Below are 279,700 nucleotides of genomic sequence, written 5' to 3' on the forward strand. Positions count from 1 at the left end.
AGTCTGTCTCACAGTGAGATAAAGACATGAACACATTCTTCTGATGTCTTAGATTAAACTGATAATAAAATCTAGTGTGTGTTCTAGACACAGGGGGCGCTCACAGCACAGTCAGTGTTTGTGGGTTTGTGTTCAAATCTTTTACAACCATGCGTCAACAAAAACTTAAAAAGTCGGAGCTAGCCTTTTCCAGGATAGCTCAGTTGTCCCATATTCTTGTCGTTGCAGGTGTTGATGATGAAGTTGAAATCCTCGTTGAAATGAAATGAAATGACGCAAACGCAACGCAACACAAGTGACCGACGGACGAGAGTTTTAGTTTGGTTTGAAATTGGTTTTTGAGAGGTTTTAGTTTTGTATACCCAGACAAACACACACACATTATGGAAGATCCTTACCTTGAGCTGGACTTGAACCCACGACCTGCTGTGTAGTGAAGCCACGTCCTTGTCCACTGGACCACTTTCAGCGCCGGCAATGAAGCCGACAGAGACAGAGGATCAGAGTGAAGGAGGAGTTTGTCATGGATGAAAAATGAATCCCTGAATTCACCAAAACATCTGGTCCAACATGGACTCTCCTGAAGTGTTTGTGTCTGAATGTGATCACATTTTCTTTGTTACACGATGATTATACAACATTTTGAACATTTGTATGGATATTAAATTGAATTTCTGCAAATATATCCCCAGAAATGCCTTGAACTTGATCTACGTGTCTTGGGTACTCTCTCATCTTAACCCCACTAGAATAGTTTTGACTACAACACCGGCATCATGGTGTCACCCACCACAATAGCAGCGGTATAAATACAGAATGTATTAATAATGATAATGATATTATGGAGGTTCGAGAGGTATTTTCCAGAGTGGGACGACCACAGTCCCAACGTTTTCACGTCAACCTGGACGTTCCTGGTCTTGGGTACACTTCACAAGAGTGGGTTGGACCACCAGCACCACCGTGTCCACCACAACAAAGCAGCTATGTAAATGCCGTGATCCATGAGCGTGAGTTAAGGTTTTTTACAAGGTTTTTTAATCACCTTGACATGAGGAAGACCACAGGAAGTGGTCAAAACACGTCAAGGTAATCAAAAAACAAATGTTTTTCTTTATGACTGAGTGAAACTCAATCTCATGGATATTACCAAGAAGACAGTATGAACCTTTTTGAACTAAATATCATGATGTTAGACTTTAATAGAGATATACATGTATATATATATAGATATATATATATATCTATATATATATCTATATTTATATAGATATAGATATATAGCTATATATCTATATCTATATATACATATATGGATATATATGTATATATATGTACATTATGGAAGTTGGAGAGACATTTTAGAGTAGAGTAGAACGACAGAAAACTTGACCACAACCAAGTCCCAACACCTTCATGTCAATCGTACCATCTTGTCCAACATTGTCCTGGATGTTCCTGAAGCATTTGTGTCTGAATGTGATCACATTGTCTTGATTAGAAGATGATTAAATAACATTTGTATGGATATTAAATTCCATTTCTGCCAATATATCCTCACAAAAGCCACACACGGCCTTATAACTCAAGAGTCCTGGTCTCGGGTACACTCTCAACTGAACCCACTGTGGAGTGGTGGAGTCCTCCACCATAAAATGCAGCTATGTCCAGGAAATATCGTGGTTTGCGTGATATTATGGAGCTGCCTCGGTCTCCAAAGCTCTCTCCTGAAACCAGAAGGCTGTTTGTTACTCAGCTGAGCATGGCAGCCGCCTTATGATGCTGTTACAGTTAATGTGTGAAAACGCAGCCCAGTCAGTGGAATCCAGAGAGAGTGTGTGTGTGTGTGTGTGTGTGTGGGGCACTTTAAAAAGCGGCCCACTTAAGTGTGAGGCCATTTGTATTGTGTGCTTTAACTAATGACACTCTTTGTTTGTTTGTCATTTGTAGAATGTGATATTTGCGCTCATGAGCAAACACACTAATCGCCGAGGGAACAGTCGGGAGGGAATTAAGGATACAGAGAGAGAGAGAGAGAGAGAGAGAGAAAGAGAGAGAGAGAGCATCATAAAAAAAGAGAAAATGTTAAGAGGAGTGAGGACAATTGATTACCTTTTTGTTGGTAATGGTTCACGGCTCAGTAAAGACTTTGTAATGGACATCTTTGACAGGACAGTGTGTGGAGGTAATAGCCTGGCGTCTCGCTCCACCCATGTGGGGCCCATGGGGGCGATGCCGATTGTGTGCTGACTGATTGACTCTAAAAGTGACAGATGATGGAGCGCGAGACATTAGCGGGTTTTTGCAATTTAGGAGGTATGTCATTTGTGGGAGGGGATGTCTAAGAAGCAATAACATGTAAAGTGGTCTCTCAATGTATTCAAACTGGTCTCAGCGTCTCTACCTCCACCGCTCTCTCTGTGACAAGTGGAGCGTTACGACGTCCCTGTGAGACTCGGAGGAAATGGCCCACACGGAGGAGCCGTGTTACAGCGGAGACGAATGAATTACTGCCAATCCCGGCTCAGTGTTGTGAGATGAAAGGATCATGAGGTGACGTTTGAGCGCCATCACCTGTAGAAAATATTAAAGTCATAAAAAAGGGAAAGAAACATATGAAATAACCAGAGGTGGGAATAATACTGAAGTATTGTAATCGTAAAGCAAAAATACTGCTCTGAAAATCTACTCAAGTTAAATTAAAAAAGTTACTTGTTTCCTGTTCCTGTCCTCATCATTCACCTGTCCTCATCACTCACCTGTCCTCATCATTCACCTGTCCTCGTCACTCACCTGTCCTCATCATTCACCTGTCCTCCACTCACCTGTCCGTCCCCGCCACCCCGTCACCACTCACCTCACCTGTCCTCATCATTCACCTGTCCTTGTCATTCACCTGTCCTCATCATTCACCTGTCCTTGTCCCTCACCTGTACTCATCCTTCACCTGTCCTTGTCACTCACCTATCCTCATCAATCACCTGTCCTTGTCACTCTCCTGTCCTCATCTTTCACTTGTCCTCACCACTCACCTGTCCTCATTGTTCACCTGTTCTCATCATTCATCTCCTGTCCACCCGTCCCTCACCTGTCCTCATCATTCACCTGTCCTTGTCACTCACCTGTCCTCATCATTCACCTGTCCTTGTCCCTCACCTGTACTCATCCTTCACCTGTCCTTGTCACTCACCTATCCTCATCAATCACCTGTCCTCATCACTCACCTGTTCTCATCTTTCACCTGTCCTCGTCACTCTGTCCTCATTGTTCACCTGTCCTCATCATTCATCTCTACTTGTCGCTCACCTGTCCCTCACCACTACCTGTCCTCACCACCACCTGTCCTTGTCACCTCCTGTCCTCACCACTCACCTGTCCTCATTGTTCACCTGTCCTCATCATTCATCTCTCCTTGTCGTTCACCTGTCCTCACCACTCACCTGTCCTCATCACTCACCTCTCCTCATCACTCACCTGTCCTCACCACTCACCTTGTGACAAACATCATTATTGTTTTTTCCAACTCACTGACCCCTCCTGACAAGATTAGACACTAAGTGGCCCCCCAGGTCATTTTAGTTTTTAGACCCCTGGTTTACCTGGGGCCCCCCAGAGTCTAGCATCGCCTCTAACAACAGGATCTGTTTTTTTAATCACATTCACTGAGTCACTGGGAAAAGCCCAACCTGATATTTATCTGTGACCTTTGTAGCGAATAAATGAAAGCCGCTTTTCATCTTGTGACAAATCACCGCTGTACGTGTGTGTGTGTGTGCGTCAAAGTCTGTAAATGTGTTTCATTGTGCGAACAGTGAAAGGTTAAGTGTGTTTTTCCAAACCTTATCATTTACAGTGAAATGTCTCTTTTTTTATTCTTTGGTCGACACTCGAGCTACGTGACGATCGCTAATTTTGTGACTAAAAAGAGTTGACAAAGAAAATGAAAAAAAACAATCGCACACACAGCGATGGCGATAAGTGTATGTGTGTGTGTGTGTGTGCTCTCCTCAGCAGACGTGACACAGCACTTTATGAAACCAGCAGCTTCTTCTCTACCGCGCACAGAGATTGTGACTGAAAGCCAATTATCCTGCCTGTCACAGGGAGGAACGGAGGATTTCCAACACTGTCTCGTTTACTGACACTCTGAGGGAACGTGGAAGGACAAACAGGCTCGTTCTCTGTGTGCGTGTGTGTGTGGAGATCCTTTTCTGGCTGGAATCTGATAAAAGCGTCTCAACAATATCAAGAACAGGATTTTATAGAAACGGACGGAAATGAGAGCAGCCACAGTTTTTTTTTTTACATTTTCGTCCGGTGTTGAACTTTACCTGCTTGGACAGAAACATGTTACATTTAAATTGCCACCAAATCTGTAATCTGGATCAGATCTCGATGACACTTAGAATAATGGTAGAGGCTCTGATTCTGCACACTGCAGAGATAGGAGATATCGTTTTGTAGTTTTACCCATTGTAAGAAATGGGGATTTATTGCAAAATTTGATCGGTTTCTGTGACGTCATCCTTGGGTAGATTCTTACCACAATTTAATGGAAACATACTTGTGTTGTCACCTGCCCTGTCACAAAATCAAAATCGTCCTGATCTGTGAAAACGTCGCTGAGATATACACATCTAAAGTTACTCAATGGGAGTAAATGAAGGTAAAATTGCCACAAAAATCTGTAATCTGGATCAGATCTAGACAAAACTTTGTCAAACACACTGACCAAATTCCATTCAAATCCGATGATTTTTGACAATGATAATGAGATTTAGTTTTACAGTTTTATCCATTGTAAGAAATGGGATTTCTTGCTAAATTTGATCCGTTTTGTCGGGTCATCAATGGTTAGTTTCTTACCAAAATCTGTTAAGGTGTCGCTGAGATATACACATTGCAAACACCAACAGATGTCATGAAACGTTCTTTTCCTCCAAATGTCAGAGCCGTAAACGGAGAACTGAGATTAAAAAGCTAAAAAAAATCACCTGCTCATTGTCACTGTCAGATAATAAAACAGTAATAATAATAATAACTAACTACTGTAAATATGTTTCACTGACTCTTTCTCTCTGCTCGTGTTTCAGGGAGAAAAAACACAAATCCATAATATTTATCTAAAAAAAAAAATGGCGTTAATACAAAAATTAAACTGTGGATTATTGTGTTTATGTGTTCATGCATGTGATCGTGTTTTAAACCACAGCGGTGATTTTGTCATGAATGAGTAAAAATAAGGTGACGCTGAGAAGAAGATTGAGGTTTTTTCTGTCAAGCGTCACATCGTCTGCATATCAAGAGACTTTCTCCTCGAAAACATGTGGAAACCATCACTGAGTCAGAAACCTAATTATCTTATTATATACTTTATATGTTATTCTTACCTCGTACTTTTGATATTTTGATGATGTTTACTGAATAATAATAATAACATTGTGATTGTGCATTTTACAAATTTGACTTTTCAAGCCCTAATAATATGACGTTTTTGATGCTATTTTGATGAAAGCAATAAAAATTTAAAAATGTATTTATTTAATTTAATTCACAAATAAACAACAAACAATGTAATATAAACACAACATTCTCCATGCTCTTATGTTCTCTCCCCCTTTATCCCAACTAATCAATTTACATACATATATAAAACAAAATTAGTAAATAGAAAAGTCAAACACTCCTGACAAACAAGCAAATGACAAAACTTCAAAGGGGAAAAATACCCCCAAAAACAAAGAAACATCCATTTGTTAATAAGCACATATTTCTTTGAATTTCCTTAATGTGTATTTAAACGATGCATTTGATTCCAAACTACACAATGACATTTCTGTCTGTGTTTGTTTGAGTGGGCGTGGCTTCCTGGGCTCCTCCTCACTCCTCCTCCACCTGCACACCTGCCGTCAATCACCTCATCAACACTCAGCACTTTATAAAAAAACTTTATAAAAATCTCCAGCAGAATGTTCAGTGTGGCTTTTAAAGCATCAGCAACGTCTGAGTCTCTGTAAAGCAAGTGTTTATGTTCTATATGTTTAAAAAGACAGATTTCTCCAGGGTTTAGTTCAGGATTTTTTGGGAAAACGAACAGTTTTCAAAGATGAGGAAAAGCTTCATTTTTTTATTTACTTGTCTTTAACATCGTTTGCTAAGGAAGAAAAAAATAAGTTCTCTCAGAATTTTTATGAAGTGTCTGTTTTTGACGTATCTGAATAAAAACATTATTTTGAAAAGATTTTTGACCATTAGTAATTTTTGACATCTATTCTATTATTATAGTTATTTTTGAAGTTTTTAAAAAAATGCCTTTTTTTGAAAATAGGATTGAAATATGTTTAAGAATTACACTGTTAATAACTCTTTTGTGTCATGCCTATTCTCCTATTTTACACACATATGTATGTATAGATACACATACATCACTTTCTTGTCAAACACTCCTGCTAATCATAAAATCTTTGTTTCTTTGTTTAAAAACTGAAAAAAAATCCTTCCATATTAATGACGTTTATTCCAATAAAGTTTCAGGCTATGTTTTTTGGTGTCTGCAATGTTTTCCTGACCATGAATAAAAAATAAAGAATCATTTTGAATTTGTGTTGTTTGTGTTATTATTAGAGAATGTGAGCCGTGCTCCCTCGTCACAATTTACTGTTTGTTTGTGTCCTTTTTTTTTGGCCGTTTCATTTACACATGAGTGTGTTTTTATCTTTATTAGTTTAATTTTCTCTGTGTGTGTGTGTGTGCTGGCCAGTTTCCTGTGCTGTGATAAATTTCCAGCCCCCGCAGTCGCAGCCATCATCATCATCATCATCATCACTCTGCCACATGGACTCAGAGCAAAGCTGCTCCTGGACACAGAGATTAGAGTCGAGAGCGAGCGAGTGACAAGTGGGAGCCCGAGGGGAGAGAGAGAGAGAAGGTGAAGGAGGAGAAAACATGGCAAACACAAGGATCTGGATTAAAGTAGTGAATAGTTGGTGCAAACATACCTGTATTTCCCTCAGAATCAATCATTTAATCAGTGTTTATTTATACATCACTGTACAACATCTGCAAAGTCAGTAAATCAGGCGTTAACCTGTTCCACAGGTTTAGTGTTTATTTCACCTTTATTTAACTGATTTTGTTCCCCTGAGCCCTTGTAATGTCTGTGCACAGCACTGTCCCTGCAACAACGGTTCTTATTTTACAATTTTCCATCGTGTATTAAAAGTTATTTGTTTTTTGTTGATAAACAAAACCCCTGAGCATCTAATGCAGGGGGAAAATGTCACAGGAAGCAGGTGAGATGAAATCCAGACAATCTGCAGGTCCGTGAACACACAGCTTTTATTTGTGCAACTCTTTTTAATCCTCGTCCACAGGAGAGTGAAGGTGTTTTCACACCTGCTGGGTTTGAAGCAGCTGAACGGGAAAAAATATCCAGCCATCTGGACCAAAATCAGGGATTTGTGGTTTAACTGTGCCAGAAAAAAAAGAGAAAAAAGAACAATCAACAGGAATAATTTAACTCTCTCTCTCTCTCTCTCTCTCTCTCTCCATCTATCTATCTATCTCCCTCTCTCTCAGAACAAAAACTAATATAAATGTGTTCAGGTGTTTGGTGCAGAACGACGAGAAGTCTGACTAAGTGTACACATGCAGGAGTAATCAGACTATGAATCATATTATCCAGGTGTGTTAGTTCGACTAAGACCAGCTTGAGTTTAGTCGGACTAACCATTAACCTTTAATCTTTGCAGAATAAAGTCATAATTCATATTCAAGCAAAATCTCAGATGATCAGGTGCAACCTGCGTCAAGATTTAATTCTTGTAATAATCTTAATATGAGTTTTTCTTCTTAATATTCTGACTTTTTTTTCTCTGTGATTCTTGTGTTGAAAGGTGCGCTCATGACTCGTCCAGTGACGACTTCTGATTTAAAATCTCCTAATTCTGATTTAAACTCAGAATTCTGACTTGAATTTCAAAATTCCAACTCTGAATCTGCAAGTTTCACCCATTTGTCCGTTGAAAAAGCTGAACGTGTCGACACGCCCGAAACAAAAAAGAGCGAACGATTGAGTGGAGGAATATTTCATTTAAAGACGCTTCATCAAGGGATCAAGGATGATTTCTGATGTGCGTGGAAATGATGTGAATCGCGGCGCTACGGCCTTCATCTCGCCACACAAACACACAAGTCATTCATTTCTAATTATTTTCACAGTCAGAAAAGCTCATCGTTCATTCATCGTCCTGAAAAGTCTCCGCAAAACAATAAAGTGTGACGTGACGCTCGTACAGAAGGGGGATGGATTTCCGTTTTCCAGTTCTGGCCAATCGATTGCCGGGTTTTCTTCTTCCTCATGCGTTTCTTTCTTCATGGCCAGTGCTCGTTTTAGGCAAAACCATCCGCTGACAACAGTACAGTGTGAAAAAGTCTGCTTGCTCAGTTTGCTCAGAAAGTCCGGTTGGAACGCATAACAGAACTAAAACAAGCACATTTATCTTCCTCTCACTGGCTGCAAATTGATTTTAGAATTCATTTTAAGTTTATAGTATTGACTTTTAGAGCTCAAGCGCCGTCTTAGATCTCTGAACTCTGGAGGCCGTTATTCACCAACACTTCGATCCTCAGATCTTCAGAGTCTTGGTGACGCGGAGGTGATTGTTCCGTGCAGGCCTGCAGAACCACGGGTTTGTAATGCACTTCCTTTGCCTTTTAAAAACACATCACATGACCTCGGTCAGGCTTTCAGCTCTCGCTGAGCGCCTCTCACTCTCTCGCTGATTGCTCTCATTCACCTGCTCCTGAAGACCTTGTTTTATCGAGTGCACTTTGTTCTCATCATCTTGAAAACTGCTCTGGAAATCGACGTTTTTTTGCTTGCTTTAACATCAGAAAACCAAAAAATCACTCTGTACCCGTTGTTTTCGGCTTGTTTCACAGAGCAGTGATTCATCACACATACACAAAACTGTATTTCACCAATAAGTGGGAGATTGTTTTTGCTGTGTTGAGTTTTGAAAATGCTGATCAAAGCAGGCAGACTTTTCACGAGATGAAACAGATAGAGAGCGAGAGAGACGTTATCAGCAGCAGCGGCAGCAGCAGCGGCAGCTCTTTATTGATTTTCATAGCTCGTGTTTCAGCCTTGCGGAGCTACAGTGACTTCAGACGAGATGCGTCTGCCCACGTGAACCCGCCAAAAAAACACAAACACAGTGAAGCCTCTAATCTCAAACCTAATTGAGATCCAATCAGTTTCAATTACGGCAGGTGTTTCCTTTCAGCGCGATGGAGCCGCAGCGAACGCCACCGGCGGCAGGAACGATGCCCACTCACGCCCACTCACAATATGTTACTGTGCCATTTCTGCACTGAGCGAACAAGACGGGGAGGGTTAGAAGCCGGCGGGGAAGTTAAACTGCTCGTCACAGCGGAGGAGCCGCTTCGTGCCTCCGCTGATTCACAGCCTCTCAGTTTGAACTCAAAGTACAAGAGTTTGTGGAAAAGTAGTGTTTTTTTTTAAAGATTGTAGGAGGGAAATAAAAGTAATTTTTTTTTTTCAGCAAAAGTTAAAAAGTTCATGAGGTGGTGTGAGGAGGTGGGACGCGAACGTTAGCTGAACAAACAGGAAGTAAAAACAAAACCACAAGGTGGTTTAATGTGCAAAGATCGTTTCTATGCGTCTATGGTTTTGTCTCAGAAAACTAGATTGTATGGTTGAATTGTGTCAATAAAGTTGTTTTGTTGTTGAAAAACTCCAGCTTCTGCGTTCAAATTTTTACCATTGGCTTTGCCGTTTTTTCCGCTTTTGCTACCTGACCCCCCCACCTGCTCTCAGCCCACGTCTTGGTATGTTTCTAAATCAGGAGTTGGTCTCAGAAGAGCGTCTTGTGTATTTTTTTGTCAAATAAAGTTTGGTTTGAGTCAAAGGACAGAATGTTGTCGGCCTCACATTTCAGTTTCAAGTGGATTTGCCCTCGTCTGAAAACAGGCGCTGGTCTCACTGCGGAGCTTTGATGTGTCAGTTCAACAACTCGCGTCTCACTTCAGATCAAAGCGTGAGGTCGCGCTGCGACCTTTTCACGTCCTGCCGCGACCTTCCTTCTTCCTCCTCCTCCTCCTCATGGATCTTATTATTCTGCGGATGTGTTCTACATGGCAACGGCCCCCATCATAGTCCGACATCAAGGCATCTGACGTTCACTTTTTAATTTCTTTCTGTCTTTTTTCCCCTGAGAAGTGGAAATTACTCACTTCTCTTGAAGTCCTAACGCTCGTCTCACCTTGAACTAAAAGCTCATTTTTGTTTTTTTTCCCATTCATAATGTGATGAGTCAGAAGTTCACAACTTTGACTCAACAACACAAAAGAAGACTGAAGATGTGACCCATAAACACACCCCTCAGGACGTCCATATAGAGAGTTGTGTATTATTCCGACCCGTGTCACGTGAGCATAACTAGCATGCACAAGATAAGTCGTAACAGGTTTTTTTTTAAAGCATGCACGCACTTTATTAAGTCGCATGCGGCCCTATAGTGGAAATAACCGTCATTTAAGCTAGCATAACTCCTAGATCATAAGATTTTCTTCTTTAATATCTTTTACTCAGTCGCACGCAAGCTTTACTGAGTATGTCCGTACATTTCCTCGAAGCAAATGACCGCATTAGTAATGTAAAAAAAAGAGAGAGACAGGAAATGGAGCAAAATCAATGATTCCTGCTCTGAGTAGCGTCTGCACCTGCATTGTAATATCCACAATGATTGGCAGGTGCAGTAATAACATGTGGAAACTCGTCTTCTGCCAGGTCGGTGTTCTGGAATAATCCGACAGCGGTAACTTTTGAGTTCCTCCTCAAATTAGATCCCCGCGCGGGATCACCTGGGACTCCCGGGAGTGGCGGCTGCTGCTGAGATGCTAATTGGACTTTGTCTCACTCACGCTCTTCTCCCGTCTTTTCATCAAGGCTCCATTCTTGTGTGGGATGATCAAGGTCTCAATTACAGCCGATTCGCGGCGTGTGGGAGCAGGAGGGCTAATAACGGCGCACACAGAGTTCAAACAGAGAGAGAGGATCAGACGCTGAAAGTGCAGAAGACAACAGTGGAGAATTTGATTCTCTGCGATTCATTTGTTTGAAATGAGCGAAGCTTGTTATAACTGTACCATAAAAAATGTTTGTAAACCGCTCACTCTCCCACATCAAAGTGGGGACACACAAGCTGGTGGTCGACTGCTGCCTTATTTTGGTGAGTTTCTATCACTTAGACATGTCAGAACAAAGGATTTGACCCTCCCTCTTTCCTTTTCTCCGCCTCTTTCATTCGTCCTTTCACCCCAGCCAGCCTAGGCAGATCCTGCACATGTTAGCGTTTGATCAAAAGTTTTTCTTTTTTCCTCTGCCGACCCCTCGTGTCCCCACAAGTGATCAGACTGTGAGCAAAACAGTTTTTAAAGGCATGTTTGTGTCCATTAAAGCTCCTTGTTTGTGTCCATTAAAGCGTCCTGCAGTGTCTCCTTCCTTCGAGGCAGAATCCGACAGAGGACAAACGCAGGATAACAACATAACAACAAGAAGAAAATGGGAACAAAATAAAATAAAAAACCTCCAGAAAGTTTGAGAAAATAAAGGTCAGACGTGGAAACGCGAGCAGAGCCGCAGCTCCGGGCGATGCGCGGGCTGAACGCTGAAGAACTACAAGTAGTCGTTTGAACCTGTGACCCAGAACTATGCCTTTAACTGCGTGACTGACATTCGCCAATTTCTCCAGGAATTCTCTCTTCCTTCTCACCTTCTCTTCCTTCTCCCTCTTCCCTCGGTCGGCGCCTGCGAGGAATCCAACATTTCACCGATTTACCGGAGACAGTTCACAAGGTTAATGGGCGCCGCGCGAGTGAGGGCGAATCGATAACTCGACAGAAGGCGGTCGAGACAAAACAAGGCGTCCAGCTGTGGGCGCGGCTGAGGTGATTGAATCTGACGTGCTTGATTACGAGTCGCGGCGGGCTGTTGTGTCGGGCCCCGGGGCCTCTCACCCTTTTCACCCTGAACCTGGCAAGACAAATACTATCTGTCCGAGGGCACTGATGACCCGACCTGTGCCTTAAATCTGTCTCCCCAGCTCACTTGTTAGAGTTAAATCAAATTTAGACTTGCACCGTTCACCCCCGCGAGGAGACGAAGACGTCAGAAAGTAGAACTGTGAGGAGGAAAGAAAAGTAGAGAGTTTTTTTAGTTCTTCACTAAGACAATAACTTGAAAGGAGCAGAGAGCAAGAGTTCCCCAGTCCTTCATTTGACTTTGACGAGTTTATCAAACGAGATCCGCGTTGTTGAAGATGAACAGACAGGAAGTAACAGGATTATAAAAGCAAAGACGGACAAAGATGAGGAAAAGGGCAAGACACGAGGAGACAGAATACAACAGAGTGGGCAGTGTAGGAGACTCCATATAAAAGGTTGGTCAAATCAGACCAAAAAATTTGGTCAATTAAAGTTTAAATGTGCTGATTTATCTGGCCATGAGGCTGTCCTCTTTAACTGGAGATACATTTTGTGTTTTGTAAACCCACTCACTCTCCCACACCAAAGTCCAGAGGAAAAACGTGTTTTTAGTTCATGGAGACATCACAGAAATCCAACATTTGAACAGCAATGAAGCAACAGAGTTTATGGACTCTGGTGTGGGAGAGTGAGTGGGTTTACAAATGTCAGTTTCCTGTCTAACAGTGAAATAAAGACGTGAACATATTCTTAATCTATCGTGGACTTAAACTGTTTTTGCTTGAAATCGCTTTTTCAAAACACCACGCAAATTCCCATTGAGAAAATGTGCGTTTTAAGCTCATGGAGATGTGGGAGCTGCTGGTCTACTGCTGCCTCGTGTGGTCAGTTTGTGTCACTGAGGTGAATCTGAATAGGGATTTCAGACACCGACGTCACAAAAACAACACATTTGAGCTGAGTAATGGAGGCAGCAGTGGATCAACGACTCCTGTGTGTGGTGACAGAAAATCGCCCATTTTCTCTATGGGCTTTGGTTCAGGTGCAAACTTTAAGTTTCCAGCCAGGAAAAGGTTGTCTTACAGCGAGATAACGTGTCAGACTGCTCCACTTCTACTGCCCGTGTGTGTGTGAGACACGGTGAAGGTCTGCTTTTGTGAAACTTGGCAGACTGTGGAGATAAATCCGTCCGTGCGGGCGTTGCTGTTTTTTAATAAGCTTGGATTTATTATGAATCGCTCCGTCTCCGTTATTTATGAAACGCCAGTTGTGTTCACACAGACAGATGGACAGCTTTAATTTTTAGGACTGGGCAGTCGTGGGTCATATTTCAGTCTGACAGCCGGAGACACCCCTTCATTTTTCCAATTAGCCAATCTGAGGTCCACCTGCACGGCGTAAACAATCTCCACCATCCGTCCGATACATCACAGAGAATCAGCACTCACGGCTGAGATGGATAATAATTCACCAAAAAAAGAAAAAGAAAGAACTAATAACAAAATATGACCTTCCCTTCATTTCTGATCTCAAACATAAACACAGCAGTCAATACAATAATAACAAGCGGCGAGCATGAAACAGGCGTGGGTGACAGGGGCTCAGCGGTGATGAATTACAGCTCAGCGATTGTGTGCGAGGCTTTGACGCCGCAGAAGAGAAGCTGCAAATGAAAAGCAGATAAAGGAAATTTGATCACACACAAAAAAACACAGGAACCAGCACAGTTAGGGTTTGGCATTCATTAATGAAAGTGATGAATATGTGTGTTTTCTCGAGGGCTGGAAATGTTCTTAAAATAGATAAAGGTGAGGGAATGACATAGAAGAGAAGAAGAACTCAGAAACATATTTGAGACTTTTCCTGTTTCTGATGACCCCTGATGACCTCACTCACGGTTTCCAGACTTTTTCAAAACTTTCAAACATGATTCCCGAATTTTCAGCATTTTTTGAAATCCCAGACTTGTTAAATACTTTCCAGACCTGCACACACGTATATAATGCACTTCACAGGTTCAGTTCTAACATCATGTAACGGTGTAAACGCTCCACTGTTGACGTCGCTGCATCACACAGCTGCACTGCGATGTGACACGGATCCAATTATCCAGAGAATGAAGATGAATCCACGAGTCTGTGTTTGTGTTTGTGTGCGGAGGCAGAAAATCAGTGATGGAGCTCAGGTCGTGTGGAACCATCCTCACCAAGGACGGATTCCTCCAGTCCATCACTCTGTTACTGCTGCTGCTGCTGCTGCTGTTTCTGCTGCTGCTCACCTGGAAAACTCCATCTGCTGGCAGAGATTCATGGTCAGAGCTGTGACTAACGATGTGGCAGCGTGAGGTTTTATACTCTTTTATTTCCTACATAACATACAAATTGTAGCTTGGTTCATGTCCAAGTATTTTTATATGAAATGAAATCAAATAATAAGAGACTGTGAGTTTCCTGACCCAGAAACTGCTGATACTGTTGCACTTGGGCTGAAATATCACAGACTGCTCCTGCCTGCTGTTGACCTGCCCCACCTGATGTACCATTGGCGATTCCCTGTGTCTTCTGAACTGTCTTTATCCTACAGAACAAGTGGCCCAGCATTCAGGGAGAGCGAGTCAGAGGGAAGACACGGATAAGTGTGAGATCATTAGAAAAAGCAAAGCAACTGTTAGATCGTATTGTTTGGATTGAGATTTTACCACACACACATACTGAGTGAACCGTCACACACTGCATCTTGTGGTGAACGCGCATTAATATTTTATTTTTTATATCTCAAAGGTAACGCTTAAACTACACAGTCCATGTGTGGATACCTGTTTTTCTGTGAGAAAGGCTGCTGCCTCATCGCCATGTGCTGTTGCTCATCCATGAGTCTGAGCAGCGGTGAACCAGATTTAATCCTCAAACCATAGTAGTGGTACTTGGAGTTCCCTCTGAAATACACACAGGTTAAGACCGTTAGGGTTAGACGTTGAGTTGTGATGGTGGATGGGCGTGTGCGAGCAGGTCTACCTGGTCCCGAGTCTTCGTGTGCGCAGCCCCATGAAGACAGACCTGATGAGTTTGCCAAACGACGCAGCATTAACGGGTTCTAGTTTCTGCTCCTGGCAGTGGAGCAGGTAGTGGTAGTAGAGGGTGCAGCGAGGTAAACTCACCCCCTCCGCCCCCTCATAGTTATCACACAGCCACTGCACCTAGAAGAGATGGTGGGTCACACAATTTTAATTTCCTTATCCTTCGTTGTTATTGATTATAACCAAGTATGTTTTTGAGTACTCACAGTAGCAGGAGGGGCTCGAGAGTTAGGGCTAGTGTAACTATGTCCTCCTCCTCCTCCTAACATATAACCCCCCTGAATGATGTAGCCTGCTCCACCGGCACCAGCTGCCCCGCTATTGGCTCCTCCTGTTGCCACAGACACTGGCTGCGAGGTCACAGCTCCGGTGATGTCTGACTCAGTGCTGGGCGTAGCCTCGTAGTAGGTGGAGGAGGTGGTGGGAGGGGTCTGGGAGAAGAGGGGCGACTCGGCGAAAGGGTAGTTGCTCGATCGACTGTACGTACACGCAGACAGAAACTTATAAGTACACAGTGGGTACAACAGTGCGTCCAGGAAACGTACTTAACATGTGTGTGTGTAAGCGGCTCGCTCTCTACTCACACAGTGGATGTGTTGAAGGTTGCATCTCCTGCTCCGTCCACATACTGCACCTGTCCAGAGAACACATGATCCACCTGGACAGCGACGACAGACGAGACTTAAATCACCCGTGAAAAATGCATGCTGTGCTCTAACAACAGGGAAGTCAAGAACAGAGCAGACACCCGTTTGACAGCTGACTAACATCATTGTTATACATCAGTGGAAGCCAAAGAATGACCACTAAACATCTGGTAGATGGTATGAAGGAATAAACAACCAGGAAAAAAGAGAGCTAACTGGTGTCTGCCATTGAAGAAAACTCAAGCGAGAGAAGAAGAGTATGAGAGAGAGTTCTAAAAGTGGGACACAGATGCGCCCTAAGCTTGAATGTGATGCATTTACTGTTTGTTCTTGAACGTGATGAAATGTTTTGTGCCTTTCTCTTTACCTCCTGGTTAATGTGCACAGACTGAAGATTGTTGCCGTGGCCTGACTGAATTCTCTTGGCTGCCTGAGTGACCGCCTGCAACACTGACCTCTGCTGGTGAGTAAAGTCACAGCGTCAGACCAAACTTAAATCGGTTTAATCTTAACTCTCTGCTTACAACCAAAAATAACAAATGAATTGGATTTGTGAAAATGTGTGCATCTCACCTGTGTTGTGGTCTGCACAGGTTGGCAAACCTGAGTAGGAACGCCGGGGCCCGGTGGACTGGAGTCCGACAGACTGTCATTGGAGTGAACAGAACCCTCTAGGGACGGGGTGACACAAGCGTGCGGGAGAGAAGTTTCAACAGACGAACAAAAAAAAAACGCTTTTTTAATCCAGCCACCATCACCACAAGGTTCAGTACTCACGACACATTGCTTCCAAATCGTAATAACAGCCGCCACAGAACATCCCGCGACTGTTTTTGTTTTAACTAATGGGAGCAGAGACTGATACTGAGGAGGGGAGAAAGTGTGTCTGACCATCTCTCCTCTCATCCTTATATGTTGCATGCAGAAGGACGGCCTTGGACAGCTAATCTCCCCAGATGGAGGGAGAAATCCCTCCATCTTGTAAACATGCAGATCAGATGAAAAGGAAATGGGAGATACATTAGAGATGGAGGATGGGGGGAGAAAACAGTGGAGGGAAGGAAGGTGGGTGGGTGGGTGGGTGAAGGAGAGGGTAATATTTACTTCTTTTTTTTCTCATTTTCTTCAGATGAGAAACATTTAACACTGTCCTGCTTCTGCCACGCCACCCTAAGCTCGACGCCTATGTATTGTGATAACGGTAAATGAGATTCAGTCTCTCCTCTGGCAGTTCTGGTTCTTACTGCTGTTTACTCACTTCATGTTTGACAACATAGTAACCTTTAAATCCCGACGACGGGACCCAGAGCGAGGACAATTATCTGAACTCAATAGAGACAAAGTCTCTGTGTTTCTCACATCTGGCAGCAAGTTAAATATCCATCTACTTGCGTCTGTTATACTTCAATGCCGATAACTTACAGGATTGAAAGGGAAAAAGCTATTGGCTGAAAGAATAAAAACAGGCAGATCAGACAATCACATTTGTGGCTAGAATCATGATTGCGATAAGAAATAAGTCCATGTTTACATTACATTATATTACATGTCATTTGGCAGACGCTTTTATCCAAAGCGACTTACAGTAAGTGCATTTCTAGTGCTAGTGATAAGTGCGATCTACAAGTAAGTGATTGCTTTTTTTTTTAACTACTACTACTGTCCGGATGTCGATGGGGAATCAAATGTTTACTGCCATAGTGCTGCTGTATGAAGCTTTACTTGAGTGGTGTGCTTCATCCGCCTCACCTACTCAGTCGTGACTTAAAATGCGTCACAAACACAACACAACACAACTGCTACACTGAGAGGAAAAAAAAAGAGAGTCATGTGGTGCTGATAGGCTTAATCAGCATCGTGTGAACTCATTTGGCAATGAACGTTTGAATGTAACAGACATTCATTTATATTTGAATGTTACAAACTACTGCTTTAATTCACTCAAAGTGGCCTGGGACACAAAGGGGTGGTTACATTATGTGCATAACCTAAACCTTTACTTGCCATTTATATTTCCAATATGCCGTCAGTAAGATAATCACTATTGCATTTTCAGACATGATGTGGGGAACTGTCACTATACAATGTGGTGAATTGTGATGAACAAATCTTTTCCTTTTTTTTTTTTAATCTTGAAGGCATACATAAAACTGATTTGACTCATAATAAAATAATCCCTGTTCCAGCACCAACTTGTATTCAGAACACTACTAATATATGATCTGCTAGCTTAAGAGTTCAAGTAAAACTTAGTTTATTTGTTACGACCACTGTTAAATCCCAGATGAACAGAAACACCATTGTGTCCTTAATACTTTCGCTCCCACTCTGTGTTTCTTTGTGTTACAGTATCTCAGCCTCAGGTAAAGTACAACACAATATGCTGTGTGACTGGTTTGACTACAGCAGCAGTCTGTGTCTCAGATAACGGAAAAAATAATTGAACTAACACAGTAGGTTACTTTAATGATCCACCTCTATGAGAAGGACACAAGCTTTGAGCTCTGAGTGAGGGTGCATAGTGTTACTCGATACGAGCAGGCAAAAAGATCTACGAATAGACAGCCCTAAAATAAACTTAAAGATAGACTTCAGTGGCAGGGTCCATCTCTCATTTTCACTATATTTTAAAATATCTGGTGAAACCGTTTCCTAATGACAAAACCTTTTTAACATCAGGACACATGTAATGAGATAGAATAATAAATAATAATTTAAAAAGGATTAGGATTATGCCATCACCTCTCTATAACAGCAAAAGCACCAATATAAAAGAAAAGTGAGGTCATCCATCCACACTCCCACATTCGGGACTATGCAGCCTAGCAACCAAGTCCATCAGCTTATTTTTTCTCATAATGTATGCACCATCAAACCAGACGAGCAAACTACATCAGTGGATCTTGGGTCCTGGTGCAATTCAGACCTACTGGTCTTTATTTTAACCATCCAAGCAATTACTAGTTTAAAGATGGCACACAATTCAGTGGGGTGCAAAACTGAAGCACAGGCTCATGACCCACCAGCGATGAACTAATTAAACATCATTGTCACAGATCATAACAATTAGTATTACTACAATGGCAAAAAGTGGGCCCTTGAAAATAATTTGAATTAATACTGTGGATTTATGGACAAGTACACACAACTCTCCTCTGCACTGAGAATCCAACGCTCTGTGCACACCAAACTGCCAACTAGCAACTATCAGAACTTGCTCATGCTGCTGTTTACATGAGCTATAATTCAAAGATCGTATTATGTGGGCTTGTGTGTGGCACTTATTCAGAAGACCCTCACCTGCAACAGTAACTATGATGTACTGAGGCGAGCCGCTCTGACCATTATTCTTCTGGACTGCAGAGTGCTGGATGTCAGAGGTTACATAGTGCTGCGTGGGAGTGGTCAGAACCACTGCCTTCAGGCTCTGGGCCTGGGTGGGCGGCGCTTGAGAACAAAGTGCGTCCTGTCCTGTTTTTGAGGCAGTGGCGGATTGGTTGGCTGTTGCAGCGGTTCCAGAGGTTGGGGGGATCTCAGACAGGAAGTGTGCCGTCTTTGCGGTTGAGGGTGTGGCGGCAGCAGGTGTTGCTATGGCTACCGAGTTGGCCTGCTGAGGCTGAAGGTCTTCCGAGTACCCAGAAGTTGCCATGGCAACCGATCCTTTGAGGCAACTGGTTCTATGGCTAGAAAAAAACAGAACAGGTCAATTGAAGTACTAAAACACGCCATTTTGGCAAATAAATCAGTACCGCATCTACGTTTTCACAAGGAAATGTAAGTGTGCTATGTGAGCACACTGCCCTTGTCAGGACTAGTAGTAGATTTGTGGCTTGTTTAAGGTTATGTTTTCACATTAACTGTGGTTCAGGTTAGGGATAAGGCTTAAAACCATAGCGGTGTGTGTGTGTGTGCGCGCACGCTAGTGTGCGTAGGAACATAAATCAGAGGAGGAAGTAGGGCTTTTGTCTGATTTAGCAGTAGTCTCTGGCACTTCCTGTTTGATCCAGTGTGAAACATAGCTCACATTTAAGAATAAACAGTGTGTGTTTTTGAGATGTACTAGTAAAATATTGCTTGAAAATTTGAATTAATTGAGACATTTCAGGTTAAATAATAACTCATCAAAAATATATGTAAAATATGCAACCAACGTGAATAATATCAGACAATAACATGTGGAAATAAAGTTAACAATTAAGTGAATTTAAGGCCATCCCACTGGCAGACAAGCCACTCCTGCCTGAACCAGGACGACACGCATATGATCATTCTGTGCACACAGTGTTCACGGGAGTGACTTCCTGAACTCAATGACAGACCAAAAAGTTTTTCAAAGTCGTAATACTATTACGAAACAATATGCACCTATGTACCTATATTTACAACTAGAATGTGTTTCTTGGGTGAGCTGTTCTTTTTCTGCCCAACAGTTACGGGGTTTGCTGACTTGAAAAGTGAGTTGCGAAAACGAGAGTGATAGCTTCGCCCTGCTAGCAGCTCATGCTTCATGACATTTGGCGTTAAAGCGAGCTAGCTGTGGTCGTTAGCCACTCAATAAATCTGCGACCACGCCACCACTCAAGTGTCACTCTCGCTTCGCGTGGACTCTAAAACTGTGGGAAACAGTTATAACTGCCTCACGGGTGTGCTTTAAAAAAACAAAAAAAGTACGACTGGCACTACAACCATAACACACCCGCCATCTTGTGCTCTTATCAAAATATCTGACATCGCCATAACAACGGTCTGTCTGAGAAAGAAGCTAGCAACCACTTTTCATCATGCCACACACACACACAGTCTGGCCATTTCACACAAACGCTGACGATGTTACAAACAAGCACGCGGACAAAAATGACAGAAAATATTCAATCGTAACTGTGAGATATTTTACTTTTCACCTCTAGTTTATCCCAGTATTGTCCTTTTTGTCGTTAAAGTTTTTTTTCCTTTAGATTTAGGTTGTTGTTGTTGACTCCCGTTGCTTGGCTCTTGTCGCCAGGACTACCGTGACTATGGCGCCTTTGCCTTCACCGGGGCAACTGTTGCTACCCTCTCGTAATCGGCCCGCCCTACGCTGAATGACGATTGGCTGACTTAGATTGTGGTCGCTACGTCATTAAAAACGTCCTTATTTGATACGTCGACAGTTGCTGTCCGTCACTGCTGACCCGAGCACAACGTGCACCTCTAATGTGACTTTTATGGCTGTGCAAGACTGTCACGTTATGTGGAAATTTAGAGCAATTCAACAAATATAGTGTTGATACTTGACTATATATATGTACACTTAAGTACGAATATTTATATATATGCATAATACAAACTGCAATTCAGCCACTTCCTGTACATACTGTATTATGTCCACAGCTTTTGAGATACATAATTTTTACAAATTGAATTGTTTACATTTTCTATTTATATTTTCCTTTATGATTATTATTATTCAGATTTTATATTTTAAATGTATTCTTATACCTTATGTTCATTCTAGTTCGTAATAAGTGTCAAGGCACCCACTGCATACAGGTGTGTGTAAGGTAAAGGTTAGGGTTAGGCACTTAGTTGTGATGGTTAAGGTTTGCTATGCTATGCATATGTGTGTGGGTGTGTGTGTTTCTGTTTCTTCTGAATGCACAAACTTTGTCAGGACCAGCAGTCCTCATGGGAACCAAAATCTTGTCCTAAAGAGGAGACGCATATTCTCTGAGGCTCTGGTTAAAGTTAGGATTACTGTAAAATGTGAATTAGGTGATGGTGAAGATTTGGCATTAACTGGTTAGGCTTAAGGTGTGTTTTGTAATGAGGTTCAGGCTCAGGTTGGGCATGAATTGATTGAATTGATGGTTGTGATTTGGCTGTCCCGAGTCAAAGCCAATATAGTGTCCTCCTATAAATAGCAGAACAAACTTAAATAGATTATTTATGTCTTTTTGTTAAAAGATATGCGATTAGGGCAATAAAGGCCATTTTTTTGGTTATACTTGAAAACCCCGCACACACACATTTAAAAGAGGCATCAAAGCACACTAAGAGTCGATCCTGTAAATTGAGGCATCGACTGGTCTATCACCTCCTTTCACACTTTCAAATATAACCTTCTAAAACTGAGCTGTCATTTCCAGCTGTGTCTCTTCTTTCCAGCTTGTAGAAATCACCGGTGATGTGATGTGGATCCAAAATGTGTCCAAGTTCACCATCACAGCAACTCTGTAATCACAAAGTAGCTGTGTGTGTGTGTGTGTGTTCCAAGGTTATTATAGTTAACGAGAACTAGCGAAATAACCAAAACTGAAATTGAAAAAAACTGAAATAAATGTCATCTTTGAAAATTAATTTCATACATAATCCTTTGGGGTTCATATGAAGTGTATTTATTTTTGTACAATTTTTTTTTAATTTTCATTTGTAATAATAAAAAAATCAACTTGTTTTGGTTTCCAATGTGGGACATAAGGCTATGCAGGTTAAACATAATGTTCATTGTGTGGTCAGTTGGTTTGAGTTGGTTCATCGAAGTAAATCAAATCTCTGTTAGTCTTTTAAAATGTTGCTCATGCTTTTCCTCAGATTGAGCTCCTGAGACTCCTGGTTCACAAAGAATGTGATGTGTCTTATGAGAGTTATTTATTGTAATTTATGTTATGTTCATGTCTGTCTTTAGTCTGTTGGCTATTTGCCTGACACACTAACTGCATCCAACCTCAGCAGTATGATGCACATCATTTCTTATATTTGATTCAGAGATGGGATGTTCATCTGTCCTAATACATTTTTAAAATGGCATATTTTGTTGGTTTATACTTATGTTATGACCTTATTGCATCTTGCACCTGACATATATTCATTTTTACAAAAATGAACTAACTAACAATAAAACTAAGCATATACAAAACAAATAAAAGTAAGCAAACCCGCTCTTAAAACTAATTAAAACTAACTCATTTTAAAACTAATGAAAAATCTAACCTTGGTGTGTGTGTAAGTGAATGTATACAACGTTGCTATTCTTGGGGGGTGAATGGATTATAATCTCCATCCAGTGCGGAGCAGATAGCAAGACAGAGATTATGCTGGTGACATACAGAACAACACAACTGATGTAGCACGGACAGAAAGGCCATCAAAAGGCCACATGTGATTAGATAGCCAAGTCACCCCTGGCATCATTCACTTCTTAATCAAAACCTGTTCCCTCCATGTTCATTGTTTCTCCTAAAGGTCTCCATCTTATCTGTGGTCGTGGCAAAGAGTAGAGGTGAGTTGAGGTCCTTCTCTGAGGCCTATATAAGCAGTTTCAAAATGAAACACAAATCACAGAGACAGCAATTTCCAGGCTTTGAGGAGGTCTTCAGCATATTTTAACTCTCGCCATGTGGAAGACAGCCCTCTTGACCGTAGGCTTATTGGTCGCTCTTGTCACCAGGGTGCACTCCAATGACGGCCATCCTGCTTTCTATGGAGTGAAGCTGTGTGGCAGAGAGTTCATACGAGCCGTTATCTTTACCTGCGGTGGTTCTCGCTGGAGGAGAAGCTTAGGCGACCCAGGTAAGACTGTGTCCATGAGAGATCTGCCATGTTTTCTTTGAGACAAAACACAATATTATGAGGTTCTCTCTTGCTTTTTTTTAATCAGCTCTCATTGAAGAAGAAGCCTTTGACCCATGGAACACAAATCCCATGTCTCAACAATCCAGTGACCAGGATCCCGCAGGGTCCAAATCATGGAAAGATCCAACATTGGACGTGGTACCTTTGGCTCCAGGATATGGCCACTCAGTTCACCTGCCTGTCTCAGAGGGAGTGCTGGAGGTGCTACGGAGTGCAGATCGAAAAGGACGGGATGCGGTGGTCGGACTGTCCAACGCCTGCTGCAAGTGGGGCTGTAGCAAGAGTGAAATCAGCTCTCTGTGTTGAAGCTTGCTTCTTGTGATTGTGTCTTGTCCTGTCGCTAATGTAGAGCTCTTCTCTTTTGTGTTTGCTCCAGTTCTTCATGCTTAGAATCCTTATGATTACAATTCTGATCCAACTAACTGTAGATGTGTTATGTATGGATGTAAGACTGTAAATGTAATGTGTACACAGTTTTGTATGGTGATTATCACAGATTAATAGGCATATTTAATAAAGCTTTGTGTTGGTGTTATTACAAATGCCTTTGTTCATGTTTCAAAAACATATGCTGAGATGGCAGTTCCAGTTCACACTTCCACTTTTCCACAAAGTGTAGAAACAAAGCTTTGGGGTAACATGTTTTTTGAAATGAAGGAAGTAGTGATCTAATATACTCTGGTTTTCATCTGTTTTTGTTGGTCTACACTACAGGGAGCACACCATGAGAAAAATTGTATTAATTGTATTTTTATTTAACCTTTTTTGGGAAGTTACACTGACATTAAAAATAGATGTTACAAGTGAGACATACAGGATCTGTGGTAGCATCATACATTTGGACAACAACATTAACAGCAAATGACAACAGGAAGAAAAACAGGTACAAATAGAAAAGATGAACAAGGCAGCAGATTTACAAAGTACTGATATCTAGTGTTGTGAGCATTGTGTTGCATTATCTTTCGGGGCATTTTGCTGCTTCAAGGTTTGATGTGTTGTGCGTTCAGAAATGGTCCTCTGTATACCTTATTTCACAACAAGAAGTTAATAGAGCTACTGTTGCCTCAGTAACAGTCTGGCCATAAGTCATTTCTGCCAGAGAAATGACTTATTGATGGAAATGTTCTCTTTTTCAGAGCTGAGGGGGAGGCATGTACGCATTCCCGTGCAAATTCAATCACGTGTTCTTTCATGACCTCTGCCAACTAATTATATTTTTAGTTATATCTGCTTGTTTTCCATTCAACTTGGTGGAAGGAGGGACCCTGGGCCAGGAATGAAGCCACTGCGCCAGCCTGTCTGCCACTAACAATCACGCGACATTCAAAGTTACCTAAATCTTTCATCCTCATTGTGTTGCTCGGTATGAACTTCAGCAGGTCGTATTGACCAGGCCTACATGTTTAATACATTAAGTGACTGCGTTAATATAGCAGGTGAACGGGTGTACCTAATAAAATGGCCAGTGAGTGTGCGCCAGTCTGGCCCCCTGGTAGAAAAATTGTTGCGCACCCTCCAGTTAGACGCTGCAGGAATGTGAAGCTAGCACCACCTAGAGGCCAGAAATAAAAAGCAATGCAAAAATAATCCATGCAGCATTTAACAATAAATGTGAATCGTCGATAGAAATTATTACAGTTTATAAAAAAATGTCACGTAAATTATGTCTGTAGAATGTATAAATGTCACTGTCCACATTTAATATTATTCCCGTCTCTACAGTTACCAAGCGCGACAGTCTGCCCACTACGGAAGCCGAACATGATCAACCTGATCACCCGGCTTGATCGCAAGGCATGCGATCTGTGTCACATACCACTAGCAATTACACAGACCTACTGTGATTGAAAGTTTGTGTTTGGAAACACGGGCCGAAGTCATATTTTTACTTAATGTTCAGTTGTTACAGCGTAACTGCGCGACTGTCTGTAGAAACATAGATCTGCGACATCGGACTGACCAGGTAAAACCTTTCGCGGTACTTTCAAGATGTTGCTAACTAGCCCTGCTACTGATAGCGACTGCTGTTATGAATATTAATGTGACCAATTTGCGTCGTATTTGTTTCTTAAAATACAAACTTGGCTTTGACGACGCTCTGCGTTGTCCCGTTTGTTAACGAACGATACTGTTCTGTGGCTGTTTTCTGTGCGACTCTGATGTGGGTTAAGCATCGTATTAGCTGCGTTAAGCTAGCTGGCTAGCCAACTGAGACATTAGCGCCTGTGCTGCCTGGGCCTTGTGTGGAAAAGCCTGATTAGATGTCGGTAGACGGCTAACTTTGGCTACTTAATTAATGTAGCTATAACGTAACAGATGACGACTGTGTAGTGGTACCTTTAAGTTTAATGTAATAAGAAACGGAAAATGTCAAACGCCTGTGCTTGCAGTCATGTACAAACAAAGTAAATACAGATTCAATCACTGAATGTGTTTTGCCTACAGTAAGGTTTGTTCTTAGGTTAACAAGCTAGCGAGTATTGTTATTGTCTGCGTTAAATGAGGCACGCAGATTGTTAGTCCTACCTGTAATCATTACTGCGTATCATGCATTCTTACGTGACATGAATTTAAAAAAGCCGAGGTAGCCAGCTACCAGCATGCGACGTACGTTCGTCATAAACGGGTAATGTGTATGTGTGTTTCTCTTTTGCAGGATGGAGTGGCAGCCAGATGAGCAGGGTCTGCAGCAAGTGCTGCAGCTGCTGAAGGACTCCCAGTCCCCAGACACAGCAACACAGAGAGCAGTGCAAGAAGTATCCTTTAGTGTGTGTGTTTGCAATAGATCCCATTCAGATCATGAGTGATTTGATAACAACTAGAGAAATACGGATGTGAATGTGTTCAGTGCATCCTTGGATCCAATCACCAAACCTTATTTGACTGTATTTTCAGGATGTATTTGGTCACATTCCTGAACATACATGCATGCAATCTGTCCTGTCCCACTGTCTCAGCTGTTGTGCTCTGACTCGCTGCATTATCACAGTGTTTTTACACATCTTGGGCCTCATTATTGATACTGATCAATTTTTTGGTTCATGTTGCAGTAGTGTGAGTGGTGCTTCAATTCTCTCAGTTTCTCTGACTCTTCAATCCAACACCTGCACATATACACACACACTCTAACATCTAGCATCAGAAAGACATCATTTTTGTTCAAGTGAGAGAGAGAAATTATGGGCATGTAATTTCTATATGTGATTGTTTGTGTGGCTTAGGGCTTGTTTGGTCTGCAAGAAAAACACTTCTTATGTGACACACTATGACAACTGTAAAACTGATGCAGAAAGGGCTGGAAGTATTCATTCTTGAGTAATATTTTTTCTACTTACTGTTCCTGGTACAGTGACCTTGCGTGTCGCGAAAGACCCTTTAGAAATTAAAGTTATTATAATTATTATAATTGTGTGGATGGTTGAACTCCTTAACAGATTCCCCAGAAACTTGAGCAGCTCAACCAGTTTCCGGATTTCAACAATTATCTAATTTTTGTTCTCACAAGCCTCAAATCTGAGGGTATGTATCGTATGTGCATGTCAAAACGTTTCCTAAGAACACTACATCATTTTAATGTCCTCTGCAAATGTTGTTTATCTAGCCACCTCCCCATTTAAAGAAAAAGCATTTGACACTGTCTCCAACTCTCTGCTGTGTCTTTTTTCTCAAGATGAACCCACTCGCTCTTTGAGTGGTCTCATCCTGAAGAACAATGTAAAGGCTCACTACCAGAACTTTCCTCCTACTGTGGCTGACTTCATCAAACGAGAATGTCTCAACAACATCGGAGACCCCTCACCGCTCATCAGAGCTACAATCGGTGGGTGTTTTCACAAAAAAGGGAAAAAAGTTTGTGTTTTGTAAGCTGCACTTTCTAGCCCGTGTGAGACAGACTACTATGTAGGTGGATGGCTTTTTGCAGGTAATGTCTGTGTGGGATTAAGTGCCATTATATTTTAAATTAATTAATGTGATGTTGAGAGTAGTTTTTAAATACTGATTTACTTGTGAATAACTTGTTTGTTTTTTATCATAAAGGTATCCTGATCACGACCATTGCTTCTAAAGGAGAGCTGCAGACCTGGCCAGAACTGTTACCCCAGCTCTGTAATCTGCTCAACTCGGAGGACTATAACACCTGTGAGGTCAGGCTCACATACATACACACATACTCATACATCTTTTAAATTTCTATTGTCATGACACTTCTATTTTCTTTTGCTCTTTTAACATTTCTCTGTGATATTCTGTGTGGTTCAAGGGTTCTTTTGGAGCACTGCAGAAAATCTGCGAGGATTCATCTGAGTTGTTAGACAGTGACGCTCTGAACAGACCTCTCAACATTATGATTCCCAAGTTCCTTCAGTTTTTCAAACACTGCAGCCCCAAAATCAGGTCAGCAACACATTTGCCTTTTGCCTGCCGAGTCTATGAGTTTCTCTCTTTTTTCAGTCTTTTTTTGCCCATGACATAACAATCTTCCTGTTCTTTTTCATTCTTAAGGTCACATGCTATAGCCTGTGTGAACCAGTTCATCATTGGTCGAGCTCAGGCTCTGATGGATAACATAGACACCTTCATTGAGGTGAGTGCTTGAATTCTGTCTTGGTAGAGCCTCTGTTGTTTCGAATGAAAAAATACATGGTTTTCCTCTTGTCATCATGAGTGAATAAATTCTACTGTCAGTTTTTTTCACTGCTGATCCCATGAGTCACCCCATCTCCTTTCACACAGATTATGTGATAAAAAGGCACTGCAGGAATTTATGTTGAGAGCTACAGGAGAGAGAGGCTGTTCACACAAAATGCAGTACATCTAATTCAGTTACACTGACTCCAACATACTGGTTAAGGGTTTTACAAGAGCCTATAACTTGTAGCATAGAAGTAAGCTAACCTGCTAACCTCAACTTTATTTACTTAAGTAATAGAATTCTATTAAATTGACAGGTTTTGCTTTTTGATTTGATTGTTCTCCTGTCTGGCACCCAGAATTTGGTTTGTGAGAGGCTTCTGTTCTACAAACTGCATCTTGCAGTCTTTTGTAAAGTGGTTAGGATGAAATGTTTCATGTTAGTTTTGTAGCTGATGTTGTGTCCAGAATCAATTACACTGCTTAATGGGAGTCTGTTTTTCATCAAATTTAAAGCAGCATTCTGAAGATTTTTTCTATTTGTGAACCACATATGAAATAATGTGGCATAAGGTCATTGGCGTGGTTATACGGAGTGTGTCTTAACTTGCAGATTAAGTGCTTTGATGAGAAGAGCTTTCTATGTAGTGGTGGGGGAGGGACTTAGCTGGAGCCAGACCAAAGTTTTATCATAGTGGCACGCTGCCTTGCCGAAAATAACAAACATTAAAATTAAAATGGTTTTATTAAATTCCATTTATTAATGTTTACTAAACATAAACAACAGCAACTTATGGTGCTATATCATGTGTCTGTCTGTATTTTTTTGGGCATGTATTGATTCTAAGCATTGTACCAAAAAGTCTATGTGATAGTGGTCAAGACATACAGTCTTAACCAGTCACAGACCACCACTGTGCTGCTGGTCGGACAATAAGCTAAAATAAGATTGATAATCGGTAATCTTTAACAGGGTCTGCAATAATTTGAACATAGTTTTAGAATTGAAGTTGATTTTGTTGACTAGTGGGATGGACTTGTACCATCATTGGATGTGATATGGTGTAGAGTAGATGGTGGAGTAACATGATGTAAAGGTGCATTGTAAATATTACAGTGCATAACAAAATAATATTAGATTAGATAAAATAAGATTGGAGACAGATGGAGACCCCACATAGTGGTGTGCTTCTACTGTCACCAATGAACAATGTCATCATTCATCTGCGCAATCCTGGAAGTCGAAAGCCTTTGCTTCCTCCTGGAATGTGTGTTAATCCCGTCTGTCTTTCCCCACCATTGCTTTTAACACACTCATTCTTTCCTCGTCTTTATTCCGTCCAGAGTCTGTTTGCACTGGCCGGAGACGAGGACAGCGAAGTGCGGAAGAACGTGTGCAGGGCTCTTGTTATGCTGCTGGAAGTCCGCATTGACCGCCTCATTCCACACATGCACAGCATCATTCAGGTGAGGGTGTGACTTGAGCTAGTACACTGCTTCAAAAAGACATCCTCCTTTTGTGAATTGTGGACAGTGCCAATTCAAGGATGACCAGGCAGACCCTAACCCTCCATCGCTGCCTGAACATGGGGATTATTGAATTGAATTGAATGGGAATGCAGTCAAAAGACCAATGGTGTATTCACTGCAACTGCCTGGAAGGAACGCATTCGCTTAAACAAGTGTCAGACAGTGAAGTGTGTATTTGATATCGTCTCCAGCATGCTGCTTGATCTTAGAAGGACTGCTTTAGTTGTAGTGTTCCAAAGACGACCCAGTGTTGGTATTTTTGCTGTCAAGTGACATCTTGATAAATATTTTTATTTTATTTTATATATGACATTTAATATTATGTTTTTTTTTTTGTGGTTTTAAATGCACCTGCTCCTTTTCTGGTATTTTGTACGAAACGTACGCCACAAATGTTTTTGTACATTAAAAAAGGGCAGCAAACTGGCGACAACTTAACTATCCACGCGTTCATGTGGCAACGTATTGGTCCGTATTGGTCTCCATACCTCCTTCCCTTACTCCACCAAACTCTCCACAACATCTTATGTCTCTCATTGTTTTTCACCAGTACATGCTGCAGCGCACCCAGGACCCAGATGAGAACGTGGCTCTGGAGGCCTGTGAGTTCTGGCTGACTCTGGCTGAACAACCCATCTGCAAAGAGGCCCTCTCTGGCCACTTGGTCCAGTAAGTGCCCGTAGGCCAACAGTGTGTTGCACTGGGTTAAGAAAAATTACAAAGTGATTTTATTTGTAATAACGTGGCTGTCTCGCTTCTCTTACAGACTGATTCCTATCTTGGTGAATGGGATGAAATACTCTGAAATTGACATTATTCTTCTAAAGGTGAGCCACCCCTGGACAAGTCAAACATTTTTCAAACACCTCTCTTCTCTATGACTCAATAAATTCACCGTTCTCTCCATTGTCCTGCAGGGCGACGTTGAAGAGGATGAGACCGTTCCGGATAGTGAGCAAGATATCAAACCACGTTTCCATAAATCCAGAACTGTCACTCTGCAGCACGAAGGAGGAGAGGATGAGGAGGGAGAGGACATTGATGAAGACGAGGACGATGATGATGACACACTGTCTGACTGGAACCTTCGTAAGTCACAGACAGTTTTACTAGTCCTCAGTAATCATTGGTAACAGTTATTACCATTTTAACTTTTTTCAGTTTCTACAAACAAAAAATAAGGTAATAGATACAGTTGCATATTGTTTTGGTCCATTCAAGAATTTTTATTTGGTCTTTGGTACTGGCCATTTGTCTCATTGTGTCTTTGTGTTCCTTTCTCTTGTGCTGTTTCTGTTTTTCCACGCAGCATAAACACATTTCCAACATTTTCTAATGTTAACAATACCTTCCTGTTTCTAGGGAAGTGTTCGGCCGCAGCGCTTGATGTTCTTGCCAATGTGTTCCGTGAGGAATTGCTTCCCCACCTCTTACCCCTGCTCAAAGGCCTGCTTTTCCACCCTGACTGGGTCATCAAGGAGTCTGGCATCCTTGTGCTGGGAGCTATCGCTGAGGGTAAGACACGGCATACACTTGCTATTGGAATACAATATACCGAAACAAAACATTTCTTTCCATGTCATTTGGGGTTAGGTATTGTGGATTTCCTAAGATATTGGTGCTTTGTAGATTATTTCAAAATGGTGTCTGAATCACCATCCGTGAGTTCAGTGAATCATTAACATTACGTTAAATTTACAGTAAATAACAGATTTGTGATTTTTATTAAAACAAATGTAAAAGGAAACATCCATTGTACACTTGAAGTGATCCACCCTGATATTTCTACTGCTAGAAATCTTGACTTGATGTATGACCTTTTTTTATATATATATTCCCCCAGGCTGTATGCAAGGCATGGTTCCTTACTTGCCCGAGCTCATCCCCCACCTTATTCAGTGTTTGTGTGACAAGAAGGCCCTGGTTCGCTCCATCGCTTGCTGGACCCTGAGCCGCTACGCCCACTGGGTGGTGAGCCAGCCCCCTGACGCCCATCTCAAACCTCTCATGACTGAGCTGCTCAAACGCATCCTGGATGGCAATAAGAGGGTGCAGGAGGCGGCATGCAGGTACAGCGCTTTCTTATCCCATGCGTTTAATCTTTCCCACGTTTCCACTCCTAAAACTCATTTATTTCACTTGCTCATGTGACTCTTTTTCTTAAGTGCGTTCGCCACACTTGAGGAGGAGGCTTGCACAGAGCTGGTGCCTTATCTGAGCTTCATTCTTGACACGCTGGTTTTCGCTTTTGGGAAGTATCAGCACAAGAACCTGCTCATTCTTTATGATGCTATAGGCACACTGGCAGACTCTGTGGGACACCATCTCAACCAGCCTGTGCAACCCCAAAAAAAAACCCCACACATCTTACACAGCCACATTTTTATCTTCAGTTAATCAACAGGCCAAACTCACACACATGTGTTTACAGGAGTACATTCAGAAGCTTATGCCTCCGCTGATTGCCAAGTGGAATGAGCTGAAGGATGAAGACAAAGATCTCTTCCCTCTGCTGGAGTGTCTGTCGTCTGTTGCCACAGCATTACAGAGTGGCTTCCTCCCCTACTGCGAGCCTGTTTATCAGCGCTGCGTCACCCTGGTCCAGAAGACACTGGCTCAGGCCATGGTAAGGGAAGCACACTCACTTACACATGACTTTGCCCCAGTAAGTGTCTTTGTTAATTGTTTTTGCTGCTCAATGCTAACACATTATCCCACTGCTGGTATATTTACCTGTGTGTGTGTGTGTGTGTGTGTTTCTAAGATGTACAGTCAGCAGCCAGACCAGTATGAGGCACCTGACAAGGACTTCATGATTGTGGCTCTAGATCTTTTAAGTGGCTTGGCTGAAGGGCTAGGGGGACATGTGGACACACTTGTGGCTCGCAGTAACATCATGACTCTACTTTTCCAGTGCATGCAGGTGAGGAGAGGCTGTGTGTGTCTATGTGTCTGTCTAATGTGTGCTCATTGTGAATCGTAGTTTATTTATTATGCCTCCAGCCTGACTTTTTTTGGGCTGTCTGTCAACAACGTTGCACATTTCATTACATCTAGCACTTATGTCCACTTGGACTTTATACAAAATTGGTCAAAGGACCAAAGTCTTTGTGATTTCAGTTAAGTATGAGTATGCTAGTTATGGTACAAAGGACATACAAAAAGGTCAGCTTGACATAATGTTCTTCCTATAAAACCTATAAAACATTTGCTTAAGTATGTCATAGCCCTCACTACATATCTCATCCGAGTCTGATTTTTCTTCTATAGTCTGATATTTTTCAGTAACGTGTTGTATTTGCATTCTGTGATTTCCTTTCTGAATAAAAGTGTTTTTGTTGGGGGTGTATGCAATACACTAGCATTGTAATGATAGCCCACTGCTCTTTTTGATGATATTTTAGGCTCATCATGATCTTTATTTTTTGCAAGAGTAACAACAACCACACTGACCTGTTAGATTTTTTTCACAGGAGCATTCTCTGGCTCTGTTGACGGTGTATGTTTACATCTGTCCTTGTTTCTCTGTCTCTTTTGTCCCAGGATACGATGCCTGAAGTTAGACAAAGTTCCTTTGCTCTACTGGGTGACTTAACCAAGGCCTGCTTCCCTCATGTCAAACCATGTATTGGTAATTATCACACTGTCTTTCTCACTTTCACATTACGTGTGTATCACCATCCTTGCTTCTGTTCATTGAATGTGATGATAACATTGTTTTTGTACTGCAGCTGAATTCATGCCTATCCTCGGGACAAATCTGAACCCAGAGTTCATCTCTGTGTGCAACAATGCCACCTGGGCCATTGGAGAGATCTGTATGCAGATGGGTGAGTTGTAGTGAATCTATTCCTCTGAGATGTGGTTGGATAATGTGGTATTGCGTGTGTCTCACTTGATTTTTTATTTTTTTTTGTCCTGGTCTGTCAGGAGTGGAGATGCAGCCGTACATTGCTATGGTTCTGAACCAGCTGGTTGAGATTATTAATCGACCCAACACGCCCAAGACACTGCTGGAGAACACTGGTATGTGAATGCACAGATGTGTTTTTAGTCGACAATTGGAGCACAGGAGAGTCGAATGCTGATTTAATGATTCACATGATGAAATGGGGTGCTGTTGACGTGGACTATTTAAATTGCGCTGTCCTGACTAGTCTATGTTCTCTACCAGCTATCACAATCGGCAGACTGGGCTACGTGTGCCCTCAGGAGGTTGCGCCAATGCTTCCGCAGTTTATCCGACCTTGGTAAGTGACTGTTTAATCTCTCATTTGGTGTCTCTTATTCCCCGCTATTAGGCATCTCTGGGATGATATTCAATTTACTACATGTGAACTTGCATAGTCGGCATCAGTGTTGTCCATGTGTCATGTGCTCTATTATGGGCTTACCTCATCACATGGTATCCATTTTCTCTGCCCTCCTTCTCCCTTTCATCTGTTCTGTGTGAACTATGTTAGCTTATCCTTATTTGCATGAAACCTTTGCAACCGCAGTTTAATGGGTTCATTTCTTTAGTGCACAGTGACAGAATGGAAAGGATTGTAGTACTGATATTCTTATGATTGCAGTTTGGCTGTTACAATTCAAGTTTCTCAGTTTTGCTTATTTGTTCAGTTTTTGTTTTGTTACAAATGTTCTCATGTACAGTATTTTAAATATTTTAGTTAAAATGTTGGTTGGCAGTTGATTGGTTGGTTGATCATTGCATGCGACAGGTGCACATCTCTGCGTAACATCCGAGACAACGAGGAGAAAGACTCGGCCTTCCGCGGAATTTGCATGATGATTGGTGTGAACCCAGGAGGTGTGGTGCAGGTGAGCCATTGTACACTGTAATAAATACAATTTTAAAAATAGCTGTATATTTGGTTGCAGAGTAAATTCACAGATGTTTCAGAGACCTTAAATTTCAAACCTCTTTTGTTCGTTTGTTCAGGACTTCATCTTCTTCTGTGACGCAGTGGCCTCTTGGGTGAATCCTAAAGATGATCTAAGAGACATGTTCTATAAGGTGAGTACAAATCATGATTAAAATTGACTTTCTTAACAACAAAATGTCTAAAAATTCTATGAATTCATATCGGGCCAAAATGATCTGGTGATAATATCTGTCCCCAATCATATGTCTGAACTGGCTTGATGTTGCTGTCTTCTTAAAATGACCCTTCACTGTGTAACATGTGGCCCAACTGTGATCCCTCATATTATCTCCACAGATCCTGCATGGTTTTAAGGAGCAGGTTGGGGAGGAGAACTGGCAGCAGTTCTCAGAGCAGTTCCCCCCACTGCTGAAAGAGAGACTGGCAGCCTGCTATGGCGTTTAGATTCTCTACACCCACCTAAGAGGTAACCACACACATGCTATCATTTCATTTCACACCCCTACTGCTCTATTTTTGTTTAAAAACAAAAACACACACAAATTCTCCTCTGGATGCTCCAAATCCTTGCTGGTTGTTTTTCATTGGTAGTGTTTTCTAAAAACTAAGCAAACAACTGCAGAAGAGAGACTCTGTTTCCCGTTTACACTGGCACACATATGCCAGTGTACCTGAATGTCATGTGATGCATGTTTTTAGATGTGTTACTTGGCTGGACAGAAATTAACATCTTCTGCCTCCGCTCTCCCCCTTTTTTTCCCCCATCCTTCCAGGTGAGCCAGCAGGGAGGAGGGTGAATGGGAAACTCATCCATCTGTGTATTGCACTGCCCTGATCTGGGGGGAGGGAGAGGGACGCTATTGGCCGCTCCCCCTGACGGACGGCCCCCACGCCCTATGTGTTTGTCCATAGAGGGAGGGTGGGCGGGTGGGAGGGAGGGACAGGGGGGACACCTCTAGATTAACTAGGCAGGGACCCGACACAGAAAAACTAACTGGTAGGGAGAGATAGAGAGGGACAGAGAGATGAACATGGTGAAAAGATGGAGGGAAAGACAAGTTTGGAAAGAGGGTGGCAGGGAAAGACCAGCACAAGGAAAGTTCAGGGAAAGAGTGGGAGGGAACTCAAAAACAAGGAAGAGATTAAATAAAAGAGCTATAGAATGGTCTGTTAGTTGGCTGAGAAGACGGGGACAGTGGAGATTTTACTGGGATTCTTAAACTTAAGTGTAACCAATAGTTTGACTGACAGGGACAGACCAACAGACTCACACATACAGTACACTTGCACGTGCTGTACATGAAACTGACTGTGGGAGGCACTATTATGTAGACTTTTTGAGACCTATTACGTGTAGTTTAGGGACAGACAGACAGACAGATGTCTAATCTCTCTTCATTTCCTGGGTGATATCTTTCTTCTTTTTTTTCGGGGAATAGGATTCAAAATGAATTACTTTATCTGTAGTCGCTGAATTCTTCTTATCTGTAAGATACTCTCGCTATCTGCATCTGTGTTTCCTACCTTCATTTTTGACCAGAGTGCTGCTTCACAGAGCTATCCACCTGTCAGACATATTCCTGTCACATTTTCTACCTGATCGTAGAAAAGAGAGAGAGAGAGAGGGAGGGAGAGAGAGAGAGAGAGAGAACAATGACAAATGTCTTTCCCTCTTGGCTTCACAGAAACCATTCCTCTCGAAGGGAGGATTAGGGCTAACACATTTGTTTTCTCACCAGAGGGGAAAGGAAAATCACATCGTTGGTTGTCTCTTTTGAGGTTTTGTGTGTGTGTGTGTATGTATGTGTGCATATGTGCATGTGTGTCTGTGTGTGGGTGCATGTGCAGCGTGTAAATCCTTACTCCGGCATTCTCTGTCAACAGTGAAGTTATGTATTGTTTTGATCATGGTACCGAGCTAAAAACTTGACTCCACCACAATGTCCTTGGCACCTGTTAACTGTGACCAAGTGTTCGTTTGTACGTGTGTGTGTGTTGTGAGTGTGTATGTATGTGTCTACATGTGTACTGATATCCATTTGATGCCATAATGATATCTTAAGTAAAAACAGTGATTGGCAATGTCATTGTGATCTTTATAATGTTTTAAAACTGGTCCATATTATGTTGTTTTTTTTAATTTTTTTTATATTTTTTTTGGCTGCTACTGATGACTTTTGTTTCTATAATGGACATAAATTCGCACAATTAACGCAAAAGGTTTTGAATAATAGTATTTTTCCGTGACTGTTTCCGTTGTTTTTTTGCACTTTTAATTTTATTTGACCTTTTTTTTCATTTCTGTTTTGTATGGACATTTTTTTTAACCTCACTCATATGATATGTCTTGACCCTAATATCAGTGTTTGTCATACTGTGTTGCACTGTGAAATTAAGTGTCTTTGACTGGCAAAAATATCCCAATACTAAATGGCAAATAAAAACAACTTTGTGAAACTGCGACTAATCCGCACTTTTACAATGACTAACCTTGCCATATTGCTGAGGCTTGTGTGTGAATGTGAGTGTGTGTGTGATCCTGCATGATTATGTATGCACGAGTACCGTTCTTTTGCCTACGAGCATGTTTTTGATAGCGTTTATGATGTTTGCACAGAAGGGGTGCCGATGAGTTAATTACTTAGAGTGTGTAGCCTGCGCCCAGTCTACGTGTGCATGCTCTGTCTGTTTTCACGCTGTGTAAGTGTGTGTGTGCGTGCGTGCGTGTGTGTGTGTGTCCAAGTATAGTGATCACCCTTTACACACCAACACACCTCAGTTCACAGTGAGAGGAGAGCTTAAAATAAATAAATAAAAAAAGAAGCTAGTACACTGCCAAAGAGCAATAGTTGGTGGAATCTTAACAACAACAGACAACAAGTGGAGAGAAGCTGCTATTTTCAGTTTAAAGTATGTGCATCATGATGATGCGATTAAGTACAGGCACTTAAAGGGTCATGGAAAAACTAAATCACAGAATACAGGTTAGCCAGCCAATTTAACTACAGGGATCGATATGTGTACATTGATAATCTGCCACTGCTTTCCGTCATGTAAACATGTGGAAACAGACTGGTACATGATTTGACCTCGACTGTGACCACTCACTAAGATAATCAAACCAATCATTAACCACTGCAGACACGACGACAATCTGAACCCCGGTCCACCTGTTTCCACGCTCTCTTAGTTCAAAGCTTGTACGTGGAAATGTTTATTTTGGTTGCTTGTTAAATTTTACTGTTTTTTTTTTTTTTTTACCTGATGTTTTTAGTTCATTAATGTTTTTGGGGTTTTTTTATGTGAATGGTCAGTGAACATTTTCTTTGGATGATGCTGTAGTCGTCAACTTTAGTGACTGATGAATGATCACAGTGAGCTTGAAGGCAGGTAGACGTCTTTTTTGAGTAGTTGCAACAACAACAAAAAAAGATGGGAACAAAGGAATGATGATAGGAGAGGACAATTCTTTTTCTAAATTCTGATTCTATAATAAAGATCATGATATTGTTGCATTTGGCAAAAAGACTTTGATAACTATTGTTTTGCTCTGTGGATTACTTTTGCCAGTTGTGATCCCCCTTTTTTCAAGGTGGAAATGGAAATAAAATGTTTTTGAGTCTATAATACAATTTAGATTTGGTTTGTTTCTCAGAAATTCCCTTAACGCGTCACACTCGCTTAAGGCTGGGCATGACCAGTATGAGTTTTGTTAGGAGATGAGAGGAAATGAAGTTGTAATTTACCTTTTCAATAGAATTATCTTCATCATGACTTTTGACCTTAACATGCAACAATATAACTTTCCTCAGCTGTGTCTCTGTTAGTCGCCAGGGAACGTGTGTGTGTGCATGTCTTTCAATGGTTGTGAGGACAAATCTTGGCTCAAAAAGCATCGTTTTTGGTCATATTTTGGCAAAGCCTCGTATGTTTTTTGATGTTTATGGTTAGGTCTGACTCCACAGTGCTACTGTCTTCCTCATGCAGTCTGTGTGAACACGTCGGGGAGAAAAAGGTAATTTGTTCTCTTTTGATTACATTTGAGGATGCTATTAATGGAATAAATACTGTTGTTTTTACATTAAAATTCTGCTCTGAAAACGGAGCCAAAGTAACGACCATGACTTCAAAAATCTGACATGTATAAAATTGTCTGTAAACCATGCAATCCTCAGAAGCGAAGACATTTTGTCTGTAAATAACTTATCAACCCCATATTAAATGGGGAAGAATATGAATCAAACTTCATCATCTCCACCATATTTGATCCCCATTCAATTTAAAACAACCGTACGAAAATAGCTTTCTGCCCATTAAAGTAGCTATAATTAATATGATATAATATGCTTTATTATGCTTACTCATTTTGTCACTGTGACTGTCCATGTGCATACAGACCATCTTTAAATCTCAGCGACTTTTAAGTTGTGTCAGACAGCAGCAGATTGTCCTGATTCTTTTTTATTTTCTTGTTTTTCTGGGAAAGAAATGTCTCTCGACTCATCTGCTTCCGTCTCCACAGATACTCTGAGACCAGGTAAACAACGTTAATAAGCTGCAGGTCAGTCAGAAATCTCATTCATCCCCAGCAACATAATTACAGGCTTAGGATACAGATCATCTTTTCGTCCCTACCTCGCTGTTGTTTACCCTGAAGCTTTGGGTGGAGCTGGGGCAGATTGAGTTCAGAAAAAAATCTTTATTTCTGTGTCACTGTTTCATCCTTACATACCCGATTATCACTTTATCGCCCCAGTTTTTGGAAAGCTAAAACAAACACCCTCACATGTGCACGAGAACAGTTGGGGACAAAAAAATAAAAAAAAGTAAATCTGATAAAAATGTTGCAACAAAGCTGCCATTGTTTCGAGAGAGAAAAACCTATGACACAAGAGACAAGGATAATATCTGATATATGCATTCATGGTGCACATCTCTGATTAATAGTGTCTGTATAAAGTTATATGAACAGGCTTTTCCTGTTCTCACTGTAGGTGTCATTACTTGCTCTTTTGTTCATGGCCGAATAGATGTTAGCGTGTGAGTGAGGCGGACGTTTTCCTCAAGGCAAAGAATTAGCGACGATGCTTGTATACGATGCTGACATTGCAGCTATAACAGCTGCCACACTTTTTGGAGGACTTTCCTCATGGTTTATTTCTATGTGAAATTGTTTCCATTCATTCTGTAGAGCATTTATGAGTTCAAGTGCCGATATTACGAAACCGTTAGCAAAGATGGCGGACACTTTGCTAACGGTTACGCTAACAGGACCAAGTGTCACTGGTGGGCACGTAACAAAAAAAAGAATGAAGATATTTCTCGACTCACAGGAAACTGAGGTTGGGAAGCACAATTTTTCAAAAACAAAACCTATTCTAGTAATACAAAGCTAAATGCAAATCGGTGAAGTATTCCTTTAACACCTGAAATCAATACTTAGCAGGTGTGGCTAAGTTCTTTTGTCCATATAGAGCTTATAGCTTGAGGAAGTGTGCTTGACTGTACTCCTACGCACACAAATGTTTTGAATAATTCATAAAAAGGTAGTCACTCCATGGAGATTGTATAGGGGATGTTTATATATTTGTGTATATATATGTCTATATATATATATATAAATATACATAGACATATATATGTGTATGTATATATGTATGTATATATATATATATGTGTATATGTATACACATATATATATATATATATATATATATATATATATATAAGTGCGACTTGGTCACTACAGTAAAAGCAGATACAGTCACTGGCCACTTTAGATATTCAGATACACTGGTTTAGTGACACGTCGAGCTACACGTCGACACAGATACCCGATCAACCAAACGCGTTACAGACAACCATCTCTAGGGTTCACAGAGACTGGTCAGAAAAAGAGAAAATAATGAGTGGCAGTTCTCTGAGCAAAAACCCCCCATTGTAACTGAAGTATGCAGAAATCCACATTCGTATTCAAGGACTAGTTGTAGGACAGAACATTATTTCAATTCATCCATTAGTAGTAGACCTCTGTAAGAATAATCAGCCTTGACTGACTGGCATCATATACATGTTCTGGAAGTTTATTTCACTCACGGTGATAAGTTTGAATCATCAGGTGCATATGAAACAGATCAAACGTGATCAGCTTTTTTTGTACCTTGTCTTTTAAATATTTTTTCCTTTATAGAGATCACTAAAGTTTAAAGAAGCAGCAAGGTCATCACACCTATATACGCGTGATAACTCGGCCTCGCTAGTTTCCCTTTGTGTTTACATTCAAAGGTTACACTGAGGCTACGATAAACTAGACACTAACATAGAGACGACTACAGCGAGACGAAAAACTCATAGTAAACTGAGAAGAAATGAAACTCTTACTGTAGAGAGAAGAAAAATAAAGTGACATCTACAGAAGTTACAACAGAAAAGCATATCTACAGCAAATGTGGCCCCCGAAAAACACACAGATGCTAAAAATATCACTGATACACAAACACAAGTGCATATAAGCTCTAGATTCATGGTCACTGCTCAGGCCCCAGAAAGAGAGCCGCTGTGTATTCTTCTTCTTCTATGGTGTTTAACAGGAACCTGCATCCATGATTTTGCATTACTACCGTCTTCTGGAGATGGAAAACTCCTTTACTATGCAGTCTGTTATCTGCCATGGTTACGCTTCAGGGCATCGTTTCAGATGACACGAGTCTCAACTGATGGTCTGTCAGTTAGAGATACTGTAATATACAGTTAGTATACCACATGGTATCTTAAAATATTTCATGCCTAACAGAATTTAAGAATAGGGTGTCAATATGATGACCTCACTCAATTCTCTCCATGATGTAATTCTAAAGTCAGGAATCACAGCATTATTCCTTGTTCTACGCCATCCTCCTCCTCCTCCTCCTCCTCCTCCTGCTGTGTTTTTTTCCCTTTTCCCTCAGTGCATCCTTAGGTCAGAAGTTGCTGAAGATCTCCTTTCTCTTGCTCCAGTCCATAAGCGGCGCTCTCTTCTTGGTGCGGCTCGCGCAGGCCTTTTGCTTGGCCTCGGCAGCCGTTGGACTCAGACGTAGGCCACTTTCCATAAAAGGGTCCGAAACGCGCCTGTCATCCTCATCCGGGACCTAAAGGAAACACAGACAGGCGTGTGTTTAGGCACACATTCACCAGCCGCCAGCGTTGGCATCTCTCAATCAGCACACACGCCTCACCTGGAAGCTCATGTCCGAGCTGCTGACCTCTGACTGAGTGGTGGAACTTCTGGAGGACTGGGATGCTGAGCTCCCATTAGCACGGGACTTTGGAGACACCTCTGTGATCGGGGAGTCCGTCAGCGTGACATTGATGAGCGGTGAGTCTGTGGTAGGAGAAGGAGTGGGTGGGACACTGTCGGTGGCTGATTCATCCACGTAGACCTCTGTGTGAAAACAAACAGAAGCCACACTATTAAACTAATTGCACCACTGACTTTGCCAAGTGTGCTACCACTGGTGCGCTGCTGCCCTGCACCAAAAAAAGTCCATAGAGAGAATCAGCAATTTTGCATTACAACATACAAGAGTTGCTGCCTCCATCATTAAGTTTAAATGTTGTGACTTTGGTGTTTGAAATTGTTCCTTTGGATTTACCCAAATGAGGCAGTAGTGGATGCGCAGCTCCCTGTATCTGAGATTTTGTCTATGAGAGTGAGTGGGTTGCAAAGTTCAGTTTGTCTAATAGCAAAATGAAACATCCTGGGATCCTGTTGTTAAGTGGATAAAATCAGCTTTCTTTCTTTTTTTTTTTGCCATGTTTTCAGTCAGAGCATCGGTGTCCTAGGGTCTACCTTGGCGATGGCTGACCATGTGTCAGCACCTCACTGAATGACACTTAACCTAATTATCCCTTTAAGACGATGTTAAGAGTGTGTGTGTGTGTGTGTGTGTATGCACTTGTTGTATTTATATAAAATGCATAAACCACAGGAAGAGAGGACATTTTGCCTGGTCCTCACCAAGGTTATAATAGTTTCGGATTTTTCATTAGGTTTAGTTTTTATTTAGCTTGACTTTTTGTTTTTAAAATGAGTTAGTTTTAATTAGTTTTACGAGTGGATTGGCTAGTTTTTATTATTTTGTAAATCTTTAGTTTTAGTGTTAGTTTGAGGTTTTTTTGTAATATTTATTTGAGTTTTTGCCAGGTGCAATTTGCAAAGAATCTAAGGTAAAACATGAGCAAAATTTAAAAAAACACAATAAAAGACAAGAGGTTTGATTCACTTAGATGAACCAACTCAACCCAATTAACTACATAACAAATGTTAGGTTTAACTTGCATAGCCTTATATCCCACATTGTAAACAAAAACAAATTAACAACATTTCTATTATGAATGAATCTACTGTAAATGCTGTCTCAAATAAAACCTTTAAAAATAAATACACTTCATATGAACCCAAAAGGATTATGTATGAAATGAATATAAAAATATGAAAAATAAACACATTTTCAATACATTTTACTAAAAAACAAAAACAAAACATCTCTAGTTTTTGTTTTTATTTCAGTTAACAGTTAATGCATCATTAAGGCTGTTGTACAAGAAAGTTTGAGTGTGTGCGTGTGTGCGTGCGTGTGCTATGTGACCTTTGACATGGCTGATGGTGGGTGTTATCCCCAGTCTGTGGAAGAGCTTGTCCGTTTCCTGGTCGACCACGAGGAGACGGACTTCATCCCTTCTTTCTTTGATGATTTCCACCACCTCCGAGTGCCTCAGGCCGTCAATGTTTACCCCATTCACCTGAGATGTCAGTGGAAACAGACACAGCGATGGTGACGGAGAGAAATGATACAGGAAGAAAAAAAATAGACGATAGCAGACTAGTGAGATTAGAGAGAGGCTATGACACAAAACAACAGGTAAGACATGGCATTACAATTTGTCTGTATTTACTGTACACTTCGTACAGACAGAAACACACTCCCCTCCTCTACATCTCCATTCAATTCATTATCCCCTGTCTTTTCTTACTTTAGCTCCTTGAACAAAACCTCTCAGTCTCCCACTCACTCTAATCTTGAGTCCAGCTAATCTACGCTAATCCAATTACACCTGAAAGTGCACAAACCAAATGAATATGGGGCATGTGGTGTTGTTTTTTTCCACATTAAAGGTGGGGTAGGAGATTATTTTCTGGAGCATTATTTTTTACACAACATCCAATCATAATGAAAGGTCCGAATTAATTAATTGGATTGTGATACATCAATCAAACTGCCATCTGCCCCCCTTTCCCCCTATGCTCGTACCCGTCTTCGTGCACTAATCGTGTATGCTCAGAAGACACACGCCATAGCTTATGCCAGAAAAAGTGCCAACAACAGGTGTTTGTCGCAAACGAAAGACGTTTTTTGGGGAAAGCTACTGCCAAGAAAAAGGCTGATGCGGAGTGACCATCGGTGCTGCGTTTGAACGGTGGCGACAGCTGAAGGCCCAGAAAGAGCTCCGTTTCTACTGGACAGTTAGGTTCACTTTATGTCTTTGTGAACTTTTGAGACTTCCGTTCCCGGTAATGTCACTGTAGTCCTGTAAACCATTTAACACTCCCACTAAAGCAAGACTGAATCCTGTGTTGAACTACCTCCACCAGTCTGTCTCCGGGCCGGATGTCTGTTCTATCCGCAGCTGAACCAGGGTCCACAGATCGTACAAACTGTCCACGCTTTGTTTTATCGCTGTGCAGGTTGAAGCCATAGCCGTGCGCCCCCTTCACCACGTGACACAGTCGGGGAAGATGCTCAGACGTCAGCTCTGGTGAGGACTCCCGCTGCAGCTATAATAGCAAACGCAAAAAAAGAATTTTAAAGAAATAATATAAAAGTTGAAGGTGCCAAGGCACAAATACAAAACCATTAGTATAAATTCAAACAAGTACTGATTTTAGAGTCCACATTTTATCCAATTTACTCTGCCCCATATTTATTTATTGCCTTGAAGTGCCCCTTTAATGGTTTTATACATCTCATGTGTGTATTTTTAGGTTACAGTTACTTATTTTTCATTGTTATTTACTTATAATGAATTGAGTGCACTTCTTGTAAGGACCTGCATGAGGCATTTTGTTCTTTTCATATTTTTCCAAGGCCAGAATGACAATTAAGTTTCCTCCACCTGCTCTTTTACAGTGTTTTATATAATTTTGAACAAACTATGCTGGGTTTTTTTCCAGTCAGACCTGGCTTCACGACCCGGTGGAGGTGAGGGCCTGTCTGCATGGGGTTTGCATGCATCCTCGTGTGCGCTTGGGCTTTCTCTGGGTTCTCCAGTTTCCTCCCACAGTCCAAAAACATGCAGAGGTTAATTGAACCCTCTAAATTGACTGTAGGTGTGAATGTGAGTGGTTGTTTGTCTTTGTGTGTTGGCCCTGCTGTTTGCACTGTGTCAGTGGGGACTGAAGATAAATTTGCTAGACAATGAATGAATACACTGTCAAATACCCTTCTACGGGTGTTTCTATTATTAAACTATTAAATGACTGCTGTGTACTAGGAGAAAGTGACAGTCAGGATGAGCTAGTGGGTTTGGTGCGGAGTTAAGTGGGCTTAGTGGATCTGTCTGAGAGACATTAGAGTAAAATCGACCTCGAGCACTTATGGCCAATTACAGATTGATTTAGCTGAACCTGATTCAGAACCTGATTGACTCACCTGAACATCTAAGATGACTGCATGCTACATGCTGACTGTGTGTGTGTGTGTGTGTGCGCTTGTGCTTGTATTGATTTTTGCATTTGACCTTGTCAGGACTAGTAGTCCTCACAGAAACCAAAAACTTAGTCCTAGCGAGGCAGGTTAAGTTTCCGGGTAAGATTTGGCATTAACTGGTTATGGTTGAGATTAGCGATAGCGCTTTGTTGAAGCTGTTCAAATGGGTTGTGTGTGAACGTGTGGCGTGCACGTGGTCCAAGGTTTGTGAGGATAATGTGAGACACTTTGGTCTAGTCCTGCCCATGCCCCATGTCCCCGATCGGGGACGGCTCAGGACACTGAGTGACTGCTACTGTGACTGTGCCACGGGTAAACTGACCTAACGACACACTCTGACAGATCTCTTTGTCCTTTCTGCTCCATCAGGAAACATTCAAGTGCACACACAAACACACACACACACACAGCCCAGCCAAATTGTTCTCTACACACACAAACACACACACACACACACACACACACACACACACACACACACACACACACACACACACACACAGCCCAGCCCAGCCAAATTGCTCTCTCTCTCACACACACACACACACACTGGGATGGATAGCCTTCTCCCTGTATTACAGCCAGAGTGCAAGCTGTATTCATGGAACAGAACACCTCTGTGACAAAAATGCCATGGTGCCAGGTCAGGTTGCTGTGGTGATGGGTCGCCATGCCTCCTCCTGCTGGTCAGCAAAATAAAGCTGACCTGTACTATATTCACCACAATGGCCCAAAGTAATTGACCCAAAGGCTGCACACGAGGCACATGAAAATATTTAAGCTGATCTCTGTGATGACCTGTGATGACCTCTGTGTTTTTTAACGGAGGCAGTATCTACATGTTGTGTGATTTAACATTACGGAGAATCAAAAGGTGCAGAAACTATTTGTAGATTGAGAAAAATGTATTGTACCAGCCGTTTGGTGACTATTGGTTATTTATGCATTAACTGTGACATAAATCTCCCTGTTGACTGAAAATGTTAGCGGCACTTGCTTCCAACACTTTTAACTCTCTTTCCTTTTTCTTTCTTCACAAATTCAACCGTGTGAATAAAAACGCACATACACAGGAAAAGGCTCCTGGCAGCGTTTCATTTGTTGCAGCCGACCGCGTGACACCGGTTGCGTGGCCGTGATGACGGTCAACACTGTTGGTGGTTACGTAAGGCTACAGTACATGGGGGTCTGCTGTCACAAAAACAGCATGCAACGCTGAAAGTCTGTATTTACATGTACAGTCGCATGAATGTCAAGCTTGAGGCAAATGATACAGAAGTTAATGGCTTGAACCGAGATTACGTGTGAGGAAGAGTGAGTCATGGGGAGAGAGAGTTTGATAACGATAAGCAAATGAGCATGCACAAAGCTTTTCACATTATTGTGCTACAGTAGTTCCCTAATCGGAGCTGTTGACCAACAGGCCAAAAATAATTACTCACACACCTGGCAACCCTAACCCTAGATTTAGAAAAACACACAAAAAAACAAAAAAGTATTAAAATAAGTATTAAAAAACTGTGAACCGAAGGAAAAGCATGCTATAATGCACAGAATCTGAGAGACCAGTCAGTCTAAAACAGAGGTAACCACAGATGCCTGAGTGGTGTGTCGAAAAACACACATTCCCAGGATATAAAAAAAGTGGATAAAAACATTTTTATGATTAATTTTTAGAAATTGAAACAAATGAAAAGATGCTGGTTAAAGTTGGTATTATTTTTGCCCTCCAGCAAACTCCACAACAGGGGAATTTTCGGTGTATTACAAAGTCTCATGTTACTCGCACTTGATGACGTGAGCGTATGCACTATATTGTACTGGAGCTGCTGTTATTGCACATGCTTCTGTTTTATCTGAACCCCTTTTTGCCCAAAATGAAGGGAAAGAGTCATGACAGCCATCCAAGGGACAGCCAGTATTTACCCTGACTGTGGATAAACAGATGGCAGTTTGACGTGAGCAAGCCGGTCTACAAAGATCCTGGTCTACTTTGTTTGGAGTCCAAACATTAGGCTCAATCTCAATTTCTGCAGCCACATGTCATAGTGATGTCAGAAGCACACCCGTGGAATTTTCAATTTCGCGGCATCATATGTACTGTATACTGCCTCAGCCATATTCAAATCTGATGCTCCCAGCACACATTTGGAGTCTGTTTTAAGAAATAAAGCAGATAAAATAGTTGAGAATGGACAGTCCGACTCAGTCTGCACCGCTTGAGCTGAGCCGCCCGTCAAAATAAAAGCTTCGGACAGACAGAAATCTGAGATTGTAACTTCTCAGACTGCTGTTTAATCTGTCTCCTTTATAACCTTGTATGCAAAACATCGGGGGCTAGGGGACAAACCCTCAGGGGTGTGAGTTTGTGGTTTGCACCTCTGACATGTGCAAACAGTCTCACACTGTCTTTCCAAAGTGATTATTCAGTCTGGGCAAACAATAGTTGAAGTGTTTTTGGCAGGAAACACGGGCAGCTGAGCAGGGTTTTCTTGTCTCAGGTGGCAAAAACACCATACAGCTGAATGCCTGAGGTGTTGAATCTCAACAGCTCAAACAAATGACCTGTAATAAATGGATGAAACTGTGTTGCTGTACTGCTGTAATGGCATTTACTATTCTTCTGTTCTGTTTGAGTGGTCATTAGGACTCAGAAAGCGCTATATAAATATACACAATTTACCACAATGTTTTAGTCCCTCTTTCACTTGTGAGCAAAGCAATAATAAACCTTGTAGCTCCATTTAAACTGGAGGAAAAGAGTGTAGGTATTATATCTGCCCAAGAGGAATCAGGTTACAAAAGTGTGATTAATCCTGTGTATCCGTGTAAGCCTGCCAATTTATACAGTGGCTCAAATTTTCTTTATTGCTTCTCATCCATTTTTTTTTTATCTCCCCTCCTAACATCAGCGTTCATGGTTGGACCACTAGAGGCATGTTTGCTGTATGTTCTGTCTTGGTCTATTTTTCAGTGGAACGAGAAGCCACCACCAGACTCTCTCCGAATGGCCAGCTGTGTGACAGTGAATCCTGCAAAAACAGGCCCTCCCTTGGTGCTTATAGGTTCAGGTTAGTGCTTGACAAACATCAGGTGTGTATGCTCAGTGTCACAAGTCACACACACAATCTTAAAGCAGTAGTGTGTAACTTTTCAACATCTGTCAACTGTCTGTTAACATTTGAACCACTGTCTCTGAACATCTATCGATCTATCGATCTATCGATCTATCGATTTATCGATCTATCGATCTATCACACGCTCACAGCAGCAGCATCACTGTCACTCACTGCAGAAGCTCGGTGTCATGTCTGCTTTTGTTTTGATCTTTATCTCATAACTGCTGCGAAACGATCAGAATGCAATGCTCCGCTCATTCCACATTGGGGTGACTATTTTGACCACAGAGACCACAAAGTAGAGTCTTGTGTGACGATCTCCACTCTTACCTCCGCGTCAGTCGTCGTGCTTGATGTCACTGACACCCTCTTGACCTTGCCTTGTATGATGACATGAATGGGGGAGTCTGCCGCGTGGCGGTGATACAAGTGTGCGTGGTTGGGCTTGAGTGACAGAGGTGAGTTCTCTCTGGGTATCGGAGAAGAGGAAGGCGTGGGCTTGGGTGAAGGCCACGGGGAGAGGGTTCCCATCTCAATGGCCAGGTCCTCGGTGCAGGCCAGGCCACAGCTGTGGAGGTAGTCATCGGTGTCTCTGTCCACCACGAGCAGCCTGGTGCGGTAGTCCACTTCACGGATACGATTCACTACCTGTATGACGGGATTAAATTGTGGTGTTCATGGTCTGCAAAGTAACATACGTTAAAAGAATACTTCTTATTCTACCTATACTAGTATTTTTGAAAAATTGTGCTTCCCAACCTCAGTTTCCCCTGAGTCCAGAAATATCCTCATTCCTTTTTTGCTACGTGTCCACCGGTGACACTTGGTCCGAGGCTTGAAACTGCAACGCTAATTCTGCACTTTTTAGACCCACTCGTAGGGGGGCGAGTATTTTCAAAAAATACTACCCCATTCTAGTAATACAAAGCTAAATGCAAATCAGTGAAGTATTCCTTTAAACCAGAGTAAACAAGTTTGTTCACCCTGGTTTTAGCCTCGTCACACTGGCTTCTGGAACATCAACGTATCATAATTTCTTTAGATTATTCAAAAATATATATTTTATCTCCCAGAATCATGATATTTCATGATAATCATGACTCGCTTGGTGGACAGAAACAGCTAACAGTAGCTTGGGTAGTAGTAGTAGTTTAAGGTCCTTTTAATCCCAGTACATTGGCAATCTTTTATAATCCTATTTGTTACCCTGGGATTTTCTGATAGAGGCCTTTTAACTGTTCCAGATTCTTGGCTGAAAACTAAGAAAAAAAACTTGTAAACTGCTTTTCTTGTTCTGCATTTCTATATTTTACCTAATTCTAGTTTTTATTACTTTTGGTCATGCTGATGTTTTAGTGTTTTTAATATTTTATTATATTGTGTTATTTTTATTTGTGAAGCACGTTGTAACTTTGTTTGACATCATATATATATATACATTTCAGTTATATTATAATAATACAAATAATAATATTAAAAAGAAACCCAGTGATTCCCATTACACAAGTCCTACACTGACCCATTTTACTGGCTCCCTCCTGCTCCTCGGGCATGGGAAAAAGTGGTCCAACAAGTATAGAAGTTATTGTTTGCACCTCAGAGAGTTTGTGCCTGCTCTTGTTCAACACCTACCATCAAAGATTGTTTTATATGTTGATTTCTATATATTGAGTCCCCACTCACTTGATGATGAGTTGCGTTCTCCACATTCTCCCCGTTCACCTCCACCACCCGGTCTCCTGGTCTCAGCCCGCCCATGTCCGCCGAGGAGCCGGGCTCCACGGTGCGGATGAACTGTCCGCCCCTGTTGCGCTCACCGTGCAGGTGAAACCCATACCCGCGCGGTCCTTTGGTCAGGAAACAGAGCCTGGGTCTCAGCTCACTCTCCATCCCAGCGCGTCAATAGGAGGAAAACAGGTCAACGTGTCTCAGGAGAATAAACGGCTGCTTTGTCCAAGAGCTGTGGAAACTCTGCTGCGCGCGTCACTGACCAAAACAACACCACCATTTTACATGATTCCAGTCCATTCAATAATCCACAGTTGTCCAAAGGGAACACACTAGGCTAAAACCACCGACTGTTTAATCCATAACGAAAATGCCAAAGGCGCAAGTTCGAGCGCAGATAATCAGTGCGCATTTAGTGTGCGTAAAAGAGTGGCCAAAAACCCACAGACGGGGATCAAGTCCCCGTCCATTGAAGATAATCCAAGAGATCAGAGATTAGAAAACTGTTCTTCGCACGTAACACGTCTGGGATTGCGTGTCCTCCTGTCCTGTCCGACCCGGTGAGAGTGAAGAGGCGTCAACAACAGATGCCACTGCCCCCACTGCTCTCTGCGCTGCGCACACCTGACGACTCAGGAGTAAACCGGCCCGAGTGGCTGCAATTTCTGCCAAAGCAATCAGGGCTTCTGATGATGAAGTGAGTTCACATGCACTTGAACTGCGCTCAGCCAAGTGAAAAGCCAAGGGGCCATTTGTTCCCACGGCACAGAGAGACATGAACTTCCTGCAGGAGGTGGAGGTGAAAACACACCGACTGTGACCTGGTGAAAGGAAATCTACCTTGTCCGCCCTCGATCCCGCCTGGAGATCAACAAAGGGGCGGTTGCGTAAAAAGGGGATTTGATGTTTAAACGTAATACAAGCTTCTCTCTCGTCTTTGTGGCCCGGTGGCACATGAGTATCTTGGCAAAAGGGCGTGTGTTGTTGAAATTCAGATCAGGAAAGATGAGACACGAGGTAAATATTTGTGAGGACGGCAGTTAGTTGTCCCACAGCTGCTCTGCCATGAGCCTGTGACAGTATAAGGATCAGACACTGCACTGCAGATGTGCCTCTGAGCAATGCACCAGACCCACGTGGGAGCTTAAGCTTTATATACGGCCATTGCCTGTGGGTCACTACTGCTTTTAAAGGTCCAGTGTGTAAGATTTAGGTGACATATTTCTACTTGTCTTTAATGTCCAAACTACATCTTTTGATATTTTATAGGAAAGGTTTTCCTACATGCTCGGAAGGGAAGGGAATAAATCCTTATAAACATACATTACACTAATCAGAATGTTTCATAGCAAGATAAACATACATTACACTAATCAGAATGTTTCATAGCAAGATAAACACAGGTAACATTGACATGGCACTGTTCCATTAAAGTGTCAAGATCAGGAGCTTGAGAGTAGGCACACCTATAACGATATAGTCCTTCTAGTTTTGGTCGTTAAACATGTGCTTTTCCTGCTAACACTTGCGTATTGGTCTCTCTGTGGTGGGAAGTTGTTACACTGTAGATATGCATAAAACCAACAGGCTCCCAAAAATAAGTTCTAACATTCTGTAAGTTTAAAATGTAGTTTCATTCTACTTTAAATGAAGCTAATTGGACTGTGGAGTTTGTCTTCCATGAGCATGTTTTTCAGTTCAACAACTGCCATAATTACAGCAGACCAACCTGTTATTAATACGAGCCCTTGAATTGTCTACAGAACAAATTCAAAAGTGTGACTGTGAATGTATTCTGTGAAGGCAGTCATTCCCAGAGAATGGGTCAGTAAACCAAAGATGGGGTCACCAAAGATACATTATCATGTTACTACTTGTAAATGTATCAGGTATGTTGAGGTTATGAAACGACATGGCTATAATATCATATAATCATGAGTCAAAGGTGTTAAAATCTTTAACTTTGTTTTTTTTTCTCAATATGCAAGAAAAATCACAGCTGCAATCATTGACAAATCTGAAATAAATGAGCTTTACATCCATTTTTTGCACAATTTTTATTTGGTAAAAAAACCCTAAGAGGTATACAAAAATAGTGAATCTAATGTGGACTGTAAATGAATTATACGCACAGTGTTTAGCTTATATGGATATGTTCATTTGTGTCCAACATCTGGTCACAACTCGGACAAAAACTTGAATCAATGTTCACTTGTTTTTACTCCTCCTTCTTTGTGCAGCGGGGGAAACAGGTGTGGGCTCCTTTATTGTCCTCTCACCTTTGACTGCATTTTCCTGCTCAGGTTCAGTTTTTGCTTTAAAGGGAGATATTGTGCGTGGAGAGCGTGGGGTTCTGGCTTTAGGCCTCTTGGTAGGAGAGTTCTTGAATGCAGAAGGACAGCTGTGCTGGTTCAGACACACTGAGCAGAGAGGGTTGACTGGTAGACAAACCTGCTGTCCAAAACCCACCAGCAGCCAGTTAATCTCACTCCACAGCTCCCTAAACAAAACAGAGTGTGTGAGGGTCAGCTCAAGGACACTTTTAATCACTGATTTGTTTTAACCATTCAGTTGAAGGGCAACCAACCCCTGCCAAAGCCACTAATTTGGTGTGTGTTTCTAAGATTTTGATCTTTAAAAATGTGTTGGCCATTAATAACTCGTACAGCTGACACAATTAATCAATTATTAATGGATTACTAAATTAATCAACACCAATTTAATAATCGATTAATTGGTTTGAAGATGTTTTCATGATTAAAACAAGATTTCCGATAGTTTAAGCTTCTTAAATTTGAATATTTTCTTAATTTCTTTGCTCTGGATAACAAAGAAATCATTAAAAGTCAATAATTTTGGTTTGTGGACAAAACAAGACATTTGGGAACATCATCATTTCCAGGTTTGACAAACACCAATCAACATTTTTAAAGGTTTTCTGACATTTTAAGGACCAAATGATTAATCAGGAAAATAATTGTTAGTTGCAGCTCTAGTAACTAGTCATGCTGTTACCGGGGCAACCACTCCTCCAGGGCCTTGCGTGTTTCCTCCGGGTTCTTGGTCGTCTTCCTGAGCCAGCCCAGCCTATTGGAGATTCGGTGCACATGTGTGTCCACACCTATACAAATAGAGCATTTATAAAAATATACGATTAATGAAACACTGCTACATAGACATGAATATAGCACTACTTTAGCACAAAGTGATGATTATTGACTGAAGAAGTTCAGTCATCAGCTACATTATATATGTATTTTATTCTATTTGAATCACAGGTGGCTGTGTTTGTATTGGGAAGTGGTTTCAACAGTGAGTCCTTACCTATTCCAGACACCTGGTCCCAGGCGATGTCCATGGCCAGGTGAGCCATCTTTGGTCCAATTCCCGGCAGACGCACCAGCCCCTCCACGCTGTTTGGGATGTCTCCTCCAAAATCCTTCTGCAGCATTGCTGACGTCAGCTTCATATACTTGACTTTACTCTGAAGAAGATTCGGTTGGGGAAAAAAAGGAATTAACCCTGGTACTCTGCATAACTAAATATAAGTGTGGTAGTGAGATACCAAAACACACGTTTAAAGAGAACTGTTGGAATATGGACCTAGAGTCATCTGCAGGCTCACCTGAGGTAAGTCTTGAGAAACTAACGACAGAAGTTACACACTGGAGTTTTCATGTGAAGTGATACAAGTATGCAGAGTTACAGTATTTTGTGTTACCCTCCAGAAGCCGACGGGGTAGATAAGTTTTCCCAGAGTGTCATCATCGGTGTGGAGTATATTTTCCACAGTGCAGCCGTGTGCTCGCAGCCTCTGCATAGCTGATGCTGTCACCTGGTCCTTGGTCTGACTGGACAGCATGAGAGACACCAACACCTGAAACCGTCTCACCTGTGCAGACAAAACCAATGACAGAGATATCAGTTTGACTTATGTTGATATGTTGATATGTTGAGATCTAAACATCACCTACATGTGCGGGGGCTTCAGCGTCGTAGCATTTCTCTGCTCCCATGTTATCTACGGGTGCATTGCGCCCGCTCCTCATCTCACGGATGAACCCTAATTGTTTTTTCCAGTCGTGAGGTTCCCATTGTTCTGTTTTCACCGGTGTAACGCCATCAGCCTTGTCATATTCCACCTTCAGCTGTCTCCTCCTACGACTGTGTGAAGACAGCGGTAGAGCGTCTGTTTCTGTTTTGGGCTGCACTCTGGCCTGATGGAGGAGTTCTTGGCTCCCGTCTGAATCAGTACAGAGAAGAGACGGTGAGATGTACATGATCTTAAGTGAGTAAACATTATTATCTGGTTTAAAAACTAAGCATAAAGATGACAAAAACAACTTGTGCACACTTCGCCCAACATTTTGTACATTCCTATTCTGCTATAGCAGCCTACAATTGTCTAGAAATGCTCCGTACAACAACGGCTTCAATACCACTGCTGTTGTAACACATGATCTGGATCACAGCTGCAGTTCTTGGTCATTCCAAGGGCGCAGATGGAGCTCAGGTGCAGGATTCAGCACAGGCCAGTCGGCTATCAAAAAACTGGGAAAGTTGTTTTTTCATGTACCTCAGTCACCATGAAAACTCAACCTGAAACCCAGGCTACACTGAGCTTAATATAAGCGAAAAGGTAGAAACTAAATATTGATAAATACATGAGAAAGGTTATTAAAAAATAAACTTTTTAAGGAAAAATAAGTGAAAGTGTGTAAAATTCACCATTTAAGAGCACTTGGGAAATACTTTTAAAACAATGACATTTTCATATGGGGGCTAATAATTTCGTCCTCAGGACATGCAGGAGTAACCAAACTATGAATTGCATTATCCAGGTCTGTTAGCACTTTGTTTCAGCTGTTGTTGTTTTTTATAAAGTGCTTTATAAATAAAGTTGGATTGGATTGGATTTACGTGACATTACAAAACAACAGAATTACTGCCTTAGTCCGACGAAACATACATACACTTTTAACATACATGTAAACACACTCAGTGTCAGATTTCACTAGAGGACCACGCCCCATCACACTGCTCTGCACTCCCCTCCCTCCCTCCCTCCTTCCTCCTCTCTTTTCAAAATAAGGATTTACAATTTAATTTGAAATAATCTATAATCTAAAACCATGAAGCGCAGCCCCAAACTGAGCAGGATATGGACAAGTAAGGGACCGTGTAAGCACAACTCAGCTGGAAATGATTTTGCAACTCCACAGTTTTAATAAATCAAATGACCATTTGTCAGACACACCAAACAGTGTGCACCATGTGCTCAGTGAATGCACCTGTCCAGGGAAAGGTGATGATATTAAGAAAATTGTGGAAGCTGAATTGCCCTAAGGGGATAAACCCTCATATGGAGGATAAAATGTAGAAGATAAATGAATTAATGCTTGCATTCTGTACAAGTCTGTAGCGTCCTGTTATCTAATCCGACATCTGGTGGTAGTGGTGTCCTAGTAATATAGTGGTGTGATAGTAATATGCTTTATGTGTTCAGTGTCTATGTGTGTGTGTGTGTGCTGCTGTACGCAACATTACCCGCTGATAAGGGGGCCGAGGAGGGTCCTTGCTCGGAGATCTTCGCCTCCTCCACCTCCACCTTCACTGCCACGGTGGAGTTTGGGTCCACGGTCCTCAGACTGCTGGCGAGTTTGAAGCCCAGAGAGGCCGCGTCTCTCGCTGTACGGCCGGCGGTTCGATTTCCACTCCGAGTAACAACGGAGCTGCTCCGTGAAAAGTAAGGAGACGTCATTATGAGACGACACACTGCATAACAGACACTCGTGCTGCTGCTGTAGACCTGAGGCATTCACGTGAAACTGAAGTTGGCTTCTCGTTCGTCGTCCCTGGTCAAGAAGGAAGCAGAGGAGTTGAAATAAGTTAATATTAACTAATAATATGTAATTTAATATTTCTGAGTTGCCAAGATTTCTGAGTTGCCAAGAATAAGGTATGTAATAATGGTGTAAGCGAATACTATATTAAGATAAGCAAACAGTAAGTAGCAGGGTGGGAAAAGACAACAAATACTTGCAACTTCTTTTAATATTTAAACAAACATGGACAAACTAGCCAGAGTGTGTTTTGCATTTCAAAACATTTCGCTTGTTACGTAAAAGATTGAACATCATTTAATGAATGGTGTGATTTGTTTTATGAAGTGTGACCCAGTCAGTCACACAGTTGTGGTCCACTAGCCCCACTCACAGGCAGCATGGTCAAGGTGCAGCTTCTCATTAATAAGAAACCAGCTTCACCATCGTTAGCTCGTTTAGTTAGCTGCTGGCTAACTTTACAGTTGAGTAGCGTTTCAGGGAATTTACTAATGCATACGTTTTATTTGACTCTGACATAGTCTAACTGGAATGTGGGAGAAGCCAACAGGATCATGCTATCGTATAGGCATTACGTTTATAAAATTGTTACAGCACATGAAAGCGCGACCAAAGAAGTTTAGCATAGTTCACGAACCAGCTCGCTTACAACTACATTACCCATGAGCGACCGCGACAAACGTGTTTTTGTCGGAAGTGCTCCTGTTACGTCATTTCTGTAACATCCGGTTGAGGAGTGGAGGACTGAGCTTGGACCAGAACGAGCCTCCAGCTGCAGACAGTCATAGATCTGCTCAGTTTGGTGCGAGTGGACGAAGCGCTGACTCAATGAAAGCAAGAGCGGCTCAACTTTAGCGAGGTGAGGTGAGAGGGTATGAGGTGGGAGGGTAGGTTGAGACGGCGGCGGCGGCGTTGTTGATTTATAGACTAACAGATATTGAATATCAAAGAAAGCTAGTCTGTGACAGTCAATGTAAAAAAAAGCGTCGTTAGCGTTTCAGTAACGCCATTGTGTATTTATACTGGTTATAGAATATGTCATTTTGTTGTCGTGGTGCGTTCACGGTTATGATTGGCTGTAGGAGGCTACCTTGAACTGCTGTGGTTGTTGTTGTTGAACTTAAACAGAACAGCCGTTGTCTGCCTGCTCATCTCCCTCCTCTCTGTCTCTGTCAAGTCCACATGACAGCAGATTCTTCAAACCTGCCCCCTCCCTCTTCTACTACCTCATCTTCCTCTTCTTCCTCCTCACCCCACTCCGTGTTTACACAGTCAGACTGAGACTCCAAACTACACTCTTGCATTGTAATTTAGGGAATCCACTACATATGTTGAGGGGAAGTTATAACCTTTTCTACTTTAGAGTCCGCAGTCTTGAAAACTGTCTTTGCCTCCACATAGAACCAAGACTTTAATTTAAAATCTAAACAAAGACAATGTAGAGAGGAAGACCGTATAACAATTGTAGAGATTATTGTGGATTGTGGGAGACCTAAATGCCCTCTTGAGGGGAGCAGTTCAAAATTGCTGCATCTACAGTTTTCTTATGATTTGCATGACCAAGTGATCAAAGCATTTGCTGAGAGCATAGTTTTAGCCATCAAATCCAGCAAGTGCTACAAAGAAGTACATCACCTTTTTTGAGGGCAGGTGAGGAAGCACATCCACAGCCCATAACAAAATTTGGCCCATTGCACACAGCCCCTGACTTGCAGCTGCTGATGGATTTCAGCAAGTAGCCTAAGTTTCTGGCTCTGGCCAGACATGATCATCATATCTTAGTCAAGAAAACAACACTGGTCATTCTATAACTCACTGTGCCCTGGGAAGAGTGTGTTGAGGAAGAGTGAACGTGCAAAGTACCAGGTGCTGGTGCAGATGTGTTAGTGCAGAGGACAGTGGAAGACCCAATGTGAACCAAAATGGTTGGCTGTAGAGGCGTTGTAGAAAGTCATTCTTCGTGGCATTGTGAGGGAGCTGCCAAAAAGGGGGCAATGGGATCCACAAGTGAAGCCACAGAGAAAGCTACCAGATGGCTTTGGACTAGCGCTGATCTGCTGTTGCTGCAGCCTGGGATGCAAGTAGGGGCTTGATCAACCCCGACTGGGTCGCCTGGGTGTTGGTGTGTAATGTTGCGACCATAAACACCCAATAACCTCCATCGCTGATGATGTGTCCCATTCAGCACATTGTCATGAAACTGTAGTTGCATTTTGATGCAGCATTTCTTCATTTTGTAAGCACTGATATGACTCAGAATGCACTCAGCTGTTTTATGCATTTGAGTTCAGTGACATACAACTCGGGCTAGGCAATAATTATATGTATCTTTCAGTATTTTTTCAATTAACAAAGATTCAGTATATACCAATGCAAAGTTTATGCACTGTGCAAACACACTTTAGGACACAACACATAACTGCCATTACGTTTTGCCTCCGATGTGTGAAATGTTTTTTTCTTCTCCATTGAAGTTTTTTCAAGTTTCATTCAGGAGCTAAACTTTAGTAGATACTTATTGGTATTGCCCGATTTGTCACTTTTATTGTGATAACTATTTTGGCCATATTTCATACAACCCAATATGCAGAATACTTTCAAAACTGATTTGTAATGGTGATGCTAAAATTTCTAAATGTAGTACTGTCATGTAAAATGACATGCTTCCCATCCCGTTTCTGGCTGTCAGGCTACTTGAAGATCTGTTTTAGAAAAATGTTGATTTACCACCTTGCCCTGAGGCTTTATTGTGAATTAAATAATACGTTTTTAAACATGTTATTGTTTCCTTTGGCAGCTGTCAGTCCCACACTCATCAGCGATCCAGCCCAGGACATGAATAAGCAGCCGAGTAAGGAGAGCCTTAAGGATAAGGTCAAGGGGATTTTTGGGCTAGGAACAACTCGCCCCCCCAGCAAACAATCAGATGCAAAATCATCAGAATTCATAATCACAATTGAAATCATAAAGGTCTGCTCATTCACACGCACTCTCACTCAACATGGTGTTGAATCTGTCAGGTTTTGCGTGACCTTACTCTGCTCCTCTGTGACTTTCAGGAACTACAGCCAGACTGTGGTCTTAGTAACAGAGTTCGTATGATGAATCATGTCTGCGACCTTGCCAAAACAAAAAAATTTGAGGAGGTGAGTCTGCCCTGGGGCTTCATATTGTGATGCAGGAGAATGTGCAGTCATCTGAGTTTGTTTAACTGTGCAAATATATACACATATAGGTAATATGTGTGTGTGTGTGTGTGTGTGTGTGTGTGTTTTCAGAATGCAGTGGAGGCGGTATGGAAATCTGTGGTGGACATGCTGACTCCAGAGCAGCCACTTGAGGCCAGACATGCTGTCCTGCAGCTACTGAGGGCCATTATACAGGGACAGGTATACTATATTGACATAAACTCAAGTCCAAGATGCAAACAATGGTCTTGTTATTTCTGAACAACATATTAACTGTTTATGTATAGGGTGAGCGCCTCGGCCCACTGAGAGCCTACTTTTTCAAGGTGATCAGAGACTACCAACCCAGCAATGAAGACCTATCTGATAGACTGGAGGTTTTTAAAGCTTTAACAGAAAATGGAAAAGACATCACCTATCTGGAGGAAGACATAGGTAAAACTAAGTGAACCACACACATTTGTCACCTGGTTCACCAACCTTATCGTTTTACAATGTTATAACAGCATATAATCAGCAGTGCAAAGTTATATTTCACTGTCAAATGCAGAACAAGCATGCAAACAGACTTTAATCTGATGTTCAAACTGATGTTTTCATACTGTTGTGATGAATAACTGTTATGTTGTTTATAGATGATCTATAACTTTTTAAGCTTGTTTTCTGAAGATCCAGTGTGTAGGATTTAATTGCATCTTGTTATGAAGTTGCATCAAATTAATGCACCTCACCCTTAACTTCTGTGTGTGTTGGAGAACCTACGGTGGCCTGTAGGTAATAAAAACATGTGTAAAATTGGGCAGCACAACATGGTGGACTAAGAGGATTAAAAATTTAAAAGGCTACCTTTTAATATTTTTTTTGCAATTATAGTTGTAACTTGTGAAGGTGTCAATGGTCTTTTTAAACACCTGATTTACTGGTATGCTGTTGTTCTTTGCATTCCCAGCACGCTTTGTCCTCCTGTGGATGGACATAGGCCTCACGTCTGACTTTCTCCATGTTCTTGTAAATCTGGTGAAGTTCAACAGCTGCTACCTGGACCAAAATGTCTCGATCATGGTCCAGTAAGTATGACTGAGTGATATCCAATTTTGTTTCCTTTTCTTATTGAACTGTTGTAACAGTTTTTTTGTCTTTCCTGTTCTGTTGCCTTTTTAGGAAAATTTGTCTTCTGTGCAATAGAACAACATCTTCAACAGATATTGAGGTAAGTATTTGTTTTTACTTGGCTTTTCGTTTGCCTTTAAGACTACACTCTGCCCTGTTAGAACTCTGCAGATTTAGCCAAGTGTGCTAATCACTGATCCAGAGCCATCATAAATAAAGCAAACCTAAATCATCAGGTAAATGTGAAAAAGGACCTTTTCATACTCAGGATAAATGTCGCCACAGCAGACTGTCCTTTAAGAAACCTGTGTTTTTCTGACTTTCCAGTAGAGTGTTAAACTGTGAGGCTTTATTATCAACATGCTTATATTTCCTGTCGTCTCCAGGTTTTGAAACACCACAAATACCGTTAAACATATCCACTTCTATGCCTTTATATTTAACCAGGTTGCACTACAAGTCCTGGATGCAGTGGTGTGCTACAACTGCCTGCCCTCAGACTCTCTCACCGTCTTCATAATCACACTGTGTCGTACTGTCAATGTCAAGGAGTTTTGTGAATCTTGCTGGAAGGTGAGCGGAGAACACATACTTACACAGGCATGCAAACAATGACAAATGTATAGATAGATAAATAACTAAAACAATTCTTAATAAATACAGAGATAAATGAATAAATAAAACAATGAATGAATAATATCAGTACAATTATTGTATTTATTAATTAATTAATTCATTCATTTCTGTATTTTATTATTTGAGTTATTGAAAATTATTCATTCATCGTTTTTATTTGTATTTGTTCATTTTTATGCACTTTAAATTATTTTTGCAAACACACTATAAGACTCTAGTTTAATGGAACATCATTCACAATCCTGATCTTCCTCCCCTCTGTTCTTTCTGCCTCTCCAGCTGATGAGGAAGGTGTTGGGGACTCACCTTGGCCACAGTGCTATTTACACCATGTGCCGCATTATGGAGGAAAGGTATCGCTTTGGCTCATGTCATGTATCTGTGCACATTAAGCATATATGAACATTTATTACATTGCTGTGGGGAGTGCATGTGGTTCTCCTGGTCCTCATTAACTACCTGCAATTTTCACCAGGGTGTACATGGAGGATGCACCATTGTTAAGAGGAGCAGTATTTTTTGTTGGAATGGCACTGTGGGGCGCACACAGACTTCCAGCCCTCAAAAACACACCCACATTGGTCCTGCCATCTTTCTACAAGGTAGAAACACGCCTTCTACAAACACACATGCACAAAAATGGCAAATTACGTTGCCTAACTACTTAATGCGTAGTTGGTAGGAAGTCACAGAAAACCTTTTTGTTTAGTCCAAATCTAAATATAGTCCGTTTACTGTCATTTGAATAATCATTTTGTCTTGAGAAAACGTAACCATTTTAACTCTCATAATGTCAGTAAAAACATAAGGTAACACTTTATATTGGGAACACATATTCACCATGAACTACGTGCTTACTAACGTATATATGTAGCATACTAGCCCTTTATTAGTTATTATTAACACCTTATTCTACCTCTATTACGACATGAATTAAGATTTTTTCTAAATAAGGTGTTAATACGTGCTTAATATTTACTAATAAAGGGCTAGTATGCTACGCTTGTTAGTAAGAACCTAGTTAATGCTATATATGTGATCCCTGATATAAAGTGTTACCAAACATAAATATGGAAATAGAAAAGTACAAAAATGTAATCTATGTTTTCTGTCAACAGTATTCAGTGGGACAGTGGGAACATTTGTCATCCTAGTTGATGACACTTGACTATATAGAGGACAGTGTGAAATTGTAAATTTTGTGTGATATCATGAAGCTAAAAATCTGTTGTGGTGACTGTTTGTGTCTGACATCTGACACAGGCCATGTCATGTGCCAATGAGGTGGTGTCCTATGAAATCGTCCTCTCCATCACCAGGCTGATCAAGAAGTATGGGAAGGAGCTGCAGGTGGTCACCTGGGACATCCTGCTGGGCATCATAGAGCGACTGCTGCAGCAGATCCAGGTTCACACACAGACAGTCCTGTGCAAAAGTATCAAGGCGCCACCAGCTTTGCTGTTTTTATGTCTGTCAGATTCTGTGATAATTGTTGGCATTTGGAGTAAAGTAATGCTCAAGCTTTCTTGAAAAAACCTGGCACAGTAGACCTCTTTCACAGCAGATAGTTTTCTACATGAAATAGTTGGACAAACACAGGTTTTTCACCAATAACATTTGCACTCCAGTTTTAAGAGTGCTAGGGTTGTGGTGTTGTTTGAATCTAAGGGTAGGTCAAACTAAATACATGCAGATTTAACCTGTAGGAAGCTGTTTTTATTTTCAAATCTAATGGTGGCCTAAGAGTTTTGCACACTACTGGTCACATAAACACACAATCACACGGTACAATTACAGTTCTAACATGCTCAAGTGGCCTTTCTCATCTATTTTGTCAGACAATAGGCAGTGCAGAGTTAAAGGCCATCGTCTACGAGCTGCTGACCACAGTGGAGGAGCTATACGAGCAGAATGGTTACCACGGCTCCACAGAGAAGTTCTTCAGTCTGGTGGAGAAATGTGCTGACAAAAGACCCGTTAGTCTCTCTCTCTGTACCATCCTGTCTTGTCTTGTTTAATCCTCTTACCTACTGTGGCATCCTTTTGTAATCATGGTATTCTTCATTTGATAGGATGCATCAGTGCTGACCCTCATCTCCTACAGGGCCCAGTCCATCCAGCCAGCCAAGGATGGCTGGATTCAGAGCCTTCACCGTCTCATGGAAAAGTTTTTCAGGTCAGACAGACAGAAGGGCTGACTGACTGATGATTTTTTTTATGATCTGATCTGATCACTGTCTTGTCACATCCCTGCTGTCTATTCATCTGTTTCTTTTATCCCGCTGTCTCTCTGAAAGGAACGAGATTCGTAGTGTGATAAGAATCAAGGTGCTTCACATCCTGTCCTTTGTTCTCAGCACCAACCGGCAGCTATACGAGGTCTGTACACCTACACACAGTTGTTCACATACTGTATATTTTTGCCCTGTGTCATATGTATTCATATTGTGGAGATGCAGGTTTATTGTTATTGTATGCCCTGTGTTACTCTTTTGCTGTTGTGTGGTTTATGACTCTTTCCTCAGATGACTGGATCTACGTAAACATCACTTTTGTTGTTGATTTTATTAACGCTTTCCAGGATGAGTTGATTGAAATGGTGGTGATCCCACAGCTAAGTGGGATAGCTGAAGACCGTGACCTGGCTGTTAGAAAACAGGCCACCCAGCTGCTGGTGGACCTCGCTGAGGGCTGCAACACACACCACTTCACCAGTCTACTGGACATTATAGAGCGGGTGCACAGTCTGACTTTTACCTGCCAGTTTTCCACATTTTAGCAGAGACGAGACGCAACATCCCAGTGTTTGTTACTTTCTTTCCAGGTGGCCAGTCGCTCTTTGGTGTGTTCAGGGCCCCTGGAGGTTACCGAAAGAGACCCCACAGCAGAGTCTCCTATGGAGGATGTTAGGACTGCTATACTGGGCTTGCTGGAAATCCTTCAGGTAGACACCACACTTGAAGTACTTAAGGGCTAGCTCTATCAAAGTGACAAGATTTTATTTATAATCCATTACTGGACACTTAGTGACAGAAGTGGAAATAGGAAAATAGGAGTGGGAATCGCTAGTGGCTAAAACGATACTTATGCCATGATATGATATTACTATGATAATAAAAACATGGTCACATGATATAGCTTTGGTCTTCATGGTTGCAGTGCTACAGGCTGCTTTTACACCAAACCTGAACCACTTGTAGGATTCGCATTCAAACACCCCAGGTTGTGCGTGTCCTCTGTAAAAGGAAATTAAAAATGTCTTCCTCTACAATTAAAGCCACACCTTCATAAAAAAGCAGCACAGATATACATTCAAAAAAAAAAAAAAATGGACCGATACTGATCAGAGTGATACAAGAGCTGGCAGGTAGAATTAATAAACGTGTCATATGTCATATGTGTGTGTGTGTATGTGTGTGTATGTGTATATATATATATATATATATATATATATATATATATATATATATATATATATATATATCAGTAAACTTGAAGTTATCTCATGGAGAAACGGCAAATTTGTCGGAAACATGAGTGTGTGGTATGAACCTTCTTTTTCTCTTCTGGCAGAGCAAACTTTACAGCCTACCAGCCAGTCATGCTGGTCGTGTTTATGAGTTGCTTATCAGCCACCTGCAGCTTCACTACAAGAACAAGTATTTATCAGTTATTGCATCCAGTATTAGACTACAGGTAGGAGCAATTTATTCTGTACACGTTTGTTGATCTCTTACTACAAATGGGGATGCATGTACCTTATTTCCCTTTTCACTTGCTCTCCTCCCTCAGGTGTTTGACTTCTTCTTGATGATGCGTGCAGACTCTCTTCACCGTCTCGGAGTCCCCAACAAAGATGGAGTCATAAGGTTCAGCCCTTACTGCCACTGTGACACAGGGTAAGGACGTGCATAAATGTACTGGAACCACAGCTCTTATCTGCAGGTATCTGATATAAAATCCCATTTCTGTGTGTTGTTGTGTTTTAGGGAGCCAGAAAAGCGAGTCAGTGAAAAGAAGCCAACAGGCTCAATATCTCCTCCTGCTGGGAGCCCAGCTCCCCCTGCTGCTCCTCCCCCTTCAACAACCTCTATTCGCTCAGCGTACCTGCCCTACGCACCTGCTTTCAGTGTCCTCCTGCAGTCCCTTAAGATGGTACACACACACACACACACACTCTGATTCCCCTGCTTTCTTAAAGTAATTCAACTTTGATTTTTTTCTTGCAGGAGACAGATTGGAAGGTGTTAAAGCTTGTTCTTGACAAGCTGCCATGGATGCTGCAGTACAAAGTGCTGCTGCTCACATCGCCATGCAACTTGGACCAACTCTGCTCTACACTCTGCTGCATGGTATTTGAAAATCGGAACACATCCATGCACACTTACATTCACAAGTGTGCATGGATGTGACGCACTGTTCTTCCCTTTCTCTGCGCGTGTAGGTGACAGACCGTCTGATCTCGGAGCGCTTGAGGAAAACTCCGGAAGGGTTTTCCCGCACTGACGTTCAGCTGGCGGTGGTTCCTGTCCTCACGGCGATCACCTCTTACCACAACTATCTGGAGCAGTCTCGACAGGTGAATAAAATAAGATGTGGTAAGGTTTGGATCAAGAACACCTTCATGGGTGGTTTCTTTGTGTCACACATAACCTAATTTTTCAGATTAAGTAGCAGTTCTACGCACACGCATGGAGTAGCAGAGAATCAGCTCATACAACTGAATTATGTGAGGTTAATTACCTTTCTCTTTTGAAGAGAGAGCTGGTTCAATGCCTTGAGACTGGCCTCATTTACCGCTGTGCCAAGCAGTGTGTAGTGGCTCTGACAATGTGCACTGTGGAGATGCCTGACATCATGATCAAGCTTCTGCCCGCTCTTATTGTCAAGCTCACCCACATCTCTGCCACTGTTGCCATGGCATCTCCTATGCTTGAGTTCCTCTCCAGTGAGTACTAAAAAGCTTTTCTCAAAACATATTCAGTTGTTGTTCGGTGAATGTTCAATCTCACGTCAGGTTTTCTCTCACAGATAGAAAACAAAATGTCTGGATTAACTTATCGTTCTTCCATTCTGTCTCATAGCGCTGGTGCGTCTGCCCCATCTCTATGCCAACTTTGTAGCTGAGCAGTATGTCAGTGTGTTTGCCATCTCCCTACCCTACACTAATCCCTCCAAGTAAGTTCCCGTACATAATGCACACTAATGCAGTTTTATTTTCACACAGATGTTCTCTGACCATTTTGTTTCTTTCCATCAGGTTCAATCAGTACATCGTGTCTCTGGCCCATCATGTGATCGCCATGTGGTTTATACGCTGCAGACTTCCCTTTCGCAAAGACTTTGTTCAGTACATCACAAAGGTGTGTCCTGTTTTGTACTTTTATGGACCTTTTTTTTCTTCCTGTAACTCGTGAGACAAATCTTTCAGTCTCACAGCTTCCACAATTCCTCATTGTCAACCACTGAAACACAGCATGCAGAAGTGAAAGAGAAGATGACGAATACAACACAACACAACACAATTTGGTTTGAAAGAAAAAGCATAACATGCAACTGCTAATCAATGTCATTAATGTACGTTTCACCTCGTCCAACAGAACATTTCACACTTGTGGAGCTTTTTGGTTTATATAAAGCAACCTTTCATAACTCTTTATTATTCAATCTTGTAAAGAAGGGACTCGGGGCATCATTTGTCTGATACCTTTTAGATCTGTACTACTCGGTTTCTTCTGTGCAGAATCTAAAGGGGCATTAAGCTTAGCATTAAGAAAACTGGAGCCTGATAGTGTTTACACGCTGAGAAGAACAGAAGAGAAACATTAATCAGAAGATCACACTCAAGGAAAAAGCCCCAGTACATTGAAAACTGTTTCATACAAGTTGCCTTTGGGCAGAGCCAGGCTATGCCGATGTCGCCCAGCTTTGTTTCATATTTAAAGGACACGTTAGAGTGGTATATAGAGCTTCTTGTCTGATTTTTTTGCAAGAATCTTATGAAGCCTCCATAACCTAATCTGTGTGATGTAACATTTTAAAAGTGCTGAGCCTCACACTGAAGTCTTTTGACATTCTTTTTAATGCAGCCCCAATCATTTGTGTCTTTCTGCAGGGCTTGCGTTCCAATGCCCTGTTGCCGTTCGATGACGGTCATGAGCAGAGTCCATTTCGCGCTCGAAGCACCAGCCTTAATGAAAGACCCAAGAGGTAAAGCATAAGTGCACACATTCACAAACACGTACGCTGCTGCGGAAGAGCCACGAAATGGACTGTGTGGCCCTTATTGTGTTTGAGGGTTGGGGTTGCCAAGGTAACAAGGGACTCAGCATGACTGGTACTGTGGTGTAATGGTTGCAGTGACTCCACCTTGGTTGCCATGGTGATCATTATTTTATTTATTTATTCATTTATTTATTTATTGTGTATGCTTTCCCATATTTTCAAACGTATTCTCATTCTGCCACGATTTGTCTTTATTTGAATGTTTATTCTCATATTTTTGACCTATGGGGGATGACAAAATAACACAAACACCTGTAAAATACAATTTTAACGAGGTAATAACTCTATTTTTCTGTTAATTCTTAATTATTTATTTATTGTATTATATTTTCCAGGTGTTTGTGTTACTGTGACCACCATTGATAGCCTATTAAAGTACATGTAGATGGTGAGCATGGGTAAAAAAAACTATCAGCTGCTCTTTCTCCCCCTGCCACATCTCGCCATGTATTTATTTTAAGAGCACAGTAAACACACGTTTGTGCACTTACACAATGAGAAACACACTTTTCCTCTTACTCAGATGTGGAAGGAAACTCTTCTCAGCAAAGTGTAAATCTCATCTGTACATGCTGTGAATGTCAGTCGGCTCTTTATCGTCTCTATCGCGTTCATGCGGTTTAGTAAAAGCATCTTTGCAGCAAATTTGATCGGTGCAGGTGATCACAGGGAGATGTCGGGGGGGTGGGCGGTAGCTGTTGTGTGACAGATTGTGTTTTTTAACACATTAATCACAGCCATCACAAGCGATGGCTATGATATGCAGTTATGTTGTTAACTGAAAACATGATGAGCTTTATCAACAATGACCTGGAAACAGTAAGGATGAGGATGGGTCACCACAAAGGGTTCTTAGAAGACTTCTTAGAAGACTGCTAAGCTAAGCTTGTTTGAGACCACAATGCACTGTGTGGTTGGGCTCCTTCCTAAAAACTATATGACACTGCTTTCCCATACGGCCTCTTATTTTCTCTCTCTCATTTTTGAGGTTTTAACAAAGCTTTTTATTAAATCTGCTTCTCCCCCCCCCTTCCATTGTTATGTTTTGGAAATATTAGCACAGCCTTAACATTTTCTTTCTCAAGTCTCATAATTGTTTGGGTCCCAAAAATTCTTGGTTTATTTAAAAAACAAACAAACAAATAAACAACCCAAAACATAAACTTATCCAACCCTTTCTGCTGTTTCAATCGAGCACACTCCCTGTTACAGCAGAATATCTACTAACATCAGTTTCTACTGATCCTCTGCATCAACCCACTTACAGTGTGTCATATTATGTCCAGTCACCCAGTGATCTCGCCATGTGCTACTCATTGGCTACTTTTGGGTTGGAGCTCAGCATGTCAGTCCTCAGCTTCTACATTTCACATTGGTCAAATGTCTTGTAATTGGACTGTAATGACCCGTGTAATAGAACAATCTGGTTATGGTGTTTTCCAAAGTCACTAAAACGATGATCCTGTCTAGCGTAGTGTTTAGTCCACACTTGCTGTGCTCCAACCCACAGGTTTAACCCAGCATTTCATGTTCAGTTGGATTTGTTTATTTTGTGTTTTTTGCTTTCATTATGTCAGGCCTGTGCTGAGTCCATTTTTACTATTTTTCCTGTACAAGTCCTTGGCTTCACTATGTACCAGCTGTGTGAAATAATGTTTATTTTGTTGCTCTCCCAAATTTCCTCTGTGTGTATTTTCATTTCTGAGTAGCAGAAGCCGTTTTTTCCTTCTGCTGTAGCTTGTCTGTTTGCCTTTTGTTTTATGTGTAGTTTTTTTTTTTTTTAAATCTTATTCCGCTCTCCTGTAACCTGATTCATAGTGTTCACTGCTGTTAATTTTCACCTTGTTTTGTTTTTCTTTCTTCATTTGACCCCCTCCTGCGATGGTTTTGGGGTGTGGTCATGTCATCCTGGATCCTTCCTATGTTGCTCCTGCTTCCTCCCCTCTCCTGTGTCCTCTGACCTTTGTGGTCCTGTCACCCACTCCCTCCCCCCTGCGTGGTGTTTTGTGACCTTCTCATGTTGCTCTGGTGCTCGATCGCTGGTGACCATTCCTGCTGTATCCTGGTACATCCTCACACTACACACTCCCCAAACCACTTCCACCCTCACGATGACCCACCCCCTCCCTTTGCCAATGTTTTGCCAACCGGGTCCGTTTCCCCTCACCATTGACCATGGGTGCTCATCACCGCCCAGTCTGCGGGCGGCAAAAATGGCGAAGGCAGCAGCGGCGGTAGCCAATAACAGCAGCTCTCCTGTTAAAGAGCTGAGGGACCTGTCAGCCATGGACGCTTTCCGATCCCGCAGCATCAGTGTCTCCGAACATGCGGTCCGCAGGTTAGAGAAGAGCCTTATGGTTGTTGCTTCCTTCATGGGATGGTTGATGGGGTTCATTGCCATGTGGGTCCGTTGGGGCGAGCATTGGGTGGTTTTCTTTGCCAGGGACACCTGGAGGGGCTGGTGCATGTTGGAGGAAGGTTTGCGTCTTGAACCTTTTTAGGTTTGTTTTGGGCTGCAATCATACACACACACACACACACACACACACACCGTTTTCAGATTTCATTTTATAATTGGCTTTTGCATGCAGTGTTCGCAGAAGACAACAGAAAACATCTCGGTCCATGTTTGCTTAGCTGTTTGATTTTGCTCCAACACAGATTTAACTTTTTCTTTTTAATCAATTAACTTTTTTTTTTTTTTTTTTTTTGGTTTGCCTTTGATTTCCTGTGTTTATTTTGTTTGGTTTGCTGTCTTGATTGGCTTAACAATGACTGAATGGCAGGAAGTTCAGTTGTACAAAGTAATTGACAACAACGGCAACCAACAATTCTCCCTCACTCTCACTTATGGGAGGACACAACAGCTTTGCTTGCTTGACATATTTTTGTCTATGTGTCTGCTCCACTCACAAACTGCTGCTATGACCATGGCAATCTCTCATTGTGGGATTTGAGGGTTAACCGAGTCTGGAATCAATCTGTTTTCACAACTAACATCAGCCCGGTCATTCTCCATAACACACACAAACTTGTCTCACTACCTCTCTGCTCAATTTGCTTGGCTGAGCAGCTTGAGTGACTCAAAGGTGTTTGATATTATCCCTGCAGTTTGTTGTGCCTCTGTTTCCCAGTAGATGGCAGTAAAAGCCCAGCAGTATACTGTTTGAAACCTATGCATGTATTTAACTCCAGAGTGAAACATGAAACCTTAACATCTGCAGTGTGCATCTGTTAAACTTGCTTCAGTCACTACATGGCTATAAATCTGTTTCCCCAAATATCCCTAGTGATAAGTCAGTTGTGGAATTAAGCCACTCTCTTGACAGACGCACTCATGACTGTTTTAAGCCTTTAGACATTGAAGTCCCATCCATTTTTTCATGAACAAAAATTGGTGTGATATTATCCCCTTAATGGATTTTTCCTGTTCAGTTGAGCCTGTGCTGCCAATGCAAACATTTTGACTATGATAACTGCACTAAAATGCAAAGCATTGGATTGCAAAAGTTAAATTATGTAAAAATCTGTCATGAGTGTGTCTTTGTCCTGTTAATTTAAGAAGTAAATATGTCATTATTATCAGTTCAGGAATGGTGAGTATAAAATGTGTGTTTGCTTGTTCACATGCTGGGACTTGGTATGAGTGAGAGATTCCTTCTTGTTCCTCTGAGATGTATTCAAATTTTGTATTGGACTTAATCTTGGGGACATTATTGCAATCGTGTTGATGCATGCAACTTTGACGGGTCATCACGTTGTGATGTACGCCTGTCAAGGTAACCTGCCCTTGAAAATTATAGTGTTTTAGAAGACTGAGATGCATGAAGCCAAAATAATTTCCCTCAGTCGATTCACCAAGGACAAAAGCTCCTCCTCCTCCTCCTCCCATAATGCTTCTCCTTTTGTTTTAGTATTTGCTTATTTTTTGTTCTTCTGTATGATTGTGACAGGAAGAGGCATAAAATCAGTCCCTGTATTCAATACTCCCCACTGTGATGAACAGAGTGGGCTCAGTCATCCTCACATTTGCCAGTTGCTCATGTTGAGTGTTTACTTTTCATGTTTACTTTTCAGCTGGCAGCTAGTGTGGCTTTTAGTTTATTTGTAATTAAACACAATAAAGCATCAGCCTGGTGGTTTTTGTGCAGCTAAGTGAGCAGAAACAGAATACACTAGACAACAAGTGTGGTGTCATAGCTCATGTGGCCACTTGTACCATGTCCCAGTGTATCTGTATTTGTGTGCATGAGGAAATTAGCTTTTAATCACACATCTGGATGCATGTGTGATCATATATGTATTGCATGAGATACAGACAGGGAGGTACTTTTGGTGAGTTAGTGTGATTTATTTATTTTTTTTAAAATGATAATTCTCATGTGTTAATTACTTCTCACTTTTCACCTGTATATCAGAGCTTGCATGTCCGTTAAGTTCTGCCTTAATTACGTGTAAAAAAACAAAACAAAAAACACTACCAGGAGCCTCTGTGCTCTCCCCTTGTGGTTCCTCTCCCCTTTGCTGTTGTCTAACGTTCTCTCTGTTACCTGCTCTAGGATGCACACATCGACCACAACATGCAGCCTGGGCTCTGCTGATGAAAATGCTGTGACTCAGGCGGACGAGGGGTTGAAGACCGTACACCTGGAGCTCACGGAGACCTGTCTGGACATGATGGCACGATATGTGTTTTCCAACTTCTCTGCACTGCCAAAGAGGTTGGCGTGATTTATTGTGTGGTTGGCATAAGACGTTAAAACAATTGAGGCTTTAACTATGATATATTTTGCCTCTGACTTTCCATGTAGATCTCCCATTGCGGAATTCCTATTGGCGGGGGGACGTAGTATGACCTGGCTTGTGGGCAACAAGCTGGTGACCATAACAACCAGTGGAGGCGTCAGAACTCAAGCACTGCTTGGCCTCGACATGGCTGAACGACTGGGAGGAGGAGGGGAAATGACCAGGTGAAGTGTGTTCACCTTGTAGGCTGACAGTGGCTTGTAGTGTCTTTCAACTGGACGGCTGTGGGTTCAATTCCTGGCTTAACCCTACATTGCTCCTGACAGCTGTGCTGGCAGTGACATGTACATGGTTTTATCCACATGTGTATGAATGGGTGGAAATAAAAGCACTATATATATATATATATATATATATATATATATATATATATATATATATATATATATATATATATATACATATATATATATGTATATATATATATATATACATACATATATATATATATATACATATATATGTATATGTGTGTATATATGTATATATATATATATATATATATATATATATATATATACACGCATATACACACATATATACACATGCATATACTGACAATTGACCTTGCTCAGTTTTTTCCTCCTGCTAAATTGTTTTTGATCATTTCCTGGTCCTGCAGGTCAGATCCATCACTCCACACTCGAATAACCAAAGAGGCTCCAGCCAAGCTGGAGTCACAGTCAAGCCAGCAGCACAACAGAGCCTCACGCATACGGGTCCGCTCCATGTCAGGTAATAAATACTCAGGTGCTCATACGTATCTTTAACTAAGAAAACTAGCCCAAATCAAACCCATGCCTTCCCACAGATATCTGTTGATCTACACCAGCCTTTCCTAAGTTTAAGAGTGCCGGTGCCCACTTTGAAATTTGAAAATCTCTGAGGCTTAAACCTTGAATCATGTCTCTGATCAACACAGAAGACTAGGATCAGTAATGTTTTTTTCATGTTAACATGGGGTACAAATATTGGTTGACACAGCAGGGCTCCATGTAATATTTGAAAGGTTTAAGCTTCATTAACAAAGTGGTCACTTTCAAAGTGCATAATTGTCCATCGACATAAATAACAATTAAAAAAATTAAAAGGAACAAACTAACATTGATTGCAAATACTGAAATATTAGGCCTGTATGCTGACCGCCAGACACTAAATAATTACACATAAAATGTCACAATATTGCTATATATATATATGTATATATATATGTGTGTGTGTATGTGTATATATATATGTGTATATATGTATGTATATATATAATTATGTATGTATGTATATATATGTATATATATGTATGTATGTGTATGTATGTATGTATGTATATATACATGTGTTGTTATACTAGGTCAGATAAAAGAAAAATAACACATAATTTAAACTTTGTCTAAAAGTTTTTTTTTTTTTTTTTAAATTGGCCATACATATTTTACAGCAATTTAAAACCTATTTACAGAAAATTAAAAACATTTATTTATTTATATTTAACGACTTCTTCTGGCCTACTAGGGATGGTGCTGCCCACACTTTGGGAATCCATGATCTACACCTTTGTCTTCTTCCTCCTGGATTATAGCAATTCTCTCTTCTCATCTATCAGCTAAGCAGGCCTCTCCCATCCTCAAGCTGTCTTTCATCCCATATCCCTTTAATCCTTGCACCCTATTAAATTCAGAATATACTTCAAAATAGTATACAACATACAAAGCCCTCCATAGTCTTGACCCAAACTACATATCAGAGCTCCCCTAGTCATACTCTCACTCCAGACCACTTGGATCCTCTACATTCCTCCTCCTATCTGCTTTTCTGGTAAAAGCTCCATCACTTTGACCCTGACTGTCTGTTTTTATATTCCAGGTGGCCATGCTTTACGTGCTGGACCTACTCAAAGTCTTAGTCCTCTCGTGTCCCCGTCTGAGGGTGAATTGGCTGCTCCTCTCTCTCCTTCCTCTGGCCCTGCCCTTGAAGCCCTAGGTCCTCCCTCCGCCACCTCTGCCACGCCCTCTGCACCCACTCCCCTCAAAGACAACCCCAGTCTGGCTGACTTTGTCCCCATACTCACACAGGGCTGGGCCGAGATCTTCATCCGGAGACCATCTGGTATGTGAAATGCACCACATCTAGTCTATGAGGCTTGGTATTCACACGCTGTGCGGTCAATGACTGTCGGGAATTTGTCGTCGCAGGTAACACGAGCTGGCTGATGTGTCTGGAAAACCCACCCAGTCCGTTCTCCTCTGAGCTGGGCAACATGCCCCTGCAGGAGCTCTCCAGTGTCCTGATGGCGATGGAGGGAGTGAAGGAGACCCCTACCCAAACAGCCAGTGCTCCTGCCAGCACTGCGGCTCCCACACCGGCACCTATCTCTGAGCCCCTGACACAAACCCAGAGTAGTGTGGTAGGGAAGGCAAACCTGATCCAGCGCTCCAACACGGGTGAGTAACAGCTGAGACAGCTAAGGACAGAGAGACATTGATATCGAGGCCGGAAATATTGTGTTAGTGCTTGTCATGATTTTGTGGCGTTGGGTGAGTTGCACCGTGTGGAAATGTAGGATCATGAAACTGTCACTGTGAAATTCACATAACTAAAACCAGCTTCACACCTGGTATTAAAATCCGTCCTGAGTGATCGGATCACGTGTACACGACTGAAAACTATCCTGAATGTGTCCTCAGATGCATGAATGTACCACAGTCACACCATTACCACTCCACGCCACATGATTTCTTTTTTTTGTTGTTGTTCCCGATGGTTAAAATCTTATTTCCTGTCACAGCAGTGATATTCACACACACACCAACACATCGACAGCGGACACATATGTACAGTTAAACATAATTTTGATCTCAAACAGACATGAGTTCAGTATGTATTTGAATGAATGAATGAATGGCTGTGAAAGCCAAATGAATGAGGTCAGAGGAGCTTCATCATGTACACATTTTAATGCCAGGTGTGAACAGCCGTACATGGTGCTGTCAGCGTTCATACTATGCCAAAGACAAGTAGAGAGTAAAGCGTAGTTATTTACAGAACAGTGTCAGAAATAAATGAATAAATCGTGTGTGAATGGGTCCCATATGTTCACTTGATTGCTGCCCCCTGCTCCCCTGAGTGCCAAATTGTTTTTCATCACTTTGTTTGAACCAGAAGATGATGAATTAGTCGGGTCTGTGATCATAGAAGATTGCTTCTTTTAAGTTAACGTTCTATTATCAGTAAAGTATCTTGTTTTGCAGAAGCCTTTGCAGTCTGGTGCGTTTGCTCTGCGATTTTCGATTCTTTTTTTCTTCCTCATCTTTCTTTCATTTTTCCCCCCTCTTTTCTCATTGCCTTTGACATTTTTTGTTTGTTGTTTTCATGTGTTTTTTTTATTTTTTATTTTTTATTTCCCTCTTCACCAATTTACTGGTTTGTGATTGGCTGCGGCCTGTTATGTGGCAACATGTGCCACCATCTTCTCCACTGGCACACCCCACGCCTGCAGTTTGCGGCTCTCTCTGGTCTCTGGGTCTGGGCTCTGCCCCCTCAGGCCCTCCAGCCCCTGGCAGGTTGCACAGGAGCATTTCCTGGGCAGGTACTGTCCACCACATGCGTGACCCCTGCATCCCTCCCGTTCAGAAAACTCCTGGTGTAGTGTATTTCTTCTCACTTGTACAGGACAATACTGCTGACACAAGTTGTAATGGTAATGTCATTAAATTCGTATTATTTAGACATAAGATTAAAAAAAAAACTAAATATTGATTTCCAAATAAGATGAGTAACTTTATTCTTTCTGGTGAGTGTAAGATTAGAAGACTGATACCACTCACATCAGCCAGGAGACGCATGGCTTAACATAAACACTTAAAACAGTTGGACATTCTGTCTATGAGAACTGTGTTGGACCATAATCTTTTTTTTATCATATCTGTTTCTTGGCTGGCTGGTTTGCTGTGCTAAGCTCTGCAATATAGCGTCTGTGTGTTTATCCATGTCTCCTGGCTCCAGCTTCATATTGACAGGACAGAAATGAGAGTGGTATTGATCTTTGGATCTCATCCTCTGACAGAAAATGAAAAAAAGTTATCCTAGTATGTCGGAATTTCTTTTATAACCTTGTTTATGCTCAAAAACTGTGCAAGTGAAGAAACTCCGCTTTGTTAAATTGCCCATTAGTTCTGTATTAACACAGGAGGGAGCGTCTTCTATGAGTGAGTGATACTCATCAATCAGTCCAATGACGCCTTTTTTTTTTTTTTTTGACTCCCTCCATGATTTATTTTTCCATCCCAATCATTTTCTCTAACTCTTGTGTTTTTGAAATATACTCCCAGGTTGACCATTTAATCTTTGATGTTGTCTACAGAAAAGCTCAGACCTCCTGCAACTTACCACATCTCTTCCTTGCCGTACTGTTAACCCAGTAGGACGATGAAGACTTTTATTTAGAGCTGCACTATTGGCTGCTTTGTTTTTTGTTGTTGAGTGGATTGTTGGGGGATACAGGACCTGATGATTACCTGGTCTGGGCTGCTGTTGCAGTAGCTTCATTTGGTCTGCAATCTCAATGCTGTCCGTCTATAACCAACTCGCCAACCAAACCGATGCATGCTTGTGCCTTGTTGGAAATCAAGTAGAAGAAGCAGTGATGAGAGATGCTGCTTGCTGCATTGCTCTTTTCTCTGTCTCTGATCTAAGTGTTTGTGGTTTGATTAAATTTAGGTTGTGATCTTTATCTGTTTGTGTGTGTTTGACTTTGTTTAATCACGTGGATGCATCAGGCTGTGTTTCATATGGCCGCGATTAATTCGACTGACACTCCTGAGTTTTTGTCTTTAACGTTTGTTGGCGGAGACGCATACCTATGACTGTTTTTATGTCTATGTAACACACAGTGGACCACACTGTGTGTGTGTGTGTGTGTGTGTGTGTGTGTGTGTGTGTGTACTTTCACCTATAACCCACATGGTTGCTGTTGTGTGCCACTGCAGAGTCTGTGGTGGTACTAGAGGAAGGGTCAGGGGTCAGCGCAGCACACACACCATCTGACAGGCTGGAGAGCGAAGAGTTTGAGCCGATGACCTCTGATCCCATCTTCATGTCTGCTGACAAATTCACAAAGACTCCACCTCCTGGGACCCTCAGCAGGGTAGGTTGTTGGCGTGGCCAATTTCTGAGAGCAAATGAACAGAATACCACGCGTAATTGATAGGAGCAAAATGAATAATAAAATACTACTATGTGAATGTTTAAAAGGCTTAAAGGAGGTCTATTGTGTAATAATTAGTGACATAATGCTGAAACTGCAGATTATAACAAACGGAGGGCTCCTGCTTCATCAGCTTGATGGAGCAAATTGGCAGCCTCTGTAATGCAAGGCCCTTGAATTTTTAAGTGGTTATATACTTACATAAACATACTTATTGGTTGTATATATCTTTCAACCCTCCTAAATGCAGAACACCTCTTATTAATGACAGGCTTTGTTGTGTAATAGGCTAATCTGCTAAAAACCTGCTTAAGCCACTTGTATTGTCACTTAAAGAGCTTGAAATCAATTCACCTAACTGTCTCCTCCAGTCCTCTTCCACCTCCAGTCAAGATGATGAGAAGTCGACTCTGGAGGAAGTAAGTGAAGGAGCCATTCCCATCGATCAGCCCACCATGGGACCCTCCACTCCAGGTAGCCAGGGGCCAGAGCTTCCTTTCCAGGCTCAGTCTCAGTCTCAGTCCCAGGGTCATGGACTTAATAAGTCCAGCTCCTCCCCAGAGCTCCAGACGCTACCTGAAGCCTTCGCCAAAGCTGCAAAGGAGTCCGAGACCGCACTGGCTGACCCTATCCAGCCCAGAGTGCCTTCAGATGGCAAACCTCAACCCCAGCAGCCTCAATTTGAGAAGGAGAAGGTGGAGGGAAGCACAGCACCTGACATTAATGGACTCGGAGGTCAGAGCCAAGGTCTTGACAGTCCAGGTGCAGCATCATCTCAAAGTGGAGGTGCGAGGATGAGGTTGGAGTTTCCAGCAGCAGCAGCAGCACAACCTGGAGCCATCTCTCCCGGCGGTGGCCACAGACCACGGGGTCACACCATCTCTGTGTCGGCGCCGTCGTCCAGGAGAGAAAGGAGGACAGAGAGGGACTCGTATCATGGTCGGCCAGGACCTGGCAATGCAGAAAAGATTTCTGGCCTGAGTCCCAGGTACTCCACCATTTATACAACACACTACTGCAGCTGTCTCTGCCAAATTAGTGACACCATGACTAATTTGGCCGCTGTCAAGTGGCAGTGTTCCAGCAAAGAAACCCTTAATTATGTTCTGTGAGCCATGTTTGTGTTGAAGATAGAGACGATGAAAGTTTGAAAGTATAGAACTTCTTAAATTTACAAAGTTGGTAAACCTCTTCCAAGAATAAAGTTTTTAAAAACAGCCGTAGTTTCAGTTTCAGAACAAAATCCTGTTATGAAGCCTGCAATTGGGCAATACCAGCTGTCAATCACACTGGTGTCCACTCATGTGCTGTGCTTTACTCTACCTCCATTCTACTTCATAGGCTTCACTTTAAAAATCATTTTTATATGCAGTCTATGTGGATAGCTGTACGTCGCACAGTGCACTGCCTGAGTTAAGTGTTGTTTTTTTCCCTCTCAGTCTCTGACACAGTGTTTGTCTCCTGCAGCTTCGTCTTCCTGCAGCTGTACCACTCTCCTTTCTTTGGGAACGAGGCCAACAAGCCACTGCTGCTGCCTAAAACTCAGGTCGGTTTACCTCATGTTATATACTGTACATGTATATTAGCGTTGACAGTGTTGTGTCACTGACTTTTCTGTCTCTGGCAGGTGATTGACCGCGCTGTAAAGGTCTTGGACCAGATGCCACCTTACGACACCCACAAGATTGGAGTGGTGTTTGTGGGAGCTGGTCAGGTGAGAAGACGTGCACCTTGATTTGGCGGCTCACAATAATTACTGTCCGCACGCTCTACGACCTCACACCGTCACTGTCGTGACCTTTTGACAGGTGAACAACGAGGTGTCGATCCTCTCCAACGAGTACGGCTCGAACCGCTATGCCGCCTTCCTGACGGGCCTCGGCAAATTGATCCACCTGAAAGACTGTGACCCCGACCAGATCTTCCTCGGAGGGCTCGACCAATACGGAGATGACGGCGAGTTCACCTACTGCTGGCATGACGACATCATGCAGGGTTAGTGCATTTATATATCTTGTGTAACATGGTAAGGATTGTGGTGATAATTCTGCTCCGTCTATGGACGACATTGTGTCTCTGCAGCCATCTTCCACATAGCCACACTGATGCCAAACAGGGAGAGCGACAAGGGCTGCTGCAACAAAAAGCGTCACATTGGTAACGATTTTGTGATGGTGGTGTACAACGACTCTGGAGAGGACTACAAACTGGGCACCATCAAGGTACTCGCCCCCCCGGAAAACGACCACTCAGTGCGTATTCATGAATCAGCTGTAATCCTTTGTCTCGTTTTAGGGTCAGTTCAATTTTGTGGAAGTCATCATAAAACCACTGCATTATGAATGTAACCTGGTGACCCTCCAGTGTCGCAAAGGTGAGCAGATCAAACTGTTTGGGCCTTTGTTTTCTTGTGACTCTGTTGTTGTTTATTCTCACTTCTCTCCTTTGCAGACCTCGAAGGTTTAGTGGATACAACGGTGGCAAAAATTGTTTCCGACCGCAACCTTCCTCTCTTAGTCAGACAGATGGCTTTGCATGCGAATGTAAGTTATTTCCCTTATCTCTGCCCCTCGCGCACACACACACACACACACACACACACTTGTTTCACACGTCTTTGTCTCTGTGCAGATGGCTTCTTTGGTGCATCAGCACCGAGCAAACCCCTCTGATGCTTATGCCTCCAAGTGGTTGGCAAGATTGAGGCACATAAAGCGGATCAGGACCCGGGTGAGAACAACACACACACACGCACACCAACTTGAAATGACTCTTCGTAAATCACTTTCACGGTCAATGATATTTTCTAATTTCCTCCCTTTACATTTCATCCATCTGTTTTGGTCCCTCTGCTCCGACTCCAAGGCTCTTGAAGATATTCAGTCTCGCTCGACTCCGGGGATCTCACTGACCCAGGGACACGCTCAGCCAAATAAAACATTTCAGCAGAGCGCTTCAGCGTCAAACCCCGAGACATCGGGTCAGAGAAAGAGACTTGTTTCCACAGTGGATGATTTCACTGATTTTGTTTAATTCTGTTTATAGTCCCTGGCCGATCCACAAGCACACACATGCACACATGATCATAGGCAGGATGTGTTTATCAGTGGAATAAACCGTGAGCATGAAATGTGGGGGTCGTGCCCTGTCTGAGTTGAATGTGACTGCGGAAGGCATGGAGTGAGTCGGACTCGGAACAGGAGACACTGTTGTTCCGCGACAGCTGGTAAATAAGCGGCTGTTTACTTACGAGGCTGTGAACCCCTGAGCTTCAGGCAGGACATAAATGATGCGTGACGTGATCTCGTCTCGTCGTTGCTGTCAAACTCTTTATTTGACTTTGTCAAGTGCAAAAACATGAGAAGTGCTACAACTGCAAACATTACACGATAAGATGATACAAAAAAAAAAAGAGCAGAGATAAAATATGTTAAGACAAAAATGCATTGTACAACACGAGGCAGCTTGAAGACAAAGAGCTCTGGCACGCTTCTCGCTGCATACTGTGCACATGAAGCAGGTACGTGTGTGGAGGCGTTAACAGCTGGGCTTCCTGTGGTTTCATGTTTGGCTTATTGTGGAGAACGCTTTATATGAAGTACATTGTTAGCTTTGGCTGAAGTGCTTCAGTCACACTGGAGATAAGTAAATCTTTGGAATTCGTAAAAACACCAGTGCTTGACATTATGAAAACGCTGCTGCGACATTTTAAACAATTCTGATCATAAGAAGCAAAAATATATACATCATGAAGCACCAATATATACACAAATGTACACACACAAAGGAATGGAACGTGGGCTTGTTTGTTTTTTGCGAGATCCTGAAACGAAGTCGAGTGAAAATGTGTTTGACACAAAAGGGTTCAGATTGAACGTGCTGTGTGACGGTGGCACCAGCTTTGTAGAGGGAGGGGAAAAGGACCTTGAGCCCTCTGTGGATGTCCCATTAGCACCTTTTGAAAGATCAATTCCCTTTCATATCGTTCAACAACCAACCAAAAAAAAGAGACCGGCATATGACTGACACCAGCTGAAATTCCACACAGCTGGAAATCGAGGTTAATGGCCAAATTCAAAACCATGTTCTGTGATGAGTGAAGAAAGCATATTTGGTTTTTATGGTGGTCTGTCCAGGTGATGGGGTGGGGGGGTTCCCTGAGATCTGAGGCCACTGGACATGTAGTGTCCTCATGCTGATCACAATAAGACAAAAACATTACAAAAACAAATATGAGACGAAAGCAAAAGACCAAATACAAAACCGACTGATTCAATAATAATACAAACACGTCTCTATAATGGAAGGAAAACTTGACGCAGGGAGAGTTAAATATGTTGTATATCAGCTCAACCAGAAAATAAAGTGCTAAATACAAACTGAATGAATGAATGAATAATTACTCTGCACGGTAACAATTCAGGATACATAAATGATACAAAAGCTTTGGCAGCGTTTATAGTGACGATACGAGTGAAGCTTCCTCTATTGGTCTGGATACCAAGCTTATTATTTTTGACTCTGCTCCTTCGCTGACGAGACAATCTACATCTGAACAAAAGTGCTTTTAAATCACAACCATATGGAACAAAATCAATAAAATACTCCTTCATTATAGCTTTAAGATTGTTAATAGTCTTTACCTCATATAAGTGAATGCAAAATCATTTTTCCTCAAACAAACGAAACGTCTCTGAGCGCCGTCTTTACTCCGTAACGACACTCAGTTTTTATTCCTCGTTCGTCTTTAATCTCTCTCAAGTGGACCTGTATGGAGAGATGTTGATATCTGCACCCTGAAAAACAAGCTGCTGGGAATCCCAACAGTCTGTGTGTGTGTGTGTGTGTGTGTGTAGCTGTAGCTGTAGTGTATGACGTGTTACCATTAGCACACCTGTGCCTACAGTGTTCATTTTCTGTGTGCGTGTGTATGTGTGCCTGCATGCAAATTTGGGGTCGAAAATGTGTGACACGTTTTCAGACAGGCCACTTGTACCCATGGTAACCGAAATATTACAATATAAACACACGTAGACAAGACGACACAATTGAGAAACGCACCGGGGGTTTTTCTTCTGATATATACATAGAACAAAAAAAGACTGACTGCCAATTGTCTGCTTTCATTTGGCAAAGTCCTCTGGTGAACACGCTCGTGTGTTCCTGTCAGTGACCACATGTGACCACCAGGGTCGCATGTGTTTTATCGTAAAGGAAAGGTGGGAGAGTGCTGTTTGAGATTAGTGTTGACCTTGACGTGACTGTTTGAAGCAGCTCACTTAAACACAGGTGAACCCGCACCTTGTTTCAGAGTGAACTGAGCTGGGATTTGATCACTGCTCATCTGGTCACATCGCTGTCTCTTCTGCTTTCACCCAAATTGCTTTCCTGGGTTTAGAGAGCGGCACCTTGGGACAAAACCCGCTGTCCCTGTCCTCCTCTCGTCCTTAACCCAACATTTATTCCCTCCTTTCCCCCTCTACCCTTCTTCATCTGTCCATTTGTCCTCATGATTTGGGGTGTCCGGAGCCGTGCCTGTCTAAGTTGGGGTGCACCTTATTTTTCAGGGGTAGGGGCTTGCGTTTTCGCTTGCGTGTGGGGATGGTGGTTGTGTGAGCTGGGTGGTTGAACAGGCTGGAGGCGGGGACTGTCTCTCTCTCTCTGGGAGGATCCCAGTCCTGGGTGATGGGTGCGGGGGCAGGAGTGGAGGGCAAAGAAGGTGCGGGGGTATATGGATGTGCAGTGGGTGTTTTGAGTGGGGCATTGGTAGGGGGGGTGTTTCCCGATATGATGGGGAGAGAGGAGTGGGTGGCAGATTTCTCAGTGACTGGTGTGGGCAAAGGAGCAGGGGTGAGTGTTGAGGCTGGTCTGGGCTTAGAAAAGGGAACGGGTGTAACTACAGGAGTCTTTTTGGGATTAGCAGTGGTGTTTCCACAGTCCTTTACAAGTTCACTTTTATCTGTCCTTTTGCCCTTCCTGCTCCCTTTGTGTTTTTCTTTTCCACTCTTTCGCTCCCTCCAGCCGGCAGAGTCCTTGTCTTCACACTTGCTCCTCTGCCCTGCCTCGCTCCTCCTCTCTTGACCACCTCCTTCTCTCTCTCTCCCTCTGTGTCGCCTTTTCCTCTGGGCGCGCTCCAGTTTACACTCCACGTGGTACAGATCCTCTGTTGCCATGGTGACACGGTCAAGCTGTTGCAGCAGGGCGTCCAGAGTAGGAAGAAGTCTCCTGAGAGAGGCTTCGGTCTCGGCCCTCTCCCTCCAGCTAATACCTCCCACCACTACCCCGGGGCCCAGACCCAAACCCAGACCTAACCCGAGCCCCAGGCCAATGCCCGGGGCTTCGGTCAGACTGCAGGGACTGGAAGAGGCCGGGCGCCACGAGGCCTCCGAACCGGCGTCGACACTGTCTGGTGTGGGTGGAGAGTCTGGATCGTCCAGCGGCGGCAGGCACAGGGACTTACAGTCGCTGGTGGAGGATGAGCGAGATGGTGGCAGCTCCATGCCTTCAAAGCGCACCTTGTGACGAAACTAGGAACAGGAAAAAAAGGGAAATGGAGGCTTAGAGGAAAAGCATGGGTGTCTTCTGACCCTAACACAATCTCTATAGACCTGGCAAACTTTATTTTAAGCGTCCGACCTCTGACATGGCTAAAATATTTAAATTGATCCTGTAATATGTGCCATTTCTTGTATCCTCTGCTCAACTTTGAACTTGAGGTTTTAGAGGTTTCTAAAAGAACTATTTGCAACATTAGTTCTGTGAAAATCTTTCATAACAAAGTTAAATTGGTATAGAATCGATTCAGGAAACCAGTGGCAATACCAAGTGCTAATGAAATAAGCAGTTGTACCTCCTTGGCCCTGCTGAGACCCATCCACATTTTGAGTCGCCTGAGGAACAGCTCGACCATCTCGTAGTCTTGGAGGTCCACGGCCGGTCGGTACAGCTCTGCCCGCGCGCGCCGGTAGTTCCTCAGCAGCAGGGAAGTGATCGTCCAGAGCAGCACCAGCCGAAGCACGGCGAAGCTCGTGTGGAACACCAGCGAGGAGACCGTGCTGGAGGGACCAGAAAATGTCCAGCCGGGACGCCAGGTCAACAAGCCCCGCCCGCCAGCACCCAGCAAGGACAGACAGGTGGCGCTCACACTGCCGTAGCCGTCCAATACGGAGTTGAAGAGCTGCGGTGAAGGAGGGGAAAAACAGAATGTTTTTTTTCTTTATTTATACACTTGTAATGAAGTTGGTCTAATAATAAACAAGGAGCTATATTGTGAACTAAGCCTCCTGTAAGGTATGTGTATGTGTTGAGTGTGAGTGTGTAGGAGAGAAACAAAAGGAACAGTGAAGAGAGAAAACACTGACCAGGTGTCCTGTGTGTGAGTAAGCCAGCATCAACAGCAGTAAAGCCAGGGCGACTCCCAGCAGCTCCCACACCGAACGCCGCAGAGCTCTGCCAAACACGGCCCACTCTCTGAGAAAGCGCAGCTGGTGAGAAGCCTGCGGAAGAGTACAAATGATTTGGTCTTGATATTAAATAACGCTCAACACGTTTACAACTTGCGTTTCATTACGATCACAGACATGGACATCGTGCCGAGCTGTCGCAACAACCATGTGCTCATCGCCGAGGGATTCTGTATGTGTCTCACTCCTGAACATCTATTTAAATCTTATTAAATGGGCTTTATTGACCCCACGGGGAATTTCCTTCAAAGGCAAAAGTGCCACAACAGCCGCAGGACGACAACACAGACGGCAGACATATGGCATCTTAGCGGTTAACCTCTATAAAGTCTGCCACAAGGTAAGAGATCATATTCAGAAAACGGCATGGATGATTCGGATGAGGTCATTTAGAATGCCTCACCTCACAATCACCAAAGTAAAGGAATAGAAGGATTTGTGTTTGTATTCCTGCTGCTGTAACAAGTGAATGTCCACAGTGTGGGATCAATAAAATGTAATTTAATCTGATCCAATCCAAAACAATCTAATTTAATCCAGTCCAATCTAACCAATATCCTGACATACTGAATATACAACATCTGCTGTGTATGACCAGCCTCTGCTCTCTTTCCTTCTCTCTTACCTTGAGCACCAGTACGAACAACAGCATCGCCGACGCGACCGAGTACATTTGAGTCTGTCTGGCCAGCGGGTGGAAGTCCGTGAAGGCGTTCCCCGGGCACTGCGTGTACGACGCCCACTGCTGCTTGGCCATGGCGCAGCAGCTCAGGTGCAGTCCGCACACCGACGCCGCCAGAGCCAGCTTACAGATGCCCAGGAGTCTCCAGGCGGACAGCAGGTACCTGTAGCCTCCCCGGACAAAGCCCAAGACCCCGCGCACCAGGAAGTACAGCACCAGGGCGAACAGGATGATCTGGGGAAACCCAAGGAATCACAAAACACAAGTTTCACAAGAGCAGGTTTGTTTTCCCTTGTTCATGTCACACTGATTATCCTGATTTATGTGCTTGATCTTAGCTGTCACATGGAACAGTAAAACTAACACATCGATGACACATTACAGGTCAGGATGTGTCGTACATCATTGTTTTTGTGTCTTTTTGGTGCATGATTTCAAATATATGATGCATTTTGTTTATGGTTCGTATTACAAGGTTTCAAATGTGCATGTTTTTAAAGGTGGTACCGCACGACTGATTTTGCTGCTCATTATCGGCGTCGACAGAGGGGTCCCTCGGGGGTTACCGTGAGAAGGAGCTGCAGGTCCAGGCCTGTGATTGGCCACAGAGTAATGACGCGCAGGTCGAGACTGGACAGGGCACGCTCCGACACCGGAAACTCAAACAGGAAGGAGAAGACAGCCAGGAGGTTTGTGTTGACGTTGTAGAGCGAGAACTCCACAAACACGGCGCGGGTCCTGAAAACAAACAAGATTAAAAAAAAAAACACACGCTGAAGTGCCTGAGACCAGGAGTACAACAAGTTTCATTTGATTAAAAAAAAGCAGCAACACTGTAGGAGACGTTTGCCATCCTATTCTTATTGACACTGGTGATCTGCATGTGATATCAACATTATAATGAAAACTTATTGACTTTTGTTGTGGTTGTTGACACCATAACCATATTTTTGTTAGAATTATGAATTTGTAAGGTAAGAGGGACAGGTGTATCTGTCAACCTTTCAATCAATCAATCAACCTATCAATCAATCAATCAATCTATCAATCAATCAGTCTGTCTATTTATCTTAACCCTTTAACACCATGTTATAAGAAGTGTTTAAACTGTCGTATAAAATGCCGTAAATTGTAAATAACTGCCAGATATTAAAAGTTCTGGACGTGTTCTGGAAAAATGGCCAAAAAAGTTACATTTACTCACAGGACATTTTCTGGCCCTTTTTATGGGAACAATAAGCAAAAAAAAGGGCCAGACATTTTTAGGCTTTAAGTATTCCAGGGTTAAACTTTACCTTTTAAAACTTACCGTTATTATTATTTTAATTTGAGATATTATGCATCTAATCTGAATGAGCACTCAGAAGTTGTTTTGCTCAGTCTATCCTGCCTATAACTCCAACTCTGTAACGCTACTTTAAGCGTTCCCCTGTTTGCTACCTGTAGTCGAGCCAGTGCAGCTGCTTGAGCTGCTGTAAGGAGGAAAAGGCCTCCTCCAGGCTTCGGTTCAGCTGGTGGACCGCCTCGCCTCTGTTGTACATCCTCACTTGACCCACACGCCACACCCTAGAAAGACGAGTGGGAGGACACGCAGTGGAGAACATGACACATCAAAGAAAGCCAGATGTTTAACGTGCAGCGACGGTGGCCCACAAGTTAACCAAACAGCTGCTGCTCTGTTACAGCCTGCTTTATTCTTACCGGTTTGCGTCAGGAGTGATAAAGCGGCCCCTTGCCCAAACGCCGTCTCCTGCCCCGGCACCATCTGCAACTGAGGGAAATCATACAAAATGAATTCCAACATGAAACAGAGAGATTTCTTTACGCAGAGTAACATCTGCTGCAGAAAACTAAAGCACTGCACTCAATAGAAATGAGAGAAAGTCAAAGAACAGGCACAGGTGTTATCTCTCATGTGCACACAAGTCGATACGTTCGAAAAGTTCCCGGGTCAAATCCATAAAACCACATTTCACTCTCTCACCCCGTGCGTCGTGGATTTGTCGCAGCCTCAGAGTGCCGAGTAACACAGTCCCCGTGTCTCTCAAGAGGGCAGAGTCGTCCAGTAACCGCGGCAACAGGGACTCATTTAGCCATGTCAAGACATTGTCTCGGCTGTGAGAAAGAGAAATCAACAAACCGCCGTCAAACATAACGATACCATTCATAGAGGTCGACCGAGGACATTTGTACTGCTCTGCTCTCCTCCTGTGCATTTATTGGCAGAAATGTATCATATTTTACTGAGATCTGATTACTGATTTACTGATACTTGAGACACTGTCTCAAACCTGAAGTTTATGTGAACTTACACATGTAAATTGAGTCTATAATAACACTATAAAAATGGGGCCTCAGCCATTGAGGCAAAATAACAATAAGAATAATAAAATTATTAGAATGTCTCTAGAGGATGACTGAAAATGTTCTCAATTAATATATTAAAATGTCTTCTATGTGTGGAATCTGTGTGTATACCTGCTGATGTTGTGATACTCGGGTGTGTGTAGGGCCTGTTGCAGTTGTGTGCGCAGTCTCAGGCCGTGTGTGTCTTTGGCTGAGTCGGAGTAGTTCAGGAGTAAAACCACCAACAGGAAAAACATATAAACCAGGAAATTCTGATAAAAGAGAAACAAACACTTTATTAGTTTTACATTTCTTCCAACAAACAAACAAACAAAAAAGCAGCCTCCAGCATCATCTCTGTAACCTAATAAACCGAATGTGCTGACTCACCTTCAGCATGGTGTGCAGCATGTGCACCTTGCGCGCCTGGTCCCTGGCTTGGGACAGAGCAAATCCCTGTGGTGGTCTCACTCTGGGGACGCGCTGAACCACCCTCTCTACACGGGGGAACTCCACCAGCACGTCCTGGTCTTCTGGACGCAGGCGGCGCACGCACACCGCGTAGTACACGGCCTCGCACAAAACCTGCGGGCCAGAGGGTTTTGGAAACTGTGTCAAAGGTCGGGACGTTAATGAATTCACTCGACTCAGCGTGGATCGGTGCGTGGATCGCACAGATCGTGTGAGTCATCTCGATGAGATGAGATGAAATGAAAATAAGGAAAAAACCTCAAGAGTTTTAACATGACCACACCCTGACAGGAATTTAGTCCAAAGCAACATAAATGTGGGCAGTACCAGAGACGTGGATGAAATTCCAGCTTTTCACAAATGAAGAAAAACAGTCCAGTTGTCAGTCTGAGGTCCGCGTATTTTCAAGTGGAAAAAGAGACGTGTTTTTCTTTAAACCCGCCTCACTTTTTGGTGTCACGCAAAACCCAAAACGACAGCACAACAAGCGAATGACGTTGTTATGGAAACCAGCACACTTGGTATTAATTCATGCATTCGCTCTTGTTCCCTTTGACAACGAGGATAACAGAGATTGTACAAAAAAATGCCTGAATCTACAGTATGTCCTTAAGGACCCGTGGAGGAAACCGTTACATTCTGGAGAGGATCAGATAAAGGGAGAAGGATGGAGGAATAATTTTTCCTTTAACATTGGGACATTGGGTGTGTTAAAGTTTTGGTATGTGTGAGGTATGTGCGCTCTCAGATCACTTTCTTGTTTTTGCTCTGTTTTTAGGCCACACCTAATCTTAGGAGAATTATCGGGCTGTTTGGGTGCTCAAAATGTGTTCGCTGAGCCAACTCTGTCTGCTATTTGGCCATGGACAGCCCACGTAACCACAGGGTCGCTGATTCAAATCCCTAAGCAGGTAAAGCGCTGGGGTTCCCCCTCTGAGCAAGGTACCGAATCCTCATTGCTCCCCCAGGTGCAGATAAGTGCTGTCCCACTGCTCTCCCTGGTTTGTGTGTGTTCACTACTGGTGTGTATAAAAAAAAATGGTTAAATGTAATGGTCAAATTCACTATCACTAACTGGTGTGTGTGTGCAAATAAAACTAATTCTAATTCTAGGAGCAGGTCATACACACTCTGGTATTCAAACAACTGATGAGAGTGAAACAAAACATCACATGATACAGGCAGAAAACCAAACAACGACACTTTAACCCTTCGATGCGCCTTCAAAAAAGTTACGTTAAAACACCTAGAGCACCAAAATGTGTTTTCTTTAATGTTTCAAACCAATTTGAATTGATTATGTTGATTATGATTCCCCATGTTAACACACCTACATGTGCCCATCAAAAAAATTCAGCAATACAACTTGTATAAATTATTTCAATTTCAAAACCAACATCAGTCCTCATCATACATATCAAACTTTGTTTTTAGTTTTTAACCCTTAAATTGTTTTTGTCATGATGCATCAAAAACAATGATTCGAATGGGTTTGAATGAGGACATTTTTGGGCATAAGGTGTGTTAGTGTGAGTATTTTAATTCACCCTATTTACAATACACTAAAATGAAAAAAACATGAAAACAAAAACATGAAAGTACATGAAAAAGTAAAACCCAAAAAGGTGTCTAGGTGTGTTCACGGGTTAAAATACAGCCACAGTATTGTAATAGCATGGTAATATTGTGTTAATACAAACAATCAACACAGAGACAAAAGACACTTCTTCTAAATTACACATAGTGATTTGATTCATATATGAAATAAACAACAACAAGAAAAAAACATGCAACATCTTGTAAATACATGTTTGGTTTTAAAGGTCCAGTGTGTAAAAATTTAGCTTTAATCATTTAGATTTGGCAGAAATTTAACAAAAAATAATTATACTCATTTCTATTTAATAAAAAGTTTTTATTTACAATAGCCCAAAGTGGACCTTTAAAAAAGTGTGTGTGGCTGCTTGTGTGTGTTTGTACCTTGATTGGCTCCAACACCAGGCACGAGCACAGTAAACTGGCAAAACACGAGATGAGCCACATTGTGGCGACTCTCTGACTGAACCCCCGACCTGCCCACATCGAAATAGCATTCGCCAGAGCGATCCCTGCCCAGCTGCCCCACAGGGTGGCGCGTCCACACCACGGAGGAAAGCGCCTGGGACGACACACGTCCGTCACAACTACAGAGTAAAGAGGAAAAGATCGGGAGAGAGAGAGAGAATAAAGACGAGGACGTAGACAGATTAGGAGACTTTAAGGGACAAACAAACCATTCACACACACCTGTATTTGAGATGAAAGCAGTTTTTGGTGGATCCCTTCGGACAGATTCTAGAGGAAGAGGCTCGTTCAGCTTCTGGAGGAGAATCACTTCAGTTTTATCCCCGAAAATGCTCGACCTTCACATGGGGGGAAAAAAACAAAAGAACACAACAAACTCACACAATGAACGCTGTAAAATGTCCCATGTGATTGCTGGTAATTATTTGCCCTTCCATCCTTTTTCAGAGACTAAACTTACAGGTCAGCCATCTCGCTCTCATCTGCCGGAGGAAAGAAGTTCTGTCCGTCGGCCAGGATGTGTTTGATCAGATCCTCATCTGTGAGTGAAAACAAGTCACACATAAAGTATCTGTGTACTTAAAATCATAAGAAAACGGAAATCCTTTTGACACAGGACACAGATGGCACCAGCAGGAGGATTTTAGCCACTAAACTAAATGCTCAATTAATAAAATCTAAGCCTATTTCAGTCTATGATATCTATCTTCCCACTTGATCTCACATTTGACAGCCTTCTTCTGGAGTTTGTTGGTGTCACTAATGTAAAGCTAAACAAAGGGTTTAAAACATGTAAGTCAAAAAATTACGTCATCAATGACGACTCCTGTGAGTTGTGATGTAAAAATCTGTGATAGGAGCAAGAGAATGAGCAGGTTATGAACTTGTGTGTCTGATCAAAAAAGGCTTTTTAAGGTTATTCTTAAGATATCTTAAGAAGGTGTAGATTTGATTAGGGGAGCCTTAAAGGAATACCTTATAAATATCTTATTCTCTTAATATTGTTATTTTTGTTACGTTCCCACCAGTGACACTTGGTCCGAGGCTTGAATGTGCAACGCTGATTCTGCACTTTTTAGACCCTTTTTAGGGGGCGGGACCTCATTCCCAGACTCATTCCCCAAACTGAGGTTGGGAAGCACAATATTTTCAAAAATACTACCCTTACTATTCTAGTAATACAAAGTTAAATGCATCAGTGACGTATTCTTTAAGTGGCTTCCTTAAGTCCCTCCTGGCAGCCATGTTATCAGCGAGAGTCAGACAGATTTCCTGGCGTCGACAGTGTTCACTCTGTGACACCTGAGTGTCGAGGCCGCTGTTACCTGAAGAGGTGAAACATTTATTGCGTCGGTCATTTCCGTCGTCGTCGTCGGGGTTAAACGTCATGTCAACACCCAGGTGCCTGCTCCCCTGACCTCTCTTCAGTCTGGGCAGTCCCGCTCCGTGCCCCGCCCCTCCCACCACGGACGCGTCACTCAACAACTCCGGCCAATCTCTGTCTCCCTCCGTCTCCTCCTCTGCCATGGCCCAACTGTCCACACTGAAATACACAGCGAGAGATACGTGTGTTTGTGACAAGAGAGAAATGGGTTTTTATTTTATATACGATACTTAAGAAATGAACATTCTACATTTGTAGTCTCTTTTTCCCCCTCACTTTATCCGAGAGAGGGAAATTAAACTTGACATTTAAGTTGCATTAAGTAAAATCATACATATCTAAAGTAATCGCCATGGCAACTCACCTTTTAGTTGACGGAGTGGGGAGATCGACATTGGTTTCTTCCGAGTTGGTCTGAGTGACAGACAGACAGGCAGACAGACAGAGAGACTAATGACCTCACAGGGGAAAAGCATTACAATTTTTGCCTCGCTTGACAGCAGTTTCCTTTTCCAACAATTTTCAATATAATATATACTATTTATATATTTTTCAATATAAATTCCACGATAAACTAAAAAATACATCGCGATCTGAACCGTTTGATTAAAGACTGTACCTCGCCATTAAAGAAGAGGAAGGAGCTTCCTGCGACCGAATTGTCAAGGAAGTCGTCGATCTCCACAGACTCTTGGTCGACTTGTGGTGGCACCTGCTCCACAGACACACACTGATATTCACATACACACATACACACGCACGCACAAAGGGAAAATATTAAACTCTTTTGGTCTTTGGGAATCACTCGATCCTCGGTCATTTGTCTGTCTTTGGGGGCAGATGTGTGTGTTAACCTTGCTGCGGCTCATTCTGAAGAGCGTGAAGACAAGCAGGTACACAGGGTAGACAATCAGACAGGTCACCACGCCAACCGCCACCGTCTCTCCGTTTAATGAAGACAGCCGAGACACGGCCCGCGGGCTACAGCACAGGATGGCAATCAAATGTTGGCAATGCGTCACGGTGAAGAAAACACACAAAGACAGGAGGCAAGAGGTGACGTGTACCTGTATCTCTTGTCCACCACGACGCTGTACCACAGTGTGTTGGCCAACAGAAAGAGCTGCAGTAGCACAGTGCAACAGGTGGCTCTCTGCAGGCGGGTGAAGGGGCTGCGCAGGGGTCTCTCCCACAGCGACAGCCACAGGTGACTCTCGCACAGCGCTCGCTGCGACTCGCACCACAGGAGGCGGGGCAGCTGCAGGAGCACCGTCTCCTCTGGAAGGAAACATGGAAGGAAGACGAGTGCTTCTCGTATTAAACTGGCATCAAACGCGCAGTGTGTCATTTGTGTCACTCGGGGCCTCTCAATCAAAACAGTAACAAAAGATCTAGTGTGAACACACTGGCTACATAGAAAAACTAGCGTTGGAAACACTAAATACACTACAGTATTTGAATGCAGAAATGTTCCATGAAAGGTCTTTCACCACGGATGATTGGATTGTAGTTTCCTACCTGACGCCTCCACCTCGATCTCGACGCGTCCGTCTGTTTTGTCGTTGTCGACCGACAGCCACTCCTCCACCAGAAAGTAGTAGCTGCTTCCCGTCTGCAGATCTTTCACCAAGACGTATTGCAGCATCCACGCCGGGGACAGACCTGACGAGGAGTCATAAAACAATGGATTTTTTTTTTATTTCAAGATCATCTGGTTTAAGTTGTGGAGATTTCACAGCTGTGTGTGTGTGTTTACCCTTGTTGTCATGCCAAATTCGTATTTTCCAGACACTGCCCAGGCTGCTGTCCGTAGCAACGTGGAAGATATCGAGAGCGTTGCGTGAGAACGCTCCTCTGCTGTCGAGATGGCGGTGGCCACTGCGGCTCTCACGCCCGTACAGACTAATCCCCACGTGGGCTGTGGTGCCTGAAAGGACAGCCAGAGACCAGCTCTGTCAATATTTATGCACATTTAATTCTTTTTTTTTTTCCTATTCGTGAATCACTCTGAAAAAGTGATAACCTTCATTTGCAGATGTTTACAAACGATAGCTAAATATTTGATGATGCAAGCTTCTAATGCATGAGAAATGAATGACCATGGAATGAAATGAATATTTGTACTTAAACTGAAAAACATTGTTTCTCTGAGCTTCAAATGACCTCATACTGCAGCTTTTAGTAGTAAAAGAGATAAAGATAGTAAAAGAGCAATGCTATGATGAGGAACATAAATAACTGAGTGCATACTACTAGAAATCCCGATTAAGCTGCATATGAACAACATCTTTTTTTCACCTCGACAGCTTTTCAACTGTGACCGTCGCTCACCTGCCCCTCGACTCCAGCCAGTCTTGACCTGAACCTCGTATTTGAAGAGGCCGTCGCGGCCGCAGAGTGGAACCACAGCCGCCCGTCGCAGATCGAGCTGGTCCAACTTGTGCAAAATGGCTCCCGCCACGACGTAGCTCAGCAAGCCCAGCACACACACCAACAGCACGACCAGGCTCGGTGGACCGGAGCGCTCCGGCACTTTAAAACTGACAGCGTTGGTCGGTACAAACAGGCCTGCAGCAAAAGCGGTGAGGTGCCTTGTGCGGCAGACCGCCCTGCTGGCGTTGGTCTCTGCCAGGGGCACCATGCCGTCTGTCCGCCACTGTTTCTCACTCTCACTGAAGTACTGACACAGGGAGGCAAAGACCCCCACCTCCAAACACACACCTGCAGGCTGAGCGTCTGGGCTGCACGGCGTACTCACGTTGACGAAGTAGTCCAGAGTGGTGTCGTAGGATCTGTGTGACGCACAAACGAAGTGACACAAACATTTTTTTTTTTTAGATTAAGTAGCTCCACCTTTTTTTGGGACATGAGATTACAACGCTGTAGTAGAAGGAGGTCTCTTACTCTGGTGACAGGAAGAAGGTGTATTTCTTGTGGTCCAGATCTTGCCCTCTAGTCATACTAAGTGTGATGCGCTTTTTGTCCGTGCAGTTAAACTCATTCGGTCTTTCCTGGGAATGAAGGTAAGCTGTGATGTATGGCTCCTCTCCGGCTTCTCCTCTGTTCTCCTTCTCTCTGGCATCTGGAGATTGAAAGGGAAAATGAGGGATCAGATTTAACCACTTCATGCCCTTTCCATTATTGCTAAATACTGATTAGCCAGCTGTCCCTTTCACACGCTGCAATTAAATACTGAAAGGATTCATAATCGTGTATAATTTAGAGCTGCACCTTCAATTGTAAAAACATCGAACAACACAGAACACTCTTTGTTGATCTGCGAGAGAAAATTGCCCAATCACGGCTGCTGTGAAACACGATCGCAGCCCGAACAATGAAAGATACAGTGTCAAAAGGAAGAGGCTGTGAAAATCCATTACAACACTGCTACTAAATTACAGCTTGAAAACACCTTCCTGACTCACAGTAAACCCAAGACAAGCAACTCACCCTCCAGAGAAGTGAAGTTGAGCTGCACAAACAACCCCGCCTGTCTGTTGGTGTTTCCTGTGCTGACCCTGACTATGACGGAGTCACAGTGGGTGATGTTCACGGCTCCGGCTGTGGGTAACCCTCCACTGCTGGCTCCCTCCACACCTGCATCTGCACTAGTGCCATTGTTGATGGCAACGGTAATGGCTAGACTGTCGTCCAGGCCTGAGATTGGGATCTGGGTGCCATTTTCAGTGCGAAACTCCATGGATGTTACCTCGGTAGAGACGGTGTAGTTGGCAACATAATTGAAAGGGAAAGGGTTGGGCTCCACCTGGGCACAAGACGATTAGAGTTTTTCAGTGTTTGCTGGAGACAGACTCGATCACAAGCAGCTTATTCTGCCAAGTGTTGTTTTTTTTTGACAGAGATCTAAAGACAAAGTTCTAAAGGATCTTGTTCTAAATCGAGTGGTTTCCGTCATGTGACATGTTCTCTGATGTTACCTGAAACAGTAGTTGCATGATGCTGTTTCCTGCGGCGGCTTTGCCAAGACTGTTGTTAAAAGCTCGTGGGATGGAGAAACGCTGACAAGCTGCAGATGAAAGGAGGAGGAGGAGGAGGAAGAGAAGAAGAAGATGAAAACACTTGCTTGTTTGGAGTTGTGTTTGTGACGTTCAGACGTTTGTGGATTATGAGGCAGTAGAAATTTCATTGACAGAAAAATGACATTCAAAAATGATTCATGTTTCAATAAGTACACAAGTTCACCTGGACTGTCGTTGCTGTCGTAGCAGAGCAGACTCTGGGGATCTGCCAGTTTTCCTGTGGCAGCGATCTCGGCTCCCTTGAGCACTAGCGGCTCCTCATTGAGCACGCGGGCGTGCATGAGGATCAGCATGAGGACTGAGGACAGGTTGTAAGCCTTCATTGCCACTTGCAGAGGATGTGGCTCTAGTGTGGAGGTTGACTGGTCTAATTGATTGCTTCCTTGGTCTTCGCCAGCGGAGGCGGACAAGGACGTAGATGCAGGGGAGGGGGAATCCACATAGGCGGGCTGGAAGTAGGACTGCGAAGCGGACTGGCTCACCTGGTGGATCAGATCACCTTGTGGAAGATGTGGGAAGAGAGAAGATATGAGATTAATTTAGTCGGAACATAAGACTAAGAGGAGAAGCAGTTCATTTCACTGTGCTTTCTCTTATACTGCTGTGACGTCGAGGCAATGGTGCACTTGCTTCTCGCTCTGTGGCTTTTTGTCAAACACAAAGCAAGAGAAGAGAGCCAGAGAAAGACTGCAAACTGGAAACTGGCACATTCAGACAGTGGAGTTTGTCAATATTTGTTCATCGTTTGCTCCAGATGGCCAAGTTGTGGTTGTATTTGGGACTAAATGTCCAAATTAAATAAGAGAGGAATGGAAGACAGTCGGTGTGGTGTCTTCATTAGTGTGGCAATCACTCATAGTGAATGGCTCTCTAAGTGGATTTTTGAGGCCAGCACTGTCCTGACAGATAGAAACACTCTCTCTCTCTCTCTCTCTCTCTCTCTTACCCATGATGTTGAGGATGTTGTCAGCTATCTCAGTTGGGGTCACAGTGCCTTGCTTGGTGTCAGTCTGCAAAATCTCCAGCATGGACTCCAGTTTGTTGAGCGTGCTGTTCTGACACTCCTCACAGATGAACTCACGGCTTACCGCCTGGAAAACACACAGGAACACACGCTCGAGAGACGGTCCTTTCTTTCTTCTCACCTCCCCCCTCCCCTCCCTCTCATCGTACTCACTGTGCACTGTGCCAGAGCAGCTGAAGTCTGCTGGATGTCATTAACAGTGGTCAGGTCCAGAGATGTCAGAGCTCTAGTGATGTTGCTGCGCACTCTGACGCGGTAGCCGCGCTCATCTCGGGACACTCGCACCGTTTCCCTGGTCTGCTCATACTGAATGAAAGTAAACACAAAGGGTTAAGTGGGGCTCATTTATTAAATGAAACGTATGAATGAGTGAATAGATACTGTGATTGCGTCTGGTGCTGTGACATTTCCTACCTCATTTAGAACTGTGATGAGAGCCAGTGATAACTCTCTGACCCTCTGGGAGTCTCCCTGCTCCAGCAGCTTTTTGAGTTTGCTGTCTGTCAGATGAGACAGCCAGTGTGAGAGGCTGCTGTAACCCGGATGGGGCTCTGGCAGCGCCACTTGAATGGATCTGGACACAAATACAAAACAAAAGAAACAAATATTAAATATCACATTTCTAACTTGGACACATCTGCATTGAATCAGACAAGACCGACTGACAATGCAGGTATGTTGTTTTTCAAACTCGGAAATATTTCTGAATGCTTTTAGCGCAGCTCCAGGGATGCCAACTGTGTGTTGGCTGGACTACACGTTTAGTTCAGAATCACTTATGACCACAACTTGTGAAATGTTGTACTTTGCACTAAATGGATTTGGCACATTTTTATTATTGTTATTACTATTATTATTATTACTATTGGTTCCCAAAAAGGATCATCTACAAATGACCTAATCAACCAATGTTCCTTGTGATGCTACAGTGAGGTTGACATTTGTGGCTGAGTGTCTCTATTGGACGGTCTACCATGATATTTGGGTCAGACATTTAAATTCCAGTCCAAGGTAGATTTATTTATTGAAAAAACAAACCCACAGCGTTGGTGTGGAAGAAGAACGGACGAGCCAAGAGAAGAGACTTGAATTTGAAACTAGAATTGTATAATAATGTGCAACCATAACAATATAGTGCACAGAATCCTAACCAGGATCCAACTTAAGGGACATATATTAATGCTGTACAATACTTTATCACACTCATAAGAGAGGTTATATGCCTCTCTAAAATGAGACGTCCTACTGCAAGGCATTAAACTCTAAGTCAATGTTTAGCACACATGAGAAATTACCCACAGAAACTAAACCTTGCTTGATGAGCGGTTTATTGTTGCACCCAGAGATTACTGCAGTAATGTGCAAATCTAGTAAACTGCAGCAGCTTTGGATGATGAAAAATAAGCGTAATGTCTGAAATCTTAATTGCAGCAATTTGTTCACACGTCCCTGTCGAAACTTAACGAAAGTGAAATGCAATTACTTTTTCAGTGCAATGTCAGCAGCTCCCTGATGGTCCTCCACTGTGATGGACACTTCGACGCGATGCTGGGCTGAGCTGAAGCCTGGGGGCAGGAAGGCTGAGTGCTCTGGACTGCTGCCCCTGTACACGCTGAAGTCCTCGCAGTAAGCTCCTTTGCAACGCGTCACCAGCAGACTGTACAGCAGCGGAGTCTCTGAGTCTCCCGGATCACTGTAACCTGGAGGGAGAAAACAGAAAAAAACTAGAATAACAGAGGCCAAGATGGAGATGGTAGACAGGTGCTGATTGGAAGTAGACAGTATCAACTTTAAATCGAAAGCTGCAGTCCGCAACTATTGGGTGGTTATTATTGAACGGAAATAATGGAACACTTTTGGGGCTCTTTTAAGCAGTATTATCAGACCTGACTGCGGGAGCGTTTATGTTTATACAGCAGTGTGTGGCAGCGGTGGCTGCTGGAGGAGAGGGAGGAGTGGCTCAGCATGTCATCAGACAGCTGGACAGAATCAGTCAGCAATATAAGCACACTTGTAATCTGGTTCTGGTCTCTTGCAGTAGGCTGGGTCCAGAGATAGAGGAGCAGAGCGGAGACGGGCTGCAGGAATGCAGTGGATGCAACCGTCAGAGTGACTTCAGCGCTTTTTGTTCAGACGCTAAGTCATTACATGTTGGATTTGTTTATTAGGTTTTTGAAAATAAACCATCTGTGTTAGAATGAAACAAATCACTTCCTGTGTGCAGAGTGGGAATGTCGCGGCGTGACACAAGATCGCCTTCCCTCACCCTACCTGAGCAGTTGAAGTGCACGCGGTCGATCAACGTGCGCACCCTCCAGCCTTCACCATCGCCGTAATCCACTCCTGCTTCCCCTCCGCCTCTCAGGTGACACTTCCCGCCGGCTGGGGGCAAATTGCGGTGCAAGGTGATGGAGGCGACGCCCTCACCGTCCAGACTGTCGTCGGTCACGTACAGCGTGAAAATGTAGGAGTCTATGTGGCGCAGGACGCCCTGCCTCAGTACCAGCTTCATGTCGTCACTCTCAGTGGTGGTGGAGGAGGAGTCCAGGACGAGAGTCTCGTTCTGCAGTGTCATGGCACTCCAGCGCTGGGAGAGAGGAACAGAGGAGGAGTAAGAATATGTTTGTATTTGTTCTCAGCTCAGAGAGTAAACAGAGAGGAAACGCCATCTGAACGACCATTATTTGTTTGAATAATATAAATAAATATAAATATATAAACAAACCTTTACTTTATTACACAAAGGCTGATGGAAACTGGTATGGGCCAGTAGATTCAGTCATTTATTTAGTTTTTTTAAAGTGATCCTATTTTGGAAACTAATGATAACCTCATGAGTACATTTTTAGCAGCTCATTGTGAGTGAGGACATAACATAACATTCTCTCTACACTTACAGTATGTGATGACCTCATCCACACACCCACACACTGCCAGTGACACAAACCCAGGAAAAGACCGAAAAAAGGAAGGAGGTGGAGGAGGATGATGAGGGGGAGAAAGAAGTCTGGAAACGGTGAGTTCCCTCTCAGTCTTGTGGTACAGTGACCTCATTTTGTGTGTGTGTGTGTTTACCCCACGATGAGAGCCCTGGCAGTTGGTGCAGGTCCCTTTGAGGTAAACATAGGAGTTCTGGCTGACCACGTAGATGGACTGGGCCTTACAGGACACACACTCCAGATACACCATGGGTATGTGACCACTCTGGACAAGCACCTGTCACACACAGAGTGAGACGACGGCGTTAGATACACAGTCTCTGAACACAGCGCTTTATTCACAACGACGTCCTAATAACGAGCAAACCTTTGAGAGTTATTATGAACTGGCCACCAAGACCAACATAGTTTAACTGTGTGCACAACCTCTGTTCCACTGTGAACCTTGTTTTCCACACTGGCAGGATTTTGTTCCTGATTGGTATGAGCCGCAAATCACAGCGCCATAATTTGGACAGCAGAAGTCAACCTTCCAGCTTCTAGAGGGCTATGATGATTCTCTGATGCTCTCTTTTCTAAAAATCTTAAACCCAAAAGTCTCAAAAGTTGAATTAAATCTCTGTAGAGGAAAACAAGACAAGTAGAATAAATTCCTGTGTCTTCTTGTGAGCCGGTGGAGGGTTTACGGTCCCCAGTTTGACATTTTCAGTCATTCATGAAAGGCAGGAGAGACCGTGTCCACTTACAGTCTGCGTGGTGGACTCCGGCACCATGCCGTCTTTGCTGATGGTCAGTTTGAATGTGTATTCGACGCCCGCCTCCAGCTCAGAACCAGAGATTCCTAGCACTGGACCACTGGAACCCAGGCCAAAGTTCAAAGTGGAGCAGTGCTCTGGACCCTGCAGGCACAAACAATCAAAGGGTTATTATTATAATAATAATACTAAGGATAACTTAATGTATTTATAATGATAGTACTTTGACGTCATAGAAAAAGGGAATGCAAAGCCTTTCAAAGCATTTCTCCAGAATGTAATAATGCTAAAAATAGTGCAGTGTAGTGCTTGTTTGTTTCCCTGAAAATGTATTGTTCACTCACTAAATATCTTTTCCTCCAGTGCTTTTGCATTTGCGTGTGTTTTTACAGTCAGTTAAGGACAGTCTGACTAAATGGGAGAAAATAAAATAATAATTAATAAATAACTAACAATAATAATGCAATAAAATTAATAAAATATAAGTAATACAGTGAACAAAGTTAAGCTTATAAGAAGGGTTTACTGATTAGGTAAAATTGGATACTCTGACTGGTCCTCACGGTGTGAGTTGTCCATTCTAACCATCATTTGCAAGATAAGTTCCGTCTCATGAATCCACCATTGAAACAATTCAACCATCTGTTGTTTCATGTCAAACTCGCGGCCAAATATTGGGACGACAGTGAGAGACAGAGGGAGACAATCCTGTCTAACCACAGAGGGACAATCGGAATCTGTTGTTCTTTTTGTAGACTTTTAGAAACTGCACTTGTTTATTCACAGAAGAGAGAATCTTTTGGACAATGTAATGTCATTTCTATAAAGGTAATGCAAGACAATTTGATTGATTGACAGTCAGATGTAAAATTAAAATAAATGTGGAAAAATTGAATTTAGTAAAAAAAAAAAAGAAAAGTAAAGAGACCTTTAAACTAGACCTTTAAACTATGACGTGTGAACATTACCAGCCATTACCTTCGAGGTGCTTTGACACTCCCAGTGGTAGTGGAGTAGTGACTGGCTGTCCCGGTCCATATTGGGGTCGTATGACTGCTCCGCACTTAGCTGCAGGTCCTGCGTTCTTGAACACACCCTGTATGTGCCCCCTTCTATGATGGGCATTAGCCTGACAAAAAAAAAGTGAGTTAAATAAACAAAGATATAAAAGAATACACAACTGAAACCATGTTTACAAAGCATTTACAGAAAGAGTTACACGGTGATCTTAGCCATGTTATCTTTGACCATAATTTGGATAGAAGCATCAGCACCAGATAAGGATTATTAGATAGATATATAAAACTAGGTCACCATTGAACCCATTATAACTGGATTGAATTCAACCAGACTACACCCAAGTTGAATCAAGATAAAGATTTTCATAGAACGACACAGTATGGACAAGGGGCGATGTACGTCATTTACATTTCTACGTTGGTGCCTTTGTTGCTCTACTGACCTGGCAGGCATGACGCTCAGATGCAGACAGGCAGCCTTTCTCAGTGGCACGCCTTCATATGACAGCGAAAACACCAAGCTGTAGTTTCCTGTTGCCAGAGACATCTTAGGCAACGACAGCTCCACGCGACGCACATCTACCTCCGCTGGAAGGTGAATTACTGGGACCGGCAAAGACTGAGAGGGCTGAGTCACCGCTCCAGAGGGATTCTGGTCATCTTTGTCATTATCACAGCAGGGTGCTGAGAGTATCTGCCACAGATATTGAGCTCCGTAGCGTTCGCAGCCTTTCAGATCAACACTGGCCTCCATTATAGCGGGCTGCGAGCGCCAGATGGCCAGGCGGGGGGCTTGAACCACCTGCACTTCTGGTTCCTCACACTCTAATACACTGACGCTTACCTCCACCTGGGCCAAGACCCAGCTCACCATGTTACTGCAGTTCACCTATGAGGAGAACAAAACAAGCTGATTGAAATCACAGAACCTGGAAGCTTCAACGTACAGTATCCGGCAAAATAAAAAAAATAAAATCTCATGTTTCAAAGAATTTGAAACATACTTGGACCAGGTAGTGTCCTGGGTAGTTGTACTCATAACCCACACTTGTGGTGGTGGTGTGAGCTTGAGTAGAACCATCACCAAAGTCCCACAGACACTCCACAGGGTTAGACCTGGGTGTGATGGAGGCCGTCAGGGTTATCGTCTTTTTGATGAAAGTGTCCTGAGGTGCTGCGTACAGGATGGCAGCCGTCAGCAGGTTCTGCACGAGGATGTGCTTGGTGATGTTTTGGGCGACCAGGGCGTTAAAGGCCTTCAGGTAGATGGTCAATAAGCCGGCCTCTTCTGGAGTGTATGACACCTGGCGACATGCAAAAACAGATGGAGATGAGCAATTTGTCGCTTCACAGCGCTTTCCATTTTGCATCATCGTGAGTCATAATTACAAAGCTGTTGTAAAGTGAACCGACCTCTTTGCCAAATTCTGGTTTCTGGTGGAGGTGATACAGATCAAAAGTCCACAGGAAATGGACAGGTTTGCCCGTCAAAATGTTGGCCACAAACAATCTCTTCACACCAACAGGGATCGCTGCACAGCTGCCCAGGATGGAGAGTCCACGAACTGGCTCCATCACCTCAACCTGGAGGTGCCACCTCTTAGAACTCACCTGAGTTTTAATTAAAAAAAAGAGGAGGTGATCTCTGTTAGTTTGACTTCAGTTTCTCTCTTTGTTTGTCAACCTGAGAGTTAAGTACAAGTGATTAGATTAGATAGTCAGCTTTTCACAATTGCTGTCTATTGTGCGTCTTTACAGTATGTTTTCCAATTTCTTCTCCATAAATGCTAATTGTGCTAATAAGTGACAATAAACTGATTCTTAACTCATCGTTAAATGACTGTACTGAAGCCTTAAAGTGCCCAGACGTCTGATCGTGACCAATAACCTTTTGTATGAACATACACTGCTCAAAAAGATTAAGGGAACACTTTGACTCTTTGACTTTACCTGGTTGTGAGCGGTGAGATTCACCATGTATGTAGCCACCCTGCTGAACACATGGACATGGGTTTGGTTGAGATGTGTGATAACAGTGGCATCTCCACTGATGCTGAGAATCAGATTGACGTCTGAGCCCGCTGCCATGGAAATGGTGAACTCCACCTTTTGGCCCACTGCCGCAATATTTGTGCTGGCCTTCAGCTCCAAGCCTTGGATCTTGTCCTGAGCAAAGTACTCCCTGGAATACACTTGCCCACTGACATCATTGGTGGCATTTAAAACAACAACGGCTGTCTTTGGCTCCTTGAAAATCAGAGAGGTTCTCCTTCCAATGTCTGTTCTTCCATCTAACAGCCACGTCCATGTCACATTGGTTCCTGTCAGCACATCACCCTGGAGCGTGACGTTGGTACCTGTTGCCACGTAACTCTGCTCGGTCACATTGGTGGCTGTGAATCTTAGTCCAGAGATGACTTCCTGGACACTTACTATTTCCGACACAACTTTGGAGCTAACTTCATTGAAGACCTCCACAGCAACTAGTTTTTGGCCCGGACTGATGAAGGTGTGGGTTTTCCAGGGATCGTTCCACTGCAGTGTCTCGCCATTCACAGACCAGCGGTACTGCAGGTCTGAGCCCTCCATAGTCAAGACTGTCAGGTTTGTTGGAGAACTGACTGCGACCGGGTTCTTGCTGACCTGCAGGTACACACCTCTGGCTTGTTCCAAGAAGTAAATGGTTCTATTGACAGACAGCTGACCCAGAAGGTTGGCAGCACGAAGAAAGACTTCACATGGGCCCGGCTTGGAGTAATTCACCTCCACACTCTTTCCACTTATGTTGAAGCTTGAGCTGTCTTGGTCCGGCTCTCTGATGAGGTTCCAGGTAAATGTCATGTTGGTTCCTTCCTTTAATCCTGCTTGAAGGTGGAGAACGTGGTTTGTCGCAAAGCAACATGTGTCCAGATGTGTGCCTCCACTTCCTGTGCCCTCCTCCGCTGCTAGAATCTGCAGACCCTCCAGCTCGCGTTGGACAAACAGAAAGATACTCGCTTGTGATGTTCCGACATCGTTCTCCGCAGTCACAATGATGTTGAAAGTGCCAACAGAGCGGAAAGTGTAGAACATGGTGTGGGATCCGGGTATTGAGGTACAGCGGTCACACAAGATCCAAGAGAAGCGAACACCATCTCCTGCCTCCATTTGAGCTTCAAAATGAACCGAGGCATTGAGAGGAACATTTATCAAGCTGGAGTTGACAGTCAAACCGCGGATTGGTGTGAGCACAGCAACAGGTAAAGCAGTGTGATTCCTGCTGACTGTGTTAGCTGCTGTTAGTGTGATATTGTAGTAGCCTGAGATATTGTAGGTGTGGTAAATATTCTGGCCTGTTAACACATTTCCATCTCCAAAGTCCCAGCTATAATTGACATTGGAGGCCATGGAAGAAGTTGTAAAAGCATATGGTGCTTTAAGTGTCAGGTTGTTGTATTTAGTGCCATTATGCCGAATAATAATTGGTCCTACGGACATCAGAACCTCAACCAAAACACTAGCATTACTTGTGGAGATGTTATTGGAGACAGTGACTGTCACCATGTAATGGCCTGGGGTTTCATACATTGTCACAATATTCCCAGAGCCATGGACGAGCACAAGTTCTTCCTCTCTACCAAAGTCCCAGTGATAGCTGTAGTTGAACTCCGGCACAGTGCCGACCTGGAACAGGATCTCCTCTCCAACGGCGTAATGGGATTTCTCAAGGGTAATACTTATGTTGGTCAAAGCTGGCTGCACACACACCCAGTTGAAGAAGTTCACCTTGGTGGCCCTGTTGACCCCGCTAGAGAGAAGCAAGGAGAGGGGATAGTTCCCACTTGCCACGTAGGTGTGTGACACTGTGGGGTTGCCGTGGTGTGTCTCATTGGGGCTTCCGTCCCCGAAGCACCATTCATAAAAATGAGCTGATTCGTTACCGGAAACCCAGGCTTTAAAGTGGACAGGGGTCTGCTCCTGGACACACCCGGATGGCTCCATCCTTATAACTTGGAAGACAAACACCTGCACTGACAGGACTGTTGAAGCAAAGCTCACAGCATTGCTGGCCGTAACATTCACCGTGTAGTTACCCTCTTTAGTGTAGCTGTGTGTCACATGAGGTTCAGGTGTAGAGAAGACATTTCCGTCGCCCATGGAAAAGGTCCATGTGATGTTATTGCCCGAAGCAAATCGAGCCCTCACAGTCGTAGGACTATGAAGCTCGGTGGGAGAGGAGCTTTCAGCACACAGACCTCCAATCTTCTCATACACAAACATCTCAGCGCAAGCCTCCATGGAACTGATGGTGTTGTTAACCGAGACACAGACATTAAAGACGCCACTCTGTGCACAGGTGTGTGCCACGCGGCGACCCTGCAACGGGGCAGAGACATCGCCGAAGTGCCAGTCGTAGTGAATTCCGTAGGGCGAGGGCAGAGGGTGAGCCTCAAAATCAGCGGGTTCCCCAGCGAGCAGGAGTTGTGGCTCAGTTTGTATATCAACACGAGTGAGGATGCTGTAGACGCTCATGTTTATGCTCCGGCTGACATTGTCATAGCGATTGGACACTGACACCACTGCAGTGTATATTCCTGGACAGAGAGAGAGAGAGAGAGAGGAAAGAAGATCACATTAGCAATGCTGTCTTATTAAAAAGTTAATGCAGCTGTGTTTTCTTCACTTGAAGCTGTGGCTGACCTTTAAACACAAACACCCCCACAGCATCCAAACAAGAAAAAGCTACTCTGAGCCTCTTGGTTCTTTAAAGATTGATGCGATCAATCATGGCATTTCTTGGTGGACAATCTCACGTTACAAAGTTGTGCAACAGATAACTTTAAAGAGTTTTTTTAGTGTCAGATAGCAGATTGGGATCATGGGAATTGTTGTTTTGTTGTCTCTTATCCGCTGCCTTGTACGTTAGTGCTTTACAGGAGCTTTGGCAACACTGATCCATTAGTGACAAACGCACCAATTAAAAAGAATTCAACACATTGGCTAAGCAAAGTGTTTCCTTCCTCACTGTGACGTTTCACAAGGGTAAAGCAGATGACGTCTGAATGTTGGAAACAATTTTACTACAAACAAACTATAGAGCCTACGTCTCATGGTTTTTAGATATCTCAATGTAAGATTCTTGATTATTCATGTCTATACATAACAGTTCTTCATACATAGAGATAGACGTGCAGTGTTACCTGGCTGAGAGTAGATGTAGGTGACATTGTTGCTTAGCAGGACCTGATTGGGGGAGTCTGCGCAGAGGAGGGCAGGATCATAGGGAGGCTTGTACTCAAACTCCTTATATCCATTGTCACCGAAAAACCATCTGCAGCAGAACAGAGACAACATTAAATTAAGGCAAAAAAAAAGAGAGAAAGATGAATAGATCTGCTAATAACCACACACACTGGAAAATGGGAATCTTCTCTGAGGAGGCAATCGAGGGTTTGGAAAGAAAAGAAGTGGAAAAATCAAAACTCAGGAAGCCTCTCTGGACCAAGAATGGTGAGAGTGGAAGGAAACTAAGTGAAAGAGTGCACCACAGTTGGGAGGGTGGGAATGTGAAAGAGGGAGGCAGGGAAAAGAGCAGGAGAGAACGCATTGGAAGAAAAGGAGAGAAAAAAAAGGAACGGGGAAAAAGCCGAGCAGAAGGGAAAATTTTTGTCAGCAATCTGCTCTAACCACACAGTTATAAATCCAAGGCTCTGCATGGTATGACTGCTGCTTTGCTATTATGGCGCACAGGAAGAAGAAAAGAGAGTTAAGAGAAAGGGGGAGAGAGAGAGAGGGAGAGAGAGAGACCGATAAAGGAGCAGAAATGTGGAGCCAAACACAAACAGATGGAATGCCTCTGACTTAAAAACAAAAAGGGAAATGAAAAATAAAAAAAACTAGAGAAAAAAGGCATTTGATTTTGTCTATTTAGTGTTCATACCGGAAGGTGGCGTCCACAGACATGTCTACCAGCACAGACGTGGTGAGAGTCTGTGTGGAGCCCTGTGGGACCACATCTGGCACACCCCTCACAGTCAAGTTGGCCATGGGCTGCAGGCGGTCCACTGTCACGTTGAAATACTCTGTGAGGGTGCTGACATGGTTCATGGCTGTCACCTGAAAGAAGGACACACAGCCAGTGGCGTCACTAAGTTAAACCACGAGGGGTTTCTCGATCGCAAACAGAAGACCTAGTTTGTCGCGCTGTAGGAAACTTGGGAAATATTATCCAGAAGAGCTTTGGCAGCAGAACACACAGCAAATAAAATGCAAGAACAAAAGAAATCACACTGGCCTAAATAGTAAATAAATCGAATACATTTCCTTCGTCACCCTGATGTTTTATAAGGGGGTTCACCCCCTGGAAACTACAGCTGTTGAAATGATGTACAAATGTGGTCGCTCATTTACTCATTACTACAGACGGTGTAATACACAGGTGAGTCATAAGGCCTGGTTCACAGTGGACGCGTTGCACGTGCATCACTGCTGTGTTCCATCATGCCTTTCCATTATTCCGGCAGCCGTCTTGACAGATTAGAATGTTCACACTGCACGTGTGAGTCGCGCCTGAGACGCGCTTCCTTTGAGTTTCGGTGTCTTGCGTATTTTTCAAGCATGATGGAAAAAATCCCCAGAGAAAAGATCTACGGATCTGTGATACTGACGTTCTACCAGCACAATTACATAAAAGTGACGCCTCTCACAGTCGTTTAGGTGTCGAGGCTGAATATGAATAGATCTCTTGTAGACCAATCAATCCCTATTTAAGTACTTGGTTATTAATTTCTGTCACTTTTTAAAAACCAAAACACCAAATATATACTGGCTCTGAGTGTGACCTTCTTAAAATAAATATCTGCCACTTGAATCTCTTTGGCATTTGGACTGCTGTCTAAAAAATAAGCTGCTTGAAAACATTAACTCAGGCTCTGGGAACCTTAGAAGGGCTTTTTCACCAGTTTTCTGACATTTATAGACCAATGATTACTCTGCATTTTATCTTTAATGTTTCAGGAAGAGACTTCAGCAAAAACAAAAACATAGCTTTGGTGATTTTACAATGTATAATAAAACACTGAGTTCCCGGGCCCACCAGTTCTAACACTTTACAACTGTATTAAGTCCAAAATCATCACTTTGGAGTTGCATGTGCAACAGATTTCTTTCCTTCAGACCTCATTAACAGAGAATGCGATAAAATCCCAAATCTGTCAGGAAATGGCTGAACTCATGTTGTCAGATGTTGTTCTGCACGCATGTCGACTGTGATGCAGTTGGTGTTCTATTCATTCACTAATCCAAACCTTAGGCAAAAAAATAAAAAGCTGTATAAACACAGCTGAAACTAACTGAGTGGACATGTTGTTAGTGTTTGCCAATGTCCGGCTAACAAGCTGGGTATCAAAACCAAAACCTGTCACATACAAATGTGAGAGTGGAGACAGCTTGACGGCAAATATGTGACGCGTTTTGATTTTGAACTCACCGTGAGCTTGTAGACCGCGGCATGCTGATAGATGACATTGAGAACCGTGTTGTAGTAGGTGAAGTGGGGTTTGTCGTCCACCGTCCACTTAAATGTGGGACTGGAGCCTTCGAGGACGGATGCTGTGTAGCTCTATAACGAACACAAAAATACAGCACACACACATAGGATCAGGAAAACATGTCCATATCTTATATTCAATACATGTTTTAATACATCCTGACGCCAATTAAGGCAAACAAACACACGCTATCCCTAACCTTAACCATAACCACTTAACGCCTAAACCTAACCTTAACATTTAGCCCTAAATGTAACCAATTGCTCAGAAATGACTAAGGACTACTGGTGCTGACAAGGTCAGTGTTTATGGCAGAAACGGTCCTGAAGAGGTAACAAATACACACACACACACTTACTGACTGATAATGCACTCTTTATCCAGTTACCTTAAAGGAATAATTCCCTGATGTGCATTTAGCTTTGTATTACTAGAACAGATAAATAAATATCTTCATTCTTTTCATTGTTACGTGGCCACCAGTGACACTTGGTCCTGTTAGCGTAACTGTTAGCAAAGATGGCGGACACTGTTTACATTCTGGGAATGAGGTCCCGTCCCCCTACGAGTGGGTCTAAAAAGTGCGGAACTAGCGTTGCAGTTTCAAGCCTCGGACCAAGTGTCTCTGGTGGGCACGTAACAAAGAAAAGAATGAAGATATTTCTCAACTCTGGGGAAACTGAGTTTGGGAAGCACAATTTTTCAAACATGATATCCCTATTCTATTAATACAAAGCTAAATGCAAACCTTAACCATCTCAGCTGCATACCTTACCCTTACCCTTTACTCTGACCCCTATCCTAAACCCAATTCTAACCCTAAGTCTTAACTTACTCACCACAACAGACTCCATCAGCACTCTGTGTGCAGGGTGTGGCTGCACCACCAGTCCTCTGAGGGGCACTTCCAAGTGCACAGACATGACCAGTCTGGCTTCGGTGACATTATTGAAGGCCTCCAACTCCACCTGTACTGGACTCTCTTGTTCCTGGCCTCCCAGGTTCAGATCCAGCACTGCATACAGACTGGGCTCGGCGACCTTGACCCCCGTCCCCGAGTTTGGCGCGGGCTGACAGATTGCCAAGTTGGACGAGAACTCCGACGGACATTCTGGCTGGAACACGACGCTGTGATTATTGCCTCGCGGTGATACGTGGGTTATGTAGCGAGACTGGACACGGAGAAGAAGGCGGGTGTCGTTGGGCTGCAGGTAGAAGGTGCCATTCTGGGGAGTCGGGTGGAGGACTGTCAAGCCCAGAGGGGGCACAACGCGCAGTGGGCATGTGGCTGAGGCCGGGTATGACGGCTCCGCAGAGGTCACCTGTAATTGATCAGAATTAAACCTCAATAACTGGGTAAATGAATACAACAGAAATACCAACATAGGACAAAGGTTGATAGAGACACTGTAACACAATATAGTGCCTATACAGTGAGTATGTTTTAGAATCACTTTAAATGGTCTTCATAGCTTTAGAATGAGCCTTTCATACTTGAACAAACTGAACAAACTACTAAGTTTACTACACCACAACAAAAAAGTCCTCCGTTTGTTGCAATCTAGTGTCTCACCAGTAGATGTCCCCAATTCTAACACACTAGACCTTTAGTAAGAATAATTGACCACTTAATCAATAGAACTATTTGAACATAAGCTCCTATTACATGTAATTTAACACCAAAATGTTCGATCTGAATATTAGCTCTATCTGACTTGGGAGTCAAAAACTGCACAATGTATATATTTTATATTGCACATTTCTGTGTGGCCTCCTCACACTTGCTGATATCTGCCAGTTGCATGCTGGGAAATGACATGTTCCTCTGTTGTCTTACCAGCAGGCTGTACAGTCCAGGCTGGGGTAAACCAGCAGACAGTTGTGCTCCCTGCAGCTGGGTCTCACTGTGTCCCGCATAGAGCAATCGGACAGGGCAGACCGCGTCCTCCAGCCAGCCGCCCTCTCCGTCCTGTACCAACATCTCCACGTCTAGCTCTGGGTCAGGCAGAGGGTCAGCGTCAGGTTCAGCCCATCTATCCGCCGACAGTCTGGTGGTGTTGTTCCAGAACCACTCCGACTGGTTGAGGACTAAAACAGGTTGTCGCCACAGTGAGTGTGAGGAGGACTGGCAGCGGAGTAAAGACTCTGGGCCAGCGTCGTGCTGCAGCGCGATGACGTCACCGCGCGAAACCAGGAGGTCCTCCAAGCATTCTTGTACCTGCGAAAGACGAGACCACGTGACCGGGAGAGTCTAAATTACAGGCAACAACAGATTACAGACATGCATGTGAAAGTAAGGTCGCACCTTCTCAAGTGTATTCTTTATCAAACCATCATAATCCGCTTCTATTGTTGCAATAACAGTGCAGACCTTGCACAACAGCTGCAGTCATTGAACTGTTTATCCTATCTGGCTGTAAACACTCTCAAACTAAAGCTGGAAGTCATCAACTTTTTCTGTTTCCAAAGCAAAAACACACACACACAAACTGGAGGCTAAAGTAAATCCTCTCACCACTACATGTGCAGCTGGTCCCGCAGGTAGAGTGAAGACCACCTCTTTTTGCAGAGTGTAGCGGGGCCTCAGTGCCCCAGGGGGCAGGCGGTGAGTCTGGGTGCAGTTTGGACAGGACGATGGTTGGCAGGGACTAGACAGAGCCAAGCACCGGTGCTGGAAGGGACACCACTGCTCCAGCGGAGGACAAGAGGGCGGATCACTAGTCTTTGTGTTGTTTGGGACACAAACGGCCACTGGAGCACACGCTGGTCCTCCACAACCTGAAACACAAAAGGTACAGTATGTCTCTTTTACTACATTTATTATAAGTCAGAACAGAATACAAAAGAAGCCAAATCTGTACCTGCCTGCTATTTAATTATAAAATAGTAAGCAGGTAGAGATTAAATTAAAAATATACATTTTATATATTATAGTACAGGGTCATACATAGTTCATTATAACAAATTTGTGTATAAAATGACAAATTATCTGGCCATTTCTGAAACACCTGATTTTATTTTGAAAAGTTAAACCAGCCATTTCCAAAATATACTGCACATGTTTGATAAGTGAATCACAACTTCATGGTTGAAAAAAAGAATCCCCCGCTACCCACCTATAGGTCCTGACCCAGTCTCAATGATTCATGTGTGTGCAGACTTACACTATGTCATGAAAAAGAATGTGTAAGTCAATGTGTTTGCTGTACGACTGCAACAATTCATCCATTATTGATTGACTGCTAAATTATTCACCAACTATTTTGATAATCAATGAATTGATTTGTCTGCTTCTTCAGTGTGAATATGTTTGGGATTCTTCTCCGTAATTACAAAGAAATTATTAAAACCGTATAAAATATTTGAGTTCATCATCATTTAAAAGGTTTTCCATTTTATGGACCAAATGACTAATTGATTAATCAAGAAAATAATCACTAGTAGTGACCTTAAGTTGGTGTATATCCTCATTATCAGCTTGTGAATTCTCGTGTTGCAAGGGCACATTAAATTTAATCAGTTCATCCTTGATCCAAGTGAACTTTTCCATTCCACAACAACATTGTGACATTGATGTTCCTGAGAGTGTGACACACACATACACACAGACACACATAGACGGAAGGACAACCTGAAAACATAACGCCTCTAGCGACAACTGGTGGCAGCTGCCTCCAGCATAAAAACATTGGACAAACAAATCTGACCCTAAAGCTCTGGTCTCATTGTAGTTTTGCCTGACAGCTTACATCTGACACGCCCAGCGGAGCGAAGCTGCAAATAAAGCAAAGAATTACTGGATCAAACAAACAAATGTCCCAAAACACAAGTGTGCGATCATTTGTGTGTAACACACTGGGAGCATAATTACCACACTGGGCTCACTTCCAGCTCTGAGTGGGGTAGAGCAAACTTGCTATCTGCATCATTAATAATTGAGTTGCTTTACGCAATTATGTGTCCACTGTCTCCTGCTGATGCCTTCCCCAAATTATAAATGGACGCTTTTTCAGAAAATGTGCTCGAGTGTCTTTAACTAGCAACTCCTCTCTCTGTGAATTTGTCCCTCACATCTTCCGTGTGCACCTGTGTCAGCTTCTTTGTCTGCTGCACATCTTTCTACTTCGCCTCGATGGAGATGTAACCCCCTCCCCCCCCAAAAAAAAAACATGAAAAGCATCTCAATTCTTTTTTCTTTTTCCATGTTTCAGCAAAGTGTTGCAGAGAGAGTCCTGTGGTGTTTGTCTGGACGGGGACAGGAAGGAGCTCAGAAGGGAGGTGACCTTGATTTGTCTCTTTTATTCTCTGTCTCCATCACTTTCACATTTATGTACCTAACAACTTCAGACAAGGTGGGTCAGTGTGTGTGTTATTGTTTTGCCATCTGAAAGGTGTGAGTGCAGGTGGCTTATATGTTTTGTTTGACACCAGCTGATATTCACCAGGAGTGTGTGGTTAATGTGGGTCAGTGTATGTCTGTGCTTTTGCATGCGACTCACTGGGCAGCAGCAGGTGCTGGCCTGGATGGTGACAATGTGGCCTGTACAGCTGGAATCGCACATGGATTTGTGAGCCCAGTTCTTGAGTGAGAAACTCCAGGGAGGACAGACGACCTGCCTGTACAAAGCTAAGCGCTGGGAACAGCAGCACCTGAGTGAGAAAGGGAAAAAAAAACCTTAAGTTTAATACAAGTTCGAGCAGATCAGCCTGATACATGTACGTCATGAATACTGACAGGCTGAAACCTGACACCTCACCTCTATGCCACTGCTGGGAGGTTGTGGAGCAGTGAGTGGAGAAGATGGGACACGCTGCAAAGGATTGTGGGAGGCAAACACAGGCAGCCCCACCATATAGATCCCTGCATCTGGCACATGCACTGTAGAGGCAGAAACAGAATGAAGCCAAAGTGACAAGGAGGAGAAGATGTGTTTTTGTCTTCAAAGTTGAGATTCATTTTTATATCGCATTTGTAGCAGTGATATAAAGTAGCAATAATTGTGCAGAAGTCACAAAATAGACCATTTGTCTTTCATTTTTGTTCATAAAAATGAGCCAAGTGAACTTTGAACTGTGACGAATTTCCAAATTTCCCTAAAATCAATCCGATTTAAACATTCCAAGCACTTTTTGCTGAGGTGTGTTTATAAAGTTGGTGAAAATTAAAGATATAAACTCTCCGTAATGCACATTCTTATAGCCTCTGTACGTTTTAACACTGTAACGGAATAAAAAGCAGCCGAAATGCCCTGTGTTCTATGGGTTAACCTAAAACCAGGCCTTTATTCACGTACAGTCCCTCTAAAGTTGTGAGGAACTTCAGCCCACATGTCCTCTCAAAGATCCACATGTAAAAACACACAGTTCAGACGTCACTGACGGCTGAATTCTGCCTCATTAAGGCTCTTCCTGTGGAGCAAACCCACTTCCAAAAACTAACTTGAGTGGTGAAAATTGGTTGCATCAGCACAGTATACATTTTTAATTTGCCTGCAACTAACAACACTAAGTATTTGGAAGGGGAAAAACTGAGATTATTTTCATTTCTTAATATGATTTAACATCAATTAACATTAAGGTTAGCTGTTCATTTTATTAGTGGCTACCTGCCGTTTAAAATGGGAGCCACTTCAGGCTGACTATTATGGATAAAGCAGCATTCAGATTTTTTATTACGTTATTATTAGTTGTGTTTTAGGTGACATAAATATTACATTACTCCAGCGCTCCACGCGGCAATGTTTCCTTTCATCTTTGCACTTCATCATGAAAATGAGATATTACTCAGATGTAATCATAATGTGGGAAATGATGGAGGACTGTGCATGAACACACAAGGAGCAATTTGAATCGAAGCCAAGTGTGCTCCTATTATAAAAGGTGCTTCAGGGAGCCAATTTCATAATTAGCTGTGAAGGTTGTTTGATTTTTGCTCCTCCACGTCGTGTTTGTGCCACATCTTAATTTACAAGAAGTTTGACAACAAACAGAAGGAAAAAAACAACAACAACAGCATTTCTGTGGAAACTGTGCCTCGGCTTTCTTCCTGTGATTATGACTTTCTAGGTTACCGAAGTGCAGCATATTGTTTTGGATGTGCGTCAGTGTGTGTGTGTGTGGATGTGAGGAGCCTACCCTGAGGACTGTATTGGCAGACAAAGGCACGCTTGGCAGTGCATGGGTGTGAACTCGTCTGACCATGCTGATTGAGGGACACGCACACGTTTCCACGGGGGATCGGGGAACGAGGCGACGGGCCCTCCTCCCCATCCTGTGCGTCAGAGCCGTTCACCCAGTGCAGCTTTCCTGGAGAGTTAACATCACTCAAGCCCAGCCACACACCTCGTTCCCTGAGGCAGGAAGAGACAGGTAACACAGGTTAGCACAGCGACTGCTTGACAGCTAGGAAACTGTCTCATGCGCCCAATCGCTACCAAATGTGAGAGAAAATTCCACACGACATGATCCTAGACATTTCTAAAAAAACGCCCGCATCGTCCACGTAATTGTGAACTGTGCCGTTATACAGGACACAGCACAGCACACAAAACACGCTACAGTGACTCGACCCAAATCAATACATGTCACAATAGGTGACACTGAATTATGCACCAGCTGGCCTTCAGCAATCAATAAGTGCAGGGAGGAGAGAGCAGGAAAATGGATTCTGATTGAACCCCCGGGGTAGATCCCAGAGGCGATGTCAGATAGGTAGTATGTCGCTGTGATTACGACACAATAATTGGATTTCCTCTCCACTAATGGACAGCACATTCCCACTCTATGTTTTCTTTCCTGCCGAAACAGTTAAAGGTCCAGTGTGTAAGAGTGAGGTGTCATCTGAATGTAAGAGTTGTTGTATTTATTACCACAGACTGAGCCCTTTATATTTACGTTTTTTAATGGACAGACTCGAACTTCATGATAACGGAAGGCAACCGTAGATTTGACTACATGCTGGGATGGAAAAGGTGAGGTGGGAGAAATTCAGCTGCAATGTGAAACTTCACCAATAGATCTCTGTCGATGACGTCACCACTTCACTGTCCACGGAGGTTCGCAAACCTGGGTGCCTTTATGGACTCAACTCTATCATTTAACACACACATCAAATCTGTCACAAAATCTGCCTTTATCCATCTCAAAAAAGTCTCCCGAATCTGGCCGTTGCTCCCTGATTCAGTCGCTCATCCATGCCTGGACTACTGCAATGCCGTCCTGTTTGGGGTCCCCCAAGAAAACCCCTGAAGAGGCTCCAACATGTCCAGAACTCTGCTTCCAGGGTTCTCCCCCATGCTGAAACAACTGCACTGGCTCCCCGTTAAGTTCTGGATCACATTCAAGCTTCTCCTCCTCTGCTACAAGTCTCTCCGTTCACTTGCTCCACATTATCTCTGCGACCTCCTCCATGTGCACCGTCCCTCGTGGAACCTGTGGTCTGCTGACCTCGGTCTCCTCTCCATCCCCAGCACCTGCAGGCTGAAATTTGGCAACAGGGCTTCCAGCGCCGCCGCTCCAACGCTCTAGAACTCTGGAGTCGTTTCAATCACGGCTGAGGCGACACAAGTTTTTTGCCACGTGATTGTTTGCCATTTTTCTGTTTTCCTACTTGTACAGCGACCTTAGGTTTCATGAAAGCCGCTTTATAAATAAGTAATTGTTATTATTGTTGTTAATAGATGTTGCTAAATCCCACACACTGTACCTTTAAAGTGAAAACAGCATGGCCTTCCTTCGAACTGTGTGACACACAGTCTCTATTGTATTGCACTGACTTTCCATCCATCTTGTATTCTTTCAGACTTTTCTACACTGGCTGACGACTCACATCTGTGAAAACGACATCTAAGAGAGACTGGACAGGGGGTTACAAAATACAAGCAGAGAGCGAACAAGAAAAAGGATCTTTGTGGGGGAAAAAACAAGTTCCTTATATAAGCAAGGGGGTGGAGAAACATCCCTCCATCCGCAGCAGGTTTTCTTTTTTTTCTCTCCGCTCATTCACTTCAGTCTGTGAGGGCAGGGCCTCTACCCTCACATTAACACGCACACGCCATGAACTCCTCCTTCCAGGGTGTCAAAGTAGCGATGCAGCTGTGCTAATACAGATGTGGTTTTTGCGACATTCTCCAACTTAATGGAGGCCGTCAGAGCAGCACAAGGTCATACGAATGTTACGCACTGTACTTTACACACACATGTACAGTATATAAAACAAAGACGCAATGCTTTTTCTTTTTTTTTTCTTAAGACACTGCATTGTTGCCAAGGCAAAGCTCTGACGTCGCACGCATCTGAACATGCACCACACTGTGAGAACTACACAGCATTCCAGCATTTTAGTGCAGCCACAGAACAAGTGGAAACAAGAGACATAAAACGTAATAGATGAATAAAACTAAATAAAGCAGAGCACTTGATTAACTTTAAGACAACACACACACATGAATTCAGACAAATAGGAGCTCATACAGTGACATGAGGGGAGAAGCAAGAAAACACACACAGCTTTGTAAACCGTGTACTTTTTCCATCTTCTTTTGTGTTTTTCGCTGATTGAAAGGGAGACATCTCTTTTGTTGTCTGTGTTTTTTTGGCTCAGGATGTCAGACTGTCACAGATCTTGCAGGTTATCACCTCCATCGAGGACATTGCGTTTGTTTATCTGTCTGTCTGTGAGCAGAATAACTCAGATAGTTCAGAACAGGTTTTAGATTTCATTTTCTGTGGATGTAGGTTATGGCTGAAGGACTAGATGAGAGTTTGATGATGATCCAGATACAGATTTGTGATATTTTTTTGAAAAACAACCGTTAGGGGAGTGCACTGACACGGTGTTTGTTTTGTACCTGCTAACCTAATGCAGTGTCAAAGCTCTTCTTCTGAAGCAGAGAAATATGTGGCCATGTATATATTTGTGTTAACAGCACACTGTAATACAAACAGGATTACTAATTACACAAGTAAGACTGAGAATAAACCCTAAAAAGCAATTCCACAGAGGGGGACAACTGAAGTCCCATTTGTGTACTCTATAAAGACGAGGAATAAAACACTCACTGTGTGACTTTGGGTGCCAGCAGGTTACACAGAGCATCACTCCTGACTATCGCCAAATCCCCGCCACGGTCTGAACATTGTTGTCGAGCATCGCTCCAACTCAACTCCCCTGGAACTATCTGGAAACAGCGTGAGGACTCGGCGTGGTACACCCCATCTTTTGGACAGTGAGGGGAGGCTGGAGGAGGACAGATGGGAGACACGTTATTTCTGGGAACACAACCTCATTAAAAGATACAGCAGTCTTGCTGCTGAAAGAAAAAAATGTAACTCCTTGGTTGCAAAGAATTGAGTGCTTTTGAGGCCCTTTTTCAATTCAGAGCACACTCGTGCTGCTCTGAAAGCATTTCCATTTAAACAGAGCTGTCAGTTGAGAAGATAAACTGACATTCAGAGAGGCTTTGTTCAGAGCAGAACAGAAATGGTGGCACAAAGCTAACAACTTCCGGCTGGCCATCAGTGCAGAGTCATTATCCACTTACCTTTAGCAACCTGGACGCCATCCTTTGTGATCTTCCAGTTTACGTCCACACCAACGGCCCCCCAGCTGACAAGTGTGAACTCTAAGCTCTGATTGGCCACAACAAGAGACGGACAACGCAGCTCCAGCTTGGGAGGAACCGTCACCTCCACTTGTTTACGTGCAGAGACCTGAACATGAATACACAGCGTGGAATTACAGAATGCATTAAAAGGATAAAACTTGCTGTTCTTTTTTAACCGTGTATATAAACAGTGTAAGTAACAGTTGTATTTCCATAGTACTGATAATTATATTTATATTTTTTTTAGCTTTGCCAACTCAGTGTTCACTAAGCTACTGCTGTAAGAAAAGAAAATACCATTCTGGGGAAACTGGATTGCAGATAACATGGATAAACAATAATCAATTGCTACTTTCAGCTGTTTCTGTTTGTCAAGCTGGTGGAAATGTCATTCATGGGGAGAAAATGATTTTACAATATATCAGTTCTGTATCATGTTTTATAAATCGCATTCTCTTTCACCTCCTTGTTTCCAGCCCAGGCCATCACGCTGACGGCATATTGTCCGGGAAGCCCGTATTTATGAGTCGCTGTGGTCAGGCCGGTTCCTGTAGTGTTGACCCGTGGTGAAAGATCACCAAAGTCCCAGGACAGCGTCACCGGAGTAACAGAGGAGACGGCTGCCAGAGTGATGGGGTCAAGGACACTTTGCAGCGGGAGAGGCTTCAGTGAGATGGAGAAGTCCACCGCAAAGACATCGTGAGCCAGAGTCCACCCACATTCCTGTGAATCAAAGGAGACCATGTGAGGAAGAGGAGCAGGAGGAGGTTGTACAGTATTTAAATGTGAAATAGTCATTTATTTGCTGGCGAGTGTTCAGATGTTTGTGTGGTTTCACTGTTGCTGTTGTGATTTCTCAGTAGAAATGCAATTTTTCATTAAACGTAAAAATTATTTACAGTTGGGAGTTCTGGGTTTCTCTCCAGCAGGAAGCAAACGGCAGTTTATTGGAAGGTTTAGAGGGAATCCTTGATAATGTGTTTACAAAAGAACCTAAAAATATCCAATACTTTATGAGGACAGAGCACACAATTACTGGTCTCCTCATCAGTCTAGAAAAATGTTGCAGCCTGAACTTTGCCATGTTTTTCTAACAGTTTTTTATTCTTTTGTGTTGCAGCTTCAGAACTGAGACAAATGTGCCCTAAAGGTAAACACGCTGTAGTAGTTTGACTCCCAAACACGTTATCTGGGTGTGTTAGTCCTACTTTAGAGAATTTAATGTAGTAGTGAAGTAGAATTCCTGTCGGACTAACATGTTTGACATGTATTTTAAGTCAATAACACAATAATTCATTTTTTGTCTAATGACATATTTTAAAATTATTTTGTTTGTTTTTAAATCCCTTAATGGCCTTTCCCCACCCTACCTCTCTGAGCTGCTACACCCTCACACACCGTGCATTTGCTGCTGTGGCCCCAAAACAGTGGAATGAAATGCCTCCTCCTCCCTGCCTGTTTTTAAATCTCTTCTCAAAACTCACCTCTTTCTATTGGCTTTTGACACTATTTAAGTTGTTGATGTTATTTTCCATTTAAGTCTGTTTTTGGTTTCACTTATTTTATTTGACCTGTTTTTATTATGGTTAGTACATGTTTTCATTTATTGTAGTTTTAGATGCATGCCCTATTATGCACTTTAGTTCACTGTGGCTGTTTTAAAGTGCTTTACAAGTTAAGTTGGATTGGATTGGATAACGTCATGTAAATGTACTGAGTCAGTGGTTCTCAAAGGTTGTTTTTTTTTTTTTACCACTTGAGAAAATATTGAGCTCTCAAAGTAACACCATTATCACCAGTGTTTAAATACAGTAGTGTAAATGGACGGCGCGAGAAGATCATGTGCTCTCTCATCATTCTGTTCCTCACATATACTTCAGTGAGATTAGATTAAGATGGAGCGAGAGACATGGTGACTCTAATTAATTTATTCTAGTTTTTTTTGTTATTTTCTGTGCTCCACTCTGATCACACACCCTGGTATATACAGTCATACAGTATTTCTGATTTTCTTCCACCAGAGGAAGCTACACGTACCGCAGTTTGAGAACCATGGCACAGAGTGATTATTAGTGGGACTCTGAGTGTGCACCGTACCTTCATAACGTGGGGGTTAGTGCAGGCGGCAGAACACTGAGATTCACTGATGAAGTTGGGCTCCGAGTTTGTGCTGCAGAGACACTCGTGTCTTGCCCCCAGGCCACCGTAGCGGTGTGATGCGGCAAAGCACACACTGTTACACTGCTCGCGTGTGAAGTTTCCCGGTGTGGAGGAAGAGAAGATAACAAGCTCACTCCGCCCCACTCCTACACTGCTGCTGTCTTCAAGACATGCTGCGTAGTTCAGACCTGAGGAACAGACAAAAAAAAAATGTAAGGATGCCTTAACACAAATTAAATAATTGATGTCATATTTCATTTATTCTGTTAAGCAGCGTCAGACTTCCACTTCCACCAATAACCAGCAAAAGAGGTCAAATGGTTTATTGCACTGATGTCTGAAATTCCTGTCACAAAGAATTCATAACACAGAAGATTATTTTGTCCTTTTATCTGGGTTCTCAACCCAAAAGCAATTATTATGGATTTAGTCTGCCTGCTTATCATTGAGCATGCAGATGATGGATGTCTTTAATTCTTTCCATGAGCTGAGCCTCTCAGGCACCAGGATCAAAAACAGCTCACCCTTCACAAGAACTGCAAGAAAAACTTCATTTACTGCAAAAAAAAAAAAGAAAAAGAAAAAAAAAGGTGCCTCATTATTTCTTTCACGGTGCATATTTTTGTGATTTTTGCGACTTGGAAACTTGAAGATTACATTTTTGCATTAAGACTAACATTGTATATTGTGTTGAAAAGTGTACTTAAATTACACAAAATGTTTGGAACACTATCAAAATTCGTAGAAATCCACATTTCTATTCACTGTTTCATTTGTGGCCACCTTTTTTTTAATGGCGTCATTCCCTTTACCTGGGACCTGCTTTAACTTCCAGGGAAAACCCCTATGAAACATCAGAGAGAAGAAGGAAATATTTTTGTGTATTTGTCACTAATGTCACGACGACTCATGACTGTTTGCTGCACCTTCTGCTGCTGCTGCTTAAAGATCAAACACACACGGGAACCAAAGATTCCCATGATCCTACGCTGCTTCCCAGCTTCATCAAAGTCGCTCTTATGTTATTGTTTTGACAGAGATTTTTGGTTCATACCACAGGTGAGCAGGCTGACGTTGAGCAGCGGCTGGTGACGGAGTTCAGGAGGATGGCTGCAGAGCATGGCGTCCGGTCGCCGAACCCGCACGCCTTTCTCCTGGAGCCAGCTGACCAATCTGAACAGCTTACAGTCACAGTCAAAGGGGTTGCGGCTCAGGTCGCTAGAGAAGAGGACACAGGACAAAGAACTGGTGAGACGGTATCCATATCTGTGCTTTGTTTTCCAATTCAATTTTCACTTCTAGATAAAATTGAGGTGGATAAATAGTAACAGGAGCAATAGGTTTTAGTGGATCCCTCAGGAAGTGACAACCCTTTTTTGGTCATTCTCCGTCACTCAGTAAACACATTCAAAATATGAATACATCAGGCTTCAAGGACTTTACACACCAGACGTTCTCTTCATGTGATTTATTTGTCTGTTAATGTTGTCTTTTGTAACTGCACCCATTCAATATGAGCTTTCATATCAGTGATGGAATTTCATCATTCATTCATCATGACCTTTACTTTTTAGGATGACGATGATGAAGACAATGGCGCCATAACGTAAAAAATATAGGAGTTTGCCATCACGGCCAGATGCCAACTTCAGCTTTGTTGCTTCCTGATCCAAATATAATATATAATATATATATAATTTTTGACTTGCTTGATTGTGTCATGCTTACTTTGAAAAGTAAGGCTGTGTCAAAACAATGCTGCTTTTGACACAGCTTTACTTTGAAAACAACTTTCTCAACATTAAAATGAACCTTCTGTCATGAATGGTGACAAGCTCTCTCCCGCTCTCTCTCTCTCTCTCTCTCTCTCTCTCTCTCTCTCTCTCTCTCTCTCTCACTAGCTCACCAGCTGAGAGCTGAAACCTGGCGTCCGGAGTGTACAACAGAAACCCGGAGACCAGAGACTTGGTGTCGGACACGGTAAACAACGAGCCGCTGGTGTGTTTTAAGTCCACTTGGAGCCGAAATCTGCGGCTAATAGCTGAGTGTCTAACAGCTGGTGCAGCTAAAAACAACTAGCGACAACAAATAAGCATTTGGTCACCAACTTTTATTTTGTAGTAACGAGTAATGAATATGGTTAAGGGAAATGTATCAGAGTAAAAGTATACATTTTATTTAGGAAATGTAGTGGAGTAAAGGTTGTCAGAAATATAAGTAACGAAGTAAAGTACAGATGTGTGAAAATTCTACGTAGGTACAATAACAAAATATTTGTACTTTGTTACATTACAACACTGAGTATAACTAATGTGCTTTTCCTGCAGCTTTCAATGAAACAAGATGAGATGAGACGAGATTGTCCTGATTAGTCTCTGCGGCAAAGATAAAGGTAAAAAAAAATCAGAAACAGCAAAGGAAAGTGAAGGAAAAGGAGAGAGCAGAGTGTGGTGGTATATTATGGAGAAGGACAATAACCAAAATTGTAGTGACAGATGGAAAAGGAGATTTGAATTATTCAGGATCCCCTGAGGGTCACAGGGAGAGATGGAGCCAATCCCAGCTGACACAGGTCCTTCTTAACATCGTCAGTCTATACCTCCTCATTTATCGTATGTTTAGGGGAGCGAACTGTAAACATGCTGCTTTTAATTTAAGTATGCATGATGTACTGTATCTATATATGTCCATGTGTGTTTACATCAGGTGGGAAGGTATATATATATATGTATATATGTATATATATATATATATATATATATATGTATGTATATAATAGAGCGAGAGACAAACTAACAGCGTATTGTGCTTTACTTACATTTGAGTCAAATTGCATAGGTTGTCACAGATTCTCTCTTCGATGGTGGTGATTTGGTTGTTGCTCAAATCGCTGAAGGGAAACAAAACGGACAAATCACTGTCACAGTCAAAGAGGTGCAAGACTTTTTTTTCTCTCCACTGGATGAAAGTAAATGATATTTTTTTCCGACTGTAAACACGTGAGGATTTTTAAAATGACAATTCTCTATACACAGAAATGGCACTCAACATGTGCACAACACAACACATGAGTGAATGGCTGAATTAGAATCAAGCATTTTCAAAATTGTGATATTTCTACACTTCTGCTCTCCACGTTTTGTTTCCATGCTGCTCTCCTTCATGTCTTTCACTCCTCCCTCTCCCTCCCTCTATCCAGTAGGATGCATAATGGGGCCGTTGTGTGGTGGTTTTGGAAGGAACTGATGGAAACCACCAGTCTCTCTCTCTCTCTCAAACACACACACACACACGAACGCACGTGCACGTACACACACACATATGCTTAAACACCCATCATTCAGTGGGTGGAAGAAATAAGGTAATGGATGAAGGAAGGGAGACATGGACAGATGGAGAGAGGGATAGAAGGAGGTAGTGGGAGCCTGGAGCAGTAAGCTGTAATTGAACTTAATTGTGCAGCGATTGCTGTGTGTGTGTGTGTTTTAATGTGAATGCTCTCTGGTTCAGCAAGCTCCCTCCTGGGATTTCTGCCTACTTAAATCCAGACTAAACCAAACCTTTCTCTCTCTCTCTCTTATTCATCTTCCTCCTTCTCCCTTACTCCTCTCTCCTTCACTCCACTCACAACCACAGACTTTCCAGGTCCTCAACTTCTCCAGACTTACACAACTGACAGTGGCCCACAGCAGAATATCCCTCTGGGGAGAACATTGATCCGATTCTCTTGAAGATACCTGACACATAGAGTATATAGACATAATTAAATGGAATCACAAAGGTTCTGATGGATCGATTGGGAATATAAAAGAACACAAACAGACAAATGCAGAATGTCGTGTGTGTACTCACAGCTCTCGGAGGCCGGTGAGGCGATCTAACAGGCTGGTATCAAGGGAGGAGATGTGGTTCTTGGAAAGATCTCTGTGGAAACAAACCAAAATATCCACACTTAAAGTGCAGTTTTAGGCCGAGTTGATGTCATTTACCATACAACATGAATGGGTAAGTGCTAGGACATCAAATGTAATAATAGTAAAGTAGAGAGAGAAAGTGAAAGAGTTGGAACAAAAAAAAACAAAACATAGAGCTGGCGATAAATAGAACCAGACACTCTAAATATGTGAGTGGCTGTGCCAAAGACCACAACGCTAAGGACATGACAATAGAGAATCCTCTGGTTAATAATGCTTTAGTGATGACACATCATACAGCTGTTGTCGACTAAAAATGCCATACATCATCTTTTTGTATGGCAAAAAAAATGTGACCCTTTACTTTTTCATTTGGTCCAGTCAATGTTTTCAACAGCTCAGTGCTCCAAACACATAAAATAGCAAAAAATAATCCCTTTTTTATTTGTGGCGCAAGAGATGATGGCACACTGTGTACTTCAGCATAGCTGGGGTACCTACAAGAGACGGATTAAAAAAAGACCGGCACAGATTGATACAGCAGAGGCCGGCGTTATCAAGACTTTTGCTCCCCTAACATGGGACAAGATCTAATGTCATTCTTTCAAACCCGCTTAGTGCTTACTAGTGTACAGTAAGTGTCATAGAATATGTTTTTCTAAGCTTTCAGGTGACATTTCAGGTTAATGTCATTGTGATGATGTGATGTTCTCGTACAGAGAGACACAAGAGGAGAATAGATGTAGTACTACTCCATACATAATAATGTTATGATGAGTTTATTATGGTAGATAAATGCACAGAAACGCATGGACGTTCTCTGTGTTAAGTGTGAGCACTGCAATGATCCATGAGTCACAAATATATGAAACTAGGGCTGGATGATACAGACAAAAAATGATAGAATAATTCTGTTTAGTTTTTATGAATGATGATGGACACACACACACACACACACACACACACAGAACCGTTAGTAGACTGCTCTGTTGATCACTGTTCCCCAATCCATACTCCAGAAGAATATGAAGTTAAGGACTCAGACACACACATTTTTTTATGGCATTTGATTGATTTTCTTCCATTAGAAATTGTAATCTGTCATTACAATATGACTTGAAGTGCAAGTGTATTATTTTGTTTGCAAAATAATACAGAGATTGAGTTAACCCTTTGACACGAGCATATCGCAGACGACACGTTTGCACAAGTGCACTTTGCCTTGCCGTAATTACGTAGCGGTTTGTGCTATCGGAAAAATTCAGACGGCTTCTGGAAGAAAAAAAATCAGCGAATCTGACATTGAGACAAAAACTCAATTTTGTTTTAATTTCAAATATGATTTAAAGCATTTAAACAGTTTGTGTACAACTATATTGTTTTTTTTAAATTGTTAATACAATATTTTAACATGCAGTAAATTGTAAATAACTGCCAGATATTAAAAGTTATTCTGGAAAAAATGGGCAAAAGCACTTACTCACAGAACATTTTCTGGCCCTTTTATGGTTAAAATAAATCCAGACATACATTTTGAGGCTTATATTTATTGTATAGTATGAATAGTAGCTTGTGTATTTATTGATGTTTTCAAAATGACCCTCAAACATGTCATTCACGTTTCTGTAAAACTAAAAATGTGCCAAATAACAATTCATCTTCAATAACCTAATATAAGACTGAATATAAGTGTGATCATACACAGTATGTGTGTGTATACATGCATTACCAAAATACAGGACACACAGATGTGTCTGCAGGAGAGATTTTTTACTGATGATTCACTTCTGAAGTCTGGCTGATTTATATGTTTAAAATAAATACTAGGTGTTAGAAAATGGTAGCAAAAAATGGTCAGAAACATTAGATGATGATTTACTGTACGTCATGAATTGTTTAAAAAGCTGGTCCCCGTATTACACACGGTGTTAACTCAAAAGGACCATGACACAATCACGAGCATTATTTCAAAACTAGGGTTGGAGTCTAGATAAATGAGCCAGGAAGTGAGAAAACTAAATTGGTTGAACTGTGTGAGCGCGTTGCCAAAACAAACCAGGAGTGCAGAGGAGGAAGCAGGACAGAGCCAAAGCTAAGCTTCAGTCTCCTCCTCAGAGAGCCTGCACGTGAGAACAATGAGACAAAAGGGGAAAGAAAATAAATAAACAAGCACCAAGATGACCAAAAACACAGTGTGTGTGTGTGCGTGTGCGTGTGTGCAGAGAAGCACTGACATACTAAAATTTGAAAAAGTTGAACAGTCCCGTTTGAGTGTATTCACTCAGAAACTAATTAAAAGAACCAATTTACAGTATGTGTGTATGAGTTTGACTGTTATGGGAACACACTCACGCCTCTCTCTCTCTCTCTCTCTCTCTTTCACTCTTTCTGTGTGTGTGTGTGAAAAAAGAGCAGGACGCCCATTCCCAAAAGGAAACATCTGTACATTCCAGACACGCTGTGTAAGAAAGATGGAGACCAAAAAAGAGAGAGAAAGGGAGGGAGGGAGGGAGAGAGAGCGAGAGGGAGATATTCCTCCTCTGCTAAACCCATCAGTAGATGAAACAGGACGGCAGAAAGATGCTCCACCCATGAACTGATGGGTCACACTCACACATTAGGCTGACACCTCCTCTTATGTAATGCTGTCTGTGTCCGCGCCAGGTGTTTATGTGTGTACTACTCGACTACATAAGAGAAGAGTAACGCTGCATGAAGACAGAGACAGAGAGAGTGAGATAATATGTGTGTTTAACATGACAGTATAACGTGACCTTCACCATGTCTATTAACAACAGGCTTCCGTTCTCTCAGCTACCTCCGACCACACATGGTTTTACTTACTCACACACACACACACAAGAAATATATAGAGAGAGAGAGACCCTGCAGAACACAAACACACACACACACAAACAGAGACACACACACACACAGAGCACACATATGGTTCTGTTTTACTGACGGTGTGGCCAGTGATCTAACCGCTCCTTATAAGGCCTGTCTGGTGCCACTTATTCTGAGCCTGAGAATGAGAACACACACACACACACACACACTGTCGTAGGTCACTTGTGGGGACTTTACATAGACTTACATTCATTTCCTGGAGACTTACTCTAACCCTAACCATGCCTAACATGAATCCTACACTACCCTACATCCTCAACCACTGGCCTGACTGAAATGTTGCTTTTTACCCACAGGTAACACAGCCACAGCTCCCATTTGGAAAAAAACATCCCTATTTCAAATGGCTAAAAATGTGCATACGTACGTAATAATCGCTAAGGGAATGACTGAGGGAATTTGGGAAATAAAAAGGACAAAGAACAATGAAGAATGACTGTACATCTGATTTAATTCTGCACATAAATGATAACAAAAAAAGCCCTGATGATGAAAACTCTGTAGGTCTGATTGTAGAGAAGATTTGTATCTGCTTCGTCGTGGTGGCGCAGTGGTCCAAGTCCCTGTAAGTGAAAGCCAGCGCTCCACTAACCCACTAAACACAGACTGCTCTGTGGTCGCTTTCATCCCCCTTGGCCTGCCCGATACCCCTCCCACCCCCACAAACTTCTATCAATCTCTTTCCTCTTTCTCTCTCTGTTGCTCTGCTGCTTTGTTTACATTTGAAGGCCAGGCAGACCTTTAGGAGTCTGACTGGAAGAGAAGCAGGACAAAAGTAAAGGAGGAGTTAAAGCTGATGGAGTTGTTGGAGGAGGAGGAGGACGAGGAGGAGGAAGAGGCAAGCGTGAAGAAGAAGCAGAAGATAAATTATGGGGGGGGGGGACAGCGACTGAGCGACACAGGCTAACTCTGGAGAACTATCGGCTCAGTGTGGGCTGCCAGCCAGCACCTCGTGCCTAACACAGAGGTGAGGGAGAGATCTCAGGAGTAGATTGGTTCTTCCCCTACTGCAAGGAGAAGGAGCATGAAATTAGGGAGATGGGATGGAGAGCTGTGAGAATGAAGTGTTGATTGAAGAGATTGGGGCCCAACATTTTGCTTCACAGGCTGACTGGTTGGGTCCTAAACACTCTCCTCTCCTCTCCTCTTTAGAACATTCTGTCCATTTTTCCAGCTGCTGCTGCCTGGGTTGTCTGGTGTCCAGCTGGCAAGTGAAGGGCAGCTGTGTGCAGCAGTTTAACACACTCACTCGGGGTGACGCACTCACATATGCACACTTTTACACGCAGACGAAAACGCAAAGTCGTCCTACGCTCGTTGCTCATCGCCTCTCTGGTCAACAAATGTGCGACTTTCACTAATGACTCAAGTCATAAACTGAGAGTCTCAGACTTGCAGTGCCTCTGGGGTGCCTTGAGTGAAAATTGGAGCTGGTTACTATAGTTCAAGTTCAGTACGACATCACATTCCCACTTGCTTTATAGATTTCCACATGATAATCCTGCATGGTTGTACGCGAACTCTCGTGAAGTTCCCCCGACATCTTGGCAGCAAACGCATGTTTTAGTAAACAATGGTGCCGTGGGACCTACTTCTGCTTCCCAGAGAAATGTAACGTAATGAGCATCAGGCAGCTGTCATCGGCAGGGATTATTCCATCAATATAAAAACACAAGCCATCGTACTGGAGCACGAGTCACCAAGTGCTTCACAATAATAAAAAAAGATTCCATATTTATTTATGCAATTTTAACTCATGTTATTCTTTTCCATTTATATTCCATTTTTGTCATGGATCTCAATGTTGAGATGTTTTTGTCTTGATTTAATTGAAACCAACCAACACTTGTAGCCACAGAAACAAAGACCTTTGCACACCAGACACGCTGTTTATGTTTTTATTTGCACATTATAAACATCTTTCTCACCAGTCACATCAGCAGTGGCTGAATGTTGCTGAGCAGTGTGTGCAGATCTATCAAATGAATCTGAGCTGTAGAAAGCAACGCAACAAGTGTCACCTTTGGATTTAAATGCAACACCATCGGGACAAGCAGAGCGTCAGCTGCAGTCTGTGTCTGTGCCACTTCAGCACTTCTTTTTTCGCTTTCTGTATTGACTTCATTTACTGCTCCAATTTTCATAGACAGTGTCGACGTGGCACGGCATGTCCTGGTTTTAATTTCACAGGTTAGATGGTGACAATCCTGTTAACTCTGAGCCCAAACGTGGATAAAGAGTGTTATTATGTGATATCGCCGAGTGCACGGCTCTCTGTGCGCAGTGAACAGGCTGCACAGACATTTTAAGTCTGCAGTCGTGGATGTTTGTGTCTTACTGCAGGGGGAAAAAAAACTCCAATTACCACTCCCATGGTTCGCGCTGTCGATGAATGATGTTCATGCTGTCAAGCTGAAGCAAAAAAAAATCAAATATATCCAATTCTTCTGCAGTGAACACCTGCTACATTTTACTGCTTAACACAACCCAGAGCAATAGGTTAAACTTTTAAATTGGTTGCATAGAAAATACATCAAACATCTATCAAATGGTCTGCGCTGTCAAAAAAACACACACACACACCCCAACCTCAGTATTCTGCCCAAGGACACTTCACAACATGGGTATTGGAGACGCTGCGGACTGAACCACAGCCTGTACAGCCTTTTTCCCTTCTTAACGGACCACCCACTATCACCCCTGTGCTACAGCTGCTCTAATCCCTCAGGTTTTGGGTCTCGTCTTTTTTTCTTCATCTTTTCCATTATATTACAAATTACTAGACTTACAATGGAGGCGTACGCGTCTTTACAAATGCAGGAACAAAGCGTTTTTCTCAGGTGAAGCAGTTCATACCACTACACAGCACTTGATGAATCACTAACGTTGGTCAAATGACGATGTGCAAAATCTGTAGCTCACTCTCTTTTGTGTATGTTTTGTGCGTCATTGCCAAGACAAACTTTAAGAGTGCAACATTCAGAGTTGTTTGTTTTATGGATAACATGATGAACATGGTGGTCAAATTAGTTTGATATTTCCCACCTGAAATACTGTTGCAGTTACTTCAGAGTTGTAAATGTCATACAGTCTATGATTAATTTGATTGTCATCTGAGGAAAGTACCAAGTGTAAATGGGGGTGTTTTCAGATAAAAGAACGTTCTTTAATCTATTTTGAGCTTTTCATCGGCAGTGTGGCAGCATTTCACAAAAATATAATGAAATATAATGAAAATGAAAAAGTCGAATTTCACAGCTCGACTACAAACATGGCTATGTTCAGTCTCGCTCTGCGCGAGGACATGCACGGAGCCAAATAATCTTAATATTCCTCCAACAGTTCTTGTGTTAACATAGTATATTGCGCAGATGCAATTAGTGGATTTTCAATTAGTCAAAATTTCAGGGCTTCAGTCGACCAAGAATTTCTTTGGTTGATTACAGCCCTAAAGAGGAATTTAGGTTAAGGAATTAAACCATGTTCTCTCAAACACGAGGGAGGGAGGGAGGGAGAAACCACTACAAACGTTTAACAGTCACGTCACCCCTTTCAGAAAGCTTGGGGTGATCTGAGGTGGTGGCAACACGAGCAGTGCTTAGCAACAGAAGTTACACACTGGAGCTTTATCATGTTTACGATATTGTGGGTGTTTTAAGGCATTTTTTAAAGCCAGTATCATTTTCCCTTTTTGCTTGTATTTCACAGTAAACGCTTTTATGTCTCTGTTACGTTGCATGACTCTAACATAAAGCTCCTTACATCTATTAAGTTTTTACTATTTTGCAAGTTACTGAACTGTATAACCAAACTATTCCCCTATGTAAAAACGTAGCTTTAAAAAGAGCAGTTAGGCCATTTCTGAACAGATTTGAATCAGTTTGTTCACTCAGCCTCAGACTGTTTTGCTTCACTCAAACATTGTATTTTGATTTAAAAGGTAAACAGTGCAGACTTTTGCGAGGTAAATGATAACAGCTTCAGTTGCTCGTCCTCTAATAGGCGCCGCCTTTATCAAATGTCTGTGTTAAAGTAGTTTGTTTCAGTCTAAATTTCACTCTCAGAACATTGTCTAGGAATCTGTCTCTTTAGGCGCCTAAAAAGCAAACTGCAAACTGCAAATGACTGTTGTTGTGGGGAGGCAAACCAATTCCAGAGGTAGAGTTCTTGTTTTCCTCCTGCATTTTGCTCTCATTTCCCGATACACTGAATCAAACAGGGTAGGGAATGAGAATCCACAGCACTGCCCGTAGTTCGCTATGATTGTTGTTGTTGTTCATCGTTTCTCTAGGGCAGGCATGAAGCGGACTAGCAAATAGTGTGAAACCTCCCCCCCAATGAATCTGCACAAGAACATAGAACAGCGATGAATAGAATATGACCTGTAGACGACACTACCATCTGCCTGCCTTGGCAGGTCGTCAACATGTTCCAGTCCTTCTAATGTCTTCATATCGTCCACCTCTAGCTCCATCCTACCTGCCTGTCTTACTTATTCTATACAATAATAAAATGTTTCAATAGATTTCAAGAGAATATATTATACATATAACACCCATGCCAACTTGTCAAACTACTCTTGCAGCATAAGCTGCCTTTCCACTGTTGAGTTTTCTCAAAATGCAATGAAATGAATGCTCTAAAGGTCATTCTTCTACTACCATATGTATTTTGTGACATCCTGTTTGGCACATACTCGGTGTTAGATTGAAATTCTCAATGGATACTGCAAAACCTTCCTAAATGAAGCTCTGGTGTAAGTCCAGTCAGGAAGACTTCAATCACAGTTTTATTCTCATACTTCCAGTTTTCATCTGCTCAAGTATGTGAACTGTCACTTCCTAGCTGTCATGTTCGCGAGGTGTCAGTGCTGCGATCAACGCATGCTCTGTCGTCATGCTCACCCTCCACCTCCCCATCACCACCGAGTCTTTGCCGTCTCAGCTGCTCCATCATTCTTCCTCCTTCATCAGTCATAATAGATCACCAACCACCATCAGCACCAGGGTCTGGACTTCAGCTTCGACGTGTCCCCGTTTGCACCCAAGCACCAAAGACTCTTAAGACGTTCACTGAATTCACTGAGTATCGTCTTCAAGTTTTGTACATTCAGTCAGTCCATTTTTTAAAAACCGCACCCGCCCATACCTGTGAAGCTACGGAACGTGACCAACCGGTTAACCGCCATTAGGTCAAATGCAATGTTAATTCAAGCCTGACTCATAACTGTGATTAAAAACACACAGGCTCTTCTCATACTGACGTGCTTCGTTTTCACACGCACATTCTCAGCACAAATTTCAATTAACTATGACCAAGCCTCTCAAAGATCAAAATACGTCATGAAAATGAACGGCTCCACTCTTCCACATTCATTGCACATAGCAATGCAATGGAGCCATGCAAAGAGTGCACAAGTTGTCTTTTTCTTCCTTCACTGACGACAGCAGCCTCTGAGTTTCAAAATAAAAGTCATTTTGGCTCGATGAGAGTGATATATTTTATAATGCACATTATAAAATTTGTTTTGCTATAGAAAAACAAATATATTATTGAGACCACCCGCCTCCCACCCACGTTTGGTTATAATTATGTATATTTTTTTTTTACTCATTACACAGACGTTCTGCAGGTCTCTTGGTCTTTTATTTCCTTAATTCACTGCTGCATCCATTAGTACATTCAAACATATTATGTTGGACAGTGAAACCCTTCATTCGGAAATGTGGCAGAAGTACAACAGCAGCTTTTGTGTCTCTGGAAGCTAAAAAAAATAATTGTTTTTCTTCTATGGACTTTGGTATGGGAGAGTGAACCATTTGTAAACTTCAATTTCAATTTCAATTTCAATTCAATTGTATAGCGCAAGAATCATAACATAACAATCATGACTCAAAAATGTGCACCCAGCTGCCTCATCCAGTTGGGGTGAAAGGAAAAATGGGGGACAGAAAGAGGGGAGAGAAAGGACAAGAGGGAGATGAGGTAGCAGAAGACAGAAGAAAGAGACCAGGACCAGATATACAATTGTATCAAGTTATAAGTTTAGACGAGACAGTTCTGAGTCAGTGATGACATGTTTATAGAACTACTTCAGTTTCCACCCAGAAAAGACAAAGCTCTAATAGCGAGATAAAGTGCAGACTTAAGAAAGGCATAGATTTTATTAGGGTTTTTTTTAGGGTAAGTTTTTTTCCCTCTGTCTCTGCCAGCAGTCATGTTATAAATGCGAGTGTCCAGCTTCCAGGCAGTTCTGTGGAAACTGTGCAGTGTTATACTGTATGTGTTAACATCTCTTATAGACACTTGAACTAACAACTAACACAGAGACAGAGACTGTGTAAAAGGACTGATATGAAAGGCGTCAACTCAATGACCTTGTAATAATAATAATAACAATAAGAAAGAAGAATAAAAACACATACTCTCTTTAGACGTGATGGAATAGCTCACACAGAAGAACGTAGTAAAACAACCACACATTTAAATTACATAACATTTTTTCAAGCAGATATAAAAGGAAGGATATCTCCAGAAGGGTTCAGCCAAGACAACTGGCAAATATTTCAACACATGTATTTTAACCTCTGCATTACCCTGTTAGTTCCCAGTCTGTATATCTGTTTCCTTTTCAGGCTTTTCCATCTGTGAACACATCACATCTGGCAGAGGTTGGGAGGTTTGGAAGGAAGGACTGAGTATGACACAGCAGTGTACTTTTGGTGCAAGTCTAGCGTGTGTGTGTGTGGGTGTGTGTGTGGGGTTGAAAGACAAGCTTCAAAGTCAAAGAATAACTTCCGTGTCGTGCATGATGCATCACCTACAAATACTCCCATCCAACAACACACCCGAACCCAAACACAGCCACACAAATAAGTTCCTTCTTCAGTCTGCACTCGACTTCAGACTTCAGCAAGTTAATGATGAACGAAGACATTTCTGTAACCAGCAGTTAAAACACACACACACACACACACACGCGCCGAAAGGGGGAGGAGACGGCGGGAGCTGTCCCGTCTTCCTCTCTCCCTGTTCCTTCACTTATTTATTGCTTTCTGGAATGTCTGTGCTTCTTCAAGTGATGTCATTAGTTACTATCACTATGGTAACATAACAAAATCCCCCTCGCATATGGTGCGTACATTCAGTCTTTTCTTTCCCACTTCATTAACATCAGTTTGTGTGTGTGTGTGTGTGTGTGTGTCCATAATTATATAGATGATAACCACCTATGAAGGAGCACAGGAGAACAAACGAAAGGAACAAAAACTAAGAGGAATTCGGATTGAGTCTCGTCTGTCTGACAGCTGTGCAGCCTCATGGCCAAGTGCAAAGCCAAAACTCTCCTCTGTTATGGCCCCGTTAAAGCGCGTTTAGATTACCTTGCCTGCAGTGTATGTGTGTGTATGCACCTCGCCGCCATGGTAACACTGCAAAATTATCCTGAGTGGAGCCGACAGGACCAGGAAGTGCACAAGCATGAATGTGTTTATAGTACAGGTTAACAACAGCTGCAGTCTTCAACAATGATACAGGGTCCATGCGGAAACTTAATCCATAATCTTTTTGACATTTTAAATTTACTTTTTTATGTCAAGGCTTGAAAAATGTAATGCTAATTCCACACTTTTTAGACCCACTTGTAGGGGGGCGGGACCGCATTTCCAGAATGTAAACAGTGTCCGCCATCTTTGCTAACAGTTACGCTAACAGGACCAAGTGTCACTGGTGGGCACGTAACAAAGAAAAGAATGAAGATGTTTCTCGACTCATGGGAAACTGAGGTTGGGAAGCACAATTTTTCACAATACAATAATAATGCAAAGCTAAATGCAAATGTGTGAAGTGTTTCTTGAACTTTTCACAGACCATTTGTTTTCTTCAGTCAGACAGATATCGTGATTCCCCACGGCCAGTATACTGTATAACCCTCTCATTTACCAGCAGCTCTGTGAAACTGTACATTTCCTGTAACGTTAGCAAACTGACGTGAAGTGAAAAATGACAGCCTGGATGAAATGGCAAGCTCCCCATCACAAGCTATAATGCAGAAGAAGTGCATAATATTAGCTCCTTCATATTCTTCTGCCTTTCCACATGGAGAAGCTACACGAGAAGCTTTTGACTACAAAAAGCCCCATCTGCATATTCTTAACAGATCAAATAAGACCTGTTGTTACTCGGTATTTACCGCACTTTACGTCCATAATGTTGCGTCAATGAGTACTTATCTTTTTCTCGTTTTCACCTCAATGCTTACACAACATTTGCTAACTAAAGTACTGTGAGCATAATCACAAATGCTGCTGTTGAATTGTTAGTTTACATACTCTGTGGGAAGCCACTTTCCATGACACTAACACTCGCGCCGCTTAGACCAAGCACACCTGAGACGATGCAGTAAAACCTGACAAATATTGTACACCCTCTCTGATGACGCTCACCATATGCTCCAAAGCAAAATGAGAAACGGATTTGTCAAAAACAAAAAAAAAGTGTTCCAGACTACTTTAATTTAATGTCATTTTGAGACATTCATTTGATTGTCCTCATGTAACCTGTCAAAATGGCTGCTGTGCAAAGGACCCGTGCAAACGGTCTAAGCTGATGAGACGTCCAGTGTGAGGCACTTTTAAACAGATGAGGACTGAATCCTTTCATTCACCTGCTGTGTCTGCTTTCCCTGGACACACACACACACACACACACACACTACTACCGAGAAGATTTGTCAGGGCAATCTGCACACAATACCAAAGGTTATAGAGACTTAAAAAAACCCCGAGCCTATTCCACAAGCATTTCCCAGAAGTGATTCCACAGTTGCATAAACTGTCTGAATGAAGTGTGAAGAGATTTTTATTATGTGTGTGGGTTAGAACAGATGGGCCAGTATGTAAGGGGAATGCTTCTCTCGGCACACTGCAACATGTTAAAATACTAAATTACAACTGAATCTGTTTTGGGATTTTTTTATCAACAGATTTAGAAGCCAGACAGAAAAGAGTTGGTAGTTTGGAGGTCCATAAAGTGGTTATATTTAAATTTAGATCATTTCTTATTCAGAGATATGGTCATGGTCAGAGCTGCAACTAATGATTACTTACATAATCGATTAATCTGTCCATTATTTTCATGATTAATCGAGTAAATGTTTAGTCCATAAAGTGTTGATCAGTGTTTGTCAAACCTGGAAATGATGATGTTCTCGAATGTCTTGTTTTGTCCACAAACCAAAACGATTCAATTTTAATGATATTCACATTTACGAAGCTAAAACAATCAGAAATCTCGTTTTAATCATGAAAAAAGCCTCAAACCGATTAATCCACAATCAACATAGTTGACGATCAATTAATTGATTAATTAATATTCGATGAATCGAGTAATTGCTTGAGCTCTAGTCATGTTTCTGTAATAATACAATACCTGCCATATTAGAACTCAGCAGAAAAAGAAAAAGTTATTTGGATAAAAATAATGCCATATGATTTCATAGTTGACAAATCTTAAACATTACAAGCGTAAACAAGCTTTTGGAGTCAGACCAGCATCACCATTTCATATTTCTTAACAATGTGCCTTTTTCAAACTTCTGAATTGTGGTTGTTTTTTTGTTTTTTTTAAATGTAAATGCTGTTTTTGCTAAAGTTTCAGTGAGAATTATCCATGAATAACTAAAACCCCAGGGGGCCGTGAGGAGTGTAAATATCCTCGTCTGAAAATAGCACAATAACTGAAACTGTATAATGAATGATGTATGATGTGTAATGTATGATGAATAATATTGCTATTTGTTATCCCAGAGGCTATTTGGAATGTGTGAGGTAATAGTATTCAAAATGATCCTGCATTAATATCTTTTTTACGAGGTGAGGCTAAACACATATATAAAAAAACCAATGCGGTGCATGATTTGGTGTGGAATATTTGGCAGTGGATCAGTCTTGCTTCACTCTCTCATGCCTCTCTTGCACAGCAGCAGTTCGGGCTCACGTCACATCTCTTTTAGGTTTAGGATTTTAGAGAGACTGAGGAAAGTGGACATTCAGAAACTCAACTTGCACCGTTTTGCCACAGCAAATGCAAGCAAAACACTCCCATCACACACTTATCCCTATGCTGAAACTAGTGCCAGACGCTGTACATGCTTTGGAGCACCATCTGGCTTCCTTGTGTGTGTTTATTGAAAAAGTAAATAAATGACAAGTTAGATATTATAGTACAAATAACAGAAATTACGCAGCCCTCCCTGCCCTGAGCTAATCAGCACCAGCTATTAAGAACAGCAGAGCTTCATTTTAAGTCAACAAACTGAGCAATGACACTACGTAACACAGCGATGACCAAATATTTAATGAGTGAATGCATCTACTACATGTTATCAATATCAACTATGCAGACAACAAGGTGAACTGCAGTGAGTTCTCAATGGTTATACGTCTGTGTAACAGAGCTAAGTGATAAATGAATTATGTTAAACTATTAAACTTATAAAATGAAAGTTAACAATGATCTTTTATTTGTACCCAAATGTTTAAATGCACTTATTGTAAGTCGCTTTGGATAAAAGCGCCTGCTAAATGACATGTAATGTAATGTAATTATTAATTTTTATCAATAAAAACGATACCTTTTCTTGTTGATATTCAAAGGGCAGTGGGGCCCAGGGTTTGTTTAGCTCCCCAAGGCCTTAAATTCACACACAACTTCCTTTTTAGAGTTTTAGGCTCTAACTCTTTGGTAATCATGAAAAACATTACCAAAAGGAAGTGTAGAATGCCTCAAAACAAGGTGAGACAGAGCTTCTTTTATTCCTATGGAAAACTTAACCTACATGACTAAAACGTTTATGGTTTTATATTAAAAATTAATTAATGATTGCTACATTTCATACAAGACAGGGAATTGAATGTACTATGTTTAGACGTTCTCCTACACTAACTTCTACAACGAGACAGGGATAAAGACAACTTATACTGCCTCTGTTTTATTATCTAATACATTACATCTAGGAGTCCTACACTGTTATTTCTCTTAGACTATTACCTAGACATTTCCATTCAAGTCTCACTTTCTGTTAATTAAGAAGAGACAAGACGTCTTTTCCTTCGAGCATCGGTCATGAAATCAGATTTACTGAAGGCCAAATATCAGATTTTGATTCCATACGTCCCCTCACCTGTTGGGAACTGGAGACAAGAGGCCAAATTAGCAAGTCAAATATTCACAGTCAGTCACTTCCACGCACAGCTTTTGCTGGTACAGTAGAACCAAGGCAGCTTATGTGGTCTGATGCAATTAGTCCTCCAACAGAGTCAGACAGGATTAAAGAGAGATTCCTCAGAAGGATCTGTCTCCAATTAAAGTCACACACAGAGCAATTCATGTCTCATTCCAAATACTGTCACTAATGACTTTAAGGAAGTGGTGTGCATTGCGCTATGGGTTAAGAAGACTCAGTTTTGAGTTGAGTGTCCTTGCTTCAGAAGATCTCTTCAGAAGATTTTATTTACTCAAGTTTTTTCAGTGAGCAAGCTCCAAAGTAACATGCACTGATATAAGGTCTTGTGGTAAGTATTTAAGTCCAATAAAAGAAGGTAGTTGCAGAGGGAAGAAAAAAATAACCAATAACATATGGTTTCCTTTGGCACAGAACAGAATGTTCTCACTGCAGCAGCACCAGAGGCGGAAGACTGATCCGCACCTCAAACAACGGCCTCACTTCTCTGGTATCCAACGCCATTTACTCTATACTGACACACACACACACACACACACACAGACGGACAAGCATGAAGGCTTCCATTAGAGGCCTGGGCCACAGAAGAGTAACCTCTGAGTACCAAGAAAGACCATTTTGTAGATTCATATACACATTTTGAGTGCTTTCCTTTCGCAGGGATGAACCTTGTTTTTCATAGGCTGTATCAATCCACCAACCATCTGTCAGTGTTTACGCATGAAGAGGCATGGAAGTTCTTGTCTGCCTCTTTTTTTATTGATAAATAGCTGTATGAGTAAACAAAATTATTGACTTAATTAATCGATTAGTTGATTGGGAAAATGTTATTGATTTTTCCTGTTTTTTACATACATATATACGTATATACAGTATATAAAATATTCAGTTTTAAGAAGTAGAAAAAAAACAAAGAAACACTCAAACTAATTCATCGACAAAATGATCAATTTCCAGTTATGTAAATTGGTATTTTTGTCGGTGCATTGCCTTAATAACACAGCTGGATGCAGGCCCAGTGTCACAAGGGGGCATGTGAGGGTCTTGGCCCCCCCTTAGTTGTATGCGTCCCAAACGAACAACTAACTTTTGAACCATTTGCTTGATTTCCTGCCTATTTTTTGTCATCCTTAAATGTAAACAACAGCAAAGTAGACAGGTAGACGGACAGAGCGATAGGTAAGCCAGCCGCAGACATACATACACACAAATCTACTTTTATGTTCCTGTTCACAAACTATTGACTTGCTGATTCTTTAACAGTCAAATATTGTGATTTAACCTCTCTGCAGCGAGTATACAGTAGTTTAATCAATAATCCTTACAATTTGTAATAGTCACTTCATCCAGGTGCCAGGCCTGCTACATTACATTATAAAACAATATAAATATGATTACTGTCATTTCACCCTCCTGCAGTTATGTTATGGTGAAATCATCATCATATTATTATTATTGTTACTCCCAGTAGTTCTGAAGTAATACTTCAGAAGCTATCCCATAAAATAAATAATTACAAAGTTATTTGTAATTATTACAAAATAATTACATTTTATTTTGAGGTATGTTATCCTGGTGCCAGGCCTGCCTGGATGATGCAGAGGAAGAAGAGAGTGTGTGATGTAATGTGAAAAATCAACATGATAAACAAGTTGCAAATCATATGTAAACTAAAAATGATTGTTGTTGTTTTTTATCTATCTATCTATCTATCTATCTATCTATCTAATAAAGCCTTTAAAAACGAGTTTGAACAAAGTCCATGCGTCTCCCTGCGTTCATTAACCTGCTGTACTTACAGCACGCTGGTGGCCAGCGGGATGTCCGCCGCAGCTGGGGCCCTCTCCAGCCCGACGTTGGAGCAGTTGACAACGCAAGACGACGGCGGCGGCTGCTGCGGTTGTCCTGCCGCCAGCGCGCAGCTGCAGTTAACGGGACAGGGGCTGCAGCCCCTGCCGCCGTCCCCCTGCGGCCCGGAGCCCCATACCTCCAGGCAGCAGAGCGCCACAAGCAGGCTGGAGAAGAAGCTGAACCTCGGTGCGCAGACGCCATGTTTTCGCTTGGATAAAGTCTGTCCATTTCCACAAGGCATAGCTCACTCACATCTCATCGCCCCTGATGGTGTAAGTCCTCTCTGGCTGGGAAGGAAACAAAACAGTGAAGACCTGCGTCCTTTTTTCGTTTTTCTTTCACGCGAGGAGACAAAAACAGGAGAAAGGGGGTTGAGGTTTCGTGTCCTCCTGCGTTTTCCTCGCTCTTGAGCTCGAATCCCCTTTCTCTGAAAATCTAACGGAGCTTCTCCAAAACTCTTCCAAGCGAGAAAAAAAAAGTTTGGGAGAACTTCCTCTCTCCTCCTCCTTCTGCCACTGCATGCAGTTCCCTGAACCACCGCTAGGATGTGGCACACATCTGTGTCATTCCATGTCAAAGAGGCCTAAAGTGTAATGTAGAAGTTTAGGATTAGAGCTGCCACTAACGATTATTTTCATAATCGATTAATCGAGTAATCGTATGGTCCATACAATGTCAGAAAATGTTGATCAGTCAAACCTGGACATGAGGATATACTCAAATGTCTTGTTTTTGTCCACAAACATGGTTTTTCATGATGAAATATTAACATTTAAGAAGCTGAAACAATCAGAAATCTCGTTTTAATAATGAAAAAAGCTTAAAACCAAATAATTGATTATCAACATAGTTGCCGATTCATTTAGTAATCGATTAATAATCAATTCATCGAGTAATTGTTTCAGCCCGAGAGTCTCAGGGAGCTCATTCTGAGGAAAGACATGAGTAAAATGAAACAAAACAAAACAAAACAATACACCCAATAAAAGACTAGAGGTTTGATTCACTTTAGATCAATCAACACAATTAACTACATAACAAATGTTATGTAAACAAAACAAAATTGAAAACATTTTCTTATGTATGAATGAAAATGCCGTCTCAAATACAACCTTTCGAGAACATAAGAAACACACTATCTATGAACTCAAAATGATGAGTTCATTATGGATGAAATACATTTACAAAGCTACAAATCAAGTTAGTTTTGTAAGCACACAATTCAGTTTCAGTTAATGGTAATAAACTCTAGTTTTTATTTTTATATCAGTTCATGAAAATGTTTTTTTATTTTTTTTATTTATGTTTACTATAATAACCTTGGATGTAGCCTCGTACAGTCTTCTTTTGCTTTATCATCAGCCTGTATCGTGTGTTTTTTTTTTTTTTTAGATATTTTATTTCAAAAGTCCAGTGTATAACATTTAGGTTTATTGGCAGAAATAATAATTTAAAAAAAATACAGCCTGTAAATATGTTTGTAGCAATGGTTTGAAATGAAAAATCATTTGTTTTTGTAGCCTCAGAAAAATATATGTATATTACAGAGACAGCCATCAGACAGACAAACCAGCAGAAGAAGCAGAAGCTTGTTACTCATACACAGAAAGAAGTTCTTCCTCGTTTGCAAAGGCCAACACAGTTCTTGATGTGCTTGGTAAAAGACGGGATGAGAGGAGAAATGCTCCATTTATCACAGTCTGCAGTCTCACTCTAAGTATTGGGTCACCACCACCAGACTCTCATTAAATCTTTTGTACAATCCACGCTGAAAAGACCATAGAAAGTGGCATACTTAGAACTAAAATATTAAGTAAATGCATTATTATTATTATTGTTATTTCTTTGACTCAATGTTGTGCTTTTTAACCGATGATACAAATACATTTTGGTCTGGGGCAGGATTTCGCTTTAAGATAATTGCAAAGGCAAAGGTGAAATCAAACATTTGGTTCAATGGGAATCTGAGTAAAAATAACATTTGTATTGAATAAACAGAGAGGTACAAATACAGATAGAGTATATAACGTTAAAGTGCTAACAATAGATGACATGTGTTGCAGTACTAGTTAAAGCAGGTTATGGATAAGAAATCTCTCCACATCAGTCTTTACTGCTCACTAGTTTCACCATGTTTTACGCTACATAGAGAGTTGTGGGCCAGTAATTACTGCAGCACTTTACATTCATTAACTATCCTTCAGATAGAGTGCAATACAAATTATTCACAGTGCCGGATATCTGAACTCACTATTTATAAAGTCAAAACTACCACAATTCATGGACCATGTTCAAGGCCAGAAACTACAAGGAAATATTCAAAAAAAGATCTACAGCGAAGTGTAGAGTGAATTGACATGATTTTTCACCGAGGGCATTGTTCTGATTATGTACTTGATTTATCAGTATTTGACTCTGGCGGTGGTGGTGGGTGGCCTGTGTGCTGCAGTGCATTAATTAGTTAATTAATCTTTCTTCCCTTCATTTCGTCATTCCTTCTATGTCGTAATTATTTTTTGTACTGTGCGTATATGTACGATGGTATAAGTGTGTTTATATGTGTGTGTGTATATATATATATACAGTATATGAGTGCAAACTGTGTGATGAAATGTTGTAGATAGATGTCAACAGTTCATTCAATTCATTCACGTTTCAAGGAGAATGGGTGAGATTAGATAGGTTTTAAACTTCTTCTCACTCCTTTTCAAACAAAAGAAGAACTGAATGAATGTGAATGTGAATGATTTGATTTGTGTACGTCTGCTAGTGTATTGAACATTAATGTTGTTCTTCTTTATGTTTGAAATAAATGAACCAAAAATTAAACTAGTACAAGTAAATCTACCAGTCAGGTCACACGGCTAGTGCAGTGGTTAGCACTCTTGTGACCTGGATGGAAAAGGGGCTTTTCTCCCTGTGTGGGTTTTCTCTGGTTTCTCCCACAGCTCAAAAACATGCAAATTGGACACTCTAATTAACTGTGTGAGTGTGAGAGTGGATGGTTGTTTGTCTGTATGTGGCCCTGTGATAGACCAGCGACCTGTCCAGGGTGTACCCAGTCTTCTGCCCTATGTCAGCTAGGACTGGCACCAGCAACCCTCACAACTGTCTAAAAGTATACTCGAATGAAATAGAAGATTATCTCATTCAGTACCACTTCACTGGTTTCCTTTCAGTTTCAGGATCCAATTTAAAACATCTTACTTGTCTGACTTGTTGCACCAACACCGCTGAGACAGAGCACAGTTTCTTAGATCTTCCACAACCCGAGGATGACAACATCTGGGGCCTGGTTCACACAGAGGCTGGTGGCTACTCTAAGTAACTAAGTAACTGTGCAACAGCTTCCTTGATCGTATCAGAGCTGCTCAGACCCTTGTCCATTGTGGGCTACTGTAAAAACACGACATAAGGCTCCTGACATAATTATTAAGTGTAATTATTTTTATCTTCAATTTCACCTAAATTTTACACACTGGACTTTTAAAACCTACTTTGCATTTGCATTCCTTTTATTTTGTGTTGTTTTCACTGTTTTTCTTATCCATCTTTGCTGATTTTTTTTAGCTTGTACAGCAGGAGTTGTCAGTAAATGTGGTATATAAATAAACTTTGACCTGACCTTGACATGTCAAAACATGTCAACATGCATCCTTTACAGCATTTAGGGAGTTTATAATGTGGTATTCACATCTCATTCCACACAACCCATTTAAGGGGATATAAATGTGACCATCCTTCTTTTCTTCACCAACAGCAATCATATGCATATTTATATATATATATAATCTAAATAGGTCACAGTCAAAAAAAAAAGAAAAAAAAAGATCATTCAAGCATCAGGGATCTAGGGTGAAGAAGAGTGGATGAGAAGCAGTGATTTATTTGTTTGCGTTATTTTATTAACTTTAATAACCACACTTGACCAACAAAATGTACTGAAATAAAAAGTGCAAATGCCATACAGGTTACAGTAATCACAGATCAGATAAGTTATGCTCTCTCTCTCTCTCTCTCTCTCTCTCGCTCTCAAACAACTCGAGGACAGTAGTAGTTTTTGTGTCTTTGTTCTTTGATACAATTCCCAGTAGCCGACCACCATCACTAAAAATAAAGCTTCTCATAAATCTTCTCAGAAATACTTGGGTCGTAATGGTCACAATTGTCGATCAGTTGTCCTTGAAAGACCACGGAGAATTTGTTTTAAAAGGGACAAGTGGAGAAGAAAATAATCTATATTTCCTTAGATCCTTTGGGGCAAGCAAACATTTTTTATTTTTTATTTCTTTTACCTCAGTAATGATGAACATTCTTCTGCATTGTAACATGAAATCAATAACTCTCACAAGCACACGTCACCTCATTGAGCAATGATGGAATATTCCGCCCCCGTGCAATATTCTACTCTCCGTGCAACATGCTCTACTCTATCCTGCATTCTGTGTGTGAATATATTATGTATAGTCACAATATTTCTTTTCCTTTCTACAGTGTCAAAGGTGATATATTGTTAGTCAGTATTATATTATGAGATTATGATAACAAAGGTCCAGCCAGTATTATTCAGAGAATACAATACTGCTGCTGCTCTAAAGCAGACACACTTTCACTTTCTATGATGCGTGAAATTGAACCTCATAGGTACAGTATAACGCTTCTCTATCAAGAATATTCTTTATAATATTGGTATATGGATTTTACCAGGCAATATGTTCTCGTATCCGATCATCGAACCTTAACAATTAGGTTGAGAAGCACATTTCTGCTGACCACCACTGACTGCTGGGGCTGACCCGTTGTCTGGCCCGGGCTGGTCCAGTCTGGCTGCATGAAAATAAAATGAGCTTGGCTTCTGTTTAGTTATGGGGAGGGTCCTCCAGCCCGGCCAGGAAAACAGCACTTAGTAAGGCCTCTGTCTGTGTTATTGTAGGGCTACAGGAAGAGAGGAGGGGAGCGATGAAGGAGGGAGAATGCAGAAGGAGAGAGACCCTGGATAAGGGTGTAGGAGATGGAAGCACACGAGAGTTGTTGTCAAAGACTGAGGAATATGGATTTGAGGGTGTTTGGTGATGTAGCAAAATGAAAAAAGATGATCCAGAAACCAAGATGGGATAAGAGGATGGAAACAGGAAATGACCAGGATCATAATCTACTGAAATGCACACCAGTGAAAGGAGGCTTGTTGTTGGAATAATCTGCTCTCATTTTAAGACGGTCAGTGACTACAAATGCAGTGTATTTATTATGAAATACACTACTGATCTGACGGCCTTTCATGCTTTATATCAGGGGTGTCAAACTCATTTTAGTTCAGGGGCCACATAGAGCACTATTTGAACTCAAGTGGGCCAGACCAGAAAAATAACAGCATAATAACGGATAAACAACAAGAACTCCAAATCTACAAAGACAAAAACATTTAGTCACATGTATCTGGAACAAAATTTTCACAAATTCATCCTGCGGGTAAGATTGGACCCTCTAGTGGCCTGCGAGCCGCAGGTTTGATGCCCCTGATACTGTCAAATTGACAAAAAAAATAGATAATTTCAGTCTGTTTTGTAAGTCACTGAGTGTATGCAGTGACATAACTTTGTATGTGTGATAAAAGAAATACTCATCTATAGTAATTTGCACTACAGCAATAATTATGAAATAATTATGAAAGGAATTTGATCTCCATAGACATCATCTAACATTTTGTCATCCAACTCTTTTTTTAAATGTTGAATTTTAAGGAGAACGCTATGGCATTTTGACTGCAAACAATAAGGGCAATTATTTCTTAGATATTGGCAGTGGAACTATTGCCAGTCACTGCTACACAATACTGAACATTACAGAGAGCCAAAATGACAAAAGTGTTCCCCATCAGACTTCACTTACCTCCAATTTTCAGCGACCACAGACCGAGTCGGCTACAAACCCCCCTGAGAAATAATGGAGACTCAAATGCACAATTAGCTTGAGAGCACTCAGAGAGCACATGCCTTCTGGACAGTCATCTCAATGAGGGACTTTAATAATAAAAATGATTTAGGGAAACGCATTTGGATCAAGAAATCTTATCTCTCTGACCGAGGCTAAACGGGATAAAAGGTGCATTACAGCACTAAGCTTTCCTCAGGTCTTGAACTTTAATAAAGAGAAAGGCAGCATGAGAGTTTCTAAACCCAGTATGTGACCAGGTGGTTTCTCGGCAACACAAACACTTATTCTCCATGTGCCACTGCTTTTCTGTCAGTCAGTCAGTCAATCCTGTGTGACTCAATGACAGTCAGCTCTCTGTCACCAGATGCTCAGTCACTAATATTTCACACGGTAACACCTTTTAAATATCAGCTCATTGTAGGCACAGGGTCGCCTATATATGACAGCAGATGTCACACATGATACCTGCTGGTCGCCTGACTCTTTGTAAGATCTAACCCCCTCCCTCTCAAAATATAATCTCTTCAGGTTTAGTAGCAACTGGTTGTGACGTTAGAATCTGAATTCCCCTTTGAAGCCTCGAGATTCGCTGTTTGGCTGGCACCGCGTTGACTTTTTGCAGATAGGGTTTTCACAGACAACTCGACTCCTATTGGACGATACCAGCTGTCAATCACATGGAAGGTGTCCACTCAAGTGTACTAATCGTTTACTGTCCTCTGAATGGGAACCACCTTTTTTCCATTACTATGTTAGAATGTAAAGTGTATACTATAGAGGCTATAGGAATGTGCAATACAGAGTGTCTTGTATCTTTTTTTTTACAGCACAACCTAAAGACAATCTGGTGAAAATATATATATATTTTTTTTCATTTTCACCAACTCTATAAACACACCTGAGAAAAAAGTACTCAAAATGTTTACAATCATTGTTATGAACAAACAGAAAAGAAAAAACAATGACTTCTGCACAATTATTACTACTTTATATCACTAGATATAAGGCAATATAAAATGAATCATAACTTTGACTCAACAACACGTAAGAAGACGATTTTTTTAAAGCCTGAATGTGAGACGTATATACACCCCCCTTATGGTGTCCATATTTACCAAGGGTGCACCTGCGGCACATATCCGTGATCACTAAGGGTTAAATCAGTTGGGAAGTGGATTCATTTTCCTAGTTCTTTTTGCCAAGACTGTCCATTGTTATACTCTACGTTGTCTATGGTTTTAAAAACCAACAACGTGTGCCATGCCAATGTATCCGCTTGATCGTAATCCATGCTCTTGATTCTTTGGGCAGCTATGTTTTTGTGTTTTCCCTCTACCGTGTCTCACACACCCACATTGCCCACGGAACAATAACGACCTTTGACAGGTGGTAAGGTCAACCCTCAACCTGTGTGAAAGCTTCACACCAGGGTGTTGCGATGGAGATGGACATAGATTATCCTCGCTTCTTAGCCTTCGTCCTGATGCAGGGATAAAGATTACTATTGTTTCTATGTTTGGGCAGAACACTCAGATACTGTATGTACGCGCTACGCTCACCGGTGCAGTGCATCAAACACAGCAGGTGTGCACTCATTGGAAGTGATTATATTAACATGTAAACATGACTGCTGAAAAATCTGCCAGCTGCTTTGTTTATGCGATCTAAAAATAAACATGTTGCCGTGTGCAAGTACCGTGTGCCCTCCCCCCCTTAGTGAAATGGAAATTGGTGCATTTTTGTCCCCGAGTGTCAAATTTTGTTTGTTTTTTTGAAGTGAGAAGAGCACCAGAGTGGGTAAATTGGCACGGGTGGAGGTCCCAGGCAACCACATTCCCTGCAGAGAAGAAAGAGAAATACACAGAAGAAGAGATCACGTTAGATTGTTCATCAGAAAATAAGAAGAATCGTGATTCATCTCCCTTCCTCGCTCTCTTTTACTTCCTTAACCAGTCTCTTTTTCTTTTACACAATGCCACTTTTGAATATTAGCTCATGTAGCTGCAGGACAGTCAATTTCCTGATGAAGCGTCCTCATGCAAAGACACTGGCTCCACCAACTGCTGCAGGTGTCTTCATCCATACAAAAGTCACTACGGACGAAAAGCACGTGCTGAACATCTGTGTGTCAAGTGCACCAAGGGGATTAGGTTTGCAAAAAAGTTTTTTCATGTAACTGACAGGAAAATACACCATACAACTACAATTATATCATTTAAATATATAATTCAAACGCAGAAAACCCTTTTACAGAACTTTACCACCGTAAAGAAATTAGGTAAATTTGTGTGCATCATCTCATAAATAATTAAAACAAGCTCTTATGCATGACTCCTGCAGACTCCTGTGCGCATGTATATAATATGAATGCGGTGACAACATCACAAATAGAAAGTTTTGAAAGTTTTGAAAACACAATTTAATTACAGCGGCGGGAACACGCCTTTGTACTTCTGCGCCTGTGCTTGCGAGAGCTATTTCCTCGACAGAGTCGTGCACTGGAAATGTTATTTAGCACTAGTTAGTTATCATTCAAAGCCATTCAAAGTCCTGCTGCTTGCATGAATTCGTAAAGACAAAATCAAATTCATCATCTTTGGATGCATGCAGACAGCCAGCGAGCGGCAGCCTCTGGAGGTGAAGCTTCACAGCTGACAACACAATCTTTGTGCTGAAGCAACAGAACGAGACAATGGAAGGTAAACAAGGGTCATTTCAAATATGTCTCCTTCACAGTGAGCGACTTTGACAAGTACAAACAAGGATATTTGTATTATCAGCAGCAAAGTATCTTCATGGTGATTCATAGTCTCAACAGGTTTGTGCGTTTTCATTTTCTGTTTTTTTTTTCTTTAACAAGGACGCCCACAGGAATAATTCAGAGTAATTAAGAGTATCAAAATGAGAACAAGCTCAAAAGAATAGACTCAAAAAAGTGAATTTCTTTAGTGCTAAACTCAAGTATTTTCAAGCATTTAGTTGGCACGTTGGATCTGATTTCCACTTGATTTCAACCTATATTTTACAGTATGTGATGATGCTAAAAAAAAAATCTTGTCTTTGGTGGACAGCTAGTGTCACTCTGCTCTTTCACCAGTGCAGAATGAAATTTCCTGAAAAGAACAGGCTCTCTCTCAGTGGTGGCCCCTCACTCGTACATCTAAACACATATTAATGCTCAGAGTCATCTAATCTGATTACATCTTGGATCGTCAAGAGAGTTGTTTTCCATGTCTTTCCTCTTAGATGTGCAGAATATTGTGAGTTTTTCCGCACAAATATTTATACCACTGATATTTTTATTAAATTAATGAATGGTATGAAATGAATGGTATGTCCATTATATATATATATATATATATATATATATATATATATATATATATATATATATATATATATATATATATATATATATAATGGAGCTCTTGAATCATATGTATTTGTCACATACCCTCTCTTTCCTCGAAGGCTCTACGTCTATATCTTTCTTTAAAGCACATTCCTCTTTAACCATGTGTTTGATTTTAACCTGCTTCAAAATGAGGCACTGAGGGAGTTTATGGTCACCAACTGGTCAAAGAAAGAAATAATCAAATGACTATCAAAAGAAAATCAACTCAGTTTCCAGTTGGTGTTCAGGTGGAGTGCCTCAAGGCTCCATCTGGGGGTCCTATCCTTTTCTCAATATATTTGCTTCCATTGGGGTCTATTAAAAAAACGAATTTCATTGTTCTGCAAATGAATTACAGTCAAACAGCTCAGCTTTCATTCACTCTATGACGTGCAGACATCACTAGACTATCAAAAGAACTTATCAAAAAAGGATGACAAAATTACTTTTTTCTTACACCATCATTGCCTCTCCCACATCCTGTGGGCAGAAGTGGAAAAACTGGCTCTTTGAACATTTTAGTTAGCTAGTTCAATGAATAAAGAAGTGACAACGTTAACTCAAACTCAACTGTGTGGTTATTTAATTAAATGAGTAAAATGTGAACAAAAGAAATGCTGACACTGGTGAGTTTTTTGCATGTTGTTCATTTTTGCATGTTTGTTCATTCATGTGTTATCATGCATGAAGAAGGAAGCTTTTTTCCCACAGGAATAAGTTCTGTGCTGAAACCCGACTGTTTGATTGTGGTGACCTATTTAAATCAAAACTTTTAACAGTCTATGATAAATTCAGATCATCTACCATCATCAGGTCGGTCTCTGTCTCATAAATCCATCCAAGTATGGTACGCTATGTATGGTCCATGTTGTCCTTCCACTGAGATTACTGTAAGCTTCCTGAAACTACTGCAGCTCTCTAATCCAATGTTTGTTTATTCCCTCAAGCACATGAGTGTCCAGGCTCTTTGCCCATCTTGCTCTCTCACTGTCGCTCTCTTCCTTTCTGCTCTGTGTCCCCGTTTTTCATTCAGAATCCCAGTGCTGGATCATTAGACATACACTTCCAGATGCTTTTAGATGTTGATCTCCATCTTCTAGAAGTGCCAGCCTCCCGTTCTTGTCACCCCTGATGTGCATTGTCTCTTTTTCTGAACGATGATCCTGGATTAGCGTCTTGCATGTTGGTATAATCAGTTCAGTTCTCTTGCTCTGTAAACTGTAAACACCTAGGTGTTGTTCAGTTTTCCCGATCAGATTTTTTAGCTGCACCCCTGCCAAAATCTGACAGATTACTCTGGTGGCCGGGGGGGTGGTGAGTAATGTCAAATGTGTGATGGGAGACTGTTTACTCACTTCGACCAACAAGCTGTGTGAGAAGAGATCTGCAATGACAACAATGAATGTTTTGTGAGTAATAGTCCTATTCATCATATTCAGGATGAAATTCTCCCTTCATGCCTAATCTGTCCTGACAAAAAAAAAATCTATCCTGTAAAATAATGATACGCCTATTTGACAACGTTAACTACTATTCTTGAATCAAAGGGTACCCAAACGTTGTCTTTTTGAGGGTCAAAATGGAAACTTGAAAGAGTGCCAAGTACTGGGATTACCAGGTTCCTTCATGAAATAGCCAAATCTTTTAGATTTTAGCAAAACTAAGTAACAACTTCACATCGTCTGTCACAAAGCTTTTTAAAACTCTTAACTGTCTTGTCTCTCAAAGCTCCACCTGTATCCTGTGCCCTCACCTTCACTTAGTGAGAAATTCCTCACGTTTTTTTAAAGACAAAATCTCTGCTCTCAGGTCGTCAGGTTCCACCTCTCCCTCTGTCTCAGACCCTGCTACTTCTCTGATATGCCCTGCCATTTTGAGGATTTTTGAGCAGGTGTCCCTCTCATTTGTTGCTGAAATAGTTCAGCACTTACAGCCGTCTTACTGCCCGCCAGACAGCATCGCTCCAGGATGTTTTTGATATTATCAGGCCTTGTGTTGTTGACTTGATAAATTCTGGCTGTGCAGCTGCCTTCAAACATGCTGTGGTACAGCCCCTTATCAAGAAGAAAAAAAAGAATATTGGATCCAACTGAATTAAACTGTGCCAGTGCACAGAAACAGCCCTTTTAAATCATTTTTAATGACCTGCTTTTAATTGTTGATTCTGGTGTTTTGACGCTCATGCGCCCGACTGCTGCTTTTGAGACAGTAGATCATAACGTTCTTTCATCTCCCTTTGAATTGTGTGTGTGCATTGCTCTTCTCTGGTCCAGGTCTTATTTAGCTGTGGGGCACAGGACTCCATTTTGGGTCCTATACGTTTCTCAATATATTTGTTTCCATTGGGATTTTGAGGGGGTTAACTGTGCCTTTGTCTCTGTGCAAGCCTTCCAGTATTATTATCCCCCAGGAAACTTATATATAGTTTCCTGGGGTTTTTGTTTTAGCTTTAGATCGTTTGATTTCCTATTTCAGCCTATATGCTCCTTTGCATTCGTTGTTGCTCCTTTGCATCGACTGCTTCCTGGTGAGCCTACTTTTTTTGGCATAAAAACTTTGGACTTTTATTGTGTGGTTATTGAGTTGAGTCCTGTTACCATGTGTGCTGTCCTTGTTACTCGTGTAAACATCATTCAGAGAGGACTGAATCACAATCTTTCTACGTCTGCCAAGGAGGTTGTTTTGACAGCAATGTCAGAGCTCAGTTGTCTTGAGATGAAGGTTATGGCTCAATGAAGAATTGTTTTGGATTTGGTGTTGATCCAGATATGGATTATCTTTTGAGTGGATTGACACTGTGGGGAGCTGTGCTCTCTCAGTGATTTCTCTTGTTACATGCATTTCGATCATAGTTGAATTTTTCATGTCTCCCAATCTGCAGAGTATGTGGTTGGTAGTTGTCAGACCCCTAAAGGGAGAAGCCAGAAGAAGAGGTACACAAATATTCATAATCCAGTAGCCTATATTATTAAAGTCGGGATCCTTAATTTCTGCCAGCTATGTAACATACATGTCATCATTAAGTAGCATTACTCTCTTGCTCTCTCCTTTGCTTGCGCGCGCTCTCGTTCTCTGCAGCTCACTCTTAACAAATCACATCAAAGGAGCAGCGTAACTGTGTGGGCACAAAGTTGAGGGAGAACCGCTGGAGCCGCTCCCGAAACGCTCAGCACCACGGACAGCGAATGATCGGACGCCCGGGCGCAAATATTGTCCACTGTTATTGGAGAATCGTCTGGAAATAAAGGGACCGGGACTGTGTTTACTTCACTCGGGAGTTTTGTTTTGCGGGAATCAACACATTTTTCAAGTCGAACGAGACTCTTCCGCTGCGCTCGCCAAAGTAAGCGTGTTCATGATCTATGAGTATATCATCGGTGTACCAAGTACGTGCTTTTAAAATGTCGCTTTGCATTGGATGGGCAAAACATTAATAACAGAGACGGGACCTAATACGTTATAATACATACTTAAAACCATATCGCAGAGCAGATCTATCGTGCGTAAAAGCTGTGGCACTATTCCAAACCATAATCTCCTCCAGTGTATGACAGATGAGATATTGTCTAGGTATAATAAGAGAACGTATTTAAGTCTTTTTAAAAACCCACCGACACAAGAGAATTAAGTGACGAACAGGAATAACTGTCGTTGTGGGTCAGCGTTAATTCCGTGCGTAATTATGGAAGCGATCCAATGCGAGAATTGTTCTGTTAGAATGCAGTTGGCGTAGCGCATCTCTGTATTTTTTTGACTTGGCTTATGAAGCACGGCGCGCAGGCGGACGTCAATTATTTCCAGGTAGATGAACTCACTATGTTCTCAGCCATGCTCATGGCGCACGGTGGCACGTTATGAGTCACAGTCTCCTATACGCGCAGATCAGCAGAATCAAACCAGATACAAATTACTAACAGGTTTGAAATAAGACCCTTGTAGATCAGTGAATACAAGAGTGGCCCCATCAACTCCTTTCATTATCTGAAAACTACCATGGAGACCCAGTGGATTCCCCTGTCATCAGACTTTAATTCCTCTGCCACAGCAGGAACTCCCTCTCCCTTCCTCTCCTCTCACCCCCATCTCTTCAACATCTCCTCCAACCTGTCCACCCAGAGTGTCCCCTTTGAGGGCAGCAGTACTCTGATGACAGCAGTCATCTCCCTTACGGTTTTCATGGTGGGCCTGACTGGCAACACTCTGGCCATCTATGTGGTGCTGCGCTATGCCAAGATGAAGACAGTCACCAACATCTACATCCTGAACCTGGCTGTGGCCGACGAGCTCTACATAATCGGACTCCCCTTCCTCACCACACAGAATGTGCTCTCCTATTGGCCGTTTGGGTCCTTCCTTTGCCGTGTGGTCATGACCGCAGACTCTATGAACCAATTCACGTCCATTTTCTGCCTGACAGTCATGTCTATTGATCGCTACCTGGCTGTGGTTCATCCAATCCGCAGCACCAAGTGGAGACACCCCCGCGTGGCCAAGGCGGTGAGCGCTGCGGTGTGGGCCTTGTCCTTTGTGGTGGTCCTGCCCGTGGTCATCTTCTCTGATGTCCAGGTATAAAACCAATACTCATGGTAAACCATCATGTCTCTGTGTGTCTCAGTGCCACTGACAGAATCACCTCAGACACTGTTAAATGTGGACTATTAAATATAAGAAGATCACTCACAATCTGTTTAAATAAATGATCTTAATGATCTAATCACTATTCTTTGTGGTCGACACCACCCACTCATAATAATACTCATATTCCAAGAAACTCAGGCCGAGGAGGATAGCAGTGTATTAATCAACCCCAAGCCCATATTTATATTTTGAAAGATGTGTTCTTAGTCTTTCTCATCCTAGTTGGAAAACACAGAAACCAATTCTGATAGTCACTGTTTATCGTCCACCTGCACCTTATTCAGTTCTCTGAATTCTTATCTGAGTTAATACTAGAAACAGATCATAATTGTGGTGGATGTCAACATCCATGTAGATGTGATGTGATAGGTTCAGGTTACAGATTCTGGGAGCCACAAGTAAGCCTGCATTTTGGGACTGAAGTGATCTGTTAGGGTGATAAGGTAAAACTAGTTCTTTCAGCAATGAAGGAGCCTGATCATTGAGTGCTTTGTACGTGAGGGAGGAGGATTTTAAATTGAATTCTAAACTGTCTGGGGAGCCAGTGTAGAGAAGCTAACACTGGAGTGATATGGTCTGTCAAAACTTGTGCTGCAGCATTTTGAATTAACTTACTTAATTAATAGTAAGGAGTTACAGCAATCTAATCCAGAACAAAGGCATGCACTGTTTTTTCTTCAGTGTTCTTCAAGGACAGAATCTTTCATAATGTTCCACAGGTGGAAGAAGGCTGTTCTAGAATTAGTTTTATGTGTGAATCAAATGACACTTCCTGGTCAAAAATAACTCCAAGGTTCCTCACATGAACTGGAAGCCATGGTGATGTCATCTAAAGTGACAATGTGGTCAGAGACTTGACCATTATCTGAGGCCAAGAGAAGGTCCTTCCTAACTTCTAAACTAGGGGATTTCAACATCCCTATAGATGTCGACAGCGATATTCTTAGTTCTGCATTTGATCCGCTGTTAGAATCATGCGAATAAAGCCACTCACTTAGCCACACCCTCGATCATGTGCTAACCTCTGATATTCCCCCAAAACCTGCTCCTAACTGATCATTATTTACTCACATTTAGTTGGACAATAATTAACTACAATGACATAAAGAACAAAATACCACTACAGTTAAAACATTCAAAGAGACAGTGCAACCTTTATTTAACTCAGTGCCATATGTCAGTACATCTGAAGGTACCTGTCATGATTTCACTCCCTGTCTCATAGATAATCTTGTTTATAGTGCAGCCGCCTCTCTGTGTACTACATTAGATTGTGTTGCCCCTCTGAAAAAGAAAGTGTTGAATCAGAGGAGGCGAGCACCATGGTTTAACTCTGATAGTCCGCTCTCTAGGTTTTATGTAAATTTGAAAGAAAATTTCGTTCCACTAGGAATATCATGTAGCCTGGAAAGATGGTATCGCAGCATACAACAACAGCCCCACATAAAGCTAGAGCTGCCTATTATTCTTCTTTAATTGAAGAAAACAAAAATAATCGCAGGCTTCTTTTCAGCACTGCAGCCAGGCTGACACAGAGTCACTGCTCCACTGAACCAGCTCTTCCTTTAACACTGAGCAGTGACCACCTCATGAACTTCTTTGGGAATAAAATAACATCAATTAGAGGAATAATATTGCCTCCTTCATTTTTTTAGCACAAGAGCTTAAGAAGCGCAAGTTGTACAGTTCCTCCCCTATAGATCTCTCTGAGTTAACATCATTAGTATCATCATCTGAAACCATCAACCTGTCAGTTAGGTCCCATCCCCATTAAAGATGTTTTTCCTTTAATTAACAGCTCCATATTAAATCAAATGACTCTATCCTTATTAATTGGATCTGTGCCCCAAGCAGTGATTAAACCCAATTCTCAAAATAGTGACCCTCGACCCATTTGTTTAAGCGAATTACCGACCTATATCAAACATGCCAGTCGTTTCTAAAATCTTAGAAAAGGCAGTTGCTAATCAATTATGTGACTATTTGCGCATGAACGGCCTGTGTGCAGATTTCCAGTCAGGATGACATCATAGCACAGAAACAGTACTAGTTACTAGTTGTTGTTACTAGTTAGTAACAACCTTCTCTTGGCCTCAATGGTCTAGTCTCCGTATGACCGCAGTGTCACTTTAGACAGACATGTGGAAGCTTGGAGTTATTTTTGACCACGAAGTGTCATTTGATTCACACATAAAACTCATTTCCAGAACAGCCTTCTTCCACCTGTGGAACATTATGAAAATTAGAAACATTGTGTCCTTAAAGGACGCTGAAAAACCAGGTCATGCTTTTGTTATCTATCTAGATTAGATTACTTTAACTCATTACTCTCAGGATGTTCCAACAAGTCTGTTAAAGCCCTCCAGTTCATTCAAAATAGAAAAGAGAGACCGTATCACTCCAGTGTTAGCTTCTCTACACTGGCTTCCCGTACAGTTTAGAATTCAATTTAAAATCCTCCTCCCTCACGTACAAAGCACTTAATGATCAGGCCCTTTCATACCTGAAAGAACTCATTTTATCTCATCACGCTAACAGATCACTTCAAAGCTGCAGTGTGTGTAATGAACAGACATGGTGTGATTTGACTTTTTACCATTTAGTTTCATTTGCTATAAACCCGCAGGCAGCAATGATTATCTTATGCAGAGGCACCCAAAATATGATGTAGTAATTAGTAGTTTTTGTTATTCCCGCACTCTTTTCCTTTCCTGTGCTCCTTATTGTTTCAGATGTGACTCATACTTGTGCATGCAGTGACCACCCCCACCACCAGGTGTCCCTGATAATACCACAAAATACTTGTCAACATTCAACATCAATGGCGACAAATACTATCAGACCTGACCTGAGGGAGCGTTTGTGTGTATACAGCGACAGTGCAGGGACGGGCGGGGACAAGAGATACTTATCTAGCCAAACCTAACACCGCTGTAATGAGAAATATGAGGAGTACCACGAGGAGCTGATAGGGTTAATCAGCATTGTGTGAACTCCTTTCACAATGGTGGATTTAAAGGTTATGCGCCACCGTTTTTAATCAAGACGAGGAAAACAAATCCAATATCAACACTGCAACAACAGAACTAAAAGAATTAACAGCATGACAAGAAAATCCACTGCCCACATGTTTACATGCTAAATGGGAAGCCAGATAGCTCAGCTTAGTCCAAAAACTGAAACACAGGAAATAATAAAGATGGTCTGGCTTTGAATAACACATGCAAAATGTTCACAACAATGAAGTGTGAATTCAGCTCTTACAATCTCCAGTTCCTTGGCAACCAACAAGTAACTGAAAGGTCAAGTAAAGCACTGGTAGACAATATTTGTGTTAAACTAAACTAATCTTCTCCTGCTGGTAAACTTCATATGAAACAAACTCTGAAGAGGAAATGACAACAAATCTATCTATAATATATATTACTCAAAATGTAGAACTTCGCAAAAACGAGACAGAGGATGAAGGTAAATGAGAAAATAAAAGTGTTAGAAATGCTTCCAATACTCAGCTTTTTCCATGTCAACCTGCAATAAATCCGTATTGTTTGATCAAATCTGATTTCCAGTGGCTGCAGTGAATTCTTCCTCTTGAAAAAGAGCAATACAGATCCATGGTTTACTTTTGTTTATGCCCCCAATTAGAATTGTATGCCAAACGATGCTATATCATTTCAGTGCAAACTTGTATGTATAATGATACACACGTGGAAGAAAAACGTTGTGTAACAGCGAGAAGCACAGAAAAGCTTTTGAAGAGGAGAAGTGTATGAAGGGAATGTGTCGTTTTTATAAAGTTGCTATGATACGTGCCAGTTCTGAAGGACATTGGTTTAACAAAAGGACAGAAAAACTTTGTCAAGTTAAAAAGTTACCTTCACTTCTCAGTCCCCAGATGTTCCTTATTATGTAAATATCTTTCACAATGCAAGACAGTGTCTTCTGGTTTCCTTGGTGAAGTCAGGGATTAAGATTATAGGCCCAAGTGTCACTGGTGGACACGTAACAAAGAAAAGAATGAAGACATTTCTCAACTCAGGGGAAATACTAGCCCTATTCTAGTAATACAAAGCTAAATGCAAATCTGTGAAGTATTCCTTTAACCTTAGCCTTAACCTTTACCTTAACCTTACATGCCTGCCTAAATCCTCTCCCCGCTGTCTTCAACGTATTTGCAATTTAACGCGTGAGGTTCAAAGTAAAATGCTTTATTCACTGTCTGAAGTTTTAGGTTCTTTTAGTTTTCTTTAATGTTCAGATTTCACTCACCTTAATTCCTTTCATTTTAGGAAGTATTTAACTCTTGCAACATGATCTGGCCAGAGCCGAAGGCCGTATGGTCGACAGCCTTCATTCTCTACACTGCCACGTTGGGTTTCTTTGGGCCGCTGCTCATTATTTGCCTCTGCTACTTACTTATCGTCGTCAAGGTGTGTTCACGTGAAGCTGATTTTAAAAATCATACAACAATCTGCATCCGTATTATCACCCTCATAATCAAACTGACCTCGTTGCAGGTGAAGTCCTCGAGGGCGCGGGTGGGTTTCACCAAGCGTCGGCGCTCGGAGCGCAAGGTGACGAGGATGGTGGTGGTGATCGTGGTGGTGTTCGTTCTCTGCTGGCTGCCGTTCTTCATCATCAACATTATCAACCTGGTCGTCATCATCCCAGAGTCCAGCGTCACCGCCGGCATCTACTTCTTTGCGGTCATCCTGTCGTACGCCAACTCCTGTGCCAACCCCGTGCTCTACGGCTTCCTGTCAGACAATTTCAAACAGTGTTTCAAAAAAGTAGGTTGAATGTTTTCTTGAACGGGTGTCCCATGTCGTAGAGACAGATTTTAACCACTACCCATTGCAGTTCCGAGGGTCAAGGGTCATGGTATAGGGGTGAAAAGGAACTGGGCCTTGAACTGGCATGGCCTGATTCTGGTCGCTTGTGTCTGTGTCTGACTATCACATAGGTCAAATAGAGCGCAGGGATGAAAGGTTCTCCCTATTCAGCCAGCGAGCCATCAAAAATAATTGAAGTGAAGCAGTTATTTTAAGGCTAAAATGTGTAAAACAGAGTTGCTATAAAAAGAACGAGAAGTGAAGTGTAAAAAAACAACAAGTTAAAAATGTGTCAAATGTGTCTTGGCTTCACTGAAGGTAAGGACAAGACAGGAAATGAGTCCTGAAACGGTGAACTCTTTCCTTATACTGTCTTGGAATATAAGGTTAAAGTTTAATGCATTTTCACACCTTCAGAGTCTCTCACAGTATTGACATAATACAGTAGTATGGGGCAAACAAAGAATCCTCTACATGCTGCTGAGAGCATGACAGTCGCATTTCTAAGCTCACATCTCATCTCAGAGTGTTACAATATTCCGTCTCTCTCTTGGTTTGATCAAAATGAACCATCTGATGGAAGTAAACATCCGCTAATACTGAACATATGATGTTGAAGGAAGGTTTAGTTTGGCTCAGTTTTTTTACTTCATTCTAACTAAGCTTAGAAGTAAAAGATTTTCATCTTTCTGCCAGTACATGTGGCATAATTTGCTCTGCTCAAATATTATAAGCTAATACTCAAATCCTAATACACTGAAGTGAAGACAGAATGTCTTTTCTTTCTTCCTCCATGGATGTCTGTAATATTAACATCCAGCAGGACTTCTGGGATTCATCGTCTACCTCTTTATCCTCCACATGAGGGTCACGGGGTGCCCTTCTGGGATTTCGTTTGCGTGTCTTTGACTTTAAAGAAAGAGCTATACTGGGCTTCTTTCCTCTGTTTCTTAAATAAACTTTTTTGACACTAAAATAAATACAAAGGTTTCTGCAGTAAAGCGTCTTTAGCCGCAATTGCTGTTTAGCATGACTGTCTCGCAATCTTCAGGAATATACTTTTTAAAAACTCAGGAAAATCAACACTATCTTTTGAGCAATAAAAGAAACATGCTTAAATCCACACATATTGGCATATAATAACTCATACGGCATGGTGTAGTAGAGTAGTGGTTAGCACTGTTTGGTTTTATAACGACAATAAAAATCCTTTCCTTTCCTTCCTTTGACCACAGCACACAGGACACAAACACCTTGGACTCATTGTGCGAGTGTAAGGTGTTACACTCGCACAATGAGTCCAAGGTGTTTGTGTTTTTCAAGCCTGGTTATTAGAAACTGTTGTCTCATGATAATACTGTGTTTTTCTAGTACTTAATATTTTGTATGACCTCCATTATTTTACAGGACAGCGTGCCAAGTGTTCTTGGCATGGAATGAACAAGCTGGCGACATATTGCAATATTTATCTTTTTCCCATTCTTCAAGATCGACCTCTTTTCGAGCCTTGGTGCCGAATAATGCTCAACTTGTCTCTTCAGAATTCCCCTTAGGTGTTCGATTGGGTTCAGATCAGGAGACATATTTGGCCACTGAATCACTTTCACCCTGATCTCCAAAAAACATTTATCATGTTCTCATCACTCCAGAGTACAGAATCCCAGTAGTCCTCATCTTTTTCTGCATGGGCCCTGGCAGATTCTAGGCCACATATCTGTAGTTTGGCTTTCTACTGAAATGAAATGGGAAGGGGTTTTTCTTTGTTAAGTAACACCCTTCTATACTCAACTCCCTCAATGAATAATTAGACTCACCTGCGGTTGAATTCTTGTTAATTAGGATTTTTGGAGTCCAAAATGTAAGGCTTTCATTGGATGTATGTGTTTGCAACATGAATTTGTCAGGAAAAATAGATTTACGTGTGTGCGCAAATGACCAAATCTTGTTTTTTCATAGAAAATGTGGATTCTCTTGGCTTGTACTGACTTATGCTGAGCACTGTACATGCACACTTTGATGCAACTTTAAAGGCTCTCCAAAATATGTGTTGTTGTGGTGCTGCAGGTGCTGTGTATGAAGAGTATGAGATGCAAGGCTAATGGTGTAGACGATGGCGACCCCAGTGCCCCGCGTTCTGAGAAAACTACGGCGCACGACTGCATCATGCTCTCCCCTCGAAACCAGGTCCGCAATGATACCCAGACCAGCCAGGTACTTTCTTTAGGACCTTTTCTGCCTTAAATACTCAGTCAGACGAAAATCTGGTCCTAATGAGGCAGAACCACATTTCTGAGGAAGATGATGTTCAGGCCTAAGATTTGAAATGTGTTAGGCCCTATGTATTAAGTGGCTATGGTTAAGGCTTTGTGTAGGAGTCCAAATGAATAAAGGTCAACGCAGTGCACTAAGAAGAATTGCTGCGAACAACCTGTGTGTGTGTGTGTAGGAGAGCAGCCAGTGAATAAAAAATCTTGCTGCTTAATGCAGCGTGGGGCTTCATAACGTCAGGTTGAATAACTTGTATAAGCACAGTGAAGTGCATTAGACTGACAGAGCGGCCCTGGTGAGACTCTCTAACAGCTTCTTCAGCTGGCTCAAGGTTATTAGAACTACAACTTCCTCATCAAGTCACAAAGTTAGAGATATGTAAAAGTGCTCAATTATTCATGTACGGATTGTTGGTCATGATCAAGTTGAGGTATGTGATTTTAACTCTGGTTGGTCTGGTCATAACGTAAACACATTCAGTCCTGCACATATAAAACACTTGCACACAGGCAACCTGGACTCCTTCACCTCAGCTTTACTGTAATCCTCAGAACACAGAGCATTTAGGCTGCTTTATTCTCTAAGAGGCTCTAAGAATGTACAATCTATAGAGTGTCTTGTGTCCTTCTGTTCCACTTGTTTTGAGACAACATAAACAGTTTCTGGCACTGGTGTCGATGAGATTCAATTACATACATACTATACAGTGGACTTATCTTTCAACAGGAAGGTCTACATGTCCCCCACACAGGAAGGTCTACATGTCCCCCACACAGGAAGGTCTACATGTCCCCCGGGGCAAGACACTTGTGATTGGGTTTGATACGTGTGTGTGAGAGAGAAAGGGCTGAATGTAGATATGCTGTTTGAATGTGTGGGTGAATGGGTGAATGGCAGAACTGTGGTAGCTCTGTAGGTCATCAGGACTAGAAAGGTGCTTTATAAAAAACGATATTACTATAATTTTACAAAATTATAACCATACAAGAACCACATTATTACCGCTTTTTTACTGGATATTCAAAATTCTATGTTTCATTTGCTTGTATGGATGAATTAATGCTCTACTTTTTGTTTCACCATTCTCTTTCTGTTCCCTTCATCATCATCATCATCATCGTCGTAACTCTGTTGTCTCATGTCATGCCGCATCTTCTTCTCTTTTCTTTTTTTTCCCTACTCCACCTCTGTTGCTTTTGATGCTTCCCTCCTCTGCTTGCCTTGATTCTGGATCTCTTCTTACTCTTTGAAGATCTCTCCTCACCCTCCAGCCTCGCCTACCTCACACACAGCAGCAGACCTGCACTGCTCCAGCAGTGCCAGCCAGTCACCCTACACTTACCCAGCAGAGACCAGACCCACCACTACCACCTGTGCAGCAGTCTCCATGGCAAACTCCGGCGAACCTCCCACCATCACTGCCCTGACGGCGCCTGCTTTCTCTGCTGCCTTAGCCCCACAGCAACAGTAACTTATTGACTTTGAGTGTCGGGTGTTTTAGGATTGGGGGAGGAAAAATACGATGTGAGGATCATCGAATAGGAACGAGATACATCTGTTTGAATAATGGCAAATGTGAAACGACCAGAGTTTTCAGCAGTAACGCTATTTAAATAGGTTTCTCGGTCATTTTCCGCACACATTTCACACTCATTCTCAATGCATTGTATCTATGATGGCCTGTATTCATGAATTTTTTTTTTCCCCTGGCTTGATTTGTACCAGCACATGTATGACCAGGCTGTTTACCAGGCCCCAGGTTTCTTTGCATCCAGTCATCTGACATAAGTGCCTTTTCAGCCTCTCTCAGCAATCATCATGTCTCCTCGGTGAAGACATAAATATCAATAACACCTTCCATCCTCCACTTCCTGTTACTCTGACACATAACATGCCAGTATGTACTTTTAAGAACCAAAAATGCTATGACAGACCCAACTCACAAGCTTTGTCCTCACATATCGTATCTGTTGCAAGCTCCCACTAACATAACAACAAGGACATTCGCCTCATGCAAGTAAAGGGAACTATGGTGGCCTTTGCGTAACCGTTCTCCTACGTTTGCTTTCGCTTCAAAAAGTGTGCTCTGGCTGGCTTAAAACATAATCCTGCAAAGCCTCTGAAAAGTACATATAATGCTGTGTTTCCATCATGGTATGGCTCGGTTGGTACAGAGAACCTAACTACCTTTACTTGGTAGGCGGGGTCTGGACTGTGCTCGTCCACGAGAGGACAACAAACGACAATCTAGCTTCACCCTGACCGGACTGTACCATTTTATTGTGGTACCGCAAGGGAAGGCTGCCAGCAATGGAACGGCTGCTTGTTTTGGTACTTTTACTCATGGAAACACCAAAAAAAAAATACGTACCAAACCGAACTGGTTCCACTCAGTGGAGACACAGCTTTTATCTGTAAGCAATTCTACGCTTATACAAACATACACATGGGTAGTATGTCAAAGTAAACCCTCCTTAATGTTGCACACTGGACCTTTAAAAGAGTATATCGTGATTGTTGATCTTGACCATGTTTAGAGCTTTGGTGGAAAAGTCTGCTGTTTGGATTTTGTAACTGTATTTCCACAGAATAGCTTGCGTGCTACTGGTGAGCTTTGCAGTCAAAGTAAGTGTGACCCTTTGCCTGTGCCATGTGTTTATGCAAATGGAGACACTTCACTTCTTTCAGAACAGTAAAACTCTGACCTCTCTGTATATACTGTATACTCTGTGTCTTTGTGTATGTGTGTACATTTGTGGGCTGTTGTGCACATTTGTATAGTGCAGTAGACGCCATTCCTAACTAAGGAGCACATTCCCTCTTAGCCTCTTCCCTCTTTGACCCTCGAACAACACATCTTGCAACCGGTGCAGAATTCACGTCTGCGTTTCCTCCCACTGTGCAAATGTGAATCCAAAATATCCTAAAGACACTGGTGCTGCCATTGTGTGTTTGTGTAGTTTGGAGTGAGAACAAGCACATTAGTGTGGGGGAGTGGAGGAACTCTGTGGTGTCAACGTCCTGCTGACAAACCTACCTAACCAATTATGTTAATAATGATGTCCCCGCCCCCTTTTATCACAGCATGAAATGACTACTGTGATTGGACCAAATGTTTGAGAAAAATGGACAAAGATCCATGCGTGAACGAATGACTACAACGACAAACACTGCAGCCAGGGTCACCAGGCTTTACATGTAGGAATGTTGTCAGTCATTGATTGCCGCCCTGTCAACCCCATTAAGGAAGATTCTTGGTCTTTTCTGACACAGACTGGAGAGGTTTGGAAACCATTCTTTAAAGGTGACTGTGCAAGGATTGGTGACATCTAATGGTGCGACTGCAGATGAATTCATCAAACAACAGCTCACGCGATGCCTCCGCATGTCCTTGGTTTTTGGAGTAAGCTTGAGCTTCACAATGTGAAACATGTGCTCTAAGTAGTTTATGTCACTTCAGGCCGCAAAGTACAAAGATGGTGGTGCAAAATGGTGACCTTCATATGTCACATTAGGTCCACACTATTTGGTCCTAGCACTAATAATTCTCCAGCCACTTCTGTGTAAAGATGACAGGGAAGGAAATTCCTCAGTGCTCATTATAATAAGTGGAGGCGATGACAGTGAAAATAATGGAAGCTGAAACTGCCAGAAAGAAAAAAAAAAACACATTATGCAAATTGCTGTATATTTTGCCCCACTATATATGGTTGTGCAGACGATTCAGTGCCCTATTTGTCAGAAAATAAAATGGTTTGATGAGAAACCAAACGTCCCCATTTACTGTGCTGTCACACACACACACACACAAACCACTGGCTGACTGACAGTCGGCGAAGGATGTCTACAAACACAGCTAATTTGTGAGTTGTGAGCCCGGTGAAGGATACACTCCCCCGAGCTGTGGTCGCATGCCGCCCCCCTCATGCTTCTATTTACAGCGACAACATCTGCTGCACCAGCTGAAAAGACCTCGGATCACATCAAGTCTGACACCGTGTGTGCACGGAAATCACCGACGGGACTGAAGCGTGCGGTCCAACATTTTTACGCAACGCTGCGTGTTAACGTCACACGTCAACAGTCCTGTCATGTACGGAGCATTATGTGTGTGACTCACTGACAGAGTGGGAACGTGGATTATTATTATTATACACAGAAGAATACAACAGATTGAATTATTCTCCTCCCACGTGTGTCTGTCCAAACCTGCAATGTGTTTTAAAGGCCTGTTATTTATAGTAAAGTGCTCTATTTTTATCTCCCTCACCTGTCTCTCTCTCTCTCCCTCTCTCACACACACACACACACACAGAAAGAGAGAGAGGAGAGAAAGAAGCAATTCAGTCTTCTGATGTTTCTATAAGTTGCATATCAGCCCTTTAACATAGTGTTACGTGTTTGGACTGCATTCAGGAAACTTAATGGGAGCTGTGTGGCAAAAGAAACAGCAGCAGCTTAAGTGCTTGATTGCTGTTGGTGAAGCGTGCATTTTCAATATTGTGCTAATCACATTTGCGGAGTTGGATTAAATTTGACCTGTTTTATTATTTTTTTCAAATATTTTACTCATAAAACTTGTCATAACTGATGGAAACACGTTGAAGAGCACTGCGGGGCTTTCATTTTCTTTGAAGGCAGTCATTTGGTTTTTGGTCAACTTTTTGTAAGATTTATTTATTTATTCTTTTCAATCCCGACTCCCAGAACACATTTATCTCTGGAAATGAGTTTAAAAAAAAAGAAAAACAACACACACACACACACACAAAACTGTTTATTTTTCTGGGTGAAGTGGCCCTTTTACAGAGATTGAAAATGTTTAAAGAAGTAAAAGGAATAAAAGAAAAAGAAGTTACACAAAAGTAAAAAAAAAGATAGATAGATAGATAGATAGATAGATAGATAGATAGATAGATAGATAGATAGATAGATAGATAGATAGATAGATAGATAGATAGATAGATAGATATTATTTCTTGCTTTGAATATTATTTGTGCTGTTTTAAACTAAATCAGATCCAGAAATGAGTTCGAGTTCATTTGTGTGGTCTCTATATCCTGTGTTATTTATTCATCTGATTGCCCTTTTCTGCATCACATTTACTGTATATGTAACACACTTAAAAACTAGTTAGAAAACTATAGTCAGAACCCTGAGAATCACAGACATGTACCAAACATTAAGTGTGCATTTCCAGTCCTACATCCATCAGTACATGTCGCATCACCGTTAACTTAACGCATTAATGATTTAACTTAGAGAGAGCGATGACAGAAATCATATGCTTATGCTGTGTAATGATCTAATCCTCTGTGCCCTTGTGAGCGTCTGCTTTCCCCGAGAGTCTTTGGAGACGGCTCGTCGTGGAAATGACCACAGACTGGATGTCAGGTTGACTCTGCCTCTCACACACACTCACACAGACTGTCTGGCAGTTATTTACAATTTACTGTATGTTTAAAACACTGTAGTTGTACACAAACACCAGTTTTTTGCGTGCTAAATTTGAAAACAGATTAAAACAGATTTAAAATAACATTTGTTTGAGTTTTGGTCTCAGTGTCCAAAACAGGCCAAGAAATGGAAAGTACAGCATGTACAGGCGTTTTTCCATCTTTATCCTCTCTGGTGATAAAGACGCTGATTCCCCAGCTTCCTGCAAGATTGAAATGACCATAAAAACCACACGTTGGCTTTGATTTGCAACTTCTCAGCTTTCCAAATCAGTTGGAACTCTTCTGATAGCACAAACCATCACGTAATTACGGTGATGCAAAGTTAGCTTGTGCAAAAGTGTCTTCGGCGATGTGCCTGGTGTTAAAGCAGGGCGGCCAACTCTCACACAAATGACACGTTCCACACCCACTCACAGCAGTGGTGGCCTGGTGGCCTGGTGGTTAAGGAAGCGGACTTGTGTCTGGATGGACGCAGGATTGAATCCATCAGACCTAGATTAGTTACAGTTTTATTATTTTATTATTGAATAAAGCATTACAAGTATTAAGCATTAATCATACATACAGCATATTGTATAAAGCACTAATGAGTGCTTACAACTAATTATAGTGTTATAAGTAGATTATAATGCATTAAAAGTTTGGGATGCATAAAATATTACAATAAATAAATATATAAGTGCTTACCATGCATTTTCAGGTTTTGTGTTTGCGAGTGTGAATCCTACATGACACCTCTATACACTCACCAGCCATTGGTTTATTTTCATTTCAACTACAATTTAATGCAAATATATAATTAGCAACACGGCAGCGTGTGGACGCATTCATGCATGTAGATGTTGGCCGAGGCGACGACGGCAACGTCGACCCACTGATGTTCCAACCGAGAATCAGGATGGCACATTTTAGCATAAATGAATCCGTGTGGGTGAAGATCTTTTGTGTGTCTTCCTGGTTGCTGCACGGCGAATATGTGTCTAATAATAACCTTCTTCTGCTTATTATCACTGACGCCATTCACACTTCAGAAAAGATTGTGATTTCTATTGTTCTATTTTTGTCCTTTTTCTTATGTCATCTGCATTAAAAAAAGCATCTGTAATCACATGTTTACACATATATTTACATCGTGATCAGCGCAACTGATGATCTTTATTTCTTCTCCCCAAGATGATGATTGACATTAAAGATGTGTCAGTCAAGTGACCATCTGAGCTTGTTATGTGCTCCCGCGCAGAGAGCGCTCTCGCTGCAATAAGATGTGACGTTAATCACCAGGGGTTTGACTGTCACTCAGTATATCTGTCTACAGACTCAGTGGGTGACTGACTGTTTGCCTCGTGGAGGAAAACTCAATGATGCCCTTTTATCCGAGAGGAGCAGAGGGAAAAGAGTGCAGGATAGAACTGAGAGCCAGGAAATGTACAGTAAAGAATATGGAAAAATAATTGCAAATTTAAACTTTAAAGCTCTATGAAGAGAAGAGGGACTTTGAAAAAAAGTGCTCTGAATGTAGCTGTCAATATTTCATTTGTCCTCACATGGTTTTTGTAAGCACAGGAGGATTTATTGTTTGGCAAAAGGAGTAATTTGTCATAACTGTGAGTGGAGTGCAGTCAAAAATATCAATGAAAAAGAGACAGTTTGACCTGTGGTGTAGATATTAAAGAGGTTATATCTAAAAAATGACTCATGCATTAATCGTTATTTTAAGGCCAAATGAATGAACGGATCTCAGTCTCGCTCTCAGGGTAAACATCCGTCATTTCCACCCACCGGTTAATCAGGTGCAGTCAGTCAAAGATTGCGTGAGTGTTGCTTTAGTCTCCTCATCAGTGTAAGTGAATATAGCAGTCTCACTCGTCGTGGCTGTCCTCCCCTTGTGCGCATGACCATAGGCTGCAGTTGCAGTTGTGGCCAGTTATGTCATTAGAGAGCGCTGGTTTAGCCCCTTTAAAATCAGCATAGCCCAATTACAATCACACAAGCCACCATCATTATGTTACATGTCAGGACACGGACACGACAAACAGAGAGGTTGGTGAAGAAAAAGCACTAATGCTTCAGCGTTTGGCTCAAATTCTCATCCCATTCAATGACCTTGACCATGAAGCCCTAAGCCTCTTTTGTAGGTCTCGGCTCGAAAATTGCACACTCATAATAAAATGAGTATATCTCTGCAACCACAAGGTCTATTTGAATACTTTGGGTGTCATAGTAAAAGGAACGCTTGGGAGAGTTGTTAAGATGTGTAAATATCAGTGCATGTGTTACTGGTAAAGAGTAAATGGAAATGGCACACACAAAAAATTACAATAATTCAGGTTCGCCTGAAAAAAACCCCCCAACAATTTCAGGATGAGTATCTCTTTGGAATGATGCAGCTGCAGCTGCAGCTCTAAACTCAATCATAACACGTCATCTCTGCAAAGTTTGACTTTGTGAAGCAGGTTTTAGTACGGAAGGTACAGGTGAAGACTCATTTGGCACATTTTAGAAACAGCTGTGCCATTTGTATTTTCTCATGTATTAAACTACTTTTTCAGTTTTATATCACTATTAGTGTTCAATAAAACAGTTTATGGCCTTTTGCCAACCCACCGTGATCAGCTTATGTAATACTTATTGCTTTTTTTTTGTGCTACATCCATCTCTTCACACAGTGAATAATCATGCAAAAGTGAGGATTCACTCTGTGCAGCGGTGATATAATCTCCCTCGCACAATCACTAAGCCAAACGATTTCTTTCTGACCTGTAGTAGCACATCCCTGTTGAGCCAATCAGTGTCATTTTCAAACTTCCCAGCTGCAATCATGACCTGTGTCATTGTCATCAGTGGTCCAGTGTGTAATTATTGGTTCTGTGGATTGATGTGGGGGGAGGATCAATGAAGCAAGTAATATTTGCTTCCTGCACTATTTCAAGGAATGTTGTGGTTCCCTCATCAACATACTCCCTCTTGCCCACTGTGTCTGCTGTTTTTGCAGCACAGTGAAATGCAGATGGGAACGGGAAACATTTCAATCACGTCCTAAATGCCCTCTTTTATGCGACAAAGCTGTTTTTATTGCACTCGTTAACTTTTCCTCCTCCATCCGGCGTCAACACCCGGAGTGTAGCGCTCTATTTCAGAGAGGCAATATATGAACTATGAAGCACACTTCTGTCAAAAAAGGTAAACAAAAGCCAGGAGCTACAATGCAGAGGAAACAAAACTGCAAAGAGGTAGATTAAGTTATGGGCTTTCAAATGATGAATTTTGATCTCCAATAAGCTCTGTTGAGTTTTGCACTCTCATGCATCGTGATTAAAGCAGTCTGTGGTGTCTGGAGGAGGACAAACAGAAATCCTGTTTGTGTTTGTAGCTGCAGTATGTGTGCATATATGTTCAGGCTGTGTCACGTCTCTCTCCTGTTAAAAGCTGAGGACACCCCAGTGAAATTCTGAGACTTTTGAGCCAGACGGTGAGGTTTGCAGGGAACAAAGTGAAGAGCAGGGATGCTGAAACATTAAAAGGCCACGCTGCTGGTGGTCTGCATTTAGCACAGCTTCACAGCACCAGGTTTTCTCTTAACACTCTCTGCTAGTCCTTTCTCATCTCCTCACCGCGTCTCTTTGACTCCTTCTCCACATCCAGCAACAAGCCTTATTGGTACGAGCATGAGCACTTCCATTCATGTTCACCCCAGGAACAATACAAAGCCTTATAAGTATTGAAAAAGGTAATGATTAAGTAGCAGAAATGTCACTGATAATGATAATGACATAAGCTATGTTGATTATAATATGTAAAAAGACATGTTTTATATTTTATGTTGTTGAGCGAGAAAACTATTTCAAGTATTACTTGAAGGTAAGACGAGGGACGGAAGACCTGATTAAGATAAAGTATTTCAATTTGGCACATACGGTGTGGTGAAGCGATTAATACTAATGCTGTAAAAGTACATATGTAATTAGCTGAGAGTGGCGACGTTGCACTCAGCGGAGGAAGCAATCAGCATACATTCAGTCTGTAAGTAGCAAATAACAGGTTTGATGTTTAAGGATGCTAAACAACGTGCTCCCCTTAAAAACAACAATCAATTCAATTATCTTTAAAGACCATCAGCAGCTATTGTTTCCTGAGTTTGACAACCAACTGGGAATTCCATGAATTAAAACAAGACAGGACAAGTATCACACACATACACAGGTTTAGGTTTGAGGTAAAAATATCATAAACCAAACAAGATTGATGAGGATTGGACAAATCTTGCCTGTTGGCTGTGCCTCGTCTGTGCACTGCTTCTGTCCCTGAATAATTCGAGCCGCTGAGGTTCTATCCTCTAAAACACCATCTCAACTCAACATCTGTGTCACATTCATCAAACAGCCGTCCACTGAAGCGGCGCCTGTGGACGTGATCTAAAACTACTACCACTTTTCTCTATGAAAAGCTCTTGTTCTGCCATTTCTACCACAGTGATTCACACTTTACCCCTCACACTCTATCCATCCAGAATTCCATAAGCTGCAGAAGGTGGATTAAAATAGTCTCCTTTCTTGTGTCTGACTGAAATAGATCCTCATTATCTGCCAACCTCAGTCCCAGCTCACAGTGCCGCTTGTTGTCATACTGCGTCATGTCTGTATTCACTGCTGATTATGTCTTGAATGAAAGCCCTTTGAGCCCGGGGTGCATTTGGCTCCAAGTCACAATAAATGTGTAAACCCAGTTCATATACTTTGACACGTGTATGTACAGTACACCGTCTCAAAGTGTACATTTTCCACTTTTACGCAGTGTTGCCGTGCGTTACAGTTTTGTCACTTGTCAATTATGTCATATCTCTAGCTGCCATTTTCGTCCAGATTCATGCGAATGCGTCAGATCATCAGGGGGGAAACAAAGATGAAGGCAAGGCAGAAAGAAGGGAATTTAAATGTCAAGCCAAGTGTTACTAGAACAATCCACTCAAGTAGATAAGTGCATGGACCCAGAGGGAAACAAAGAAGAGAATAATAATGCATCTCTGACGACCTTGGACCACGGCCTACACCTTCGTGTATCTCTTGACATTTAGGAGCAGTCTCCCGTGAGGGACACAGTCTGGTTTCTTGACTCTCTGAGGGAGCAACAAAGAACTGCTCTCTGCTTGTGACAGGGGATTTATAAGCGTGTGTGTAGATCACTGAGTGACAGTTCACACTGGGCTACGTTGACTTACCAAGGAAATAAAACATTGTTTATTACATTTGTTCTTTTTGACGTAAATCACTGAATGCATGTCAAGCCTATTTTATATTTTACCTTTTGTTCTGCAAATATGTTTTTGTCAAAATAATTCAGTGAAACAGCACGAGAGGAACTCACGGGTGATTTCAACAAAAGTTGTTCACAAGCAACTAACTGAATGAGTATCGAACAGGATGTGTCGATCATTTCATCTGAATCCTTTCTTTTATTATAGTTGCCTGATTTGTTTGTTTATATAAATACGGTAACTGAGGTGGAATGCTTAAGAATTATTTTATGAAAGACATAATGTAAACAATTTTCCCGCTGCTCCTCTCAGAATTCAGACAGAACTATGGTGTTGTTATTTTTCCTCTGTTTTAATTCAGTTTCCATTTTTGATGTGATGTTGCAAAACATTTGCATTTCCAATGCCAATTCTTTTTCATTTTAAGTAGCACAGCAGCTACACAGAGACACATCAGTGAGACGGCGTCATACAGTTAGAGAAGAGGATTCTACTGCTAAAAAATAAACTTGCATGTTTAGTAGTAGTAGGGCTGATGAAGAAACAGAACGAGGAGGGCAAGTCACATGATCTGAAGCGCGGCGGGTAAAAAGCAGGTTAGGCGGTGAGGCTGGCAGGAGGCAAAGAAAAGCAAAACTTGAAGCTTGTTCAGTCTGGAAAAAAAAAACAGTACTTATTTATAGCATGTGGTGAAGAGTGTCAATCAGTGGAATGAGCAGCAGGTGAATCGGTATGTCGCAGGAGCAGAAAAATGGGCCAGTCGTGCCCCAGCAGCAGGAACAGACAGAGACAAGAGATTTACCAATAGCAGGAAGGGCAAAGGGATTGGGAAAGAGAACTAAGAGGATGGTTATGTCACATCTGCCTCTGCTCCCTTTAATGGCGAACAGTTTCCTTTTCTCCAGTGTGCCTCATTAGTTTCCCCCCCTGTGTTCTCGTTGTTTCAGGTGTGCCGGAGACGGAGCAGAGCAAACTCCACCAGCTGAATCAAATCCTGCAGTCACAGCCCTGTCACATCCACACTGCTAGATTATAGCCACCTAACCACCTGCCTACTGTAGTTAAGTACAACATTTTCTTACTTTCCTTTGTTATTTATATTTCTAGAAACTTTCACTTTTACTCCACTTACATTTCCTCAACTTCCTTCCCCTAACTATCTTTGTTACTCTTTACTACCAAATGAAATCAGAAGCTGAAGAGTTTGTAATGGTCTGTATTTATATAGCACTTTTCTAGTCTTGAGGAGCCACTTTAGACCCATTCACACACTTCAACATGGGGTTAAGTGTCTTATTATACTTGACTAGCAGAGCCAGGAATTGAACCCACAGCCTTCCAGTTGAAAGACATCTCACCCTACTACCGAGGATAGAGTACAGTAAATGTCATGGACTTTTACTTAAGTAATATTATAAAAAGTTTTCATTTTCAGCTCTTGATGTGCATCATGTTGCTGTCTCCCCAACAGAAGAGGAGGATGTCAGCTTGATGTAGGAGGTTTTCTTCCTGATACTGATACTCCTGCCACATGCGAGTGGCAACAGTTGATACAAAAAAAGAGAGCATTATGCATTTGACAGCCACACATATAATCTGTGTCGCTGGGATTAATTAAAACTGAGAGTCTATCTCATTGAAACTTGCTCTCCCAATAGCAGGGATGAAAGGAGAAAAAGCTGCAACCTTCATTAAAATACAAAGTATCCAACTTGTTATTTCATGAGAAGAAAAAAAAAACCTCACCTAAAAATTGATTTCAAGCCAGAGATGAATATTTTAATAACGCAATGTCAACTATGTCTCCTCCTACAATGGATTTCCCCCACAATGATGAATAAATCCCCAGCTCTCAGAGAATTTGAGGGAATCCTTTGAAGCTCTGTTACAGCGTCACACACAATAATAACTTTGTGACCAGCAGCGTATAAAGAGGACTAGAGCCGTGGGTAAACATTCACAGTAGTGCAATTTCTGCAGAAAGAATGAAATACACACAGATTAAACAAAACTAAGCACGGAGACAGGCCAGGAAGAACAAAGGCTGGAAAGAGTCCAGGTCAGTTAATAGCTGTCAGGCGTGCAGGTCTTCTCTAAACTATTCAAAAATGAGAGAAGAAATAAGTTAGTAAATAAAGTCATGGAAATTCGCAGGCTCTTGTGTGTGAGAGAACAACTCTTTCTCCAGCCCCTTAGATAAACGATCAGGCGGAGTGACAGGCCGATAAAGTGGTAGAAGAAGAATGAATGAATGATTAGAAACTCCTAACCCTCCTAATGCTTCACACAATTGACCTAATCCCCATATTGCATGTTTTTGGTGGGAGGAAACCGGAGAACCCGGCGAAAATCCACATACACACGGGGAGAACATGCAAACATCCGTGCAGAAAAACCCTTGTTCCGACTGAGGTCTCGAATGCGGGTCTTCTTGCTGCAAAGGCAACAGTGCTAACCACAGTTGTGACTCTTTATCTGCGATTCAATTATGTCAATTATTCTCAGATGTCCTGATCCCCAGTCTTTCAGTCATCATAGAAATGTTCTGCTGTGTGTTAGTCTTTTCAAAATTGGTAACAACCGTGATTGTTGCGTAGTAACTTTACAACATAAAATAGATTATTATTATTATTTTCATGTCCAGAAACACAACACTGAATAATCCACTATGGTGCGTGGTTGCCACATTTTCTGCACTCATACCTGGTGTTAGACTGTGCTCATTCCCATACACATGCACATACATAATTGGCACAATGTCTGTCTCGTTTTGTTGGAGTTTTTTTTGCAAACATTGGCCTCATTTGGTTAATTTTCTCGCTTGTCAGCCACAGGCTACGATTGGAAGTGAAAGTGTGTCTCCACCGAGCAGCAGAATTATCACCTGATGAGAGGAGATAACAAGGCCACAATGATGGGCTTAAAAAAAACAAAAAAAAAACAATCAGTCAGGAACAATCTCATCATAATTAAACAAACGGAAATACAGTGGACTTGGAGATGATGGCTCTGCTCTTCAGTGTTCAGTGTTGGCCAAAGCAGCACGCTGAGTCAAAACAAGGAGTTCAGTGCAAGAGTGAATCCAAGCAAGACACTGAAAACGTTTAAAAATGTTGAGACTGTGATCTTGACAGGTGGAGGCAGCATTGGTGTAGCACCACACTGGCATATCTCTCTTTGCTTTCGGCCATCCATGTTTTTGTTTTGGCCAAGAAATAGCTTGTGGAGGTTCAGGAGGCTTTTCAAGTTTGGTCATGTGCGTTTTTTTTTGTTTGACGCATAGCAGCAGCTCCCTGTGTTCAAAGTGCTGCGAGGTGGGTTTTTGGGCGGGTGGTGCTACAGACCGAAACAGATTTTGTGCCCACAAAGTGAATAAACTGGCGGCAACATTGTTATCAGCGCGTCCTTATAGTCTCTGATGAAATCTCATTTCACATATTTTACATGGAGCACATTTCAGGTTTTAAGGTTTGAGCTTAAATACGAATAATAGAGAATTTGATATGTTGTAAATATGGATGATGGGTGTAGATGTTTACTCCTTCTTTTACGACATTGCTTCTTTCCTGCATTCATTTTGTTTAGTTAGTGCTAGTGCCACCTAGTATTCTTTTAGTAAGTCAAACATGTAGCTCACATAGATGTCTACTTGTTGTTGGTGATTTGGGATAGGCGTTTGCTTTATGTCCCTTATATAAACCTGCAAAAGTGTAATGACGTCCTCATAAATGCGTCCCTTTCACTGTGAATTGTTAACATTTGTTGTATTTAGGTCAGTTTCTTTGTCACGTCGTGATGTAACGAGGCCTTCAATGTTTACTGACCTTGTGTTCAAAAGCTGAATCCAAATGAAATCGCTCCATGACAAACAGTTCCTGTAATGTCTTTAGAAATGTTGGTTGAATGTATAAACCAATCTCTGAGTGGTGACTCCAGTCCCCTTTATTTCCAAAACCAGATTTTCTGATAGTACACATTGCTGTTATCTGAGCCATCGTCTCCACGTCAGAATGATGGGCTACAGATACTGACAGAGGAGAGTTGCATCTACTTCACCGTGTGAAGTGGATCCTGCATCAATACTCACCGATTGCGACTCGATTTTTGTAAAAACAGAAAAGAAGAAGTGAAAGCCTGCAGGCTAACTTTAAAGGACCAGTGTGTAAGATTTAGTTGAAATCATTTCCATTAAAGTAAATGTTTATTTACATCAGGAGCGGGTCTTCTCTATGGAAGCTAACATGTAAAACACCTTTTGAGTTTAAATGGTAAAAGAAAGCTGCCATAGATATATCCAGCTAAATCCCACACACTGTACCTTTTTAATATGTAATTCTCCTTACAGTCTCTTACATAATATGTCATTTTATCCATACTGTACTAATAAAAAACAACAACTACATAACAAATAAGTAAACAACTAAATATGTGATACTGCAGCAGGAATTGTGAGCTTATGCTATTTTTGGTTAACTTACAGTAGCTCCTTGTCAGCATTCCTGGTTCACTGCTTCCACCCAGTGGACACTACGCAGCATTACATGTAAAAAAGAGAAGATGAAAAGAAAAGAAATGAAGAAAATATTCACACTTGAGAAGCTAAAACAATCAGAAATCTTGTTTTAATCATGAAAAAAACATTCAAACCGATTCATCAATTATCAAAATAGTTGACGATTCATTTAGTAATGGATTAATGATCAATTAATCGAGTAATTGTTTCTGCTCTAATTACCAGCCACTTTATTAGGTACACAGGACACTCAATAGAGTGCCTGGTGTGATCTTCCTGTGGCTTCCTGCTTCAAGCCTTCGACATGGAGATTCAGGTATAGTCTGCTACATACCTTGGTTGTGATGGGTGGTTAAATGAGTCCCTGTTGTCTTGGTAGCAGTGGTCATTCTCCTCTGACCTCTGGTATATTTTTACTCGTTTTCAGAACATTCTCTGTAAAAACCGTAGACATGCTTGAATGAAAACCCCTGGAGATCAGCAGTTTCTGAAATGCTCAAATCAAAAATCATGCCACATTCAAAGTCACTTTGAAAGTCACACCCAAACGTTCTGAGCCTACTTGTCTACGTCCATTGAGTTGCTGTGTTGTGATTTGCATCCATGTAGTTCTACCAAAGTGGCTGGTGAGCATATTCTCCCTTGCAAATAAGCACATTTATTTACATTGGCAGCTTTTCCATACATCCCACAATGAACCCTGACCTTTTGTCTGATTAAGTGGCTGAATTTTTTGACAAGATCTATTGAAAGCAAAAACTGTATGTTAATCTATTTCATGTCTTCTGCAGGGAAACTTTCCGTTAAGCGCTGTGATAAGAGAGGGGTGTGTATGAACACAGGTGTTTCCACGGTGTTGCTCCACCTTCCCTCTGACACATCACAATGACCTTTGTCTTTAAAGGAAGCAGGATTAGTCTCTCAGAACAATTCCTGCTCCCCTCCGCAAGGTAAGCAGCAACAGATTGGTGCTCTATTGTCAAGGAAATGTAACAGACGGAAACAGTGGAGATAAAGATGTAATACGCGAGTACCAGAACCTTGACTTTGTTCATTTAAAACAAAGTCACGGTACAACTTCTGTACAAAAACTACACGATATTTTTATAAACGCCTAGAAGGCTGTTGAGCTATTTTTGAAGACTTACTACTGAATGCCATGAAAGAGAAGTCAAAAAATAACCTTTGCTGAATTGGAGTCAAAGTAAAGATTATTCACGTGTATGTTTTGTACTTTGTGTTGAGGGTGAAGCTACAGTGAACCTCACCTGTTGTTTTATGAGTGTGTGTGTGTCATGTTCCGGGGCTATTTGATAACGTTTTATTCAATTCACCAATGACATGACAGGAACTCTGAAAGCAATCATGAATCATGTGAATGAACTCATACAACAGGTTTAACAAGAGCCTCCGCTCATTCTTTGTCCGTTTATACTCTCGGTAAACGCGATTCACTGCAATGTTGATCTTTATATGTTATAGGTTATGCTGTAATGTAACTCTATGTCGTGACTCAGCACTTTATGACTCACAGTCATGTGAGAGTTGAGTGCAATGCGGCTTAAGAAAACGCGTGCTAATAAAGGAGAACGTCCTTTGGTAACACTTCAAGAACAAAAGCCCGCAAACAAAAGAGACACATTTGCCAGTCGTACGACACACACAGGCAACATAAGCAAATGTTCTGCAAGTAGAAACAACACAAGCAAAGACAAGAAAATGTATCACGCACAAGAAAACTTTTGACTTGTTGACGTTTCCTTTGGACATTTTCTGATATGAGATTCATTAAAGCACACGTTGAAAAAGACACAGAAATACTGACTCAACATGTCGACTGTTTTATAAGTATGTTTATAATCATACTACAGTATAATTGGCAAAAAGTGTGACTTCCTATGACAAATGACATGGTGCGCTGTGTTGTTAGTTTTGACCGTTGGGAGTGAACTGCAGCAATTCTTCCCTGTGCTTTATTTCGTGTTTTCCATATTTGCAAATCCGTTTCATTCTGCCGTGTGCAGGGGGTTATGTTTTGTCTCCGGTGCACTGACCCCTCACAGACGTGCAGACAATGGGACTCGTGACGTCAGAGGAGAGATGCTAAGGTGTGACACCAAAGTGAAACTAGTAAACAAGTTCTTTATTATGTTAAAATGTAATGCCACCAAACCTGCTTGCTCACAATCATACCTCTGAATCAGTGTTGACATAGTAACATGAAATACATGAAAGAGAAACACATTTTAAACACTTCACTCTCTCTATTGTCATTGACTAATAGCAATTGGAGGACCTCATTTGGGTATTTGTAGATTAATCTCTTCCCTTTAATTGGGGGTAAATTGTTCTTTTCAGCAATACCCATTCAAAACAATGCATAAAACGAACAATGGCAATGACAGATACAGTGCAGACACGTGTGGTAATGATAGAAACATTTATTAAACAAAGTGAAAAAATAACCCAGATTGTATGTCTAAAATAAGCTGCAGAAAAGTAGTAACAGTGAGCAACAAAGTAATCATTTAAAAATCTAAAGTCACAACTCTGTCTGATTTAAATGCTTTTTCAACTAATAGATAGATTTTAAAATAATAGTTTACTAAACCCAGACGTGTTGTGACAGTGTTAAATGGCAGACGGGTCCTGGTTTTGACCCTTAGAACACACAGCATTTTGGCTGCTTTTTTCAATAACTATGTTTGAACTTACAGTATATACAGAGGCTAGAGGCTATAAGAATGTAGCAACATAGCGTGTCTTATATTCTTTTTTCCAGCAAAACCTATCGGCAATCTGTTGGATAAAAAGATAATACTTTTCACCAGCAATATAAACACACTTGAGCAAATTGTACTTAGAATGTTTAAAATCGGATTGAATTTGTGAAATTAGGAAATACATCACAGGCTTGTTTTTATGAACAAAAAAATGTAAAACAGTCTATTTTGTGACTTCTGCACAATCGTTGTTGCTTTATATCGCTACTAAAAATGTGATATAAAATTAATCATAACTTTGACTCAACAGCACAAAAGAAGACGGAAAAAAACACCACATTGTTTAAAGCCTCAATATGTGACCTATGAACACACACACACACATGCAGGATGTCCATATAAGGAGTTGTGTATTATTCCCACGGCAAATTATCATGGGTGTGTCTTTCCTCTCTGCCACCCAGATAAGTCCATCCCACATGTACGAGTATAGTGAAGAGGTCGAGAGGTTAATCCTGCTCTTACCAGATATTTTTCCCCTTTAGTCCATCAAATAGACATCATGGATAATAAGGGTCTGGAACCTCCGCCGCCAATGATGAACACACCAGTGCCGCCATACCCAGGCCCCCCCGCAAACTACAATGCTGGAGCTTATAACACTGGAGTCTACGCTGGATATCCTGCTCAGCCTGGTAACGTCCATCTGTTTTATTTTATCACTTGATATCACTTTTTCACTTGTACGGAGATATAGTTCATATCTCTTGTACATGTGTTACAGAGGCCGTTGGGCATCACGTACTGGATTCTGTCCTTTAGAGCTTTCTCAAGCAAAATGTGTTCTTCTCATATGCAGCTCAACAGCCCGCTTACACTTACAGTCAGCAACAACCGCAGATCGTGCACCCCGGTGAGTGACGCTCTACAGCATCAGCTATAACGGCAGTGCCAAGTAATGATTTTAATCCAAAATAAAGAAAATGTTATTTAAATTGTGTTGTACATGAATTTATCCAATTTGTTTGGAAAATGATTTATTGATATTTGAATTTGTATACAAACAAACAAAACAAAGAACATGAAGACCTATAGACGAGTGCAATAATAACAGAGGAAAAGTAGAGACGTACATAAAGGGAATTGTAAACACCACCAGACATGAAAGCAAGCAACAAAAGTAAAAAAAAGAAAAAGAAAAAAAGGGTGAAGATAAATTAAGAAAGTAGAACAGTTGAAATGGCACCAATTTTTTCCCAAATTAAAGTTGCAGTGTGTAATGTTTGGTAATATTTGTTGTTGCTATTCTGCTTGCTTGTTCTTTAGGAACTTAATGAACGTAAAGCATCTTCATCTCAAAATGGGCTGTGTCAAGCAATGACCTGATTGAGGGAGCCTTTGTGTGTATACACCAGCAGCACAGGGGCACAGTCAAATAACTGCGTTCTGTACCGTAGTAGCATTTCATTTCATTTTGTGGGTTTCTTCTTCATATCTTCAGTCAAGCTCTAACCAGTTTACAGCCATCATCTTGCTTTACTAGCGCAATGTCACTGTGGCCTCTGCGTCTGTCTGTCTTGACATGAAACTAAGCGTGCAGCGTGGGATTGTAACAGCGACACAAGATCTAAACATGGCTATTCTGAAAAACACAGAGACAGTTGTGTGACCATCATGACAATCAGGCCACCTGGATTTATTTTGAATCTTGAATCTTGTCTGTGATTGGAAGGTCATTCCGTGGAAGTCCTGGGGGCTACCATAATGACAAGTATATGGGCACAAAGCTCATTATTTCTGCTTTCTGCTTTACTATGTAAAACTGAAATGCTATAATAGTGTTTTTATTTACAGTGTATATGTACAAATGAAAATGTTCTATATCAGTGACTAAATAACACACAATGAGCAGCTGTTTGTCTACAGACTTCATCACAAAATCCGCACAGGACTGAGGCTGAAAAGGCTGTCAATCAAAAACTGGCTCCATCTTTTAGACACTTCCTCCTATCATCATACTGAAGCCCTGTGTTGGCGCCTGCCCCACTGCTTTATTGACTCCCAAAGCTACTAAACTACCAGTAAAACTATTACTAAAACTACTACCGAAACTACAAAAGTACCAGTAAAACTACTACCATAAAAACAACTACAAAACTACCAGTAAACGTACTACTAAAACTGCTACCACTAAAGCAACTACTACATAAACTATTACCGAAACTAAAACTAAAATAACTACCACCACTAAAACTACTAAGCTACCAGTAAAACAACTTCTAAAACTTCTACTACTGAAACTACTACACCCTGGACAGATCACCAGTCCATCATTTTTGAATTTTCTAGATAACACAAACGTCTAGGAGTTACGGTAATGAGATGTACGCATGCCAAATCCTGTCTGTGACGACAGGATGGTAACAGAAAGGTTAAGTAACAAAGTTTTTCAGTGATGTCTCTAATAGTTAAATACACAGCCACACTGTTTGCCACTCAGATATTCTTGCAAGGTGGGTTTGTGAGACTGTGTGAGTTGTAATTGTCAACAACAACAATAATAATAATAATAACAATAATAATAATAATAAGTTGTGTTGCTTCTTGTCACAGTGCAATCAGTAGTGGTTGTGCAGCACATGCCAACTGAGGGTCCTGGACAGATGACCTGTCCTCGCTGCCAAACCTCGGTTCTCACTAAAACCGAGTACAGAAGTGGTATGCTCACTTGGCTGATCTGTGGCTTACTTGGACTTTTCCTGTGAGTGGAACCACACACACACACACACACATACTGTACACACAAACACACTAAATTATTTAGCATTTTTCCTGACGTTGACGCAGGTGCTGGCCTTGCTGTTTCATTCCCTTCTGCGTGGATTCTTGCAAAGATGTGGTGCATTCCTGCCCCATATGTGACACCGTGCTGCACGTCTATAAACGCAGGTGAATCATCACCTTACTGTATATTTAATTGTAACAACAGAAGGACGTAAGAGCAGTCGTGATCAGACGTCAGGGGCACCAGCATTAATCCATCCGTCGATATGTGTCACTTTAATTTAACTAAAGAGCTATCATTTCTTATTTTCTTGTGATTTATTAAAATGTACAGTCATGAAACGTGATCGTGTAAAATTTTTTTACTTATGATGATCAGATTTTGTGATCTGAGAAATGTCTCGATATAATATGCACCAATGTTAAATGCCTTTTTTGTCTTTTTCTGATAATTTCATGACACATTTTTCTGGAATGCAATGAAAGACAAAATGATGTGCCTGTTTGCATCTAAATGTATTATAATGATTTAATTTTAATGGCGTACTGAATGTTTTAATCAGATTTGTGCCTATTTGATATTTTATATATAAAAATAGAGACCACGAATATAAATAAATATTTGAGCATAAGAATATCAATATTATGAAGCACTGATATATATTACAATGATTAAAATGAATATATGGACTAATCACTGAAATATAATAACTGCTTGGCAATAAACTGATTATGATAACTTTCATTCTTCATTTGAATTCATTATCAAAAGCTCTTTCAGTTATTAGCCAAATGACAGCAGACATTATCCCCACCTGTGGTACGCCAAGTCAACTCGAAACATACCAGCTAACAATTTTTGGCTCCCAGAACATTCTGGGAACGTGCCCTGAAGGTTCCCCCTGGGTTATCCTGTGCTTCCCCTAACGTTCCACTTACGTTCCACATTACTTTTATACAACCTTTATACATTAATATGACAGCATTCATTATACAGTACTATATAACTGCTATTATTTTACACTGTGCACATTAGTAGATATACTTGCAGTCTTATCACAAGTTGAGTTATGACTATAGCTACATGCTATATAGATATATATTCTCCATACTGCTTGTGTGCTTGGTTAAAGCCCAAATTTAATTTTACAAGAACGGCAGTCTTCCTGCTTCCTGTAGTTCTGCAAATAGACAGTAGATAGAGCCAAAAGGCTGCGAGACGACAAAATTACCACAATGCTTCACACATAAATGCCACTGTATATGTGTGTGTGTGTGTGTGTGAATGAGAAAGGCGACCGGTGAGCGGCCGGATGACGCCAAAGAACTGGTCAGGTTTCCCCATTTCACATTTTATTATTATTTCATTTCAATTGCAGCAACACTTCCACTAATAAGGTAAACTTAAAATTTTATCAAATGGTTATTTTACCAAGTGACAATTTTTCCCTTTTACCCTTAGCACCTAATCTTCATCACTCTTCTGTTACTGATATGCCCCTGCCGATAAACCTATAAAATATCTTTACAATAAATAACCACCAAACATTTGAACCCCCCCCCCCGTCCTATCCGGCCACTTGGTCTGTCACGGAACGTTTATCATGGTGCCCGTGCCCCGAGGGAATCTTTTGGCCGCGCACCCTGGAGCAGACACAGTACCGGACAGGTAAGTGTTAACACGTATATCCTTCACACTTCTTCCACCCGATATTGCACCAAACACATTCAGCCATAAACTCTGCACATGCTTCACACTGTTATCATTTCAATTACACATCTTTCCGTCAGAGCTCAACCCGCTCTACTCTCTTGCAGACGGAGCCGAGTGCCGCACCTGCCCGAAGACATACAATCACCTGCGGTCACACGGTCTAATAAATAACTCGATAAGTATTCAATAGAGTAATACGCAAAATGTACTGTGCAAGCTATGGCCAATAAAGTGCTATCGTGACTAAAGTGCAAAGTGATGTTATTAATGTACCTTCCAGTTATTGTGCGCAAATTAATAACATGATTACCCACATGTGTGTGTGTGTGTATGAAATTGACACAGCATCCTCTGCCACCCTCATGTGGAGGATAAAGTGGTAGAAGATGGATGGATGACTGATAGAATAGAATAGAGATAAGATAAGTCAGGATAGGATATGATGACATGTACAAACCATCCCCCACAACACCTCCCAACTCCCCCAGCTCCAGTGTTTCACCTACACCTCCCCCACCTCAGCAGGGGCCTGGGCATCTCCACCAATGCCCACCTTAAAGGTCCCCCCCTCCACCTCCCCACCCACCTCAGTGTTGACTCTTTCCATCCATGAGAGGGACGTCAACAAACTCTTCAGGAAACAGAATCCCAGGAAAGCAGCTGGTCCGGATTCTGTCTCCTCATCCAGCTTGAAGCACTGCGCTGATCAGCTGTCTCCAGTGTTCACAGACATTTTCAACACCTCATTGGAGACATGTCACGTGCCAGCCTGCTTCAAGACCTCGACAATAATCCCTGTTCCCAAAAAGCCAAGGACCACAGGACTCAATGACTACAGACCCGTCGCCCTGACCTCTGTTGTTATGAAGTCCTTTGAGCGTCTTGTGCTTTCACACCTGAAAGCCATCACCAACCCCCTCCTGGACCCACTGCAGTTTGCCTACAGAGCCAACAGGTCTGTAGACGATGCAATTAATCTGGCCCTCCACCACATCCTCCAGCACCTGGACTCTGCAGGAACCTACGCCAGGATCCTGTTTGTGGATTTCAGCTCTGCCTTCAACACCATCATCCCGGCTCTGCTCCAGGAGAAGCTCTCCCAGCTGAGCGTGCCTGACTCCATCTGCAGGTGGATCACTGACTTCCTGTCTGACAGGAAGCAGCATGTGAAGCTGGGAAAACATGTCTCCGACTCACAGGTCATCAGCACCGGATCCCCCCAGGGCTGCGTTCTTTCTCCTCTGCTCTTCTCCCTGTACACAAACAGCTGCACCTCCAGTCACCAGTCCGTCAAGCTCCTGAAGTTCGCGGACGACACCACCCTCATCGGACTCATCTCTGATGGTGACGAGTCCGCCTACAGGTGGGAGGTTGACCAGCTGGTCACTTGGTGCAACCAAAACAACCTAGAGCTCAACGCTCTAAAGACAGTGGAGATGATCGTGGACTTCAGGAAGAACTCAGCCTCACCTGCACCCATCAACCTCTGTGACTCCACAGTTGACACTGTGGATTCCTTTCGCTTCCTGGGAACTATCATCACCCAGGACCTCAAGTGGGAGCTGAACATCAGCTCTCTCATCAAAAAAGCCCAGCAGAGGATGTACTTCCTGCGGCAGCTGAAGAAATTCAACCTGCCAAAGACAATGATGGTGCACTTCTACTCCTCCATCATTGAGTCCATCCTCACCTCCTCCATCACCATCTGGTACGCTGCTGCCACGGCCAAGGACAAGGGCAGACTGCAGCGTGTCATTCGGTCTGCAGAGAAGGTGATCGGCTGCAATCTTCCATCTCTCCAGGACCTGTTCGCCTCCAGAACTCTGAGGCGTGCAGGAAAGATTATGGCTGATCCCTCCCACCCCGGACAGAAACTCTTTGAGTCACTCCCCTCTGGCAGGAGGCTGCGGTCCATCAGGACCAGAACCTCACGCCACAAGAACAGTTTTTTCCCGTCTGCTACTAGCCTTATCAACAAGGCCCGGAGACCCCCCCTGACACTCTGACTCCTCACACTCCTCCTCTGCCTCTACATGTCACATTATCATTACATCCTTTTATGCGTTATATTAACGTCATTACTATTACTTATTACACTTTGCACTGTTACTCACTTCTGCCCAGTCGTACTGCTCTTTACTGCTCTTTACTGCTCTTTCTGTAGTGCTCTTTTTCATCTTTAAAAACATTTATACACTGTGTATATATACGTTTACTGTTCACTTTTAAAAATTTTGTATGCTTGTTATGCGCCAATGACACCAGAACAAATTCCTTGTATGTGCAAATCGTACTTGGCAATAAAGCTCTTCTGATTCTGATGTAGTACTGGCAGTGAAATCCAGTAAAAGATAAACAAGGATAAAAAATGCTTAACTAAAGTAGAATGACAACAAAATAAAGGACACATAACATAAAAAACAAAGTGATATAAATATATACAATTCAAAAATTCTGCAGCAAAATTTTGATCGCACTGCCGATTTAGGTGGACTGAACCTTTACTCCCAAGCCCCCTCTCCCTGTCCTCCCCTCCTCCTTCCAAACACTGGTTTCTAACTGTCCAAAACTGATGAAAAACAGAAAGCGACGTGTTTTAAAGTTGTCTCCAGAGCACCTGAGCCCCTGGGACTGCAGAGCCATCGAGCCCAGAACTTCCCATGTGTAACTGTACATCCAGCTCAAATATTTGTGTGTGTGTGTTGTATGTGTCTGTTAGAGGAGACCTGAGGTGGGATTATGGGATGGCCCCATACTTAACAAGGCCCTGTGAGAGTGTGACCAAAGTAACTACTGGATTATCCAGATTAGGGACTGATGATTTGAGTCAGCACTTCACTGCTCGATTGTTTCTCCATGCAGTCTTCCTTTGTCTGTGTCAAACGCACACGGAGGAGGAGAAAACAACACACAGACAGCAAACATTAGCTCAATTTAATATTAAAGGTCTTTAAAGTGCTTTAATGTCAGTGAATTTAATGTCTTACACATCAGGAAAAATGTTAAACAAACATTTGGTTGTGTAACTCATCGTGGATTTTTTTTTAATGAATCATGGTGATACACATGCATTGGAGTCATAATGTTTTTTTAAAATATCCATTCATCCTTTATTTTGTGATAAATTATTTATTTGTTTTAATAAAATGTCAAAAAACATTTTTAAAAGATATTGTAAACTTTTATCATACTGCTTATCATGTTTATGTACTAGGAGGCAACAAGCCACTATAGCATCTTAGCATAAAGACTGGAAATAGCTCATGGGGCCTGAAACTTCCTGAAGTATCCACTGGTTACCTAGCAACCAGCAGAGAAAGTCTGGTAAACGCTGTATCTAACTACTCTGGTTACAATTTACCATCTAATCTAAGCAGATACTATCAAACAAAAGGTATTTCATTTATGCCATTTATGATAGAGTGAATCAGTGAAGTGATTATTTCACACATTCATTTTGTGAATCCTGAAAATGTTGTTAATGCAAACAAGAACATATTATACTGTAAGTGAAGCCTGTGCATTTGAAATGACAGCTTTTGTCGTTCATTCATTCATTCATTCATTCATTCCTCCATTCCTCCCTCAGCCCATTCCTCTGCTATCTCCTCTGCTGCTTACATAACATCACGTCTGTCTTGACTGGCTCAGCAGATTGCCAGCTATGGATGGATGTGGGTGTATTCCAGGGCCTTAAATCAACCTTATTCCTATGCGAAATCATTGCAATGCAATTTATGGTAATGACAGCTGATTCAGGTTTCCCTGTCTTCTCACTATAGGCGACTCTTTCACTTTAGCTGGGAATCTTTGGTTTAAAACTATACTGTTTTCATTTTGATATTTGATTTAGCTTCGAATCGAGAGCCCATGAGACTCTGGACATTCTTATAGCTTTTATTATTTTTTGCTCATGTTTTTTTTGTATGTTTTCACTCTTTTTATTCTTTAATTACTATTTCTGTGAGTTAGTTTTTATTTTAACCCAGGTTCTGCATGGAGTTTGGATGTTCTCCCCGTGTGTGTGTGTGTGTGTGGGGGTTCTCTGGGTTCTCCCATTTCCTCCCACAGTCCAAAAACATGCAGATTTGGGGATTAGGTAAACTGGACACTTTAAATCGACCATAGGTGTGTGAGTGTTTTTATTTGTGAAGCACTGTCTAACCCTGTTGAGGGGTGCTACATAAATAAAGATTACCATTATTATTATTACTACATTATCAACTGTCGTGCCTGATCTGACGAGCATGTTGTGTGACAGCCTTAGCTTGTCCCTGTTTGGTCTTGAGATTATGAGACGTATTGTCCGCCAAACTCACAAATCCTGCAGTGAAATGCTGCACCAACGAACACACTCCATCCTCACCACGATCTTGGGTTCTGTGTTGTCTCCAGTTGGAAGCCTGCCTCTCCAGGGTGCAGCCATGTTCACCTCCTATACAGTTTGTCAGCATCAGTCATGGACTAGTGTTGCTGTGGGTCATGTTTTTGTCTCTCTCCCACTCAGCATGACCACGTTACTCCTCTGTAAAAGGATTTTTTGTTTTGGCTGAATCATCTCTTCAAGGGCATGATGTAACGGCCTCAAGTAGGAAGGCCACGTGGCCAAAAGGCTCACCTGTGTTTGCGGTGACCAGCTGTCACTCTCTGTCTAAATCCCATCTTCATTACACACCATTCTAGAGAGGGAACTTCTTCAGCCTCGTCTGGTGGTTAACGATGAATCCTCATGACCTATACAGCTCTGGGTGCGAGGAAGAATTGCATAAGCAGCATGGGGAAGACGTGGGAGCGTGAAGGCAGGAAGCAACACCGAGATGTGAAAATGGGTGACTAATGTGGGATCTGCAGTGCATTGCTCCAATTATATACTGTACCTATTTGCCTTTTTTCCCTCCTCGTTAGACAGGTGACGCCTCCACAGATTCAGCGTGAAGCAGGGCGACAGAAACGCTGCCATGAAGACAGAATGAATAGAAAGAGGAGGACAGAGGGAGTGAGCGAGGGCAGAGACACAGAGACAGAAGATATACTTGACCATGTGGGTGTGAGAAGTATCAAGGCAAGCATCACAATTGTGGATTCTTCTCAGAGCAGCCGGACGCGTTACTGGAGCAGCAGGACATCACTGGTCTCTCTAAGTGTGTTATTTTCTACTCCAAAACAGGGGGAGTCGGGAGCACAAAGGGCTTCATAAGAGACATTTCCAAAGGCAAAATGGACTCTGTTTTGTTTCGGCTCTCCGAGGAATTCGTCAGCTGTATTCACAACAGTACTTTAACAACTTGAAGTGGTGATGAAGACTGGACAATTACCATGCCTCTCATGATGCCTCTCTCCTAATAACCAAAGAATCAAGTTAAAAGAATCTGTGTGAGGTAAGTTTGAAAAAAAAAGAAAAAAAAAAGAGAAGCCATTGTTATTGTGATATTCGTTGTATACTTGTGTGTATTCACTTCTGTACATACAGTGAGGACAAAGATTTAATTTGGGGACACGGATTCACACACTTATTTGTTTATGTTGCTAATATTAGAGTCATGGTTACATTTTGTTTATCTTAGGGCTGGGTAATGAATTATGTCAATATGTGTGCGTGTGTGTGTTTGTGTGTGTGTGTGCAGTCCTGTGTTTGTCTGTGCTTTCGGGGACTGAAACTCGTCTTCTCAAAAGCCCAGTATGCAATGTAGTCAGCCCACGCTGTTTCCCGTTCCCATGGAAACCATTGGCCAGTGCTAAAAGCAGTTGTGCTCTGTGCTTGTGAATACATTTGTGTGTGTGTGTGTGTGCTTGTGAGTATTTTTAAAGCGAGAGAAACATTTGAATGTTTGATTCATACATCAGGTTCATTTGATGTTAAAATATTACATACTGTTTCCACAGTAGTATAGTGTGTATCAAGCACAGCCTGCCTCCCTCCTCTGTGGATGTTTTCACTCCTCCTTTCTACCTTTGCCTCTCTTTATCTGCTTCACTCCTCTCTGAGTCTGTGTGTCTCATGTTTTTCTCTCCTTTTTCTAAGATGGCCGTGACTCCTGTAATCATCTGCCTCCTGTCACTGATTGGCAGTGGTTTATCGCATCCTTCTCCTCCTCCTCGGGGATGCGGCGTGGATGTGGACCCTCCGTACAGAGTGCTGTGTGACCTGGAGTCGGTCTGGGGTGTGGTTCTGGAGGCCGTGGCTTGCAGTGGTGGTGTCACCTCTCTGGTACTCGTCGGGCTCCTGCTCGCCAAGCTTCGCTCCATGTCTGACCCCGCCAGGCGCTCCAGCGTAGGCCCTCTTCTCCTGCTCCTTGGCACGCTCCTCGGCCTTTTCTCTGTTTCTTTGGCTTTCCTGGTAGGGAAGACCCAGGCACTCTGTGTGGTCCGCAGGGCCTTCTGGGGGCCCCTCTTTGCCCTCTGCTTCTCCAGCTTGCTAGTGCAGGGTGTGAGGCTCAGGAGGCTGGTGGCTGGTAAGACAAGCCCATCAGGCAGCTCTCTGGCTGCACTTGGCCTGGCCTTGGCCTTGGTTCAGGGCATCATCTCTGCTGAATGGGTCCTGCTGACTGTGGTCAGGGAGGGTCACCCAGCCTGTGAATATCCACCTTTGGACTTTGCTCTGACTTGCAGCTACACCCTTGGGCTCCTCCTCATAGCCATGGGGCTCTCCCTGGGCGTGGTGCTCTGTGGAGGAGAATTGGTGGCACAAGGAGGTGAGGAAGACAGAGAAGGAGAAAGTGAAAAACGGAAATGGAAGTGCAATGCCGTCTGGCTCTTCCTGTCCAGTCTGGCATCAGCGCTGCTGTGGGTGGCCTGGCTTGGCTTTTATCTGTATGGCAGCCAAATGATGAAGGTAAAGGGGAAAGGAGAAAGGTTAGGAGGAGAAGGGAAGAAGGATCTTAAAGTCTTGGATGAGCCTGCGCTGGCGGTGGCCTTGGTTATTCAGGGCTGGATTCTGCTGCTGTTCCATGCTATTCCCGAGACGCACCTATGCCTTCGAAATGCTCCACAGTCCAACAATGCACAAGATTTCTTCAACTCGAGCCACACGTCACCTGCAGCACCTTTTGGAGAGGAGCTACCTGCACATGCTCACCGACCCTTCCCTGAAAATCAAACCTTTTCTATGGAGGATCACAGTGCAAGTAGGTCTATGTGTTGTGTGTGAGGATGTGTGTGTTTGTATTTTCTTACCTCTTTAGGACCTTGTCAGGACCAGTAGTCCTCACAGAGACCAAAACCAGGTCCTAATGAGGCAGAACCTCATTACCGAGGTTTAGGTTAAGGTAAGGGTTATGCAGTAACTGGTTATGATTAAGGTTAGGGATAATTCTGGAAGTCAGTGCAGTGTCCTAAGAAGAATAGCTGTGTGTGTGTGTGTGTGTGTGTGCGTGTGTGGTAGGAAGATATTGTCAGCTAGAAATTAATATTGGTATTTTGAGTGTTAGAGAAAGTCATAAGAGCAACATTGCTAGGCAACTGACTAAAATGGACGTCACAGTGACTCCTTACCGAAATCTGTGCATGACTGTGTGTCGAGCTGGGGAAGGAAGGTACAAAAGTATACATGAGAAAAATGACGGTATAAAGATTTTTCTCCTCCACAACAAAAGCGTTTCATTCACGTGTACACAGAAATGCAGAGGTGAGTATAAAATTAAAACATTTGCTTCATTTCATGGCATTTAATATTCAATTATAATGAAATTATATTCATAATATACACATTATATGTAAATTATACATAAAATGTATGTCACACCTTGTAAATACAATTATCTTGCATTACATTCAAATAACGTTTATTGTTGATTAAGACGAAAAACAAATTGTAAAATGAATGTGATTTCAATGCTACACTGTGTCTGCAGTGGATTCACATCCATATACACATATGTGTTGTGTAACTCACATTTGTACACAATCCCAAATCCAGTTAAAGCCTTATAAAAATGCCTGATTATCCAATGGGCCTTTTCACGGGGAGATTTATGAGTCATTTCAATTTGACTGCTCTCCAGATTTAATGGAGGCCAAGATGCTAAACTATGAGTAACTGGGACAAACAAAGAGTAATGGCGTCAGAAAGGACGCATGTACATATATATATATATATATGTATGTATGTATGTATGTATATATATATATATATATATATATATATATATATGTATATATGTATGTGTATATATATGTGTATATGTATATATGTATATGTATATATGTATAAATATGTATGTGTATATATGTATGTGTGTATATATATGTATATTTATATATATGTATGTGTATATATGTATATTTATATATATGTATGTGTATATATGTATATTTATATATATGTATATGTGTATATATGTATATATATGTATATGTGTATATGTATGTATATGTATATATATGTATATGTATATATATGTATATGTGTATATATGTATATGTATACATATATGTATATGTATATATATGTATGTGTGTATATATATATGTATATATATATATATATGTGTATATATATATATTATAATTATGAAGAGTGTTCTCCAACATAGTAGACTTCAGGAGACTGACATTTGTCGCTGTGACAGAGGAGTCAGAGAGAAAAGCCATGTGACTAAACCTCAGGGGGATTTATTTGTTGGGGGGAACGACGGCGTCATCTGTTACTTGCCCCGGTGGAAGATGCAGCGTTTAATCCTCCCTGTCGAGATACACTGAGTAATGTGTTAGTATAATAAACTGGAAGGCTTGCCAGGCCAGCACCGTCAAAATGAGATGAAAAATGAGAATATTATTCCCATTTATTCCCTGGCTTTAACAAAAAAATATTAACTAAACAGAGAAACAATCATCTTACAAATGTTGAAAGTTGAATTATTTACATGTCTGCATTTTTGTGAAGCTTACAGTGGCTTATGCATCTCACTCTTTGAAGATAAAGGGAAAATGGAATGTGCTGATTATACTTTCCCCTTATGGCACAGTGGCACACTGCACCTCACATGTGTAACACTTCACATTAGCAGTACAATGATGAAATGGTGATCATTTGTAACAGCAAAGTCATATTATGGAAACATCATCTTATTTCTAATACTATTTCCAGCCTGGTAGTAAGAATGATGATAGCGTCTTTAAATAAAAATGTTTGAGAATGAATGTTTTATATTATTAAGTTGATATTCATCCTTCCTTTTGTGCGTCTCTCTCTCAAAGACGCACATATTTTCTGTTGTTATTACCCAGCAGTCTTGTATAAAGGATAAGATTTTGATAGAAGTTAAAGTCACTTTTTTTTAATAATATTACTTAAGTAAAGCCTTAACAGTTACTGTACTTAAGTATCAAAAGTAATTTTTTGAATGTAAAAGTATTTTAATAAGTGAGAAGTTGGGTTGAGCCATGGTTGCTCAGTGGTAGGGCGAGTTGTCTTTCAACTGGAAGGTTGTGGGCTCAATTCCTGCCTCTGCTAGTCTATAAGTGTCCTTGAGCAAGACACTTAACCCCATGTTGAAGCGTGTGAATGGGTGAATGTGTGAAAACTGTAGTGTAAAGCAGCTCATCAAGCCTAGAAAAGCTTTTTGTGATTAGCGACCATTACCAACTCTTCTTCTTCTGATTTTATTTGGTAGTAACGAGTAACAAAGACAGTTCAGTAATGTAAGTAAAGGTAAAAGTTGCTAGAAATATAAATAACAAAGTAAAGTACAGATATGTACATTTTGTACTTAAGTACAGTAGCAAAGTATTTGTATTTTTGCTATAATACAAGACTGTTACCAAGCTATTACTTGGTGATTACTATTAGTTAGTAGTCAGATGGTATTATTTGGCATAACTTTAAGCACACTCTCACTATTATTATTATAATGGTACTGCACTATAATGTAAAGCGTTCCTGTGACACGTCCTTCAAACTTTGCATACCAGACACCTACCTTCGTGTACATGTTGATCCAGGCTGTAGACGTGCTCCCACAGTTACGTAACCATCATTTCCACAACTCATCCAAAGTAATGTGCTTTTGTTCGGTTGTGTGTGTGTGTGTGTGAGAACTCTATGCACAATGAAACAAAGCTGACAGCAAGCTAACATTACTTTACATATCATTTAGCAGACGCTTTTATCCAAAGCGACTTACAAGGGAATTGAGTATAACCTGCCAGGGGTGGAGTTGAACTTGTGACCTTGTGACCATGATGTCTCTGCACACAGGGGTACCGGTCTTAACCACTGAGCCACCCCACCCCTAACAAGGGTAATGGGGAGTCTAAAGGATATCAAAAGTACAGCGTTAAAAGTACCCAATCCCTCGGTTGGCTTCAAGTTAACCAAATGCAGGAAGCGGACTACAACACGGGGCATTGTGGGTAAACAAAAGCGAAACATGTGCACATGTAGAGCGACAGCCAGGAGAAATGGCTGAGCCCATTGTTGCAGTGCACATGTGTCGTATGTTCACATAAAACAATAGGATTTGGTGCAGCTCCATGTTTTGCTCTTATGTGGAGGAAACCGACGTTGCCCTGAATTAACCAACAGATGAGCAAGTTTTCTTGTGCCGAGGGTTTTTAATAACATTACATCATATTGTTTGAGTAGGAGTTATGGTATCTATGGCTCCAGTGCATCATCAAGCCATATGTTTAGACACGCCTAAAAAAGTCCTGACCTGAACATCAGAGAGAACCTGTTTTCAGTCTTTGCTCCATAGTTATTTACTCAACTGTTTACTCAACATTTATTCTCAGCCGCCATATTCTCAAATACATAATGTAGAAAAGGAGAAACTGCTTTTGCTTTAGACACGCTTTAATGTTACGTTATGCACTACGGCTTTAACCCTTTAACACCTAAGCCTCAAAATGTCTGTCTGGACTTCTCTTTTTGCTTATTTTAACCATAAAAGGGCCAGAAAATGACCCGTGAGAAGATGCTTTTGCCCATTTTTCCAGAATAACTGTTACTATCTGGCAGTTAAGTACAGTGTACTGCATGTTAAAATAGTGTATTAACAATTTAGAATGAAGAAGTTTTATTGAGAAAAAAACACTGTAGTTGTACAGTATAAAACATGTTTAAAATAGCATTTGTTTGAGTCTTTGTCTCATATAACTGGCCAATAACTAGCCAAAAAAATGGAAACTATGTACAGGCGATTTTACAACTCTCTCCTCTTTGGCGACAAAGACGCTGATTTTCTTGCTTCCTGCAACAGCGCCTGTGAAATTAACATAATAATGTCCTCGGCTTTCAGAAACCGTCGCGTAATTACGGTATTTCAAAATGCACTTGCGCAAACGCATCGCCTGCGATACGCTGGGTGTTAGAGGGTTCATTTGACTGTGACGGGCGTCAGAGTTACTCCTTGATATGGACATCTCAGTGTTACAGTGAGAGACTCTTGTTGACATGACACCTGTAACTTGCCTGTTTTTCCACGTTTCTTCTTCCAGCTCTTCGGAGCGGAACGTACCACAGCAGCCACGGGAGCATGCGTCCAGGCATCGCATTCAGAGGTCACGTCTACCAACCCACTGAGATGGCTCTGGTCATGAACGGTGGCACAGTCAGTGTAGCAATAATACTCACTCTGTTTTTTTATCACTCATTTGCTGTCCATCGACTAATACTGCACTTCTGTTTCTCTCCTGTAGATGCCCACAGCCCCAATTAACTACACCGGACGCCGGTTATGGTAAAATGGGACTAGACTTCAAGAGGTTACATTTGTGATAAAAAAGGAATTTTATGTTTTCTAACACAGAGACAGAAATGTTACAATCAGAGAAATCCCTCTGACGGGATTTGACCGGAGTTTAAATATGTTCAGTGTGTTTGCGTTTCTGCACAAGTGTTTGACTTTGACATTTTAAAAAACAGTATGTAATAGTATTTTTTGCTGACATTTCTTAAATGCCTCTTTATCAACAGACTGGACATGAAATCACAAGCGAGGGAAGAGAAGGCGATGCAGCTTCCACATTTTGACAGCCTTTAGGGATTTTAATGTGTGTAAATACGCTGGTAACAAGTGTACAAGGAGAGCTACTGACGTTATATATAAAGCACAGAGCAGATGCCAGTGTGTCAGTGCGACAGAATCTACATGTAAGGATGATTTCATTGTTCTGAAGCAGCAGTATATCAATGCTGCCTGATCACCATCACTGATGTTTGTTCTGTGAAAACTCAACTCCCTCCACTTTCTGTTTAATATCAATACACAAGTGAACCCTTTGGCTGTTTATGTAAATTATACACCCACAACGCTTGCTTGGCATCGTTTTTTTTCTGGCTAAAAAAGCCCCAAAGGACTTCAATGGTGGTGTTTTTCTCTCCACATCTCATTTCATTATCAATACTGCTGCAGTGCTTGGCAGATTCTACCGTGTGTTTTGATAAATGCTGTGTATTTGACAGAGCTCGTGTACATTTAAAGGGAGAGCAACAAGTTTAAGGGACAACCAGTTTTTAATAAGCGTGTGATTATAAAAAGCCATGAAATACAATAGCGTCTCTGCAGTATGTGGTCGACTGTTGGGGATTGTGATTTTGCACTTTATGATCGCTGATCTTCTCTGGACATTGTGATATTTGGGGTTTAAAAGTGCAGTGTGTAAGAATTACCGACATCAAATGGTTCTTTAGTTGGTCGTCATTTGAGCAGTGAGCTTCCGCTTCACAATGCAAAACGCACACTCTGGCTGGTTTAAAGCAAGAGTGCATATAAAAGGCGTATTCGAATGCTACAAAAACAAAATAAACTCATTAATATACACTTATATCAAGATACTTATGGGCAGTATATTACATGTCTGCCAATAAACCCCGCCACATTACACACTGGATCTTTAAGGTGCATGTACAAGTGCAGTGTAAAGGCAATATCTTTTGTCAAAATATGAATGTTTTTTAAGTGTTTTATAGAATTTTGATACTCATATTGAAGGAAATTAACATTTTCAAAGCTGATTCTTGACACTGGAAACAACAGTTGACAAAACAATCTTGCGACCCCGGCAGATGGCAATTTTGAATTGACCACATTTACTGGTCGTTTCCAGGTTCGTCCTTTTAATTTGAGGGTTTAATATAATTTGTATGTGGAGTAATCACAGTGGCATGATGAGTCGTAAGCACCACTATAGAAATGCTAATGGTGGTGTTGGACTTTCCGCACCAGCTCGAGCCAAACCTGCGGGTAGACGGCGTGTTACTTGTTACAAGATGTTTGTAGCTCCTCAGGTTTATTTTGAGAAAGAAAGTCTTCCTTTTTTCCACAGACTTCAGCTTTGATATTTAAGAAACTAAAGCAAAGTAAATTTAAACTTATAAGCTTAATAATAGCACTCCAAGCATCTACAGTTCCGTGAGAATTGGGCAAATCCCATCCACAGGGGAAGGTCATGAAACACGACATGTCGGCTGGGTAACATGATTTAATATGGTGAGTTGTTTTGTCAACCAGTTTCAGAGTGTTTTCGTTCATATTTCATTGGTCCTATCTCATGTGTTCTGGGATTCAGTTTCTGCTCCATTTAAAAAAGCTCAATTGAACACAGAGACAACACGACATGACATTACTGTGACTTAAACTGGTAACATTTCATGTGTACTGTTTTTATTATGAACCTGCAAAGTTGCTGTCGTTAAACATCCCTTATATTACTAAATATCTAAGCTGTTGACATCCTTGTGTACTGTATGTGTACAGGTGTGTGCTCTGATATTGTACGATTAAAAAAAAGATATTTTAGTCACATAGTTTTTATGTGATCAGATTTTACTCATGTAAATGTGAAGAAGCACTCGCGTTTTCTTTTTTGAGAGGTTCGTTATGATGAAGCACTGTCACTGTTTTATGGCAGCGTAACATGAATGTCTGTGATGTGATTTGCACAAAGTGGTTAATACATCAGTGCACAAGTCATTGTTATTGTCTGGTCATTGACGTGATTTGCCTTTAGCTTCCTTTTCTTTGTCATGACACAAGTGAACCAACTTTACTGTGGATATTACTGCAGTTATACACTCGCCGATGTGTAAATAACACACACACAGTTTAGGTATAAGGGGTGGGGATCACAGGGTTGCCCATGTTACGATACATGGTCCATGATACCAATAATATCATGATACAACAATTCTGTGATAATTAATATATTGCAAGAGAATCTGTCTAACTGGAGAAAAGGAAATTAATAGTTAAAAGTGAATAAAGTCTATGTATTGTATGTGGATGGGGCATCTCTTGATATAGCTTTCTTTGCCATCCGCCACTGTGGACGCCCTATTCTTCAGTATAGGGCGTCCTCCTTATTCAGTATTCTTGAAGTAACGATAACTGATGAGTAAAACTGGCAGGATCTGTTTACTTTAGATTTTTAATTTATTAATTAAAATAATCCAGATTTGCCCTTGTGTATCTATTATCGTATTGCACAAGGGAGGACGACGATGCATCTCCAAACTTGATATTTTGTGACCCATCCCTAATAGATATGGATGTAGATACAGAGAAAAAACAAGCAAATAAAGGAAACACTGAAGGAAGCACATTTGGCAGGTAGAAAATATGTGCTGCTACTGCTGCTGCTGCTGAAGCACAAATGTATTTTCAAACAACAATATACAATAAAGTGTTGTTTGGAAAATATTGACACAAATGTAATTTCATACAAATGAGCTTCCCCTGTTCCAAGACCAGCAACTGAAGGAATGATTATCAGTGCTGTATAGAAAACGCCCACCTCAGTGATAGAAAGTGATGCTGTGCTGTAAAGGATGTCCCTGTATATACCTGTATACCAATGTGGGGAAATATGTAATAGTGGCGCCTGCCCCACCCGTGCGCAATAGGTGCCCTTTTAATTTTCGACCCTGCCCTTCCACATATCTGTGCACGCCACTGTTGAAGAGTCAAACGTGTAAACATAATAAATATAACCGTGACTACCTGCACGCGCACTTTTTTTGCGACACCGGAAAACGTTCACGAGAGCGCGCTTGTTGCTACCGACGCCAGGCTCTAACATCAAAATACGTCCGGGTCAAGATTGTAGCCGGTTCCATGTGAGTTATCAAAAAGTTAGTAACTACATTTACAATTTTCATTACACTGCAGCTGCGCTAGAAAATAGTTTCATAATGTGGTTCAGTGAGTTATTTGTTTTTATCTTTAGCGTTTTAGCTGCTATGTAGCAACTGTTGGCGAGCTAGCTTGTCTGCACGCGAGTCTGAGAGAACTAGGTTTTCTCGTTCTGCACTCAAAGTGTAGTTCTCCCCTTTCAGTCTCGTATTTGAAAATTAGAAAACAAGTCCGCATGTATTAAATCACCAAACCACATTACAATTATTAGATACGTTAAATGCGTTGCCTAAATCGTGGCGTGTTTTGATTTAAGTGTCATGGAAGTGAGCTTACTCATGAGCACATGCCCATTTCAAATTGGACAGTTGTTCTGATACCAGCAGTAGTGAGTGATACTTTTGTATAAAACATTAAGAACAAATTTCAACACGTGTGTCCAGGCTGCTGCACAAATGTGGAAGTATACTGCAATGTTCTGGTATTTCACGCCAGAGAAAGGTATTAATATGCAGTAATTGAACTTCTGTCACCAGAAAAGCCAGCATTTTGTTGCTGAGGAAGTGAAGTGAAGATGGTGGAAGCTAAAAGTGAGGAGAAACATGCAAAGAAGAAGAAACTCAAGAAGGGACAAACCCCCGTGCCTGAAAACCGAGACTGCTCTGTTGATGATGGGAGACAAACAGAGGTGAAGAAAGCGAAGAAAAACAAAAGATCTGCGACATTTGTTATAGAAGTGGAGGATCAAGGTTGTGAAACAGAGAGGAAGAAAAAGAAGAGAAAAGAAAGTGTCAACGAATCATTGAATGATGCTTGTAGCTCTGATGCCACAGGGGTCAAAAACAAGAAGAAGAAGAAGAAGAAGAAGCAAATTGATGATCGGAAACCAGTAGAAATTTCACAAAGTTCAGTAAAAGAAGACATAGAAAACCAGCAAATAAGAGAAAAGAAAGGAAAGAAAAAGTACAAAGTACAAACTAAAGCTGAAAATGTGACGATAAACAAAGAAGAGGAAGAAGAACAGCAACCTGAAAAGAATACAGTGCCAAAGAAAGCCAAGAAAGTAAAAACACATATTTTAGCTGTAAGCACAGAGGAGACTGTGGAGCAAAGTAAAGAAAAGAAGAAGAAGAAAAAATTGTCTGTGGAAGAAACGGCTATAGCTGTTGTTAAACCAAGTATAACGAAAAAGAAACCTAAAATGGGAGAAAATGAATTTGAGTTGGAAATAGTTGCAGGAGAGAGAGAGGAAACGAAAACGAAGATAAAGAAAAAAGCCAAAACTGAAGATGATGAAAATGGAATAGAAACACCTGAAAACAAAGGCAACAACAAAAAGTGCAAAGCAAAAAAGAAAGAAAAAGAAAATGTGATGGGTGAGAGTGAGACTATTACAGAGGACGGGAAGATGGGGCTAAAGAAAAAAGGGAAGAAAGGAAAGGACAGAAAGGTGACAATGGAGGTCAGTGAAGAAGAAGAAGAGCTGGAACCGAAGAAAAAGAAGAGGAGAAATGAAAGATCACAGGAAAAAGAGCAAACATTTATCACATGTGAAGAAAATGAAGAGGATGGGCAGAATGGAGTCACTGTGGCAAATGACACCAGCAAGAAAATCAAAAAGAAGAAGCTGAAACAAGAGGAGAATGATGTTGGAGTTGAATCTAGTGCAAAAAAGAAGATAAAGAGGGAGAGCAACAAAGAAGAGGTGAATGAGGAAAACACAAGTGTCTGTTATCAGAGGTCACACTGATGTTTGTTATTGTCTGTACATGGAGTGAACCATGTTTGTGTTTCAGGAATCCCAACATGGGGAGGTGGTGTTTCTGTCAGCAAAGAGTGGAAACGTTGATGAAGTCACCATCAACAAGGTAAACAGAGCGGTGACTTTATCCAAACATAATTATTATTGATTATATTTCCTTCCAAATAACAGAAAATTGCACTGTAACCTGTTTTTTCATAGGAGAGGAGACGGGAACTACAAATGGAGATTGACAAGGCTTCTCAGCCTGAAAAACCAGCTAAACCTTTGGTCAGTACTTTGTGTGGAATTTGTGTGAAAAATGTAGTTCCAGCTTTGTAACTCACCTCTTCAGTCAGAGTTCACATTGCAACTGATTTCTCAGACTGTTCATCTCTTAACGAGTTACATGTGTGGAATTAGTAATAAAAATAACTGGCCTCTAATGTGTGTCCGGCAGGGTTTGGGTCAGTGGAGCACGGCTGAGTTTGACAGCTCTGAGCAACAACACAAGTTCCTCCGCCTTATGGGTGGCTTCAAAAAGGGTTTGCAGCCGGCTGCTGCAGCCACTGGTGGAGCAAATATGGCAATGGGGAAAGACGCACAGCAAAATTTAAAGCAAGGGCTTCTGGGACAGTTTGAGCGCGCTCAATCCCGCAGAATGGACTTCAATAGCAGAGGGGCAGGACTTGGGTTTAGTGCACCGTCCAATAAGAAGTTCTCCATTGACATCAATGCAAGTCGATCAGTCCGCTTTGATGACTGATTGTTGATTCATAGACTGAGCTGTCTGCTCTGCTTCTCTGTGGAAGCATAAAATGTGTTTAAAAATTAAGTCAGACAAACACAAAATGGCATTTCTACATGTATATACTGTATAATTATCATACATGACAGTCAAAACTGAAAATGGTCTCTTGAGAATATAATGGATTATCAGTGGGTTTTGTTTTAATCAGTTTATCTATGTAAAATGTTCCTTTAACAAAGACATTTTGAGTCATAAATGTACTTTAAAGTTATATTTTAGTTTAGTTTGTCACTGATAGGATAGTGGTAATATGTACTGCTTGTTTGTGCTTGAGGTAATTTTCTTCTTGTTGCAAAGTAGATGTGTACATGTCTGAAGTGTAAAACAATATTTTTGTCTTATTTTCATGACAAGAAAAAAACTACTTGTCTTAACAGTTTCTGATAGTCCTTTTATTTATAGCTTGCACAACATCTTTTGGTAGTGAAGAGAGAAATCAGGAAAGAATAAAGTTCACTTTCTTCAAAGGCAAAATAGAAATATTTCTTCTAGCTCGTCGTGGGCTCACAGTGTGCTGTAAAACAAAAAAACTATCTGACTATCATGCGTTATACTTCAGTATTCCGTGAACGGTAGGTAGCTGCATTGTAAGTTGGTTTGAATTGCAGGCTCTTTCAAACCTGTTTTTTTTCCTGTAAAACTGCGGTGTGGACATTTGTCCACCTGTTGACTTGAAAACAGCCTCAGGAGCCTGAGATGGCACTAACACTTTATATATGCAACCTTTTTTCTTCTTAATCGCATCCTCATTTCAGACCAAATGCAACCTCTGCCTTGTGTAATGATTCCCGTATACAAAAAATGCGTTCACTTTTTTTCTTAACATGAGATCACCAAACGTTTGACAGCTGCACTGTAACACCCTGGGATTATGAAGTCTCATTAAGAATACTGTATGTCCTGACAGAGTAGCCGTTTGGTCTGATGCTGCTTCAGTGTTTTTCTTTAACCTGGCACAATCCACTGATGACACAATGTGCATAGGGAAAACTATTTTTAATAACACTTACGAAAGACATGAAACTAGGAGTAACCAACAAATCGCATACTTGTCCAGTCTCAGTCAAACATCTGAACATCTTGACAATAGCGACTGAAGGAGGGGGGGAAGCTGTGTGTTCCTTGTGAGGGAAAAAGAAGTTTCAGGACTCATGCCTGTAGATATTCCGGTTGCACACGCGCCACTTTGCGGAACTCTTTGTTGTGTGTCCTTGGACACTGCATCTCACACCAGCTGATGGGAACCATCTGGACACCTGGTAGACAAAAGAAAAAAAGAAGTGTTAGAAACAAAAGTGGTCAACAATTAGTGTCACAAATGCAAACATGGAAAAAAAACAACGTATAGGTTTCCTTGGTTTAAGAGCAGTGTGGACACTAAAAGATAATGTATAAAGAGATTTGAGTCTTACAAAACCTGGACTGTAGCTTCTATTGTCACTTATAAATAATACAATATAAATGTACGTGTTTCACACTGCGATATCAAAATGCCTGTAACAGACCAAATGTGGCTTGATTTGAACAGAAACTTCAAGGGTTACCTGTTTCACTGTGTGCCACTACAACTCCCAACTCATTCTCTGCAGTTGTTAACAAGTAGTTGGACTGAACGTCACCGAGGGAAATCTGACATCGCGTGTCAAGGGTCAACATTACACAAATACACAACAAACACTTCCCTTTTACGTGTGACTTCACTTACAGTGGAAAAGCAGTAATAGTGTTAATAGTTTTTAAAGTGATTGTGCATCTTTCATGCAAACATTCCCACAGTTAATACATAATAAACATATTTCATATGACGTACACAGTTAAAAAAAATGCAAAATAATTCAATGTATAAGCTGAATAGTTTCATTGCTGATGAATATTTCTAAGGGTAGGTAAAGGATACCACTTTTGCAAGGACGATGTCACCAGGTCTGAAGCTTTTGTATGTTTCCACCTGTAAAAAACAAAAAAAAGCCCCAGAAGGATAAACATGGAGCTTTTTGTTTCAGATTTAGGATGTCACATTTGTTGAGCACATTCATTCAAACACACCTTGTCTTTTTCTGTTGCGCGTACATCTTCTTTCCTGCAGTCAGAGGATGTGAGTTCAGTTTTAAGAGAGCAAGAAATAAAAACATTCACCATTGCTGTACTGTAGATTAAATTACGAGGTTACCTGATGGTCCCCCTAAAGCGGTCCTTCAGTGGTGTGGAACCTACATAGAGAATATGGACCTTGGCGTATCTGGGGTTGATGCTGGTCACCTGTCCAATACAAAACACCACGGTGATGAACAGATCAACATTAAGACTGTGCAATTATAGAAACTAATTCCACTGCATACCTTACAGGTGACTATTGCTCCTACATCTGGCAGCAGCTGTGTTTCCGTTTCCCTCACTACTGAGATCACAGGTAACTAGACAAAGAAAAAAAAAATCCCATGCAGCATTAATACAGAAAGCAGTTTTCTTTACTCCAGTTTAAAAAGAAAAAAACTCAAGAAAAGACATGCCATACTAAATGCATATTTCTCTACAGCTGGTGAACCCACCCATTTCACTACAGTCACATTCATAAATGTTGTGCAATATCTTCGACACACCTGTATCACATGCCTGACTCTCCTACCCACAGCAGCCACCACACCCCTCACCTCCTCTCCTTCGTTTTTTCTCAGCACATAGCCCGCTAGTGAGGAGTATATGTAGCCGTGCCGTAGATATACTCCTGTGCCGGGAATACAGTCTTCTGTGCTGCACAGTTTGTCACCTGAGTGCGAAGAAGCGAAGGAAGAAGGAAGACATGGATATAGTGTCAATGCAGGGAACATCAGACTGATGCGGAAAAATCAAATAAAACCATATGTTTCTTGAATTGGACTAACCCATTGAGATATAACACATATCTAGTTTGCACGTTTTGCCTCAGATGTGTGAAATGTTCCCCTCTTTTCTGCCCATAGAAGAACTTTGAAACCATTTCATTCATCACAATAATTGTTGGGTTGCATGATATTCTTGACACGATATCAGTAAAGGCTGATATTGACATTAAAATGATCAAATATTGGCAAACATGCCAATACTTCCCTATATGACTACTGATTAAAACAGTAGGCTGCTGAGGCTGCTAATACCTCCTTGACTTCTATGCTTGGCATCTCTTCAACTTTCACTTTTCAGTATTTGCACAATTGCTATAGAATGAAATATAAAGCCCATTTTAATGGCGTTTCCTTCTAAAAAACTCCTGCAATAACAAAGAGATTAGAATTGTGGCCATAACATCCAGCCCAATTCCAATATATAGAAAGATAAAATGCACTGAGAGAAAAGCCTCACTCATTGATTAGATGAAGTCAAACGTTAGTAATAGGTAAAATATTTTTGTTTTGTATTAAACAGTCGTAAACCGAACACATTTGTGTGTGCACTAGAGAGAAACGTTTTCAGATACAAGGGGAGTGAAGGAAAACAAGTGAGACGAGGAATGCTGCCGAGCTGTCCTGAGGCGATGGGCACGGCTGCACATGAAAACTACCGTGGAAAGTAAAAGTCGTCAACTCGCAGTCCTGCACACGTACAGTGATCGTTCTCATTTACCGTAAAACACCGGGACAAGAAGAAAGTAACAACAGTGTGGCAATGAGAGAAGGTTGGTTTTTAATGGAAAGGTGGGTATGAAAAGAGAACATGTAAGGGAAGGGAACGAGGCGGCGGTGTAGTAGCATTGCGAGCATCCAACTCACGAGAAACACGTGTCTAAAACATATTTGAATCACTCCACCTCCGTCTCAGGTCCAAAAACTACAGCGAAATAATAAAATAAGAAACGACAACAGCATGTGTAGCCAGAGCACACACACACCCCACACACACACACGGTGATAAGTTATTACACAGCAAGTTAGTCTGTAGTTAAACTCCACTTCACACAACCACAAAAGAAGCCAACGTGACTATATAGTGACGAGGAAGTACACCGTGTCATCTAGTAAAGACAACATTTAAGGAGCTCACCTGGAACACACAGCTTCATGGGCGACATGTTTTCGAGAAGAGCAGAGCGAGAGGCGATTGGCTGAGGCGTAGAGCGAGCGTCGACTCTGATTGGCTGCTACTCTGAGAGGAACTGGTAGACGACATGTCGATGCGCCGCCATGTTTGTTGAGGCATGCTTGGGAACATGTGACCTGTTCAGCCGACAGTATAGAAACGCGAAGAAACGTCGAATAGTCTTGTAAAGTAGCACGTTTTAAACATTATAACCCTAAACACCAGATCAAAGTCAGAACTCCGACTTTAATTACAGAATTCTGGCTTTTTCTTTCTTGAAATGTGTTTTGAATGAATTAATTTCACATGTGGCTCTAATCCTCTGCCGTTTCTTTTTTATTTTATTTTTGTATAATGTCTTTTACTGCCTCACAGCACCTCAAGTATAAAAATGTCCTATCCTTTTATTTATTTATTTTCCAATTTTTTTATTTTTTGCCATCATGTGTAAATTAATTCACTTTCAGTGTTTACTGAACAGTCCTCGAATGTCCATTTATTTTACAACACCATGTAGCCTACCGGATTACCAGGAAACGTACATCTATGCCAAATGAAGGAAAATATATATATATGGAGGCTATGAGCTTAGAATGAATGTATAATAACTGGAATGCATGCTTTTATGTTTCAATAGCCTTACAAACTTTTTCAAATATCACAAAAATACTGACCTTTAGCAAATGCCATGCCATATGCGTTAATGCAGAGGAAATGGTCAAAAAATAAATATGAATAGTTTTGTTTTTTTTAGATGCCAATACACAATTATCCATTACACTTGATAATCAGGTGAAATTTTTTTGTAGTATTCATGTAACTTGTGTTATGTGCATTATGAACATTTTATATTGTGGCTCAGTTTCATGATTGTATTTGAATAAATCCACACCTTCACAGTTTGTGAGTTTGTGGTTTATAGGATGAAAAAGATGTAAAAGCTCTCTGACGTGGGGGTCACTACAGCGGATCACCTGTTATCATCCACATATTTAATTTGGCAGATATTCCAAGCTGAAAAAGAGTCTGGTGCCATCAGCGTTCTACCACCATTCTCTTTTTCTACCAGTGGTTGGCACCATTGCAAAGCAAACACCACTTTTGGTGAAGAGTGGCCAATCCATTCAAGGCTGACATCATGGTATCCACTGGTTTACATTTAAAAATGGTCAAAACAAATAAAAAAAAAATAAACAAATTAATAAATCATAAATTTTTATCCCAAATAATGTAGCAATCACATTCCCCGAAGTATTGAGATAATACATATACCTGGCCATACAACAATTGCAACCTGTAATGCATCTTATGCAAGTTGTATGAATTTCCCTGTTCAAACTAATAATAAATGACTATTATTTTCCCTGAGAGGGCTATAATCTTTACCCTGTCATAAGACATAAGTTTTGTTGCTGGGAAACAAACCACCAGACACAGATATCATCACATACTGGCTCACAATATTTATTTTCTTACAGCAATCACATTTCAGCAGTCCAGAGCAAATTAACTTACCCCTTTGACAACAGCCAGTGTTATTTGATAGGTTATACTATTCCCACCGAGCTTTACCTACACAGATTATTTATATAGGAAGAAATACGTGGAATGAGTGTGCAGAGTGAGTCAGGTAGCTCCTACCAGCTGGTCCCCGATTGGCAAAATTTGATCAGTGTTTAAAACAACTGCGGTCTATAGCCTAATAGCGAAATGAGTGTTTTAGTAGGTGACAACGTAAAGACCAAATTTGATACAGTATATTTGTGTGAATGATGGACATTAGTACAATAAAGTGCACATTGTGTTTGTGAAAGTCTGTAAAGACACACATATCAATTGACCTTGTTTTCACTTGACAACTAAACAGAAATGATTGATCTGTACTCTCATCCCCAAACCAGGACAAGTCTATTTCTTGACTTTGCCCTGAGCGGCTACAGCTGCCATGGCCTTCTTGACGGTCTCCTCATCTCCCAGGAACTGCATGGGTCCAGTAGGCTTCAGGTTCTTATCCAGCTCATAGACAATGGGGATGCCTGTGGGCAGGTTCAGCTCCATGATGGCCTCCTCTGACATCCCTGGGGAAAAGAAATAACAGTTTGCTGTGACTTCCTAGACAGCTTTTGCAAACGCACAGGGCCAAGTTCAATTTTGTTCAATTTGGATTTTGCAAAAGTACAAAATTAAGTATTATATTATTATATATCAACTTTTCAGCAAAATATTTCCATTATTATATACCATACCATATTATTGTGAGCAGCAGAAATCAAAAAATAAAAGGACATGTATTGATGATTTTTATCTGGGGATGTAGGTTGTGGCCCATGGTGGAGGTTAATGTGACAATGTGTTGTAAAACATGAGCGACCTTCAAGATGCTTGACAATGCCTCGAAGACTGTTGCCATGGGCAGCAATCAGCACCCGCTTTCCCTCTTTGATCTGTGGAACAATCTCGTCGTTCCAGAAAGGCAATGCCCTGGCGATGGTGTCCTTCAGACTCTCACAGGAGGGAAGCTGGTCCTCAGTCAGGTCGGCATAACGCCGGTCCTACAACAAAAGACAGAAGATGTTGTTGTGCGTTGTCGAGGACATTTGTGACTTACATCTTTTAAATAACGCTAAATAAAATATCATTCTTGCATACATATGGTGTGTAGATTAAAATAAGCCTAACCAGTGTTTTTGGAATGTTTCATGTTCCCAGATGGCACATATCCCCACAATTATTGTTTTTAATTTGCAGTTTTGCGATTAAGCTTCGATTAATTGCATATATGTATAAGATTAAAAGATTTTTTGCAGAAGAATTTAAATATAGCCTCAGCATTCACCAGTTTTCAGAATGACTGCGGTAGAAGATAAGAACAATCCTGAAAAGCATGAAAAGCTCAGCCATCTTTTATTAAACATCCTTGCCCATGTAGTTTTTCTTCATCATATGCTGTAACCATGTGATGTCTTCATTCATAAGAGATTCATTCATCTTTTTTCATCCTGTTTCACAGAGTCTCACCTTGCTAATGGTCTGATAGAAGTCATGGTCCTCATCCATGGATGGGGGAGGAGTGTCAAAGGAACGCCTCCAGATCTTGACCTGGGCTTCTCCGTGCTTGGCTGCAGTTTCTGCCTTGTTCAGCCCAGTCAGGCCACCATAGTGACGCTCATTTAGGCGCCAGGTCCGGTGGACAGGCAGCCACATTTGGTCGATGTTATCCAGAACAAACCACAGGGTGCGGATGGCTCTCTTCAGGACAGAGGTGTAGCAAATGTCAAATTCATAGCCGGCATCTGAGGTGAAGGAGAGGGCAAGGAAACGATGGTAAGAGGGGACGACTCAACCAATATCAAATTTGTTCTTTTATACATGGGAGAAATGGTGTATGATTCCAATAATATTTCAGGTCTTAATTATTTTTACTACTTGATACACAGATGCCGTGCTTCATTGTCTACTTCTTTAAACATCATTTACAAATCTTTTTTAAATAATATCCGATAAAGTAATTTTGGACTAGTATCAGATTCTGATACCAAGTTTGAAATCAGCTCATCCCTAGTTTCCCATACTTGAGAGTAGGGATGGGACGATACCACTTTGATGTCCCATACCGATATCGATATCACAAACTCGAGTATCTGCCAATACAGATACAGTCATTTTAGACCATCGATGAACTATGAAGCCGTCGGCAACACATTTGTGCCGAGTCATTTCAAAAGATGTGATTCTCCACAACTGCGTAGCAATTATTGTTCTCCCAAAAAGTAGAAATAAACAAATCAAACATGACTCAGCTAAATGCTTTTGCTGATGTTCATTTGTACAGCCTGTGCATAGTGAAGTGTGTGATATACAGGAGCTCTGGATAGAATTGGACGTCACATTTTTATCATTCCAATAAAAATGTGACTGTGATTTTGACCAATATTGGACCGATACCAATTCCCATCTCCACTTGAGAGATGTACTGTTCACCAACAGCAGTCTGCTGGTTCCTCCGAAATCTCAGTATGAGACAAAGCCTTTTCCATTCTCAAAAAAAAAATATTTTACGTTTTTTTTTTCCTTGTGAGACATTTTTGAGTGTATTTAACTCAATTGCTCAGCACTTTGTAAGGTGATATATAAAGCAATTTCTGTCCGTTTTTATGAGAAAATATAAGTAGTACAGAAATAAAGAGTGATTTACAGCTGGTTCATGCTGTGTGGCAGGAGTGGCCCTGATGCTTCTATATATCTCACGGTTGCATAAGCACTGTCATGCTGCGGCTTTAATCCACAGAGCGAGTGAGTGAGTGAGGTGCTGAACAGGCCCCGGAACATAATCTGTGTTATCACTCTACCTCTCAGAGCCTCTCCCCCTCTCTTTGCCTCATGCTCTCCGGTCTCACTCAGGTCCGCGTCGAACCAGCCGCAGAAGCGGTTCTCCTGGTTCCAGCAGCTCTCTCCATGACGGATCAGGACCAGTTTGTACGCAGCCATCCTCACTCCGATGCCCTCTGCGGCGTATTTCCGGAAACTTTGGATTATTGAGTGAGTCTTCCCAAAACGCAGCAGCAGGGTCCGCAGATTTGACTTCACTCAACAGAAAACACTACAGGCGGCTACAGAGCAGTGGAAACAGTGTTTTTTTCCTGTTCTTTCTGTCCTGGTCTGGACCGGGGTCGCAGCAGCTCCGTAGATTTGACTGCTCTGCCTGAACTTGACTGAGGAGCTCTCTTCCTCTCTTCCTGCCGCTTTCCACCAATGAGAAAGCGAGTTGTGCGCGAGGGGAGGAGGCGAGAAGCAGGAGGATGCGCACAGCATCACGTCCGCACAAAGTGCCGCCCTAGAAGTTTGCGCTTGTGTTTGGCTATCCCATCTATTATTATTTATTTGTTTAAAGGACTTTAAAGGAGATGTAAATGTTCCTATAGCTGCAACTGTGTTTCTCGTGGCAAGTCAAGAATAAAAACAAGGCAATAACACATCAGCTTTTCACTCAATTTAGTGTGTCCAATTTACCTAATCCCCATATTGCATGTTTTTATACTGCGGGAGGAAACCCACGCACACACGGGGAGAACATGTAAACTCCAAACAGAAAGGCCCTTGTTACAACCAGATCTCAAACCTGGGTCTTCTTGCTGCAAAGGCAAGAGTGCTAACCACTACACCGACCGTGTGACCCCTATACTGGTCTGCCTTTACTGAAAATGTGTGTAGGGAAAGTGTTAGGTTACTGCCTCACACAGGTTTTTCTTGACTCACAAAGTCAAATTTGGCTGAATCTGAGCAGAAGATAGCCCTGTACATATCAGAAGTCATCCTGCTACTGCTATCAGCAGTCACATAGTCAATAAATACAAGTGACCCTGGTCCACTGGCAGCCATACATGCTCATGCCAGAACACTGCCTCCTCCTCCATGTTTGAATGATGACGTGGTATGCGTTGAATCAGGGTCTCTTAATCCTGGTCCTGAGGACCCACTGTGTGAGAAACAATGCTTTGAATCATGAGCTGTTCCTTTCCTCATCTTTGTTTCATCTGTCCAGAGAATCTTTTTCCAGAACTCTGTATTTACGTTCAAACATTCTTGACTTGGCTGGGTGTAGTAAAGGAGTTTTTCTTCAGCATCAGAAGAATTCAGCAATCATCCACTTGACTTCCAGGTCATTTAATGTTGGCCTGACAGGTGTCAGGCCTGTGAGGTAGCAGTCCACATAATGGTAATTTATAATTTCTCAAAAGTTAATGCATTTTTTTGTTCAATCCCTCAAATTAAATTGACTGTTTGATTTTAAATTCATATACATGTATGTTTACATACTGTATATATGTGTGTGTATATTATATACATGTATGTGTAGATATACACATATATACATATATATGTATATATATATATATATATGTATATATATATATATGTATGTATATATGTATGTATATATATATATATATATGTATATATATATATATATATATATATATATATATATATATATATATATATATATATATATATATATATATATATATATATATATATGTATGTATATGTATATAAACCCTTAAAACTAAAAGTTTTTTTAAGTTGATGGTAAAGAGTTAATCGTGCACTCACGTGTCTTCCGTGGGCGGTATGTTTGTGTCCAATCCACGCGAGAGTGCGTGTTGTTGACAGCGGGAGTTGAACGCTGATTGGTTAAAAATCTAAACGCTCAGATGGTACCGCCTCTTCCCGGAAGCTGACAGTCATCTGATTTGTTTTTTCATCTCCCCCAGCGTTTCCTTGTTAGCCAGCGTCAGTACTAGCCAACACAACAACGCTTCCACTCTCTCCCCTTCCTCTCTTTCGTCCTCCTCCCTCTATCTTCTCTCTATTCTGGAAATAAAATAACTCCGCAGCCAGCCTCTTCCAAAGACATGGACGAGACGAGTCCTCTTGTCTCTCCGCTCCGGGACTCCGGCGAATTCAGCTACTGTCCCACAGAGCCCACCAGCCCGCGGGGCGCGTTTGGAGGCACACCGGGGTCTGTAGTTCGCATCCCTGCGGGCAGTCCGGAGCGCAGCAGGGAGAGACAGCCGCTGTTGGACCGGGATCGCGGGAGCTCACCGCGGGAGCCTCATAGGAACGAGTTCCCGGAAGATCCCGAGTTCAGAGAGATCATCCGAAAGGCCGAACGAGCCATACAGGAAGGGATCTACCCGGAGAGGATCTATCAGGGATCCAGTGGAAGCTACTTTGTCAAAGACTCTCAGGGGGTAAGAGGAAGAGGAGCAGCAGCTGCTAACTCACTTCTACTAGTTACCACCAGTCACTGCCATGCTAACGACCATTTCACTGACCACCACAAGTGCGATGTGTTTGTGTTTGTGTTACTGTGACTGAAAAGATGCAAGAGTGTTTTGATCTAAGTGACCGTCGCTTCTGCAAAAGGCCTCTTCTTCAACCAGCCCGCAATGACTTGGCAAATTGGCTTTTAGACATGTAAACAAAACATGAACATACACGATCAAGTTTAGAGTCTTTCAAAATGGAATACTACTTATCATGTTATCATTGGTCTATCTAAAATATACAGTACATATACAGCATATTACACTACACTGGAGTTAAGTGTCTTATAGGAATCAACTGAGTGACTGGAGTGATAATCTTCTAAAAATATTTGTGGCCAAAGTGAATTCAGTCAATCCATTTGTCCCTCGAGAGCATAGTCAGTCCATAAACCTCTTGCACGTATCATGATAATTATCATGAGTGACTGATTTGAAAAGAATTTATCATGATAACTTTTTTTCGGTCAAATTTGTCCTCCCTTTCTTCATCCTCTTTTTTCGGTAATCAACAGTTCCCTGCTCATCAGCTAGTGTTCTCATAGGGCCTCTGGCCTGACTCTGGTACTTACTGATAAGTTTAATAGTCCTGATTGCTTTCTTGTATTCACTCTTACAAAAAGCCTTCAGACACAGTGAAGTCCAAAAGTCTGAATCCAATTTTTGACTTACCTTTGACCCCATTGTATTCACGTTACTTGATACATTTGCATGTGAAATACAAACTCTTCAGGATTTACATTTATGTAGTATGCATTTAACCAGTTCAGTTCAGTCACTTTCAGCTTAAATGTTATTGTGGCTGTGCTGCCAGGTGTTTGTCATTTCAGATTTTTCTGCTGAGGCAGGAAGTCTGCTAGAGAACCACCATCTCTAACAAGGCCGTGACACTGTTGTCAGCAGTCACAGATCACATTTAGTTTTATTCATTAAGTCACTCAGTTTTTCCCATTTTGGCCTCTGATTCCAGTGCATTGTATCTCCAGTCTGACGTTGTCATTTCAGAACACACGTCCAATTAGGTGCAGCGCTTGTCATCACTTTCAAATTGCCACACAGTCATGACAAAAACAATGAATCTGCCCAATCTTTGTGATCACGTCAGATTGACAGTAATCATTGATCAGCAGTCCTGGAGTCGTCCAGGAAAAGTCTTGAGCAACTAATCTCCTCCCACCCAGCACCCATTTACAGTGTGTATTCTGTTTCACATGCATTACGTTCAATCCATGGCTAAAAAAACAGAAGTGTGTCTTTGGACTTTGTGGCTGGATCCTCAAAATGTTTCACATGTGTTTGAATCAGTCATTTTAAGACAATCTAGCTGAGTCTTTTTATGTGCGACTCTCTCTATTCATGAAAAGCTTACAAAACAGAAACAACTATTGTATTCTCATTGCTTGAGGTTCTAATCCAATGGCGCCTCCCCCAACCCCCCCTTCCCTTCCCTTAGTTAGTCACCAGTGTGCTTATATAGTCATGTGCTAGCTCTCTGTGCGGATATAGTTTTCCTCAATGACCAAGTTTCATGTTGTAGCCTGGCCAGTGTATGTGCTTTGCATTGCTTATCCAACAGTGATCACGGCCTATAAAGAAGCACTGCAGTTTCATATTCTGCAGAGCACAGTGGCTGCGGACAGTTTGGTTTCATGTCTGCTTTAGTGGATTTAACCATCGACACATTTTCACTGTTTAAAACCTAGCTTTCCAGTGTCCCTCTGTATGCTCTGTCTCTGTCTTATTTTTTTAAATGTCTGTGTTGAGTCCAAATTCTAGATTTCTGAACCGTTTTATCTGTATTCCATTTTCACTTTCAGAAAATCATAGGTGTGTTCAAACCCAAAAATGAAGAGCCCTATGGCCAGCTGAACCCCAAGTGGACCAAGTGGCTCCAGAAACTGTGTTGTCCCTGCTGCTTTGGTCGAGACTGTTTGGTCCTGAACCAGGGTTACCTCTCAGAGGCCGGGGCCAGCCTGGTCGATCAGAAACTGGAGCTCAATATCGTTCCTAGGACTAAGGTATTGGCATGCACAGTGGCACCACGTTTCAGGTGTACTTTATTTTCCCCTCTCCTAATACATCTCCTCCTCTTTTAGATGGTGTACCTGGCTAGTGAAACATTTAATTACAGTGCCATAGACAGGGTTAAGTCTCGAGGAAAAAAGCTAGCTCTGGAGAAGGTACCTAAAGTGGGACAGCGCTTTCACAGAATTGGATTACCTCCAAAGGTAAGATAACAAATATTACACAAGTCATTTCATTTGGTTGATGCTGTTCAGTGAACTTAAGCATCTTGTCTACTTTTACTTGACATTGGTGGATTTTTCTCTCACTGATGAATTGCTTGGAAAAAAAAAAATAAATAAAAAGCACCGCTAACGACTGACATCACATGCTGTTTTTTCTGCACTGGATGTGTTTGGTTTTCTGTGTGGATTTTTAACTTTAATACGGTTCAGCAGATTATTGACACTTGCATTACTGTGTAAAAGCGTGAAAGATGTAACCAATGATGGCTCATTGCTTCACCTCCTCCAGGTTGGTTCCTTCCAGCTCTTTGTTGATGGATACAAGGATGCCGATTTCTGGTTGCGGCGCTTCGAAGCAGAGCCTCTGCCTGAAAATAACAATCGTCAGCTCCAGCTGCAGTTTGAGCGACTCGTAGTCCTAGATTACATCATCAGAAACACAGGCACGTGTTCAGAGTTGTCAGCAGTTGTTGACAACCATTAATCAGAATGTATAGTGTTATTCAAGTTAGTGTGGAGTATATTTATGTATGATGTTTGAGGCACTTCTTCTAAACGCAATCATTTCCATTGTCTGCTACTGCTTATTTATACTTGGGTACTTGAATCTGATAGACGTCTTTACAAATTCAGATTTTACATATGATACGTAGATGGGCAAGTTTCAATGTTAAAATGTGTGATACATATGATACAGTTTTTCTTTCCTACAAATAAATGTTGTCATACATTGTTCCAAACTTATACGTAGAGCTAATCTAATAATACAAGTCCTAAAAATTGTGTTGGCTGCTAGTTGGCTGGAATGCAGGTCATTAATTAGTGTGAACTCGTTACACATGGCTAATAATTCCTTAATGTTATTAGTGATAATTATGTGATATCTGTTTTTAATGATAATGATTTTATTGCATCTTCCATTTTTTTTTTCGTATTGCTATTTTCTTGAGTGCCTTCACCACTAATTCACATAGGGCTATACAGTATACTTTGTGTGAGTCTTCCTGTTGAAGTAAATGTACATACTTGAATTTGAATCCTTTATTTGGTTTGCAGACAGGGGAAACGACAACTGGCTGCTGAAGTACGACTGTCCGATGGACTCTGTCGGGACCAGGGTGAGGATATACATGGCAATCGGAAACTAGACATGCATTTTGTTTTGTACTGGTTGTGCTATGTTCCATCTGCAGTATGAGTTTGTTTGAATGAAGGACCAAGATTGACACCCTGCCCTGTTCCCTCACACCTTCTCTGCAGGACACAGACTGGGTGGTAGTAAAGGATCCCATCATCAAGCTGGCTGCCATAGACAACGGCCTTGCCTTCCCTCTCAAACACCCCGACTCCTGGAGAGCATGTAAGCACTTGCGGTGGCATTGTTTTGACCAGTCACTTCTCAACCCGAGCACGATGTTAATTCATACCTTTGGTGAAACGTCTTCTCATTACATTGCACTACATGTCATTTAGCAGACGCTTTTATCCAAAGCAACTTACAATGGAATTGAGTACAATCAGCCAGGGGTGGAGTCAAACTTGCGACCATTGCGACCATGATGTCTTTTCAAGAGTATGTTTAGTGAAAACTTCTATGTAGTTTCTCCAATCTTGCTCCTTGGTGACCCATGTCCTGCATGTTTTAGATGTTTCCTTGCTCCAACACACCTGATTCAAATAAGTGGGTTGTTCAGGCTTTTGCAGAGCTCGATGACTAGCTGACTATTTTGAATCAGGTGTGCAGGGTAGGGGTCCTCACTTTTTTATAGCATCTGTTTATGAATAATGACTAAGGGGATACATGCATATGCAGTGTAAGTATACACATACTGTACATTTTGTAAAATGTAATTTATCTGCTGCATGCAGTTCCTGCCCTCCATTATCAACTTAAACTAACTTTCTTTATATGTATAATCCAATGTTATTTTCCAATTGCCAGATCCATTTTACTGGGCGTGGCTTCCCCAAGCCAAAGTTCCTTTCTCCCAGGAAATCGGAGAGTTGGTCTTTCCCAAACTCTCTGACCCAAATTTCATTAAAGACTTGGAAGAAGATCTTTATGAATTATTCAAGGTAAGAAGAAAAGACTGCGATTAACTGTTCTTATGATGCGTACAATTGTGAGAAACCATGAGGAAGTTGAGAATCTGACTGAGAAATAGATGTGTTCCCAGATGGAGGTGCAGATGAGTCAGACTTGTGGCTATAAATACCATGTGTAACACAAATGTCTTGTCTATTGTGTCTCTCAGAAAGACCCTGGTTTTGACAGAGGACAGTTTCACAGACAAGTAGCTGTCATGAGGGGACAGGTGAGTTTCCTCCTCTTGATTGTTAGCATCTGTCAAGATACAGCACAACCTTCCAACAGCAGCGTCTCTGGAACTCGCTGCAGAAGCTCGGTTCACGCCTGTATTGACTTCTAGCAGCTTGTTTTTGCGCTTTAGATTGAAACTATATGAAAAATATCTTTAGTGTCTTCAGTGTCTGTGCAACAGAAGCTACACATGTAAGCGTTAAGTAAATTTTTTGCTTTAAAGCATGAAGTCACAGCAGGAATATTTGTTTTGAAACACTTTTTCTGTCTCCCATTTTATCTCCCAGATTTTGAACCTGTGCCAAGCCCTGAAGGATGGTAAGACGCCCCTCCAGCTGGTCCAGATGCCCCCAGTAATTGTTGAAACAGCCCGAGCGCCTCAGAGAGCCAACAGTGAGTCCTACACACAGAGTTTCCAGAGCAGAAGACCATTCTTTACGTGGTGGTAGGAAAGAAGCAGCAAAGAGAAAGTGGAGGAACAGCAGGGAGCCGGAGCAGCGGAAGGAGGGAGATGTGCCATTGAAAAGCGATAACAGGTTTTTATGCTTACATGGATATCTTCGCCACCCTCCCCCCTCTCTCAGTATGGATAATTTGGTTAAAGACAGAGGGTGAACGGGTGGAGAGGTGAGGCCAAGAGGAGGAAGAATCTCACAACATTTCTTCCCTGTTTGCCTCTGTGCCTTGTGTGGAAGTCGGTAAAGAATCAACGCCTGAATAATGAAGTGTCTGTAGCTTCCTGCAACAAAGCAAGGTGTCATACCTTGCCTGTTGGACTCTTGCGTGCATATAACATTTGCTCACATGCATGCACACCAGTCAGAAGCCTCTCATACTTTGTTTTTTTTTTTTTTTTTGGATGCATTCCATTTTTTTCCATTATACCCATCTGCCTTTTTTAATATTCACTTCCCTGTTCTCTCCCATACAGTTAAATTCAGAGAGATAGTGAAAGCATCACATCCACTACTGGAGCTCTGAGTTTTCGTTTTTAACAAACATAGGAAGTGTTCATTGTGGTTGAGTCTTAAAAGATTCATGGGAATACTCCTCTTAACTCCTGCAAGTCATCCGGTGTGATTCAGTAAAGCAGAGACACTTTTGGGTTAAAGAATCATTAACAGTTTAAGGTCAGATAAGTATGACCTTTTTGTTGTCCCTTCAAACTGATGACAATTGTCTGGACTGCCAGCTTGGACGGTGAAGGGTCCACAAGTTCCGGTTGTCTGGACCACGTTGATTTGTGTTCACCTTACGGCTCGTGTTGGGGTGGACCTCGGTAAACGACAAAGTAACTTCCTGCTCTACTAAACTGACATGAAATGTATCGTGACAATGCACTGTATAATTTGTATGTAATATTTAATTATAGATTATAATTAAAACATACTCAATTAAGACGTACGTGAAGGGTGTGCAATGCGTGTGATTACAGCTGTGGGTGTTATAGTCCATTAATAATGACACCTGTTTGTCTCTTTGTCTGACTGTGAGCAGCAGAACTCAGACACAGGTTTGTTTGTTTTTTATTATAAAGCTTTCAAGATAGGGAAGTGTATTCACACTGTGTTTGTGAACGGTGCCACTTGAATCCTCACAGGAGAAATATCATCTGGCTCTGTGTTTCAGCATCTTTCATAGTTTCATGGTTTCATAGCCTAGCGCTACTTCACTGTTTGGGTTCACATCCACAGCTCTCATTAGCATTCACTCCAGTTGCCGCGCCATTGTGTGAGAGAAAAAAATGACTGCAACTGAATGTTGATGTTGTTTATTTCTGCAAGGGGAGATGCAATCGTCATTTTTGTGTTTGCTACAAAAAATGGTTCCGTGCCATCCACGACGGTATCTTCATTTGCCCACCCGGAGAAACGAGTATCTACAGCTGCGATGGCAGCAGTAGAGGGTGCCTTGCTCAAGGACACTCAAGGATGTTCACCTTGCTAAACTACTGCTGACACTACACACTGCTGCTTAACTGTTGGCTTCATTCACTATGGCGTTTTACTGCAGTCTAACATGTTGCATACAGGTACATGAAAATTAGAACAGTATAAAAACACTCATAATTTCATCGTGCGTTTCATTGCTAGATTTCAGTGCAGAATGCGGTGAAGTGAGTGTTCAGAGTGACTGGTACTGTCCTGCCTGGCCACACCCGCCCTCCATGAGGATGGTTTTAATGGCGTCTGGTTTTCAGTGATGTCTTCCTCAGCAGGAGCAGGCAACAGGAATTCTCCCTGACTTGGCACTGGGGCAGTCTCCTCATCCTCAACAGTATAGTCTGATAATGGCTCCTCGGTCCTGGAAGACAAACAAATCAACTCTGGTTTGGTTGAATAACTACAGGCCTAGTTATTGCATTTACCATACTAAACAAGCAATTAATAAACCTGATGTCGTGGGTAAAATGCTGCTTTGTCAACTTTTTAATGTGTGTGTTTAAGTCCAAAGAGTGTTGCTGTAGTTGTCTCAATTTTATCACTACACCTCTCAGTAGACTCATGCCACCATTTTACCATTCTGTGGCACTTTGTTACACCACCAACAAATCCAATTTAAATTTCATCTCAATGAGGAATGCTGAAAGTACCCTCTGTGTGTGCGTGTGCGTGTGCGTGTGCGTGTGTGTGTGTGTGTGTGTGGTATGCGGAGAGAGGAAGACGGTCTTGTGATGTCATGCTGAGTTTGTTAGGCACATGACAATTTACACACTGCATTTTATGATGCAGGCAGGGAGTTTGGATCCACATTAGGCAGGGTCCTGCACGTTAGGAAGTCAAAGTAATCCAGAATGTTTGGTTATTTATGAGTAAGATGAGAACAGAGGCCTACTGTGCCACCAATAATGAGGTATTATGAGAATGTCTCACTTCAGTTCTCTGCTTAACTCTTCGTCTACACATCACTTTTCACATCTTTTCTTTACTTTTTTCAGACCCCTTGCCAGTTGTCACTTACTTGACACATCCTGATGCTCTCAGCCACTTGTGATCTCTGTGTCCTTCCACTCTGATACCTGCTTTGTTCCTTGCTCGGACTCTGAGTCCCACCAAGGCCTGAGCAAGCCTTGCCTCATCCTCTCTCTCCTCGCCCTCCTTGTCCGTCCTCTCCTCTGCTCCCTCCCGCCACACCCGCTTTGCTCGATGTTTGGCATCTCTGTCTCCTGCTGCTCTGTACAGCCTCTGCAGTTGGTGAAAGTTGACCCCCGTAAAGATATTAGAGCATCCAGTCTTCCTGCTGCGTCGATGGAAAATTTTCCACTGCACAGGCAGAGCTTCCTCAATGAATGCTTGGGCTTCTGCCATGTTGCACTGTGAAGAGCGTCCACGTGGGGAGCTGGAGCAGGGAGACGATAGCAAGGGAAGAAGGGTGATGCGAAGAAAAGCTAAAAAAAAGGCAAGAGAAAGGAAAGAGATTACAGCTACAGATTACAAATGAAGCTCAAACCTTCAGCCCCCAGACACAGTTCTATGGCTACAGCCAAAACACTAAGATCCCTTTACTGGCATTTCCTGAGGGACAAAGTTTTATCTCCTTATTTATGGGTCTTAAGTGCGTAGGTAGAGGTGACACACATACAGTGATATTTATCTAACTAAGAAACACAAAGATGTAAAGTAACAGAAAACATAAACCAGAAAATATTTCAACTCATGAAGATTTTATCATGAATTTATTCTCAATAGAGATTTATATCCAGTTGGCCATCTGTCTACACAGTCTGGACCATCCAAACCTGATGATGTCCTTTAAAAGAATTAAACCCAGACTGGCACTCAGGAGAACACATACAACAAACAATTTCCCAGGTGTTAGGATTAATGAAAATACGTCTATTCACCTGCACTGGCGTCAAACAACCCCACATTTGATTGACTAGATCTTATAGTACGAGATCTAGTCAAACAAAAAAAAAGGAAGTTGTATTTGCTTTTATTTGAATGTACTTCTTCTTTTTTTTTTTTTAATAATTCTGCCAACAAATCAGCCAAAAACATTGATTTGGGTTATATAACAAAATTCAACAAAATTGCACTAATTACAGCACATATAGATTTTAACTGGTTTTTGAGTCACAACTTATTGACTGACTGAAAGTACAGTCCACAATTGTGTCCTGTAATAACAAAGAACAGGTTTTATCATTTCAGTGGGAAACCCTGAGAATTATGTCAAACACTGAGAGAATGCTTACCTGAACCTCTGTTGTTTGAGAGAAACAAACACCAACCGCGCCACACGCAGACAGACAACCTTATTAGTGCAGTAGCAGGCAGACTACAACCTTTACCCTAATGCCAAGCTGACCCACATTCGGCCGGGGGCCTGCGAATAATCAAAGAGTAATCCATTAATGATGTCAGGGTCGATTTGTGCTTACCTCACAACTAAGATCTAATCTGCAAGTAAAAAAGGGGTCTGAATTAAAAGCCTATCAGCCAACATGAGGGCAAAGGAAAGACAGGAAGCACGTAGGGTTACATAGGTTGTTTCAGGCTATAAAAAGCACCACAGTCAAATTATTGCCCCAGTAAATGAAAAGAGAAACTGCTATAAACTACAGAAGGAGTCAACTATTTGACCAAAGTACATAGCGATGTTATAGTCAGCATCCCAGAGGCTCTGTCATGACTTTATGATAAATCATCATTAAACAGGAAAATATCCATCAACTTGACTTTATCAAAGATGTGTTTGTGTATTCAGATATCGCATCAAAGTTAGCTTTAGATTGGATAGTCAACTGACACTCACTCCAGTCCATTAAAAAGTTGTCCAAAAGTTTCCATGTGATTTGACCCACTGGCTCCAAACCAACACCTAATAAATATATTTTCATTAATAATACTGACATGTAGACTATAAGATATGAGACTGAGGTGCATCCTGTTTCTGTCTCTGCCTGCTTATAATACAATTTAGCATTCATTCAGATTAAGTGGCTCACATGACATGGAACGATTAGTAATAAACAAATAAAAGAATACTGATATTCATATGAGAAGATCTACAGACGAGGCATGTCCTCTTAATTAGGGTGAGAAGGTTTGGCAGTGACTTTGATCGTCTCTTTGATCCACTGTTGAATATTCAACACCAGATTTTTTAAATGGTATATTGTTTTTGTTTGTTTATTTGGATCTCTATTAGCTGCCACTAAGGTCGCAGCTACTTTTGCTGAGGTCCTCACATGAGACAAAACATACCACCTGTAGACAGTGCCGGCCCAAACTTTAAGGGCCCCCGCCCCTTCGATTATTGACACAAATAATGCATAATGACCACCCTATTTGTTAAAGAGTAGGTGCAAACGGGAAGGGGAGTCTGGAGCTCCTCCCCCATAAAACTTTGAATTTGGTAGATGTGATTTTCTATATTCTGGTGCATTTTTGAGATGGCCAGCTGGAGAAGGGCAACACCTTAATTTGATCAGATTCATAGCCTTTTGCATTTTGACTCATTGAGGTAGTGGCTTGGGCTTGGCCTTCAGGGCCCCTTGAGCTCTTGCGCCCGGTCGGCTCATTCAATAATCCATCCTTGCTCACATGCCAAAAATGTTTTGGGGCTAGACTTCTGGCCCTTGATAGACCACTGTATTAATTTAGTCATTATTTACACCAAACCACACACCTTTTAACCTTAGAGGGCACTTAGATCACAGATTGGTTTACTAAAGTTAAATTGAAAAACGTGTTCATTCATTCAATCATTTCACTTGTTTAAGTTATTTAATAAGTTTACAAAAAACAAACAAAAAGAGACGACATACTAAAAAAAAAAAACTAAACTCAAAACATTTAAAACAAATAACACTGAAGTGAAAAGAAGACATCCTTTTTCAAAACAGACAAAACTGAACAACATACATTTCTTCACGGTTGCACAGCTTAGTCAATTTGGTTAGTTTTGTTCGTACTCATTTGTTTTTGTCTGAATTTCAAAGAAGTTGCAAGTAATCGCTTGGTGATTTCATGAACTTCATAATCGAGTCAGTAAATTCTTCTGAGGGCAACTGTCACACAGAACGTGAGACATGTGGACACAATGAACAGATCACAGCCCCTGTGTTTTGTCCAATGGTTCCTGAAGGCAACCTAATTAACAAAATAATAAGCAGGTGTGCAGGTTGGGCAGCCATTTTAAAGCTTAAAGCATCCTCCTCTTCATGCTGTTGCTGAACTGTTAAAGGTGCCATTTTCCCCCAAACTGACTATGTGTGGGCTGTTGACTGTTTTGCTCAGACCTCGACTGGCCTTTGTGCCAAGGGCAGGTATAATGATTCAACAAAAAGCAAGTTCTATCTTCAGCAAACCCCCAAAACATAGTGTTAGCACAATGGTAAGTTCACAAAAGCCTGTTTGGTTTTCTTTTTATATTTTTTTTGTCAGTGACTAGAAAATGTACATGTAAAAGGTGAAGTGTGTTTTGAAACTAAGACTGTGCCCTAAATTTATGATTTTTATTTATTTTTATCCCACAGGAGTCTGTGTTCGTGCTGACTGTGCTGCATCTTGCAGTCCTTGGGCCTTCTGGTTGGGTTTTGGTCAACTTGGAGCATTATAAAAGCCGTTCCTGATGGATGACGAGACCTTGCAGGAAGCACTGTGTACAGCCCTGATTACAGAATATATGTGGTGTTGTGTCATCTGAATATGATAACATAATAAACGGAAGTCTGTCAATTAAACTTGTCAGCATTTTTTTAATTAACTGGTGCAGTTCAGCCTCCAAATCACTAGGTGGCAGTCTTCGGCGAAACCTAAGGTTGGACATGTAAACACTGTACATCCGCATATCGCACCAGCAGAGACAACTAGACGTAGAGTGGTAATAAAATAGGCAATTTGTAAAAAGATACGATTATAGAGCTAAAGTGTCATTGAACGCAGCATGAAGCCGCAGCTGACTGAAGCCCGGAACCGTCCGTCTGTGACAAAACCCGCCGAAGATGAGGCTGCGCTTTGTTTACAGGAAGAGCTGGTTGCAGCTATATACGGAGCATTTGAAGTTGCTGTGCAGATAGCAGTCAGAGACGTGAAGAAACTGCTGGCTCACACACGAGGAGACGTTTATGAAGAGATGAGACGAGAGAACGAGTCTCTCCGACAAAGAATACAGAGAGCTGAAGCTCGCCTCGAGGACCGAGGAGAAAGTCCACCTCTGTCAAAGCAACCGCTCAATGCTGCGAGGCATTCGGATCAACACAGCCAAACAAACCTGTATAGTAGTAGAATCGAAGGTGACGCACTGCAGCCTGCTGGCGCACAAGATGAACATGAGAGTGGAGATGAAGAGCGGTCATCTGCTGGTGATGCTGAGACACAAATTGATTCTCCTTCAGAGGAACAAAGGCATGCAAGTATCAAAGGTCTGGAGCAGTTTATTCAGTCTTTCCCTCCATTCTTTGTCAATTTGAGTTGCAATAGTATACATGTGGGGATTATACACAGACGATGCATAATAAAAATTGATTTTATTTTGCATGCATCGATGCATTTATCCTTGTAGACCTTTAAACTGATCATAAGTGGGATTTAAGTGACTCTGAACGTGACATGGTTGTTGGTGCAGCAGAGTAAGTGGTTTATAAATGGACACAACCAACTAAGTTATATTTCATCAAGTAGGTGAGCATTTTTAAGTGGCTAAAATCTCTTTCCTTCATGTCCCCACTGTCAGCCATGTCTCACTGAGCACTTGACCCCCTGTCATAAGGATTCTCAGCATAGGGAACGCACATATTGGAGCTGGGTGGGCTGAAAAGTTCATAGGCTGACCATGATCCAATGATCGAATTTGACCAAATGTAATTTGTTTTTCAACATGGTCTCCCTCGCGGTCTACACACTTCTTCCATCGGTGTTGCAGCACTTGGATGCCCGTGGTATAGAAGCTCTCATCCTGATGGTCAAAAAAGTTCTCAATCATCAGTCCAATACTGCTTCATGTTGGAACAGAAAATAGTCAGGTGCCAAACCAGGAGAATAGGGAGGGTGATCAAAAGCCACAGTCATGCACAGCAGCCATTGCAACCACACAGTCATGTGCTGGAACATTGTCCTGATCAAACAAGACCCCCTTTGTCAGTTTTCCTGGTTGTTTTTTCTTGGTCACTTTTTGCAGCTGCCTCAACAAGTTGGCATGTTACTCTCCATTGATGGTTTGGTCCTTCTGAAAACAAACACAATGCCTTTAGCATCCCAAAAATCTGGGGCCGTCACCTTCCCTGTCGTTCCCCTTCCCTGGCCTTCTTTTGAGAGGGTAAAGAGGGGTGTTTCCACTGCAACCAACCTGGTGTGCTTTTGTGTGCCGAGGTCAAAAGCCATTGCACACACCTAGTGGAAATCTTTGACATGCCAAGGTTGTGCACAATGTTCTCTCTAAGGGAGATGCTCACAGCAGATATGGGTCAAATTGAAAGCTCTTCATACGCCTCTAGATTTCAGCTGCCCACATGGGCACAGTTAACAATGCTGTGCTAAGCATCATCCCCCATTGTAGCAGACATGTCAGCATGGATGTCCTTTTTCGGTGCCAAATTTTGTCCATGGCAATGAAATGTCTCTAATTCAAATTTGTACTCAATTTTTTTATGTGTATCTGTAAAGAAACAATGTAGTTACTATTAAAGAAGGATTTAATGCATGTCACGTTTCATTGCTCTGCCATTACTCCTTCTCAGTCAGTTTTTCACAAATTGTAAAATGTGTCATATCAGTCATGTCCCCTTGTTCAGTGCCTTGTGATCTTGTTTACAGAGGTCACTGGAGTCCCCACTGTTCATGTGATGAAGGCAGAAAACATTAAGCCACCATGTCAGGACTCGCCAGCTCAAGACAACCACATGGCCTCACTGCTCAGCAATGATGCTGAGTTTACATCAGAGCAGGTTAGAATAAAGCAGGAGAAGCCTGAAGAGGATGAGCAAGATGGTTCATCATGTTGTTTGGACTCTGTCAAAGTGGAGGATTTCAGTCTGGAATCTGTGTTGGAGATACAGTCCAACATGTTGGAGGAGTGGGAGCTTGAATTGCCAGAGCAACACACCCGGCTTCCCTGCACCAGGCTGACTCAGGGTAAGATCAAAACAGTGAGAGCCTGAAGCAATCACGCAAAATGCTACCAAGCAATTGTAGCATCATATACTTGGTACTGTATTGAATCAAATTATAGATAATAAAATAAAAGGTTGGACACACAATTATTCAATTTCCTTCAGTTTAACCCCATACTTATTTTTCCACAGCTCATTCTCCAAATATGAATACAGGCCTCCCACCACCCACAGATCTGCCACCCCTATCCTCTGAGTTCCCCGTCATCCCGCTGCCAGAACCAGCTCCCCTCTCAGAAGCCCATCCAGAGATTTATGGAGTCCACATGAGGACCAGCCAAAACCACGGCCACACCATAGCCAACTTCTACACATGCAAGTTCTGTGGTCAGATCTTCCGCTTGCCCAGCCTGCTGCGGCGGCACCTTGGCCAGTGCCCGCAGAAGCTGCAGCAGCATTGTCAGCCTCCTGCTACAGGAAGCAAACGAAGCAGACTGCAGATTTACCCTCCAGGCTGCAGCCCCTTCCACTGCACGGTGTGCAACCGAGAGTTCAACCGCATGGAGAACCTCAAAACCCACCTTCGCATACACACAGGAGAGAGACCGTACACCTGTTCAGTGTGCTCCAAGTGTTTCCGTCACTCTGGTGCATTAACCAGACACTTTCGTATCCACACCGGAGAGAAACCTTATGTCTGTGAACAGTGTGGAAAGTCATTCAGAAACTGTGGGGGGCTTAAATTCCACCAGCGCTCACACAGCAAACAGCTACAGTGAAGTGGAAAGCACATGGGATATAATCTGCTGATTTTTCCTCATTATTCATTATATTTTTTTTATTATTTATGCTTGAATGTCTTTTTTTACAGCATTTTCCAGATGACAAGTCCTGAAACTCTTAATTCTCTGGACAGGCATGACACTTTATTTACAACTAGTAGTCCATAAGTTAGTCCTGAGTCACACTAACTGATAGGTGATCCTTCCACAACAGGCATTCTCCTACTGCATCATGTGTCTGCCAGTTTTCCCTTTGAGACAACAGGAATCATCATGGTGATCTTTGTCAAACCATCTATTAGGTTAATGATGCAAATTCAGTCAGTTTCATCACTTAATCAGTAACTCAAACCTGTACATGTTACTCATGTCTATCTTGTTTTGCTATGATTTGTTTCATTTATCCAAATGTGCGTCTTAATTTGACATTGTGGAAAATGGAATTGAAATTGAAAGTGAACTAATCGTGTGGTTTTGTTGAACTCACCTCTGTAGATGTGACAGTGGAAGCCTGCAGGCAGCAATCTAATTGCGATATTTAATTGCGAATTGCGAAGTAAGATTTATAACAGGAAAATGTACGTGCAATTACGTGCAAGTCAGACACTGGAAGAAGCCCTTGTAGAATCCCAGCCCAGACAGTGTTGACAGTCAGACAGCATCTGTGTTTGAGAAATATTTCTAAAAACAGTTGCCAAGTTCATATGAAGTGATTATCTAAGGATGGCTTGGAGACATTCAGATTGCCTGTAGGGGACAACAGAGAACATATCATACAATGTATGACAAACTGAATAAATCAGTGGTATTGATATTAAATTCCAACTTAAGAAAGAAAGGAAGACATTACAGTTGATAAAAACTTATGTTCAGATAATGTGTTTTCATGTATTGCTAATGTGTGCGGAGTGTGCCAGTACCACACAGAAAACATGCAAAATTTAACCTGTGGTGCAAATTTAATCTGGAATTTACGAAATAATGCATTGTCAACTTTCTCCTGTGTACAAATTAAATGATTTTACTCACTTCAACAGGTAAAATGAGAAGTTATCTGTGTCTGTGACATCTTGTGTTTCACTTATCCTTGCCTAACTGACACTCTAATGAGAAAGTGCTAATCCACTGGGATTTTTGTGCACAGCCATCTTAATTTGACAGAGAATGATGTGGAAAAAGTCGAAATATGCAGTTTTGCAGCAGTTGTCTGGATGGACATGCCTTATTGATGCAAGATTAGAGGAGAATTTTAAGATTTGTTCAAAATGATAGAAAAGCTACAGTTACTCAAATAACCACTTACAACCATTACTATCCACAACATGTCGAACCCTGAAGCTGATGAGCTTCAGGTGTACAGCAAACATTTTTACTGTACACTTTTAAAGAATAATCCTGCATTAGCACTTTTTAATTGGAAAAATTGTCAAATTTCAGATGCAATAAAAACTAAATTTTCCACAAGTTGGACCAGAGTCTTTTCCAAACATATATGACTACTAGCATAATGGAAGAAATTTCAAATCAAACTGTCCCATATTTGCACGTTTAATCAAAAAATTCTCAAATTTAGATAAGCCATTTTAAAATACATATAATCTAATGTTTCAGTTGAAGATCGTCCCGCTCTGTGATCGACTGCATCACAGACCGCCCCCATTTTGCATCGTGTTTTCTGCCGTCAACAATTCGGCCTGGATGAAATGCGGAAGTGGATGTTTCCTGAACAACACTGTGCTAACAACAAAGCTAGCAGTGATTAGTAGTCGTTCATAAAGTAAATAACTATTGTACTCGAATATTTTAACCGCAAGCTACTCAACAGTGTTGTAAATCGACTGTCTTTGACAGATCCATGCTCATACAGGACGGCAGACTGCTGTCATGTTGACTGGGCTGGGTGAATTTGGAGGCTTTTCCTTCCTCCGGGCTGACGATGTCGGTGAGACTTGCTAGTTTCGCTTGAGCTCCTCGGCTGCTTCATCACAAGCTGCCTAGTGTTGGACCCTCAGCTCGGGGTGAGTTTCTCCTTCGCATCCGGCGGCCGATTTAACTTTCTGGGTTTATTTTGCAATAATATGTCTGTAGTGTCCTTGTCAGCACACCGCCTCAGTGTTTTTGCCGGAGCTGCAACCAGGGCTGGACGACAATGCTAAACACCTTATTACAAAAAAATAGTTTTTAAATCACTCGTTATTGATGGTTGTTGCTGTAAATGTCACACAGTGATAGACTGTCATTTTTGCTTCTGAGTGAAGTTTATAAAGATTCGGTTACTTGCAACTATGTGTATTATTAAGAGTAATTGCTCAATGTTTAAACATAATATCAATATTTATATTAATCTTAATTTTAGTGAGATTGAAGACCCCCATTGAAAGTGACCCCTGAACACAGTCAGAAGCACAAATAAATACAGTCTTTAAATTAAAGTCTATAAAGAGTAGATTTGGCTGGAGCATTGATGTTTTCTTTCTTCCTGCATTACAAATATTGTAGTATTTTTTGCTTAAAATGCCTGTCCCTAATTTGTATGTATCATTGTCTGGTCTTACAGCAACAGAACATACTTAAACTGCAGAGTTTATCAAGAGATTTATTGTCAATTCACCAAAACTCTTTCTTTTAAATCTTTATAGGAACAAAAATGCACAGTACTGGGATGTCCCACGAACCTTCACAGGGTACAGGGGAACGTGGGGAGCTGGTACACACGCTATCCAAAGACACACTTGGATCTCCAGATGCCTCTGAGCTTGGGAGCCCACGATGTACTCCAAACTTTGACCTCCTGAACATGGTCGTGTCCTACAAGAAAATGGCTCAGTATCTAGAACCACTGGTAGATGCAGTGGAGCTGAGCCGCTTCCTGCTTGGGTGTGTATATGCTTTAGTTTGTGGTCTATTTGAGCTTAATGTGACTTAAATGCCTCCAGCCTTAAGTGGTAATGGCAAGAAGCCAAATTTATATTACAGCATTCAGTGCCATGTGCTTTCTGTTTCGCAGATGGAGGATGCCTCTGTGCTCTCTGTTTGTGTGTATATTGCTTAATGTCTTCTTCTGCACTGTTAATGAAGGTAAGAAAATGCATTAATATTGATCATTTGGATGGTCTTCTAAAAATACTCTTGAATAATGAATGCACTGTTGTGTGTGCCTGTGTGGTGTCAGTGGGTTGGTTCTCAGTGGGTGTGGTGGCAGCGTTGGTGCCTGCTTCCTTCGGTTACCTGCAGGACAGGTGTGGAGGCAGAGTTACAGACACTGAGCTCCAGAAACGACATTATCACACTGTGCACCGCAGAGACCTGCAGACAGTGCATCTCACCAAACAGGAAGCCATGCTGGAAGTAAAAGACCTGTAAGAAATATGCCACAGGGGATAGGGTTAAGTGCAGCAGGGCTACAGCTAATGCAATATTTTTATTGCTGGTTTTGTCATTTGATGATTTTCTTTTAAATTTGACATCAAAAATCTTAAGTACATGCACTTCAGTTTTTGAGTTCATCTACACCTTTTTAAAAATGACCAACTGGTGATTAACATTATTTTCTTTTTGGATCACCATTACAGAAATGCATACAATCTTGTAATTTTTGTTGTTTGGTTGTTTTCACCAGTTTGAAGCACCTTGACGATATACTGTCCTCCGCATGCCAGTCAGCAGAAACTATTTACAAGGTCCTGTACTGGGATAATCACACCAAGTCATCAAGGTTAGGATTTACACACACACATCAATAATAATAAATAATATGAACTGCAAATTAAGTTGTATTTGTTCAAATCAAATAATCAAATAGAGACATGTAACTGTTTAAATACGTTGTAAGCTATTATTTTTCTGTTATAGAACTTTGTCATTCATACCCATGTCAGTAGTTACAACATTATAGCATTTAATGTAACCCTTCTTTTTGAGATAATTTAGGTTCAATGGTTTGATTTGAGTAAAGCCTGACATTTGTAATATACTCCCCCAGGTTTTATGGAGGGATGTTCATCGTGTTGTGCTTACTCTACATTGCTCCTGTGGGCTGGGTGCTGGCTTTACTCAACAGCACCATCTTCCTGTGGAACAGAGATTTCTACAGAGGTCAGTTAATTCTGTCTGAAAGAGGTTAAAGTCTTGTCTACATTTGGTGAGACGCCATGGCACCAATCTCCACAGATGGCAGGTGCAGTAGGTGCAGCCACAGAGAAGTTTATGTGGGATGCATGTCAGAATTGTGGTCAGAATTTGCAAGGCGGTGCACAAAGAAAGTAGTCTGGATAAACAGGAAGTCAATGAGATAACATCTGCCCATTACTGCCAAAGTATGTAGTTGTTACGTCAGAGTAGATGCATTGAATCACTTTTTTTTTAAAAAAAAACATCTTTTGTTTTGTTTTCAAGATAAGCTCCATGTGTAATAAACAAGAGAAGTCCTTGTGTCTCACACTGTTTAATACGTCTTACATGACATTTCTTTGTTGATCGCTCTGTTAAAACAGCTCCTTTCCAAGACTTTAGACCCATGGTTCTCAAACTCTGGTACATGTACCACCAGTGGTATGTGAGCTTCCTCTGGTGGTACCTGGAGGAAAATATACCAGGGTATGTGATCGGAGTGGAGCTGAGTGCATAGAAAATGAAACAAATAACAAAAATAAATAAACAAAAAATAACGATAATTAGTCACCTTATCTCTCACTCCATCTTCATCTAATCTCACTAAATTGTTGTCTGAAGTATATGTGAGGAAGAGGAAAATGATGAGAGAGCACATTATTTTATTGGGAGTAAATCTGCCTCCTGTGAAAAGTCTGCATTTGATTTTGCTCGGCCTATTTACATCACTGTATTTTAAGGTTGCCGATAATGGTGTTACTTTTCTCAGGTGGCACTTGGTATAAAAAGCTTGAGAACCACTGATTTAGAGCCATGTGGTCGCCTCTGTGGTCCGTATGCTGCTTTTATAAACACTATATACATTTATTTGGCCAATTTTCTCTTAGACACACCCATTGCGTGCATGGTGCACCTGTAGTCACACAAATACAGAGGTGTGTGACAAGGTGCTGCAACAATGTGAGTAAAAACCAGACTTTCAGAGAACACCAACTCATCATCTATTAAACCAAGACAACGTTGAGAGGATCTTGTCTAATTATTGCCTGCAGTTTCACTTTCACGTAGCTGTAAACATTCGGTTAATGTCTGTTCATTGTTTTTATACATTTTATTTATGCATTTAACAAATGCTCCAAGACACTTGAGCAATGACACGTACACAATAGAAATCATACAAAAGTCGCTCTGAAAAGGTGGGTTTTGACGGTTGATAGTTCAGTACACTGTACACAGTGCTTTGGTATAGAGCTGCAAAAGGCTCTGTCACATTATATTTATACAATTCCTCTGAAAAATGTCTAGAAATGTTCAGTGTTGCTGTGTTATGTTGATTGTGACGTGTTGTTTCCTCTGTGCTTCCAGTTTTATTAGACTTTAGGAATCTCTTCCCCGTGGGCCAGACCAAGGCCACTGAGGGGCTATGTGAGGAACAGGAACAAGGCAATTCACTGGACAGGACCCCCACACCAACTAGTCTGGAGGTGAGAGAAAGGCACATAGTGGTCAAAGGCTTCAGTGGTTGTACTTTTCATTTCAGTCAACCATGACTATAACCTTCGTATATAGTTTATCCTATGCTGTCAAAGTGTTTATTCACTAATGTCTCTCTATCCATGGTACCATGGTTTTTTGGTGTCCAATTTGCTGAATAGGGGACTCTGTCTGTCTGTCTGTCTGTCTGTCTGTCTGTCTGTGTGTGTGTGTGTGTGTGTGTGTGTGTGTGTGTGTGTGTGTGTGTGTGTGTGTGTGTTGATGACAGGACCTGTCACCTGGCAGTGTGGAGGAGGCTGAGGAAGCAGAACCTGATGATGAATTTAAAGATGCCATCGAGGTAAAAAAGGACTCTTAACCTTTACACCCACATTTCAGTTATACTTTCACTGACAAATCTGGACGCCCTAATTCATTTTTCATGACACATATGATTTGGGAATTTAAAGTAATAACAATAATGTATAACAAGGTTGTAGAAATGTGATGATATACATCAGGATAGAAAAATAAGTCGTGCACTGTGAGCATGTAATTGTTCTTGCAGAAAGTTTATTACAACATGTCTATGCAGTGTATGCAGCTGGAGGTAGCAGCTAGCTGAGCTCAGCTAAGCATAAAGACTAAAAGCAAGACTGGCTCTAATTCAAGATTCGAGAACGTTCTTTGTCATTGTGCAGTTTCCTGACAACGGAATTATCAGTTGCAGTTTAAATATATAAATGAAAGAAATCATCAATAATCATTAATGATATATTTGTTTATGTCTGTGTACAAACAACAAGGTTGTTTCATGTTTGTTCCATTCAATACATAAAAGAAATACTTAAATGCAGAAATAATGGATGAATTTGTGTATCTTAAATGAGCTGGTTCGCCTTCTGTCTTTGTGCTAAGCTAGGCTTACTAGCTCTCCTGACTCTAGTTTCATATTTGATGTACATACTTAACGGTGGTATCCATTTTCTTACAGTAAACATGAAACCAAATGAGCACATTTTGACTGTTCCTGAAAATATGTTCCATCTGCTAAATAATGGAAGTCTGTAGTTCATACTCTAACTGAAAAGGGGAAGAATGTTTCAGGAGTGTTGTGAACAGTCCTTAATGTCCTATTTTACTAATATGAAGCATCAGTGTTCACACAAACAAATCACACACGTTCTTTCTTTTTTCCTCTGCTGTCTTCTTAAATCAGGAACATTCAATTTCCCTGCAGGTGAGTGTCGCTCCCCTCTGTTTAGAGGAGGCTAGTGCACTGCCGCCCTGTACTCTGTATAGAGCTATGACACATGCGCGTCATGTGTTGTAAAAGCTTGTGTGAGGGTGACCTTGTGGTTAAGGTCTTGCTTAAAGGGTTGGGTTTGCTCCTCTTTGTTGAAGTCACACTGAGTAACATTGTTTTCATGCGTTGTTCTGCATCCTGATAAGGAAACTCCCATGGTCTTAGTGGTAAGTGGATTTTCCCACTACCCCCATCCCTCCCTGCTAACTTCATGTGTTTGTTCCATTGGCATGATAGTGATAGTTAGTTCAAGCCCATACTTGGGTACCTCAGTTATCCCAGGTCATTAATTTCTTGTCTGCATGCCTATGGCATTGTTCATCTTACTTTAGAGAGTGTTTTGCACAGAGGCATATTATTTTAGTTGGATTGAAGTGTTGGTGCATGAGAAATAAACATGTATGTTTCTGACTGTAGTTGTTACATTATCCCCATCTCCTGGTTATCCTGTTCCCTAACTGCCTGTTTGGGGTGGATGGATTTCTTCATCTTATTATTCTCTGGTCCTCTTAGATTCTTGTAATTCTCCATTTAACAAACCTTATTTTGGAAACATCTCATTGGGTATAGAGTTATGAAAACATGTATTATGCAGTGAGCAGTTTTCTAGTAAATACCTGAACATTCATCTTGTGCCTGTCTCCCAGTACTCACCATCACTCTATTGGTTTGCCAAACATTAACACTATTTCTTACCCATGCCGCTGAGTTTGACTCTGTTTCCTGGCCAAGTTTCCACAGACAGGCTCTGATTACTGTAACATCTGTAGTATGTAACTAGCATTTTCTCTGTCCATCACCTCCTCCTCCTCCTCCTTCTTCCTGTTTCCTCCTCCCTCCTCCCCCTCCTGCTCAGGAGGATGATGATGTGCCTCTTGGAGCTCCGGAGTATGACACCATCTCTGAAAATGGTCTGTTGAGCCGCAATGAACCAATACGCAGCAAAGTGTCCAAACTGACAGAGAAACTACGTAAACGTTACCCTACCACCAGCACAGGTCAGTCTGCTATGACCAAATCTCAAGGTACTGTACATAGTAAGGCAGAAACCTTTCCAATGTTATCCTGTAGGTGGATTTGTTTTGAAGTTTTAAGACCAAGGCAACCTCTAACATTGTTCAACAGCGTCATGAAGGAGGAATTCTTCTCATATCTTAGCTCTGAACACATGCTTTTATTTTTTTAATACCAGTTGTCTTTCTGTATTTGTCTCCAAAGGCAACTGTTCCAGCTGTAGTGCCGTCTTCTCAGTACTAAAGAAAAGGGTGAGACTGAGAACCCAGTGAAAAGAATCTGGGCTATATTTAGACATCTGGCCATTACAATTTAGATTTTTTTCTCACGTTTCTGTGGGTTCAAGCTTCAACACACTGTCTCTTATTGCAGAGGAACTGCAGTAACTGTGGCAACAGCTTCTGCTCCCGATGTTGTTCTTTTAAGGTGCTGAGAGCTTGCATGGGGGCAACGGGTAAGGACGGGAAAATGGAAAAAAATATTGGACCATTATTTCTTCTCTGACTGATTCAAAGTGACTGAAACTCTCTCTTTTGTCTCTTTAGCTCCAGAGGCCCAGAGAGAGACCGTATTTGTTTGTGCTGCCTGTAATTCTTCTCTCATCAAGTTACAGTGAGACGGCATGTCGGTCTTTTCTTCCAGTGGCGAGTGGGAAGTAATTAATGTTCGTCCCCAAGCTGTTCACCGTGTTCCTGAGGGCCTCACACATGAACCTTCCATCTGTCAACGTACCTCCTGTGTTCAACTCAAAGACTTTTTCCACTTAAATCTGTCCTTAGCTACTTACAATTATAGGACTGTACTTTACTGTAGTACTGTATTTCCTGTTCAAACTCTCAATGAAGAACTGGGACCTTATTAATCAATAAGACTTAAAACAGGAAATGTACAAAACCATAGGACTCGGAGTCTTCCCTTTGCTGAGCAGAGGGAAGCACAAAGTATGCAAGGTGGAGATCAGTATTGAGCTGCTGGCGTTGGGTGTTTGGAGGACTTCTACTGGATATCAGTGGTTTTGATTTTATTTGCCTTGCCTCAGCTTAAAGTTGTGTCCACTGGAATATTGGTATTGTAGTTCTGCTCTACTACAATGCCAAGAGAACTTTTCTGTACGAACAAGACTACTGGGTGACTTTGGTGGATTTTTTTTTTTAGATTGGTGATGGATATGATGTTTTGAGCTGGGCAGTGTACAAAACTTGGATGAACAAAATAATGTCTGGATAACCAAAAGTCGCTCCGCATTTGGCCCCGGTTGCTGCAGTAAACAGAGGCTTGACGCCTGAAACTAAACCCTTTATCTCACAGGCTCACTTGTTGTCCTCTATTGCACTTTTATCTGTAGCTGGTCAGCAGTTCCATTTGAATATTTCTGGGTTTATTTAATTTCATTTAATGAGCCCAGAATATTTTACAACACCAGACCGTTTCATGCAGAAGATTTCTACGCAAATTCTGCAACCAGTGATGAATCCCCTTACGTGTCTGAGAAAAAACAGTGGTTAAAATGTAACGCAGTGCTGAGAATGAGGATGAGTTGGTCTCTACTTGTTATGATAAAACTGTTGCTTTGTTTGTTCCTGTGTGGACAAGGCAAACGTCTTTTTTTTGACTGTCCGCCTGGAAAAAAAACACTTATCAATGTAGTGCAGGTTTCTCATTTTAACCGTGTCCAAGTCAACCCAGTTTGATTAAATTTTATTCTGAACACACTGAGAAACCATCTGAAAATGTCACCAGAGCCTCTCACTCTTGCAAGCAGGACTTAATAGAATTTAAGTGGGGGCATTATTCTAGCTTTAACTACAATAAGCTAGATCTTGATGGTGAAGTTCTTTTAATCCCGTTTCAGACACAGATGATTGTACTTGTTTGCGTTGCTTTTATTGTAATCCTATATATAAATGGTTAATGGTTAAAGTTGTTCTACTATATCTATTGTATTTAATTTAAAACTCCACAATCGATTATGATTTGACCCAATGTTGAATTCTGTACATATTGGCCCATATTTTATGGTTGAAACATGCCATTATTGAAATAAACTGAGATGATTTGATTAACTTAAAAGTCACAGTGGCACATGTTTTTGTGAGCGTTTAAATAATGGAATCGTTTCACTAGAAGCTTTAGTTATAGTGGAGGAGGTTTTATTATTGTTGTTATTATTTTTGTTTTTTTAATCTAGTATTAACTAGACAAACAAACAAAAATTGTAATATGTTTTTTCAAATTAATGGAGTGTGTATGTGTATAGAGTATATGTATGTATGTATGTATATATACATATTGAACTATATATATATGTATATATATATATATATATGTATGTATATATATATATATATATATATATATATATATATATATATATATATATATATATATATATATATATATATATAGTTCAAATATATATAGTTAAAATGTTTGGTTAAAGCCAGTGTCCAAACTCACAGGAGATAGGAGGGACAATTAAATCAACATGATCTAAACCTGTGCTTGTGTTAGCCCCACCCCTCCTCTGTCCTCTCGTCCCCGCCCCTCCCCTCGCCGCTCATCCCGTGTGTCCTCGTGAAGAGATTTCAGCGCACGCAGCAGCAGCAACAGGGACTCGTCCCCACGGTCAGCCGCGGATGGCAACATGGCGACAGAGGTAAGACTGGCGACATTATGGCTTTTAAAATTCCGCTCAGGTTTCCATCATCATCATTGTCATCATCATCATCACAGACAGATGTGTGTGGTCGTCCTGTGGTTTCGATGAGACCGGTGCAGTGGACGTGTCTGTCCAGACTAGAGAGGACATTAGGGTTCACTGTGATTGAGCGTCGATCGGCGGCTCACTTGAATCAGGACAGTGTTTGTCCTACATTATCACATCAGTGTCTATTTCTCCCCCCTGGAGCGTCTCCTGGTATTTTAGAGGGGAGAAAAAGAAAAGAAGAGCCATGAACTGAAACATAATGGTGGAGATTTGTTTTGTCAATGAGATGTTTAACTGTTTGGGTGGAAACAGATCTGTTTATGTGTTTTTGAGACGCCCAGTAATCCGCTCTCTCTCACACGCACACGCACACAATGGTTTGGGCAGCTTTTCCTCTTAGGACACTGCGTTAACTTCCATTCATTTGGGCAGTCTCAACAAAGCTCTAACCACAACCCTAGCCGGAAAACTCACAACTGAGAGATAACTTGACCTTAACCAGGACCTCAGCAATGTCCTGGTTCCCCTTTAGAACCTGGCTTTGGTCTCTATGATAACTACTGGACCTCACAAGCTCAGTGTCCTGACACGGAGGAACAGATTTCAGCACCATGGACAGAAGCCACACAGCACTGACCTGACTCACTGCGTTTCCAACATTTCGAGCTGGAAAATGCACTCACCAGCCACTTTATTAGGAACACAAGACAGAAGTAGCACCCACCCAGTGTGGCCTTGTGCTACTGTAGCTCTTCTGCTTCAAGGTTCCTCGTGATGTGCATAAGACGAGCCAATCACACACTCAGTATCGGTCTGATACTGGTGGTCAAAATCTATGGATCAGGTGTGGGGGGGAAGGAGAAAATCTGATACAACCCATGCTCCCTAAATAACAGCATAGGTGATATAGCTGTAATGAGAGAAGTCTATAACCAGCATTCTGTTAAGGAAATGACCAATTCTAGCTTGGTGGTATGTGCATTGCAAATGTCTTATAAACAGCTGAGTTAAGATGAGATGTAAAAGGACTGTATCAAATTGATATATTGGTATAAATTCTAGGTTGTGATATCGAGCCATCCCTTGTTCAGTGTTCATAGATCGTCTTCAGCACACCTCAGGTGTAATGAGTAAATATTTGAGTCGATTAAGGTATGAATGTTGATCCTGGCATGTGTTAGTCAGAAGTGAATCTGGATTGAACAATGCGGCAGGTGATGTGAAGGTAGCCATCTTTCCTCCCTATGTCTATGTGCTCACATGCAATTGAATGCTGGCTGATTGGGTTTTTGTGCTAACAAGCAGTTGAACAGGTGTCCCTAACAAAGTGGCCAGCTAGTGCACGGGAGTTCTGTGTCAAGTCTCATCTTGTTTCTGTAGATCGATCTGTTGTGAGCCATGGCAAAATGTTGGCTATACTTCCCTGTGCTACACCAGCGAGAGAGGTAGAGTGTGTGTGTGTACTTTTTGTGTGTTTACACTGCCCTTGTCAGGACCAGTAGTCCTTGTGGACACCAGAATCTGGTCCTTTTCTGAGGAACTGGTTCATTTTAGGGCCAATGTTTAAATTGTGGTTAGATTAAGGTTAGGGTTAGGCATTAACTGTTTAAGGTTAGGGATAACACTTTATTACGGCTGTCTGAATGTATGGAAGGCAGTGCAGTGTCCTGAGAAGAATAACTGTACAAACCTGTGCGTGTGTGTGTGTGTGTTAAAGATAGTATGTCCAGTGCTGGGCTCTGCTCCAGCAGACAACAAGGCAGAAATGAGTGCAGACACTGAGCCACAGAGTGATTGATCACATTTGCTCTATCATCCTATACTTCCACTTCAGCCTCTGTTTGTACACTCTGCCAGGAAACGGGTACACAGAGAGCTGTAGCCCTGTCTCTCTCCAGGGGCTCATTAAATAATAACAACACAACAAGAGTTGCAAAGTTAAAAGTAGACGTGGGAATCAGAGAACCTAATTAAAAGAGATACTGTGCTAATTTTTACACAAATCTTACTTGTGTGTGTTTGATTTGTCCCCACAGTTCCACAACCTACAGGAGTTGAGGCACAGTGCGTCTCTGGCCAACAAAGTCTTCATCCAGAGAGACTACAGCGAAGGAACCACCTGCAAGTTTCAGACCAAGTTCCCCTCGGAGCTGGAGAGCAGGGTGAGGACACGTGTTCACATCAACATGCTCCTATATTATGTTTTGTGTTCTTGTGACATGCATACACATATATAGGTCTAATTAATTGGTCCTTCCTGTTATTTGTCATTGAATAGATCTATCTTCTCGCTGTTACATTCAAACCATTGTCAAATTTGTTCACACAATGCAGCTTAAGCCAATGAACTCCACAGGACGACCTCTGTGCTTCTCAGTATAGCATTGTTTTCTATTTTCGTGTCTGTGGTGACATGAAGCAGAAGAAGCACACAGTGCAGGTAAAGCTCGACACCTTCATACAGCAGCACTGTGGCTGCAAACATCGAGAGGCACCCATGAAAGGTTTCAGAGGTGGATTCTACTGTTAAAAAGAAACCCGGACGTTCAAGCAGATTTCACAATCATTATTATTTATCATCATTTTACCATACGTCTGCATGTTCAGTCACAGCTGCTGCTGTTTCCTTCAACATGCAGCTCCAAAACACTTTCCTGGATGCAGAAAATGTACCAAATTAAGATGTAAACAAAATCAAAAGATGGAGAAAAGGCTCTTTTATGAATGTTAATCCTCATTCATAAAGGGTTAGGGTTAACACAATGAACATATGGTTGCGTGATGTTAAACAGACACACTAAACAACATCTGAACAGGAAACGGCAGCGTCATAGCGGTGGATACACTATGCCAACTAATACAAAGGATAAACACAATTTATGTAAATAATAGACTCATGATTTGAAAATGAAACCATCTGTGCTCACATGGTTTCATCTATGCGTGACAACACATTAGTCCAGTTGCTTTTTAACAGTTGCTATGGTTGCACTTCATGAGAACGGTTTGGTGAATGATTCCCTCATCTCCCATGTTTTACAAATATACATCACTGGGCTGCATCTATCGGCTCGTGACGCTGTCCTCCACGCCTCTAGATTGAGCGGACGCTGTTCGAGGACACTGTGAAGACTCTGAATAACTACTATGCAGAGGCAGAAAAGATAGGAGGACAGTCGTACCTTGAGGGATGTCTGGCCTGCGCTACAGCATATCTCATCTTCCTCTGCATGGAGACGCGTTATGAGAAGGTAAGACTGGGTTTCCTCACGCTCGGAGGATTTTAACTAAGCAGCGTTTGAAGGCAGCGGCTGAACGTGCTCTGTTGTTCTTGTATTGACCGTGTCTGTCAGGTGTTGAAGAAGATAGGCAAGTACATTCAGGAGCAGAATGAGAAGATCTATGCTCCCAGAGGCCTGCTCATCACAGACCCCATTGAACGGGGAATGCGCGTCGTATCCTTACTCAGATTTTGTGAATGAGTGAATGTACAAAAAAAAGGCGAAAGAGCTTTTTGTTCGATTCATGCTGCTCTGTTGTGACATGTTGCCCCCTAACTACTTTCACTAGATAGAGATTTCCATCTATGAAGATCGGGGTTCCAGTGGCTCCAGCTCAGGGAGCAGCTCTGTGTCTGGCAGCACTGCTCGATGACCGGGTTCTTCCTGAAGACCACGTCACACCAGATCAATCACATCCCAGCTGGAGAACTTGGAGGGCAAATGATATCACTCCTGTCCCAACACATGGCACATACAGTCCTTCAACATATGTTCACACAGAATTCACTGGCCTATTTTTGCTCATGACCGGCCATGTGCTTCAGTCGTACTGTTGTCACAGTGAACGTTTAGAACACGCACTTACATTGTTTGCATGCACATTGAATCAGACGTGTGGATGCAGTGTCGTTATGTGTGGAACAACTTTTTTTTTTGTGGATATTTGTGTGATCGTATGTTTCCTTCCTTCCTTCCTTGTTTCCTTACTGTTACGTGTGATGGGGGGATAGGAAGAATGAAAGGAAGTGAGAAGGAAATGGAGGATGTGTTAAGTGTTGAGAAAGGAGTGCAGACCTCAACCAACCTCACACCACATTACAGCTGCAACACAAGGTCCAGATCAACCTCAGCCATACCCTGCCCACACTGGACCAACCAGGACACCATCACACACATCGCCAGTGACCGTGCACACTTGACAGTGGCTTGTGGAAATGTTATTTGTAGCTCTATTGGAGTTTTCAGGCTGTAGCAAATGTGGAAAAGGGTGTACTAGTATTTGAGCAGAGCATCACCAAGGCGCAGTGTTTAAAATTTCACTTTTGTTCGTGACGTTGTAGCTGAATATTCCTCAACCCGTTGTTCCCTTCCAAGTGTGCTGAAGAACCTCTATGGCCTTCAGTTACCATAGAAACATAAAAGATGTTTAGATTGTAAAAACATGGAGGTCCAAAATGGCGCCACATCTGATCATGAAAAACAAAACACTCAATCAGGTCAGGTGAGTGTACACTTATTTAAAATGATATGTTGTACCTTAAATCTTTGCCAAATGAAAATAATTTTACACACTGGGCCTTTAACTGTACAAAGAAGCTCTTCCTCCATCACCTCTGCTGTAAATGGTGCTTTGTGGTAGCGAACGAAAAATCATCATGTTGTAGCAGATCTTCCATTGCATCTCTCCCTTGAAGGTAATTCTACACAAACACAGATAAATGCACATTTTCATTGCTTTCCATGAGTGAGACCAACTCTTCCTCAATATTTATTATGCAAAGACATGCGTAAGCGGACTAAGGATGTGTTAAACATAATGTCTTCCTAAAATCTTACCTGTGTAGTAGTTTTAAAATACACAAAACCCTTCCTTGACGTCTGAGCAAACTTCCAAAGAACAACAACTGCCAAACAAAGAAATGTGTCTCTTATTTTGGTGACTTTGTGTGCAAGAACAAACTTTCGTACCGCTTGTCGTTTAATATGTAGCAATGAGGTTGAACTGTATGTGACTGGTGTCAAAATAAATACTGTTTCATCACAGCTACGGCGAGGACGTCCTTCTTTCTTCTCTACCAGTGCATATACGAAAGAGACCAGTGGCAGAGGATCTGACAGGGAAAGGTTAGTAGGCCACTCATCACAGACACTAAAAATAAGCTTATACTCAATGGAGTGCAAAAAAATATTAGAAAATCTCATTCATTTGATGCTATTACAAGATTTGACTGTGTGCCACAGCTTTTTCAGCAGAAAAAAGCTGAACCCTGTTCTTTAGTTTTTACTATTAGGTATGGGCCACATGGTCAGTGTAGTGGTTAGCACTCTTGACTTTGCAGCAAGAAGACCCAGGCTTCGAGCTCCCGATTGGAACAAGGGGGCATGTTCTCCTGTGTGTGCGTGGGGTTTCTCCGGGTTCTCTGGCTTCCTCCCACAGTCCAAAAACATGCAATATGGGGATTAGGTAAATTGGTCACTCTAAATTGACCATAGGTGTGAGAGTGAATGGATGAATGGTTGTTTGTCTCTATATGTGGCCCTGTGATCCTATCCAGGGTGTGACCCCGCCTATTGCCCTATGTCGGCTGAAATTGGCATAGCAGTAGAAGATGGATGGGTGGATGGACTTTTGGGTGCAGGGAATAACACGTTCCCCGGCATGAATAAGAAATGTCCAGACCACATGTACAGATGTGTTACAAAGATTTTTTATTATCAGGTGATGAAATCTATGGAGTCAGTGATGAGATAAGTTGAAAGATTTATTTGAAGAGCCTTTCGCACAATGTCAGCAGAGATTGGCATAGCACCACCTCCACGACCCTCATGTGGAGAATAAAGCGGCAGAAGACTGATTTTATTGAAGGCAGCTCAGACCCGAGGATTACTGACGGAGACAATGCCTGACATCTTAACAGTGAGGCATCATCGCAGATTCTGGTAAGCAGCTTGCCAGGTCTGATGCAAATACTATACATAAGCCTTGCATCAGGTCCTTGAAAGGCGCCTAGTTTGTGTTCATGACTGTTAATACTGAACACCAGGTCTGGTTATAAGAAGATGTGAGTAATTAAACCTAAAGATGGGTGAAGATTAGGGTTTTCTCTCACAGTGTTGTGCTGGATAAAAAGATGTTGCTGTTGTTGTTGGACTATTGACCCCTGACAATTCCCAGTACAGAGAGTACCAAGACCCAGTGCAGTAAAACTGCTGTGGCACAGGAGGCTTCAAACATGGAGGCAGAAGTGGAGCGGGCTGCATTGTAAAATAGAGCCATGGCTGCATGAAAGAAGGGGCAGAAGAAGAAAAATGGAGGAGGAGAAGAAAGGGCAGACACAAGGTTAGGACAACACGGGCGAAATGAGTAAAACTATACATGGATGCAGTCACATGGAAAGATGACAACAAAAGGCCAAAGAGGAAAAAGATCTATGAAATAATAAGCCGACTAATCCAAACTGTTTATTGTTTTTTTTAGTACATTTGGGTTATTATGAAATTATGAGCAACACAAACATTAAAAACAGTGAAGAGTTTTTTTTTGAGCCTGAGCAAAGCAAAACATAATTTTTAATCATGCTCCCTGTAACGTTGTTCACTTTCTCAAAGCAGATTATGTTGCATTTCATGTTATTTTCCTCACAGACCTGTAAAACATAAAAAAACATAAAAAAAAGATCATTGAAAAGAGAAGACATTAAAAAGAAGAAGTATATACCGATCTATTTATCTCTGACATACTTCATCCAACAGCAACTCATTTAACAGACTTGCTTACCTGCACAGTGGCCATTCTTTACTGTAAATCCTTGACCACACTGAAAATATGAAATGTTTTAATTAGACGAGGACTAAAAATGTGTGGTCCTTTTATGTATAGCACTGTGTTTTTTACTAAATTGTTGTTAATTTGCATATGATTTAGGTTTATGTGAAACATTACCTGTATTCATAATTCATGATGTGGCTCCAAAGTGCGTACCTGTGTGTCATTGGCCAGTGCATTCGATTCTCCTTCGCTGGGATAGGCTACTTCCACAACAGTGTTCATTTCACCAGGCTCCACAGTCCGAGTCATGGAGCTGCCATCTGGCCAGGAGACCTCCAGCACCTTCACCTCATCGTTTCCTAAGAGTCAAGAGTCAGAAGCATCACGTGAGTCAAATTGCTCCTGGCAGCTTTGCAGCCAGTGTGTGAATAAGTGTGACACTGCATATTAATGGGGTGCCGTTTGTAAAGCAGCACATGCTGAAAATAACATTAAGCTTCAAACAAGTGTTGTGTTTTTTTTTGTTTTGTTTTATTTAACATTTATATTCAGCATTTACATTTAAAATTTAGGTTTATATTTAACATTTAAGTATTTAATACATTTCTAAGACATTTCTAACAAATATTGTTATAAATGTGCTTTCAAAAATTCACTCCACTTTTTCAAACATTGAAGCTAAATGTTATTTTCAGCATGTGCTGCTTTACAAACGGCACCCCATATATATACAGTTTTAATGGGCGTGTGGCAATAATGTAGCGCTTAAAGGGGTCAACATTACAGACCGTCAGAGTCTCTCATATATATATAAAACAACAATAATACATTCTAAATGTAGTGTTAGTTACCTAAACCAAAGTGGGCGACGGGCTCCATCTCACACAAGTACCCAGAGCCTCCGTCAATGATGCGTGTCAGAGCTCCACTCTGATTGGTGAAGACTGTCACCTTGGCACCGCGGGCAAAAGAGCCAAACTGGGTGCGAGGTATGACCCGCAGCCAGTTATTGATCGAGCCCTAAATGCATATCTGTGAATTATTCCTTTAATACAAGCTTCAGTATTAAGATGAAAAGAGACAATTGTACATACAGTACATACACACACACACACACTCCTACATTCTCTTCTAAGATTCCACTGAATTAAATAATTACTTCACTAAGTAGTAGTTATTAGTTGAATACTATTTTTGATAAATGATAAAATTCCGCTGTGAAGATTGTTAAAGGAATACTTCACAGATTTAGCTTTGTATTACTAGAATAGGAGTATTATTTTTGAAAAATTGTGCTTCCCAACCTCAGTTTCCGAGAGTCGAGAAATATCCTCACACTTTTGGTTGGGAAGCACAATATTTCAAAAATACTACCTCTATTCTAGAAATACAAAGCTAAATGCAAATCGGTGAAGTATTCCTTTAACAAAACCAAGAAAACACACACGTACCTGTGTGACCTTGAAGACGGAGATTGGCTGCTTGGAGCTCTCTCCATGTGCCAGCAGCAGGTCCAGCTGTCCATCCCCATCAAAGTCGGTCACAGTGCCACCTGTCCAGAAAGACACGGAAGGCTTTCACTCTCTGACCTGGAGCCCATTCATAGATTTTTACAGAAGGCTTCTTCACGTACTTATTGTTATTACATTCTGCACCGGTCTATGTATAGGTCTCTATAGCATTATGGAAGCTGTAGATACATGGGGATGTGGTAGGGAGACCCTGTCCAGTCCTGTCCTGTACATTTTAAATCAGTTACTGAGGTAAGAAAAGTTGGCCTGAATTTAAGTTTTAAAACCTCCTGCACCGGAAACGTAGGCAGTGAATGATGAGGACAGGTGAATTGGCGCTAATTTTAAAAACTTTGACCCATTTTGACTGATACTGTTTACATATTTCATTTTGCCATGACTTTTTATCTCATAATTTTGACTTACTTTGAAGATATTTTTATTATTTTTATTTTGTATTATTTTTATTATATTCATTTTACGTAATACCGGTGTTGTTGTTGTTGTTTTTTGGCAGAAATTGGCTTCCAGTACTCTTTCTCCCTCTGGTTGGTACAGAGGGACATGACAACGTCACAGCGTGTGTGTCTCTGACAACTGTGTTTATGTAACTCTCATCAAAAGATAGAATAAGCAGATGTTTTTAGCTTACTACAGTTTTAGACTGAAACTGATGGTCATGTTGTCATGTCTCCTGACCTGTTCCTCTCCCCTGTGGCTCTGCAGCATCTCCCACATTAAGCTCCTGAATTGACGGGTCTGCAGCAGTTCTCCTTGACACCCTGCAAAAAGATAATTCAAAATTTAAAAAACATGTTGCTTTTCACATCTGTGCATGATAAGCAGTAAAAGTCTACCTGAACAGTCTGTTTGGGGCATTTCCTCTGTAGGCAATGTTGTTAAAAAACACCTCCAACTCCCTGTCATTATCAAAGTCAGCGGCGATGACTGTGCGAACGGGGGAGAAGGTGGCAAATCCCTGAGTTGCAATGTTCTGCAAAAAAGAGATCATATACATTTTTGTTTGTATCAAATTTGTATCCGATATTATCGACAATATCCCACCGTCTCCTTCCTTACCCGGAATTTAGAGTCACTGTCCTGCAGGAAAAGCCTGTGTGGGCCGTTCCAGTTGCCATAGACGATGTCCGTCTTTCCATCACCATTGAAGTCAGCGAGGGCTACTCCTCTGCCATGCTGCCATCTGTCCTCCACGCCTAAGAATATGGAAGCGGTGTAAATGCTTATGTATGTGTGTACTGTAATGTTTCATAGTTTTGGGAGTATTTAGTGACATCTAGTGGTATTAAAAAAAGACACTGTGACATTTAACAGTGCTCACGTTGGTATCCATCTATTACTTATTACAAAACAGTTTAGGTTTTTTGTACGTACGTGGATATGAAATATGAAAATGTATTTTTGGGGTCCAAATTCAGTTGATAAGGAATTGGTCAAACTAAGCTGAAGTTGCATTTAGTTTTTATAATTATAATAATTAAACTTTTGTCATTTGCGGCTTTGAGGAAATGTTTGGGAACCTGTCGTTGAAATTAAGACTTTCATCTACTTTTTGAACATTTTTGGATAACGTTTAAGTTGATTTAATGAAGAAAATAAGTAATGTTTTTGAATTGGAATCAGCTTACGAGTTCGAAAGGCCGACACACTTGTTTGTAGAAAATGATACTGTTAATAAATTTGAAAAGAAGGTTGAACACCACTTTAACGCATTCGTACTCTTTATCATTTTTGCTCTGATGCTCTTCCTTCGCTGTGCTTCTCTAACCTGCTCGTCTGGCCATGTCCACAAAGGTCCCATTTCCATTGTTCTTGAACAAGAAATTGGGTCCATTCTCATTGTCACAGAAGATGTCAGACCTGGCCGTGCTTAGGATTGGACCAACCACCACGCCACGACCACCTGCAAGACAAGCACACGGTAAAAAAACCCAACCTCAATCACAAACCTCATCACACGCTTCACTTCAGTTGTCCAGCTTTAACTTCTCCTGACCTGTGAGCTTGTTGACTCCCGCCTCCGCAGCCACGTCTGACAGAGCGACGATGCCCCGGCTCACATTGCTGGCAGCCTGGTCCATTTCTAAGAGAGCGTGGGGGCCGATGTTGCCGCTGGCATAATTGGCCACGTACACGGAGTAACGACCTGTTCCCTGCAGAGCAACAACGGGCGAGAGAACTGACAATTTGAAAAATCAAACTGTAAGACTTTATGAAAAGGCTGACAAAGTAGAATTTGTCATTAATCTGTGTGCTTTATAATAATAATAATAATGATAATAATAATAGATATTATATTATAATAGTAATAATAATAACATTCCTGACCTTTCTGTCAACACAGGCCACAGAACGCCCTGCCATGTGATTGGCAACCCCACGGTGAACATTGAGCTCATCGCTCAGAAGATCCTCAAAACGTCCATTCCGAAACTTAAAGAGCTTGTCTGAATAAGTGGCGCGTCCTGCATAGAAAAAAGAAATGGTGAAACATTCCTCAGATTCTGACTTGTTGGGCCCACCAGTTTGAAAAGCATTAGAGAGAATATACACTAGGGCAAGAATAATGTAATAATAGCAAATGTAAGCATTTGATTTGCATTGATATGCCATTGTTCTGTATGTTCTGTACCCTTGTCATGACCAAGGAAGCTGGTTGTGTTTTAGTTGTTGTCTTGTGGTTCCTGTTTTACTTTGAAATTTCACTCTCCTCTCGTTTCAGGTCACTTACTCCATTCTCCTTGTGTTTTCCCGCCAGTCTGACTGTCTTCCCCACCTCAATTGTTTCCACCTGCGTAACCCCGGTGCCATTGTCTTGTCAGGAATTATCAGCATTTGCTCCATGCCACTGTCTTGTCAGGTTTTTGTACTTTTGTTCCAAGTCCTTATCCAGGTGTGACAACCCCTTCTTTACGTTATGTCTTTGAACTTAAACATAAAACAAATCCAAGCTTTCCACTTCAGTTACCATTTGAATAAATACTTAAACAAAAAGTAAGTACAAGTACAAGAAAACAATTCAGAATGAGAAAGTCTACATATCCTGGCCCATCATATATCCATTCACGTTGTTTGCAGCTCATTACTGAGAATTTCCATAATTTCACTCCTTTGAGTGTAATACAGTGATTTTAATTCCTTCTTACATAAGCTTGTTCCTCTCAAATCATATTGTTTTCCCTTCATGTGACAACTTTTGGACAACGTTGTCCAATTGGATATTTTAACAGTGGTGTATTCACCTGAGTAGGCGTTGTTTGTGTTGAGGAAGTAGATCTCCTCACGTCCGTCTCCATCCACATCACAAGCTGTAACTCCGATAGCGTTGCCTGCTCGGTCCCTCAGGGCGTAGTATGGAGAGTTACTGTCATCGATAGCAATGTTTACCAGCCTCTTCTGAGTGTGATTATACTTTAGCACCAGGTTGGGCCCATCGTACCTGGGACAGAGAACACAGTCACATAGATTTGATTTTGCACATTCAGTCGTTCTCCATATTTACACAAGAGATTCACCACAACGGTAACAAACAAAGCCAAGCTCTCACCCTGCCACAACCACTTCAAGGTCGCCGTCACCATCCACGTCTGTCACAGCCATTCCATAGTTGAGCTGTGTCGGGTTGTGCAGACTGTCTGCAGGAAGCAGTGTCTGCGTTACAACCCTGAACATTGGCTCTGAGCTCTGGGCATGAGCCCGGAGCCAGAAACCAAACAGGAGGAGCAGTCGACTTGGAGCCCACATCACCATTATCGGCAACCTGAGAGAACACAGAGGACAAGTGTGATTTAAGTGTTTCAAATTGAGATGTTTTGTTTTTTTTATATGAGCAATTTGAAAATAATGTATACAACTAGTTAATGACATGACAGACAGCATCCTAACATTATTAGGTTAAACAAAAATATATGAAAATCTTATTTAACAGATGCAGGGTCAGCCTCCATATTTTGTGGCCTACAGTCACCACCCTCTGGGTTTACATGCTGTGTAGATACTCGAGGTCAGAGGTCAACGCAATCTCACACTGGGACTGGGTGCGTCATACTTGATTAGCAGTCCTCTGTACCTAACAGAGTCTAAGGAGTATTTATATACACAGGACAATTTAACACATGTTTTACGAAAAGCCACAGTTTCTCCCTTATCTACACAAAGGTTAGCTTTAAGAAATCCTTTGCATTATAAATCAATCCTGAGCTTAATTAAATATACCACACGTAGTCAATGATGCTCACTGCGTTAACATCTCTGAATAAATCCATGCATGAATTTGTGTTTGGTCCTGATCAGACTGTTGTAGTAAATCCAGTCTTACCTCACAACCGTGACCACAGCATGCAGATGCAAAGGGTCTGATTTCGCTGCACTGTCGTTGTGGATGAGGATTTTTACTGCATCCGACAAATATCCTCCACCTTACACAACTTCTCAGTATAGAATTTACGAAACAGCTTGTGTAACGTGCAGATGATCAGCCAATCAAGGAAGAACTTGCTGAATAATTAAGATGTTGACCAATGGCGGGTCTGTCGACTAGAGGCGGAAGTTGTGTACGTTTGTAGTTTTTTGTGTTCAAACTTATCACAACCAAAGCAGAAACACCTCGATTTCATCTTTTTTGCAGGGGCGAACGCAAACATTTGCTAACAATGTACAATCTGTTGAAAAGCATTTTTTTTTTGCCCAGAGCCATACCCATATGGCCATACCCGAACCATACCTCCCAGAATGCTCTGCATTGTCCATCGCTTACGTCACTGTAATGCGGCGAAGAGCTGTTGCTAAACAAACCAAACACGGGTAAGCTGAAAGGGCTACAAATAGCTTATATGCTTATTTAATGAATATAGTCACAACAAGTAGAAATAGAAATGTGGCGCTTAAAAACAAATACATATAAATGTCATAGTTGTTTATCAGTTATTTCAGTCTAAATGACAAGAGTGTGTAGCTAGGTATTTAGCTTAACCGGTTAGCATACTTCATACTGTACTGGTGAATAAGCTAATGCAAACGTTTAAACATTTTTTTTATAGCAGCCGATAGGGATATGTTTAACTATATACATCGCATTGCTAGTTTCACCATTCACTAGTTTTCATTTGTGTCAAGCTCAAAAGTTCCATGAGAGATGATGTGATTTATTTTCTATTTAATATTATTTGTTTTCATTCAGAAGTTGAACATGCCAGATGTACTGTAGATAAAATACACTGTTAATTTAACAAAATCTTGAGTCTGACCAGTCCAAAGCTTTACAGTTTAAGTTTTACAAAAGAATAGCAACTAAATTTGTAGGTCAACATTAACATTTTTTATTCTTTTGTATAGATTACAACTGCTTTAAATTGTAGAGAAATGTAAGAAACTCCTTAATAAATATCCTCAAATGAATGAGGGAAAACAAACAGAATTGACCTAGTCACTCAGTTGTGGTCAGATTATGCTCCTGCACAATGGAAGGTAGTTGTAGCAGTTTGGATGAAAATTATTACTGCAAATAAGATAACTCAGGACTTGCTTGTAAATCTGTCATGAGAAAGATTTTGTATTTGATATTACTTTTCTTAAAATAGCATTGTCTCTTTTATTTCCCTTTTCAATGATCCAGGTGTTTTAGTAATATTATTAAATAATGGAGTTGGAACAGCCAAAGGAAGACTGTGCTCCAACACAGTCAACACCCACACCTCCTTCTCAGTCAAAGAGGCCAAGTCAGGCCCTATTCGTGCCCAAACAGCGACTTCATGGCTCCAAAGACAAAGTTCAGACTCAGGGAGAAGTAAAGCCGAGGCCCAGGCCTCGCTATACAGACAAGGCAAGAAAGAACGCTAAGAACAAGAAAGACAAGGCTGGAGGGGAAGAGACGTCTGCATCTGTTGTAGGAGAAGATGGAGGTCAGGCACATGAAGAGCGGCTACAGGATACAGATGTACAGGTGAAGGGGCAGTCTGAGCCTTCCAGTGTGGAGGCAGATGCTTGCTCATGGCTGGAAGCTACATCCCCTCAAGAGGAAAAGGGGGAAGACGAGAGCTGGGACACACTATTTAATGATGATGGGGATTGTTTGGAGCCACACCTGCTTGAAGAGGTAAGCGTGGTTCAGATTTAAGATCTGATAACCAGTGTACCATTTCCCAACATCCACATATGCCTGCCAGTTTATTTAGCTAAAACCTAAAAGCAGATGGCTGTAACTGAAGTTTAATGACCTTTATCCTTTTCCTTCTTGTTCATTATTTTTTCTTCCACCTGCTCTTGTCTTCTCACACTGCTCCAGCTTGCTATCAAAGAAGGTAGAAAAAAAGAGTCAATCCAGGAGGCAAGATTCGATTATTATAATATGGACCGAGATGAAGACGATGATGACGTCGATCTAAGAGAGGATGAACTCTCTCACATCGTAGAGATCTATGACTTTCCTGCAGAATTTAAAACAGAGGATCTTCTCAAGTTATTTCAGTGCTACCAGTAGGTATAATTTTTGTGTGGTGATAAAGTTGACAGTTGAAAATGTATAAATATAAGTTACATAATAATATCCATTTCTACTGTGATGTTTTTGTCCTTGGTGCATCTTCCATTGGAATCTTGAGTCGAACTATGATGGACGTTGCAATAGTTGTCTATTGCATGTTTGTCTCTGCAAGAGTATGTCTCAGAAGAATTGATTTTAACTCTTTGTTTCTCTCTCTTTTTCTCTCTTTTTTAAATTTCTTTATTGCTTCTGTGTGATTTCAGACAGAGAGGCTTTGACATTAAATGGATTGATGACAAACACGCGTTGGGCCTCTTTTCAAGCCCCATAGCAGGTTAGTTAAGCACTGATGAGGTTGTTTGGGGGGAAAATCCGTTGAAATAAATGATCATCTGCTATTTTTTTTGACAGGAGAGGGAAATGGATTTAGCAGAATGAGTGTTGAATTTGTGAAACTCTTTGAAACAAGTGTACTGATCTGCTTTTTTAAATAACTCTATTTGGATCATAGTCAACATGTGAAATTTGTGCTATCTGTCTTTTCAGCCCGCGAAGTTTTGAGATCCAAACATCAACTGATGAAGGTGCGACCACTCTCCAAATCATCCTCTGCCATAAAAGCCAAAGCCCGTAGCTGCTCAGGTACAAATACAGTCCTCCGTCTCCCCATGCGTCTTCAGTGTATTTTCTAACTCACAAGACAAAAATGATTTGTATTTCTTCATTCTCTTTTTCACACGTCATCAGACTACCTCCTGCCTGCAAAAGAGAGACCTCAGACTAGTGCAGCGCTGGCACGAAAGCTTGTGATCGGTGCCCTCGGTGTGAAAAGCAACCTGACGAAGGAGCAGCGCGAGGCAGAGCGCAAGAAACTCCAGGAAGCAAGAGGTGCATTATTCAAGGAGACACTATGTGCAGCTTATGATTGTGTTTTCCATGATGATGGGAGCAATGATGGGATTAGAAGAATCTCTTCTTTATCTGAATGTGCTATGTGTGTGCATGTAGGCGGGGAATATAATATAATATCTATCATTTTAAACCAGTTTGGTCATTCCTCTCCTATTTCTGGAACCAACATGGCATTTTCAACTGCTGCTCAGTTGGTATTTTCTCTGTAAACCCTAGAGATGATTGTATGTTAAAATCCCAGCAGATCAGCAGTCTCTGAAATACTCGCAGCAGCCAGTCTGGCACCAACAACCATGCTGCATTCAAAGTCACTAAACTCAGCTTTCCTCTCCATATTGATGCTCAGTTTTAGCAAGTTGGCCTGACCTTGTCTTCATGCCTAAATGCATGTAGTTGCTGTCACTGGACTGGCTGATATTTGAATTAGCATAGAGTTAAACAGTTGTGCCCTAAAGGGGTGTATAATAATTGTGAATGTGTAACAGTTTACATTTTACTTAGTTTTTGCATCACAACGTTTCCACCACAAGTGGGAGCTGTTGTCACACTTATCATTTAGAAAAAATGGACAGTGCAGTTGCAAGTTGATGTCAAGAGAAGTTGCTCTCTGTCCATTCCTGCATAGATCGTAACACGTCTATAATCAGTACAGCAGCCATTTCCCCTTCACAGATGGAACATAAGTATATAGGCACAGGAAACCACAAATGGCCGTCCAGTGAGAAGGAAGTCCGGGCCTTGAGTGCAGCAAACTAAAAAAAGCATCTTTGTTCTTAGCAAGGGTGCACTTCTGTGCTCTTTATTTAAATCACAACACTCACCGTAAATGTCAGTGCAGACGTGCATTATGTGCTGAACTTTATGTCCTTGGAATGGACGCCACGTATTAATTTGCAGTTGCGTCCTCAGCCTGCCTCAGCGCCTCACTCCCCTGCATGTGGCAAAGATGCTGATATAAATTTAGAGCAACAAATGACCACAGTGTTGTTTATGTCGGGGCTTTCGCTGATTGATATGTTGAAGGGTTTGTTTGTGATTTATCTTTCAGAACAAAAGCGACTGGCAGCCAGACAGAGGGATGATGCTTGGGAGGGGAACTGACTGGAAAAGAAAACAACAATGCTTCCCTGTATGTTTCTTTTTCTGTTATTTAGCAAAAGCAAAACTTTTGTTTCATCTTCGGCTCTGTTTTTGTCAACGGGCTCCTCCTTCCTGCCACCACACATCCCAGAAATGCATTGCCATCAATTTTTCCTTCTCTCCTGCAGTGTTACCTCAGAGGAAAATGTTCTACTACTGTTCCCTGTCCTTTATCTTGTATTATTTTGTTCAGTGTCTGTTGCTTTAAATATTTGTAACACTTGATCTTACTTCAGTACTGAATCACTGAGTCTCATCCCTTTGCAAACCATCGGAGGGATAATTTTTTTGTATAGATTTAAAGAATCATGTTTGTTTTCCAGTCAAAGATTCATTTAAATTCAGTCATTGTGGTACTGTACATTTTTATCTATGCGAAGAGGCCGTTGAGATTCCATTCTCTTTTAATGGCTTGAATTACATTTTTTTACATTCAAAAATGCATTGTTCACAGTTTAAGAATAATTTAATTAAACCTAAACCTTGCTTTTAAACCTTGATGTCAGCTCAGTTTGCATTGTTTGAACAGTGTTGTGTGTCTGTCTTTGTTTTCAGTAAGACGATTCCTCTGTCTAAAGAAAAGGTGAGAAAACAAAGTATTTTTAGTCCCAGGGAAATGTGGTGAACAGGGAAACCTTGAAGAAGTCCTTGATCAATGTACAATATGTAATGCATATTATGAATGTAAATAATCTTATTACTGTATCACTGTATAACTCACTGTCACCCGCAGCAACAGTAACCTTACATCTGTTATGTTGTTTTGACTCAGCTTTTCCTTCTTTTCTTATTTCAGATCATATTTTTAGACATTTAGTATTTTCTTTTTATTTTGAAAAGCAGCATCATAATTATGGAAATATACTGCATGTAGATAATGTGTTAAAGAACTAGATCCTACATGTTAGACCGATGGTGGTTAAAGGGGCTGCACACTTACTGTTCCTGGTGCATCTAAAACTTGAATGAAACTGATGCTGTGTGTTTGTTTTCACAAATAACGTTTTTTAGTACATTATTTATATGTGCAAATCAATTTCACAAGTTATTCCACAATCGTTTCAATTATTTTGACATGGGGTTTAGCACAACTTTCTAACTGCCACAGATAAAATAAATGTGGTGTACAGATTCATGGAAGCAATAATATTTAATTTAATCACTGTCCTCTAATTCAGTTACCTAATTCCCTATCAGCTTCAGGCCTAGGAGCCTGTTTTTGGTCAGCTTCACCCAGCTGACCACAGACCATGTGGCACTGCGTCTCCTTCACCTCCTCAGCCACTAATTATATCTCATTATCCCAGCTTTAGAGAAAGAGCTGTAAATGTGTCATTTGCTCTCAGTGAAACTTTTTTTTTTAACAAAAGTCTTAAGATTTGCTGTTGACTTTCAGCCTCACAAGCACCTACTTGTTAACGGGTGAGTTAGCGCACACTATGTTAAAAGCAGACTGCTGGGTGCACGCAGGTTTGGAAACGGCACTAATTCATAATGGACCTCTGCTGGAACAGTGCAAAATATCTGCTCCTCTAGTACTGAATGTACAGAGCCCAGTGCGTTACCGTGCCAAACAGAGACTGTGGGCGACGGAGACGCAGTGCCACGTGGCTCATTGTGGGCTAATTAAAGCACTGCTCCTCAGAGGAAAAACTATTACATGTGCAGTGTTCGTGTCATTCACAGTGAACACAAACTCCTATGTATGCAGTTCAAAGACACTATCCACAGGTGACTCAGAGACTCCTTGTTTCTATATACTGTCTGTGCAGTAGAACTAAGTTGGTCCAGCATTGATTATGAGAATGACGACGATATACAGTATGTGAAGGTTCTCAGTTATCCAAGTCGTCATATCCTCATAAAAGCAACTAGACTTTCTTAAAGTTATGGTGTTCTTGAAGACATATCTGAAGAACCCTCTCAGTTGAGAGGTGACATGCCTTTAAGAAAACTCAGGCAAGTTCAAGTGTCATGAACTCACAAAAGGGACAAATTGGATGGAGATATTATAAAGATTCAGGGGTGTTATAATGGACTAACCATATTCTAGTATGAGTATATTGGTAGAAGGATGCTGGGGTTGGAACTGCCAGGCAGGAGGTCTAGAGGAAGACCAAAGAGAAGGTTTATGGATGTAGTGAAAGAGGACATGAAGTTAGTTGGTGTGAGAGAGGGGGATACAGAGAACAGGGTGAGATGGAGGAGGTTGATTCGCTGTGGAGACATATATTTCCTTTAAACTAAAAGCAATTAGAAATGATAAGTCATTTTGGAGCTCAAGCTCCCACTACTAGTGCACTCTCTATTTTCCAAGTGGCAAACCATTGTCAAATGAGTTCACACGATGCTGATTAAGCCCATCAGTGTTTCTCTGTACAGTGGTGTTTTGTTTTTGTGTCGCCCAGTGACATTCCTGCACTGCACACAGATGGTGCTTTTCTATCATATAGTTCCAGCACGACTTGGCTCGACTCCGCTCCGTTTCGTGTCAGTTAAAGGAATACTTCACTGATTTGCATTTAGCTTTGTATTACTAGAATGAGGGTAGTATTTTTGAAAAATTGTGCTGCCCAACCTCAGTTTCCCCTGAGTTTTCCCCTTACGTACCCACCAATGCAGCTGAATGGTTTGTGATTCGGCTCACGATCGCCCAACTTCAGCAGTGCTGTCACTGAATAAGCCGGACTCCTCTGTTAAAATATTAAGATTTTAGAAACTTCCTTTGCTAAATATTGGAGATTAACACAAGTTTTCAAGATTTTTAAGTCTTTTTAACTGATCTACAGTATGGCATTGTTCGGGTTGATTCTTGTGTCGGACGTCACTCTCATGACTCCAGTGACAACAGCAGTCTGTTAATGTTATATTCTATATATATTCTATATTCTTTACCAAAAAAAAGCACAGAGTTACCACGTATTATCACTAATAGAAATGGGTAGAGCTGAGTCGATTCATGCTAAACCTGTATCGTAGGAAACAACGTCAAGAGTGATGCGTTTTGTGCCATGACTGACAGAGGCGGGGCAGAAGCACAGCAGCTGCGCCAGTAAAGCAAGAACGTGATATGGCAGTAAACGGTTAGAATAAGGACCTGGAGTCATCCTCTCAGAAGGTTCTACAGGTCCACCCGAGGAGTGGAGAAAATCTTAGTGCGTGTGAGTCACAAAGTTGCAGCAGAAGAAGATGTGACTTCCTCACAGCGGCGTCTCTGTCACTCGCTGCAGTCGCTCAGTTCATGTCTGTTTTCACTTCTGGCTGCTTATTTGTGAGCTTTTGATTGTAGCTTCTGAGAAACTGTCAGAAAAATAACTCTAGTAGCTTTTAATTCACTGCTCTGCTCCTCCTCTGTGCTCCTCATCGAAGGGCGGTAGTTCGCAATATTAGGTTGTAAGGTTAAGGTAACTTTATTAATACCCATGGGGCGATTTGTCCTATTTTACCCATCCTCCACCTCCGTCCTGGACTGCCACTGAGCAGTGGGGACCAACTCACAGCCAGCAGTATTTCGGTGACAGAAGTCAGACACTGGAGCTTTAAAAAAACACTTAAAAAAGTGGGTCCATTTTACCTAAGTTAATAGAACTAATTATAATTTAGACAACATTGGACAATCATTTTTAGAATGGGTCACTACACTATCATATCCCTAAAAGCAGTGGGCTGTTTATAGTCAAGTGAAATTTGAAATTTGTCAAATGACTTTGGACACAGTTTCTTGCTTGTGCTTTTTTTAGCTCTGTATTTTATTTTTTTCACACTGAAATCTTGTGAAGGCCTTTCTGCATGGAGTTTGATGTTCTCCCCGTGTGTGTGTGGCTTTTCTCCAGGTCCCCAGGATCAGAAAAATTGGACACTTTAAATTGACCTTAGTTGTGAAAGTGAATGGTCGTTTGTCTCTATTTGTCCCTGTGATGGACTGGCAACCTGTCCAGGGTGTCCCACCTTTTACTCTATGTCAGCTGGGATTGGCACCAGCATCCCCCATGACCCACATGTGGAGGATGAAGTGGTAGAAGATGAGTGAGTGAGTGAGTGAGTGAAATCTTCCACTGTGACCTCTTTCGTCAGGAATAATTTCATTTGGAATAAAAGCAAATGTGGACAAATAATCTTCCTGGATGTGCCAGAACAGTAGTGGACCTCCCGGTGCAATGTTGTTTTTGCAGCTTAGCCCCATATAAAAAAGCCTGTAACTGTTCTTCACCATCATCGTGTGAGATCTGAGCCCCATGCCTATAAATCTCTGCTTTGATGTGGCTACGCAAGGAGTCAAAGTACCACAGAGTGGCTCTACTGCACGGCCTCACAGACAATTATTAGATTAACTACACAAACACAAACCGCTCACTTGTTGGGTGAGCGGTGGGTCCACGTGCCAGTTGTTGCCCTATACGTGCTGCACAGTAGCAGCAGTAGTTATGTCATGGAGTGAATGAAATGTGAGGCATGGTCCAAATGAAGGAAGAATCTCATTCCCGACACAATAAATCCTGGAAAACAATAATAAAAATGACATGTTTAGGGACCTAGTTAGTCATATTGGGATGGGAGAGTAAGACTTTTAGAGCAACAGGTTGAATCTGGTTGTTACTCAGTGTCACTGTCACAAAAAACGTGAAGATAACATTGCACTCTAGACGCTGTGTAATGTGACGGTTTGGGAGCTGTGAGGGTTTCCATTGTTTGTATGTGTTCATCAGTGGGAATGAGGTTGGAAACAACATAAAAAAGTTTATTCCAAGCTCTCTGGGAAAAAGATGCAAAATCAGTCACTGTCGAAATGTTATTGTCTCTTTTTCTGAGAGAATTTTTTAGATGCCGATGAAGGGGGAAGACGTGTAGATGCTGAGTTTAGTGTAATGTACATAAACTGCTGTTCAAAAGGAAATTTTATTGTTTTATTCATCTTTACTACATGGTTAAATATGGGAATCTCTTTTTTTAATCAAGTCAGCAGATTTCCCCACGGTTTGGAAGAAACCGCATAGACCACTATCATTGTTTTTACTTTAAGAAAAAAAACAAAAAAAGGTCTGCAATCAAATAACCATGCCTCCAATAACCGTAAAGTTTGTCACTCTGACGTTTATTCTTTGTCTACCATTAGCAAATCCTGTTCAAGGCGCAAATACTGTGGTACAAGCAAATCTCATCTGACGTTTACCGGTGTTTAACAAGTGAAGCACAGACATAACGAAAATATTAATCATAATAAAATTAACAATAAAAAACACAGCCACACAGGGACAAGTTTTCAACTCAAAAGTACATTAAAATTCTGCATAAATTAGAGACCTTGTAAGAACAATATTCCAGAGATGTAATATAAAACTGTACATGACAATACATTTGCAATACATTACAAAATTTATTCGTAAAAGGCAAAATAGCACCATGAAGTTAAAAAATATTAAAAATAATGATAAGAAGAAAAATCTCATTAAACACCAAGAAGCCACACAATACTGCATGTTGTAATGTGAGCATTGAAAGCACAGGAGGCAATGATGCAGTTCTTCCGTTACCTGTGTTGATGTTATTATTGATGTTATTATGTGGTGACGTAGCGTGACAGCATGAGTCGCACTCCTGTGCCTTCATGTCATTACCTTGTTAACTGTGGTTATGTTTCGATCAAAGGGATTAAATTTGTTAATTTGTTTTTTAAAAAATTTGAAAAAATTGAACACGGATACTCTCTGTTTTTATCACTGTGGCATGACACGTGCGACGGCCTCTTCCTACAATTCTCCCTCTTCGGTCACAGGATCCTAATTAGTCAGTTTAGCATTAAGTTCCGTTCATGCCATCCCACGTTCCCTCCCTCCCTCCCTCGGCTTTCTGTTTACTGGCATTGTCATTAACCCTGCTTCTCCTGACGTGTTGAGGTGTTGTGAGGAGTTGTACAGTTGCTCTGTCCTTATAGCTGCGTGTCCCTTGGTTTCACAGGAAGTTGTTGGAAAGGTGACGTTGGTGGTCAAACAGGTCCTCCACCTCTGCACTGTAGGCGTCACCTGATTGGAGCAGAAGAGAATTCAAATGAACGCCATGCTGTAGAAAGAGGACATTGCTAAGCTCTGAGGAAGTTGTAGCGCTACCTGCGTGGCATCCAGACATGTAAACTCGTGCTCCGTCGTACTTGCAGCGACAACGCATCATGTTGTTTTGGAAATCAGACTCAGCCATGTCTAAGGTGGGGTTGACCTCTACCTGTAAAAGACATGAAGAAATAAGATAAGATGACACATATGTCATGTATATATTCAGGTCTGAGAATTTCCAGTTGCAAAAACTGAAATGTTGCCAGTCAACTTGTGAATCTTTTTTTTTTAAAACTCTGACAATACAAAAGACTATCATATGTACAGAATATGTATGTAAATCATCCTGTCCTATTGAGAGTATTTTTTTGCCGCTGATTATGCAGGTTACTGTTTTTCTCTAGGGAGTCTAGGAGAAGAACATCACCAGACCAAAAAGAAGTGAAGGAACAAGTAAGAAAGTAACACTCTATTTCGGGCAGTTGGAAACAACAGTTTTTCCATGCATAACCACAGGATTATTGTTCTCTCCTTTTCTATAGGGCTCATGGTATATAAATTGGGGGGTTGAAGTGATGGATGACATCACTTTCCACTGTTATCTCTGTGCAGGGGAAAAAAAGGGATTCAGAGATGACAGTTTTGGGTCTGGATTACGTTGCAGCCTATCATTAGTCTGTAGCCATGGTTGGTTGCCATGGTTTGTTGTTTTCCACCCTGTCTGTCTGTCTGTCTGTCTGCCATATATATGTACATATATATATGCTTATATCGGACATATGTGCTTTTAAATATCCGATGTGTACGCATTAGTGACATCTAATGGTGAAACATTAATGGGTAACATGACCCCTCACCCTAAGGGTATCCTACCATTGTCATCATGCCTGTTTAAATTCTGCCAATAAGAGAGACAGACAGGATCTTCAAATGCTCTCGTTGAGCTAAACTATGAAAGTTTGTCCCTGCCACGCAAAAAGACTGTGACATAGTGCAGCTGATTTTAAAATGATGGCGCAATCAGGAGCGCTCGCACTGAGAACATGACTCATCGGTTTAAATGTATGGTACTAAAAATGGCTGCCACCCTGCACTCAAAGAAACACCCAGCGCCATGAAAGACGCGCGTTCGCGCCCTCCCTCAATCTCTCGCTTCTGACACAAATTTTACGAGGAGCTCAACTACTGACGAACCACAAGCACGGCCACAAAGTGCTGCTGATTCACATCGTCTATGGCAACAGTGGATCCTGGGCTTTATGACATGTTTGTGGTTTTTATCTCTGAGGACGTGGCTTGTACGGCTCTGACGGAGCCCTCCTGCATGCACTCTTCAACCAGTCCACACAGACGCGCGCAAGTCACGTTTTTATGCAACTCAAAGCTTTTAAGCGTCACGTTTTTATGCAACTCTAAGCGTCACGTTTTTTTATGTAAACTCTTGGGAAATAATTAGAAACTGTAAACATCTTTGCTGCCACTGAGCCGTCTGGGGGGGAAAAAATAGAACAAATGACAGAGCAAGGACAGATGAGTCGGTCACCACAGCAGATCGGATGAAACAGACGCGACATGTGAACAAGCGCCGCATTTAAACACAAAAACTCACAGTTCTGTGCAAATGTAAAGTGCTGAGGGAGCTTTTCCACTGCCTGTTCCTCTCTGAGAGCGTGTTCTAATAGCAGGTCTACTTTCTATATAAATCCAGACTAAATTCACAACCCTTAAATACGCACACACCCTTGAGACTACATACGTACATACTCTACACCTGAATGGTTGGAAGCGCAGCCAAGAACAATTTGCTGAAATTATGGTCATTTATCTTATGTGCACCTTCAGATGTTGAAACACCAACACTAGTGTTTTCTTTTCTCTCTCTCTCTCTTTTGTGCCGGTTTCCTGAGTTCAGTTTATAGACTACGTATAAAAATGGATTTAGTCCTGTGGTTGCAAAACAAACTCCCATTGTGAAGCCTCAAGGTTTGGGATTTGACCATCGCCATGTCAGTTCTTGAAACCGGAAGACAACCACGCACCCAGCAGATGGTACCAGCTGTCAATCACACTCAAGATCATTTTCAAAATTTCGAATCAGGTGCTATTGAAGAAGACCTGAAACTAGACTGATTAAGACCATTAACTCCCCCAGGAAAGTGTTTACTGTTGTTATTAACCATGTGAGAAGTAGGCTCAGGCTCCCAGAGACTTCCATTCAAATGAGGTCCTTTGTGCAACCATGCAGAGTCTCCCCCTGGTGGCTAACTGCTACCTCCACCCTGCTTCCTAGGCTTCCTCGCTTCCCTTTTGAATGTGGAGGGCTATGTTAACTGTTTTCTCGTTTTTTTTAATGAACACATGCTTTTTAAGCCTCCTGACCTGGAAGATGTATTCACCAGGTCGCACGTCTGTGATGTCGACCCACTGGCAGTCAATGTCGTGGCGGTAGGTGTCCCAGCAGCCAACTGATATACCCTGCTGTCCCATGTTATAGCAGGCATACCGCTTATGGAGTCCTTGGGGGGAGGAGAGATAAAACGGGATGACTATGGTGTGTAAAATGAATTTGGTGTTGGTCTCTGTGGATTTAAATTTCCACCAACAAGCTGAAATTATGACAAAATGATTTAAAAACCCAATCTTTTTTGGGGACTTTAAAATGAATGGAGAGGCTCTGAGCAGCATAAAGCTGTCTGGGCTCTCTGAAGCCAAGATGAATTTGGGCTTGGCTTCTGATCTTACAGCTGACTTTAGATGCTCATTGTGGGATTTCAGCTTTGCACGTTTGTGTATTTTTGATTCAGCACTTGTTGTTTTTTTTTTTTCCCCAGATTTCCTTCACATCACATCACATCACATCACAGATGCACAGGACGTGAACCTGCGGTCTGTTCTCACCTTCAGGGCAGTACGTGTCCTCCAGGCAGAAACTGGCTTTGTGACCTTCAGCCACCTTGGTCCCGTTGAGTGTGAGCAGATCATAGTTGGTGAAGACCTCAATGCTGTGGTAGTGCCTGTGAATGAGATCAGCGTGACACACAAGGTATGTAAATGTTTTTGATGTTTATGAGTTTGTCATAAACATTTGTTGCTCTTTCTCTCAAGACAAAGCCAGTCTCGACGCAGACTCTTGCAAAACTGAAAGTTGAGCCATGTGTTTGCTGGTTGGGGAGGTAGTGATTGGGTTGTGGCTTCAGAGACACAACGCGCTATGCCTCTCGTTTAGGGACACTGGACCACAACCGCTGAGATAAGAAGCCAGGATGCTCCGACTGCAGTCATGGCTCTGACTGTAACAACTGGCTGACCGGTGAGAAGGATGTTTATTGTAAACATCATTTTTAGTTATTTATAGTGCAACTAAACTAAAATATCACTGCAGTGTTCTCCATCCAGTGTTCAAATTTCACTCACCAATTCTTAAATTTCCATTCATTTCTTGCTCTAGACATTTCATTTTTCTGACCTCTGGTAGCAAGAGTTTTTTTTGGCTACCTTTGCTCTTGCCAACTCATAATGATGCCCATTCCTGTGCCACAGGGGAGGACAGGGTAGCTCCTCTTTTCCAACCAAACCCTGCAGCAGCTAAAATCACCACATAGTTACTCCCTATCTGGTTGATAGAATGAGCAGCTGTTAAATCTCCTCTGTTGGTTTGGAGTGAACACTGAAAATGTCTGGCTCAGTGTATGGAGTTCTTTCAGATCTTACCTGTGGCACTGGTGCCATACCCAGCTCTCTCTGGTGGCACGGGGTCGGAAGTCGGCGCGGCCCAGGTTCATGATCCGGGAGGAAAAGCGCAGCAGGCGGCGGTGACCATAGGGCCAGTTCATCCTGGCAGCAGAAGAGGACAGGCAGTTCTCCTCGTTAGCACAGGTCAGCAGGTGGAGTGGGCGATCCTCCAGGTAAGCCGTCTCCTGGACGAGCTGAGCATCCAGGACGAGGTCAGGAGCAGCTACAGGGGTCAAAGTCTCACAGGTTACATTGCAGTCATCGCATGGCAAATGCAAATATGAACGCGCCTTTGCTGGTTTTGGACTCACCCTCTACACACGTCACTCCTGCGGCTCTGCCATCTCCTCCTCTGGGACAATAGACGTGTGTGTTTCTGCGACATTGCTGGATGGACATCTCAGTGCCAGCACAGTGGGTGCCACTCAGAACCACCTCCGTAGCATCCAAAGAACTAGGCCAATACCAGGTTTCCTGCACAGAGGGGGATGAGGAGAGTATATTTACATTCAAAATCGTTCAGATTCCAATCAAGAGCTCATTGTGCTGTTGTTTTAAACACCTCTGGAAAGATGACAAGAAGTGAAAAATAGTCAGAGCTGAAGGCAAACAGCAGCCTGCTATGAATAAAAAAAACAAAACTTTTTTTATAGGAACTATCAGTACACATTATAACCTTTTCCACACTTTTTCACAATTTTATAACAGCTGCCTGTTAAATGTTCCACGCAGCCCCCCTTCAAAACACACTCACACTGCCCTTTCCATGCACACTTCTATTTTCAGACTGTTTGCTCTGTGAATTTCTCCCCATCGCTCTTCACCTCACTTTCCCTCTTTTATTTTCGTTGTGCTGGAAGTGGACGCTTGAGAAGCCTGTAATTATCTCAGGCCTCGGTAATAACACAGCACAGATGCACAAACAGCAGGACGGAGAGAGAGAGAGGGAGAGAGAGAGGGGAGGAAATACAGGAGCACAAAAGTTTAGAAAATGGGGAAAGTAAAGAACTTTGCAAAGAAGACAAAGTTTACAGACATGCTGCAGTCTGACACTTAAATAGACCGTATATAAAGAACTGGACGTAGTCTTCCAGGATGAAGACAACCCTAGAGTCAGAATATAATGAATAGCCGATGGGGGCGACTCAGCTGTTTGAATGGAAGTTTAGGGGAAAATGGGCTTACTTCTTACTATACCTACATATTCCTGACAATTTGATGGCCTCATTCAAAATTTTCATGACAACAGATAAAGCCCAGCACATATGAGTGTATAACCGTGTGATTGACAGCTGATATCGTCCAATAGGAGCCTGGTTACAGGTGCTGCCTCTGAGCTTCCAGTTGCAAAACCTCAACACAGTGCTGGCCACATCGTCAATTTTGAGGCTTAAAAAATGGGAGTTCAGACTCATTCGGGTGACGTCACAACCTGTCGCCTCTTGCTCAGTTACCTGATGAGCTGTCGAGGCAAAGCCCAAGCCGAGCTGCCGGCAGACTACCATGGCTTCATTGATGCCCCAGTTCTCACTGCAGACGGAGCCCCAGCGCTTCGCTCCCCCGACTTCCATCAGAACCTCCACACGTCCCTCTGATGGCTCTCTGCCTCCTGCCAGACGCACCTGAGGATGGAGGGAAGTGTCTTTTGTGGGACCGCTGCAGTATATTGCCTGTCTGAGGATATTGAGGCGCGTTGTCACGCAATTCTCACCGTAGTCTGTATGCCAGTGTTGGGTACATTGCAGCGAACAGAAACATCCTGGTTATGTTTGCAGCTGTAAAGTGGCACCTGTCTGTAGGTACACTCTGTAATCGACCTCTCCCGGCCTGTGCACTGTACACTGTTCATGTGAATAGGACCGGTACCTACAGAAGAGGATGCAAATTGATTCATGTGTGATTTACTAGGCCACATGCAAAACGACATACGCACATACACGCACTACATGAAAGGTTCTTGAACCTGACGGCCGAGCAGGCATAGATGTCCACAGAGAAGGATTAAAAGCCCAGACATGCCCGGGACCTGTGATGTGGCTCTGAGACTGAGCTTAGCCAGAGACTGAGCTGAACCAAATGACTCCACTCTGTGCAGCACGCTGAACACCAGGGCCAAGCTTTATAAACCAAAATAGATACTGAAATAGCAAAATGGAGGAAAATCTTTGAACACATTTATGTTTGCGTAGGTGTGTGAGGCCCATGAGGCTAATATAGCCCTATAATTTGGCCTTAAATGGCTAAAGATGACATTAGATCTAGCTTCAACTTCTCTGACTGTGCCACCATTAGCCGTCACATGTCTCCTGCAATGCAGTCATTCCTTATACAGTAGCCTCTATGTTCACACAACTTAGAAACAACAGACCTGAGGCATTAAAATGCAGAACGCTCCATTTTTACCACGCTCATTATTGGGTGAAACGCACCATAGCACCTAGTTTAATAAGGCCATAAACATAAATGGTTTCCATCAGTACTTCGTTTAAAAAAAGAGGGAAATGCGCCCACGCCATTATATGACATGTTATGTGCTCATTTGAGCAGAAAGATAATGGAAGGAAATAAACGTGATTACAGAACAACTGCAGAGGTATGGCGAGCGGAAAAAAGGACAATAACTGAGTGTGAGAAAGTGGCATCGATGCTATTTCCTAGGAAAATGCTTCCCTCTATTATTGCTTGACAGTTTAGCGGCTATATTTTCCTGGCCGCAACAATAGCAGGGCCAAAATAATCGCGCCTTTCTGAATGTTTGGTTGTGCTCAGCACTGATTGCCCGACATCCTGGCCTTCAAAGCTGTACTAGCTTTTCACATACAACAGGTTTATTTTGAAAACAACACACGGTCGTTGGAACCTCCAAACATAGTTTACACTCATATAATTGGTCATGGGTAGAGTTCCTCAGCAATCAGCTTGTAGAAGTAGAAGTGAGGCTGTAAACAGTTTTCAGCGTTTATTTGTCTGCCGGGCCCATAGTTCTTGGTGTGCTGCGTTTAGGAACACGCATTTAGACTGAGAAATGTTTAGTCTGCATGAATCACTGAGTTAAACTGAGCAAGCTCAGGGTGCATAGTCGGTGACATTTAATCAGATAATCAGATCGGCAGTCATACATACTCTGTGATTTTTTTTTCAATAGACACAATAATGACTCAGTGATAATGCTGTTTAAGGATGTCGTACACAAACGTCTCACATGTCACATAAAGCAAATCTTCAAAGTGCAGCTTATGCAGACTTTATACACAACATTGTATATGTGTTTCTATGTTTATGTGTCCTAGCCTACCCTGTCCCAGTTGAGCCTTAGTCAGGGCTTCTTTGGCTGTCCCGAAGCCAAGCTCTCTGCAGACCACGCTGGCTGCAGTCACGTCCCACAGGTGGTCACACACGGTGCCCCACTTGCCCTCCTGCAGCACCTCGACACGGCCCTCCCCGAGACGGGACCCCGCCTTCAGGCGCACGACAAGCTGGAGAAAAAAGAGCAGATGGGGTAAGAAATGGATAGTTTGTTAATCTTATTGTTTTAAAACCTTAAAAATAGATTAAACGACATGGAGTGGCAGCTCAGTTTGCAGCCGTCGACTGTGCCTCACACAGTGTCTGAGTAACACAGGTTTGTGCTTCATTCAGATTTATTTAATATTGACTGCTTTAGACAGGAGAAGAGTCCTGTGGCTAATTCGGCTCCTGAGCAACTGATAGTGAAGGGCTCAAAAGTGGAAGAAGCTGCGAGCAATAATGGCTAACAACTACCATCACATCACAACATCACCATTTCTGTCTCTATTATTCATATTGTACATTTTAATAATAAGCTCAGCTAACCTAAAAACCTGCATTAAAGGTTATCTGAGCATAAAACTACTGAAGGCCCACTATGAAACAGGAGGAGGGAGGTTGCTTGCTTAAAGGTAGCATGGGAGATAATTTTTTGGGAGCATTTTTTACTGTATTGATTAAAAACCTCTTCACATCGCAATTGTAACCAATTAATTAAAGCATTGTCACAAAAATGAAAAATGTCACCTGTGGAACGGACAGACCTGTAAAAACACCATCCAATCATATTGAAGGGCCCAAATGAATTATTTGGATGGTGATGCATCAATCAAACTGCCATCTGCCCCTCCCTCCCCCTTATGCGCGTACCCATACTCAGAAGACAACGCCAGAGTGTGCGCTAGCTTGCTAAAAATTCAACGAGAAACGAGACTGCTGCAGCAACGTTATGGCAGAAAAGGTGCCAACAGCAGGTGTTAGCAAACGAATGACGTTTTTTGGGAAAGCTACTGCCAAGAATAAGGCTGATGCAGAGCTATCCAAGACCAGAGTGAACATCAGTGCTGTGTTTGAACGGTGGCGACAACTGAAAGTCCAGAAAGGGCTGCAAAGTGACTCTGTATCTACTGGACAGGGGCGTTAACTTTGTCTTTGTGAGGTTTTCAGAGTATTTCACACTATCGTTTGAATAAATGTCCAAAAAAGTACCGTTGCTGAGCAGCGCTTTCCTGTGCTCTGGAGGCGGAGCTTCAGAGAGAAGTCTGAAGAAAGGGGCTTGGACTTTTAAGTTTTAAAAGTAAACACACTCTTCGTGTAGAGATTATAGATGGACTGTGTTATGATTTCAAAGGTGCTGGGAGCCAGAGCCAATGATAAGACAAATGGACAGCCATTGTGTGATTGGTTGCAATGGATGGTTAAATACTGAAGAAGGCAGTGATACAACACTACTGACACCAACTGCTGTAAATCACCATCACCACCGACCGACCGACCAACCAACCCACATCTGTTTCCACATGCTTCCTGTCAAATAGCTACGCTAAATGGTTGTAGCTTCGTCTCCACCACAAAGACAAGATGTAATACAAGTCTATAACAAATACATGTATTTCCTGAGATCTCACGCTTTAGTTTCACCATTTTCAGTATTTGTTCCTCACACTGACCGGCACTGCAGGTGGTGCAGGTGCTCTCCCTTGTCGCGCAAACTGGTATCCTGGGGTACAGCGGACCACCACATGCATGCCCCCACTGCATGGGACGTCAGTCCTGGGGAGGGACAGCTGAGACTGGCACTGCGACAGGGAGACCTCCGTACCCTGACACTGCACTTTCTCCACCCAGTAGGCCTTTTTAGTAATCTGTGTCCTCAGTCTGGATAAGAGACATAGTGTGATGTTAGTGATTCTTACTCTTATTACAGAAAATACACAGTCGTGCAGGCTCAATGGCCAGATCTTCACTTTACCTGGATGATGGGTCAGCTAACTTGGAATCCCACTGTTTCCTGAAAGACAGAGAACGTTGAATTTCCAACTGTGCATCTTTACATCCAGTAGACTAAACAACCAACTCCACTGTACACTCCCACAGTCTTCTCCTTCCTCCGTTAATCTTCCTTTTTCTCTTTTCGTCCACTCTGTCAATCACACTTTGAATAAACAAACAGAGGCATAAATATAAAGAAGTCGAGATAAGTGTATATTTCTGGATAGCCATAGCTCTCAGGTTGTAGAAAGAGACAGGAATTGAAATAATAGATCTTACCCTGAGTCCCCCCATGTTTTCCTCTCTTCCCTTCCTATGTTTATGGGTGTTTCTGTTTCAGTGTTTGTCTATATGTCTAGAATGGTTGGGGAAAAAAAAACCTAGAAATATAAATAGACCCCTATACATTAATCCATGCAGGAATCCTTATTGGGGTCTGCCAACATCAACAGGGTTTTCTAAACTGTGTCTAGTGTCATGGGTATTAACTTCTACTTGAGTCAAATCCTAAAGGGAAACTGCACATGAGGCCCCCTACTACTGTGCACACACACACACTGAGCCAAAACCACAAAACTGGGAAGAATAAAAGGAGAATTCAATAAAGCGAATGATTCACAAACCAGGCAGAGTCACACACACACACACAGTTCTGACCAACCAGTGTGACCACAGACAGGTGCAGTGTGACTGACGCCCTTCATGAATGTGCCCGAATAAATTTGAGTCAGGATACCAAGTATAGACAAGAGGTGATTTTACTGTAGGACCAGATTCACGATGCAATTAAATGTTTAAAATGGTAGACGTTCCCTCTGCAGGAGAACTCCAGTGCTATATTCTCTAGGATATAATCCAGTCTGAACATTGAAGGGGACGCGTTTGAGGCTTGAACCTGAGGCAGAGAGAGAGACGATATGGAACATGTGAACCGCAAATCATTTATAATCCAACACATGGCCAGGGAAGGGCGAATGTTTTTTTTTCTTCATAGTACATTTCCACTCGCATATAAGTTATACAACTGGCACAAATTGTTATTTTATGACTTCTACTGCCATCCCACTGTGATGAAACAGCCAGTCTGGTCTAGACAGCAGGCCTCCTCTAGTGGATAAATGTGTTTTAGCCTCCCCTTTAACAATGTGCAGACTCCAAGTTGTGACATCTTGCAAAGAAGTGCTTAAGTCATCTCTGCATGTGTATGTATATGTATATGTATATATATATACTTATACATATATATGTGTGTATATATATATATATATATGTATATATATATATATATATACAGTATATATATATATACACATATTGTTGTTTTAGTTTGCCCTGAGGGATTTGAATTCTATAATTTGTCGCTAACATCTCTTGGCTTTGTGAATGTCCTGGTCTCTGGTGGCAAATAGGTAGCATGCTGTGTTTGTCTTTTTAATCTGATTCGAAAGCATCAATCATTTCTCAAAGCAGATTAGACCCCACTTGTGCACTGAAGTATGACACGTGCCTGTATGGCAGTATTTAACAGCATGCCAGTAGAATCACATTCTGAATCTTCTTTAACAGGAAGTGTCAGACTGTTCTGTGCAGTGAAAATCTGAACGTCTGTGAGTAAGCCGGGTGCGATAGCGTGTGTCTGCCTCAGTCTATCTGCTCGCTTGCGTGCGTCTGTTTCATAACTTGGTGGTAAATCAAAGTGAGAAAGACAGACTCTAAGGGGGTGTTAGTTCATGGTTTGTAGGGCGGAGGACAGAGGTGGGGGGGTGGGGGGGAGACAAGTGCTACCCATATAATTGCCTGCTCTGCTTGGCAGTGTCTGCTCTGCGGTCGAGCGGTAGCATGTTGGTTCACACACACACCAGACATGGAAATATGCACGTACATATCAACTTTCCTTAGCTCTGTAAAAACAAATGTCTTTAAAGGACCAACACTGTGACTGCACGCTGGGAAGCACAGGGTGATGTAAGACTGAAATCTGTGACTGAAATCTGTGACCATTACCTAACTTCATAGGAAGAGGGAAAACATGTTCTTTTTGATTTTCGGACACATGTAAGTGACACTAAAAGCTCCCTCCACGACGTTTTCCTTCAGAAAAAAACAGTATGAACTCATTTGGTGGCTTTAACCGTCTTATGAAATGTTAAAGAAAGGGAAGTGAACCACAACATCGAGCCTCAACACAACAAACAGGTTGCAACCACAGCGCTGCCGCTGAATCATTTCAACCCAAAAAAGACTTTCATGCTTCTCAGGATCCTACGCTCAGGGCCAATTTCTTTTTTTTATGCAACGCTGACCACACAATACCTTGAGCTGCACTGTAGAGAGGAGCTGACTGTGAGGAAAGCAGAGATAACCTGTTATTATTGGGCATGAATGCAAAGCTGCCTGACTGGAACAATCGGCTCACTAAGGAGACAGCAGGTTGCCACACGGGCTCCACAACCGCCTCGAGACAGTCCCGTCAACCTCATTGGGAGAAAATCAAAGGGGTCATAATGATGTACTTTTCCATGAAATGTGGGATTTATGTAATTGCTGCAAAGGAATTAAGAAAGGCTGCAAATGAGGATGGGAGGAGCAAGGGAGCAGGGAGTGAAAGTAAATTAGAAGAGCTTAAGAAGTTACTGTGAGCCTCAAAGAGAGTGTGGATGTGATGAAATAAGGGAGCTGGAAAGTGGTTTTAGCGCTCGGCTTTTGTAAGCATTTCAAAGTGGGGGAGTATTTAAACATCTGTAAAAAAAAAAAAACACTGAACAACTTAACAGGCAGAGACAAAGGCAGTCACACCAGAAAAACAACCACATGGCAAGAAAAGGGAAATGCTGACACAGCAAAGGCGGGTGCAGCAGGTTCAGCCAAAAGAATATTGTAGATTAGAGGATCTTTCAGACCATAATTACATCTGCTCAAGAGGACGTGAATCCCAAAGAAGAGTGGGCATGGGCCACTGCCAGCCTGGTGGGTAGCAACTGAAAGTCGTCATGATACAATGTCTGTCTACTTTTGTTGATATTGTGCATGAGAACATTGAGGTTGAAGTCACCAAATCATTCAAATTACCTGACTGAATATTGGGCATCTACCGAAATCTTGTAGTCTCGTAAACAAAATGGCATCGCAATAGTGTCAGAAGAGAGTCTTTACTCTCTGTAGACTCGAGAATGGATGGGTACTTCAAAAAGTTCCCTGTCTCGGGCAGAAAACGTTGACATAGTCTCCTTTAAAGTCAAGTTGGTCCACAAATGTTCAAGCTTTGTGTTTCCCTTTGTTGAAGGTCACATCTTGAGCCTCGAAGACGACATCATCGTCACACAGAGGTCAGATTGCTGCTGTTGTATCTGCCACCCACTTACCCTCCAATATTTGGTTTCCCTCTCACCTACAGAAGGACCTCGTGTCTAAAGAAGTGAACATTTGGGTTTTTGTAGACAGTGATATTAGGCTTAATAGAGTTATGCCTCATTTCTGGGTAAGGCTGAGAGCTTTTTGAAGTACCCTTAGTGTTGAAATGACTCGTTTTGAAAAGCAAAAATGGCATTATCATCTTACTCTAGACACCTGGTGTCAGATGTCAGAGATCAACTTTAAACGGCATGTTCTTTCCTTTGAGAAAACCCTTAATACCCACCCTGAACTGTTTACTGTCGGGACAAAAATGGCTGTTTGAGTCATCTCCAATGTAGCTGGGTGGAGGTTAACAAAAAACAAATAACACTCCCTGGCCTGTACATGCTGCTGGTTGGGTTCTTGGCACGGATGTGTGATGTTTCTCCAGACCACTCTGAGGTGTTTCTCAAAACTAACAGAGACAAGCACAACAGCAACATTGATCTAGCAAAACAAGTGTGTCTGAAAACGGCAAGAAGATTTTTGACGAGATAACAATTTATTGCAATTAGGGTGGTGGGAGTAGTGTGAGGTCACCAAGGCTTAGGCGCGATATCAATTATGCAGGAGGGAAAAGATGGCAAAAGTGAAGCCTTTCACTTTGCTACACCTGCTATACACCGCTTTGAGGAAACCCTAATAGGTAAAGACGCAATGAGAGAGTGAGTTAGTGAGGTATTTCGAGGATGTAGCTGTTGAGGTGAACAGGGCACCTGAGGAGAAGCAACCTGTGTCCTGCTGTGGAGCAGGGCAGAACACAGGGGGTAATTATTGCCGACATGGAGAGACAGATGGTGAAAGGCAGGCCAGCGGTCAGAGCAGTCATCCTGTTAGCCAAGCCATAAAAAGACCTCTGTGGGCAGACAGACAGACAGACACAAGGAGGGTTGTGTTTGCCATGTGCACAAGTGTGTGTGTGTGAGTGTGTTTGCTTGTTTATTTGTAATGTACGGTCTTCTAAAGATGCTGTGTGATGAGGGTGGAGGCAGGGATGTGTTAGCATGTCTGTGTAATTTGGGTTCTGATGGTAAGTGTGGATGGGCTTTGAAGGTTTGTGTAGGTGCTTCAGTGTGTATTTATGGCTAAAGTTAGACAGATGAGTGGGATTAATGGTGACAAAGTCAATATAATCATACCTGACATTATTTGAATAGTGGATTATTTGTATTTGTTTAAGGGACAATGAAATACAAGCAAATGTAAAAAAAAACTCAATTTCCATGTCTTCTCATAGCTTTTCTGTAGTCTGGAAGAAAATAGCTGAAAATATACACAAACTAAACTAAATGTGTTGCTGCCTGCTGTATCTAGAAATGGTGTTGATGAGAGACAACTATTTTAAATATGAAAAACATCTATGCTTTGAAATATGAAGAAATTGTAATGAGATCTTAGGAAAACATGTCACTTCCAATGCTTCATTAGTGATTCGGGTCACACAGCGACGTAATGGCAACACTGTTGGCTGACTGAAGGCCTTAATGTGTTGAGTTTGCATGTTCTCCCCATGTTTGTGAGGGTTTTTTCCAGGTACTCAACTGTCTTCCAAACTCCAAAAACATGTAGAGGTTAATTGTACATGCTAACTTGACCATGGGTGTGAATGTGAGAGTGAATGAATGTTTTTCCTGCGAGGGAGCGGTGTGTCACCAGCGGTTTGGCTTGTCCAGAGTGTGCTGTGATTGACTCCAGTGGTTACGCAACCCTCATGAGGAGGATAAGGCGGTGCACTTAATGAATTGGATTCCTTTATGTTAAATGATCTCTGAGCAATGATTTTTTTTAATTTTTATTTTTTTTACATGGAAATGAACTTGTCTCGGTGCCACTGTGCAGTAGAAAGAGCCACTGCGCACAGTTGTCACTAGTTACTTAATTACATGAGATTAGAAACCATGTAAGGGATGATTCATTTAAAGACCCACGCCATGGTAATGATGATAATCTTGTAGTCTAGTCTGGTTCTGACATTAATAACATACTCTCTTGAACTATTTTTAAGGCCTGTGTTAAGGCCCTCTCAGCCCTCTCAGACAGGCCTGGCGGACAGCCGGGCTTAGCTAACGCCACAGTGGACATGCCGTGCCAAGTGTGGTCATACTAATGACAGCAGTTGTGGTTATCCTCTACTACAGGGGGATGGAAAAGCAATGGGGCCTTCGATCTATGATAGGATGTATAGTCAACCACTCTTTTCCCTTTCTTAAGCATGCTAGTGCGCACACGCGTCCACACACGCACACGCCCTCCGGCTCCGTCCACTGTCACATACTCACCTGTAGGTGATTGGGTCAAATGCCTCTGCAGCAGGAAACCCTAACATGCCACAGACGACACGACTGCTGCTCATGTCCCATCCATAGTTACACACATGACGCCACTTCCCGGCATGCTTCACTTCCAGCACTCCCTCCGTCACCAGACCGCCGCGGTTACTGGACAGCACGGGCCGTAGACGGGCCTCCTCCAAGTGAACCGTCTCTGATCCCTGTCCACAAGAGAACATGCAATTTTGACTGATAAAAGCATGAATGACGGATCGAGCCAATCTTTTGTCTCGCGCTCCAAAACAAAATCCAATTTGAGTTCATAAACAAAAATTAGTCTTTGCTCAATCAAACATGTCTGCAGACGCCACATGGTTGGTGTGGTGCCATGTCTCCAATCATCACACTCTCTAATCATCCTGCCTCACGGGCAGAAGGAAGGAAACTAACAGAAAACAGCGAGGTTTGTGCTGTGTTGTTTCACGTGCCTTGATGATTGCAAAAGTGTAAAGAATGTGTAAACTCTGCAAGTTGAAAACAAAGAAAGCCAAACACAAGTGATAAATGTCTTGCTATTTCCACTGGCAAAGCATAATGAGCTATCGGTGGTTAAACTATACTTCAGGCGCTGCCACTGCATATGAACCAAATTTGTAGAAGGTTTGGTTTTAAGTTTGCCTCTAATTATACATGCCCACAAGTGACATTTTTGTAGGGGACTCTGGATAATACTAGAGTAGGCTTCTTCATTGGTGTAAAGTTGTGTATGCAAGTGTCTATGTGTGTGTGTGTTTACCTGTGTGTAATGCACATCAGTGTCTGGATAAACTGTGTCTGGTTCAACATGGTTCCCACTGAGCTGCCGATTCCTGTCACTCCTCCGCTCAGACTGGAGTTGGGAATGAGGTGGTGTCTGCCTGTTCACCTGCCCGTCTGCCTCACGTCTCACTGCTTGTGGACTGTTCCTCATGGCCTCCTGTCTCTGCCTGTAGGTTGCGCTGTTTGCCAGATGGGAAGGGAGCTGGTGCCCTTGTGGCATACCTGGGGTCACTTGCTGGCTTACTCTGGAGCTGGCTCGATTCCGCTGCAAGATCTGGATCTCGTGGCCATTTTCCTGAGGTGAGACGCTGCTGCGACGGGTAGACATTGGGTTGCGATGGAGCGCGATTACATGGCCTCTACTAGAAGAAGAGGAGATATGGGTAGGATCTGGAGGGGAGTGTGGTGGTGGGTTTCTCTGTCTGGGTTGGTTCCTGGAGGATGGAGGGGCTTCTTCCAAGGAAACAGGGGGAGACCCAGGTCTTCTTTCTGGGCTACAGACGACCCCCAGGTCCTCAGCATGGGTGCAGTCGTTGACTCCCCAGCCATTGGAACGACATTCTGCAACAGATTGTTCCGTGCCCTTGCAGCGCACATTGTCCAACCAGATGAGACCTAAACACAATAGAAAGGGAGGTGAGTCACTGAATATTGAATCATTCAATCTCAATCATATTAAACGCTGCATCAATCAACACATTTTACTAATGAGGAAGTGAACCAAACATTCTTGCCATTACCTTGTCCTTCACCAAACTTGGCACTGTGTGCCCAAGTAAAGCTGCGTTTAAAGCCCAGCTGTCGGCACAGCACGTTGGCTAGATTAAGATCCACTTCATCATCACACACTGTCCCCCATGCTCCGTTATAGAACACCTCTACACGCCCCTCATTAGCACTGCGTCGACCTACACCTGCGAGTCGCACAAGCACCTCCTGGGCCGAAAGAGGAGCAGGATAGAGGAGGAGCAGGAGGAGGAGCGTGGACAGGGAGCTGAGGCACAGCATCCTGGAGAAAACAAAATACAGGATAAAGAGTGAACAGAGGATCATGTGGAATGAAATGGAAGCTGGAAATGGAAGAGAAGTACGGAAATCAGCAAAGATGCATGTGAAAGAAGAGCCGCATAAATAAATATGCACATGTTACCGCAAAAAAAAATCACACGAAACCCATGGAACACACATTCCATATTCAGACAAAACATATAATTAGATAGGTCTCTTCAAACCTTAATGGGACATTTCATGCTAAAATTAAAGATTGATAGATGTTTTTATTCTTTTATACAAGTTGACTGATTTAAAGGTTTGCCCGATGGTTTGAGAAACACTGTGAAAGCGTCGCCCACAGTGTGAACCAGTCAGGGTGAAGGGAGTAATAACTGAAGCTAAAAGTAGCCTCGCCATCCAGCCAGCGGAAACTTTGGCTCTCCACAAACCCTCAAACTTAGCTGCATGTATTTAGCCAACAGACACATAAGCAAATAAACACACTCATAAAAGTGTTCTCACTCTGTGTCTGCCAGATACGTTTTGGTTAATGGGAAATGATTAATTCATCCTTTGTCCATCCCTTAAAACTTTCAGGGGAAGATGTTAGAGATGAGCAGCAATCTGAGGAACAGGAGATTTGAAGGATGCAAAAAAAAAACACCTTACAGTGAATTCAACCATCCACTGTCAATAATCTGGGAAATTGTGGTTTCACTTATGGAAAACACACATTACTACAACAAATGAACAAACAAATATGGATGAATGAGAGACAGATAGATTTTAGTGAAGGAGAAATAAGATTGGATTACCTCAAATAACTGCAAACATCAAATATTTAATCACAGAAGAAAGAGTAAAAAAGAGTAAACAAAGAGTAAAAAAGTGACACAAGTGTGAAGTAAAGAGGAAAAGAAAAATGCTGAAGTAGAACTCACCTATCCTTGATCTCAGCCTGGAGTCACTGGAAGAAAGAAGACAGAGAGTACTGGGGGAAAAGAAGGCAGCATGTTTGGTCCTGCTGTCTCTCTATTCTCCTCTTTTCCCTCCCTCTTTCTTCCTCTGTCACTCCCTCAGATCTGGTGCTTTACCCATCCCTCCCTCTCTTTTTTTGTTGTTTTTTAAAAAAAATTTATTTATAATTTCACCAGGTCATGTTTATCCTCTCCGTCACCCATTACCCATCAGACAAAATCTGGAAGATGGAAATTGACCATGGAAATCAAATAATGCACTAATATAGACACATAGGACACCAACCTATTAATGAGAAGGCATTAACATAGATCTGTAAAATAATTGTTTGTATCTACTTACTTACCGACCTCACGTAAGCCTTTCCTGCAGGCTGGTCACATGATTGTGGGTCAATAAATATTCCTCTATATTATTTGTGAAAGTCTTGAATCAGTAGCAAGTAGATTTTGTAGATTTCTTCTATACTTATTCAATGATTTTTGCACAACTATGTGCAATGAGAGTCTGGTTTCCATGACTTCAGAGGACATTACATTGTCTTGTATTCATTTCCTGGAGACTTACTCTGACCTACCACTGGCCCGACTCTAACCGTAACCTCGTGCCACCCTTAAAATGTAATGATTTAAATTATGGGGACTGTTTTTGTCCCCGTAAGAAAGACAAATCCCCATAATGTGACTGTGTAAACAGGTTTAGGTCCCCACAACACGAGTAATACCAAGAACACACATGGAACCCACACTCTAAATAAACACTGCATTAAGTGTGGAGCTGATGTGAGTTGTCTCTTTGCGTGAAGTTCACTTTGATAACACCCTCAGTCGTGGCACCTCATCACTCAGAGGTAGTTTAAAGGATATTCCCTTTAGATTAGTTTTTATGCTTGTGAAGCCAAACATTAAGAAAATTATTTCTCTACTGTGATATTTTGTATTGTGTGGATATTATATCAAATGACTTGCCGGTGTAATGCATTTTAAAAAAAAAATATTATTAAGTCATTATTATTAAGATTTTCCTACTAGAATGTTGTAAGGCTTTCGTGTTGGAGGACAGTACAGTTTGATGAAATGTGAAGGGAGAAAAGGAAAAAAGGAGGCTCAGGAGCTCACTCTAGTGGAGGAAATCTTTCAAAAATGGAAATACAGTAGCTTGTATTGACTTTTTCCCTCATTATACTGTTATAACTCTCAAGTCAGTTTGTCCTAAGGCCACAAGATCTGGGAGGTCACAATTTTGACATTATTTCTTTACAAATCTTTTAGAAATTTGAATATTATTACTAGCTGAGAGACTTCAACACATGAAAAAAAACAAAACATACTTACTTAATTGAAAATACTTTTCAATTTTATGGTACAGTACTTTATTGTAGATTATTTATCTACACCTCGGTTCAAATGAATAAGTAAATCTATTTCCTATTTAACCAGAAAAGCCTAATTGAAATTAAAACAGGGTCCTGGCAGCAGCACATTAACAGTTATAAAAAAAACTAACGCATTACATTAGAAAATATTAATACATTTAATAATGAATTAAACGGATCATTATCATAAAATATCAAAAATATCTGCAAGTCACCAATCAGCTCTTCATCAGGTCTTCTTCGTTCTTTATTAAGTGTTCCCCTGGCGCCCTCTGCTGGTGGGGACTTTGTTAATCTTTATCTCCATGACAACCGTTGCCGCCTCCAACATACACACACGCACGCGCGCTACTGCAGTTCACTTGAAAACACTTCTGCTTAGCTAAATCTCAGCTAACGCGACATACTGGACTTTTAAAAAGGAGTAACTTGCAACTGCGTGCAAACGAGGTATTTAGACGTCATTTGTGTCTGTTGTTTCCAAAACCA

At 41.7% G+C, this 279,700-nt stretch overlaps 22 protein-coding genes and 8 long non-coding RNA genes across 49 annotated transcripts in view; 21 read left to right on the forward strand and 9 right to left on the reverse strand.

Moving 5' to 3' along the window:
• Positions 1-14,392: 14,392 nt before the first annotated feature.
• Positions 14,393-20,788, reverse strand: LOC122771714 (MHC class II regulatory factor RFX1-like). 2 transcript variants are annotated; one of them, XM_044029428.1, is made up of 9 exons: positions 20,634-20,788; positions 19,033-19,415; positions 16,306-16,403; positions 16,100-16,189; positions 15,670-15,743; positions 15,292-15,562; positions 15,024-15,205; positions 14,825-14,944; positions 14,393-14,586 (listed from the first exon to the last, which is right to left on the reverse strand). In XM_044029428.1, exons 2-9 carry the CDS (start codon positions 19,379-19,381, stop codon positions 14,403-14,405), a joined length of 1,368 nt encoding a protein of 455 aa, XP_043885363.1. In that variant the 5' UTR covers positions 19,382-19,415; positions 20,634-20,788; the 3' UTR covers positions 14,393-14,402. The 2 variants fall into 2 exon arrangements, with proteins under 2 accessions (XP_043885363.1, XP_043885362.1); XM_044029427.1 differs by having other exon boundaries at positions 16,100-16,192.
• A 1,887-nt stretch (positions 20,789-22,675) lies between these two features.
• rln3b (relaxin 3b) lies at positions 22,676-23,885 on the forward strand. Its single transcript, XM_044029429.1, has 2 exons — positions 22,676-23,280; positions 23,369-23,885. The coding sequence occupies exons 1-2, from the start codon at positions 23,106-23,108 to the stop codon at positions 23,647-23,649; spliced, it is 456 nt and encodes a 151-aa protein (XP_043885364.1). The 5' UTR covers positions 22,676-23,105; the 3' UTR covers positions 23,650-23,885.
• Positions 23,886-25,091: 1,206 nt separating this feature from the next.
• LOC122771217 (transportin-2) lies at positions 25,092-35,307 on the forward strand. Of its 2 annotated transcripts, none has more exons than XM_044028639.1 (24): positions 25,092-25,309; positions 26,003-26,102; positions 26,790-26,865; positions 27,017-27,166; positions 27,385-27,491; positions 27,608-27,741; positions 27,850-27,931; positions 29,323-29,445; positions 30,059-30,177; positions 30,275-30,335; positions 30,426-30,597; positions 30,871-31,023; positions 31,352-31,577; positions 31,674-31,845; positions 31,940-32,134; positions 32,273-32,431; positions 33,046-33,139; positions 33,240-33,338; positions 33,439-33,534; positions 33,683-33,758; positions 34,230-34,329; positions 34,451-34,525; positions 34,731-34,860; positions 35,168-35,307. In XM_044028639.1, exons 2-23 carry the CDS (start codon positions 26,004-26,006, stop codon positions 34,836-34,838), a joined length of 2,676 nt encoding a protein of 891 aa, XP_043884574.1. In that variant the 5' UTR covers positions 25,092-25,309; position 26,003; the 3' UTR covers positions 34,839-34,860; positions 35,168-35,307. The 2 variants fall into 2 exon arrangements, with proteins under 2 accessions (XP_043884574.1, XP_043884575.1); XM_044028640.1 differs by having other exon boundaries at positions 25,093-25,309; positions 33,052-33,139.
• Positions 35,308-40,456: 5,149 nt separating this feature from the next.
• LOC122771675 (Na(+)/H(+) exchange regulatory cofactor NHE-RF2) lies at positions 40,457-50,809 on the reverse strand. The gene is made up of 6 exons (XM_044029379.1): positions 49,942-50,809; positions 48,589-48,906; positions 44,017-44,208; positions 43,022-43,175; positions 41,609-41,814; positions 40,457-41,521 (listed from the first exon to the last, which is right to left on the reverse strand). Exons 1-6 carry the CDS (start codon positions 50,146-50,148, stop codon positions 41,354-41,356), a joined length of 1,245 nt encoding a protein of 414 aa, XP_043885314.1. The 5' UTR covers positions 50,149-50,809; the 3' UTR covers positions 40,457-41,353.
• Positions 50,810-52,024: 1,215 nt separating this feature from the next.
• On the reverse strand, positions 52,025-55,824 carry nthl1 (nth-like DNA glycosylase 1). Its single transcript, XM_044027897.1, has 6 exons — positions 55,534-55,824; positions 53,961-54,229; positions 53,708-53,878; positions 53,311-53,470; positions 53,002-53,107; positions 52,025-52,486 (listed from the first exon to the last, which is right to left on the reverse strand). The coding sequence occupies exons 1-6, from the start codon at positions 55,802-55,804 to the stop codon at positions 52,195-52,197; spliced, it is 1,269 nt and encodes a 422-aa protein (XP_043883832.1). The 5' UTR covers positions 55,805-55,824; the 3' UTR covers positions 52,025-52,194.
• On the forward strand, positions 55,668-80,188 carry tsc2 (TSC complex subunit 2). 4 transcript variants are annotated; one of them, XM_044027894.1, is made up of 42 exons: positions 55,668-55,732; positions 58,627-58,799; positions 58,889-58,975; positions 59,108-59,218; positions 59,305-59,452; positions 59,967-60,084; positions 60,179-60,227; positions 60,575-60,700; positions 61,043-61,116; positions 61,239-61,365; positions 62,027-62,170; positions 62,602-62,739; positions 62,836-62,939; positions 63,061-63,142; positions 63,345-63,500; positions 63,588-63,707; positions 64,337-64,459; positions 64,556-64,662; positions 64,753-64,918; positions 64,993-65,115; positions 65,208-65,342; positions 65,522-65,711; positions 65,848-65,941; positions 66,024-66,126; positions 66,879-66,973; positions 69,246-69,386; positions 71,608-71,769; positions 71,860-72,018; positions 72,477-72,589; positions 73,715-73,957; positions 74,044-74,292; positions 75,348-75,437; positions 76,837-76,994; positions 77,426-78,042; positions 78,522-78,600; positions 78,682-78,768; positions 78,863-79,049; positions 79,137-79,276; positions 79,350-79,428; positions 79,506-79,597; positions 79,686-79,784; positions 79,920-80,188. In XM_044027894.1, the coding sequence occupies exons 2-42, from the start codon at positions 58,665-58,667 to the stop codon at positions 80,085-80,087; spliced, it is 5,718 nt and encodes a 1,905-aa protein (XP_043883829.1). In that variant the 5' UTR covers positions 55,668-55,732; positions 58,627-58,664; the 3' UTR covers positions 80,088-80,188. The 4 variants fall into 4 exon arrangements, with proteins under 4 accessions (XP_043883829.1, XP_043883828.1, XP_043883830.1 ...); XM_044027893.1 differs by lacking the exon at positions 55,668-55,732 and adding an exon at positions 56,535-56,688; XM_044027895.1 differs by lacking the exons at positions 55,668-55,732; positions 75,348-75,437 and adding an exon at positions 56,535-56,688.
• A 181-nt stretch (positions 80,189-80,369) lies between these two features.
• On the reverse strand, positions 80,370-140,907 carry pkd1a (polycystic kidney disease 1a). Of its 2 annotated transcripts, none has more exons than XM_044027892.1 (55): positions 140,401-140,907; positions 124,388-124,459; positions 124,204-124,272; positions 123,354-123,425; positions 121,590-121,753; positions 120,473-120,723; positions 118,838-119,098; positions 118,313-118,481; positions 117,831-118,008; positions 114,906-115,120; positions 113,528-113,649; positions 113,270-113,420; positions 111,286-111,548; positions 110,608-110,988; positions 109,610-110,092; positions 108,710-108,841; positions 107,162-107,337; positions 106,422-106,552; positions 103,192-105,815; positions 102,655-102,852; positions 102,246-102,545; positions 101,685-102,130; positions 101,201-101,351; positions 100,214-100,366; positions 99,604-99,744; positions 98,800-99,115; positions 98,012-98,228; positions 96,943-97,102; positions 96,682-96,834; positions 96,451-96,595; positions 95,668-96,003; positions 95,403-95,491; positions 94,915-95,230; positions 94,369-94,546; positions 93,796-94,256; positions 93,221-93,391; positions 92,983-93,126; positions 92,532-92,742; positions 92,319-92,445; positions 92,084-92,194; positions 91,829-91,878; positions 91,406-91,623; positions 90,541-90,619; positions 90,303-90,418; positions 89,997-90,199; positions 87,936-88,130; positions 87,678-87,817; positions 87,184-87,314; positions 86,901-86,964; positions 86,640-86,765; positions 85,766-85,937; positions 85,143-85,433; positions 84,416-84,550; positions 83,905-84,231; positions 80,370-83,581 (listed from the first exon to the last, which is right to left on the reverse strand). In XM_044027892.1, exons 1-55 carry the CDS (start codon positions 140,691-140,693, stop codon positions 82,562-82,564), a joined length of 13,998 nt encoding a protein of 4,665 aa, XP_043883827.1. In that variant the 5' UTR covers positions 140,694-140,907; the 3' UTR covers positions 80,370-82,561. The 2 variants fall into 2 exon arrangements, with proteins under 2 accessions (XP_043883827.1, XP_043883825.1); XM_044027890.1 differs by having other exon boundaries at positions 86,901-86,970.
• Positions 84,546-86,111, forward strand: LOC122770776. Its single transcript, XR_006360546.1, has 2 exons — positions 84,546-85,479; positions 85,700-86,111. It is a non-coding gene; the product is annotated as an uncharacterized LOC122770776 (long non-coding RNA).
• On the forward strand, positions 99,092-109,671 carry LOC122770780. Its single transcript, XR_006360549.1, has 3 exons — positions 99,092-99,139; positions 99,428-99,544; positions 109,618-109,671. It is a non-coding gene; the product is annotated as an uncharacterized LOC122770780 (long non-coding RNA).
• Positions 111,360-117,839, forward strand: LOC122770777. Its single transcript, XR_006360547.1, has 3 exons — positions 111,360-111,562; positions 112,982-113,048; positions 116,572-117,839. It is a non-coding gene; the product is annotated as an uncharacterized LOC122770777 (long non-coding RNA).
• LOC122770778 lies at positions 122,485-124,230 on the forward strand. The gene is made up of 3 exons (XR_006360548.1): positions 122,485-122,515; positions 122,863-122,927; positions 124,172-124,230. It is a non-coding gene; the product is annotated as an uncharacterized LOC122770778 (long non-coding RNA).
• Positions 140,908-152,921: 12,014 nt separating the features above from the next.
• Positions 152,922-165,284, forward strand: LOC122770619 (somatostatin-like receptor F_48D10.1). Of its 2 annotated transcripts, none has more exons than XM_044027578.1 (5): positions 152,922-154,346; positions 158,708-158,848; positions 158,936-159,208; positions 161,315-161,461; positions 162,771-165,284. In XM_044027578.1, exons 1-5 carry the CDS (start codon positions 153,774-153,776, stop codon positions 162,987-162,989), a joined length of 1,353 nt encoding a protein of 450 aa, XP_043883513.1. In that variant the 5' UTR covers positions 152,922-153,773; the 3' UTR covers positions 162,990-165,284. The 2 variants fall into 2 exon arrangements, with proteins under 2 accessions (XP_043883513.1, XP_043883515.1); XM_044027580.1 differs by having other exon boundaries at positions 161,315-161,434.
• Positions 165,285-177,633: 12,349 nt separating this feature from the next.
• On the forward strand, positions 177,634-182,988 carry LOC122770631 (lipopolysaccharide-induced tumor necrosis factor-alpha factor homolog). Its single transcript, XM_044027592.1, has 5 exons — positions 177,634-177,692; positions 180,011-180,160; positions 180,325-180,378; positions 182,079-182,226; positions 182,313-182,988. The coding sequence occupies exons 2-5, from the start codon at positions 180,028-180,030 to the stop codon at positions 182,416-182,418; spliced, it is 441 nt and encodes a 146-aa protein (XP_043883527.1). The 5' UTR covers positions 177,634-177,692; positions 180,011-180,027; the 3' UTR covers positions 182,419-182,988.
• Positions 182,989-183,108: 120 nt separating this feature from the next.
• On the forward strand, positions 183,109-184,211 carry LOC122771559. Its single transcript, XR_006360616.1, has 2 exons — positions 183,109-183,918; positions 184,068-184,211. It is a non-coding gene; the product is annotated as an uncharacterized LOC122771559 (long non-coding RNA).
• A 3,891-nt stretch (positions 184,212-188,102) lies between these two features.
• Positions 188,103-197,876, forward strand: gprc5bb (G protein-coupled receptor, class C, group 5, member Bb). Of its 3 annotated transcripts, none has more exons than XM_044027359.1 (5): positions 188,103-189,341; positions 189,986-191,087; positions 195,400-195,512; positions 195,601-195,641; positions 195,878-197,876. In XM_044027359.1, coding segments are annotated over exons 2-5 (1,257 nt in total). In that variant the 5' UTR covers positions 188,103-189,341; the 3' UTR covers positions 195,879-197,876. The 3 variants fall into 3 exon arrangements, with proteins under 3 accessions (XP_043883294.1, XP_043883292.1, XP_043883293.1); XM_044027357.1 differs by having other exon boundaries at positions 188,103-188,792; positions 188,869-189,341; positions 195,601-197,876; XM_044027358.1 differs by having other exon boundaries at positions 188,103-188,782; positions 188,869-189,341; positions 195,601-197,876.
• A 743-nt stretch (positions 197,877-198,619) lies between these two features.
• knop1 (lysine-rich nucleolar protein 1) lies at positions 198,620-202,060 on the forward strand. Of its 2 annotated transcripts, none has more exons than XM_044029025.1 (5): positions 198,620-199,033; positions 199,571-200,739; positions 200,831-200,902; positions 200,998-201,066; positions 201,236-202,060. In XM_044029025.1, the coding sequence occupies exons 2-5, from the start codon at positions 199,609-199,611 to the stop codon at positions 201,539-201,541; spliced, it is 1,578 nt and encodes a 525-aa protein (XP_043884960.1). In that variant the 5' UTR covers positions 198,620-199,033; positions 199,571-199,608; the 3' UTR covers positions 201,542-202,060. The 2 variants fall into 2 exon arrangements, with proteins under 2 accessions (XP_043884960.1, XP_043884959.1); XM_044029024.1 differs by having other exon boundaries at positions 198,621-199,018.
• On the reverse strand, positions 201,957-205,681 carry exosc1 (exosome component 1). Of its 2 annotated transcripts, none has more exons than XM_044029026.1 (8): positions 205,604-205,681; positions 204,187-204,353; positions 203,926-204,000; positions 203,757-203,845; positions 203,633-203,666; positions 203,484-203,534; positions 203,131-203,215; positions 201,957-202,842 (listed from the first exon to the last, which is right to left on the reverse strand). In XM_044029026.1, the coding sequence occupies exons 1-8, from the start codon at positions 205,629-205,631 to the stop codon at positions 202,736-202,738; spliced, it is 636 nt and encodes a 211-aa protein (XP_043884961.1). In that variant the 5' UTR covers positions 205,632-205,681; the 3' UTR covers positions 201,957-202,735. The 2 variants fall into 2 exon arrangements, with proteins under 2 accessions (XP_043884961.1, XP_043884962.1); XM_044029027.1 differs by having other exon boundaries at positions 204,238-204,353; positions 205,604-205,680.
• A 1,398-nt stretch (positions 205,682-207,079) lies between these two features.
• On the reverse strand, positions 207,080-210,377 carry pgam1b (phosphoglycerate mutase 1b). Its single transcript, XM_044027273.1, has 4 exons — positions 209,989-210,377; positions 208,658-208,932; positions 208,011-208,191; positions 207,080-207,717 (listed from the first exon to the last, which is right to left on the reverse strand). The coding sequence occupies exons 1-4, from the start codon at positions 210,125-210,127 to the stop codon at positions 207,548-207,550; spliced, it is 765 nt and encodes a 254-aa protein (XP_043883208.1). The 5' UTR covers positions 210,128-210,377; the 3' UTR covers positions 207,080-207,547.
• Positions 210,378-211,877: 1,500 nt separating this feature from the next.
• pi4k2a (phosphatidylinositol 4-kinase type 2 alpha) lies at positions 211,878-219,449 on the forward strand. Its single transcript, XM_044028886.1, has 9 exons — positions 211,878-212,394; positions 214,287-214,487; positions 214,566-214,697; positions 215,008-215,161; positions 215,775-215,836; positions 215,979-216,078; positions 216,661-216,794; positions 216,974-217,033; positions 217,326-219,449. Exons 1-9 carry the CDS (start codon positions 212,056-212,058, stop codon positions 217,485-217,487), a joined length of 1,344 nt encoding a protein of 447 aa, XP_043884821.1. The 5' UTR covers positions 211,878-212,055; the 3' UTR covers positions 217,488-219,449.
• avpi1 (arginine vasopressin induced 1) lies at positions 218,794-221,505 on the reverse strand. The gene is made up of 3 exons (XM_044028888.1): positions 221,237-221,505; positions 220,000-220,426; positions 218,794-219,342 (listed from the first exon to the last, which is right to left on the reverse strand). Exons 2-3 carry the CDS (start codon positions 220,344-220,346, stop codon positions 219,135-219,137), a joined length of 555 nt encoding a protein of 184 aa, XP_043884823.1. The 5' UTR covers positions 220,347-220,426; positions 221,237-221,505; the 3' UTR covers positions 218,794-219,134.
• Positions 221,506-222,858: 1,353 nt separating this feature from the next.
• Positions 222,859-223,729, forward strand: LOC122771620. Its single transcript, XR_006360630.1, has 2 exons — positions 222,859-223,380; positions 223,523-223,729. It is a non-coding gene; the product is annotated as an uncharacterized LOC122771620 (long non-coding RNA).
• An 89-nt stretch (positions 223,730-223,818) lies between these two features.
• On the forward strand, positions 223,819-227,927 carry LOC122770439 (zinc finger protein 19-like). Its single transcript, XM_044027292.1, has 3 exons — positions 223,819-224,410; positions 225,801-226,118; positions 226,289-227,927. The coding sequence occupies exons 1-3, from the start codon at positions 223,933-223,935 to the stop codon at positions 226,873-226,875; spliced, it is 1,383 nt and encodes a 460-aa protein (XP_043883227.1). The 5' UTR covers positions 223,819-223,932; the 3' UTR covers positions 226,876-227,927.
• Positions 227,928-228,577: 650 nt separating this feature from the next.
• zfyve27 (zinc finger, FYVE domain containing 27) lies at positions 228,578-236,851 on the forward strand. 4 transcript variants are annotated; one of them, XM_044028928.1, is made up of 15 exons: positions 228,578-228,655; positions 228,730-228,896; positions 229,518-229,755; positions 229,886-229,956; positions 230,051-230,237; positions 230,498-230,593; positions 230,861-230,973; positions 232,354-232,472; positions 232,751-232,822; positions 233,681-233,701; positions 233,914-233,934; positions 234,624-234,765; positions 234,986-235,032; positions 235,154-235,235; positions 235,327-236,851. In XM_044028928.1, the coding sequence occupies exons 3-15, from the start codon at positions 229,526-229,528 to the stop codon at positions 235,395-235,397; spliced, it is 1,272 nt and encodes a 423-aa protein (XP_043884863.1). In that variant the 5' UTR covers positions 228,578-228,655; positions 228,730-228,896; positions 229,518-229,525; the 3' UTR covers positions 235,398-236,851. The 4 variants fall into 4 exon arrangements, with proteins under 4 accessions (XP_043884863.1, XP_043884864.1, XP_043884866.1 ...); XM_044028929.1 differs by lacking the exon at positions 233,914-233,934 and having other exon boundaries at positions 228,578-228,896; XM_044028931.1 differs by lacking the exon at positions 233,681-233,701 and having other exon boundaries at positions 228,578-228,896.
• Positions 236,852-237,349: 498 nt separating this feature from the next.
• Positions 237,350-242,533, forward strand: golga7ba (golgin A7 family, member Ba). Its single transcript, XM_044027492.1, has 5 exons — positions 237,350-237,437; positions 239,525-239,650; positions 240,587-240,739; positions 240,842-240,943; positions 241,059-242,533. The coding sequence occupies exons 1-5, from the start codon at positions 237,426-237,428 to the stop codon at positions 241,140-241,142; spliced, it is 477 nt and encodes a 158-aa protein (XP_043883427.1). The 5' UTR covers positions 237,350-237,425; the 3' UTR covers positions 241,143-242,533.
• Positions 242,534-243,182: 649 nt separating this feature from the next.
• On the reverse strand, positions 243,183-250,326 carry crtac1a (cartilage acidic protein 1a). Of its 2 annotated transcripts, none has more exons than XM_044028943.1 (14): positions 250,110-250,326; positions 249,339-249,551; positions 249,034-249,230; positions 248,120-248,256; positions 247,788-247,944; positions 247,560-247,694; positions 246,851-246,987; positions 246,628-246,764; positions 246,470-246,552; positions 245,711-245,811; positions 245,111-245,279; positions 244,434-244,618; positions 244,269-244,308; positions 243,183-244,137 (listed from the first exon to the last, which is right to left on the reverse strand). In XM_044028943.1, exons 2-12 carry the CDS (start codon positions 249,539-249,541, stop codon positions 244,440-244,442), a joined length of 1,635 nt encoding a protein of 544 aa, XP_043884878.1. In that variant the 5' UTR covers positions 249,542-249,551; positions 250,110-250,326; the 3' UTR covers positions 243,183-244,137; positions 244,269-244,308; positions 244,434-244,439. The 2 variants fall into 2 exon arrangements, with proteins under 2 accessions (XP_043884878.1, XP_043884877.1); XM_044028942.1 differs by having other exon boundaries at positions 244,473-244,618; positions 250,110-250,322.
• On the forward strand, positions 244,579-247,493 carry LOC122771393. The gene is made up of 2 exons (XR_006360599.1): positions 244,579-244,645; positions 246,288-247,493. It is a non-coding gene; the product is annotated as an uncharacterized LOC122771393 (long non-coding RNA).
• A 188-nt stretch (positions 250,327-250,514) lies between the features above and the next one.
• Positions 250,515-255,290, forward strand: r3hcc1l (R3H domain and coiled-coil containing 1-like). Of its 2 annotated transcripts, XM_044028945.1 has the most exons (8): positions 250,515-250,594; positions 251,406-251,885; positions 252,075-252,265; positions 252,536-252,606; positions 252,819-252,914; positions 253,020-253,160; positions 254,233-254,313; positions 254,880-255,290. In XM_044028945.1, exons 2-7 carry the CDS (start codon positions 251,430-251,432, stop codon positions 254,283-254,285), a joined length of 1,008 nt encoding a protein of 335 aa, XP_043884880.1. In that variant the 5' UTR covers positions 250,515-250,594; positions 251,406-251,429; the 3' UTR covers positions 254,286-254,313; positions 254,880-255,290. The 2 variants fall into 2 exon arrangements, with proteins under 2 accessions (XP_043884880.1, XP_043884879.1); XM_044028944.1 differs by having other exon boundaries at positions 254,233-255,290.
• Positions 255,291-259,395: 4,105 nt separating this feature from the next.
• On the reverse strand, positions 259,396-277,863 carry LOC122770928 (lysyl oxidase homolog 4-like). The gene is made up of 15 exons (XM_044028158.1): positions 277,800-277,863; positions 276,606-276,874; positions 275,843-276,480; positions 275,056-275,267; positions 269,364-269,402; positions 269,062-269,269; positions 267,399-267,579; positions 265,815-265,969; positions 265,558-265,725; positions 264,415-264,577; positions 264,083-264,326; positions 263,270-263,385; positions 262,751-262,887; positions 260,429-260,540; positions 259,396-260,344 (listed from the first exon to the last, which is right to left on the reverse strand). Exons 2-15 carry the CDS (start codon positions 276,871-276,873, stop codon positions 260,274-260,276), a joined length of 2,712 nt encoding a protein of 903 aa, XP_043884093.1. The 5' UTR covers position 276,874; positions 277,800-277,863; the 3' UTR covers positions 259,396-260,273.
• LOC122770929 lies at positions 263,349-264,137 on the forward strand. Its single transcript, XR_006360572.1, has 3 exons — positions 263,349-263,414; positions 263,598-263,681; positions 264,076-264,137. It is a non-coding gene; the product is annotated as an uncharacterized LOC122770929 (long non-coding RNA).
• Positions 277,864-279,415: 1,552 nt separating the features above from the next.
• Positions 279,416-279,700, forward strand: part of dnah1 (dynein, axonemal, heavy chain 1) — a 29,312-nt gene continuing 29,027 nt past the window's right edge. For 3 of the 4 annotated variants that reach the window (XM_044028154.1, XM_044028155.1, XM_044028156.1), the window contains exon 1: positions 279,419-279,661. The gene's annotated coding sequence lies outside the window, so the exon portion shown is untranslated. Of the gene's footprint in view, positions 279,662-279,700 lie in introns of all 4 variants that reach the window. The other variant, XM_044028157.1, reaches the window with a different exon arrangement.

The sequence above is a fragment of the Solea senegalensis genome, linkage group LG6, assembly GCF_019176455.1.
Source record: "Solea senegalensis isolate Sse05_10M linkage group LG6, IFAPA_SoseM_1, whole genome shotgun sequence".
NCBI lineage: Eukaryota > Metazoa > Chordata > Actinopteri > Pleuronectiformes > Soleidae > Solea > Solea senegalensis.

What these genes read in the sequence shown, in the direction of transcription:
- LOC122771714 (XM_044029427.1), bottom strand. Translation starts at nt 19,381, where the DNA reads ATGGCAACTTCTGGGTACTCGGAAGACCTTCAGCCTCAGCAGGCCAAC. An exon ending in CATCATAGTTACTGTTGCAG is followed by an intron (nt 16,404 to 19,032) that starts GTGAGGGTCTTC and finishes CCCCGTCCCTAG; the next exon opens with AGGGTTCTGTTCACTCCAAT. An exon ending in CTGTGCAGACCACAACACAG is followed by an intron (nt 16,193 to 16,305) that starts GTGAGATGCACA and finishes TTTACTCACCAG; the next exon opens with CAGAGGTCAGTGTTGCAGGC.
- rln3b (XM_044029429.1), top strand. Translation starts at nt 23,106, where the DNA reads ATGTGGAAGACAGCCCTCTTGACCGTAGGCTTATTGGTCGCTCTTGTC. An exon ending in GAGAAGCTTAGGCGACCCAG is followed by an intron (nt 23,281 to 23,368) that starts GTAAGACTGTGT and finishes TTTTTTAATCAG; the next exon opens with CTCTCATTGAAGAAGAAGCC.
- LOC122771217 (XM_044028639.1), top strand. Translation starts at nt 26,004, where the DNA reads ATGGAGTGGCAGCCAGATGAGCAGGGTCTGCAGCAAGTGCTGCAGCTG. An exon ending in ACATGCACAGCATCATTCAG is followed by an intron (nt 29,446 to 30,058) that starts GTGAGGGTGTGA and finishes GTTTTTCACCAG; the next exon opens with TACATGCTGCAGCGCACCCA. An exon ending in GACACTGCTGGAGAACACTG is followed by an intron (nt 33,535 to 33,682) that starts GTATGTGAATGC and finishes GTTCTCTACCAG; the next exon opens with CTATCACAATCGGCAGACTG.
- LOC122771675 (XM_044029379.1), bottom strand. Translation starts at nt 50,148, where the DNA reads ATGGAGAGTGAGCTGAGACCCAGGCTCTGTTTCCTGACCAAAGGACCG. An exon ending in AGAACGCAACTCATCATCAA is followed by an intron (nt 48,907 to 49,941) that starts GTGAGTGGGGAC and finishes CCCGTCATACAG; the next exon opens with GTAGTGAATCGTATCCGTGA. An exon ending in GCACGACGACTGACGCGGAG is followed by an intron (nt 44,209 to 48,588) that starts GTAAGAGTGGAG and finishes TTGCTATTATAG; the next exon opens with CTGCAGCGGGAGTCCTCACC.
- nthl1 (XM_044027897.1), bottom strand. Translation starts at nt 55,804, where the DNA reads ATGCCTCAGGTCTACAGCAGCAGCACGAGTGTCTGTTATGCAGTGTGT. An exon ending in CTCGGCCCCCTTATCAGCGG is followed by an intron (nt 54,230 to 55,533) that starts GTAATGTTGCGT and finishes GTACTGATTCAG; the next exon opens with ACGGGAGCCAAGAACTCCTC. An exon ending in ACCCCGTCGGCTTCTGGAGG is followed by an intron (nt 53,471 to 53,707) that starts GTAACACAAAAT and finishes AATCTTCTTCAG; the next exon opens with AGTAAAGTCAAGTATATGAA.
- tsc2 (XM_044027894.1), top strand. Translation starts at nt 58,665, where the DNA reads ATGAATAAGCAGCCGAGTAAGGAGAGCCTTAAGGATAAGGTCAAGGGG. An exon ending in GGGCCATTATACAGGGACAG is followed by an intron (nt 59,219 to 59,304) that starts GTATACTATATT and finishes GTTTATGTATAG; the next exon opens with GGTGAGCGCCTCGGCCCACT. An exon ending in CATCTTCAACAGATATTGAG is followed by an intron (nt 60,228 to 60,574) that starts GTAAGTATTTGT and finishes ATATTTAACCAG; the next exon opens with GTTGCACTACAAGTCCTGGA.
- pkd1a (XM_044027890.1), bottom strand. Translation starts at nt 140,693, where the DNA reads ATGCCTTGTGGAAATGGACAGACTTTATCCAAGCGAAAACATGGCGTC. An exon ending in TCATCACAGTTCTAAATGAG is followed by an intron (nt 96,835 to 96,942) that starts GTAGGAAATGTC and finishes ACTTTCATTCAG; the next exon opens with TATGAGCAGACCAGGGAAAC. An exon ending in CAACTTCACTTCTCTGGAGG is followed by an intron (nt 94,547 to 94,914) that starts GTGAGTTGCTTG and finishes TTCAATCTCCAG; the next exon opens with ATGCCAGAGAGAAGGAGAAC.
- LOC122770619 (XM_044027578.1), top strand. Translation starts at nt 153,774, where the DNA reads ATGGAGACCCAGTGGATTCCCCTGTCATCAGACTTTAATTCCTCTGCC. An exon ending in TCATCTTCTCTGATGTCCAG is followed by an intron (nt 154,347 to 158,707) that starts GTATAAAACCAA and finishes CTTTCATTTTAG; the next exon opens with GAAGTATTTAACTCTTGCAA. An exon ending in ACTTACTTATCGTCGTCAAG is followed by an intron (nt 158,849 to 158,935) that starts GTGTGTTCACGT and finishes ACCTCGTTGCAG; the next exon opens with GTGAAGTCCTCGAGGGCGCG.
- LOC122770631 (XM_044027592.1), top strand. Translation starts at nt 180,028, where the DNA reads ATGGATAATAAGGGTCTGGAACCTCCGCCGCCAATGATGAACACACCA. An exon ending in ACCGCAGATCGTGCACCCCG is followed by an intron (nt 180,379 to 182,078) that starts GTGAGTGACGCT and finishes TTCTTGTCACAG; the next exon opens with TGCAATCAGTAGTGGTTGTG. An exon ending in GGCTTACTTGGACTTTTCCT is followed by an intron (nt 182,227 to 182,312) that starts GTGAGTGGAACC and finishes ACGTTGACGCAG; the next exon opens with GTGCTGGCCTTGCTGTTTCA.
- gprc5bb (XM_044027357.1), top strand. Translation starts at nt 189,986, where the DNA reads ATGGCCGTGACTCCTGTAATCATCTGCCTCCTGTCACTGATTGGCAGT. An exon ending in TATGGAGGATCACAGTGCAA is followed by an intron (nt 191,088 to 195,399) that starts GTAGGTCTATGT and finishes TTCTTCTTCCAG; the next exon opens with CTCTTCGGAGCGGAACGTAC. An exon ending in TGGTCATGAACGGTGGCACA is followed by an intron (nt 195,513 to 195,600) that starts GTCAGTGTAGCA and finishes TCTCTCCTGTAG; the next exon opens with ATGCCCACAGCCCCAATTAA.
- knop1 (XM_044029025.1), top strand. Translation starts at nt 199,609, where the DNA reads ATGGTGGAAGCTAAAAGTGAGGAGAAACATGCAAAGAAGAAGAAACTC. An exon ending in ATGAAGTCACCATCAACAAG is followed by an intron (nt 200,903 to 200,997) that starts GTAAACAGAGCG and finishes GTTTTTTCATAG; the next exon opens with GAGAGGAGACGGGAACTACA. An exon ending in AAAAACCAGCTAAACCTTTG is followed by an intron (nt 201,067 to 201,235) that starts GTCAGTACTTTG and finishes TGTGTCCGGCAG; the next exon opens with GGTTTGGGTCAGTGGAGCAC.
- exosc1 (XM_044029026.1), bottom strand. Translation starts at nt 205,631, where the DNA reads ATGTCGCCCATGAAGCTGTGTGTTCCAG. An exon ending in ACATCGTCCTTGCAAAAGTG is followed by an intron (nt 203,216 to 203,483) that starts GTATCCTTTACC and finishes ACGCGATGTCAG; the next exon opens with ATTTCCCTCGGTGACGTTCA. An exon ending in AGTGGCACACAGTGAAACAG is followed by an intron (nt 202,843 to 203,130) that starts GTAACCCTTGAA and finishes TTTGTCTACCAG; the next exon opens with GTGTCCAGATGGTTCCCATC.
- pgam1b (XM_044027273.1), bottom strand. Translation starts at nt 210,127, where the DNA reads ATGGCTGCGTACAAACTGGTCCTGATCCGTCATGGAGAGAGCTGCTGG. An exon ending in AGGGGGAGAGGCTCTGAGAG is followed by an intron (nt 208,933 to 209,988) that starts GTAGAGTGATAA and finishes CCTTCACCTCAG; the next exon opens with ATGCCGGCTATGAATTTGAC. An exon ending in CATTGTCAAGCATCTTGAAG is followed by an intron (nt 207,718 to 208,010) that starts GTCGCTCATGTT and finishes TCTTTTCCCCAG; the next exon opens with GGATGTCAGAGGAGGCCATC.
- pi4k2a (XM_044028886.1), top strand. Translation starts at nt 212,056, where the DNA reads ATGGACGAGACGAGTCCTCTTGTCTCTCCGCTCCGGGACTCCGGCGAA. An exon ending in TTGTCAAAGACTCTCAGGGG is followed by an intron (nt 212,395 to 214,286) that starts GTAAGAGGAAGA and finishes TTTCACTTTCAG; the next exon opens with AAAATCATAGGTGTGTTCAA. An exon ending in TTACATCATCAGAAACACAG is followed by an intron (nt 215,162 to 215,774) that starts GCACGTGTTCAG and finishes TTTGGTTTGCAG; the next exon opens with ACAGGGGAAACGACAACTGG.
- avpi1 (XM_044028888.1), bottom strand. Translation starts at nt 220,346, where the DNA reads ATGGCAGAAGCCCAAGCATTCATTGAGGAAGCTCTGCCTGTGCAGTGG. An exon ending in AGAGCATCAGGATGTGTCAA is followed by an intron (nt 219,343 to 219,999) that starts GTAAGTGACAAC and finishes TTTGTCTTCCAG; the next exon opens with GACCGAGGAGCCATTATCAG.
- LOC122770439 (XM_044027292.1), top strand. Translation starts at nt 223,933, where the DNA reads ATGAAGCCGCAGCTGACTGAAGCCCGGAACCGTCCGTCTGTGACAAAA. An exon ending in AAGGCATGCAAGTATCAAAG is followed by an intron (nt 224,411 to 225,800) that starts GTCTGGAGCAGT and finishes TCTTGTTTACAG; the next exon opens with AGGTCACTGGAGTCCCCACT. An exon ending in CTGCACCAGGCTGACTCAGG is followed by an intron (nt 226,119 to 226,288) that starts GTAAGATCAAAA and finishes ATTTTTCCACAG; the next exon opens with CTCATTCTCCAAATATGAAT.
- zfyve27 (XM_044028928.1), top strand. Translation starts at nt 229,526, where the DNA reads ATGCACAGTACTGGGATGTCCCACGAACCTTCACAGGGTACAGGGGAA. An exon ending in CTGAGCCGCTTCCTGCTTGG is followed by an intron (nt 229,756 to 229,885) that starts GTGTGTATATGC and finishes TCTGTTTCGCAG; the next exon opens with ATGGAGGATGCCTCTGTGCT. An exon ending in AATCACACCAAGTCATCAAG is followed by an intron (nt 230,594 to 230,860) that starts GTTAGGATTTAC and finishes ATACTCCCCCAG; the next exon opens with GTTTTATGGAGGGATGTTCA.
- golga7ba (XM_044027492.1), top strand. An exon ending in TGGAGACGCGTTATGAGAAG is followed by an intron (nt 240,740 to 240,841) that starts GTAAGACTGGGT and finishes CGTGTCTGTCAG; the next exon opens with GTGTTGAAGAAGATAGGCAA. An exon ending in TTGAACGGGGAATGCGCGTC is followed by an intron (nt 240,944 to 241,058) that starts GTATCCTTACTC and finishes TACTTTCACTAG; the next exon opens with ATAGAGATTTCCATCTATGA.
- crtac1a (XM_044028942.1), bottom strand. Translation starts at nt 249,541, where the DNA reads ATGGTGATGTGGGCTCCAAGTCGACTGCTCCTCCTGTTTGGTTTCTGG. An exon ending in CTTGAAGTGGTTGTGGCAGG is followed by an intron (nt 249,231 to 249,338) that starts GTGAGAGCTTGG and finishes TCTCTGTCCCAG; the next exon opens with GTACGATGGGCCCAACCTGG. An exon ending in GGGAGTCAACAAGCTCACAG is followed by an intron (nt 247,695 to 247,787) that starts GTCAGGAGAAGT and finishes CTTGTCTTGCAG; the next exon opens with GTGGTCGTGGCGTGGTGGTT.
- r3hcc1l (XM_044028944.1), top strand. Translation starts at nt 251,430, where the DNA reads ATGGAGTTGGAACAGCCAAAGGAAGACTGTGCTCCAACACAGTCAACA. An exon ending in AGCCACACCTGCTTGAAGAG is followed by an intron (nt 251,886 to 252,074) that starts GTAAGCGTGGTT and finishes ACACTGCTCCAG; the next exon opens with CTTGCTATCAAAGAAGGTAG. An exon ending in CAAAGCCCGTAGCTGCTCAG is followed by an intron (nt 252,915 to 253,019) that starts GTACAAATACAG and finishes ACACGTCATCAG; the next exon opens with ACTACCTCCTGCCTGCAAAA.
- LOC122770928 (XM_044028158.1), bottom strand. Translation starts at nt 276,873, where the DNA reads ATGCTGTGCCTCAGCTCCCTGTCCACGCTCCTCCTCCTGCTCCTCCTC. An exon ending in CTGATGTGCATTACACACAG is followed by an intron (nt 275,268 to 275,842) that starts GTAAACACACAC and finishes TCTTGTGGACAG; the next exon opens with GGATCAGAGACGGTTCACTT. An exon ending in TAAGGCTCAACTGGGACAGG is followed by an intron (nt 265,970 to 267,398) that starts GTAGGCTAGGAC and finishes CCTCTTCTGTAG; the next exon opens with GTACCGGTCCTATTCACATG.